The sequence below is a fragment of the Sturnira hondurensis genome, unplaced genomic scaffold (assembly GCF_014824575.4).
Source record: "Sturnira hondurensis isolate 20B ecotype Veracruz unplaced genomic scaffold, ASM1482457v3 Scaffold0022566, whole genome shotgun sequence".
Classification (NCBI taxonomy): domain Eukaryota; kingdom Metazoa; phylum Chordata; class Mammalia; order Chiroptera; family Phyllostomidae; genus Sturnira; species Sturnira hondurensis.
In genome coordinates, this window is record NW_028095197.1 from 3,296,246 (window position 1) to 3,500,665 (window position 204,420).

Genomic DNA, 204,420 nt, shown 5'->3' on the forward strand with positions numbered 1-204,420 from the left:
AACAATGGATATCCAACTGGAATAGCTTTAGCAGCAGGCAAACCTAGACCTGCAAACAGGCGTGAGGTCAGTGAGCTCTGGCTGCCAGCTCATGGCCTCCACATTCTACATCCTTTTTTCTTCCTCCTTTCCTTTCTTTCAGCAACCCATTGCCTTCATGTGGCCCAGTGTTCTTTGCTTCAGAATTCTCACTCAGGAAAGGCTCATTTAACAATCATTTACACCATAGTATGAATTAAGACACTAACCCATCTGAACAGTGAACTTCATCTTGACTGTGGAAGAAAAGGCACAGACTCCATGAAAGATGTCTGCAATGGGGGGCTCTGCCCTGGAATAACTGGCAGTGGCAGTCAACCAGGGTAGGCAGTAAAGCAGGCCAGTCTTCCTATGGTGTTTTTAGGGAGACTGTCATGTGTCCTTGTGTCCCTCATATAGCAGTCTTCATGACCACCTTGGTTACCACTCAGCTCTTCCTTGGTATCCCACCCACACATAAAACCAGCTCTGTCTCACCAGAAACCAGCTCTCTGTTTTATTACTCCACTACTGGGTGGGAACTCTCAAGCCCATGCTAAGCAGCAAGTCCTGCATTTACAAGACCATACAGCCAGGTTCCAAGAAACACCCCGCGTGTGCCTTCAGTTTTCTCGACTAGGGCTGGGAGCTGTGAGGGGTGAGGAAGAGCTCCTTCCTAACGCCCCCCGGCAGTGAGTGCCTCTTGCGTTGGCCTTTCCTCTGAGCTCCCACCACCCCAGCTCCCCAGAGATTGCAGCTCATCGAAAACAATCCCCAAACCCTCATCGAGCTTCTCCACCCACCTTGTAGCCAGCACCCATCACTCTGTCCTGAGTTTCACTGCAGATGTTTCTTCCGTAAGCATGGCATGAAAGTAAGCCATTCCCTCCAGTGGACCCTCCCGGGGGGTTCCCACTGCCCATACGTTCTGAGTGATTGAAACTCGCTTCAAAGTCATAGAAAAACAAGTGCCAGGCAGTTTTTCTATACTCTTCTCCCCCCCCAGTTTCCCAGAATCCAGGGAACAAACCACCCTAACCTCAGTGTATAAAACAGCAATCTAACCTGCTCATGGATTCTGTGGGTCAGGAACCAGAGGGCATGGAGGAACAGCTTACCTCCTCCATCGGATCTGGGGCATCACCTGGGACTTGGAGGCTGGGGTGACCTAGTGTCAGGAGGTGGGAGTCATCTGAACGGGCAGGGAGGAGGACAGGACCAGAGCATCTACACTGGGCGGCTCCCTGGCGCCATGGCAGACTCAGCGTGGCCGGGCTTCTCGTGTGGGGCTTGGGGCTCCATGCGCAAGTGCTCCCGCTCCCATATGGCAGAAACTGCAACTTTTCTTTTTATCATCTAGCCTCCCAGATCTGGCATTTTCTTTTGCACTGCACTGTAGTGGCTACATAGAGGGTACCATCCATAGCTTCAGAGGGGAGAAGAACATGGGCTATTGCAGATGTTAGTGCGATCACTTTTGGAAATACTATCTGCCCCAAAACCTCAAAGCCAAATGACACCACTAGCTGTTAGCCAAACACACTCACACTCTGCAACCCCTTATCTGTTATCTGTCCCTGTGTAAATCTGACCCACCCTTCATGGCCAAACACAAGTGCTGCCTCCTCCACGAAGCCAGTGCCCTAGCAAATAGGAAGTTCTCCTTCCTCAGCCGCTCCCCATACTGTAGCTATTTTTCTCAGATGCCTATACTCAGATGCCTATGCCTACGCTCCATTTCTCAGATGTATTGTGTCCTAGGTGTCTGGACTAGCCCTGCATCCTTCTGCTCATAAGGACATGCCTCATTTCTCCTGATGGCCCCTCTGTGTCTGGGAGCTGATCTCACACACAGTAGATGCAAACCTCATGATTTTTTCAAGAACACACCATGAGAGGCCAGTATAACCAGAACATCGTGTGCTGGGCATGTGTCTGTTGGCAAAATGTGTCTCTGGAAAGTTTATCAGCCTTTAAATGCAGCCCCAGCCCTGGCCCAGCTCCAGCTGGCAAGCTTTGGAGAACAAGCTGGACAAGCCAGACATTGTCACATATACTCTCTAGGCCCATATTTCTGCCCATGGCTCCTTAAATGCAATGCTCTGAAACAAGGTTCCCCAACCTTCTAGGCTAGACAGACATCCCCTCTGGGGTTGCACAGGGCAGGCTGGCATACAGAGCTCTTGGCTGTACAAATTCTGGGGTCCCAAGGCATTTTGGCTTATTAGTCTCAGTTGTCTTTCCACCTGGGCAATGGTCATGTGCAGACTGTAGCTACTCTACCTTTTATTCTCCCAAGCTTTACTGAGGTGTAATTGACAAATAAAATAAGATAGTGGAAGTGTAGATTGTGATGATTTGAAATACATATACATGGTGAAAGAAATCCTCACATCTATTAATTTGTTCTACCCTCTTAACCTAGGTTGACAAACTGCACCTGATGGGAGTGTGGGGGGCAAATCCTGCCCATCACCTGTTTTGGTAAGAGAAGTTTTATTGGAACATAAGCACACCTATTTATTTATTGTACTTTGTTATCTGTGGCTGTTTTCCTGCTATAATACAGAAGTGAGGAGCACGACGGAGATGATATGGCCCACAAAGCCCAAAGTATTTACTGTCAGTCCTTTACCTAAAAAGTTCGCTGACCGTCACTTGAGACAGTCACAGATGACCTCATGGCTCCACAGGCTAGACATGGGCAGCAAGGAGGAAAAGTCCCAGCCGGCATGTCTCCCCTCCTGCTCCATTCAACCTGAGACGCAGCCCAGGAGTTCAAACAAAGGAGGAAGAGTCCACGTGACTCCAGAAAGCCCACCGGAGAGAGTCCCACGTGCTGAATCAAAGGCATACCAAGGAGGAGGTGGAAGGCATACCTGCCTCAGCTGAGAGCTGGGACTGGACATGCCTTAAAGGAAAACTCAGAGAAACCAACAAAAAATGGTCATCCAATCAATTCAACAACAGCTGCCTTTGTACTCAGAACCCCCAGACCTCCTCAGCCAGGTCGAGTGCCCATGATAGGTGGGTCCCCAGCATAAGATTCAGGTCCACTACACTAGATCCTGTTTCCCTGAGGTCCTTTCTCACCTGAAATCACAGCTAGCACCACTGTCCCAGGGGATTTTTTTCTCACCCATCTGCAGGACAAAAGAAAATACTCCTTGAGCCCAGGAAACAGATGCTTTCCTTCTCAGATGACCAGTAGCCTTTTCCTTAAGGAAGGAAGCTTGCAGAATTCTAGCCCATAAGGCTTTCAAAATACGTAATGAGTTCCAAGGATGACTCTGTCACATGCCAGCTTTGTAACCTCAAGCAAATGACTCAAGTCTCCTGAGCATGATTTTTCTTTTCTGGAAGTGGGATAATAATACCAACTTCATACAGTAAAATGATATATATGAGGCCCTTACTTGAATAAGTGAAGACTTTGAACAAATGGGAACAGTGACACATATATGGCAAGGAATGGTTCGTTCGCTCATAGTGCCCCTGAGGAATATGACTATTATCTCCCTTTTATCCTGTTTCCCCCAGTTTACCCTTATTTATTCTCATAGAAACCTCTTGCCCTTTTTATTCCATTCTCAATGCAATAAAAAATGAAATACACTTGTAAATTAAATTTATATTTAATTATTATATTTATTGAAACATAAACTTTGTCAGGACCCACTTACATTTCTGCTTCCTTTCCTTCTTTCCTCACACCAAAATTAATGTCCATATATGGAGCCAAATTTATTTATGCTCAATAAACAAATATGAGGTCTTTTCAAGAAAAGTCCAGCCATTATTAATACTACAAAAATAGTCTGTGCCACATCAATGCAACCTGGCAGCCAAGGAGAGTGGACTGAAATGCAAATGCATGAACAGTGACAACTTCACTCTACTAGTCAGTGGGGGTGGTAGACACCATCGAGTGAGCGTGTGTACTGTGTGGTTGTCACATTCAAAATGACTGAGTGAGCAGAGCAATGAATCTGCCTCAGATTTTGTGGTAAGCATGAACATTCCCCTGTCCAGATGATTCAGAAGGCCATAGCTATGGGCAACTGATGATTGGCAGCTTCATCATTACTATACATCACGTCTCATATAGTTTTTTTGGCAAAATATCAACTCACCCTGCTGATTCAGCCCCCCTATAGCTCAGATTTGGCATCTTGCAACTTCTGGCTTTTTCCCAAATTAAAATCACTGAGAAAAGGAAGAGCTTTTAGACTCCTGATGACATTCAGGAAAATACGACGAGGCAGCTGATGGTGATTGGGAAAACTGTGTGAGGTCCCAAGGCACCTACTTTGAAGGGGACTGAGGTGTCATTGTCCTATGCACAATGTTTCTTGATCATGTATCTACTTCAATAAATGTATCTATTTTTCTTATTACATGGCTGGATGTGTTTTGGCCAGACCTCATATATGTACACCTGGTTTGCAAAGGAAACGACTAAATAAAATTTTAAAAATATTGGAACTTAGTGTACAAACACTAGGGTTCAAGTCTCTGCCACAAACACTTTCAATAACCTTTGTGGAGTCATGTGACCTCAAGGTAGGCCTCAGCTTCCCCACCTACAACAATAAGGGATTTGAATTAGATTCTATTATATCTGGATTCTATATTACAAGATACACAATTTGAGAAAAAGGTTGGGACCAAAGGTGCTTGAGAAGAACATGTATACTGCTATCGTTGAATGAAACAGCCTATGGAAACCAACCACATCCAATTGACTCGGGTATTGTTGAGGTCAGCTACGTGCTCCCTGATGGCCTGCCTGCTAGAGCGTCCACCTCTGAGAGAAGGGTGCTGAAGTCGCCAACTCCAACAGTAGGGTCATCTAGTTCTCCTTGCAGTTCTATCCGTATTTGGTTCACATACTTGAATGCACTGTTGTTAGGTGCATACACATTAAAGATCCTTATCTGTTCTTGGAGAATTGAGTCTTTTATAACTATGGAATAGCCTACTTTATCCTGATAGCTTTGCCTGCCCTGAAGTCTGCTCTGTTTGAAATTACTACAGCTGCCTCTGCTTTCCCTTGACTAGTGTTGGCCCGGCACACTTTTCTGCATCCCGGTGCTCCTAATCCACACGTGCGAGTTTCTCGTAAACAACAGAGCTGAGTCTTGTTTTTTGATCCACTAGGCTAATCTCTGTACATTTAGACCACAGACGTTCAAAGTGATTACTGATATAAGCTGATTGATACTGACCATATTGCTTACTGTTTTCTACTTGGTGACCTTGTTCTCTGTTCATATTGTCGTCTTCCACCATTTTTCTGCCTTTCATGGTTTTAATTGAGCATTTTTATATTGTTTTATTTTTTATCCTTTCTTAGTATATACATTATGCTGTTTTTTCATATTTTCAGTGATCAATTCAAATACCCAGAAATCAAGCACCTGAAATTCAGAAGTGTCTCTCAATTTACCTCATCTTAACAGCCATACTCAGCCTCCAGGACTCAGCTGGATTTCTCTACAAACTCGGGTTCACTCTTTTTTTTTTTGTACTCACCGGATGGAACAATAAAACCCTGGCCTGCCCATAAAACCTTTTTCTGGAGCTGATGTGGCATTCTGGATGCATTCTGATGTTGCATTCTGGATAACTGAGAATCAAAGCACACATTTTTGTTCCGAGTTTGATGTCTTTCTCCCCCACAAACACTTGCACAAGAGTAGTCAGAGCAACACTACTCATAGCAGATGAAAATTATATCCATTACAATTCAAAGTGCAATGGATAAAAAAAAGTGTTGGTCCATACAATGAAATATTAATCGGTAATGAAAGGAAAGAGTACCAAAACAGAATGAGACATGGATGGACTTCAAAACGCTTTTCTAAGTAACAGACACAAGAAACTGCTTATTGTATTGTTCCATTTACATAAAAGGTCCAGAAACAGCACATCTAGAGGCCAAGTACATTACTGGTTGCCTGCGGGATGAGAAGGGAGTAATGGGGATTAATAGTCCATGTGTGTTAGGAACATTATTAGGGTGATGGAACGTCCCACCAGTGATTTGCGGTGGTGGCTGTACCAAGTGAAATTTACCAAAGTCACTTGGTAAATTTACTTTAAAAAATTACTAAATGGTACACTTGAAATAAGTGAATTATATCACATGTAATATGTGCCTCCATAAAGTATATTTTTGACTTCTAAAATTCACAAGCCTTTACTTTAATATCCTTTTTGCATGACTGACTCCAGCCTCAATCAGTTGGGGGAACCACACTGCACATCCTTCTGGTTATTGCCGAAGGTTTTCCACGCACGGCGCAGAGGCTTCAAATCCAGAGCTGATGCTCTGAATCCTTTAAAACCTGCCCCCAAAGACTTTTTTATTAACACGTCTCCAGCTTTGACCCACCTGCAAAGTGTTCGTATGTTTGTAGGCTGGGTTCTAATTGATTAGGATTCTTATCGTATTTTCTTCCCTTTTCCTCCAGAATCTCCTCCTGATGAACCAGAGACAGACAGACAGAAGCATGTGAGGCAACCTCAGATGGGGATCCTATCCATTCCTGCACTCTTCATCACCTAGCACACAGTAGGAGCTCCACACGTGTGAAGAGAAAGGCAGGGCATTTGTATTCCATTTGGGAAACATTCGTGGCCCATCGCCCAAGCACCTCCAAGCAGAGCAGCTGGCTAACATGGCACCAGTGAGTGAAATTTGTGTTTGTAGAGGGAAACAAATAATTAAAACAGATCAAAGGCTCGACGTGATAATTAGAAACATGCTCATCGCTGTTCAGTCACTGCTGAGGATCTCCAGTCTCAAAGATGGAGAAAAGGCCCCAGGCACCCCACTCCCACCCCTTGGGTTTACTTTTATTTTCCTACTGAGAGGGTTTGATGTTTCTGCTTACCATATTTGCAACCACAGGATCAGCCCCTTTCTTTCTCAGTCTGTTGACTTCTTATATACATCCTTACATCAAGCTCAAACGCTACATCTTTTTTTTTTTTTTAGACAGAGGGGAAGGGAGGGAGAGAGAGAAGGAGAGAAACATCAATGTGCAGTTGCCTCTTGAACACCCCCTACTGGGGACCTAGCCTGAAACCCAGAGATGTGCTCTGACTAGGAATCAGATCAGTGACACTTTGGTTTGCAGGCCGGCACTCAATCCACTGAGCCATACCAGCCAGGGCTCCAATGCCACATCTTCTAGGAAGCTGGTCTTTATCCCTTGAGGCTCAGGCTCACAGCTGCTGAAGCACTTCCTCCATTCTGCTTTGTTCTGCAGCGAGGGCAAGGCTGCTGACTTCACCACCAGACCCTACACTCCATGAGGGCGAAGCCTGTGTCACTCACCTCCAGGGGTTTCTGCGTCACCCACCGCACCCCTGTACCCAGTGTGTGTGCAGTAAGGCTCACTCAGACACCACTGAGGCCACAGCCTCTCTTCCACTGTTTATAGCACAATGAACACATCCATCTTGCCTTAGATTTTCAGCCTCCACTCAGCTCTCAATTCAGAGACAAAGAGAAACATCCCCACCTACCATTCCTTCTACTGCCAGTAACCTCCTCCCTTCTTGCCTACAAGAGGCGATCCCTTCCCACCTGTTTTTAAGCCCTCGCTGGCTCCTCAGCACTCAGTTCCACGTCCACAATCCTCAGCATGACGTTGAAGACCTAAAGTCACCTCCCTGAGGCTTCCTGCCATCCCCCACCCTGCACTGCAGCCACACCAAACTATGTGCCCCTTCCCACCTCCGCCACGGCTCATCCAGCTCTGCACTCTACACGGGCTTTTTCCTCTTTCTCGTGTTTCCAGATCCAGCCCCAAACTCTTCTCTCCAGCAAACTCACCAGTCCAGGCTTCCCCACCCTGCCCGTGCTTGTCACTCTGTGGTTGCCCGCCCGTCTCTCCATCCAAACGCCAAGGATCTGAGGACCCCAAAGCAGGGACTCTGCTCTGCTCATCTTCACCCTGCAGTGCCTGGCGCAATGCCTGGCACAGGCTAGACGTTTCAGTATTATTCAGTTATGATGAAGCGAACAAATCCAGAGGGGACTGCCATGAAAAAGATGTATTTTATCATTTAGTTCCCAAGAGAAGAGGGCACAGCAGGCCCTGGGAGCATGGGGTCACTTAAAGACTCGGCAGAGCTGGTCAGGAGAGAAAGAATGAGCGAGGAGAAAACGTGAGCAAGGGACTTTATTGTGGTTTCCACAGGAAGTAACAGGCAAGGCAGGATAAACAGGCCTGGGATTAGCTTGCTGGAATAATTTTTAGAGGGCTCTGGGGTGTTGGGGCTCTTCCTAATTACCTGGCACCTGGCCGTGAAGTAATAGGGCATGTGGAGGCCTGGCCAGTATAGCTCAACTGGTTGGAGTATCATCCAGTCACGGAAAGTTTGTGGGTTTCATTCCCAGTCAGGGCACACACCTAGGTTGTGGGTTCAATTCCCTGGCGGGATGTGTATGGAAAGCAACTGATTGATGTTTCTCTCTCACATAGCTATTTCTCTAACTCCGTTCCTCTCTCTCTAAAAAGCAATGAAATACTGTCCTCGGGTGAGGATTAAAAATAAAAAGGGCAGGTGGATAGTGGCCTCAAGTGTGAGAGTGAGAATCCAATAGGGGAGGTGGTTGGGGATGTCGGCACTGGGTTAGTTGCTTAGTATTTGAAAAGTAAACCTCCGCAAGGAGGAACCCCCGAGGACGTGCAAGATAATAAGGAAGAGAGGACACCAAAGCAAGTTGAGCCAGGCATAGCATCAACTTGTCCAGAACAAGTGTGTTCAAAATATGCATGGGGAGCAAATGATAAAGCATCAGTCTACAGAAGCTAGGAACACGGTTAAATAGTAGATGCTTAAAAAAGGCAGAAACAATGACCAAATGAATAGATGGATGGGTGGGTAGACAGATAGGCAGATAAATAGATGGGGGGGGGATGGATGAGTAGATGGATAAAGGGGTGGCTGGGTGATGATGGGCAGGTGGGGGGCAGGTGGCTCACATGCTGACAGTTTCAGGTAGCCAAGAGAGACAACAGAAGCATCTCGATTTGGCATCCTTTAGATTTTTGCACATGTCAAATATGGGAGAATTAGCATTTGTCCATAAAACAATTCTCAGAAAATCTTGAGAAATAACAAGTTTTCTTTCATAGCCTGGCTATGACACTTATATTTTACAGGTACCATTTATTCATAGTATTTTTCCTTCTAATTATGATTAAAGATAAAACTCATAGTTATAAGTTCCAGGTAGGGGAAAAATCTATGTTCACCGACCTAGTAAATGCCACAAAAACTGCAACATCGCAGTTTTGAAGAGCTCATTGGCGCTGACAGAGTCTCAGAACTGGAGTGATATGTTCAAGGTTGCAGATAACGAGGATTCGGGGAAACTCAGCCACCGAGGGGGTGGTAGCTTCAGGTGGCTACGCTGAGACTGTCCCCTAAGCCCCGGTGCCTGATGCCCAAGCACCTCCTTCTCTCCTGCTCTGTCTGTCTCTCTCTCTCTCACTGTTTATCTCTTCAGTTAAAAATGCCAAATTTTTGCCACCAATGAACAAATTACTGATGATTTCAAACCTAATGCAAAGATGTTTCAAAAGGAGGCCGCGCTCTGGAAACAGAGTCGAAACACAGCTCTCGGACGCATCCCAGAAATATCCCTATGGTGTATTCTCCGCTTTAATCTGTTTTATGTGATTATAGGGGGATTTTAACTTTTTTAGGTTGGCATAATCAGTCTCATTAAAAAGCACCCTGCCAGCTTACACAAACCCAGTTAATATAAATCCGAACCAACACAGAAGGAAAAAAAGGCTGCATTTATAAGATGGAAGGTGTCGGACCCCTGCCACCACAGAAATCTCATCTGCAAGGGCTTGGGCCCATCATTGGAAAAGCCTTGGAGGACGTTTGCAAAGCTCAGAAAGCCAGCGTGAAGCTGAGCCTTCCACTGCTCCCCAAAACAAAGCCACAGGGGCTCACATAGCTTGGCCTTCAGCTGGGAGCTAATAAAAAGTGGGGAAATAGAACACATTATTGCAGTCAGCACAAGAGAAATGATTTTCAGTTAAGCAGGCCAGCAAGTTTATTGCCTGTTTCTCAGGCCCAGTTCATTAAGCGTCTCTGCTGAAAACCTCGATGGTTCCAAGTTCTAAATGAAGTGGACTCTCCCAGCAAAGTGAGACTCGGGTTAACTTCGGACTAAACCAGAAACACAGGAGACAACAAAGGGAGCTGTCCACTATCTACGGGGTGTCTACCGGTGTCTACCATTATCTACCAGGTGGTCCACACCCACACGCAGGCCCTCGCCATGGAGACCCACAACAGCCCTGCCCAGACGCAGAGGTGTTGTCGAGGGGCTGAGGGGCTGCCCCTACCCTCACTCTCTCCAGCCCACAGCACAAAAATCACCTCTTTCTTGGCTTCAGCAGCTCCCGGCTCCTTTACTTCATGCGGGACTGATTGCAGCCACAGCGCCCCGGGGGCAGCGATGCCTCCCCAGCTGTCTGTGGTCCTTCTTTTTGCCCTGACTCTGCCCCGTGCCAGGGACCCTCGGCATCTCCTCTCCAGAAAAATTTGCTAACTTGAAGGAAAATTTCCAGTTCAAAAGAAAATCTTACCCCCAGCCCCCACCCCTCAAAATTCCTTGAAGAATTTTTAGTTTAAACCCCAATGCTTCTTGAAAATATAGTCCCCAGTGATTGCAACATACAAGCCAGGACTGAGAGCCCTGATTATCTCCATATAGTATGCAACAGCCATTATACTGAAAGGATATTTTGTGTGTACTGGGTTACTTTGAATATGACCAGATATGAGATGATGTAAAATTGCTAATAACTTTCTTAGGTGCCCTACTACTACTGTGGTTGTTAGGAAATTTGAATTCACACTCACGGAGACAGAGAGAGAAATCATACATGGCTAAGTTGAAGCAGCTGAATCTAGACAGAAGGTATGTGGCTCAGCGTCCTGCTATTTCAACTTTTCTCACAGTGTGGACATTTTCATAACAAAAAGCCGAAATGAGGAAACAGCCAAATAATACTATTATTACCCTAATACTTCTTGTAACTACACTTCATACTAATAAGGAAAACTAAAAATATTTTACTTCATGAAGATTTCCCTTACCAAGGTATACTAATCATTCAGAAAACTAAGAGAAGATGACCCCAGAAAGTGACCAAGAATTAGGGTATGAAGGTCTGACCCTGTGGGGTTGGGTGTCATTTGTATAGACTTCAGGAAAGACAGTTTAGGAATGTTCATCGAAAACATTTCCCCAGCAATTCCACTGCTGGTAGTTTAGCCTAAACAAATCAGGAAACAAAGGGGCTAAGACGTATGTCGACGGGTGTTCAATTCAGCCCAGTTTATAAAAGAAGAAACACTGGCAAGCAACCCCTGGCCCTCACTCAGAGGCTGAGCCGGCCACACGGTGGGGTGATACTGAGCCATCACCGTGTGGGGCACAGATCCACAGGGTGAACCCTGGGGAGGCCCACAGCTGCCTGGCAGGTTAGCTGCAGACAGGCAGATGGACACAGAGAGGGAGAATGATGATGACAATGACAATGACCATGAGGATGATGATGTTGGCATTTAATCTTTGTGTCCAGGAAAAAAATAATAATTTACTACTTTCTTAATTAGGGAGAAAAGGGCCATTTCCACTTGGAAAGTAAAAGGACACATGCCGGTTACCCAGAGTAAATCAATGGGACACAGCAGGTGCCACAGGGCCCTGCCTGTCTCAGGAGGAAGAAGGAGCACTTCTGAGAGTTCCTGGTACCATCCCTGGTGGAGTATGTCCACCAGGGCCCCTTCTGGGGACTAAGGAGTTAACCGAGTGTGCACAGTTCTCAGGCTTCTCAGAAAGAAGAGCAGGCAGCATTATTATTTCCTCTCTCTCTCCAGGCATGCCGGGCTGTATTTCATAGTTTGATTGAAATTGTGCCATCCAGTCTGTCTTTCCACAAACAAATGGAATATTCTGAGCTTCCAGCATTTGGAGGCACACAGCTTGCATCTTTTTATGAAGAAAAATAAACACTGTGTATAGTAACAACTAAGCCATGATGGATAAAACATGCCTGTGGTCCAGAATCCCTTGCGCAGCCCAGGCGGCAGACTCGTGGCAGGTGGGACCGGCTGGGCGGTGACAAGGAACAGGCGCGGCGTGGGAGACGTGTGGGAGTGTGTGTGGACGTGCCTTTGGGGAGAACAGCCTTATCAGGTCATGTCCCCACCGTTCCCGAAGAACAAAAGGCACATGTTGTTTATTCCAATGGTGATAGTCAGTAGTGGCGTCCAATTCTCCCTAAGCTTCCAGTCACAACTCCAGTCATTCAGGTTCCTCCCTTCCCCCAAACAGCCTCAGCTGCTCGGGGGATGAGAAGGAATCAAAAACCCCTCGAATGTGATTTTGCAGTTCACTCCATGGGACATCTGAGCAGTGGCCTTCAAAGCACAGTCCCTCTACCAGCAGCCTCTGCACCAGTGAGGGCTCGAGAGAAGTCCACCCCAGCCTGCTTGGCCATCCTTCCTTCGTGCTCATCCCTGCGTCCCTTAAACCAGTGATCCAAGCCTAAAGCTGGACCAGCAGATGAAGCAAACAGGTCTAAATACAAATGCCAACAGTGGCAGAAGCATCGTCCTTATGAGAAAAGGCACCCTTGTCTTAAAGATCATGTGGTTGTAACTGTTTCTCAGCACCATGGCCACCAAACAGGCCATGTTTGAGGCTCTGGCTTTCACAAAAAGAAGCCACTGAGCCATCGTTACTGCATGAGCAGCAAGCAGAAGAGGGGAGGAAGCAGGGTCCGTTTCCAGATCTTGCATGGTAGTAGAGACACGGTCACCCAACCTCACTCAAAGCTGGCCCAATAAGCGCCCCTGAGAGGAAGGGGCAGGCATACTCCCTGTGCCAGGCTCTGAGAGAAGGGCCCTGTCTCTCCTGCTCCTCCTCCCTGGGAGTGCCCTAGCAAAACATCCCGTTTCCTCCAAAGAGATAATCAACCACCTCCAGTCCCTGTGATATGCAAAGAAGAAACCCAGGGGAGGGGGCAAAAGTGAAGTAAGATATTCAGGAATACGATTCTCACCAAGAAGCCTGCAAGTGCCAGAGACATAGCCCTGGGAGGGTCCTTGTTTTGCATCTGAACACCAAAGCAGGCCTGGGCTGCCCTGGGAGTCCTGGCCAACAGAGGCGGCCCTGCCTCTGTCTGACAATTCACAAGCCTTGATGAGACAGCCGAGAGTCCCGCCATTGCACGGACTGTGCCAGGACCTCACTTATCTGAGAATAAAACCTCCACTTCCTGAAGAGAGGTGGACCCCCATCCCCAAAAGGGGCAGAGCAAGCCACAGTTCTGTTCTTCCTCCCTTGTCACCACACCTTCCTGTGACTTTATTTCTTCTGCCTGCTCTCCCTCACTTAAAGGCTGTAGGACGGAGCCTTTATTCAGGGAGATCTTTGTAGCCTGTTCCCTAATAAACAGCATGGAGAGAAGCAAGGTCATATGAATAAGGTCAAAGGAGAGATGAGAACTAATACTTGCTTAACCTAGTATGCAACATGCCCTGTGAAAGTTGTTTTCATTTATTACCATAGCAATACCCACAAGAATCTTCTGAGAAAGGCACTACCCTATTCCACAAATGAGGTGACTGAAAATCAAACAGATTCAGTATCTTGTCCAGGACCGCAGAGCAGAGGCAGGGAAACCTAATATAATCAGTTTGGGGGGGATTTGGGGTTTTTTCTCATTTTAACGTAGCTGGCCTTCCACTCCTCTGGACTTTGAGGTCACCATCATCAGATGACCCCTCCTCGCTGCCACCCACTCGCCCTCTCCCAGGCCCCAGGCTTGCCGGAGTGCCCCTGTCTGTCTGACAAACCACAGGACAGAAAGCCAATCCAGGTGCAGTTCTAGTTGCAAAAGTTTTGGGGGATGAGGGGTTCAAAATGCACCTTTTTAGAGTGACCCCAACTCTGAGAAAAACAAAACCCAGAATTCTTCAGCTGTAATCTGTGGGAATATTTGGACACTTTCCCCAGCATGTGACATCATTTTCCTTCCAGACATTGATGTTAAAAATAGCCCGGAAAACCCTTTGAACTACTGTCTCCTTAAAACACAATATGGAGTGTGTGTGTGTGTGTGTGTGTGTGTGTGTGTTTACCACTCTGAAGAAACCCTTTGTGACACAAGACATGAAGTCAGGCTGCCCCTGGCCTCACAGATGCTCAGGGCCAGCCACAGACTAGTTGAACTTTAACCAGACACACTCGCACACACATGCACACATGTGTACACGCACACAGTCTTCTCTTACGTGGTACAACCATTCCCAACTGGCAGCTAACGTTCTTTTAAACAGCCCTGTGAGGTGATCAAATTGACTGAGACTCAACATGAAGTCTCTCTCCCATTCAGGGATGTAATCAGACAGAATTTTAAGAAGCTGCCGTCTTAAAATTTCTGACTGCTTCTCTGTCAAGATGGGCCCAGCACTGTTTGTTCAAGGAACAGTTGCTTAGGTGACCCTTCCAGCTCAGTGGAGGAGAGGCAGTTGGCCTCCCCTGCCCAGGGCCTTAGCAAGGGCCTCCCTGTCTGGGACCACATCTACCCAAGGAAGATGTGAGGACACCTGGGAGCACCAGCACGGGGACCTGACTGGAGTCTTTGTGGTTCATGCTGCTAGAGCCTCTTGGTGGGACTGGAACATTCTAGCTACAGTCATGGGGGCAGAACAGAAATGAGCATCCCAGGGGGAAATGGGCATCTGACTGGCAAGCCCAGCTCCACCTGTATCAGTGCTGTGGCCCTTCCCAGATAGGTGCTCGGACACAAAACCAGCAGACCTTGGCCAAGTGTGGCGGTGGCTTTCCTCAGAGACCCACAGAGGCTGGCCAGAGCTTTTGAGCGAAGCGCTCGGCACAGCACCCAGCACATCAAACCCTGGAGGAGGGTTTTAACAGTAACACAATGTAGTACAGCAACAGGCAAAAAAAAAAAAAACCCACAAGATTGCCCAGTTTGGGGAGGGTTTAGGGGTGGGCTGGGAAAGAAGGCCTGATGTTTAGAAACACGACTGATCTCCTTAGGCTGAACAAATGCCAGGTGGCCGGGAAGCTCTGAGAAAGGTTGTGGACATTCTGTAAGGCGGCAGGTGTGGTCCATAGCCCACTGTGAATATAAAGGGAAGACCTCGCTGTGTCTGCACCTGTGCTGGTGCAGCAGGCCATTCGGTTACACCCAGTGCCACGCACTCACCCCGCAGGAGAGGAAGATGGAGTGTCCCTGTGCCCAGGCTCATCCCCACTCCAAAGGTAGAATGCCCTGACTGCTTCTGGGAAAGGGGTTTAAACCGCAGAAATGAACCCCATGGAGGGTTGCCAGATAAAATACAAGACGTCTGGTTAAATTTGAGTTTAAGATAAATAATAAATAAGTTCTTAGTGTAAGCATGTCCCAACTATCACACTGTTGTTTATCTGAAATTCAAGGTTAACTGGCGACCACAGCCCTTTGTGCAAATCTGCTGTGGGCCTCTTTTGGCTGCATTCTTCTCGTAGAAGTGCCAGATCCTGCACCTTCTTCCTGGGCATCGAGGACATGGTGGAGCCAGGCAAGGGTAGGGGTGGGAGTGGGAGTGGGTGTTTTCATTTAGTCAAGAGAGGAGGAGAATATAAAAGAACTGACACCTCAGGGAAATAAGTTTAGAGACCAAGGTGGCGCACGGAAGCTGTGGATTTGAACTGCTACCGTTCTTGGCGCCTTGCTAGCCCTGGGGGATAATTAATGATCTCATCTGTTATGTTTTTTTAATTATACTTTATTAATTATGCTTTTACAGTTGTCCCAACTTTCCCCCTTGCTCCCCTCCACCCAGCACCCCCCACTCCCTCAGGCAATCCCCACACCATTGTTCATGCCCATGGGTCATGTGTATAAGTTCTTTGGCTACTCCATTTCCTACACTGCTCTTTACATCCCCATGGCTATTCTGTAACTGCCTGTTTGTACTTCTTAATCCCCTCACTTCTTCCCCCATTCCCCCACACCCTCTGCCCATCTGGCAACTACCAAAATGCTCTCTGTATCTATGCATCTGTTCTGTTTATCTCTTTTCTCCCCAAGTGTAAATCAACAGTATCCAGGGCCTGAAGTCCCATGACTAAGCTCTGCAGCCACATGGTGGCCACCCTTGGCAAGGGCTCCACACCCAGGCCCTTCCCACTGGGAGACACCCCCGTGCACCCCACATGCATGGCAGAGATGAACGAATGGGAGGAGCAGCTAGCCCTCCCACCAGAGTGGAAGCAGAGTGAATGACCTGAAGGTCTCCGAGCACCAAGGCATGCACCCTGTGGGTGGCTGTCACTGCTTCCCTAACCTTGGAATTCTTGGGTTGGACGGGATCAGACCCATTGCACTGGCTAGTTTAACATTTTTTTTAGTGTCATCATGCCCATGACCAGCAGGACATAGGGACCAGCAGAAGAGCCTACCCAAGTCCATGCAAAAGCAACTAGAGATGCCAACCTGGTGAGACCAGCCCCACCTGACATCCACCTCCAGGCCCAGGTCAGCCCCAGGGCCATTCACAGCTGCAGACCACAATCAGCCTGCTCCCTCCTCCCAACCACCCCCACCCACCCAGCTGTCCCAGAGTCCCAGGAGAGGAAGAGAAGCCCTTGGTCTGAAGGGACTTTGAAGAGCATCTATCTGCTCCCACTTCCAATCTCTGCCTGTATCCCTGCAAAGATGGGGAACTCACTCCTTCTTGGACAGTATATTCTACCTCCAGTCATTTCCCTACATTGAGTCAAAATCCATCAACCCTCACACCTTTCACCCAGAGCCCATGGGGTCCACCTGGAACCCATGTAATCTTTCTACCATATAACAATGTACCAATGTATTGGTTCTCACTCTAGAGAGTTACAAGCATTAAACAGTTTTATTTTTCCCCAATGATTATTTTTAATTGCATTGTGCCAAATCTCTAAATTTCTTCCCTGGATGTTTTTTTGAGGTTAGACCATAGATTTAACCTCAAGTTCAATTAAGCCTCATCTTCTCCCTTCCTCAAGTCCTAGCTTGAGAAAGACCCTGAATGTGTGCAGGGAAGGCCTTGAGCTCACGGTCAAGCTCTGAGTCACCTCCTGGTCTTTGGGGCAGCACTCCTCTGGGGTGCTGGGGTGCTGGGTTGCTGGGGTGCTGTGGTGAGGAGCCAGGAGAGGGAAATGAGCAAGTGTTTCTTTAGCGCACTGAGACCCAACGTAGTTCTTTTCCTATTGGTTGCCTGTGCTCTTCAGGCTGAGTTAGGACTAGATGGGGCCCAGCTGCAGACCTCCCTGTTTGTTGCCACAGCTTTTCCAGACCTAAAGGTAGGTGTTTTGGGAGGTGTGTGTCTGCGCCCCCCCGAGGGGCCTGTGGAGAACTCCTCATGGCAGAGTTCCTCGTGGTCTCACTAGTGCCCTCTGCTTATGCCACCACCACATATGCCAAGGCCCCAAGGTAGGACAGGACTACACGCTGAGCAGTGCTCCCAAACGAGACAACAGATGGCCACCTCCAGCCCAGCTGATCCCACAGCCCCCCTCCCTGAACCCCACCTCTCCTCTCCAGTCCATTGGCCCAGGGAATTTTGTTCATTGCTAGTCCCATATGCGTTGACGGCATGGGTGTGCTCATACTTGGTAAAGACAGCCAGGAAAGTCCACCCTACTGACATTAACGTGTTAACACGGCTAAGATCACTCCAACAAAATGCAATGTTGCAGGAGATTCAAAAATCAAGGAAAATAATATGTGGGTGAGAGTGCTATAGGTTGTGGAATTCCCTCCTGAGAATGTCTACATGTTGCAAGCAGCTCTGTGCAAATACGCACCCCAAACTGCCTGAGCGATTTGGGCCCAAGTGGGTCAGGCAACTGCCCAGGCAACTGGCAGTCACACAGGACAGCACCAGCTGCCCCACAACCTCATCTAGTGTGTGTCTCTTTCTTCCCCCCAACACATAAACCAAACTCTTATTCCACACTGAGTAGCGATCTCACAGAAAGCCTGAAAATTCAACCTGTTCTGCACTGAGGAAAGTATATTTTCCCCATTCTCATGTTCTCTTAATTCCAAAGGAGATTAAAATAAACTTCCCATACACTTGCAAACAAATAAAAAGCATCACCTTGAAGCTGAAGCCAAACATGAAGACATCACGCTCAAGCAAGAGGGAAGGCGGGTAGAGTTGTTTATTAAAGCAGTCGTGTTTCAGCTTCGTGAGATGGAAAGAACTCATCCCAGGGCAGCAAGGTGGCTGGCTTCCAGCTCTTTGATTTCCTCCTCCTTCTACAGTTCCCTCCTCTGGATTCGTTTCCTATTGCTACAAACTTAGCAGGTTAAAATAGTTCCAAATGCCCAAGTTAAACCAGCCCAAGTGTATTACATCAGAGCACCTTGCAGTCAGAAGTCTGGCCACGGCAGGGTATAACTGCTTCTCTGTGCGGGTTGGAACCACACAAGGCTGACACCAAGGTGTCAGCAGGGCTACAAGGCTCTGGGAATGAACCCGCATTTCAGTTCATTCAGGCAGTTCACAGATTTCCCTTCCTTGTAGGACTGAACTCCCCAATTCCTTGCTTTGGGTCATGCCGCTCCCTGCTCCTTGAACTCCCCGCATTGTCTCATGGCCTCCATCCTCCATCTCCAAGGCCAGCAACAGCGCTTCAGAGCGCTCTTTCTGCCTCATTTCCCTGACTGATACCTCATCCTTCTTTTCTGCTTTTGGGGGTTCGTGTTATTACACTGGGCCTACAGGGGTAATCCAGGATAATGTGCCTATTTTAAGGTCAGCTGCTTGAGAACCCTATTACTCTGCTAAGTTCCTTCAGCATTACCTAGATTAGTGTTAGGGGATGGGACTAACTAGGGGCCAGGAATCTTGAAGGAACATCTCTTGAATTCTACCTACCATGCTCTCCTTCCCCTCCCATTTATTCTTATTTTTTTTTGAAATCCTCACCCAAGGATATGTTTATTGATTTTAGAGAGAGAAGAATGGGGGGTCAGAAAAGAAACAGGGAGAGAGAGAGATTGAGAAACATCAATGTGAAAGGTAAACATCAGTTGGTTGCTTCCCACACGTGCCCTGACTGAGGATTGAATCTCCCACCTTTTGGTGCACGGAACAACAATGTTCCAGCTAACTGATCCACCCAGCCAGGTCGACTCTTGTTTTTTAATTTAATTTTCTTTGCATAGACAGAGATCCAAGCAATTTTAATACAAATTCCATTTTCCCTCTACTCTTCTGATTTGAGAGGAATTTGAGTAACAGCATCTCGGCCATGGCAAGGAAAGTGCTGGGGCTGCCACCTAGATGGGGGCTTGGACCTCTGCCCGCGTATACAAGTGGGTGACCCGCACAGACCACACTCACCTGCCTGTGGCTCGGTTTCCTGCCTGGTGCAATGGAGATGATTACGCACTTACTGAGTTATTGTGACAGTTTAATGAGGTAAGGAGATATTTGTCAATGCTTTGTGAGTCTAAACTGCTTTGCACACCTGTGCTGCACAGAGACACAAAAACTTGACTCAGTTCAAACATCACCCGTTGTGAACTCAATAGCCAAGTTAATGTGATGGCCCAAAACACCTTGCATTTATAACAAAAACCACAGTAACCCATGTTAATACATGTTTTAACAGATAAAGTTGGGCCAAATCACTGAATCACAGAGGGACCTCACGATCCTTTATTTTATAGATCAATAAGATGAATTCCAAGGAAATGCACTGTTTGCCTCAGGTTTGATCAAGGTGCTTTAGTAGACAAACTGGCTTGCAATTCAGTTCTTTCCACTTCCCGAGGCAGGTTCTCCACAGGGAGTCACTCAGCAAACTCATCCATCAGGAATTTGTTTTCAGGTCTGGCGAGAAGGAAAATTATCTATCAGTTTCTCTAAGACCTGCTCGGAGAACTTCATTCTGCGACAGTATTAATGCAACCTAGAATCCTTAGTTGAAATGTCAAGATCCACAATTCGAATGTACTTGGTTAAACTCCAGCACTGAAGTCAGAAGGTGCGGCAACCCTGGTGTGATTACCCTTGTTCATTTCATCAGAGCCTCAGGCTCTGGCATAGAGGGAGGGTGGGTCCCATCTCCAAGGGGCCCTACAGGCTTGTTCCCAGGGGTGGCCAGGGAGCAGAGGGAACTGGGAGTCAGGTACAGACTCCTCCAAGAAGGGGGTTGAGAGTTAAGTCTAAGAAGTCCAGCAGGTTTCTGGATCCAAAAGAGAAATCGGGGATTTATACCCTTCTAATAGTTCTTTAGCTTTCTAACATATAAAGCTAACCCTGTCACTTACTTGCTTAAGAGCCTTCTGTGGCTCCCCACTGACCTATGGACACAAAGTCCATAGCATAGCTTCCAAATTCAGAGCACCACTTCCCTCTCCCTCACCTACCCACCGCCAGCCTCTGCCCATCCTGTTCCCTCTCCCTGCGACACCCAAGCTAGTCCTCTCCCTGCCTGCACTGCCCGACTGCCGTCTCCCCAGTTTCATAATCCCAGCATTCTTCAGGATCCAGCCAGTCTCACATCATCCCACACTTCCAGAGGCCCTCTTCCAGGCTTAGCCCTTCATTCCCTCGTGCCCCTTTGGCATTTTGCTCCTTCCCCGGGCATCATGTTCTTTCTGTCTCCCATCACTGTTTCCTGACACCAGGCCTATCTCCTCCATGGGACGGACTCCTAGTTCCTTGTGAGGAGGACCACGTCTTACTCACTTTGCATCCTTTCACCTACTCTGGTGCTGTGCATATCAGTAATTAATAAAAGTCTGACAAGTGAATGAGTGAATGAATGCTCTCAATTAAAAGCCGCCAAGCTCATCAGAAGTTCTTCTAGGTGCCTCAAATCCAACAGTACCTAGAATTTCTACTCCAAGAATAGAACAATAAATCACTGAGGCAACAGGAAAAACTCTTTTCTTTTTTTGCTAGATCTACAAACAATAGAAAGCGCAACTTCTAAACAAAGACAAAAAACAAAACAGGAACATCAAACATACAGCTTTGGAAAAGAAAAAAAAAGTCTTGAGATACTTGGCTATTTCTATTAAAAATACAAAATGTACCAACATAACCACAGGGCAGACAACCAGTGTCACTGAAGAATCCATTATCGAGTCCCATTTGCCCAGATTTCTCATTTCACATGAGCTATCATCTTGCTGCTCTCCTAAGCCTCCACTTAAAAGCCTCATTATTAGGCTGGGGAGTGCCCATTTGGAGGGGTAGAGTGTTTGCAATTATATTTTAAGGTGCTTCCCCAAAGCTCTAAAGTCAAATGACAAGATGGGCAATGTAATTGTCAACAGAATATGAGACATGCCTGAAATCAGTCAGCTCTGCTCATCCTGGATAGACGTGCAGGCAGAGCTTGCACATCGGGAAGCATCTGTGACGTGCTTCACGAGCAGAGTCAGAAAGCTGGGTGGCCTCAGGCAAGCCACTTAACCTCTCTCGGACTCAGTTTGTTCATCTAAAAAAGAATGGGGCTCGATAACCTCTGAGAGCCTTTTCAGCACTACAGATTCCACGGAAGGGCAGAAAAACTCTGAAATACTACGTAGAATGAATGGGGAGTCCCATGGGCCACCACCCACGGAGTCACTGCGCTGTTCTCCCGTGCTGGGCGGTGTGCCTGACACTCTACCAGTTTGGGTCTCTGGAACCTCACAAGCTATGACAGTAATATTTGGTGAATGTATTAAATGGATATTAATCCTCCACCCACTGCAAACTAATTTTGAACTAGAAAAGCAGACCCATGAAAGGGCATCCTCAGCCCCACGGGTTATCTAAGTTGAGTTCCACTACCCAGTGTGAGGGGCCCCCAAGCCCACAGCAAACCCTGTCCTACTCTGGTGAGAAACCTGATGAAGGGAAATATTACTTTTCCCAGGAATTTTATGGCCCAGTTTCATCAATAAAGACAAGATAGGGGCATGAGTCCGACAAAGAGGCAAGAGCTGAATTACTCTCAAGTTTGTGCTTCTCAGTAGTTCATTAACTGAAGTGTCCCCCATTTCCAAGAGTCTAGGGATGTTACTGACCCAAAATGAAGAGAAAATTTCTAGACAGTTTTAAGCTAGATACAAAGACTTAAAGAACATCTCTTGCTTTCCTTCCCTGTTATAAATGTGATTATTTTTTCATGGAAACAGAGCAGACCAAACTCCTGAGTTGCACCACTGCCCTTCAGTCGATAGGCTGCTGCTACTGCTTTGGGTCTTTAGAACCTCGCGAGCTGTGATAGTAATACTCAGTGAATCAAACCCTCCACCCAGTGCAGACTAACTGCAACTTAGAAAAGCAACCTGTTGAAGGGCATCCTCTGTCCCTTTGAAAAAAAATCACATAATCTGAAAGAATCTTCACTTAATAGGATGCAGGGCTCTCAAGCTGGGACAACAAAACAAGCCTGTGGAGCTGAAAAACACATGGGTGGCGCTGATAACGGGAAAGGTTAAAAATTAAAACCATCACGCGAAAGACCTATGGTGAACTTACACTTTGAGTGTTACATCTGTCCCTTTGTAACTTCCTAGGCAAGCAGCTTTAACTTAGAATGGGGGTTATTTACATATTAACATACCTGTTCTGCATTTATTGACGTGATCATGTGATTTTTATTTTTTTAAAAATACACCCATATATGATAAAGATTCTCAGCAAAGTGGGAATAGAGAGAGCATACTTAAACACAATAAAGGCCATATATGACAAAACCACAGCCAACATCATACTCAATGGGCAAAAATTAAAAGCATTTCCCTTAAAATCAGGAACAAGACAGGAATGTCCACTTTCATCATTCTTATTCAACACAGTACTAAAGTCTTAGCCACAGTGATCAGACAAGAAGAGGAAATAAAAGCCATCCAAACTGGAAAGGAAGAAGTAAACTGTCTTTATTCACAGATGACATGATATTGTACATAGAAAACCCTAAAGACTCCACAAAAAAAAACAACTACTGCATTTAGTAAATGAATTTGGCAAGGAGCAGGATACAAAATTAATACCCAGAAATCAAAGGCACTTTTATATAGCATAATGAACTCTTAAAAAGAGAAACGTAAAAAAACAATCCTGTTTACCAATACAACAACAAAAATCAGGTACCTAGGAATAAACTTAACCAAGGAGGTAAAGCCCTGTACTCAGAAAACTGAAGGACACTGAAGAAAGAAATCAAGGAAGACACAAACAAGTGGAAACATATACTGTGTTCATAGACTGGAAGAATCAAAATCATTAAATTGTCCATACTACCCAAAGCAATCTGTAGATTCAATGCAACTCCTATTAAAATACCAGTGGCATATTTCACAGATCTAGAACAAATATTCCAAAAATTTATATGGAACCAGAAAAGACCCCAAAGAGCCTCAGCAATCTTGAGACAGAAGAACAAAGTTGGAGGGATCACAATACTGAATATCAAACTACCAAGCCACTGTAATAAATATTAACATACCCAAATAACTAAAGGTGAAGTCTGGCTATGCTATGTTTAGCTTTTATCCATTTGTCTTCCCACCTGCACCTGTAATACGACACAATTTTTAGAACTTTAAGTATGTAACAGTAAGTTTCATCATTCCTGTACAAGTTGACATTTAAATACTACGCAGAACACCAGTTCTCCGGGCAGGGGGCTGTTATCACCTGCTGATTCGGCATTTGTCCCTGCCCGTTCTCTCCCGGGCCCTCTGATCCCTCCCAAATGTGGGACACTCCTGTTAAAAAATTATTAAATTTCAGTATTACAAACAATTTTTTAATCCTCACCAGAGGACATCTTTTCATTGCTTTTAGAGAGAGAGGAAGTGGGAGAGAGAGCGAAAGAAACATTGATGGGTTGCCTTTTCATATGCACCCTGATTGGGGATCAAACCTGCAACCTTTTGGTCTACGGGATGACTGCAACTGAACTACACCAGTTAGGGTTCGGTGACACAAACTTTAACACTTCATGAAGCGGACGGTCTCCATTTAGAAAACTGAAAGTGGGGCAGAAAGCAGTAAGTTTTTCCAGCAAAAGGGCAAGGAAGAGAAAAATTAAAAATACCTGACTAACTGGGGCCACAGAGTCAAGCTTGTATGGGATGAGAAGAAACGAAAATATAGAGCCCGGAGCCGACTTGGTGTTTGCAGACTGACTGGCTGGATAGGCTGCGTTTCCCGTGAAGCAGAGCATTTACGGGGACATGAGGCTTTGGTTTGCTGACGTGGCACCTCAGGCAGCAGCAGCACCATCCTGGGCCTCGAAATTTATGTCAACACTCCCTACACCCAGGTCCCGCCTGCAGACGGCACCTGTGGGGTGATCAGGTATTACCCGTCCCTAGAGTCCATGGCTGGTCTCCATGACAGCCCCCCTACCTACCTGTTCAGTGCACCCCAGGAATACACCTAAGTGGTCACAAGACATGCTGCAAAGTGTGGAACTTCCCCCATGAGGGAATACCCACAATCTGCCTTTACTGATAGTGATTTCTTACCACGTCCATTCTCGAGATTGCAAATAGTAGCACAGAAGACACTTACTTTGGAAACATGTATTTGTTACTTTTTCTCAGTCCCTGAACCTTTTCCCAATTAACCATGTTCTCTTTATTCCAATCAAGAAACAGGACAGTTGTACACGTGATTTCTCTCCTTGTTTCAACATCAACAACAAAAGGTTTATGATGGGCAGGACTGGGGACCTGGCCCGTGTAGTGGCTGAATTGCTACCTGAATTCCGCCATGCTCGCTCACAGTGCCAGGGGACTTGTGCCAGGGGACAGACCACAGACAGAACTGCTGCTGAGAAGTTAACTGTGACGGGCCAGAAGGCCGCCCTGCGGCAGAGTGCAGGTTAGTGAGGTCCTGAGCTAGACTGAAGCGTCCCCCTGTGCCTGTCCCTTGGGGGTGACAGCAATGTGGCAGACCCACGTGTACAAGCCCACCCTTAAACCATGTTGGCCATGAAATGTGCTCCCCAGTGAGATCCCGTGGAATCCGAGATGACAATTTGTGAAACCCTTCATGGTAGTCTTCAGTACCCCTGGTCCTGCTTGGCTTAAATAAGAATCAACTGACCTTCCAACATTTATTAGCTGGGTAACCTTTAGCAAGGTAAGTCTCCACATCTGTGAAATGGGGCTGATACTACCTACCCCGGGGCTGGTGTGAGGATTCAAAGAGACATGTGTAAAAAGCACATGGATCAATGCCTGCAGCATAGCAGGCAGGCACTCTGTAAATGCCAGCCTTTCGTATCATCAAAGCCAAAAGTCATGATTTTATTCATTCTAAGTAGTGAACAGACGGGCCTGCTGAGGAGTGGTCTGACTACAGAGTTTTGTAGCCCTGGTCCAATGGCTCAGTTTCTCAGTTGGAGCATCATCCTATACACCAGAAGGGTTGTGGGTCCAATCCCCAGTCAGGGCATGCATGGGAGGCAACTGATCAATGTTTCTTTCTCACACTGATGTTTCTCTCTCTCTGTCTCTCTTCCCAGTCCCTCTCTTTCTTTCCCTCTCTTTTTCCCTTCCTCTCTCTCTAAAATCAATTAACATGCCCTTGGGTGAGGATTAAAAAAAAGTTTTGTAAATTTGATGGACTTCTCTGTAAGGATACAGTGAAACCTCCCACATCCCATTAACTAGAAGTAAACCCATCAGGATCCCAGAGCTCCCCTCCTCGTTCAGCCAGGCAACCAGCCCTAAGAATCTCCGCAACAGACATCGTATACAAGGCAGGCAAGGGGGCACTTGTCAAAACGGTCACACAGGCAGTGGCCCGGCTCTCCAGTCTGTAACTACGGCGCTCACACCCTCAGAATTACAGTGCTCAGAGGACCATACAGGCTAATAAGCACAATCAACCAATAAATACAAAGTCTATAAAAATTTTACTAACAGTTTGATCACAAGCTGAAGTTGGAGTGTCTCAGTCATCCTTATTTTGCATCATAAAAAATTACATTCCTCTAAAATGTAAGTCTAGAAAAGCAGGTAATTTACGGGCTTATTTCTAAGACTTACTTCTCAGTCCTGCCAGTTAAAGTGATAACGAAGCTAAAGAATAAACTGTCTCTTCAATGGAAAGATAAATTCCTTAAAGAAAATGAAGTGAAAAGTTACTTTAGGTTAAGTCCGTGAGACAAATGTAGATGAGACATACCCCCACCCCCCGCATCTCAGATACAAATGCAGCCTTTCCAAGCCTTAATTGAAACCAGAAAAGACAGAGAAAACATTTGCACTAAACAATTACCTATTTTGTTAAAACATCAAATAAAAAGACCCAAGGGTCTCTTTCCTTTTAAAAAAAAATAACTGGTTAGAAATAAACACTGGATGTACTGCCTTCCTCCTAACCACCCATAAAAATACTTATTTAGAAAATATGAGAATCATCCGATAGGCCAAAGAGAAAATGTTTCCATCGAGATCATTCTCCTAAAACACTCAGGAGAGTGCTTAACACGCTAGATACGGTCGGGTTGAGCTCTCCCCACCTTCCTTAGGGACTCTATTTATGGTACGTGGTGATGAAACAGGTGCACGCTTGTCCAATCACCAACCCATTTCTACAAGGCTGGCTGAGCTGACTCACTGCAGAGGTGGCCCCGGCCAGCACTCAGCTGCCCTGAGGAAGCACACAGCCATCAAGGGGCTGCAAGCTGGGGTCTGAGCCCCACCTCTGTGGCCCACTAGCAAGTCCAGGTAAATGAGGTGGCCAGTCCAAGCCTCACATTTCTCACAAATTAAATGGAAATGCTAATGATATGTTTATTAATAGTGTTTCCGAGATGCTCGAGCAACTTTCAGGAAAGCACTTCTTGAATCGTAAAGAGCTATTTAAATGCTCTCTGTCTATGAATCTTGTGTGAATGAAAGGCAGGAATTTGTAGCTCTAACCAGTGGGTGGATGGAAATAGCTTTGAAACTGGTAACTGAAAAATACCTAAACATCATCCCATTGTTTTTGCTCACTGGTCTACAAGTAGACCAATTGCAACTCAACAAAGGGGTCTCTGGTCACACTCCGCTTGCTCTCTGGGCCCACCTGTTGCTATGATGCAACAGTAAAGAGGTCCTCATTTTCGGTGCACACCACTTGTGTCCCCCATTACCACCAGAGAGAACAAACTTTCCAGATGCTGAGAAGTCCACTCTGGGGACAATATTATCTCTGAAACCACTGACAACTGCATGACTGGAGACCCTGGGTTTTGAGCAGACAACGGCAAGAATATGGTTCACTCCTAGCCCAGTCAACTGTTCCAGTACAAAACAAAAATTAGTTTGTTCGACATGTCTGAGTGGAGACTTGATGTTTTTTGCCTTCTCAGAGTGTCCCTTTGGGTAAAAGAACTTCTCTTAGGATATGTGCTATGGGTGGCGCCACCCCTCAGGGACGGACACAGAAGGTCACTGGCTTTTCAGACAGGTTTCAGACATACAAACCTGTGTAACAGACCTGCCTTTTCCAATAACAGAAATCCAGTTGAATGGTTTAATGGGAGTGACCTGCAGTCCATATAACCAATGTAGTCCAAGGTTCCACTTATTGTGTGTCATGGGGACCTGGTGTTTCTCGATGTCCTGACTCTGCTCCTTCAGTGTTGGCTCTTCTCAGAAGTGCTCTCCACTCAAGGATGCCTGGTGGCCGCCAGCAGCTCTACCCTGCCTCTCCCAGGAGGGGCCTCTGTTCTAGCATCACCTTTAAAAGTCCTGACATACATTCGTTCTTGGATGGGCTTGATCATGGGCCAGCTCCAGACCAGCAGATGGAACAAGCTGACTGGCCAGCCCAGGCCACATGCTCCGCACCCGCCCTGCACCCCCCCGCCCTGCAGCTGGTGGCCTCAGACACACAGATCTTCAACAGTGGGAGAATGAATATTTGGGAAACAAACACACTACGTCCACTCCGTGCTATCAGTGATCTGGATTTTAGCATAAGTGATAGGGGTTTTTTGTTCTCATCTTGTGTAGCTCTTCAGGGTGGGGAAATAAAGGTTAGCAAAGGTGGTTATGCTCTGGACATCCCTCTCTCTACATCAAATACAAATTATCATCCTTTGGATTTTAAAATTTATCTTTTTACATGAAATCCAATTCATTCACTCTGTTCAAGTGCCCACATTCTGAAAGAAAAAGGAAACATGAAATGTTAAGCATTTCTAACAATTACTGAGGAAAACAGAAGAAACAATCATGTAGGTGGTATGAAGAATGAGAAAGTTTAAAAAATAAAGTTATGACACTGTAAAGAGTAGATAACATGACTTTAGTAAATATTTAGCACTAGACATGAAAATAAATTTTCAGTCTTAAAATTTCCTACTTAATTACACCATCAGCTAGGAAAAGCTTAGAGAAGCCAACCTATTTTGCCAGGTGTGGACTTTACTTTTACTTATTAAACTCTAGTTTTTTCTATATTAATTTTCAATTATGAGCATCTTTGCCTTTATCATTTCTACACATTTGCCATTTGTGACAGATCTTTGTGACTTAAAAGTACATTAAAAACACCTGTTCCCAGATTTTTGCTATCTGCTATTGCTACCAATTTGCTATTGCTAACCTCATTTGTACGTGGCACTCTATCAATGACGTCTTTGAGAGGGGGGGTCCTGCCTTTGGTATTATGAACGGAAACCTTTCTAAATATTTGGAGTGAAACCTCTTCAGCTGTTTAAAGGCTGAATAGAGGAGTCCCATTTCCACTTCACAGGGGTGTGTGGGTATGAATGCGCATGCACAGAATTGCTTCAGGCCTCAACAGTGTCAACCATGTCCCAGGCTCCAAAATATCTGTCCTGCACGATGCCACAAATGCCACCACAAAAGGGCCATTCACTTGGATTGAGGCACTGCATATTCAGCAAACTCAAACTGAACAAGAAGAGTTTCATAACTCAATGTCACAGCAACCGGCCAAGCTCTGAATAAGGTAATAAGACAGAAGGGACCAGGAGGTCAAATGAGCCTGTAGGGGAGGCTCATGAGGCAGAAGGGAAGTCACGGGCCTAAGTTACCCTTCAGGGTCTAGAAAGAGGAGGGAGGGCACCAAAGGAAGACTTGCCTTTCCCCAGTGTCAACCCAGGAGAGGGAAGCACTTTGTAAATATCACTAAAGTGAAAAACAACTGAAATGTGACATTTCAAGAACTAAACCTCCCCAAAATTAATTCTCAAAAAGAGAATGAGACTTTCTTCTGCGTTTCCTTTTTTCTGCGCAGGAATTTAAATGCCCTTCAACTAGAGAAATGTCTATTTAAACATTAGTAATTACACAATGCAGAAGAGCCTTTCAATGGAAGTACCTATTGCTTCAACAGGTTTTCCCAAGTGGAGACAACTAAGATTTACATATGGCTCCTGAAGCCTCACCAAACTAAGAGAACAATTCCCCGATTCTTCTATTAATGTTTTATGATTGAAGTGCATCAAAAACAAAAGGATTTCTAAAGATACATTTACAGTTTCGTGGCTGTCATTTATTTCTAGATCATGCACATAGACAAATCCATTAGTACATTTATTATATCACCCATCTCAGTGCTCATAATAATATGGTCATCTTTATTTGGACATTTGAAATTTAAAAGTACTGTATTCTTTGTTGCTACTGTGCTCTCTGAAGTGCAACTCCAGGTTACTTATTCTAATTAGGATTCAGGCAAATAACACACAGAGACTGGAAAACGCGGCAGATGATTAGTGTCGGACAAAAATCTTGTGTTCAAACAACACTATGACTGCAATGAAGGAAAAGCCCACGTGAATCACAGGTTTTTGCATCCTGCCTTGCCCACATGCATTCCGCAAACTCAGGAGAGACCCAGAGCTCTTAACGTTTCTCTGTGGGGAAAGGCAGAGGGTAGCATCTCCTTTTGTGTTAAGAACATGAGGCTAGTGGTCAGGAGACCTGGGCCGAAACCCTGGCGCTGCCCAAGTAACCCTATGGCTGGGGATCTATTTCCTTGATTCTACAAGTTGGTTATCATCTCTGGTGCTAATTCCCAATTCACAGGTCCTCTAATTCTTAGGAAACCGTGATCGTGAAAGAGATCCGACCCATGGCTCTCACAGAGTGGGTCCTACAGCGTTACCACTGGAGAATTTGTAAGAAATGCAAGTGGAGAGGGCCCACCCCAGGTCTACGTAATCAGTAAGCCCTAGTTTGAGCAGCGATTCTCAAACCGCACAGCGTACATCCTGATGCTATGCAGTTTGAGAGCCACTGGATTAGACCAAAGCTACATTTAAGAAATTCACTGTGGTTCCAAACACAGGGTAAATAAAGCTAAACTCTATCATTACACTCAGTTTATCAGCTACATGTTAATTTTCAGGCTTATGGCAAACATTCTTTGAAAACTCTGAAAGGACATAACCACAGAGGTAAGATTTAGGGCAATTTTAACTAATAATGGCCAATGAAACTTAGTTTTACCCCTAATTAGGAAAGTTAGGATTTTTAGATTATTTCTCATGTTCCCAACGCTATATATTATTTAAGAAAAAAGTAATTTTCTAACCATATAGACTTTATCTTTAATCCTGTGAATAATTATTTAATAAAAGGCATATTCAGATCTATAACATGCTAAACAATGAGCTTCATCACTACAAAATATTGCAACAGTACATGACAACAAGTTTTTATTAGTGCTTAACATAATAATTGAAGTTTTGAGTTATTCTGCACATTATTATACTAATGTAGTTGCTTTTCATAATGACTACTGTGGTTTTTAATTTCTAATGTTATAAGAACCAGGAAAAATTCACAATACGGACATAGTGGCTTCATAATCTACTCTGAAAAAAGTATAATTAGATGTGCAGTTATTTCACACACAAAATATATAAATAACTTTCTAAGTATAAATTATTAGACAAATTACTAAATAAATAATACTTTACACCTTGCTAGAGTGTCCTGAGCTCTCCTAAATTAGGTCACCACACACTAAGGTTTTCTTCAACTTCACCATCTATTTAGTCTTTATTTTCTGAGATTAATAAGAATTAGGCTATTTAGAGAAAAATACCTCTGTATCCACTGCTCCATGCTGTTTTTAAGCATGGTTCCTGTAACACTAAAAAAAAAGCTATGCTGTGGGCTATAATGCCTCAAATAATACAATGAAAATCAATGATTTGGAAAATGCAAAAATTTGAAATATACTTTTTGTAATTTCTTTCCAATTATTGCAGATTAAAAAGAATTTAAAAAACTGAAAAACTGAATCAGCAATAACCAAAGATAATGTGCCTAAACTTAAGCACCCACAAGAAGCTGTTAATGAGGTATCTTTCTGGATTTACTTTGCTACAACAGAAACTTAGTTCTTAAAGCGCTTAAACAAAATCACTGGACTTGTTTTATTTGAAACCGGAGTCATTCCTGCAGCAGGACAGCTTCAACCTGGGAAGACGTCACTACAAAAAACTGCTTACATTCACTGCGGTAGTTTAGGGCTCAGAGAGTGGTTAGCACACCCTAAATGAATTTACTTCGGTAAGTCTAGTAACAGCACAGCTCAGGAAATGCTACATAAGCTTATATACAACTGTACCTTTAACACTGGGTTGTATGCTCACTGCCATTTTAAAGCTTATTAACTAACTGATCGCAGTGATAAACTTTAGGCGCACTCGGGAGAGTCAATTTTAGACGAAAGAGCTGCTCACACACATATTTTATGATAGGTAGAGGCACACCCATACCATGAAACACTACACTGGTAAACTAGGCATTTTTAAAACAAAATTTTATCAATGTGTTCAGATGTTGGATTTTTATAATGTTTCCACTAAGATTCTATAAACCAATAATCTGAACTGGTTAAAAACAATGACGAAATGAAGGCAACATTTAATATACTTTTTATTTGTTTAATTTGGTAAACGTAGAATGTAATGGTTTCAAGGCAAATTCTGGATTATTTCAGTCACAACTCAACAGTTAACATGATTCAGAAGAACAGTCTTATCTTCAGTATCCACCCATCCCTACACAGACATATCTACAGAAGTCCAGGTACATATATATTAGTTTTCAAAAGCTCAGGATTTTCAACAACTCTAGAATTTATATTTTATACTCACACACACTTCAAAATTATCCATTTGATGCAGGATATAATCATGAGGAGTTAAAAATTCATGCAATGATACTCAGGTTTTTCTTTAAAAAAGTAAATCCAATATTTGATAATTCAATGCTATATAAAGTGCATTGAATAGCTTAAATAAAACAAATGCCAATTTTATCATGAATTAATAACATATTTATTGTCTTGAAACCAAACAGGCCCAAGTTTCTTTCTGTGTTTATGAGTCAGCTCTCCATAAACTCATTTCTTTCAAGCTTCCTGTGTAATAAAAATCAAGATATTTCATTTCTTCTTTGCATTTACAAGAGATGGCAGGGGACTCAAGGTAAGTATGTTCTTGATGATTCAGAGTCAGAAAGAACTTCTTCTTGAGTAGAAGGTTCGTAATCTGCATTTTCAGCTAATTCGATATCTAACTCATCATTACTTTCTGCACTGTAATCAACTTCTTCAAGGAATCGAGGTTCATCTTCATCCAAAACGTAAGTGGTAGGGCTGTACACACAGAACACACAAGGCCACATTAGATTTCCAGGTTCTAGTATAAGGTTATTTGAACATGCTGGATTAACTCTGATTTCAATATAATAAAACTGGCTGGGTTGACTTTAAGAACATTACCCAAATGAACAAGTTCAGAGACTTCTGAATACAATAACTGAAACCTCCTGGCATTGACAACAGAGGGTGAGATGTTAATTTTTAATTATATTACAAGACTGTCATATACATTCTATAATTTACATACCAACAAAAACAGCCTAATTGTTTTGGGTTTCTTCTTTAATTAGGTTACTTCTTTGAAGGGTTTCATCAATTTGGAGGCTTAAAAATTCTATTTTAATCACTGTAAAGAAGCAGCAGATAATTTCAATAGGCTTTGTAAGAAACTGCGGGCATCTCATTGGTTCCTGCAGCACTGACACCACTCATTCTAAGCATGCACAGTGATTATTTGCCATTAAAAATATATAGCAATCCTCACAGTTTCTACTGGTCAAGAATAAAAATGAAAAACAAGTGAACACTCCATACCCAGATTAATTACTTTCCCTAGGGACACAGAGTAAGATATCTACTTAAAAACACTAAGTGCTTCTAAATATTTCATTAGGTACATTGGGATTAAGACAACCTTTCCACTCAAGCAATATATTTTTTCCTCTTCAAAAACGTAACAGTATTCTGAGTTTTCCTCACTTGGGAGATTTTTGCACACACAGAGAGAGGCACACACCTACACGCCCCACATCAAAGAAACACTACAGCAGCATTTCAATGTCCCCATTTTGTGACCCAAACTACCTTGATTTCATATAGAGGTATGTTTGTTTATATCCCACCTGTTTCCAAGGGATTTCCCATTGCTGATGCAATTAAAAGCTATAAAATCAAACAATAAAAAGGAATAATAATCTGTTAAAATGAGCAGAGAAGCAGATGTTATTAAACATCTAAAATGAAAGAATTCCTGCAACTGAACATTAAATTCGGTTCAGATATCTGGAAGTTCGGGCAAGAAAGACACGTGAATGGATTACATGGTTCTAATTTTCTGGGAAGAGAACGCAAAACTCATCTGGTGAAAGTATTTTTTTCTAGAACTGTTTTAATTTTGTTCATCACAGAAAAGAGGAAAATATATTGCAAAACCATCCTGATCTTATACACAGCAAAGCTGCTCCTACAAGTGCTGTGACAGAGAGGTCCCAACGAGCCAGGCCAAGTGCCATGGAGGATCATGTGAGACTCCACAGCCACCGCACACGCACAAGGACAAGTGCACAGCTTTTGATTATGCAACTAAAATGTTCATCATCACTCTGTATATCTTTAGGGGGAAAAGGTAAATTACCAAAAAAAAGTATTTGCCTTTTAACATGACAATTACTCTATTTTGAAACAATGTAATTCATTCCTTCTGCTTGACCTTGGTATTTCAAATTCACAGGGTGTCCTAGGTTCATTCAAACAATAGACAGAAGACTAGTTGGAGCAAAGGAGGAGGGAAGAGGGAAGGAGAGAAAGTAAGAAAAGACTAATATCTTGCCACATACTTGCTTGTTTTCTTCCTAGAAACGATTATGGAAAGAGCCAGAAGGAAACAGATTTGTTCACAGCCATGGAGAACACTGGCACAGGGGCGGGGCAAACCAACCCCGAGTGCAGAGGCTAACCCCACAGTGATGCGGCACAGCGGCCAGGATGGCGCAGATGCACAGCAGCATCACAGGCTCTCCCCACAGGAAGGAAGAATACCAAGTCCATGCAGTGGGTGGGTGTGCAGGCAAGCATCGTTCAGACCTACAGAGTGCAGAATTCCATGGACCCCACTCCACTGGTTGAAGGTAGTCCAGCCACTACATGGGGGTCAGAGCAAGGACCTGGTCCTATATGAGGAGCTGGATACTAGAAAATTAATCAATCTGAGCTAAGGAAAAGGGATTAAAGAAAAAGCCTGGTAGTATAATCTGTAAGTCAATGAGGGAACAGGAGAGAAGTATGATTAAGGAGCAACAAAGATGCCCAGGATCAAGCCCAAAAAGCTCTTTGACAGAAAGGATACTTGGATGAATGCTGGTATCAGATGCTGAAAAGCACTTTTAAAACAAGAGAAGCACACTGGGAAGACAGGCTCCTGGAAATTTTAAAGAAATTCCATAATAAGGAACGCGGAGGCTGGATCCAGATAACAGCTGATCCTGTCCGTTCTGGATCCTGGCTCATGCATATGCTGACTGTGACCTGAACTCCGTTCATGTTCTGGCATCACCCATCCTTTTACCCAGGAGTGGACCAGTGTCTTACTCTTCTTCCTCTGTAACCCTAACCCATACTGGCTCTGATCATTGACTCTTGCTTCTGCAGATCCTAATAAAATCACATTCCTATCCTGCAGCTGAAGTATACAGACTGCATCCAGCAATGGTGCTGAGGCCATCAGCGCTACCTTACATTCGTGTTTGTTTAGGGGGTGGAGGGTGACAGGGGAGGAGTGATCAGCTCTAGGTCTAAGGAGCTGGGGGAAGGCTGAGATGGAAAAAGGGAGGGAAGATGAGCCCCTGATCACTCTGCTGAAAGCAGCCTTCTTACTGCTATTCCAGTTGCCACTTTCCAGTCCATTTTTTCTAGATCTCTCTGCTGTACTTAACTGTGGTGGGAATTCTGACACTCCCCTCTCTCTTTCTAATGTTGATCGAGTGCTCTTCATCCCTGGGGTATGCCTTGAAAACAGGCGCTTGTACAAATGCTCTGCTCTTTCTCACACGCATGCCCTCTCTGAGTGAGCTCATACACTTCAATTTGCATTCTGATCATTTCCAAATCCCGATGTCTATCCCCAACTTCTCCCTTGAACTTTCTGTGTGTACACATGGACTTGCTAGTATACTCACATGGCTGTCTCATGTGTACCTGTGAATGTCATGTGCTCACAACTGAACTCATTGTTCTCCCCATTAAGCCTGCTCCTCTTGTGGTTTCTCAGTATCATTCACTCAGTGAGTCAAAAAAAAAAAAAAAACCAACATTCTCAGCAAGCTAGTCATGCCCATCAATGTCCAGACCACTTCTTGCCTCACAAGTCTTCACTGACGTTGTTTCCTCTGCTTAGGACATACTTCCCACCTTTCTTCCCCTCACCACTCACATCTCTTTCAAATCACCGCTTGTGCTTAGCTTTAGGTGTTCTTCCTTTCTTAAAGCCCATCTTGGGATAAGAACCCTTTCTCTATATTCCCTTTGTAACCTGCACAAACATTGCGTCTCATTCCTTGTCAGATGCAGTTGAAACCATCTACTGGTCCCACAGTGGCTGCACCTGTGTTCTCAGTACTAAATCATAAGCATTTTAAGGTCGGGAGCTGTGACCTAGCCATCCTACACCACCTGTTAACTCCCAGAGGTGCCTGACACACTGTAGGCCCTGAACAAATGTTTGCTGCACTCCCTACAAGAAGCCACAAGGCCCACAAGGTCACTGACTTTCATATTACTCCATCCCACTGGTTTTACTTTAGTTAAAAGAAAAACACCTCATGACACAAGCCCAATCATAGCAATTCAGTTTTACTCTTATTAAGAATTCTAACATATGTTTTAAGTACTTTACAATTTAGGAAGTATCTTCAGACACATGATCTCACAATAGTCTTAAGAGTAAGACTTTAAGGTATTTGCCCCAGGCTTATAAAATAATCCCTTTCCATTAGCAGATAGAAATTCAAAGGTTATTTCAATCATAAAAAATATCTAATCAGCATTTGTTCTTTCTCACTGCTATTAGTTTTTGCACCACGATTTCCTCATTTACCTCATTTTCTTCATGTAAGTTTACTCCATTTGCCCTGTTTTTGCTTCCTTCTCTGACAGCTGTACTATATACATCTGCCTTAACAGCCTTCTATCCTAGATTTTTGTTCTTAATGTAAAGGTGTCTATGCCAAAAACAATTCAATAAGAAACATTTCGTTCTAAAAGAGAATAGCATTTTAGTCCAAAAACGAATCCTCCTCATGCTACTTTCAGAAAAATGTGAAAACCCTCACCTAAAGGGCCTTCTCACAACATGAAGACACTGAAATTCTCCACTGCAGAATTATTATGCAGAAGAGTTTGATTACAAGTATTTTCTTTTTTAAAATCTGTATTGTATTTTTTTCCATTCCTCTTTAGTCTCCTTATACTCCCCTACCCCCAACAATCACCACACTGTTGTCCATGCCCATGAGTCTTTTTCCTTTTTGCTCAACCCCTCCACCCCCTAACTTCACCCTCCCCCACTAGCTGTCGCCCTGCTATCTGTGAGTCTGTTTCTGTTTTGCTTCTTAGTTCAGTTTGTTCACTAGATTCCACATATGAGTGAACCATATGGTATTTGTCTTTCTCTGACTGGCTTATTTCGCTTAGCATAATGTTCTCCAAGTCCATCCATACTGTTGCAAAGGGTAAAATTTTCTTCCTTTTTATGGCCAAGTAGTATTCCATTGTTCAAATGTCCCATAGTTGTTTTATCCACTCATCCACTGATGGACACTTGGGCTGCTTCCATATCTTGGCGATTGTAAGTAACGCTGCAATGAACACAGGTATGCTTATGTTCTTTCGCATTAGTGTTTTGGGTTGCCTCCAGATATACTCCCAGAAGTGGGAGAGTTGGGTCAAAAGGAAGATCCATTTTGAGTTTTTTGAGGTATCTCCATACTGCTTTCCACATTGGTTGCATTCCCACCAACAGTGCAAAAGGGTTCTCTTTCTCCACATGCTTGCCAACACTTGTTTGTGGATTTATTGATGATAGTCATTCTGACAGGTGTGAGATGGTATCTCATCGTGGTTTTAATTTGCATTTCTCTGATGATTAGTGATGTTGAGCATCTTTTCATATGTGTATTGGCCATCTGTATGTCCTCTGTGGTGAAGTGTCTATTCAGGTTCTTTGCCCATTTTTTAATTGTGTTGTTTTTTTGGTATTGAGTTTTGTAAGTACTTTATAAATTTTGGATATTAACCCATTATCAGATGTATCAGCGATTATGATGTTCTCCCATTCTCTGTGACTGCACTATTTCCTAATGACAGGAAAAATTGTGCTTCGTTCAAATTCAAAGTTTTCAGGCTATCTTTATATTAAACTATTAATCACTGTGCAAAATTAAAGCTACAGAATTCACCACCCTCCTCTCACGTACACCAGTGTACGTCCATTAGAGCTGACTAGACATCTGAGACAACAGAATGCAGATCTCCAGCTGCTACCTACACAAACAAAAGAAACAGACACTCCACACGGAGTCAGAAGTCCCCTTGTGCTCCGCGCTTCAACTAACCGACTGTGTGACCCTGAGCACGCCACTCTCTCCAAACACCGGTTTTCCTCAAGTGTGAAAACAAGATAAACAAGTAGGACTACATCAAACTAAAAAGTGTTTGCACAGCAAAGGAATCTATCAAGAAAATGAAAAGAAAGGCAAAACCTACGAAATGGGAGAAAATACTTGCAAACCACATTATCTTATTAAGGATATTATATCCAAAGTATACAAGGAACTCACATAATTCAAGCAAAAATAAATAAATAAATAAATAAATACCCAATTTAAAAATGGGAAAAAGACCTAAGTAGACATTTTCCAAAGAAGACATACAAACGGCCAACAAGTACATGAAAAGGCATTCAACATCACTAACCATCAAATAAATGCAAATCAAAAGGACAATGAGATATTATTTCACATTTTTTAGGATGGCTATTATCCCAAAGATAAGAGATAACAAATGACAGTGAGGATGCAGAACAAAGGGAACCCTGTGCACTGTTGGTGGAAATGAAAACTGGCACAGCCGCTATGAAAAAGTGTGGAGGTTCTTCAAGAAATTAGAAAGGGAACTACCGCATGACACAGCAATCGCACTTCTGAGTATGTATCCAAAGGGAGCAGTACCATTATCTCAAAGAGAGATCTGCACGCCAATGCTCACAGCAATATTATTCCCAACAGCCAAACATGGAAACAAACTAAGTGTCCATTGATGGATAGACAGATAAAGAAAATGTGGTAAACAGATACACAATGGGGTATTATTCAGCCTTAAAAAAAGAAGAAAAAAATTTTTTAATTTGCTACAACATGGATGAACCTAGAGGCTATGATGCTAAGTGAAATAAGCCAGACAAAGAAAAACACTTCATGCTGTCATTTAAATGTGAAATCTGGAAGAAAAAAAAATGGAACTCAGGGAAACAGAGTCAAGGGCTTGTCAGGGGCTGAGGGCAGGGAAACAGGGAGAGGTCGGTGAAAGGGGGCACTGATTCCAGCTGTAAGATGAATAAGGCCTGAGGAAGTGATGGTGACTGCAGTTACACACTGGACTGTAGAACCGAAATCTGCTAACAGAGTAGAACTTAAATATTCTCACACACACACACACACACACACACACACACACAAATATCAACATGTGAGGTAATGGATAGATATGTTAATAACTCAACAGAGGAAATCACTTCACAATGTATACATCTATCAAATCACACTGTATACTTTAAATATCTAACAATTTTATTTGGGAATTATATCTCAACAAAGCTGGGGAAGAAAAAGAATATATGAAATAACTTAAAAGGAGGCTTCTAAGCACCCATGGGAACAATAACCAATCTTTGTATTAGTCTCCATTAGTGTTTAGCAGGCACTTTCCAGGGGGAACAATTCAGGCGACCACTCTGTCAACTACCACGCTATAAAGGACAGAGTTCTACTTAATGTTTTACTATACCTGAAATGGCCAAATTGGTATACATAACAGAGCATGGCAATAATTAAATCTGATGACAAGTCAATATCTAAAGACTAAAATGAAGGTTCTGCATAAAGGGAGTGATCTTACCTATATACATCAAACTATAAGATGCTAAGTTCTGATATTAAGAACTATGATACTGAATTATCTCCGATTCTATAGCTGATCAAATTTTATATATACTGAATTTTAGAGATAAAAATTTACCTATTCGGAAGAATATTTGGCAGGTGTAGTTAAGTTTTTAAAGGGATACTAAATTCACTGTTTCTGGTATCTATAACCAGAAGTTTGTCAGAAAGTTATCTGATGTGTGCAGACAGCAACGAAATTAAATTTCTTTCAAAATATGAATCCTAACTCCAAATCCTCTTAATTTAGATATTAGCTGATATGTTTTCCACTAAAAACAACACTCAAAATATAAGACTACTTCATCAAAATTTCATCCAAATAGGAATGTTAAAAGAATCAAGAATATTACCACAATTTGGAATAAATAGTAATGTGTCAATTTAATTACAGTAACCTTAAAAATGTTCTTGGCTATCCAAATCTCTGTGCCTTTCCTACGCTTAACTAACTTAATGAAGTCTAACAGTATACTGCATGGTAACAACAGAATAAATAAGTGTGCCTTACCTGGTGACTTTGCAGCTTGAGTCAATCAAGTCATTTTCAAAGTCAAGCAGGCTGGAAGGCATATTATATTCCAATGGGGATGTCAGCCTTTTCAAACGCAATAGACCAACACAGAATTTTGCTCCCATCTCTTCCAGTTCTCGAGTACCAATCTGTAAGCCCTGGAAATAAAGCAATATTATATATGTAATAGGATGTTTGCTATCATCCTGCCATTTCTCATTAAAATCACATAAAAGTAATTTATAACTATATTAATAAAAATTAAAACTATATTAATAAAAATTAAAAGATTATTATTTGGTATGGATCTAGGGCTCAAAAACACAATGTCTTAACAATGTCAGATATTCTAAGTCACAAAGGAAACTGTCCTAAAAAACATTTCCAAACTGTCTACTCTTAAATCACCAAATGCAACTATTTTCACCAATACACTGGGGAGAAAAAAACACATAAACATTGTGTGTTTATGTTAGTCTTGGAGTTCATGTGTGAAAAAATATTTTATAAGATCTTCCTAATAATTCTTATTATCTACTACTTTGGATGCCAATGTTGAACTATTATAGTGTTAAAATCAAGGCTCCAATTTGTATACTTGAACATTACCTTATAGGTACCTTTTCTGTATGATAAACAAACAAAAGATAACTATGTCAAAAATATCAAACAAGTCTAAGCCAGTGGGATAGCAGTAAACTAAGTTCCTATTGTTCCTTGTCAATTAAGGATGCCCATTTCAAATTTTGTCTACTAAAGCAAAGAGGAAATTGTAACCGCGACCCCCACACCCTTTTCTACACAAGTTTTCCAATGAACAATACAAGGTTTACCAGAAGTTAAATGTAACCATATAAAAGGATAAAATTTGAGTGTAAATCAAGATTTTGCTTATCATTTAATTTTCAGATAAAAATGAATGTCTAAAATAAGTGAAATTCTTACATCAATAAAAGCTGCAGGTGTGCATGAGCGCTGATGTCATTTAGAGAGAAGGCACTGTAAAACAACTTTTCAGTGACGGGACCCAAAGCACAAGGTCACTGAAGAGAATAAACTGTAAAAAACTATTACTTAATCTACATGCCTTTATAATAATGACTGGTTGGTAGATTGATTATGTAAAGAGTTTAGCATCTCCAAATACTCTAGAAAATGTAACCTGTGTAAAATTGAATTAGGACATTTAATTGCCTTCTTAATTTAAAATCTTTAGAAAAATTATGCCTATTTCTAAATTAATTCATAGAAAACTATAAGAACATTTACAATCTAAAATACAGTAACACAAGATATTCTTCAGGGAGAAAAAAATCTTTTTTAAATACAGTCACACCATTTATTAGCTTGTATATTAGTTTTGAAAAGTATATATTATATGCACATGTGGGGATGGAGGTAGATGGGGATTTTGTACTTTCCGCTCAATTTTTCCGTGAATCTAAAAGTACTCTAAAAAACAAACATTTATTAATCAAGGTAAAAAAACAAAAAAAAATGTTTGTTATGATCAAAGCATTACAATTTAGACATTAAAAAAACAACTTGGCTTAGTAAGACACACTTCTCCACAGGAGTTTCAATGAGCCGCGGCAAAGCAGTCCACTACAGCAAAGACGAGGGGATGGGGGCAGCTGGAACAGGGCTCTGCCACATTCCATCTCTCACCGCCATCATGCCCTCGGTAAACTAGAAGTCACCAGTCCACAGTATTTGAAGAGAATTCAAAAGATATTACTACCCTTTGGAAGAGAATACCGTGTCCAACTTCCCACAGAAGGCACTGAAATGTCATTAAGTTCTACTCTACCAGGCCCCAAAAGTGTGAACGTCAGCTACAAAAGCTACACAACTTCCTTCCAGCTTGTTACAGACTGCTTAAACATTCTAACAGCGAGTGTAATATGGTTACAGTTTTAACACTAACCAACCGGAAGATTTTTAGCTCCTTTCAAACATAAAGTTATAACCATCTTTATAGGCGGTATATGAAAATTACCATCAGATTCAGTTTCCTGTTGCCCTATGCCAAAAAACCCAAAACAAAACAGAACAGAAGGAGAGGCATAATTCGCAGACCACCTGAAAATCTATCTGTGCCAAGGCGAGAAAGATACTCAGGTTTGCTGTTGCTTATCTGAAGTCTAATTCACTGCCGTTAACTCTCAGTATTTAAAATTAAAAAGTTCAAAATCACCTAACATTTTATTAGTCTTTAATTTCAAAAGTAAAATTTAAAACACAGCTTGTTTCCAATAAAAGCCTTAGACTGCACTACAGAAGAGCAGTCTTAGTAAAAAAAACATATGTAGTGAACAGATATGCATTTCAAAGTCACACACAAAAAGCTAAATATAACCTTTATAAATGAGTGTATTCATTTCTCTGCATAAAATATATTTACATCCAACAAATTAAAATAGAAAAATTTTACTGATAACTTACTATGTGCACAACTAATTATAAATCACTAATCACTATTTACTTTTTAAAACTATATTTTATTGAATATGCTATTACAGTTGTCCCGTTTTTTTGCCTCCTTAATCCCCCTCCACCCAGTACCCCCCTTCCCTCCAGTATTCCCTCCACCCTTGGTTCATGTCCATGGGTCGTACATGTAAGTTCTTTGACTTCTCCATTTCCTGTACCATTCTTAACCTCCCCCCGTCTATTTTGTACCTACCATTTAGGTTTCTTATTCCCTGTACCTTTTCCCCCACCCTACTTCCACCCCCTCCCCACTGATAACCCTCCATATGATCTTCATTTCTATGATGCTGTTCCTGTTCTAGTTGTTTGCTTAGTTTGTTTTTGCTTTTTTTAGGTTCAGTTGTTGACAGTTGTGAGTTTGTTGTCATCTTACTGTTCATATCTTTGACCATCTTCCATTTCTTAGATAAGGTCCTTTAACATTTCATATAATAAGGGCTTGGTGGTGATGAACTCCTTTAACTTTATCTGGGAAACACTCTATCTGCCCTTCCACTGTAAATGAAAGCTTTGCTGGATAGAGTAATCCTGAACGTAGGTCCTTGCCTTTCATCACTTTGAATAGTTCTTTCCAGCCCCTTCTTGCCTGTAAGGTTTCTTTTGAGAAACAGATAGTTTTACAGCTGATAGTCTTATGGGAAGTCCTTTGTTGGTGACTGTCTCCTTTTCTCTTGAAGCTTCTAAGATTCTCTCCTTATCTTCAATCTTGGGTAATGTGATTATCATGTACCTTGGGTGTGCTTCCTTGGCTCCAACTTCTTTGGGACCCTCTGGGTTTGCTGGACTTCCTGGAAGTCTATTTCCTTCACAAGACTGGGAAAGTTCTCCTTCATTATTTGTCCAAATAAGTTTTCAATCTCCTGCTCTTCCTCTTCTCCTTCTATGATTTGGATGCTGGAACATTTAAAGTTGTCCCAGAGGTTCCTAAGCCTCTCCTCATTTTTCTGAATTCTTGTTTCTTCATTCTGTTATGGCAGAATGTTTATTTCTTCCTTTTGCTTCAAGTTGTTGATTGCAATCCCAGTTTCCTTACTTTCACTGTTAGTTCCCTGTGCAAAGTTTCACTTTGCATGGTCTTCAATTTTCCCTCTATTTTGCAACCACACTCAACCATATCTGTGAGCATCCTGATCACCAGTGTTTTGAACTCTGCATCTGATAGGTTGGCTATCTCCTTGTTGCTTAGTTCTCTTTCTGGAGTTTTAACCTGTTCTTTCATTTGGGCCACACTTCTTTGTCTGGACACACCTGTTATGTGGTAAGGGGTGGAACCTAAGGTATTCACCAGGGCAGGGCAACCCACTTCACTGCATTGTGGCTCTATATGTGAGGGGGGAGTCCAAGAGGGAACAATGCTGCTTGCCTGGCCCCCCTCAGGCTTTCAGTCACTTGCTCCGATACCACAAGCAATTTGGGCCCTTCTGGTGCTGATTCCCAGGTGGGTGGGTTTGTGTACATTCCAGGACACTGTGGGTCTCTTCAACGAACTCTCCTGTGAGGCTGAAGTTTCTCCTGCTGCCTGAACCCTCACAGGTTTTTACAGTCAGATTTTGAGGCTTTATTTCCCTGTAGTGCAACCCTGGGCTGTGCGGTCTGTCTCGCTTACCAGTTGTTCCTCCCTGTATATCCACATGCAAACATGCAACAGCCAGCCACCGCCTTGCCAAGTGTCCTCTCCACCTGGCTGCCCATCTCCGCCCCTCCTACTGGTCTGGATGAATATTTCTTCTTTAACTCCTGGGTTGTTGGACTTCCATTCAGTTCGATTTTCTGTCAGTTCGAGTTGTTTTTGGTTTTTAAATTTGTTGTTGTTCTTCATTTGTTTACATCAGGAGGCACAATGTGTCTACCTATGCCTCCATCTTGGTAAGAAGTAAATTACTGTGCAGTATTTAAATGTGTATCACAGTATGCTTTCTTAAAAATTTTGAATATAAGTAGACTCAAGACTTTGTGAGAATCCACCCTGGCTGGTGTGGCTCAATGGATTGAGCATCGGCTTGCAAACAGAAAGGTCATCTGGTCAATCCCAGTCAGAGCACATGCCTCAGTTGCAGGATAGGTCCCCAGTTGGGGACATGTGAGAGACAACTCACACTGATGTTTCTCTCCCTCTCTTTCTCCCTACCTCCCCTTCTCTCTAACAATAAAATAAATTGATGTTTTTTTTAAAAAGACTGTAAGAATCCAAAGCAAGCTATTTAGTTCAGAGAAATTTTTTTAATGCTTTTAAGACTATATATGATTCAATTTCATTATTACGAATTACATATAACTCAATATAACAAACATATTATTAAATATATACTTGAAAAGCATTGGATTCTAAACATAAAGAAAAGTCTTCAAATAGTTTTTATGGCTAGAAATCCTGAAATGTTTTACCTTATATTTTCCCTGATCACAACCACACAAAGTGCTCTCCATGGTGTAGCTCCTTTGTACTCCTATCTCCCTCCAAACCACCACACGTGCTGTCGATTCTTTAGATTTTTCCACTACGAAGCTACAGCTGCTCATGCAAAATGCTGGCGCAATATGGCTCAGTATCTTAGGCAAAGTCTGCAAAGATGATGATAAAAGAGTATTTCAAGACATTTTTTAATTGTTAAATGTTTTAATCTTTAAAAATTTTCATGAAAACACAGTGATTACAGCAGGGAAACATCAAAATAATTCTCTTCCTAATTTAGAATTTTCTGCTTTCCTAGACAAATAATCAGAAAATAGAATGGAAGAAACTATCACATTTATAGTAGCAACAAATAGAATAAAACCATGTAAGAAAAACCATGTTTAAAAATATGAAAAAAACATGTTTAAAAAATGAAGAAATTTAGATTTGTATGTGTCAATCATCCCGAATTAATCACTAAAGCTAAGACAATCACAATCAAAGTGCCCACAACATTTTTTACAACTTAAAATTATTCTTAAATTCACCTGAAAGTGTAACTATGGGAACACACCCTGGGAAACTCTGAGAGAAAAGGCTATGACTGGAGAACTAATCCAACAGACACTAACCTAAATTACAGATCTAAGGTCAAGGAGAACTGTGATACGGGAGTAGGAACAGATACACCTTTAGAAAGAAATGTATTTGGTTCAAAATTAGAACCCAAAGTTTCTGTTAAATTTAGTATTATTATTATTACCTGAGAAAACACTGATAATTCACTAACGTTGACAAAACTGGATAGTCATTGAGAAACAAGCTACAGTTACCCTTCATTAAGTTAAATTCTAATTAGATTGATAATTTAAGTGTAAAACTTTAAAATGAAACTAAAAACAGTAAACAGAAAACCATATTTTTAAATCTTAGAATGAGAAAATTCTTTCTAAGCCTCCAAAACCAGATGCCACTTTTTAAAATATTCAACAAATAAAATACAATTTTAAATCACTACACATCATACACAAATAAAATTCTTAAAATACTTGTAAAACACATAAAGTTTCAAAAACAATAATAACTAGATGACCACCAGCACAAAAGCAAGCAGAGAATATGAGAAAAGGCTATTTTACAAAAGAAAAAATTCATAATTGGACAAATATATTCAAAAATATTTGACCACAAAACTACAGAGACACAAACTAAACCATCAGATTTTTTTTTACCTGGCAAGGACAACAGTATTATGTGATTAGGGTGTGGAGAAATAGCACTCTCATTCATTAAATTGGGGAACATCAATTTGTATAAACTTTATAAAGGACAACTACACAATACTAATCAAATGGCCACCAAAGGGGAATGACTGAATAAACAAACTTCGGTACATCTGTACAATAAGAACAAAAATGTACAATGAAATCTTGTGTAACTGTCAAAAAGACTGAAACAGGTCTCCATCCGAGTACCGGGAAAGATGGCCAACACACACTGTGTGGAAAAACAAGCTGCTGCCCTGGCTGGGTGGCTCAGTTGGTTGCAGCATCATCCCACACACCAAAAGGTTGCAGGTTCGATCTCAGGTCAGGGCACATACGGGAGGTAACCTCTCAATTTCTCTTTCCCACATCGATGTTTCTCTCTCTCTCAAATCGATACACATATTCTTGGGTGAGGATTTTTAAAAAAACAAGTTGCTGTGGAACACTGCAAAAAAACGCACATATTCTTTGCTCATAGACTTACGAATGAATATGTTCAGAATGGTAAAATTGATTACTTAGTAATTAATTAAGAGATGACTTTCAATGACTACTTTGTATTCCTGGAGCGTTTCCATTTTTTATATAACTAATCATTTTATTTATGTGGAAAAGGGGATGAGAGAGAACCAAAAAGAAAATGTACTTCGAAGTTCTGCTGACAGTAGTAGTATGTTACTGACACATTTTCTGAAAAATAACCTGTGGTCCTGTTTAGGCACAAATACAGCAGGAGAGGCTCTGGGACGAAATAGAAAGCAGTAAGATTGCATTTCAGTCCTCAGCACACCGTACACGCAGAAACACTGGTACCCGACAGATGGCTTTATAAAATCGGGAGAGAAAGGATATACTGTTTAATAAATGGTTATAGATGGAGAAACTAAAATTAGACTTCCACATCTCATATAAAACATATTCCGAATACATTAAAATTCTGCATGTGAAAAGCAAAAAAAGTTAGAAGAAACATCTGAAACAATAATAGCAAAATGGCAACATGAACTGAATCTGAGTCATTCACGTGTGAAATTACTTCTGCACTCATATGCGTGTGTGAAACCCACAACGCCTGGCTCATTGGTGGTAATTACCCTGTGTCCTGCATCTTCCACGATATCACAGGAGGCTGCGTTCGCACTGGTGTGCCACACTGTCTCTTTGATGCTGCAGCCGTACATAAACACATTCTTCTTCCGGGAGTGGCCGTGATAGTCACAATACACCTTAAAAAGAGAATACAGTTTAAGAATCAAAAACCTTCAAATGCACAGAATGTCACATAAATCTAGTTACTATTAGCAATAAACAGGTCTGTGTTCCTTGGTCCTTTTATTGAAACTGAGCCACCATTTACACAAGCAGGATCAATAAAAATAGTAATATCAAATTTTGGAAAGAAATCTATGATTACTAGAAGGGCTAGAAAGTCTTCTGCATGTACTGCATCAAGGCATGAATTCTGCTCTTTCTTTCATATGTAGTATTCACAGTTTATTTTTAAAAAATATTTTATTTACATATTTATCCTACAGAGAGGGGGAGAGAGGGGAAAAAGAGGAGAGAAACACTGATGTGTGTGAGAAACATCAACTGGCTGCCTCTCACACGCACCCCAACCAGGACAAGGCCCCCAACCCAGTCGCATGCCCTGACCCGGAATCGAACTGGCGACCTTTCAGTTTGCAGAATGATGCTCAAGCAACTGAGCCATGCCAGTCAGGGCTATTCTCCGTTTTAAAAAATAATAAAATCAATTATAGGTCAAATCTACAACTGTAGTCATCACTGCCCCAAGGGCTGTTAAAATATTTATCTTATTTTTAAAAACATGAAAATGCTTTTCAATTTAATTTTAAGAGCATTATTTAATTTTCAAAAAAACATCAACATATTCCAATTTAATTTTTAAAAGTATTATTTTACAAATGAAAGATGAAGTACTGACTCACATGCCAGTTTTGCCGCTCTTCAAAGTGATTCTATATTTCCAAAAGGAAAATTAACTCATTGAAACACTAACAGAATGAAACACACTAAACAAAAGCTGCTGAAAACAGACGCAGCTACGCCCACAGTTCTGAGGAGTCTGGCCCTCTGCCTGCGCCACCTTGCCCTCATGTGTATACTCAAAACTTACCAGTTTCAGAGTTGACTAAAGAGCTCAGACATGAACGTCTACTAGTTTGAGAATCTGGAAAATACTGGTATTTTACTGTTGTTCAAACAGTGACGTTAAATACCGAAAACTTACAACCAGGAGTTACCAATATTCATAAACAAAAAAAAAGTAAAGAGCTCATGAGAATTATAAAAATTAAATCTGATAAAATAAGAATATGAATAAATTATACTAATCTGATACCATAATTAATACATAAATGACTGATAAGGAGAAAGAAAGGTATTTTAAGGAAGTTGTTTCTGAAATTAACACTTAGCTTTTATCACCGGAAAATAATGTACAAAATACTAAGTCATTAATTAATAAAATGGTGTCTTTGACTACACAAAGTACAAAGATTCCACTGACCAGCGGTATACGCTTCACTGCAGCCAGGTACTGCAGCAGCCCCTTGGTGTGGTAAATTGTAGGATGGAGATCTGGATTCGGACTCTGCCACTGCCTGTTCAAATCCTCTCCACTCAGAGAACAGCGGTGGCTGAACACAGGTGAGCACAGTGACAGACAAACACAGGTCTCAATAAATCCTTATACAGACTTGGTTTAACTTTATGATTCGATTCCACTAAATATGTCAAATAGGTATAAATGGTAGGTTCAACTGAATCCATTTTTTACTCATTAAATAATCATTTATTAAGCATCTGTTACATCCAAGATCCTGTGTTACATGCATTTATAAGTGGTAAGCTTTCAGATTCAGAAATCAAAACTTTCAAGCTACAGAAAAAATTAATTCTCAATTCTGGGACTTTATTTCCTACTCTATAAAAATTAATGTTCATATATTCTATTCTGACTACATAATAATAATTTGTTTTACTAATATTTTATATTTTGATTGTATTAGTCACTATTAGAAGTGCTATCTGGGATCTCCTAAGATAACTATATGAAAAGTATACATTCTTGTGAAAATTCAAATACATTTGCATTTAATCATAGGTATTAAGTATTAAAGCCATCGAACAAAAATTTAAGCAATCAGAAGGTAATAACAGAAATACAAACAATTCTAACTGGCCAATATATTCCTGAATTAAAACAAGACATAAAATTTTATTGTAGTTTCATTACCATAACCTATCTAAAAATAAATTATCCCTTTTTTATTGAACAATTTCTTAAAATATGGGAAAGGTTCATGTTACATCTATTGAATAAAATATGGTACCCTCACAGTTTTGGAGATTCTTATGTCAAATTCCATCTTTCAGAAGCACTAAAAAGACCTTGCCTAATTGCCACAATAAATGAACTATACAAACAATAAGCTACCTTCTCTTAAAAAGTGGTATCTTCTAGTACCTCCAGGTTAAAGAATTCCTCGTCAAAAACTACACTTCCTCACATCAGGAAGAGGTTTCCAGACAGAGCCAACACTCTGTATCGGTGAAAGAGATCCCAGAAGATTCTAAATTTTACCACAAACTAAGATCACACCACTGACAAAATTAAAAAAGAAAGGAATATAAAAGGATATGTTAAAAAAAATCTCGTATCCTGACACTGTGACTTTTCTAAAATAACTCAAGGAAGATATACATTTTATAAAATCATATTCTCATGAATACAGAATTTTCAATGCCATACTACTGATATACAAAATATATTTTCATTAAAAAACACCTTAAATGAATTCCACACCAAAAATTTCTTTGCTCTAGAAAAACCCCTAGATTTGCTTTCCAAATTTACCCTGAATGATATTATTTCAACAATTTTATACAGGACCACCACAATAAGCTATAGTATTTCTATAACTATTGCTTAACTTACTTTCCATTGATGACACCATCTGGATTTAGCATTGGGACAATTTTAAAAATATAGCATTCTCGTAAGCTCTGAGCAGTAGGGTTATTACTCATGAGATACTCCAGTGTTCCTTTCATCACCCAACTTGCATTCGTTTCTCCAGGATGCACCCGAGCAGATAAGAAAACGTAAGGGCGATTTCCTAAAGTACACATAAAATCTCAAATTAAAACGAACAACTATTAAAAGTTTGTATGATGTTTGACTCTGGGGCTTCAGAAACATTTCTACTCAAATGTGAATTCTGATACAAATTCATAGCAGAGCTCACCATGCACCCACTATAAACAAGCACTGTACCAGGCCCTAGAAAGGAAACAGAAATGACACCCCCATACGCCATGTTCTAAAGGAGTTCATAATATAATCACTAATCAATAAACACCATTCAGTCACTTATTTCTCCATGACTAATCTAGCATAGTAACTTAGTTCTTTAATACAATTTTGGCTTTATAAAGAATAAGCAATGGAGGAAGTTTTAAATATAAATATACTTTCATAAAGTCACTGGGAAAAGAATGAAAATATAATCTTATCCCTGTTTTGTTTTTTGCCACAAGGTGTGTTTTATTTTCATTAATCATACAAATAATTCTCTCATCCCTGTTTTATAGTCACTATCATAAGGACAGAAAAACGGTATATGAGCTCAGAGATGTACAAAGAACAGTATTTTTCACTATGCACGCAGACAAACCCATCTGTAAAATAACACCCGGCTCACCTGCTCCTATTTTTATTCACAGCAAGCTCTTTCTCTTTCCTGAAAATACTCAACCTTTTCATTAAAATTAGAATGGTTTTCTTATTTTTTTCCTATCACAGCTGTACATTTGAGGCAACTTTAAAAAAAAATAAATGGCAGGGAAAATCAAGTAACTATTCAGTGCTAGCATCAAATTTCTGGTGATTTTATTTACAAATAAAACTAGCTATAAATTTTAAATTGATGGTATTATCACATTAAACTCTCAAAATAATTTGTGATATTACACCTTGGATATATGACTTGCAAGGATAAGAAGTACAGAGAATCGGTACCAACAGAGACCGTGGAGGTCACCTCACGCAGCTCGCCAGGTTCTCAGGTGAGGAGACGGAGGCCCAGCAGCAGGCCCAGGTTAGGCAGTGACGGGACCAAGACTTTGGATGCCTACGCCTAGTGCCAGCCCTTACAAATATATATATAAAGCAAAGAAAAATAAGTAAGAATGACTGGGATTTTGAGTGAAAAAGACAGACTTACTGAATTGACAGATGTGTTCATAATAATTAGATTCTGGCATGGCTGTTATAGTCACCAAAGGACAGCTGTTTCCAGACAGGGTTTCACATAGCACGTCTTTTCTAAAATAGATTTGCTGAGGGTTGTGTGCCGATTCCAATTTTTGAAGATGCATCTGGATAAAACATAAAATTATACAATTATTTAAAAACTCGCTGTGATAAACAGAAATAAATGCATCTAGATATACACACCACTAAAAGTCAATCTAATGAACAAAATAAACCAGCAAACAAAATAGAAACAGGCTCACAGGTACGGAGAACAGACTGCCAGCTGCGAGGGCTGGGGGCTGGGTGGAAAAGGTGACGGGATTAAAGGGAAGGGAAGTATCTCATACACACAGACAACAGTGTGGTGACTACCGGAGGGAGAAGGGGGCGGGGGGAGGTAGAAGAGGATAAAGTGGAGATAAATGGTGATGGAAGAAGAACTGACTTGGGGTGGCGAACACGAAACAATATATAGATGATGTATTAGAAGTTTACATGAAACCTATATAATTTTACTAGCCAATGTCACTTCAATAAATTCAATTAAAAACATTTTTTTAAGTCAACCAGATTCCTAATCCCTTCTCTGGGACCCTCAGGAGCCAGATGTAGTTCAAACATTAGTATTTGAGGAATTCAAGAACGAGAACAGATACAGTGCATACACCACTGAATATGCAATACCACCAACAGGGTCAGAGACGGCAGCCTGTATGAGCACATTGTTATTTCTACATAATATAATAACAAAACACATAAAGCATCACTCTAAGTGGAATCGATACCCTAAATAAGCTCACGTCAAATTAGGCCAGGCTTTGCTGGCAAAGGGATTATAAAAAAGCTTTCGGTTCTCAAAGCCTTCTGAACATTGAAATCATGACTGTAGGCCTACAATATGCAGACTAAAAATGATGTTGCACAAATTTTTTAACAAATTTTCCTGACTTCAAGATTAATATAGGTTCATTGTGAAATGTCTGGAAGATGCAGAAAGTACAAAGAAAAAATTTTAAGCACAAGTGCCAATGTATATTAACAAAACTGTAATTACACATGCCTTTTTATAACCGTCTTTTATCACTTACTAATTTATACATACATGTATATATTCATAATTATGAATCTCATACTAATGATATGGCATAGTGTCATACCAAATATAAATCATTCAATCCCTCATTTTAAGACACTTAGTTGGTTTCCAAACTTCTGCCTATGCCCATTCACAGAATCACTATTTACTGTGTGGTCACAATTTCTGCGCCAGAAACTGTGCCAGGCACCGAGGCTGTATCAATGAATAAATGGGCCCTCCCCGAGGGACAATGCAGAGTACTGTGATAGCTTGTAGCAAGGAGAGGGGAGACCAGCTGAGGCTGGGCAGTGAGGGAAGTTCTCCTGAAAAAAAATTACATTTAAACTTCGATTCAAAGGATGAATGAAAAGGACAAAGAAGCGTGCTATAAACAAAGGAAAGTGCAGGAAGAACACAAACTAAAAAAGAAGAGGGCATTTCAAAGAACTGAAATAGATCCATCACAGCTACACCAAAAAGAAACAGTGAGAAACAGAGAATTCAACACAGAAAGAAGGGCTTAGTAGACCAGTTTTTCCTAAAGGGTATCCATCCATGTATCTAAGTAATTCATGGATAACCTTCAAAGAATGTAACAGGTACATTATTTAATTGTGAGTTAGAAAAATGTCTACCCATTAAACTGACAATTTCCTGGATGTTAAGTTAGGATAAGGATAAACTTTAAAGAGTAAATTGTTTTAGCCTATTAAATAATAAATATTAAGTAAATAATGACTCACACAGTATGTGGAAATGGCAAAAATTGTGTCAGACAGTAAAGGAATGACAATGAACCACAGTATAAATTTTAGACTTTGTACAAATGGCTACAGAAATCACAAAGGCATTGTAAGCACAGGAGTCGTATGATCAGATTTGCCTTCCAAGAGCCTCCTTCCAAGGCTTCTTCCATAGCTCCCAAGAGCTACAGTGTGGAAAACATACAGATAAAGAGGAAAGGGGATAAAAGTCAACTTTAGGACACCAGTTAGAAAAAGGCTGGCAAAAGTCCAAGTGAGAAACAATGCAAATGCCTGGAAAAGGTTATGGAGTTAAAAGAAAGTAAGGGAATCAGAATATGCCAAAAAGCTACACATCAGTCAAGAAGAGTAACACATAGCCCTACACATGACAACACTGTATTCTGATGCCCTGTTATCCAGCACAGAGAGATGCCTGATTTTACATTTGTAGGTTGTAATCTTTTCTTTTAATTTTCATTTAAATACATTTTCATGATTATGCTATTACAGTTGCCCCAGTTATTCCCATGTGCCCCCCTCCACCTGGTACCCCCCTTCCCTTCAAGGCAACTATCAACAACTGAATGTGGGTTGTAACCTTTATTAAACACAGTGAGTCTCACACCGTGTTCTCAGGCTTGGTATCTTTTCCGCTTTGTGGAATGTGTTTTTCTCCCGTTTCCCCTCTCTAGTAATGCTGACGCGTGTTCCTAATCATGGTGCTCCAGTTTCTCTCTGGGTAAATTGATCATATCTTCATGATCTTTGATTATGAGAGATATTCTCTTCTAAGAATAAACCTACCACAGTAATTATTTGAATTTACTTGTTTTATTTTGTTTTAATAATCAGAAATCTCAAGTACCCCACAAAACAACTCTTGTACCCCAAATTCTAAGCATCTGGATCTAGGACTCCATATGCAACCATTAGAAAAAATAAATTCCCTGCAGAAAACTTAAACCACACCCACATTTTGCTATTGTTAGATTTTCTGTCAGATTCGATGCTTCTCATTAAACACTTGGAAATCTCATCCAGTTAAAATCTGGAAATCATGGAATCTTAAGAAAACGTGCAGATTTCTAACCAAAGATAGAAAGCAAAGATTATATCAAATTTCCTTAGTATTTCTTTCTATTAAATAAAAAGAGACTACATTGCCATTTACGCTCTTCAATGTTTTCAACAAATGTATTATTATATAAAATTTTCAACACCAGATCTTTTTCCTATTAAAGCAATTTTATCTTGTTATCTGACACATACACATATAACACAGTAATAGTCATAATACAACTTGGTGAGTTCTCACCTGTAAAGTTGAATACGTATATGGATAGTGATAAGCAAAGTAGCAAACATCATCTTTATGTGGAAAATTGACAGTGAATGTAATTGTATAGTAGGATTTTCCCTTTTGCCCACCTGCAGCAACTGAACTTCTTGAGAAGTGATTTCTGCAATAGAAAAGCACACACTATTTCATACGTACAAAAACTTTGATTTTCCTTGTTATTTTGTTAAACAGAACTTCGGGGGGGTGGTTTGTAAAAAGTGTAACTTAAGTACTCTATAAACAGAGACTTGAGCTCCAGGCAGCATGGTTCAGTTGGCTGGCCATCCTCCTGCAAACCAAAAGGTTGCCGGTTCAATTCCTAGTCACGGCACATGCCTGGGGTTACTTTCCAGACTTTCAATATCACCGACATATGTTGAGCTAAAAATGCTTTGTACATCAACTGAAGTTCTAAAATTCCAAATCACCTTGCATGGCCTGCAGATTCTTTATACACACTCAAGGAATTTTGAAATTTGTATATAGTCCATTAGCTGAGCCATCATTACATCTTGAATCGAGACTCAGTGACAAGGTGCTATGGGTTGAAGAAAATACGAAATGAGTTCCACAACATACCCTGCCTACTCCTTTCCTCCAAAAGCTTAACGTCTAAGTGGAAAGTATTTAATTACACCACATTACACCTGTGTGGAAGTTTTTAGGTTTTATTCTCACATGTTGGAGGAAGGCAGTTTTATTCAATTTCACAGACGACACAAACAAGCATCAAAGGACCTGACTGGGGTAAAAAGCTAAGACACAAGGCAAAAATAAATTTTAATACCTCACTACCGAAATTTCAGGCCTTGAGAAAGCAACTAGAAAGGTGCTTATTACATGGAAAGTGATTAGTAAACGTCTGTTGAATTGAGACTAAATTCCAATTCCAGAGCTGGCAATAGCTGAAAGAAAAAAAAAACAAACAGCCCTGGCTGGTGTAACTCAGTGGATTGAGCGCGGGCCTGCAAACCACCCAATTGCGGTTCGATTCCCAGTCAGGGCACATGCCTGGGTTGCAGGCCAGTTCCCAGCAGGGGACTCACGAGAGGCAACCATACATTAATATTTCTCTCCTTCTCTCCTTCCCTTCCTCTCTAAAGATAAAAAAATAAATTTTTTTAAAAAGTTGCCCCTTACACAGAACAACTACCAGCATGCTTTACAATGTAAAAAAGGTAAGTGTTCATCGCTGATTTCCATAATGCACAAGGGCAGAAGCGTGAAAGAGACACTACTTTCTGAAGGATACCGTTTCACCCACTCGCAGTCCAAATTATTCTGCAGAAAGCTAACCGAGCACTGCCCAGATCACCACTTCACTCCAACTTCGAGAAAGGGATAGGTAATGAGAGTACTTTTATATCAGCCTGCCATTAAAATAAATATGAGATTTATTCAGGTACAGATGAGTTACATATAACCTTGTATTTCTGTTCCTCATTTATTTACTATTTATGTAGCAAATAAAAGTTGGGAATATTTCTGTTCCCCATTTATTTACTGTTTATGTAGCAAAACCCTACTAATGTGAATTCCAAGGAACCCTTTCTTTCCCATGAAGTAGCAGCAATTAAGACCTAGGTTTGTCCAAAGCCATGTCATAAACTATTACAGCTTCATTTTAGAAGTCTTCTTCTAACTGATACAACTGTATTAGTGCTAATTAAGCACAATATGAAAACGTCAATACCCCCTAAACAAAAATGTCAGGATTAAGATTAATACCAGCTAAGAAAGAGATGTCAACTGCCTTCAACAGTGGAAGTTGTTTAGAAAATAACACATGCAGCAACAGAGTAAAATGGGACGCAAGCTACATAATCCTAGATCATTTAGAATGAATCTGAAGAATAATCCAATTACTCTACTGCAGCAATAAATAACCTACAGCATTGATGTCTAACACTTTAAGTAGTTCACCTATTTGAAGTCAAAGTTGAGCTATACAAGCTGACATAACCATGGAATTCATCTCCAGGTAATATAGTTTGGAAATTAAAATGAGGTAAATATTTGTGCACAAAAGAGAAAAGAATTGTACTTACTGTCATGAGAATAACAAATAAATACAAGTTATTTCCTACACTTTCTTTAAGTATATCTTATTGATTATGCTACTACAATTGTCCAATTTTCCCCCCCTTCGCTCCCCTCCACTCGGTACCTCCCTTCACTCTAGCGGTCCATCCTCCACTTAGTTCACATCCATGGGCCGTACATATACGTTCTTTGGCTTCTCCATTTCCCATACTATCTCCCCTTAAGTATTTCTCCCCAACTGTATTTCCACTAACTATGCCCCCTAAATCAATCTCAAACTTCAAAGGACTCTATTAGAAGCAATACTAAAGCACAGCACCACAATTCAAAGAACGCAATAACAACTCTACTTTTTAACCTTTAAGCTGAAATACAATGAAGTTAATAATCCCTTCTGTAAACCGATGTCCTGTTACCCGTAGAATACTTACTTATAGTAACAAATGTCCGTCCCCACACGAGTCCACCACGGTCTGGCATTTAGTGCTTCCTGAACCGAATACATGAGTGGCTGCATACCTTGACAAATAGAAGCAAAAAGAGAGAATAACTCTTTCAACATTTTTGAGGCAAAATTAATCTATGCACTGTAGAAAGCACCAAACATTCAGAACGCTGAAGGCAAAGACGTTTCTGTTTTTTTATATGGATTGTTTTTAATCTGAGAAATTTAAAATCTCATAAGTCAATCAATGATGTGGTTTAATTTCCAGTTGAACTAAAATAGATTACAACTTTAATAAGTGAAAAGTCATTACATATTTTTCTATTTCCTTTTCTATAGATCAAAATAACAAGGAATATATAGACACACACACACACACACACACCCTATAGTAACTGAAAGAGTTAAAAGCACCTATGGAAGGAAAGAGCTCTATAGTTCTCCATGATTACCGACATTGAGGGGAGGGGGAAATGCCCCAAACACATGACTGTTTTCTTCCCCAACCGTCTCTAACACGGGTTAATAGCAGGGAAGAGGAGGGGGTACCGCTAACAAAAACAGGATTAAATATATAGTATATTTTCATCGGTAGTTTTAGAAATATACTTTCCACATGAACTTTAAAATCACTTATCTCATTTGAAAAAAGAATGTACTAGGTTTCTAACTGGAATTAATGAAATTCATGTTAATTTTGGAAAGGATGACCATTTTTATGATGTGATTTTGACTTTCCTTGAATCCTAAATTAAAGATACAGTCATTTTCTTAATTTGTGTGCTACAGAGCCATTTTGTGAAATTTACTGTGATATCTTTTTAGTCTTTAGTCATCTCTTGGGTTTTCTAGGTATAAATCATATCATTGGCAATTTAAACGATTTTTATCTCCCCTTCTAATATTTATATCAGTCACTTCATTTTCCACTTTTATTATATTTAGAGAAATGAAACCTCAAAACCAATTCTGAATGAAGTGGTAACAACAAACAACTCTGTCTTATTCATGATTTTTAATCAAGCTGTTTTGCCTTTCAATCGAATATTTGTTAACTCTTTTACAAATTAACTACACATTTAAAGTATAAGAAGAGCTAACCCTGAATAATTTTTGATATATCAGACACTGTTCTAAGTATTTCTACATCTTCTCCTAAATCTTCACAGCCTTCTGTTCTAGGTGCTATGATTATTCCCATAACTGAAGAACTTTCTTCCATAATTCTTACCATACTTAAGTGTTTTAATTATTTTATCAATGCCTTTTCAACATCCACCAATAGAATTACATGGATTTTCTCCTTTAGTCTGTTAATGCAGTAAGTTATGTTGATAGGTTTCCTACTACGAACTATCTTTGTATTCCAAGGAGATGCTATTCTTTTACTAGCATATAATGAGATTAGCTAAAAGCTCATTTAGAATTTCTGCATCTAAGAATTGGCTTTTTTGTTTTAATTACCTTTACCAAATATTAATATAAGATTATACTAGCATCTGAAAAACATATTAACAACTTGTTCATAATTTACTAGAACAAACAAAAGCAAAATCTATTTTTTAATAGGTAAATATAATTCATCTGGAATACCATCTCAATATAGCACCTAGTACATTTTTCATTTCCTTCAGAACAGTTATAGTTTGTTCAGAATCACTACAGAATCAATTAATTTGTATTAATCAATTTCAGTATTTCTATGTTTTGTCAGCAATAGCGTAGATCTTAAAAGTTCTCATCACAAGAAAAAAATTGATCATTTCACGAGCATAGAAATAACAAATCATTATGTTGTACATCGAACACCAATGTTATAGGTCAATTATATCTGCATTTAAAAAAAGATTTGTGATTATTATAGGATCTTCAAGGACTATACATTGAAATTGCACATCTATTCAGTGCTTTTCACCCTGAGTTTTTCTTGGTCTGACGTTAATATTTTACCACTTTTGCTTAGTTTTACCTGCATTTTCCCCCTCTCCCTCTGCCCAGTCATTCTCAGCTTTCCTGTCACTTAATTCGCACACACAGACTCTCCTCTCTCTACAGCCGCCCCCTTGACTGTGCAATTTTCAACACACAATTTTTGAGGACATTTTAGCTCATTCATAGTTAGCAATGATATACACTTCATTTCATCACTTCCATCTTACTTTCCTTCTACTATATATTAACTATATCTTATCCTTCTTTACCCTTTTATTCTACTGGCCTGGCTGCATTTCCCCACATTTCCTTTTCTTCTTGCATCATGTAGAAAGCCTTCTACTGTGCCTCCCATCTTAATTTTATGATTAACTATTATTTCTCTGATAGCGTATCAAATTAAACAACTGAGCAAGACGAGTTAACTTTCACTTCTCCCACATCACTCCCTTAGAACGTTTTTACTTAACACATTTTACAAATTCCAAGTCTTCTATCTTGAGACCATTTTCCTCATTTACTCTTTTCAGAGAGGGTGCAGGAGTGGCAAGTTGTCTGGTCTCTACACACACAAAGATGTAGTTTGCTGGCACTGACAAACAAATGACAGATGTTGCAAAAGACATATTTATTTGGCTATCTTCTCACTTCCAGTGCCACAGATGAGAAGTTCAACACTAATCAAATTTCACATGCAGAACAACAGTCATTCAGGGCACGCAATCTGCACCCAGATTACCTGGGTTTGAATTCCAACTTCAGCATGTCAGATGCAAGGTCCTGGGGAGATTACTAAACCATTTACACCCCCTTTCCTCCTCTGTGAAATGAGCGCAACAACCTCACTGACCTACTTCTTGTATGGATTAAGGGCATCATATGTGCTAGCACTAATGGAAGACCTGACACTTGGTAAATATTCAGTAAATATTAGTTGTTATTATTACCATTTTTTATTAACCAATTCTTTTAAGGTTGAATGTGTGCTAAAATTTTATCTTTATATTACTTGAAGCTCATGTATTTCACTAGTACATAAAAGATTCCTGGCTTTCTCTGCCCTGGCTGGTGTGGTTCAGTGGACTGAGTGCCAGCCTGCAGATGGATTCGATTCCCTAGCCGCCAGTTCAATTCCCAGTCAGGGTACATGCCAGGGTTACAGGCCAGATCCCCAGTAGGGGGCACACAAGAGGCAACCACCATTGATGTTTCTCTCCCTTTCTTTCTCCCTCCTTACCCCTGTCTCTAAAAATAAAAAAATACTCTTTTTTAAAAAAAGATTCCTGTGTTTCATATTTCTTGCTAGGATTCAGTGAGCCATTTCAAACAGAAACTTTAACCTCCCCCGAACACACAAAACTCACTATAATGGTTAATAATAGTAAGGTAGAACAAGGTTCAGGCTGAGGTCAAGGGCACAGTACATTTATCTAAAGTGTTCCACTTTTATAAAATACAATGTATTTTTACATTATTTTTAATATAAAAGACAATGTATTTTTACATTCATTTTTAAATGATAGTTAATTTTAGGCAGTGAAGAGTATAGTTACAAATTCTGACTATAATAAAAACCATATGAACAAAACAGGTCGCCCCAATAAGAATCAATCAATTGAAGTAACTGAAACTGAATAAACCACAGTCTATTCAAAGGGATATAGAAAGACTATGCTTGAGTAATTGACTTAGTAGTCATTAGCCAAAAGATAAACCCTTTATGTACACAAAACAAACATACTAAGAACTGTCCCTCTTGTCCTGGGAATATAGACAGTGAAATTATTAAATTGCCACAGTGACGCCAACATCCAATGACAATGGCCTCTGATAGTACCCAAGTAAAACCCAATGTTGTATTGAGTACAGGTTCAATAACAGATGCAACTAAAAAGACAGACAATGTATTCTGGGCCCTAATCAACAAATGCAGTTTGTATGAATCACTGATTCATACAATTTTCAAGTTGAAGCCAATACCCTCATTTAACTGATAAAAGGGACAAGAAAAATGTTAATTGAGCCTGAATAACCTGCAGGCGCCTATCACAGGCTGCATACATTTTCTGGGCTCAGTGACCCTACGGAGGAAAAACACATGTCATTAATATAGCCAGTATGACAGCAAAGAGGTATATTAAAAATAGGAAGATCAGATTCTCAGGGGACAATGGCAGTCGCTTGAAACCCACTGGCTAAATCTTGGGCAATCGGAGTGTCAAATAAATAATGACAGCAACAAATTATAATCCACTGAGTAAAATAGGAAAATAGTCCTACACTGACATTATTATCCTGAAAGCTCGATGAGAGACAAGGTATGTACCTAGTTTCAAAGTACCCCTACACAAAGTACTAACCACAAAGAGAAAACAAACAACTGCACAATGGAAAAGACTAGCAAACACCAACGTAAGTAACAAAAATCACTATAGTAGGAGGACAGACAAAAAGTCGTCGCCAGAACACCTCACTTCTGTCATCTCTCTGCCCGAGACACCTCACAAACCAAACCATAAGGGGCGTGAGACTACTCCAAACTGAGACCCACTCTAGAGAATAACAGGCCAATAATCTGCAGGTGTCAAGGTCACGAACATTAACGACTGCAAAACTGTACCTGACTAAATCAGTCTAAAGAGACTTATATACAATATGTTTTGAGCCGAATCCTCTTGTAGTAACAATCCTCTGTAGTAACAGACATTACTAAAAAACCAGGTGAAACTTAAGTGGGGGTGGGAGCAGGTATCCAAGGGCTAGATGTAATTCATGTATCAATGATAATTTCCTGATGTTAACAGTTGTGCTGCATTTGTACAGAAAAATGCCATTATCTGTGGAAAATATACTGGAAGAATTCTAGGGCAATGGGGCATCATTTCAGATGCCAACATATGGATAAAGGATATAACTTTTCTGTTAAGTTTTAAATTATTTCAAAATAAAATACTTAGAGAAGTTGATCATAAAACGAACTAGAGTGTTCTTGAGATATGCTTTATGCATGCTCATCTTATGTTCCTAATGGGATCCTCTTCATAGTTCATCCAGCCATTGCCTCATTCATTTCATATTTACTGAACATGTATTAAAATGCTGTGCTGTAAATACAGTGGTCAGCAATAGACACACTTCCCTGATCGCAGGAAATGTACAGAAAGTGGTGAGGGTAGGCAGGGAAGGTATTAATCAACTATACACATAAACGACATAAAGCTTTAAAGAGTACCTAAAAGGGAAAATTACAAGGAACATTTATCAAGGGGACTAATCCAGCCTGGAGAGTCATGGGAGGTTTCCTTAGTCAAGAGACAGCTCAGCTCAACTTCAAAGTATGGAATTAACAAACGTGGAATGCAACATCCTAGATTCCAAAATTCTACTTTGTTGCCTGGTTCCACACATGCTCAATTTTATCTGTGAAGGTGGTTAAAAATCTTCATATACATGGACGACAGTGGATGGGGTAAAGGGAATGGGAGGGAAAGCCGGCCCAAGTGCCAGAGAGTAAACCTGCAATAAAAGCTCTTAGTTTTACCACAATGCAAGACTGCCACCTGGTGGTAGTTTGAGCAAACCCCTTTCAAGTAATGAGGGGTGGTAGTTACACAGATACAGCACTATTACACAGTGACATAAATTCTCAAACATAAATTCACAAATATGATCATTCACTTGTTTAAAAAACCCTGCTAAGTATTTAGGAGAACATCCTAAACTATCCCCAGAAAAGGACAACTTAGGAAACAAAAGCAACAGTAATGCATCCTCTTTCGAGGGGCATTGCCAAAGAAGAAGACCTCTCTAGGGCACCTTTGCTAAAACCCAACACTAAATATTATTAAACATTGCCCAACCAGTATGTCCCAATCAAAAAAAGAGAAAAATACAGACAATAAGCTACTTTCCTTATTAATATTAGTTATTTCCTAACTTCAATCACGCATGGCAATTTAAAGATCCTTCCAGCTGAAGTTGTTTTACTGCAAACATGTTTAGTCATCCATACCTTCCCCAAAGTGAATTCAAAAATTAATCTGATGACAATAACATTAACTATGTAGCTGTTATAATTTCTTAAAATCTTTAATTCTCATTTGCTAAAATATTGGTCCCTTCCTTCTTCCCACACTCTATTCATGTTAAGACAACCCAAAATCTGTTTTATGTTGTATGAACTTAATAGTTTCATTTAAAAAAATACATCTGCCTAACAGCTCCTTCCACAACTTTTACCACTTTCTTAGTTAAATATTTATAAGTATGTGAAAATAAAAATGAAATTCAACACACAACTTCTTGTCAGAATCTGGGAGGAATCTATACTAAATTTAAGGCAGACAAAACAAGACAGAAAAATCCAATGTAGAATATGCCTCGTGATCTATTTTTTATATACATATTTAGATCCCCACAACTAAAAGAAGTGTTGCCCCACATCTCTGGGGGGTCAATACATGGCCCTTTCTCCTTCCATGACTGAGGGCTAATCAGATGGTCTCTGGCCAGAAAAAAATGTGTATTGTTTTGGGGATAGATTGCAACTCCCTCCTTATCTCCTTTTAGGAGCAGCTTCCTCCCTGTAACTGCTTCTTGACCTTCTCCATCCGCAGGGACACATTGAGGAAATGGAGCTTCAGGCCACACACAGGTTTGTGCAACCTGGACGGGTGCTGGCCCTGTCTGGGACCCCTTACAGTGAGCCTCACACTGGAGGAGACGCGGTCTCTCTCACATCGCTCGCCGCCATCCGTGCGCTCCCTGTAATGTGAGTAACAAGCGGCACACCGGCTAGTCCGCAGGGTGGTTTTTTCCGGAACGTCAAAACACTTAAGCAGCTCCCCGTTTGGGGGCTCCTGTGCTACGACCCTGAAGTCCCTTCAAGAATAACAGGTAAAGAAAACAATACAATGAATAAACAGAAAACAAAAAACCAAACATCTCATTATTTTTAAAAATTAATAGGTTAAAAACTACATATTAAAAGATAAGGGTCAAACAACAAAATGAAACCTCTATTTTTAAGAAACAAGATACAAATATATTAAATTCAAAACAAAGGAATATAAAAAAAGAATTTAGGGCAAAGATATTCCATGGGATAAATATGACTATTTTATACTGTTAGAGGGTTTACACAAAAAAAATATGGAAAAGTGAAAAACTATGTATCAAATAATTCTGCATTAAAGTGGGAAAAAATTTTTTAAATGAGGACTTGGCAGAAACACATCAGAACTGAAAAACTAAATTCCTTTTAAGTCTTAGGCAGACAGAGAAGGTAAAAAATAAATGAGAATACAGAAAACTGAATAAACAGGTCTAGAACAATAAATTTACAATACATATTAAATTATACTGCCAACAAAGAATACATATTATTTCCCAAGTGCTCATGAAAACAAAAACTGATCAGATTTTAATCCATAAAAAAATCCCAAATCATTAATTTTATATGTCTGTGAACAAAAGTGATGAAATCTGAAAGAAATGAGAAAAATTTTAACCAAAATAATTTAACCAACTGAAAAAAAAAACAACCCTTTCCTAAATAACTGAGTAAAAAAGGATACCAAAACTACACACAATTAGAGGTAACCTAGAAAATAACAAGGAGTTCTTCAGATCTGGAGAAAGGGGGGGGTGGAGGCGAGGCGGGGAGGGGTGGGTAGAGAATTAAGTTGCTGTCAACAGCAAAATCAAAATCTAAATGCTTAACCACCGACCAGAAATAAATTTAAGTGAATAAACTAGAAGTTGGAAAGAGAAAAAAAACTAAAGAGGGAAATTAATAAAATAAAAAATACTTTTAATGGAAATTATGAGTAAAACCAAGAGCCAGGGTTTTTAAATAAAAAGTAAAACAAATTCTTTTTAAGCACAGACTGAAAAAAAAAAGGAAAAGAAAAAAGCAAGGGAACACGGAAGTACACATAGCGTAGCTTTCGTATAGAAATCTGTGCTAGTGAATTTTGAAAATCTAAATGTCACATAAGAAAATAGAAATTTTCAAAACTGCCTCAGTTTGAAATAGAAACTAGACTACTGAGTCACAGAAAACTGGAAAAGTGATCCAGACACGTCCTCTCCCACCCAGGAAAGGGCATTAACCAGACGGATTTAGAGCTGAGCTCTTCCCGAATTTCATGGAAACACACCAACACCACTCAAACTACTCCAGAACACAGGTGAGGAAACACAAGCCTTTTTAGCTTTGTTAGTGGACAAGGACAGCTCTCCAGAAAGGAAGTGACTTGCCTCACTTATGGCCAATGATGTAAAACCTTTAAACAAAACACTAACAAATCAAAAATAGTTCTATATTAAAAGATTCATTTACATGACACAGTGGACTTATTTCTGAAACCTGAACATAGCTTACTATTAGGAACATTATTAATATACCACAGCACAGTAACAGGTCAAAGCATTATATTTATTAAATATAAAAATAAAATAATTCTGATTTTTAAAAATAAATAGAAACTCTTTACTACAAGAATATGTATCTCAAAACAGGGGCTAACATACTTAATGTAAATACTAGTGCATTCACACTAAGGTCAAAATAAAACAAGGAGAACTAATGTCCCTTTTTTATTTTAAACATTCTCAAAGTTTTACCCAAACGCAATGACAAATGAGAGATGCACACTGAACAGGGAGAAATTACAGGAACCTACCAACAAAACCCAAAGTATCAACTGCAAAAATATGAGAGAATGTTCAGTAAAGAGATTGATTTTCAAGTAAACATACAAATATCAACACTTTCATAATTATAATAATTTTGAGAACAAAGCACTCTTTCACAACAGAAATAAAAATACATAAGATATTTATGAATTAAGGTAATACAAATACAATATTTTGCCACATATAATCCACGCTTCTCTGTCCAAATTCTTGAAGGAAAAATAAGAATGTGCATTATACATGGGTAGCACTAATTCTGTAGCTACATAAATGTTTTTCATTCTTTTATTTATGCTTAGGAGTTAAAAGTATAACTTCTTTAAAATTCCTTCATAATATAAAAAATCTAAATATAAATAAATAATTGAATTAAAAAATTAAAATGAAAGATTTTTTTCCTGAAAGTTTGGGCCCAAAACACAGGTGTGTATTAGACACAGGAGCCCATTATACATGACAAAACATGGTATATAGAACTTGCAAACATGTACAAAACTAAAAATTTAGGTGATAGAACAAAAAACTTGAATAAACAAAATTATTCACTATGTTTCAACTTAATACAATAAAATTTCAATTCCTCCCAAATTATCCTACAAGTTTAATGCAAGAGAATTGGGGGGGGCACTTGAAACAGTTATTATGAATTATTCAGAATAAGCTATTTAGAAAAAATAAGCCAGTAGAAAAAAATTTTAAATTGTTTTTGAAAAGGATTACAGGATGTTAACCTATATTACAAAGTCAAAATAATTTAAAAACCGAAGTTTTTTAATACTTTGCAAGAAGGATGTTAGACTAGCCTAAAAGGTCAGAATAATTATAACCAAGTGGTAGTAAAGCAACAAAGAGCCACCAAACAAACGCTAGTGTATAGCTAAGGCCATAGTTTCTGAGAACAGTGTTTCAATACAAAGGGGACATATAGGTGAATAAGAGGTCTGAATAATTTAACCCAAATTCAAAAAGTCAGGGACTCTAAGTAATGGTGATACCTTCCCAATCAGGTTCTAATCTAATCTAATGTCTTTACTAACCTGACCGTTCTCTGTGAACTACCGCTACAACTGAGAGCAACAACGTACCGTATCTTCCAGGTTTCCCTCCTTTCATGAGTGAGTCAGACACAGAGTTGCAAATGAGATATAAATGTGAATGTCTGACAAATTACTCAACAAATTCATCAAAAAACATTTCAAAACTCTTTGGAGAAAGAACCAGTTCACTTTAACTACTAATAGTATGATTAAGTTAGATCCCAATTCACTAAATACACCAAAATAAATCCACGATGGATACTAAGTATAAACACTGACGGCATACTACCAAACGCTCTTCAAAAAGACGGAACTAATTTGCCAGTCCCACCAGCACTGTAAGTGCCCATCTTCCCTCGTCTTCAGCAACGTATGTTCATTTTCTTTGAGAAACTCTACTAATAGGAATTTATGACAAAAAAATAATCAGAAGCATATGCAAAAGCAAAAATTACAAATATCGAATGCAGAACAGCTTGTAATTTTGAAAAAGTGAAAAAGAAATTCCCATCAGATTATTTAAATAATTATTGTATATTAATATAATACTGTGCAGATATTAACAATGTTGCTAAAAATATTTAATAGCATGGGAAATATTTTTAAATATTATGTGGCAAAAATATAGTTTACAAAGAGGCTTTAATACTGTAATCCCAAATTTATAAAAAGGGAAAAATTAAATTTAAAATTAGGTGAATATGAATACATTTAAGGATAGAAAACAAAATACTAAACAGTAGATTTTCTCTTATCTTTCCTTCCTTAGAGAATCTTTTAAACTGTTTTTAATTTACGAAGTTTCCTATGTTAAAGATCCACTGTTTCATAGTCAGAAAGAGAAAACACATTTACAGTTAGCAGATTAAAAAATTCCACTTCTGCAAATTTGTAACTAAATAGTTATCTACACAAATATTTAGTTAAATGTTTATCTCAGCATTATTTAAAATAGAAGATAGTGTAATTAAAAACAACTCAAATTTCCAACAAAGAAAGGTTTGGATAAATAAGTTACAGTACCTCCATAGAATGTCCATTAAACTATTTCAGACATATACTCAAAGCCCAGAAAAATGTCGAAAATATGTTTGGTTAAAATACAAATTATGGAACTTTATGGGTTAAGAGCCTCATTTTTGTAATAAATATATACAATGTATATGCAGAAATGACATACTGCATTATAAAAAAGGCTGGAAGAAAACTAATGTTAAAGTGATTATCTCTAAATTGATGCATTGTTGATAGTTTTAATTTTCTTCTTAACACCAATCTGTTTTCCAGATTCTCCACAAAGTGATTCTGGAAAGTGTGATACATATATAAGAACAAAGAACACCCAGAGTACAAGGGGTAGGAAGGAGGAGAAATTTTTTGAATAAATAGTCATCTGTCTCACTGCTTTGAGTTTTAGTTGTAGAATTATATTCATTTTAAGTTTGCAATAGCACTAAGTGAAGAGACATTTTATTTATAATATGGAGGTACAAGTTTTTTCAAAATAGAAAGCATTCTGAAATGTATGCTTTTAATTTAAAAACCTGATGTATTTAATGAAGTTTAAAGTACTAAGAGTATTATTTTATGTGTGTAAATATAATTAGTAAAAACACCATTTACATTAGCACTACAATTTGAAAATTTTACTGATTATCATTTCAGCAATAAATATACCTTTATATTTTATGCTTAAGAAGCACTCAAAATGCAAATACTTTACTTAATTGTCTTTTTCTCCTCTAAAATATTAAGTTAACAGCATTATACTTACAAGTTAAACAGGGAAAACACCAGAATCTTTACTTGTTTCGGTATTGAGTGAGTCAATTAAGGTAATGTTTAAAGTTATATGAACATTTAAGGTCTACAAACAAATGTTTCCAAGAAATATGATATTCAATGATTGGCAGTTATACTTAAAAATGAAAAATAAAGAATGCAAAATAGATCATCAAAAATATTCATATCACTATTTGTGCAAATCAATAAAACCACTGAATCCTTAAAATTAGATTACTTACAACATTTTTCAAACTTTAAAAAAGGTTAAACAGAGACAGACTCCTCAATTGAGAGCAGGCTGACAGCTGAGGGAAGGGTAGAAGGGCCAAGCAAAAAAGAAAAGGGACTCATGGGCACGGACAACAGTGTGGTGAGTGTGGGGTGGGAGTGGTTGGAGGTGGAAGGGAGTATAAGGGGAATAAATGGTACAGAAAAAAGTACAATAAAAAATAAGCTGTTAAAAAAACTTTTGAAAATGTTTATAACTAAACTAGATATTGTGCTACCTAATCTTTCTATAATTACATTGAATTAGTGAATCTGACTAAAGTTTTCATGCCATACATATAATTATCTAAAGGATACAATTTTCTATTTTCCACATAAATAATGGCAAATTGGGAACAACCTCTTCAACTCCTGCAAGTTTCAATTCTCAGAAATGCCCCCCTAAAGAGCATCCTCGTATGCATGCTTTTAAGAGCTGAGAACATTTATTTGAAACAGAGAACACGGTATCTCACGCCTTAGCATTTCAGAAAAGCTTCCCTTCCTGCCCTGGTGACGTGGGTCAGTTGGTAGGAGTGTCCTGTAACCCAAAGGCTGCAGATTCGATCCCAGGTCCAGGTGCATATGGGAGACAGGCAGTCAGTCCATGTTGCTCTCTCCCTCTTCCTCTCTCCCTTTCTCTCTCTCCAAAAGCAATGAAAATAACAATGTCCTCACAGGTGAGGACTAAAAAAGAAAAAAACCTTTTCATCCTCACAACAAATAACCTGAGGCTGCTGGGACTTTGAAACTTACCACACATAATATATCTGTTTCCCCCTGACCCCCAATGTAAGTGGGTTTGTGATATTAGAAAAAGAATTCTCTTTTACCCCAAAATTATGAGATCAAATAGTTGAAAATTGATGTTCCAATTTTAAATTACTGATTTTAAGTTTATATAATTATATTATTTTCCACTGACTTAATATTTGACTATAAAGACTGGTGTCTGACAAATAACTCTTAGTTTTATATTTATGTAAGTACTAAATACATAGACTTAAATGAGACTAGAAATTTAATAACTTTGCTAACTTTAATAACTTTGCTAATTTCTAACTTTGGTAGAACAGCAGAGTTTTACAAAATTGTCTCATGAGAAAAACAATAGAGAAAGATGATGAAAAAAAAAAAAGCTATTTCTTTATAAACGTCAATAAAGTTGATGAGCTGGTAGCAGGGCTGGCAAAGAAAAACAAAGACACAATCACCATCATCAGGAATGAAACATGGGGTGTCATTAGAGACCCTGAAGATGTCAAAAGGACCGTAAGGAAGAACTCTGAACAACTCTCCACATATTTGACGCTTTAGAAGAAATGGATCAATTCCTAAAAAGCACAAACTACCACAACTCACTCAGGATAAAACAGATCATGTGAATAGCCCTAAAATTATTAAAGAGATTAAATTTTTAATTTAAAAGACTACCAAAATCAAAAATCTTCAGGTCCAAATAATTTCACTGGAGAACTCCACCAAATGTTTAAGAAACAACACTAAATTTCTACACGTTCTTCTAGAAACTAAGAGGAGGGAACAGTTCCCAATCACTATTATAAACTCGGTACACCATGCCATGGCAAAACCAGACACAGTTAAAAAAAAAGAAAACGTACTGCTCAATATCCCTTTTTTAAAAATATTCTAATTATTTATCCACAGAGGGAGGGGAAGGGAAGGAGAAAGTGTGGGAGAGAAACATCACTGTGTGGTTGCCTCTCATTTGTCCCCCACTGGGGACCCGGCCTGCAACCCAGACATGTGCCCTGACTGGGAATCGAACCAGCGACCCCTTGCTTCACAGGCCCATGCTCAATCCACTGAGCTACACCAGCCAGGGCTCAATATCCCTCTTGAAAATAAATACAAAAATTCTTAACAAAATATTAGCAATTATACACAGTGACCAAGTGTGGTTTATTACACAGATAAAAAAGGATGGTTCAATATTCAAAAATCGATGTGATATTTTAACAAGCTAAAGAAGGAAAATCACATGATCAAATTAAACTGATGCAGATAAGTATATGACAAAATTCAATACTCATTCACAATAAAGTCTCAGAATACTAGCATTGTAAAGAAACTTCCTCAACTAGATTTAAAAATTTACAGAAAACTGCAGCTAACATCATCCTTAATGGCGAACTTTAAATGAGTAGCACGAGGCTTTGTGGTGATGGACGTGTTCTGCGTGTTGATTGTGGTGACAGTTACAAGAATCTATAAATGTGACACAGTGGCACAGAATCTTGCACCCACATGGCACCAACGTCAAATGCTGGCGGTGGAATCGGAATGCAGTCACATATGACGTTATCATTGGAGAACTCTCAGTGAAGAAGCCTTGGAACATTTCTACAACTTCTACAATATTTTAACTTTCTATGAATCTATTCAAAACCAAAAGTTTAAAAAGACTGCTTCATGCAATTTTCTTCTACGTGAACTGACATGAATAACTTGATTTTAAGCAGCATACGTAACAAATTTTTTGTGGTATTCAATTTGGATGAAATCAACCATATCCATTACATTTCAAAGGGCTTGCCTACAAGGGTTACTCTCTTTACCAACAAAACAAAGCTTAGTTTATTTCAAATTCTGCATAATAAATATTTGAATTTTGAGAACCAGAGAAAACAAAAGAACACAAACTTTTTTTAAAAGTTGGTAATTCTTTTTCAAAAAAATTTCTGTCCTACAGATGTAATACCTCTATGTCCTCCAAATCCGGAGAGAAAATCGCCTTACCGTAATTAAACTGGCTGTTGGTCTTTTCACAGTTAATGATGTTAAACCTGTAAGCAACACCCGGTCGCATCCCACTGACTTCAAAGTAAAACCACTGGTGATAGTGGTTACTGTTTATATCTGAGTTCAGGATAAGATCATACTCGTTTCTGAAGATAGGAAATAAAGAAATCTGATGAAAATGAGAAAAGTATCAGTGCATATACAAAATGAGAAAATTTTAAATGACTTACTTTCTAATTTGAATTACTTTGCGCAGATTTCCAGATTCAAATTTGGAGTTAAACTTCAAAATATCTCCATCTTCTGGAATGGTGTAACTAAATAAAAATTTTGAAGTATAATAAAATACATGGCAGTTAAGGAAGTGAGCAATAATAAACATAAAAACACACTACAGATTAAAAATATAACACTATTACCACCTCACCCTCCTCATTATTCTTAAACCAAAAAAGTATAACAAACACAAGTAAATACAAACTTTGGCTAATATTTATAGACAAAAAAATTATAATTACAAGTAGAGATTTGTTCCTACACTGGTAGTAAATCTTCATAAGAATTTTTACCTCAGTGAATAAATGTCATTTCTAAATATGTGCTAATAATTATACTAAAAAGGCCAGACTTAGTTTTTAAAATGCTATGACCTGTACTGAGTACTAATATTCTAAGAAACTAAGCATTTCTCAAGTTAAAATATTATTATAAATTTCAGTAACTACATTATCTATTCTTTTTAATCCTAGGTTTACATATTCATTACTTAAGCATATACTTACTGAGCACATACTACATGACATACTGCTTTTGCTATTTGTCTGTTTCCCTAATTGAATACAAACTCTTGCTCTTCTGGAACTTACATCTAATAGGGGAAAACTAAGACTCCAAAAAGCTCAAAGATTTTGTCCAAAACATTTCAGTTAGAAATAGCACAATATACCACACTCAGGATTTTTTGGTTTGTTTCAGGATTTACCAGGTCTGCCTGGTCTACCTGACACAGACTTATACAAATGTTGAAATAACTAAAAGATATGGATAAAGAGATTTATTACTCATTTTTAAAAGTATTATTTCAAATTCAGTCTTTATCTTTGATATAGCATTGCCCTTATCTCTCTAACAAAAATCTTTGCAGAGTGCTTTATTTCCTCCAAATAAGATCAGTAAAATGTGCCCTGGCTGGTGTGGCTCAGTGGACTGAGTGCTGGCCTGCAAACCAAAGGGTCACTAGTTCAACTCCCAGTCAGGCACATGCCTGGATTGAAAGTCAGGTCCCCAGTAGGGGGTATGCAAGCTGCAACCACACATTGATGTGTCTCTCCCTTGCTTGCTCCTCCCTTCCCCTCTGTCTAAAAACAAATAAATAAAATCTTTTTTTTAAAAAGAAAAGATCAGTACAATGTAAAATTTTCCAAAAAGATTAGAATGTTAAAGGGGAAGAAAAATTCAGTCAGGCCTAATTAAATTTCTCATGTGAGAAGACAAATGACTAAATAATAGTCACATTCATCATTTGTAATTTTCAGTTATTACTTTTATTTAAACCCTAAAATGTGATATTAGTGATAATCCTAAACTGTAAATGATACTAACAAGTCAAGGATCATAAACAAATGGTTTCAAAGGTCAGGCTAGCAATTTCAAGGACGGAAGCAGTTTACAAACAGTAAGAGATAAAAAAGCATAGTGGAGACTAGAGCAATCAGTGAGCTTATAGTCCTCCTGAAGGGGATGGCAATTTATTGTTCTAAGGAAATGAAGGCTCAATATTACAGGACAAATTTACAGCATTCCATAGGAAATCCCCCCTCTCTTAAGTGGAAGTAATTTCAGTTTTTTAAAAACAGTGCATCAATTTGTGACCTTTACCTTACTATACCCATTACAAGTCCACCTGAGAACAAATAAAAGCTTGTGATATAGTCAATTTAAGTAAAAAACATGAGTAATATTACATTATCATTCTATCTCAGTAAAAGCCGAAAACATCGCAACAGTGAACTAGGTGGAAGTTAAAAGATAACACTGACATCTTACAGTAAAAATAAAACTAATGAAAGTAAAACAACAAAAACAAAAAGTCAGACTTACTTTGGGTTATCTAAGTCATATACCACTCGATCTATGATATCACTCTGATGTATTAGCCTCTCAATATCTTGGGCAATTTTTGTCCTAAAATCATAAAAGAGTAGTTTGACCAAAATTCACTCATATACACCAAGGCACAACTTTCTCCAGAATAAGTATTAGATCATTAAAAAGTGTAAAATGATAAAAATTTCTTAAAATAAAAATGATCATTCCTCTACTCATTTTTGAACAAAAAATTATCACTACATAACAAGAAAAAATCAGTATTTTTAATGTTTGAGGTCTAGGAAATTCATCTTGAATGTCTATTATGCTTTGCTACACAGAAATGGTATGGATCCACTCTCCCGCCCGTAGGGAAATAATTTTGCACACATAATAGTAGCATTATTAGAATCAGTAAAGATCCGAAAAGCCAGAGATTACAACAGAAGGAAATTTTCAAAACCCACTCTCACTGGCACTGAGCTAAAATGCAACTGGCAACCCACCTGCACCCTGTGCAGAGTTGTCTTCCGCAGCTAGAGAGAGAATGGGCAGCGAGGGCAACACCTGTACAGGGAGCAGAGGGTGGCCCCTGCACCTCCAGGATTCTCAAGGCCTGATCTCCCCCTGAAGCAGTCCAACAAAGTGGACACCAACCACCTGGAATATTCCTAAAATCCCTGCCACTGCCCTAAATACTAAGCCACACACAGACCCCACAATCTTCCCGTCAATATTCAAGAGAAGGAAGACAATGATCATGAAAAATGGCACCAAACTGGGGCTTGAAGAGCACAGATCTGGATCACAGAGCCAGGTGCCTGAAACCCCAGGGAGAGTGGCATAGAGGCCATGGTGGGGAGGCGCCTGCCGGGTTGTAGAGCCGTGAAGAGGGATATGGTTCAAGACCCCCAGTGGACGCCTGAAACCGCACACGGCACCGAACCGTGTGTGGGGGTGGGGGTGCAGTTTTTCATACGTTCACACCTAAGATGAGGTTTAGTTTATAAATCAGGCACAGAAAGAGACTGACAATTACTCATAATGACACAGAACAATTTTAACACACTGTAATAAGCATTATATGAATATGCTCTCTTTCTCAATCTATTGCATTGTACTGTTAATTTGCCTTTTCACGTAAAGGAAGCACTTCCCAGCTTCTCTCTGGCATATTCAAATTGCCAGCATAGCTACTCTTGCGTTTTGGGGCCGTTGCTAAGGAAAACGAGGGCACCTTGTACACAAGCACTGTGATGCTGCAACAGTCCACCTGATCACTGAGAAGGCCACTACGTGACAAGTGGGCAGGGAGCATACACAGTATGGGAGTGAATTCAGTGTGTGTGATGCATGGGACAAAGGGATGTCACATCCCGAGCAGGAGAGAGCAGGACGGCACAAGAGTTCATCACCCTACTCAGAACAGCGTGCAATTTAAAACTTAATGAATTGTTTATTCCCAATATTTTCCCATTTAATATTTGCAGACCAAGGCTGACTACAGGTAACTGAAATCAAGGAAATTGAAACTAGGAGTCAGGAGGGACCACTGTATCACCTATTCTTAATGAGGAAGCTAATTAAGTAACTAATTTAAATTTCACTTTTGTTTCAGCTAAAAATTAGTAATAAAGACCAGAACTGTGGTTTATTGATTTATTGAGAAAGCAGAGTAAAGGTTTGCTAAAACGATTATAATAATGAAATTTCAAGAATACCCTCAACACTGGAAGTCTCCTTAACTTCAGGCAGATGTGAGGCTAGTGTGCTGCACAGAGACCCTTCCCTGTGATTAAAGAGTATTCACTCTCATATAATTTAGAAATCTAACACCATTAGCCATGCACTTATTCTAATAAAGAATTAAAAATTTTCAGGAAAATATTAAAAAGTATAATAGTTAGCCCTGGCTGGTGTAGCTCAATAGACTGAGCACGGGCCTGTGAACCAAAGGATCGAGATCCAATTCCCAGTCAGGGCACATGCCTGGGTTGCGGGCCAGTTCCCAGCAGGGGATGCACGAGAGGCAACTGTACATTGATCTCTCTCTCTCCTTCCCTTCCCCTCTAAAGATAAATAAATAAAATCTTAAAAAAGGAAAATATAGTAGTTAAACACATGAAAAAAGCATACTAAAATTTTCTAAAGTATAACTAAAATTCTTAACCTAGTAGTTATACAATTAAATATAATTTATTTTTAAATTGCATTCTACCAAAAAATTCATCATTGACAAAGTACATTGAAAAAAAACCTATTATCAAAATATTATTATATAAATCCTTGATTTGGGTTCAATGTCATTACTTTCCAATGCCCAATTCTTTCTAAAGAAACAACCTTTTAAGAAGTCATTAATTATAATAATGAACAAATCCAAAATTTATGTCACCCAGACCTTTAACAATGAAACAGGTGGGATTTACACAAGACTCTGATACATCACGCAAAAGTAACTAACGAGTATGGGTAAATGATTAAATACTTCCACTTGTCAGAGTAATTTATTAAATGAGATTGATATATACCACCAAAGTGCAAACATCAACACTTACAAAGATATGAATGTTTTAGAGGAAATCAGCACTGGAAAGCTGATACAACAGCTCAGGGCTGCAGCCATGTTCTCACATGTAAAACAGGGTGAAAGAGCACAAGCCGCAGGCCGGCATGTGATGTAACGAGAGGGGCCGATGGGGCGGCAGCCTGGAAAACTGGGGAACACAGGTTCTGCCTAGAAACAAACTCGTTATTGCCCAGCAGAAAAGAGGTTAAGGTTGTCATACTACACTTTTTTAAGAAACACCAGAAACTTGGATTTCTACGTGGAATCTCCCAAATTTTAAATGTTGGCAATCAGCTTTAAAAAATGCTCTGCAAGTGAAGCCAAAATCATGTAGGAGTTGAACATGGCCTAGAGACCCCTGGTTTTCAACCTCTGACACAGTATTTTAGGGGGCACAATTGCCCATTTATATTAAACTAAACCTAAAATTAATACTTGAGGAAAATATTTGCCCTGCCCTCAGCCCTCACTAATAAAGAAAATAGACAGGTATCTGTGTTAAGGAGCATGAGTTTCATAAAAAGATATCAGCCCTGGCCAATGTGGCTCAGTGGATTGAGCGCCGGCCTGTTGAACCAAAAGGTCACCACTTAGATTCCTGGTCAGGGCACATGCCTGGGCTGTGGGCCTCTTATATGTATGCAAGAGGCAACTGACTGATGTTTCTCTCCCTTTCTTTCTCCCTCTCTTCTCCTCTCTCTAAAATTAAATAAGAAACCTTTTTAGAAGGTATCAATCCTTCTTTCCTTTACTTCAGCTACCTATTAAAAATAAATAACTCTCCAGCCTAAACACAATAAATATTTTCCAGGTACCCTCAGGGGACTATAACCTCAAACTTACTGACATTCAATATTTATCAAAGGTGTGACTCAAAAGAAAAAAATTGTGCAGTACAGTCTGAAAAAGGTCCAGACCATTTAGTCCAGAAGAGACTCAAAAGTTCACATGATATGTGACCACCAGCAAAATTGTACTTCATTAGGTTTCAACAAATACAGAGCAATGTCACAGAGACAGCTCAGCAGACCTCACTGTTATGTTTACCGTGAAGATATTATGAAAAATGGTGTTCATTATATATGTGTTCTCTGAGGATCCACAGAAGACCATCTTTATAGACAGTATGGTACAGCCACTTATACACGAGCACCACATTCACATGTTTCTTTTTTTTTAATATTTTATTTATTTTTTTGAGAGAGAGGGGAAGGGAAGAAGAAAGAGTGGGAGAGAAACACCAAAGTGAGGTTGCCTCTCATGTGTCCCCTGGCTGGGAACTGGCCTGCAACCCAGGCATGTGCCCTGACTGGGAATCGAACCTCAACCCTTTGCTTCACAGGCTCGCGCTCAATCCACTGAGCTACACCAGCTAGGGCCATATGTTTCTTAACAACAGATGCATCATCGGGCGATTTCATCACAGTGCCAACAGCAGGTGCATGCACACAAACCGAGATGGTGCGGCCTACTACTGTGATGGTACGTGCAGCGCAGCAATGACGATGTTTACACCAGCATCACAACAAACCCATGAGTAATGCATGGAGCTACAACAGTATTACTGCTATGACATCACCAGGCAATAGGACTACTTCAGCTCCATTAAAATCTTACAGAACCACCATGATTATGGGATGTCAGTGTGTTTATTTCCTTGAGCTCCATCCCCTTTGCACTTACCTTGCACACCAACACACCTACCTACAAAACATACATCCCAACTCCCACTGACTTTTTGATCTTTCATTATGCTGTTTATATTGAAAAAACCGTAAAGTTTTGGTTTAAATAATCAACAAACTCTGGAGTATGTTACACTTTGTACAGAGGCAGTAAAAAAATCGACTACTTCAGGAAACTGTCCTACAGGTGGCCCAATATATTGAAGAGGTAGAACTATGATCTGCAGATTAGACCTGTAGAGTGAGCACGAGGTCCATGTTTTAGGGACGAGTGAAAGAATTCATCACACATCACAAATACTGTAAGAGAGGAGAGGGTTGCGGAAGAGCCACAGTATTTCCCAGACTGAACATTCCTCCACTGTCAGGACGGGCCCAGTCCTGGGGAAAGAGCAAGTACAGCTTGAGACCATGGTGGAATACTGTTCTCTAAAAGGCCCAGCCAGGCAGGGACCAAGTCCAACATCAGAAACAGCTGAGGGGAGGAGGAAGAGGAAGGCAGAAGGGGAGAAAGAAAGAAGGGAAAAGGAGGAGGGAGGAGGGAAAGGAAGAAACACTCGACTGAGAAAAGCTTTCAGTGGAGAAACAGGAAGGATCACTGTTGGCTAAACTCAAGGTTGAGAACCAGAGACTTAAACTTACACAGTAACAACAGTCTATTTCACAGTTCTCCTCCCTTCTAATCTGGCCTCAGTTATCATAGGCTAGTAAGAAGAAACCAAACTTTCAGACTAACGCAACGTAATAAGGAAACTTTTTCCGACACTTTAAAGAACACCTAATGTCTTGGCCAAGTGGCTCAGTTGGTTAGAGCATTGTTCCGGTCCCTCAGGGTTTTGGGTTGATTCCTGGTCAGGGCACACAAAGGAATCAGTCGATGTTTCTCTCTCCTCTCTCTCCCCAGCCTTCCTTTCTCTCCTTCTAAAAATCAATTTTTTTAAGTCTATCTTTAATTAAAAAATAATAATAAGTAAATAAAATTAAGAAGTGCCTTCTGTGGTCAAGATGACACCTTTGACTCCAAGGAGGTGGAGAGCCTTAGAGGTGACACTAAAAAGAAGAAAACTCAAGTCACTGACTGATCCTGGCTCACTCTAGAAGCATCACTTAAGGTCCTTCAAAACGCAAATGCCAAGACACAATCAGATGTGCAAGAGACCTATTGGGGAAAACGTGTACAACATAGAGGAAAAAGACATTAGCAGTAGGTGAGGAGGGCCTTCAAGACTGTCCATAAAGCAGGGGTGACACCTGGGAAAGGGGAGCGCACTGAGCAGGAAGAGCCACAGACTGCAGAGTGGCTCTGCAAAAGCCCCAACCTCAGGGCAAAGACTGCCTACTAGCAGACCCCTGCACGGGTCAAGAATGGTTCCACTCTTGTGACCCCACCATGGTCAGCCAATGGCCTCAGCATGAATGCTACTATAGGTCCCAAAGATATGGTGGCTGAAGGCTACAAGCAACTATTCCTGCCCGCCAAATACAAGAGTTTAAAGTAACCCACTGACAAGCACAGCTTGTAGTTAAATTGTACCCTTGCTGTGTACCCCTTGGCAAGATTGTACTCACTCTGAGGACCAGGACTTCTAATCCTACAGATCCCAGAGGCACAGGACCAGAAAGCACAAAGTCCCCCACTGGGACATGGCACGCTATATTAAGTAGGACTATTTCTGTTACCACCTCCTGGTTCCCAGCCTCATTCTATTGGGGATAAATAACCATGTGGAAGTTTCCCATGTAGTGCATGTAACACATCCTTGCAGACAATTTCCTCTGAGATGGGGCTTCACCTATGCCTTCTGAAGGCCATTCCAGCACTCCAAGAGGCCAGCTGCCTCTGGACAGTGCAGTCTGTGATACAACCAGCAGATGCCAAGGAGCGAGCCCCCTCCCACACACCTTTCCCATCCTGACACTACGTTGTATGTGCTTCCACACCTGTGAGTCAAGGAGCCAACTGGTAGCATTAAACATATACTAAGGTGCCAAGTAAAACTGACTAATTATACAACATGCTAAAGATAAAAAGGAAGATAAAGTTGCCTTAAAAGTGCTTATAGTCTGCAGAGAACCAAATACCCAAAATAATGTCTTCTTTTATCATTACTTATCATGCTTATGACAAGAGCACACAAATGTCTTTAGGTGTTGGTAAGCCACCATCACAAAATCTTAACCATAATCACCGAAAATAGTCAAGTCACACCAAAAATGGATTTATATGCCAAATATTCACTAGTTGGCAATAGTTAATACTATCATTTCCAAAATTCACTAGCAAGATTCAGTACCTAGTTACCTGTTTTGTGAATTTCAAATTTTTATATTTTATATTTCCAATTTCAAATTTCACAGCAAAATGACACTGTCCATAGTGAGATTTTTTTAATCATATATGTAAATCGAGTTAAAAAGATAATCAAATTATTAAATTAATATATTACTAATATAATATTTATTCAAAGGTTACTAATTAATTTGTTTTTACATTTTCAGATTCACTCTAAAGTTTCTAAAATTTTTATTTAAAAAGTTTCACTCTGACCCATGTGGCTCAGTTGGCTGGACACTGTCCCACAAAGCAAAAGGGGTGCTGGCTTGATTCCCAGTCAGGGTACATGCCTGGATACAGGTTTGGTCTCCGGTTAGGGCGTGTACAAGAGGCAACCGATGGATGTTTCTCACACTGATATTTCTCACCCTCTCTGTCCCCCTCCCTTCCCTTCTCTCTAAAAATAAATAAATAAAATGTTTTTAAAAATAAAAAAATTTCTAGAGGGTGGGGATGGGTGGGGCAGGGGGGAGTAGTGGGGGAAAATGGAGACAACTATACTTGAACAATAAAAAAAGATTTTTTTAAATTTCTAAATTGTCCCAGCAAACTCAGTCCCCTGTCCTGACGCTGTGCTATATGCAACTCCACGACATGGCCAGGTTTATTATGCTGGCTTCATCTGAATTAGTAATGAACTTAGAAAATAAACAAAGTAAACCTATAAGGACAACTTCAAACACTGTAAAACTCCCAGCTGGATAAAAATTACAATAACTTTATCAGAGTAATTTTCTCCCTAAATACCCAGTTTTTTTAAGCACAGCTCATATTTTAACAATGGTCTTATTTAGGAGGAAGAAGGAATCTGCAACTCACCTTTGTACACCATAAGGCCTTTCTAAAATAGGCTCTTTGAATGGAGGTGGAATGTGACCAAAATAATCCGGATAAGCCACCTCTGCATATTCTGGGACAGACTTTGTATTCTTCACAATCTCAATATAGAGATCTGAGTCGTGGAGGGTTGGTCCATCGGAGACTTCAACTGATGCCTGTTCCACTGAGGAAGTAGACTCAGCATCTTCATCATCCTCAGTTTCGACTCCAGTACAGCAAAGTTTCCCTAGCTGAACTGTTCTTCCCTCAAACAGAACATTTCCACAAGCAGCCATGTGCGGACATGCTTTGGGGCACGTAACGACAGTGAGAGGAAGGCTGTAGTCCTTCTTCACCCCTGCAGTACAACCCGGAGCTGTTTGAGAAGGAATATTCTGTAATGTAATTCGGTCCAAGGCCCTCACAATATCACTGTTGAAGCCATGGACAGATGAAATAGTTCTATTTTGATCACCTAGCTGCTGTTGTAATGTTCTGTCATTATCGTGCGCATCTGCTTTTGCCAGATCCACAAAGGCAGGTTTCTTATCACCTTCAGCCCCTTTGGGAGACACTTTTGCCTTCGCTGCGACTCCTTTCCGTAAACTGCCCGAGTTCCCGGTTGCTTCCTCTCCTGCTGTAGGGACAACAATAGGACCACGCACCTTCCCCTCAAATACTAAAGGCTTTGGTTCTTTGGAGATTAAGTCACAGTCCTTTGAAAATAAAAAATACATTTAAACTTCTACCTGTAAATATTAAAATGCATTAACAAAACTAAGACCATATTCATTTCATATGCTGCTTTAGAAACTTAATATTTAAAAATTTTAAAGATGGATAAAACAGTATATCTTAACCTCGCTAACAAAAGACACAGTACAGGGTGGGGCAAAATTAGTTTTACAGTTGTTTATATGAAAAATAATACAGTCAATAAATAATAAGAATAAAGTTTGTGTTACACATTCTCATAACTATGAGCCTCCTTCTGCTCCACCCTGTATTTAACCACAACAAAATTCACTGCACTTATTTTTTTCTTATAAAAATAATGCCTACATATAACAAAATATGGAAAATTTTAGAAAAGTGAAAAGAGACACTAAAATTATCCAAAATCCTCTTAAAGAAATCACAACCAAATTGTTATTCACTGATTCAACAAGGATCTACGAGGGCCAGTTTTGTGCCTGGCACTGTTTCAGGAACTTAAAAACTCATCACTTAAAAAACACAAAACAACTCTTCCCTTGTGCAGCTTCTATTCTTCTAAGGAAGGAGGGGAGAAAACTGTCAATACAACAAGTAATAACATGATATAAATATATTTTATGGAATATCGAAAGGGTAAGTGTTTTAGCAAAAGGGGGGAAGGAGCAACACTAACAGTTGGGAGTGCGGGGCGGGGGGGGGGGCAGGAGGTGCTGGGTCACAGTTTTAAATGCCACAATGAGGAAAACCTGACCAAAACGAAATACAAGCAAAGACAGTGCACAGGACCCAGAGTGGTGGGCAAATGCTTGGTGTGTTCAAAATCAAGGAGGTGAGCATAACTGAACACAGTGATTTCAAAAAGTAAAAAAGAGCCAGATATTGAAGGGCTTTGCAGGCTATTGTAAGAATTTTGGTTTTTATTTTGAGGGTTTTGAGAAGAGTTTTTTCAGATTCTATGGGGAAACAACTCACAAATTCCAAAAGACAATGAATCCCAAATAAGAGTTAAAAACAGAATACCTACACTTAACCAACACTACTGGGGAAAATGCATCATTGAAGCTAAAAAAAAATATCTTAAAAGTCACCAGAAAAAAATTTCTTATAAAGTTAAAACATACTCTTATCATATCTTCTGCCCAGCATTTTCATTTGTAGGTATTTGTTTACCCAGTAGAAATTCAGGAATATTTCCACAAAATATTTGTATTTTAACTCAGTACTGGAAGCTCAGTACACAAAAAGCTTTGTATACTGAGAGTAGTATAAATTTTACTCACAATAGCCCCAAACGGCTGACATTCCAATACTCATCAATAAGAGAATGGAGACAGAATGANCAGAGGGGAGAGGGGAGAGAATCATAGGGGAAAAGGGAATGGACTCACATGAACAAGTATAAAAGACACATGGACAATAACTAAGGGTGGGGGGTGGAAAGGGGAGGGAGGCGGGGAGCATGGGGTGGGGGGCGGGCAGGGTTGGGATTATAAGACAGAAACCTGTACTTGAACAAGAATTAAATAAAAATTATATTAAAATAAAAAAGAAAAAAAGAAAAAAAAATAAGAGAATGGATATAGAAATCGTGGTGTATTCATACAATGAAATACTATTCAGCAATAAAGTAAAAGAATCGCTTGTGTAATAATGTGGGTGAAACTCGAAAACACACGCTGAACACAAAAAGCCTTACACAAAACAGCACACACTATGTGATTCTAGTGGTGAGAAGTTCTGGAACAGGCAAAGTTAACCGGGAGTGACAGACAGCAGGTCAGTATGGACCTGGGCAGGAGATGAGACGGTTGAGTAAAAGGGAACTGGGGAGACTTTCTGGGGTGATGGAAATAATTCTGTATCCTAACTAGGTTGATAGTTACACAGTTGTATAAATTTGTCAAAACTTGTTGAACTTAAATGTATATAACTTACTGCATATAAATTATACTTCAATAAAATTGATTTTAATAAGATAGAAAAAATTAGACTGTTTCAAAAATTAGTACAAAATAAAGACACTTTCAGACTAAAGCACAAAAAGACAAACAATAGAAGACACATTTCAGACACAAGAAAAGTAATTCACACAGAAAGGTCTGAGAAACATGAATAAATGAAAAATAGATAGTAAAAATGTAGGAAAATCTTAAAAAGTGAATGTAAAACATAAAGCACCATCATGTTTTTTTTAAAAGCTAGAGTTTTAAGTTGTTTGGGGAGGTGATTATAGTTCAAGAACTCCAAGTTTCCTTTTTTAAGTAAGAGAAAGAGGAAAAGAAGATCATGATTAACTTCAGAATTTAGCAAATGTTTCATAAACAGTAACTAAAATTTTTGCAGTATGCAAATACTCAAACTTACACTTTAAGTGGTTTATTTTATGTAAATTATTCCTCAATTTGTTTGAAATAAAAGTTTTCAAGACTGCATAGCTTTCAAACTTATGGTGAAACAAGAAAAAAAATAACCCAGATGAAGGCAAGGAAAAGGGACAAAAACACAGAGAAAAACAAGTGAAAATACAAAATACAATAATAAAAATAAATCCAAATATAAGAATAATGTTATATACACAATATGCACCAGTTAATAGCAAGACTCAACTTGATGTTTTAATCCAATTATATGCTGTTTAAAAGATACACACCTAAGGATATCAAAAAGTTGAAAGTAAAAAGATTTTAAAAGATACCAGGGATATAGCCAAATTAATGTAACTACTTAATATATTTTTAAAAACTTTTTGCCTTAAACTCTTAGAGATAAAGAGTTACAATAAAAATAAAAACTTCAAAAGGAAATTAATTTACATTTATACACAATAAGTAATAAGCCTCAAAAAATATATAACAGAAATTGAAAGATCTGCACAGTAACTGATATCGCAGGAAACAAATCCATAAAAAAAAGAAGTTATTGACACAATTAACAATCTTTTTCTAAAGGCGAATATATAGCCATGCCCAACAAGCACAGAACTCTTTCAAGAACAAAAGAAGTAATAACAGAATTTGACCATATTTAAAACCACAAAATAAGCCTCAAAAATGTCAAAGGATTATAAGAATAAAGAACTATTGTCCTCTTATCCTGTAACAATGTGCTAGAAATAAATTAAAAATTAGAAGCCAGCTTTGACACTACCAGTGAATCAAAGGAAAAAAATCATAGTGTAAATAAAGTTTCAAAACAAAATATAATAAAAATACTAAATATCAAAACTCATATGATAAAGCTAAAACAGTAATTAGAACAAAATATATCACCTAAAAATGCAAATATTGGGGGGGGCTGAAAAGTACCATATGCCTATCTTAAAATGATAACATTACAAAATAAAATAATAAATTTTTAAAAAAGAACAAAAGCTGAAAAAATCAAGACATGGCATGGAGAATATCATTTAGAAATATGGAGATTAACTTCTAAAATGAGCTAAAAGTTATTTAGAAAATAGCATGTGGGAGGGGATAATAGTTTTTCTGATTAAACTATGAAAACTATTTGACTCTTAAAACTCTGACCACGTATATATATCTTTAATAAAAATGTAAAACCAGATTAAAAAGAAGGAAAAAAGAGAAAAATAAAAATAATAAAAGTCTATATGGTAAATTTCAGTCAGTATGCTATGACAGATTTAAAAAAAAAAGAAAGAGCTGTGAAAATGCAAAATTTTGACACTTTCCATATTGTGCCATCAAGAAACAAAAGTAGCCCTGGCTGCTGTGGCTCAGTGGATTGAGTGCTGGCCTGTGAAGCAAAGGGTCGCAGGTTCAATTCCCAGTCAGGGCACATGTCTGGGTTGCGGGCAAGGTCCCCGGCAGGGGTTGCTCAAGAGGCAACCACACATTGATGTTTCTCTCTCTTTCTCCCTCCCTTCCCCTCTCTCTAAAAATAAATAAATAAAATGTTTTTTAAAACAAGCAAATGAAACTGTAATTGTCATTATGAATAAATAATCATAGTTTTCAAACCATGCAAGTTTCCCTTAAAAAGTATGTTGATAATTACTTTAATAATTCCATATGCTGTCTTGAGGTGCATTCTTTTTGCCTCCATTTGGCCATTGAATAACAGATTTAACACATCTAGAAACAAAGTGTGTGGTGCTCAGGATTCAAACATACCTATGTATCAAGTAATTTTAAGTTTCATTGGTTGATGTGGAAAATGGCATGCAAATCAAAATGCAAAATGTCGTAATATCAACTGCATTTATGTTTACCATCTCATGACCTGCAAATATCTGATACAATGATGGCTGAAAAAAATTCTTTCAAACACTTCCTATTTGGTACCAACCAGTATTTGTAATTCTCCAAAGTACACTACTTAAGTATTGCTTATATGTAATTCTAACACAGACTTCAAAAAAATTCAAGCTAGAGGCCCTGGCCATGTAGCTCAGTGGGGCAGCATGTTGACCTGACACACCAAGGTCGTGGGTCTGATCCCTGATCAGGGCACACAGAAAAACCAACCAATGAATGCATAAGCAAGTGGAACAAATCAATGTTTCTCTCCCCCGCCTTCCTCTTTCTCTCTCTAAAATCAATACATAAAAATGTTTAAAAACTAGATACTAAAGTATTTGAACAGTGCATTCCCCTAACACCTAAAAATCAGATAGTCAAGTGACAACCCAGCTACTTTAGAAATGATTTTCCAGTTATGTACATTAAAGATAATGTGCTATTTCCTCTAACCATGCTATAGAAATAGAGCTAACTATTCTACATAAAACTTCATGGCAAACTAGAGAATGCATTAGTAACGATGTACTACCTGAAATACTGAAATAGTTTCTTTTGCTTAAACACAATAAAAAGGAGGACACTTGGGAATAAGGGTTTCCAGAGCTCTCTCACTGAGACAGACCCGTCTTTACCATCTAACCCTGAACACACCACGTCAGGCCAAAGTAAGAACCTGCCCCAGGTGCAGCCCAAACAAAGGGCAAGTTGGCCAGCTATTGATAGGTACCAAGCAAGAAACTATCAAGGGTAACCTACTCTAGCTGATGACTAACAGGCAGACATACAAAAAGACCTCATCATTGTAGCCTACAAGCTAAGAAGAACTGTCTTGTGAAAGGGTAAGAATCAAATTCCTGGATTTCACACCCACTAAAAAATCACTCCTCTCTAAACCTACCATTTTTAATCACATTATATAGTTCTCATATGCACACAGAGAAAAAAGTAGGTGATTTCTTCACATAATAATCAATTTCTCCCCAATTTCTTCCATAATGTTTTTCTGCTTTGAGTTAGCAGTATTTGCCATCGCTGTGGTTTTACTTTTAAGTGGCTCTCACCTGATCAGAAAAGTGTTAAAACAGCAGGCAGATACTTCCTGTAAGTTGACTGTAAGAAAATCATTCTATGTCCTTTTCCAAATGCCTCTTCCTACCTTCTTTTTTCTCTCTTTTTTTGACAAATACACTCTCTTTCATCCCTGTGTTTTCTCCAATACCCATGATTTCATAATACCTTTCTATACACCAAATCTAGGGGTTCAGGGGGAACAAAGACGCCAGGGAAGGGGGAATGAGGGCAACTTGCTGATCCTTGAAGTGCAGCCAAAACTCATGAATTCCGAGGAGAAATCTGAATAATTATAACTGAAATGTAAACATTAGCTAGCAAGTATTTCTCTTTTTTTTATTTCTCCCATATGACCTCACATTAAAGTCTTTTTATTTCAACTGGGAACTAAGTATCACTACATGGAATTTAAGGGCATGGGGTTTGCCTCAAACCCTTTATTTTACACGTTAAGATCCCAGGCAGTGTCTGAGTTTTTCAAGGACCCACACGGCAAGTGAGCACAGTGAGAACAGGACACTAGGTCTACTCACTGCCATCAACCAATCCATCAGCTTTACTTGCTGTTTAACTCAGGCTGAATACTTGTTTCCAGTAAATAAATGAGGGTAAGAAATGTTAACAAGAAGTCGCTCTGCCTATGAACCAACTTAGAGTTAAAGACTTCAAGTTGCCTTTCTCTCTCCCAGATATTCCACAATTCTACAATCACTTTCAGGAAAAAAAAATTCAACATACATAGACTATACATATTTTAAACTTATCATTTCCTTGCTCTCTCATCTCCCCTTAGTTGAATGCAACTGATACAAAGAAGACTTCAAAATTAGATTCTGAAATGCCATTTTTAAAGAATTGTTATTTAATTTTTTATTATATATATTTTTATCCTCACCCAAGGACATTATTTTCAAAGCTTTTAGAGAAAGAGGACAGGAGAGAGAGACATATCGGTGCACAAGAGTAGTGTCGACCAGCTGCCTCCCACCACACGGAAACCAGGGATCGAACCCACAACTTAGGTATGCGCCCTGAACGGGAACCAAACCCACACCAATGCGCCCTGAACGGGAACCAAACCCACACCCTTTTGGTTATGGGACAACGCTCCAACCAACTAAGCCACAATAGCCAGGGCAAGATTAATTTTTAAGGAGTAAAACCCTATGTCCATTAAATGAGCTAGTTCCCTCATTTTACACATAAGCAATTTATACTCCAAACGTTGACATAATTGTCCGATGTCACTCAGAAAAGCACCACTATTTTCATTTTGGACAAATGAAAACACTGATTATGCACCTAAGGGAGGAAAAAAATGTTTTCTTAAAATCAGTTAAGATGCTGAATTTTCTATATTTATACCTGAAAATCATCAACAAGCTCAGGGAAAAGGTGTTCATACATTTTAAGTTCTTCTATCTTTCGTCCTGGTTCTTGCTGAGGTTTTAGTTTGTTAATATCTGTTTCAATATCATCATTCTGAAATGACAAAAAAGGCATGTCACCAGTTAAAAAAATATAAAAAATTACAGGCTACATTTCAGGTTTAAAGATTTCCAAATTATTAATTACATGTAATTACAGAATAATCACTGAATAAAGGGTCTATTACTTTTAGCGTACATTAAAATTTGCTTGTATTTTTGGGTTGTTGTGTTGTTATTGTTTTGATTGTTTTACTTTTGTCAAAGGTTATTCTAATAGTAACAGGTATTTGAATTCCTCAAGATAGAAAAACTAGTGTGAAGATCAAGACTAAAGTATGTTCCCCCCATCTCCCCAATTGTCATCATTTTGCTCATATTAAAGGAAAACTAAGAAAACTAAATTGAAAACCTAAGTATATGATGTTGGTGATGATCAAAATAACATTTACTGAGCACTGAAAATACATGAAGCACTATGCTAAGGATTTTAAATATATCATCTAATCTGATGTGCACAAGAACACTATGAAGTAACAGCATCATCACCTCCATTTAACTGAGGAGGCACCAGGTACAGAGAGGTTAGGTGGCTTGTTCAAAATCACACAACTTGCAGACAGAGGAGCCAGGACCTCAGAGTAGGGACAGACACCAGGGCATCCACCTTTAGTCAACACAAAGCACTGCCCTGAGAGAGACTAGTGATTACCGTGCACTCGCACATTTCACGGGCAGTGAAGTGCCCTTAGAAAAGCTCAGTGGCATCACTCACTTGGCTTTCAGGGAAAAGAAAAGGGACGGAACCACAGCGGGAAATGATCTCCATGACCCTCCGGGGAAGAAGAAGGTGAGTCTAAAGGAGAAGTATGACCTCAGAGAAACAGAGTATGCGTCCAGAAGCAACTTGGCCTCTATCTGTTCAAGGAGCTAATTAATGTAAGATAAGCATCGGTTTACCTGCTACCCAAGCTGCTCTCTAGGGCCCTCAACAACTCTGGCCTCACACAAATGCCAACTCATTATCTCCTTACTGGTGGCTAGAGAGAGATAATTATACCACTTAATAATTATCAGTTGGTATTGGTTTTTAATTTTGCATTTATCTTACTACCACAGTTACTTATTTCTCTACCTTGTTCTACCATGCTTCAATCTTTAAAATTCTTTTATATACATGTACCTAACTATATTTACACACTTACCATTAACAAGTAATTTAAGAGAAAAAACATACTATGTATTTCTCTTATTTCATATTTCAGGAACTTAGCTATTCTTTGTATAACCAATAAAATTATTTTCCCCTTGCCATAAATAATAAACTGTCTTTACTTAAAGAGTATCACCTTAATTATTGTATAACTATTGTGTAATTATTATTACATGAATATGTAATTTCATATACCTTAAATTATGCATTGATGAATCAAAAATATATAATTTTCTTGATTAACATCTAATAAAGTGGACAATACTTTCAAAGTAATAAAAATTTACAGAGGCATTATTTCCTCCAGCCATACGAGACTAATATTCAATATTATTTTTTGAAAATACAGCCTTATAAAGGTGACTCTGTACTTTAGGGGAAAAAAAAGAATGTACTGGTAAGTAGTATTAAATCTCCCAATCCATAAACAGGTTATATCTATCCATTTCTTCAGATCAGCTATGATTTCTTTAATCAGTGTTTTGTGACAGTCAAGATATACATTTTTACATATACTGTATAAGATGTATACTTAAGTAATTAACGGTTTTGTGCTATTGTAATTGGTTTTTAAAGTGCTTTTTCACTTTCTACATCTTCATTGATAATTCATATAAGTAAAATTTTTATTATTTTACACTGGCTGGTATAGCTCAGTGGATTGAGCACAGGCCTGCAAACCAAAGCGTTGCTGGTTTGATTCCCAGTCAGGGGACATACCTGGGTTGCAGGCCAGGTCCCCAGTATGGGGTGTGCTAGAGGCAACCACACACTGAGTTTCACGCCCTCTCTCCCTTCCTTCCCCATCTCTCTAAAATAAATAAACAAAATATTTTTTAATTTTTATTATTTTATATTAACATACAGATAAAAGCTCTTTTAATATTAGAAAGATATTAAAACAGGCACAGTGAGGAAAGAATGCATTGGCCCTTTTCAAAGACCAATGCATTCAAAGCAACATTATTTTCTCTTTCAATAGTTTACTGTCCATAGTCAGCCATGATAAAAAGATGTGGACAGAACAAATTAATCTATCATTCACTAGATCTATGTAGCTAATCTTTGTTTTACAACTGTGTATACAATTTACTAAGCTGACTGAAGACAGAAAATGATACTAACCTTAAAATTGTGATCTAGGTCATCCTCATTTTCGATTTCATTTTCAGCTTCTAAATCAGTATCATCGTTGTCATCACTTTCATCTACTACGTCATCCACTGTGATACAAAATGTGCTATAAGTAAGTAGGTCAGAGGTAAGCATTCTACAACACACACAGCCAAAGGGAGAATGTTTCTATTTACATGCAAACATGTGTATTGCAATCACCAAAGGGTAATTAAATGACATTTCTTATTAAAAGTATCTGTAAGGCTGTCTCAGTTGTTGAAAAACCTGAGATACAGTGAAAGTGCTTTAACATTTGAAAAAGCACTATAAAAATGAATGAGGTCTTTTACTGTTTTCTTTTTAAAATTTAATAATGTCTTATGTTGCAACAGCCTGAATGAAGCATCTATTTCCCATTTATGCTAAATCTGAACAACTCATTTCACCCCTTTTACAATCCACTTCCCATTTATTGTGTCAGCGACTACCAGGTGCCATGTACTGTGCTGTCTGCTGGGGACTTTTGAAAAGGTCTGTAAATACAGTCCCTACTCTCAGGGAGCTCATGAGGTTAAAAAGCAGAAGAGAGTAAATAAATAGTTATATTTAAAAAGATACACACTAATGAAAGCATATACTTAAAAATGCTATGGGAAAGCAAGGGATGAAATAAACTAACTGCAAACAGCTTGGGGCCAAGGGGTCACCAGTGATCATTTCACAAAACCAGTCACCAGTGATCATTTCACAAAACAGGTAATACTGAAGAAAACACAACAGCTTTCTAGGTGAACATAAGGGCGGATAGTGTGAATTTAAAAAAAGAAATAATGATAAAATAATTTAGATGAGGTCTTTGGGAAATAATAAGCCAAACACGACTTAACTTGTATGCTTGGGAAAGGACTACGAGAGGCAAACAGGAATGAGAAAATAAATATAGTAAGCCAAATAGTTTAGACTTTTAACTCACAGAAGACAAAAACTGAGGATTTTGAAGAGGAGAATGAATTAATTCAACTCATGTTTTTCAAAAGATCACTTTGGCAGGTGTGAGAGAGGGAGCACATATGTGGAGGGAGATGCCGAGTGAATATGCATTAGAGAAAAACTCAGGGAAGAGAATGAAAAAGGACATGAGGACCATGGATGTGGGGGAGACGAGGAAGAAGAGTAGAGGAGTCATTTTGAGAGTACCGGAGTAAATAACTGTGTGCTTAAAAAAAAAAAGTAGACACTAGCCCTGGCTGGTGTGGCTCAGTGGACTGAGTGCTGGCCTGTGAACCCAAGGGTCACCGGTTCCATTCCCAGTCAGGGCACATGCCTGGGTTGTGGGTCAGGTCCTCAGTAGGGGGCATGCAAGAGGCAACCACACACTGATGTTTCTTTCCATCTCTTTCTCCTTCCCTTTAATAATGGGAGAAATTATTATTTCTCCCTCCCTCCCCTCTCTAAAACTAAATTTAAAATCTTTTTTTAAAAAAGGTAGAGAATATTTTAAAAGGGCACTTTTCAAAACTTTTTTTACTCTATTGAGAGATAACTGATAAATATAATAATTGTATACATTTAAAATGTGCAATGATGATTTGACACACATATGCATTGTAAAATGATTACCAAGAAAAAGATAATTAACACAAGCATCAACTCACCTAGTTAATATTGTTAACATTTTATGTGTCTACATGTGTGTGTGTGTGTGTGTGTGAACACTTAAGATTTACTCTCAGGAAGCAATCTAAGTGCCCATCAATAGATGAGTGGATATATAAAGTTGTGGTATGTATATACAATAGAATATTACTCAATCATACAAAAGAAAGAAATCTTACTATTTGCAACATCATGGACACACCTAGAAGGTATTACACCAAGTGAATGAAGTCTGACAGAGGAAGACAAATGCCACATGATCTCACTTACATGTACAAAATAAACAAAAAATAAACAAATAAAATACAAACAGACTCACAGATGTACAGAACATATTGATGGCCACCAGAGCAGAGGGGGACAGGGGACTGAGCGAAAATAAAGGGATTAAGAAGTACAAATTGGTAATCACATAATAGTTGCAGGCATGTAAAGTAAACCACAGTGAATACAGTCAATAATACTATAATAACTACATTTGGTGGCAGGTGGGTATTTGAAATATCAGGGGACCACGTCCTAAAGTATATGATTTTCTAGTCACTATGCTGTATACCAGAAACTAATACAAAATGATATTGAATATAAACTGTAATTGAAATCTTTTAATTAAAAAAATTGCTCTCAGAAACTTCCAGGTATAAAATACCAGGTTATTAACTATAGTCACCATGCTGTACTTTAGAACCTCAGAATTTAATCTCAAAACTGAAAATTTTGTACCTTTTGGCCTCACTGCCCCTTTTACTGCTCCCCCAGCTCCCAGCACCCAACATTCTAATCTGCTTCTTTGAATCAGTTCTTGTTTCTTTTTAAGGTTCCACATGTAAGTTAACTACTAATATACAGTATTTGTCTTTCTCTGTGTGGCATATTTCACCTCAGCACAATGCCCTCCAGATTCACCCACGTTGTCACAAATGGCAGAAGTTGTTTAGTTTTTATTGCTGAATAATGTTCACATACATATCTACCATATATACATACTTAGACAGAGATAGAGCTATAGACACAGAGATAGATACAGATACAATCTCTTTCTCTACATTCATCCATTGAAGGACACAGATTGTTTACAGATCTCCGCTATTTGATGCAATGGGCATGAGTGTGCAGATATTTCTTCAAGATGAGTTTGATTTCTTTTGAATATATACCCAGGAATGTGACTGCTGGGCCGTATAAGTAGGTCTATTTTTAATTTTTTAAGGAATTACATACTGTTTTCCATATTTGCACTACCAATTTACATTCCCACCAGTAACTTTTAAGAGCTCCATTCCCTCCACACTGTTGCCAGTATTTGCTCTCCTGTTTCATAGCAGCCATTCTAACAGGTGTGAGATGGTATCTCACTACTGTTTTGATTTGTATTTCCCTGACTGGTGATGATAAGCACCTTTTCATATATCTATCAGATGTTTTTGCACCTTGGGAAAATGTCTACTCAGATCATTAGCCCATTTTTCAATTGGATTATTTGCTTTTTTACTAGTCAGCTGTATCAGTTATTTACATATTTTGGACATCAGCCCCTTATCAGATATATGGTTTACAAACATTGTATCATTTCCCATGCTGTACTGAATCTCTTTAGTTTGACTGGTCCCATTTGTTTACTTTAGTCTACTGCCAGTGCTTTTGTGTCTTACCCAAGAAATCATTGCCAAGACCAATGTCAAGAATCTTTTTCCTAGGTTTTCTTCTACAAGTTTTCGTTTTAGATCTTTTAAAATGTTTGATCCATTTCCAGTTAAATTTCGTGAGTGGTATAAAACAGTGATACAGTTTTACTCTTTTTCATGTGGCTATCTAGTTTTCCCAAAACCATTTATTACGAAGACTGCTTTTTCCCTATTGCGTCTGTGATGCCCATCTTAAAAATTAGTTGACTATATGAGTGGGCTTGTACCTGGGTTCTCTGCTCGGTTCCATGGTCTATGTGGCTGCTGTATTTGAATACCATGCTGCTTTGATTACTAAAGCTTTATAATAGTTTGTAATGAAAAACTGTGATGCCTCCGGCTTTGTTCTTCTTTCTTAGGATTGCTTAGGCTATTTGGAGCCTTTTGTGGTTTCATACAAATTATAATTTCTTTAACATTTTTCTCTCTTTTTCTTTATTGTTGTTCTATTACAGTTGTCCCAGTTTCCCCCCGTTGCTCTCCTCTGCCCTGGCCAACTTCCCTCTCTACCATCAATCTCCACCCTGTTGTCCATGTACAGGTATCATTCATACCTGTTTGTTAATCAGACCTCATTTTTGTGGGGGGAAAAAACAATTGGATTTTTACAGAAATTGCACTGAATCTGCAGATCACCTTGGGCAGTAGGAACATTTTCACACTAATTCGCCTATCCAAGAATGTGGGCTCTTTTTCCACTTATTTGTGTGCTTTCTGATCTCTTCCATCACAGTCTTACCATTTTCCGTGTACTGGTTTTTCAACCCCATGGTAAAACTTACTGTTAAATATTTTATTGTTTTTGATGCTATTGTAAATGTGATTACACTCTTAATTTCTTTCAGATAGTTCGTTATTAGTGTATAAAAATGCAACTGACTTTTGTGTAATGATTTTGTATGCTGATTTTACTGAATTCATTAGTTTTAACTAATTTTGGTGGGTATTTTAGGGTTTTCTAAAAGATCACATCATCTACAAAGGTCATTTACTTCTTCCTTTCTGATGTGGATGCCTTTTATTTCCTTTTCTATTGTAATTGTTATAACTAGGATATTCAGAATGATATTAAATAGAAATAGCAAAAGTGGACATTCTGGTCATGTTCCTGATCTTGGAGGAAAGGCTTTTATGGTGCTATAGGACTGTCATATACGCTCTTGTTATACTGAGGACCATTCCTTCTATGCCTAATTTGTCGAGTTTTATCATGAAAGGATTTTGAATTTTGTCATATATTCAGATGATCATAGAATTTTTATCCTCCTGTTAATGCAGTTTCACATTTTTACTTATAAACATTGAAACATCCTTGCATCCCAGGGATGAAAACCACTGGATCACACTGCGTGATTCTTTTTCTTTTTGAATTCAGTATGCTAGCTTGTGTTGAGAATTTTGTACCTATGTTCATCACAAATATTGGCCTATAACTTTCTTTTCTTGTAGTGTCATCTGGCTTTGGTATCAGGGTAAGCGGGCTCCATAACATGCGTTTGGAAGTGTTCCCTCTTCAACTTTTTGGAAGAGTCTGAGAATTCTCTTTAAGTGTCTGGTGGATTTCCTTGTGGAGCGATCTGGTCCTGGGCTTTCTGGTTGAGATACTGTAAACTACCAATGGGATCTCCTTACTAGCAGTGGGTCTGTCCTGATTTTCTGTTTCTGATTCAGTCTTGGTAGGTATTGTGTTTCTAGGAATTCATCCATTCCGCCTAGGATGACCAATCTGTTGGAGTGTAATTGTTCCCGGTAGCCTCTTATAATCCTTTACATTCCTGTTATCAGTTGTAATGTCTCTGCTTTCATTTACATTTTATTAATTAATCTATTTTTCCTCTGACTACCTAAAGGTTTGGTAGTTTGTCAATTTTGCTTATCTTTTCAAAAAACCAACTATTAGTTTCATTCATCTTTTCTCTTTTATTTTATTCTTGCTTATTCTTTTACAATTATCCCAAGTTTTCCTCGTTAATCTCTTCTACTGGTCTTTCTAGTCTTTCATTTATTTCTGCTCTAATCTTCATTATTCCCTTCCTTCTGCCAACTGTTCCTTACATCTATTAAGACTTGTTCTGTGACCCAACACACGATCTAGCCTGGAGAATGCTGTGTGTGCCTAAGAATGTGTATTCTGCTGCTACTGCGTGGAATTTTCTGTGTATCTCTGTTCAGTCCATTTGATCGGAAGTGTCATTAAATGAGTCTCTTATTTCCTTATGTTATGTCGGGATTACCTACCCATTGTTGAAAGTGGGGTACTGAAGTCCTCTACTGTAACCGCATTGCTGTCTACTTCTCCCTTCAGCTCTATCAATTGCTTGATATATTTAGGTGCTCCAATGTTGGGTGCATATGTTAAGAATTATATCCTCTCAATGAACTGACTCCTTTATCATTACATAATAAACTTCTTTTTCTTTGTCTCTTGTTAGTTTTGTTTTTACTTAACGTGTGTTTTGTATCAAGTAAATATAGCTGCCCCTCCTCTCTCTTTGCTTCCATTTACATGGAGTGTCTTTTCCCATTCCTTCATTTTCAGTTTATGAGCATCCTAAAAGCTTAAATGAGTCTAAAGTAGGCAGAGTACATTTGGACGGTTTCATTAAGCCATTGGGGCATTCTGTATCTTTCAATTAAAATTTTTAAACTTTAAATTTAGAATACTTATTTATAAGTCAGGACTTACTGCCATTTTGTTCGTTGCTTTGTGATTGTTTTATACTTCCTTTGTTCCTTCTTCCTCACCTGCTATCTTTTGAGCTGATATTTTGCAGTGGTATGCTTGGATTCTTTTGTTTCTCATTTGTCTGTTACAGGTTTTGCTTTGTCATTAGCATTAGACTTTCATAATACATTTTATAGCTATATATAATTGTCTATTTCAGTTGATAACAGCTAAACTTCAATTGCATAACATCATTCTACCATTTACTTGCCCTACCACAATTTATGTTGTTGATATCCCAACTTACATCTTTTATATGGTATATCCATTAATAAAATATCACAGCTATATTTATTGTTAACACTCTGTCTCTTAACCTCTATGCTAGAATTCAAAGTGACTATATACCATCATCTCAATATCAGTGTATTTTGAATTTGACTATATATATATTTACCTTTATTGGTAAGTTTTATACTTTCACATGTTTTCATGTTACGAATTAGTATCCATTTGTTTCAGGTTGAAGAACTCCCTTTAGCATTTCTTGAAAGGCAGGCCCAGTAGTGATAAACTCCCTCAGCTTCCATTTTTCTGGAAACTATCTTCATCTCTCTTTCATTTCTGAAGGACAGCTGTTGGGTAAAGTACTCCAGTTTGACAGCTTTTTTCTTTGAGCACTCTGAATATAGGGTGGGGCAAAAATAGGGTTAGCTTTGGTCAGATGGCTCAGTCGATTGGAGAGTCATCTTGTATACCAAAAGGTTGCAGGTTTGATCCCTGGTCAGGGAACACAGATAAGTTGTGGGATCGATCCCCAGTCAAGGTGTGTACAAGATGCACCCAATCAATGTTTTTCTCTCACATCGATGCTTCGCTCTTTGTCCTCCCTTCCTCTTGCTCTAAAATCATTTTAGAAAATTAAACATATCCTCTGGTGAAGATTTTTTAAAAAGTAGGTTTACAGTTGTTTGCATAGAAAAATATACAATGATAAATAACACAAGAATAATTAACCTCTGTGTTACACATACTCACAACTGTAAACGTACTTTTGCCCCACCAATATATATCATCCCTCCCTCTCCCTCTCTCTCTCTCTATCTCTATCTCTCTCTCCCCACCCCTCCCCTGGCCTGCAAAGTTTCTGCTGAGAAATATGCTAATTAGCTTGTCAGGATTACCTTGTATGTGATAAGTCTTTTTTCTCACAGCTTTCAAAATTCTGTCTTTGATTTTTGAGAGTTTGATTATAATGCTTCAGTGAAGATCTCTTTGAAGTGGATCTGTTTGGAAATCTTTGAGCTTCGTGCACCTAAATGGCCAAAATCTCTCCAGATTTGGTAAGTTTTCTGCCATTATATCTTTAAGAAAGTTTCCTTTTCCTCTTCTCCTTCAGGAATTCCCATCACAGACACTGTTTTACTCAATGGTGTCCCATTATTCACACAGGCTCTCTTCACTCTTTTTCATTCTAATTCCTTTTTTCTCTTCTGATTAGATAGCAAGAGACCTATCTTCAAGTTCACAGATTCTTTCTTCTGTTTACACCGATATTAAAGTTCACTACCACAGTTTTTATTTATTTTCTTCGGGTCCACGATTTCCATTTGGTTCTTTTATGATTCATTTCTCATTGCTGAATTTCTTATTTTGTTCATGTATTGTTTTACTAAATTCATTGAGTTGTCTATTTTCCCTTGAATTATCTGAGCTTCCTTAAAATTAGTATTATGAATTCTTTTTCATATAACTCAGATTTCCATGTCTTTGGGATCAATTACTGGAAAATCACTGCATTCCTTTAATAGTATCATGCCATGTTTCCTTTCTTTTTCAGGCTTCTGATAGTTTTGTGTCGATGTCTGCACATATGAGGGGACAGTCACTTCTAGCCTTTTCGGAATGCCTTGGGTTGTGAAAGACTTTTACCTGCAGGTGGCTGTGAGAGCACCAGCTGGGCAGGATGCAGCATATCTTAGGGAGGCACAGCAGCATGGTCTCCACACAGCTCCCTAAACTGCAATTGGTGCCAGCACAGACAATAAGGGTCTTCTGTAGCCAATACTGCAGAGGTCCTGCAGGTGACAGAGGTCCTGCAGGTGGTTAGGAATACTGGAGTTGTCATAAGCAACGTCTTCTGGGAAAGTCCTTTTTCTCCTTTTTTTGCCCACAGGAGCAAGTTCTACCCAGGATTCCCCTTGGTGCCCCACCTGCTGTGCTGTCACTCAGAACAGCAGCACATCTGGGGCCCGGGACACAGGTGCACTTGCTGCAGCAGTGGCATTGGTGTCTGAGGTGCAGGAGTGTGCAGATATCTCGGGGAAAAGGGTCTGGGTATCTGGAACTCACTGCAGTGACGCCAGTCGGGAGGAGATGAGATAGCAGCACAGGCCCACAGCGAGAGTTCCTCTTCTAGTGAGTAGAGACGGCAGATGGGACAGCTCCGTCAGCCTGGACCAGCTTTAGTGAAGACTTAACTTGGTAGCAAAGGCTACAAATGTCCACCGCAGTGAGCCTTGCTGGGGTTCTCCTGTGCCCCTTCTCCTTGAGAGACACAAATCCTCTGAGGAGACTGGCACCCCACCGCCATCCCAGTGCTGAGCTGCTCTGGGCTCAGGCACAGGGTGATACAGATAAAATACTCCCCATATTTCTCCACATGGTGGTCCTCAGTTTCTGAGCTCGGCAGGGTTTTTAATGTTTGTTTCTTCACTGTAGTCCAGAGCTACCCCTAAGGTATTTTCATCAATTTATAGCTGGTCGGAGGCTTTTTGTTGTGGCATTGGTAAGGGAGGCAAGTGTAGGGAGTACCCCTCTGTCCTGTTGACAACCCTTTCTTTAAACTCTTTTTGACTTCCCCTTCCAGTATGACTTATTTGGCAAAGAATACGAACTCCTCCCCACTCCTCACCTAGCTGCCCCCGTTCTTTCCTTTCAGTAACAGACCCTCTGAGTTTTAACTACATGTTATAGATTCCAGCCTCCCTTCTGGTAGATGCAGTCCTATGACCAACTTCTGGCTAATGGTATGTGAAGCACAATAGTAAATACCACTTCCAGGTCATATGCTTCAGAAATAAAATTTCTCTTCCACTTTGACTTTCATCACCATTTTCCACATGCATATGCACCCCAGGAGATGATAAAAACAAAAAGAACCCACTTCCTTTGATGACCTAGTGGAGACAAGGCCTACTGCCTCTTCTACCTTGTTGCAGTGTAGTAAAGAGGCTCCGGAGACAAAATACCTCATTCAAATACTGGACTCCTGCACTTACCAGCTATTCGACCTTGAGCAAGTTACCTCAGTTAACCGTGTCTCATTTTCCTCATCTATAAAATGGACATAGACACCAGTGTTCTTGTGAGCATTAAAGGAATTATACATGTATTCTCCCAGGCAAAGGGTATGTGCTATAAATATGTATGTTAGTACTTTTGTTGTGTGAATGACTACTGTACTATTTTGAGTCATTTTGCAACAACAACTCAGTCTATCCTAACTAATATAGTTACTAGGTTTACTGAAATTCTTTTCAAAGTAGAGAGAAAAAAATAAGTATTCATATTGTATATAGTAGCCTGGGTCTATTTATGCCAATGTAGTTGCAGTAGTTAGTCACAGACAAACAAGGGAAGAACTGACACTTGGAGAAAGAACTGTTAGGAAAAAAAGAAAGGAATTGACTACGAAAAGCCTACTGCAAACAAGAAAGATGAGTGCCCAGACGGGGAGAAGGGGAAATGCAATTCAGCATCAGAGGCGAAACACATTTTAATTTTTAATAAAACCTTTAAATATTTTCCTTTCTATTGTATTTTCCTCTGGTAGTTATACCCCAGATGTAAAATGCCATATGGTTTCAGGCATCTGAGACCCTCCCCTCTGTTCTAATGATCTATGATCTATTCATGTTCCCCTTCCAATGAATAATTATTATAGCCCAATTATAGAATTAAAATCAAGGAATATAAATCATTCCTTGTTGTTAGTTTTCAAAATATTCTTGGCTCCTTTATACTAAAAACAAAAAATATAGGGGAAAACTCAAATGCCTACCAGTAAGAAACTAGTCAGATAAATTTCACTCTCTCTGCATAATACAACCAAAGAGTGAGTCCGCACTTTCTGTAAGGTTTTAGAAAGCACGTTCCAAAGGGTTAATTTTGTTGTTGCTTTGCTTCTGTAAATGTGATTTACTTTCCCTTTTCTGTTTTATAACTGGGTTTTGCTGCTATATATAAGAAAACACACAAAACAGAAAAGCTACTGAATTTTATTTATTTACCCTGTAAATAGTATTCTATTGAACTTTTGTCTAACATACATTTTACAGTTGATTTGCTTGTATTGTCTACACAGACACTAACATCCTTCACAGACATGAATTAGTTTTACTTCAGTCTTTTAACAACTACCGTCTCTCCTCTCCACGTCCCACTCATTCAACTAGAGCTTCCAAAACAATGTTCACTAATGACGGTTGAGAGAAGCATCCTTTAACATTCACTACTGCGTGTGATGTTGGCTACTGATCTGAGTTAGACAGTAGCTTGTTTGGGAAATATTTCTGGATTCCTAAAGAAATTTTATTTGTAATAATAATTTTTATTAAATTTCTTCATGGCATTTACTAAGATAGCATTGGTTTTCTTCCTTTGATGTAATGATAACTCTTATTAAAATCTCAATATTACAACAAGCTTACTTCCTTAAAAATAATCCTTATATTGTCAAGATGCCCTACACATGTAAAAAGTGTTCAATTTGCTATTATTTTAGGATTTTTATATTTATCTTCATGGGTGACAATTATCTATCGGTTGTTTCAGGTTATTCTACCAGGTTTTTATTTCAGTATCATGCTAGTTTCTTTTTTCTTTTTTTCCTTTTGCTTTGGAAAATAAAGCATAGAAAATTTTCTTGGAAATTAAGAGAGCTCATCTATAAAGTCATCATCATTTGGTGTCTTCACTGAAGGTAACTTGACTGCATGTTCAACTATATGTTTTTTACTATTTTAGTACATTTTAACTATGTATATTTTCCTAAAAATTAATATTTACTCATTTCAATCATATTTTTCAAATGTAATGACAGGAGTTATCTTTAGCATCCACTTCAATTGGCTGAACCTCCTCTATTTAATATGCCAAGAAGTTATAGGTGAATTAAAAATCGCCCACTAAATTGTTTCTACCTATTTCTGATTATTAAAATCATACTAACTTCCTAACTTTCCTTTAGCATTGGGCACATCTGTTATTATCTAGCTTATTTAAAATAATCTTTGCTGTCTTGTTTTAAACATATTCTGTATTTACATTTTGTATGGTAGTAATACTGCCTTCCTCAACTCTTTTGAACTGGGAATAACAGACACACATTTGCCAATCTGTTTACTTTCATGCTTACCATTTAGATATTTTAAGAACCTCCAGTACGAATCAGCTACTTAGATTTAGTTTTTTAACCCAATCTGAAAGTTTCTTTTTTTTAATAGGAATATTTTATCCATTTAGGTATCTTATTACTAAAACTGATTTGCTTGTTCTTGCTTCGTATTTAGCACCCTAGGACTTTGTGCATCTTTGAAATGTCCTTGCTTTTCTTTAGCAGTGATAGACCCTTTCAAGAATTCCTTCCAAGAAAAAAAAACATAAATATATTCAAATAAAATCTCAAAGTAGCATTCACAGTCTCTGAAATCCATCTATGGATTCCTATGATTTAACAGATCCTAGTCTAAGGATCTATTTAGTATTACATAATTCACAATTTGTAATGCAAACTAGTTACTCTGCTACCATGTCTTTCTGTGTTCTTGACATCTTAGTTCATCACTGGCCTGGCTGGAGTGATGGAATGACTTCAGGAAGGGTACTTAGATAATATACTTCCGTACCATTACGTATCTAAGAATATGTCACCTTTACACGTGGAGAACAAGTAATAAGGGTTCAGAAATCTTGAGTTGGAACTCTTCTTCCAAATTTCGGCAGATGCTGCCTATTTTTGGCATTTGATATTCAAGGAAATAAGTATTGAAGCCAATTCAATTCATTCATCAACCAATGTTAAATGCACACTTACTATGTCTCATGCAATCTAATGGATGTTGAGGATAAAATGAAGAAAGAAAAAACAGTCCTGAGGAAGGTAAAAAAATGAAAATTTTGATAAATGTTATGAAGCCTCATATGTGAGAAAATTACAGAAAACAGAAAGATGGCATTTTCCTTGTATCTATGCAGTTGCTATCAGAACCTTCCCCTTACACCTTAAATCACTAAAGCTTATCGGTCAATGTACATTCCCTTTTGTAATTCAGTGATGCTTTACATCAGTCTGGGATGAGTCAGAAAAAAGGCCCTCAAAAACATCACCTCTCTGTCATTTTTTGCACTAGAAGTCAGCTTTCTCTATACATGTGATTATTCTGGACACTGTATGAAGAACACAAGGAGGTACATCCCACCTCCCTGCCAGTGTTAACTACCAAGGCTCACGAGCTTTCTGCCAGCTAGAATCACCTCTTAAACCTCATAACCCCACACTGAGATACAGGCAGGAGGGGATTCCCAGTGCTTTTCTATTTCCCTCCACATTAGGCGTTAACTGAACCTCAACCTGAGTCAGAGATACCGCGCTTCATGTTAAAGTGCGTAAGAGCTGACACTTTTCTTAATCTCATCACATCTCTACAATGTTTCTTGCATGTTCTATGTTTGTTCCATGAGAATGCTAGTTTTTAGATCCAATAGTTTTTAGATTTTCCCATATTTTTAATTTTAAATAGAATGAGAAGAAGGAATAAAATCATTGTTTTTACTTAGCTATCTTACTCAAGTCCCAGACTTAGTCTTAGACTTTTAAATCTTTTAAAGGAAGTTTCTCAATAATCCATCCCGATATTTTGTGCAAACTAAACTTGGACTTTGCGTGGACTAAACTTGTAATTCGATAATTAAATATTTTAAAATAAAATCATAAATGTGTATCCTGTGATAAGTACCATCAATAAATCTGTATCAAGAATAATAAAACCAACTATAATTACTTAATTCTCCTCAATCACTTATTCCAAATAATTGCTTTTAAATATAAAGCACCTTCAATTTCTTTTTCAAAAAAGTTATCAAGTGACAAGAAAGTGCTTTAGAAATTCTATTCATAGGCTAGACGACTTCCTCTTTTCCATTTTCCTTGATATTATCCAAAAAACTCTACTTTTTCCCCAGATTAAAAAGTTTAAACTTTTACTTTCTTTACTACATACCTACAGTATTTACGGAAAGTGGCAAACAGCCAACCTCTGATAATTTCTTACATTAAGCACAACGTACTTGGTGCTTAGGTTGGGTTTTTTTTCGCTGATTAGGGGTATTTTCAACCTTAAAAAACCAAGGCTCACGAAAAAGCTAAAAATATCAGCCCGAATATAATTACCCAAACATCTAATGTTTACACTCCTCTACTCTGAAATTTCACATAAACTAACAAGTAATGTTCCTATATGATGCTTACATTTTTTCGCAGTTCACGCTTACATTTCTGTAACAAATCCCACACTACTTCCCTTAACTACTAGCCCTCAATTTCTTATATTTAAAGAAATATTTATTAACTAAAATATAATGTGAAAGTTTATTGTGTTCGTTAAGGACTTCTTCTGCTGGGGATTTGGACACACACACAAAGAAAACAGTCAACAACGCCAGACTATCCCAAGAACCAGCAGGAGCCAGCAGTACGTCCGTGGTCCTACCTTCGGGGGGTAAGCTGTAGAGCTGAGCCACAGGTCCAGCCACGGGAATAATGGGCAACTGGAAATGGAAACAACTTTTAATCGTTGGCAGTGGAAGGCGATTTTTAGGGAAACACTTCCTCATTATCAGACTGGAGGTGTTGACAAGAGGATCGAGCGTCCTGACTGCCAAACATTCCTGTTTTATAGGAAAAGACAATAAATAAATAATTTGCCTTTAGTAAATAACTGAACCAAATTTACATTACTTCAGAAAGTAATACATTAATAATTTCAAGAGACAAATGTCACAAAAATGGTATTTTAACATAATATGATTATAAAGCAGCTTTAACTACTCAGAAGTTTCTCTGTAAGTAAGAACCTCAGGTGGCAAATTTAGTAGAACTTTTCCTTGAATATTTTAACTAAGCAGAAATCAATATCATCCTTGGTACCAAAAGTCACCAAAGTATTAAGTAATATCTGTGAAGGACCTAGGTGTATTTAGCAAGTGTAGCAAACAAAGTTTTTTAAAAGTAAGGGAGAAAGATAGTAAGGTAATAAAAAAAGAAGCAAAAAGAAACATGCATTTGGCTGAACTTTCCTCAGAATTTTATCAGTTATCATCAATAGTGCCTCTAATAAGTTGGCTGTTCAATTATAAAAAATAGTCTTAAATATCACAGTTTTAAGTTTTAAGAGTTTAATTTGCTGTCCTGCTATCTAATTAATCTTGCAAAGGGCTAATACATAGGGGATTTCAAACTATATCATAACACTATTATCATTACTGACAAGGGACACTTAGATGGCACTCTGACATCCTGTAAAATTTCCAGTACAAATCTTCACATCTAGTCTGTCAAAAGAGATGTGAAATTAAAGCCCAGAAATGTTAAGTGGCATAACCAAAGTCACCCAACTCTTCCTCACATATCAAATATTCATCGCTGCCTATATTAGAAATAATAAAAACAAGTGTGTATGATTGATAAGAAAAACGAAGCTAAAGGTAAACATAAAATGGGTTCTTATGTCTATACTCTCATGCAGAAAGAGATTATTAGTCATGCACAAACCAGGAGGGCATCACCAGGATAACTGGCTGGAATTTTCAAGGGCAGTTTTCTTTCCAGTAACGACAGCCTACTGAAAACACAGGACCGCACGGCACACCCCGTTCCCCACAGCCGGCACTCTTCTACGGAGGCTGAACAAAGCTCACTACACACACCATCGGGAAGGCCGCTGCTGACAGTAGCAGACAGAACTAGGAACCCTAACTCCAGGTTTCACTTTTGTCCCTTCTCCATTTTAAAATGCTCTATAAATAGTAATAAAGAAAACAGGAAAAAATGCTCTATCCAGAAGGAAGAACACTCAATCAACAGAATTGCATTACCAATTGTAAAACATCCAAATACACTTTATGAGGAAAACACGCAAATAGCCAACTGCGCATCTTAGAAAACACGACTACATGGAATCCCTTCCTGCCCAGTGGACAGATTTATGTAACTTCCTCTTACCTGTGGGGAAAAATCTCACACTGCACACATGCACTAAGCACTTGCTCCAACTCAGTCTGTGGTCACATATGAGAAATGATTATGCCTTTTGGTTTTCAAATTTTTTAAGTGTATTTATCATACCTTTGGGGTATTATTAGAAATACTAAGTTTTCTTAAGAACTGAATCATATTATCAATACATGATCACAGTAACAGAAAAAAAACTCACTTGCGAAGTGTTATAGAGAATTTTCATCCCGTTGGCATCAATAAAGGCCTTTCTTCCCAGCTTGATGTTTGTCACGCTTTTCAAACTCTGTAAAATGCCTTTCCGAATGAGCATGTTTCGGTGCCGATTATCATGTCGGTGCCAATCTACATAAATTGTTAAAAGGACTTGGACATATCCTCTGTCTACAGCTCTCCTGGCATTTGTTTCTTGAACAAAAAAAATTGAGAAAGAATATTTTTTAAGTGACAGGAGAAAGTGGTAGAATAAACAAATTGATAATATAACCACAATATTGTAATGAACTCTTAAAAGAACTTTATCAAAAAATGGCAACCATATATTAAATATTCAATATTCAGTATTTAATATTAAATATTTTTATCTAACAAACTAAATTCCAGATGATAAACTATAGTATTTTACAGAAACCTGCCCATATATTGTTTTGAGGTTAATAAAAACAATATATTTAATGCAATTAGGACTACATCTTTTCAATGTTAATACGAATAAAACTTTTCATGTATTTTAAAACTTATGAACATACTGACTTTGATAACAATAAATGGAATGTATAAGCCTTTAACTTACTATCTGTGAACAGAATTTTGTTAAAAGCCATTACCATTATTGTAACTTCTATTACAAACTTTGTGTTTCCACTGAGATGAACTAGATTGGATTGCAGGTCCTATTATAAACTTAGTATTTCCATTAAAATTAATTCTTTAATTACCTCCATAATTACATAAATATCCATGCCATAATAATTCTTAGTTAAAAATACTTATAGAACTTTTTTAGTAAATAAATGTAAGAAGCATTATGTCATTAGAAGATGGTACTTTCCAATCATTTTTTTAATGTAGTGAAATTATATTAAAGACATTTTTGAAAATGGTCAATTTGGGAGAGATGGAATTAACAGAAATCCACTAATTTGACCTATTTTACTACTTTTTAATTGCTAATATTTAAGATTATTAACCAAATAGGTGCATTTACTTAAGCTGTCAGCAAGGGAATCCTAACACAACATCTGAAGCCACCAAGCATCACTGGGTCGACCTGTTATAAGAGTACAAAATAAAGTGGAACACCAACCCATCTGAGGTGGTTCAGTTACAAAGAAACACCAGTCCCTTCCTAATCTAAGTTTACCTATGAAATGGCCCCCCGCCTCATGACATGGACATTAAGACAATGCAACAGTCAAGTCCTGCTGCTTTTAATTGTCCCCCCAAAATACTAGCTTCCAACTGTGCTAATACATATCTAAAACATAAAATTTAGGACAGTGAAATCAATGTTATTAATGCCCTCTCGGAAAGTGTGCTTGTACATTAGCGAGCTGGAAGAAACTCCCAGGGTGGGGAAGGGGTGGGGTCCTATGTAAATGTTTTGAAACCTCTATTAATAGTGTCAAGCGGAGCGAGTTTTGCTGAGGCTGTGGCTATTTACAATATCAGTTCCATAGTTTTGGCTGGCAATAGTTTCATTTATTTTAAATAAATATACATACTTTGTTTATACCAGTTAGAACATGCAAGCCTTTAGCTTATTAGCTACAAATATCTTTCTAAAAAACAGGCTCAGTGTAACTCCTGTTACAGACTCTGTCTCTGCCATAATTCTCAATAGCCTAAGTTATATTTATAAGGTATACTGAAACTTTTTACTAAAGTTCAAATTTAAAAAACTCTCCCATAACGCAAACACAGGTGCTAAGTGACCCTAAAGAGAAGTGAACAGAGCCATCTGCCACTGGGCACAATCAGAACAGTTTACTGAAGGGCACTGTACTCAAGTGTTCGGGACACCCAACTTCCACTCAGCCTCTGTCTCTTCTTCCCTTTCCAGTTACAACCTGAAATCCACCTCGGGTTTGCCTTTACACTGCACCATCCAACCGATGCCCCAGCAACGGTCACTAAGCTGCACTGTGTATCCACACTCTGCACTTTCTGCACTGTGTATACATACTTTACACTCTCTCGGGATTATTCCAGTAGTTTAATTCTCATTTTAAAGTAAATTTCTATCCCTCTCCCTCCAAAAAAATGCTCCAAAATACCCTGGTGCATTTAAAAAGAGGCCTCTAGTACAGAATACTAATACCTAAAGTGATTTTTTAAATTTAATAAATCATTACCAAATATCAGATTTACCAACCCATCATTTGTTACTATTCAAATAAACAGTTCTGGTCACTCAACTTAAGGAAATATTGTTCTATCCTAGTAAGACAATTTGGGGGAAAAATAAAACTGAAAGCCAACAATACAGATCTTTAAGACTAAAATGTTATTGTGGTTAAATAAATGTTAATCAACCAATGAAAATAGGGGTGCTAATGAAACTTATTTAAAGCAGAGTTACTGAGTATCTTGGTGGGAAAAAAGACATGAAATGTAGATGATTTTGATTACTCTTCAAAGGTATCATATCATAATACAATCCATTTATTTCAAAGCTTCAATTTTGAAGATAGTGCTTTAGTCTGTCAATTAACTTAGTAAACTGTAAATTTACATTAGTAGCCATTTTAATGTTATAAATTTGAATTTATGGTAGAAATAAAATTTCTAATAAGAGGGTTCTAAATTAAAATCATGCGTGTTCTACATAGAGTAATTATTCAAGACAGTCTTCACAGTAAACATTTTCAATGCTACGTTAACTTCAGTTTTTAAGAAAAATACATAATATTTACATATTACTTTCCTCTACTAACAGGGCTTTATATGTGTACAGTCATAACACAGACAAAGAAACTCATATTTTTAATAAGTTGTAGATCAATAAACATAAATGACATTAGTTATTACTCAATTTTGACATTAAATTATTATAAACCAGGCTTATAACTATAGACTGCATCTATATTTCCAGTTTAACACTGTAGATAAAATAGTTGAAAATACAGTATCTAGTATTTCTAGTATTTAAGAACTTACTTGATTTTAGCAATGCAGCAAGAGTGTCTAAAGCAACCCTGTCAACACGAGAAAACACAAACAACAACAAAACTAGTAAAATTAATCTACAATAGTAAATTCATACAATCTTTTCAGGTTAGTCATTATTATCTATTCCAAAAGTCATTCCTGTTACAGTCCATTACATGTGGTGCTTCTCCATATGCATCTCTCCCTTCAGGTTAGACCTGAATGTATAGGAAAACTGAAATAGCAACAGAAGAGCACCCAAAATTTTTTAAAGAAAAAAATAACAACATCTACATCTTTATGTCAGAGGTCAGATGATTAAAACCAGTAACTGTACCTGTGTCTGACCCTGAAAGAGTCCACACAGGAATGTTATTAAAACTCACAAAGAAATTAAAAACAAGTTCCTCACAAATGAAGTTCATAACTAGAAAATTCTATAGACCCTTGTAGCTATCTGGGTGTAAAGTATTTTACCTCTATCAAGCAATAATCCTAATATTTAAGGTGATAATAAATGCAAAATGTTGAAACTAGGAGGTTTAGGGAAAGGTAGTTGGAGCCCTTAATATTTTCCAGTTATAAGGCACCAATGAGAATAACGAGCCTAATAAATATCTCAAAAAATTATGTGCCCATTAGAGAATCAAGAAATAGCCCCCCAAAATTGAAGGCACTCACATTTTCTTTGAACATAAACACTCAGTTACATATAGTGAAATCAACTGCCATTAATCTGCTTTAAAAGTGCATATAAATATCACTATGGAGAACCTATAATTCAACGTTTTTTTTTAAAGTTACTGAAAAATGGCACTTAATTTCAGTAACTAAGAATATAAGGCTACACATACTACAGTACCTCTTAGTAAGATTTCAACAATTAATTTGCATAAAAACATGTACATTGTCAAACTTAAGCGTTTCACTCATCATTAACCATTTGTTGAATGCCTACTAGATACCCACAAAAAAGTAGGTTCCTCATGGCTATAAAACTAGAAAACAAATTTCTCTCTTTCACAGATAATTTCACAATTTAGATAATGTAATAAAATGTGTGAAAAAGCTACCCAAGAAATTAGGACCCCAAACAAAGCTGCATATTTCGGTGGAACAGGAGACACAGCCTGGCCAGACATGAGTACAGGTAAGGAACACAGTCAATCGGAGGACTGAAGATGGACACCGTTCGCAGTCCCACCTGACACCGTAACCACAAGCGCACAGACGCACAGAGAGAACCCTGCGGTGGCGGAGGCAGAGACGGAAACGCTGCAGGAGCAGGCACTGAGGAAGCGATCACTGACGATAAACGCTCATCGCCGCCCTCCTCCAGGGCAGCGATTTCCAACCTCGTTCATCCCATGGCACCCGTAAACTAATACTGTGGCACACTGTACTTTTTGCCCATCTGACAAAAAAAACAGGTATAATTTTGACTCATCTACACTGGACAGCTACTGTTGTGTTAGCTGTTGTTGGGGCCTTTTTATTTGACAACCGAAGGGGAAAGAGGGCAGTGCCCCCACTAAACAGCCAGGCAGTGAGCGTTTTAAACATTCTTGCGGCGCACCAGCGTGCCCACCACTGTGCATCAGCCGAGAACCGCTCCTCCCGAGCAAGTGAGCAGCAGCACCTCAGGTTACTGACATAAACAGGGCAAGCAAGCCTATCAATCTCTACTTATAGCACTTGCAAAATAAAAACAAAAGTATATGCTTTAAAAAATATGATAAACTCGTGCCTGTAACTTCTTTAAAAACAATGTGAAGTTTTAGGAATAATGAGTTAAAAGTAAATGAAAATTATATATTGTTTTTATAGCACTAAATCATCAAGAAGCATCCCATAATCGTACAATTATGCAATAAAATGTACATAGGATTGTATGTATCATTTTTAATTGATCAACATTAAAGATAGAACTAAACGGATCTTCCCAGAGAAACAGCAATTTATAAAAAATTAAACGAAAAAGACTTGTTCAGCAAGCACTGATAAATGCCAGAAACTATTATAGGTGTCTCATAAATAGTTCAGTTCTTAAAACAGCTCAGGTCCATAGAACTAGCACATTTTATAAATAAAGAAACTAAACACTTCAGAGTATAATTTGCCTAGAATCACACAGAAACTAAGTGACATGAAAAGTAAATTTCTCTGGTTGAATTTCTCTGTTGAGAAAGAAAATGCTGAAACCAGAAACGTCAGTCTCCTCCAAAGCGACCTGTTGACATCCTATCCCCCAGTCCCACAGATGGACCTTTACTTGAAACAGGGTTGCTACAGATGTCATTAATTAGGATGAGATCATAACGGAGTAAGCGGCTCTTAATCGGTAATGACTGGTACTCTTATAAGAAGAGGGAAGACTATTTAAAGACAAACACACCAGGAGAGAACCCCTGTAATGACAGAGGCAGGGACTGAAGTGCTACAGCTACCAGCTAAGGAACCGCAAAGATCGCCAGCAACCCACCAAACATTAGGAAGAAACAAGGAAGGGTTATCCCATTCGGGTCTTAGAAGGACCGCTGGCAGTGCTGACTAGTTGATGTTGGACTTCCAGCCTCCAGAACTGTAAGAAAATACATTTCTGTTATCTTCAGCCACCTAATTTGTACTAGGTTCTTTACTACAACAGCCCTATGAAACTGATGCAATCGTTTGCAACATACTCATAGGATTTTCCCATGTACAGCTAAGTCTTTATTCAAAATTATAAAAATCATAGAGTACTTTCAGAAACAGTCTTTCTCGCTGCTAGCAGTTGTTTGTAAAACATCTGAAACAAATCAAAGTGCTTCTGAGTTTCTAATCCTTGATGTTTATTCTTCAAGACTGACAACTAGAACACAAACTCAGTTCTTTTTGACACCATGCTTGTTCCATAGCTCCACTAGATTAAAAAAATATGAAGTTTGGTGCAAAGTTCTCATGATACTTTCACCAATATGTTACTTAAATGGTAATTTTAAAAACTTCTCGTGATACTTTCACCAATATGTTACTTAAATGGTAATTTTAAAAACTTCAGTACAAAGAATTTCTGAAATTCTACAACACGTGTAAGCCAGGAGGAATTTATAATATAAAAATTACAAATATTTGAAATGTATAGTTTGTATTATGTTGATTAGAACTTCTCAGTACCAATATTATATACTTCCTCATGTATTTGGCCACCATTCATGTGTCACACACAATCATACAACCAACAGTGGCTTAGAAAGCAGCCTGTGGCTTATCCATGTAGGCGCAGTTAAGGAAGAAAAGCTTAAGCCCCAGATACTCAGAAGCTCCATAAAGTAGGGGTCTGTGCTTGCAATAATTTCTAAACCTGTTGTAACTCAAAAAGACAGAGTTACAATAACTTCCAGAGTTGCTTCCTTCTAGATTAATAGTGTTTAAATCCAACACATAAAATTGGGAAGGAACGGAAATCCTAAAGGGAAGCATGACCCTTCAAACATAAATAATATCCCTCAATCTTCTCCCATAAAATTTAGAGCATTGCTTAAGGAGAAGAAGAACTCTTGATACAAATGCCAGATATCAAAACTTTTTAAATTAAGGAGGGAGGCCCTAAGTTGATAAAGAAATCAAGATATAAACATTTGGTCAATGAATGTTTCTTTTTAAAGATTTTATTTATTTATTTTTAGTGAGAGGGGGAGGGAGGGAGAAAGAAAGGAAGAGAAACATCAATGTATGATTGTTTCTCACATGCCCCCTACTGGGGACTGGGTCTGCAACCCAGGCATGTGCTCTGACTGGGAATCAAACCAGCGACCTTTTGGTCTGCAGGCTGGCACTCAAACCACTGAACCACATCAGCCAGGGCCAATTTTTTTTAAGTAAAAATAAATTTTAAATTTTGTTTTCCTTTTTAAAATATAAATAAAAAAAGAATTAAGGAATAATTTATGTAACAATATTCCTTTTTCAGAAGTTTAGATCCACAGGTTTGTACATGGTTTTGGACATATTCCATGTTTTATATTATAAAAATTATTTATGAAATGTTTCTTCTAGGGACATTTTATATTAGATTCGGTAATTTGGTTAAAATAGAATAATGCAGATCTTAAGTGGAAGATCAGAACCATTATATAAAAGATAAACTATAAAGTACTTTAAAGATCAAGGGAGAAAAATGGTATACAAATTAAAAATAAGGAATATATTTTAGTATTCATTAGGATTTATTTGCATGCACATTACTACATAACTTAATTAATTATACTGCATTAATGTTAGTGCTAATTACATTAGCACTGTGCTAATTACAGGAATCATCTCATTAAATACTGACAACAGCCTTACAATGTAGGTGCTACTACTACCATTTTACAGCCAGGAACCTGGGCCGTAATAAGTTACATAACTTACTTCGTATCATGGAGCCAATAAAGAACAGAGTAACATGCAAACCCACGCTGCCTGTCTCTGGAGCCCACTACACTAACCAATTCTGTAAGTATGTTTCACTAACTGTGATACAATGACTTTATCTTGTTACATTTCATCAGATGCTCTAGGATTGTGTGTGATTTTTGCATAAATATGTTGTCATCCCACCAAGTAATATTTAATAAATAATTATATGTGCAAGTTAGCTCCCATTTTCAAAAGGATACAAACTAAAATACTTAACCTTTATTCAGAAAGGGTAAAAAGACTGAAAACGTTTTGAACCTTGTTTATAGAATTTAACCAAATAAGGTGGACAAGTTCTTCCTTATAAAAGAATCATAGCTGGTAAAAGTGGAAAAATGAGAAAATTGTAAAAGCCACTGTTTTCCAACCCTAAAGAAAAAAACGATCTAGGCAATGCCATGAAATATTCCTGAATTATTAGGTTAAAAGGGGAGGGATCCCATCAACTCAATGATCTTAAGTGATGCAAAACAGAGTCTCTACCACCACTTCTGCAACAATTCTGACCAGAATGAAAAGAACTCAAACCTAATCAAGCCTCTTGGCTCTATCACTGGTCTACAGAAATTCTGAGGGATATACCTCCATGTTTAAATGACCCCAGGATACAGTCACCTTAATCCACAATGTTAGGACATTCTACAAAATGGCAGTCAGGTCCTTCAACAAATAACTAAACAGAACCAAAAAAATGGGGGACTATTACTGATTTTAACAGATTGTAAGACACAGTACTCGTACTCAAATGGAATTTATAGACCTTATTTGAATCCTGAACAAGCCACTGCAAAAATACATATAAGCTTCTTAGATAATCCAAAAATATTACATGATATTAAGGAATTATTATTTTGTTGGGCAAAGAAATTACATTGTGGTAACACTAAAAGTAAAAAGCTCTGTGTCTGATAGTAATCACACAAAAGAATTAACAGAACAAATGTAATGGGCACTTGTTTTAAAATACCCCAGAAAAAAAAAGTGTGCAGGAAAGGGAAAGATGAAATAAAAATGACAGAATGTAGATCATTGTTGAAACTGAATGACAGGTGTACCAGGTTTCTTATTCTGTTCTTTCCATGTTTGTGTAGGTTTGGAATAATGCGTGAACCTCGTCTGGGTCCCCATTTAAACAAATGGTGTGCATGGCCATTCTGTGATACCTGGAGAAAACTGGACACAGACTGGATTTTAGATTATATTAAGGAATTAATAAATTTTTTAGTATGGTTATAGTATAGTGGTCATTTTTCTAAGTACCTATTTAACTGAGATATACTAAAGTACTTAGGGGGAAAATTAGAAAATATCTGAGATTTGCTTACAGAAATTCATTTATACATATGAATTTCTGTACATATACACACACACATATATATGAATTTATATACACACACACACACACACACACACACACATATACAGATACATGACATCTAGGATTTGCTTAAAAATACCCCAACAAAAATTTAAAACAGCATGGAAGGAAAGAAATGAAAGAAAAATGACAGAATGTTGTTAAGTACATATAATAAGCAATTAATATAACTACTCAAGATAATTACTTGATTCACTATAATGTAAACTCTATGTATATTTGAAAAATTCCATATAAAATATTTTATTTTTTTTATTTTTTTATTTTTAAATATTTTGTTTATTTATTTTTAGAGAGGAAAGGAAGGAGAGAGAGAGAAATATCAATGTATGGTTGCCTCTGGTGTGTCCCCTGCCGGGAACTGGCTACAACCCAGGCATGTGCCCTGACTGGGAATCGAACCGCAATTGTATGGTTCACAGGCCCGCGCTCAATTAAAATTTTTTAAAAGAATGACCTCTAATATAGCTTAAGAAAAAAATTAAGATAACCAAGAAACTGGACACTGCTTTTATTTTCTGAGGTTGAAGACCTACAAATGTTCTCAAAATAAAAAAGAATGACATTATTTTGGCAAAAAAATGTATAAATTAAAAATATGTTCAGATAATTGTGAGAATGAAGGAAGTAGTCATTAAAGATTGCAAAATTGGTAGGAAATATAGTAGGCACTCAATAAATGTTTCTGAATGAGTGACACTCTATAAATGATCTTTTTTCCTCTTATAATATCCAGGTTTGTTCAAAGTCTAAATTTCTGTAACATTATATTCAATGATTTAAAGTTTTCTAATTTTGATATACTTTCAAAGGTTAAACTTCATACTGAAGAAAATCTTTATCATAAAATCACTATTTAAGAACTAAGAAAGAACCCACCGTACAATTTACTGTTCCTTGCACAGGTCAGGATGAGGAGACCCAGAAAAACCAAAGAAAACTCTGTTTATATTCGAAACATTTACTCACTTCATAAGACCCGAATTCTTCTTACTAAATGGCCCAATGATTTTAAACATCAGTTCCACAACTCCATTTTTCCCTAAGAATACTGAATTCACAGCTGGAAGGGAGAGAAAAAATATTTAATGATTTAAAAATCTGGGGAAGTAGCAATGTGTATACATGGTGCAAGATAATCAAAAACATATACTAACTGTTTAATAAATGCAACTCATGTCCCTCATAAAGTCTACTTTAACCGATCACTTGAAAATATTTTTTTGCTTTTATTTTTAGGGGAAGTTGTAAGAAATTCTCAAAGAAGTTATATAAAACAATAAAATGTTACTACTAAAAATAAGTACTTTTAAGTTACTTCATTTGTTTCTTCAATAAATGGAATGAACTTGACTAAATACCAGGCCATGGGGATTGGGAGACCAAAATCAACAGTGCCTACTCTCGGAGAACAGTGCAGAGGACAATGACAGAAACAGCGAACCAATAAACACTGAATTACTGTTTTAATAGATTAAGAGTTGTCAGGCATTTAGATGAAAACAGTGAGGAGGCCCCAGTCCACAGTGAAACAGAAGGCACTCCTGGAGACACTGATGGCTGGGCTCTGTCTCTACTGAGGAGGAGGGCTTGGCCAGGACCAGGGCTGCAGGGGGGCGGGGGGCGGGGGGGATGCGGCGCAGACGTGGCTCTGGGGAATCTCGCAGGATGTGAGCGTGGATGATGGAACGGTAGTGAACCAACACCTTGGGTAGGACCAGTTAAACGGAGAGTATCGAACAAAGACATGCCAGTGGGAAGAGGAGCTGGAAAAGAAGTTAAGCCAATTATAAAGGACCCTAAAAGCTGTTCATTCTTTCAACTATAGGGAATTGCCCCAAAGAAACAAATATTTACTGGAAAATGACAGATCAAAGGTACTGTTTGTGAAATAACACCAACAATGATAATAAATGGATAAAACATACACTTTGAATCATGCGTGGAATTGTGTTTTAAAACAAGATCTGCATTTTAATTACAGGTTAGATCTCACAGCACTCTGGGGACGAGAGATTTGAGAGACCATAAGTAGGCAGGGTGCTAGCTGACAGGTAAAAAAAGACCTTAATTAAACAGCTGCACTGTAGTAGAAAAACAGAGTTTCACAGAAGATGCAATTACCTAACCAGAAAATTGTGCACAATATTTTTAGCTCTAAACAAATATTATAAAAGTTATAAACCACTTATTAGCCTTCTAGTGGATAATTTAATAAAATGCCACCCAAAATGCTGATCTGAAAGTTTTGTACAGTGATTGCACTTTCCTCTGTATGTGTTTAGTGCCCGTTACCCCTTCTAATTTTGTCGGTGCTGTGTCTTTCTTCTCCCTTACCTGGGGTGTGCAGTGGCTAATCTGTTTTATTTTTAATCCAGTTGCTTTATTTTTTTAGATCAGCCATTTTTTTATTTTCTAAGGCTTTTTTCTTTACTATTTCATTTCCCTTCTTTCCATTTATCACTCTGTTCCTAATTTCATTGGTTAAATATCCCATTCACTCATTTCTTTATATGCTTTTTAATTACAGAAGTGTTCATTATTTACATATTCAAAGCTACTTTCCTCTGAGCACACCTGTAGCCATACTATCAAGGTACAGACATAGACAATAAATAGACACATGTACATGTGTACAGGCATATCTACCTCTTTGATTATTTTGCAGTGATATTCTATAATAACATGTACTCTACAGTTTCAATCTCAGGTGTTTTGTTAACCATCCCAAGTCCACAGTCAGGGAACAGAAAGAAAATCAACACCTTATGGGTTTGGGAACTAATATGAATGAGAGACAGAGTGTGTGTGGGGGGGGGGGGGGACGGGGCGGGGCACTTCATCTGAACCTGTCTCTCCTAATTCCTCTTCTTTCCAGCTTCCTTGGGGACTCCTGTATATTTATTTGCTGTTCTGCTACTCCCCTATTGATTGCTGGAGATAATTAGCTCCAGGTGACCATTCGGCCACATGCCTTCCTTCTCAGCTTTCCTCTCATTGATGAAAATCCAAACAGAAACAGCCGTTTTTCCAGCTGCCAACACCCTCACAGTCTTCCACAGAGTTCCCATGAGCTGCCTGCTCTCCCCCTCACTACAGGCTTAATGACAATTCTCAAGACTATCAATTCACCTTCTTTTTTTGTTGTTGTTGCTGTTGTTCAAGTATAGTTGTCTCCATTTTCACCTCACCACGCGCCCCCGCCCCACCCAACCCACCCATTCCCGCCTCCCACCCTAGAACCTACCGTCTTTGGCTTTGTCCATGGGTCCTTTATACATGTTCCTTGATAACCCTTCCCCTTTTTTCCCTCATTCTCCCCCTCCCCACTTCCCTCTGGTTAATATTAGTTTGTTCTTTATTTCAATGTCTCTGGTTCTATTTTGTGTGTTTGTTTTGTTGATCAGGTTCCAATTACAGGTGAGATCATAGGGTATCTGCCTTTCACCACCTGGCTTATTTCACTCGGCATAATGCTCTCCAGTTCCCTCTAAGCTGCCAATTGACCTTCTTACCTGACATCAGTTTTGGGGTAGTGAGGTTAGGCATTACAAAAAATCCATACTAAATATTCTCTTACCTTGTCCAAAATTTTAGATTTACGGTTAAATTTCCCTTTTCTGTAACTTCAAAAGACCGAGTTACCTAAAAACTGCTCTGAAATACTCACAGTTTGCAGAATATACTCGTAAAAGCTGAAGACAAGGCAAAACCAAGCGATGATTCTGCAAATTCTGTTTGACCAAATTCAGGGTTATATTCAGAACTCCGTTAATTCTAGCTTTCACTCCAAATTTTTTGTCTGTTTAAAAAAAAACATAATTTATTCATATGTAACTTTGGATGAAATGAAGAAGTCATAAAGCAATGAGATTTTGAAAACTTATATTATGAATACCTATTACCAAATATAAAACTGACCTGAAATACTTAAGATTATAATCATTTTCTTGTATGATTTTAAAAATACGGCTTATACTTTTGAAATGCAGCTTCAAAAAAAGTGCTGAGGAGCAGGTAAGGGAACAGAGGCAGGGGATACAGGTCAGAGCCGCAGGACAGACTCGCAGGAGAGGACCATGTCTGGTCTGTCGCTTCGGCACGCTCGAAGAACCCTGCCACATGGCTGAGAGTCTCCCAGCCCAGTGCCAATGGCACTTACTTAATGTTACCGGAATTCTTTTAAGACTTAAATCAATCAAAAATCAACAGCTTGTGTAGAAAATAACCTAACAAATGTTACCAAATACATTTCTAATGGGATCTGATTTTTAATACAGGAAAGGAAGAGAAGAAGGTCTTGTTTTTTATTCTCACAAAGTGATTAAAACATAAAAACAATCTGGATCACAGGAACTTAAGAATGTTAAGGTTATAAACCAAACAAGAAAGCAGGACTAGCAAGCAGAGTTATTTTATCAACAACAGGAATTTTAAGTCAAAATGTACTAAATATTCCTGCAGGAAAATTACTCTCATCTCACAAGGAAAAAAAAAAAAAAGAACACAGCATCACTGAAGAAATCACTGCACGGTGTCCTAAGATGACAAAAATGCAAAACCAGGACAAATAACAACAGAAATAGCACAAACTGAAAAGTGTAAAGGAGAATAAAATAAATGGGCTATAACTTAAAGGGGATATTTAAAAAATGCAAATATAATACATCCATGTCTTAATTTAATTGCATGGAAAGAAAAAGAAAGATAACCTAGTTCTAAACAGAGAAGAAAGTGTGCTATGATAATATTCACCAATAAATGAGGTTTTCTCTTGCTTTTCATTTTCAGCGAAAATCTCAGAAGCCCTTAAAACTCAAATATGAGTTAAACAGCTAACAACATATCTCTTGAATAAACTGGATATATGTTTAATAAGTCTTAAAGCCTCCTAAGATACCCTGAAAATTAACGTTATCTTCAAGGATGTTTTATTTAAGACAACAACTGTTAAAAGTAATAAACATTTATACAACACATATGACATCCATGCTATACACACATACATACATACATACATACATACATACAACTTTTTGGAATAAGCATTTGACCAAATACCCCAAAGTCTAAAACCCATATGTGCGCCACAAGGCAATAGCAGAACTCTTAAAAGTTACTATTGTGAGTTCAGGGAATCATAGATAATTACACTCTATTCATAGGATTCCTTTTTCTGTCAACCTAACCTAAATCAGCTTCTTCCTTTGCGTTATACTATTTTCTCCTTTTTTATTTTTTAATATTTTGCATGCCTTACTACTGTAATAAACCATCTTAAAATTTTTTATGTCTCTTTTGGTCTTAACTAGATTGTAAGTCTTCTGGGCATTAAAACCACGCAGTACAAAAGTGGCTGTTAGTGAAAAGCAAGCAGGTTTACCCCCACTTTCATCGAAGCATTCCCATTGACTCATCCTTCTAGCCTCCACAACATCCCCGCCGTGTGCATCCCTTACACACAGATGCACGCAGGCGCACACAAACACCAAGACACACTGGTGTGATTCGAACCTAAATTTCTTCTTCTTTCCACCACATGCAATGGAATTCCCCACGAATTTAGGACCCTCAGTTCTTGCGGGTCACTAACTGACTTCAGAAAGCACTCCATGACTAAAGTTAAGAAGAAGCCTAGCATTTTAGATTTAAAAACTGACCAGTTTCAAGGCACAGAGAATCCATGTCACAAAGATGCTTCTAGATCTGATAATCATGCAAGTGAAGCCCTTACCTTTTGGTCCAATCTTTGCAAGAATAGAATGAATCTGCACCATTAACTCCTCATGCAGGGGACAGTCTTTGCTGGCATTCAGAAGTAACTGTAACAAGATTTGTGAACCACCTCTGGCAACTAAGAAACTAGCTCTTCGACCTCCACCTAAAAAAAAATTTTGTTTAATTTGCTTAAACAGCAAATTTTCCCAAAGAATATCAAATACAACTTATTAGCATTCAAGAAATATTTAAAGACTTCCAAAATCAAACACCATAAAATCACATTTTTTTCCATTTATTTTAGTTAGAAAATAGTACAGAGAGTAAATACAAGCGATGCCCAAACTCCATGTCCAAGGCTTCAGGAGTGGTTTGAGGAGCACTGGAAGACAACAAAGACAAAGCAACAAGTGCGTGACACACCGGCTTCCAAATTTCAATACTCAGAATAGCCTCTATAAGAGCACCAGGGAGTCCTCAAAAAGTGCACATGACGCAGTGTTGATCACCATTTACAAATAGAAATTGAGGGGGACAAAAAAAACTTACCGGCTGACATCAGCTCAACAAGAATGCTTAAGATATTAAGTGTGGTTTGAAGATCTTTCGTGTTCTGAAATAAAGAGTTTATTTGCTTTATTAAACCACTGCGAATTTGTAATTCCCAAACTTTTTTCTTCCTATTGGGAACTATCTGCATTTTTACAGGAGACCTTTCCAATTTCTCTAAGAACAAATGTTTCGAGCTCTGCTATTCTCACGTATCACTTCAGTCTCTTCTTCTCGCCTTAAGAACTTTTGCAAATAATCTCAGCTATTACTTTCAGAGTACCAACAGTATTACAAGAGGAATTTGTCGTGTGAGTTCATCGTTTTCTCCCAAATGACAATACAAATAAATGAATCAAAATATAAAAAGCACGACAATGTAAGTATGTGCCTACCCAGTCACCTAGCTCCCTTCTCAGAAGGCAACTGCATTATCGATCGACATATCTGCCTAAGCATGACATGCACACATAAAAGAAATCCATGTATTGTAAACAGATGTGCATATACAGATTTATTCCTCCAAACACTGCCCTATACAGATACTGTTTCGCACAGTGACATTTTTACATACTGGTAGACAGTTTTTTCATTTTTTTAAAGGACTACAGGAAACATTCCATTACATGGCTAAGCCAATGTTTAGGTAACCACTGTTTATGTAACAAATGATAGTTTGGAAAACCTTTTCTATTAAAAAAAATTGCAAGAAAAACTACATATATTTACATAGGATTAATTACAACTTTCTGTGGGATAAATTACTGAAATTTCTGGGTCAAAGAATATCAGTATTTTGACAGATATTACCAAATTCCTCTTCATAAAGCAATTTACACTCTACCAACAATGTAGAGGAGCAACCATTTCCCAAAGTCTGAACAACCAATCTGATAAAAATGTACTTCATCATATTTCTCTTATAAGCAATGTCTGAATTTTAAAAACCACACAGAGAACAGAAGCACAGGCTATTCGAGGAACCGCCTCACCTCCAGAGCAGAGAGTTTTAAAATGTCACACAGCAGAAACTGGGAATCGCTGTGCCTCAGTAACTGGTGTGCCGCTCTCACTGTTCCCCTTTCCAAAGGGAAGGAGTGCTGCCTGTTTCAGCATTTTAGTTCACAGACTGATGGAACCAAGGGGCTCCATCCGCACAAGAGGGAGGACTGTGCATAACCAGACACCCTTGTTCTTAGCATTGGAGGTATTAACTGGACCACTGATTCACTGAGGAGTAATTTGGAATGAGAGGGATAAAGATTTGTTAAAGAGACAATAATGAAAAAAAATACAAAAAAATTTTTTTTAAAGAGTGGATTGTGGCAGCAATACTGCTCTGTGTTCAGCAAACTGATTTCATCTTCTTCCTAGATACAGAGCCAAACCACGTTTTCCAGCCCTTCTGTATTGGGTTGGCCAAAAAGTTTGTTTGGGTTTGTCTGTGAGATGGTTCTAGTAATGCTCGGTTGTCTTTAACTTCATTAGAAACAATTTTGTTAGACTGTCTTGTGACAGCTGTCATAACAGCATTCATTTAAAATAAAACTTACTAGAATTGGGGAATTTTGTGTAGCCACGTTAATATTATAGATAGAAGAAAATAAAACATTTTCAGTAATTATGCTTCTGGTTCGCAGGCCTGCACTCAATCCACTGAGCTACACCAGCCAGGGCTCAGTATATTATGCTTTATTATTTCAAGAAAGGTAAAAACACAAATGAAACACACACAAAAAAGATTTGTGCAATGTATGGAGAAGGTGCTGTGCTGACTGAACGTGTCAAAAGTGGTTTGCAAAGTTTTATGCTGTAGATCTCTCACCGGACAATGCTCCATGGTCAGATAGACCAGTTGAAGTTGATGGTGATCAAATCAAGACATTAACTGAGAACAATCAACATTACATCATATGGGAGACAGCTGACATACTCAAAATATCCAAATCAATAAAGTTATTAATAAGAATGAAAAAGGTGTGTTTTATTTTAAGGAAAAAACTAAATGGACTTTTTTGCCAAACCAATCACTAAGTTTGAGCTGTGCGACTGAGCTCAGGCTCCTATAACCTGAATGTAGGTTGCATCATTATGTCTAGGCCTTATCCAGACAAATTTCCCAAATGTAACTTGGGACCTCGCACCTCTGCTAACTTCAGTAATATTAACATGAGCAAACGGGCTAGGGTGGAAAATGGCAGGGAAGGAACCACAATGATACTCAATCTTAAGTGAAATTTGTGTTTCTTTTTCTGGGAACTGTCTGTTCATAACTGTCTGTTAATATTTTTATATCGGGATGAGTTTCACTTTACTAATTTGTGGAGGTTCTTCATATGTTAAAGAAATTATACAATTTGGACCTGGCTGGTGAGGCTCAGTTGGTTAGAGCATCATCCTGTAAACAGAATGGTCACGGATTCGATTCCTGTTCAGGGCACGTGCCTGGGTTATGGGTTTGGTCCCTGGTTGGGGACATGTACGAGAGGCAACTGACCAATGACTCTCTCTCACATCCATGTTCCTCTCCCTCTCTCTGTCCCTTCCTTCCTCTCTCTCTAGAATCAATGGGCATGTCCTCAGGTCAGGATTAAAAAACTATACAAGTTGACTACTTTTCCTCAGTTTGCCAACGGTCTGTGGTGTTTTTTCCCCATGTGCTTTTGTTAATGTAGTTAAATTACCAATCTTTTCTATTGCAGATCCTGTGTTTTACTTAGAAAAGCCTTCCCTGTTGTAAAATTATTTATAAATTCCCCTCGTTACTTCCTCTAGCATTGATTCTACTTTCCATGCTTCAATTATTTGCTTGATACGGAATTTATTTTGGTGTAGGAAGTAAGAATCCAACATTATGCTTTTCTGCATGGCTACCAATTTGTCCCAGTTCCACTAACTAAGTAATCATTCTGTCTGTCCTTCCTTGATCTGAAAGGCTACCTTCCATTAAGTAGCACTAAATTCCCACAAGCATTTTCATTTCATTTTGGATTTTTTTTATCCTATTACACTGATGTCTACTAACCACTCACACATAATTTCTAAATTATCTGAATTACTGAAGTTTTATAATGTTCTCTGATATTTGGTGGAGTTGGTACTTTCTCATTTCTCTTCTTTTTCAGAAATATCTTTCCTGTTCTTGCTTATTATTTTCCCATTGAATTACAGAAACAAAACTGTTGGTATTTCTACTGAAATTTGCTTTAAACTGACAGATCAAGTCAGAACAATGGCTTTATTTCATTTTTGATAGGAAGTAATTCCCGTCAACAAACACGAACTTACTCCCTGTTCTTTGTTTCTAGTTTTATTGAGATACATTTTGAAACATAATATTGTGTAAATGTGAGGTACACAACGGTGCTAACTCACCCCCGTTCTTAACACTGCACTGAATAACATGATTCTGAATGTATCCTGGTCATCCACCCAGAACTTTTACACGGACACAGAAATTTAATTTCTACAAATACAATATACTTATTCAACCAGTATATATATATATATATACAGTAAATTAAATCACAAATATACACCAGCTGACATAATAAAATAAGAATTTCTCCTGGCTGGTGTAGCTCAGTGGATTGAGCTCGGACCTGCGAACCAGACGATCGCGGTTCGATTCCCAGTCAGGGCACATGCCTGGGTTGCAGGCTGGTTCCCTGCAGGCCAACTCCCAGCAGGGGACGCACGAAGGGCAACCATACATTGATGTTTCTCTCTCTCTCTCCTTCCCTTCCCCTCGAAAGATAAATAAATAAAATATTTTTAAAAATAAATAAATAAAGTCTGTTTAAAAAAAAAAGAATTTCTAATACCAATCATTTATTGTAAGCTAAAAGCTTATTTATAGCTAATGCTTTATTTCCTATTACTAATTAGAATAGCATGTAAAGATTTTAAAAAGTATATGAATTAAAAGAATTTTAAAAATTCTTTTAATACAGGATGACAATCATGATAATCATAGGGTAATATACTTAAAGGTTTGCCTAATACATATTAGAAAGTTTATGTCACCATTCTAAATATTAAATTGAAACATAAAATAAACTTCCATTTGTTGGCTTTACCTCCAGGATAAAAATTTTATACTTCATTTACATTTTTTCCTTCAGTACTAGTTGATATTAATAGTTACATAATTAAAGTTGATAAGTGATTTACCTCTAATGTTGACAATAGAATTTCCACTCCTGTAGAACCTTTGGCTGTCATTTCTCTCCTTGTTTTTTCTGAAAAGTGGAAAAAAGAATTTCTTCTAAAACATAAAATAAAATCACATACACTTTTATTATACAGCTAACATAGAATAAACAAGTCTGCATGGGCCTAGTAAACATTGTAAATTGGTTCTCACTCGTTCCTCACTCTCGTGTGGCTAATTCTACCCTCTGGAGATTTCCAGTTCACGAGATCTTCCCCATACTTCGTCACGGCTCCTGTTCGGTACTACGTGACTCCTGTCTGCCCACCTGAAACCTTAAACTCACTCACACAGTGCAGATACCGGCATTGGAGGTGGGAAAGGAGTGTAATGGCAGGCCTCTTTATCATCTGGATGACTAGAACTGGAAAACATTCCACCAAACTGGTAAAAACAGAAACCTGGTACCATTTTAAATATTTTGATTGAATTAATACTATTATAAAATTCTGGATCTCCAATAATAACACTAGAGCTTTCCACAATTCTTGTCCTGTGATTAACAAAAGAGAGGTAGATCATAAGCCACCATTTAGGACAGAAACTAGTATTTACTATTGCTTTTATTTTACCACACTATGCCTCATTTATGACTCACTGTTACCCTCTGGGAGAAAAACTACTCTTTTCATACATCAAAGATAAGTTCAGAAAGAAAAAGCCTGCACAAAGTCATCAAGCAAGTAAGAGACTAGGTGACCCAAAGGTGTTTCTGAACCCAAAGCTTACAGTCTCTCCTGATTTAATGCACTTCTAAAAGGGTCACAGTAATCATTCTTTCAGCAACACTGTTGCACAAGACATTTGATGCCCTTCTCCAACTTTTCCACACCTAGATTACTAGTGTCAGAAATCTTTTAATACAGGATGACAATGCCATTTGTTTCTCATTTTGAGATTTTTAAAAAGGGAGCACAACCTATTCTCAATACGGCACACACACAATAAAGTTCAAGAGCCTGGTAGTACCAAATTTGTTCCATATGGGGATAGTCAAGGGAGTTTAAGAGCAGATTGGTGAGCACTGAGGCCCTGATAAGAGTGGGGGAGGGGTGATACTTGGCCTTCAGAACATTACACTTCTGCCCAAAGCAAATTCTGTTCGACTTCCCTTGTGAATGAGCAAAGAGTTATATACGGTATAGTTGTGATACATAAAAATTATACATCTTCAACTTCACAAGAACATGAAACATGGGATGTTCAATACAAGTCACAAAATCTCAGACTTGGTTGAAGCTTTAGAAACCATTAGATATCCATCTGAAAACTAAATTACTCTAAATTAGATGTTATTAAAGACAGGAACTAATGCACTACAGAGAGGTCAGAGTATAGTGTTGTTATGACAACTATCAACATCCCCTACAATACAAATATGCTGGATGTTAGATTCATATTTATTTTTAAACTAACAATCTCCTGCTGTCGTGCATCATCACAGGTCCAGGTAACGGGACTTTGTAAAACTTACAGAAGCCTTTTAATCTTTCAAAACAGGAACTCCCATAAGTGACACAAAGATCTAAAACATTGTTCTTCTCTGCCCCCTGCTGTCTCATTACTAACGCTTAGAAAGAATGACAACTGTCTGTAGCATTTTAAAAAAAGGAAAAACATTAATGTTTCTAAAACCAAATTTCTCCTTTTTAAAAAGTATGATTTCTCTGGCAACCCAACCTGTCCTTCACCATTTTCCCCAGCCCAGCAGCCACCACCAAAGTATTAAGTTACAAAACACAAAAGTACTATTTAAGTATCTACCACAATGCATCCTATTTAAAATAAGACCACTGATTTAATATTAAATTCAAATCATTTTTCAATATTAACATCACATAAAATAGTCCAAAGATTGAGATCCCGCTACCAACAAACTATCATGTTTTCACCTTCATGGAAACAAACAAGGAAAAAAAAAACCTCTTCTCCTTTGAGGACAGTGCAGGGCAGCCTCCAACTCCCGTTACCACAACACCCGCCATCATCTAGTTTACGCCCCACACTACGTCAACACCAGAGGCAACACAGCGTCCTGTTCCCCTCCAAATTCTCTTGGTAGACTTCCACTTCGACGGGGACGATTCTATCAAACACCTAGTTCCATAGTTTCTTGACCTTTTAACAACAAAATCCTTCTCCTGTGCTCCAATTTATCAACTCTCTTAATTCTCAGACCTCAAACTGCTCCACCTCTGTGTCTTAACTTCCATCTCTCACTTTCAGACCAGAGCCTAACATTCCCATTCCTTCTATCTTTCTACAGTTTGTGTAAACCTCACTGTCACCCTCACCGAAACTTCTCATTCATCAAAAGGAGCGCTGCTTTCCTAACCTGGATTCCAAGTTCCACTCCTTAACTGCCCCAATACAAACCCTCATACAAAAGTAAAAGCTAAAATGTGCGGTCTCTACTCCTGTATCACAGTAACACCAATGCCACAGGAATGTCTTCTCCTCGTTCAAGACTGTTAGTACCAAAACTTCGCCATTCCAACCTCATTTAGGAACACAAAACTGCTCCTTTCACTTAATTCACAGCCACCACCACACTCGTACATCCCACAATAACCCATAACTATCCCAAATCTGACCCAGTCTTCAACCTCTAGACCTCTGTCCCAACTCTCAGTACCTACATCTTCCTCAATGAGCTGAGGCAAAAGGATCAATTGTCCATATATTCTGTATCAAACCTTCGATAATCTCATATTCCTTTCCCCAGTCTGGGCAAGAAGGAGGAAGTGTCCCTTCCGCTGTGTTCTGGATCTCATCCTTTCTACCTACTCACGAGTCTGTGTGTGCATCCTCTACTGACACACTGTTTTTTATTTTTCCACACATTCAACAAGCCTCCCTCTCTACCTCCTTCTCCCCTTTCATTCTCCGTGAGGTTCCCCAAACAAGGTGTCTATACTCCCCATCAATACCTCATTTGCCACTCACATTACAGTATACTACAATCCTCCTTCCAACCCCACCACCTGGAAGTACTCTCATTATGATCAGTAAGTTACTAATTATCAAATCAAAAAGGTCTTTATTTTCACTACCCTCAGAGTTACTTAACATTGCTGACTACTGCTTCCTCTCCTGGCATTTTTTAGTAGAGTCCTTCTGAGTTCTTAAACCACGGCATGCTTTCTTCAACACCTTCAATAATCAAAATGTTGTATTTAACAGACAAGAACTGTAAAGCACCTGTTGTAACTATGATCAATGACAATAAGAAAAATAACCTCACAATCAGTGAAAGACAGAAAACCATAGCAGGATATAGAAACCATCTATCAAAAAATGCACATTTTAGAAGAGAAAAATATAATTATGGAAATAATCAGAGAGACATAATGGCAGAATGCAGAGGAAAGAGGCAGTGAACTTGAAGATAAAAAAACAGAAATTACCAGTCTGAATAAGAGCATTAAGCATGAGGCTCTTATGCTTAAATATGAGCCTCAAAACACCACTGAAACAATCTCCAAAAGTCTAACACATGTATAATTACAGTCCCCCCCAAAAAAGAGAATGAGTAAAAAAATATTAAACCAAAATTTTCCCAAATTTGGTGAAAACACAAGTGCACAGATTCAAGAAGTTCACAAATTCCAAGCAGGATAAGTATTAAGAAAACTATGCCCAAACTTTTCAAAACCAAAACTAAAGAAAGATCCTGAAATCAGCCAGAGAGAAAAAAAGATATATTACTTTAAGAAAAATACAGATTCAAAAATTGTAGATGTCTCATTTGAAATTATAGAGACCATACACAGTGGAAGCACTATTTTAAGTACACTTTATAGTAATGAAAGACAAAAACTGTCAACCCAAAATTCTGATTAAATAAAACTAGCCTTCAAGAAACAGGTAAAATAAACCCATTGTCAGAAAAAGAAAAACAACCTCTCGCAGCAGACCCGCACTACTAGCAATGCCACACTGCCAAAGGGGATTCTACAGGCAAAAGGGAAATGACGTCAGATCAAACTCACGTCTTCAGAAAAGAATAAAGAGCTTCAGAAACAGTAAACAGTTGATAAATACAAAAACTAGTTCTTTCTTAATGTCTTTAAAATGCACATGACTGTCTAAAGCAAAAATTGTCTTGTAGTGCTTATAATGTATATAGATGTGATACATATAAAAACCATAGTCAAGAAAGGAATATATAAATGGATCTATAAGATCCCAAGGCAGAAACAAAGAATAAAAACAAAAAATGTACAAACCTAAGTCAATCAACATCACACTAAACGTTAACAAAATAAGTGCTAAAATGAAGAGGCAGAGAATGTCAGACTTCTGTCTATAGAAGACACACTTTAGGTTCAAAGATACAAACAAGGTCAAAGAAAAAGAGTGGGAAAAGTTAAAGCATGCAAACAACAAGCGTAAGAAAGCAGGAGGGGATATACTATTATCAAAAATAATAAACATCAAGACAAAGAAAATTACCTCAGATAAAGAATGACATTCCATAATGACAAGAGGGCAAATTCATCAGGAGGACATAAAAATTATAATTGCGGATGCACTTAGTCATTTTTACAGGACCCTCTCAGAGCCACGTGCAAAATGCAGACAGTTCCCAGGACATAAATCTCAGCTTTCTCCCTCTCTGCATTCAAAATCTACTGAATTTTTTACTTTTTTCTCCTAACTTTCTTACAAGGCATAAAATTGGGTAAATAATAATTGTAACTTTATATTATTGCATTTCTAACATGTCTAAATATAACACATATGACAATAACAGGGGGAAAAAGAAATGGTGCTATATTAGAAGAAAGTTCCAATGTTTTGCCAGAATTAAGTTAGTATTAATCTAAAGTTCACTGTAGTACAATGCATACTGTAATCCCTTCAGGAACCACTAAGAAAATACTTAAATCTTTTTTAAGTTAAGAAAAAAATCAGTGCCCTGGTGGAGTCATCGAGTTGGTTGGAGTGTCACCCTGACACAACAAGGTTGTGGGTCTGATCCCCAGTCAGGGCACATACAAGAAACAACCAATGGATACATAAATAAGTGGAACAATAAATGGATGTTTCTCTGTCTGTCTCTCTCTGTCTCTCTCCAAAATCAATAAATAAATTTAAAAACCAACACAATGCACAAAAGAAGACAGTAGAGGATAAGAGAGGAATGTAAAATGGGAACATCTTTCACTACTAACCCGTATTGTGTTAGCCGGTTAATCACAGGTACTGTGAACAGCCACTGTACACACAACCCCAGGAAGCAGCACTCAGGGGCCAGACACCCCCACGGAGCTGGCAGGGTGGAGGGAGGGCGGTCTCTGGTAAGGGCCTGGTTGGGGGCGCTTTCAGCAGTTAGGTTTGAGCAGGAGCCTCCAGGCTGTGATGGGAAAAGTCCGCACTAGTGGAAACGGGGTACCCAGTGTTATCTATAGATGGGGGGGATGTTTCGTTTGTGTTGGTTGTTTCGTTTTGAGGGTAATACAGTGAATACAGCTGGCACATCTCTCTTTGCACTAATACGATGAACATCCTGTGCATCTGCCTTAGTTGATAAGCATCAACGAGAAATATTTCCTGCCATTAAACCATTTTACATCCCATATCTCCAAAGGCTGCAATCTGGTACAGAGACTTTCTGAATTAAAAGGTGCAGGTATTTTAGATTTTGCTGGAAACAAATACAATCTTTTAGAGACCTCGCCTGGGTTTGGGAGTTCCGTCAACCACTCTCTAAACAGATGGGTTGCATAGGAGGAAATTATCAAAAAAATTAGAGGTCTGTGGCTACAATAAAGGATTAATAGATACTAAGCTCCTGAATACAGCAAATACCTACAAAACATCTTATCCCAATGATCTGAACTTCGGGGATAATAAAAAATAAAAAATGAAATATACTAAAATATCAACTGTGAATTATCTGGATCTTAATTTTAACAGAATGCCTTCAGTGTCACTGTTAAATATTAAGGTAGCTGCTGTGTTACACTTATTTAAAAAAAGAAAACTCAGGTTTGTTGCTTTTTTTAATCAAGTACATGTTTTAGAATCTTAAATTCCCTTTTTTTTAGCACCAATTGAGAAATATTTCCTGGTATTAAACCATTTTACATTCCTGAAATAAGTGCTCTTTAGCAATGACATTTATCTCTTAATGTATAATTAGACTTAATTCACTAATATTTTATTTGGAATTTTTCGTATTTATGTTCACAAGGGTAAAGTCAGTATTTTTTTTCTTGTACTCTATCAAGACTTTGATACCAACACAGTAAGTTATACTAGCTTCATGTAATAGAAATATCATTTTTTGAACATTTTAAACATTCTTTTTACATGCTTCTCATATAAAACTAATAATAACAACATAATATCTTTTATCTCTATTTCAGAGATGGTACCACTAAGTCCAGAGATTCAAAATTTTCCTGAGGTCACCCAGCCACCGAATGACAGAGCCTGCATATCCTAAAACAAGTAGCACTGGAATTGGTAGCACTGAATATTGATGGGGGGAAAGGAATTCATACATAAGTAACATCACCCTTTTTTAGAAGCAATGCTTTGAAGATTAATTTCTTTCAGTTATTCCATGTTATACTTCTTGAGTCTATTTGAGAAAGTTCAATTTTTATAGAAAATCATCTATCAAAAGTTTAAACATTCTTAGCATCCACTTTTAAAGAATTAAAAAAAAAAACATTCCAAGAGATTAAAGCTTACCTTGACTTTGAGCCAGATGAAGAATTTTTGATGTGACATATCTGGCAGTATCTGATTCCGCAGAATCAGCATTGATCTTCTCCAGCTGAGCCAGGAGTCCGACAATCCGAGAGTTATTGTTAAGGCTAAAAAGAACACCGCTTTAAATTAGGGCACATAAAGACCATTGTTTTTGCACTAAGTGAAATGGGAAGTTTACAAGCCAAAGAGTGATACGCTCTGGCTTGCCTTTCAAGGACCCCCTTCGGCTGGTATACTGAGACTCAAAGAACAACTCCTCTGGCCCCCAGCCCTTCCAGCATGTTTAGGTATTTGCTCCACCAATTAATATTTCTCTGAAAGTAGTATCTCACCACCTTCTCTCCCTTTCAACCGGATCTTACCCATCGGCACACAGATATGATCTAGGAGTTCCCACTAGCTACCCCATTCTCTGCTATGCCCTGAAAGTCTGGATTTGCTCTCTCCATTTCCCCACATAACATTCACTTTCTCAAGCTACTAGCTTGCCTTCTGCACCCTGAGGTCTTCCCGAAACCTCCTGGTTGCTTCTTTCCTCATCCTACTCCGTGTCTCAGCAGCATCCCAGGCGCATGGTGCCCTCTTTCTAAAGACACTTTCTTCTTTGGGCTTCAGTGGCTCCATACTCTCCTGATGTTCTTCCTATCACCACACTCCTTCTAGATGTCCTTCCTCTGACAAACCTCCACCAGGGGTGTCCAACCTTTTGGCCTCTCTGGGCCACACTGGAAGAAGAGTTGTGTTGGGTCACACATGTAAATACATTGTGACACATAATCACAAAAAAATCCATAATGTTTTAAGTAAATCTACTATTTTGCGTTGGGTCACATTCACGGCCATCCTGAGCCCCACGTGCCCCACGGGCTGCAGGTTGGACACCCGTGTCTAGACCCTGGCATCACCCCTGCGGCTCTATCCCCAGCTCTCATCTCTCCACTCTCTCCCCTCTTCTGACCTGAGTGATCTCATCTACTCCCACAGCTGTAATTATCATTTACTTGCTGCTTGGCTCCCACATTCAACTCCAGCCTCAGTTTCTGATAGTTTACCCAACCTAACAAACCCAACACACACACAAAAAATTGTTTCCTTCTCTCAGCCTATTCCTCTCCCAATCTTAACTTTCCCAAAATCACATGAAACCATCAGTTGTTCAAGACAAAAATACAGGCCTCCCTTCCCACACACGAACCCAAAACCTGCTCCATCTCTTTATCTCAAATCCATCTGCTTCTCCACCCATGTCTGCTACTGACTAAATCCAAGCAATCAGCATTTCTCGCTAGGAGATTACAGTCTCCTAACCAGTCTGCTTTCATTCCTGCTGCCCAATAATTCATTTCACAGTGTGGGGGTTTTTTTTTTCACTTTCTATTTTGCAGTAATTATAAAGATTTACAGGAAACTGCAAACTAGTACAATGGTCCCTGACCTTTCACCTAGTGTCCTCAATGGTTAAATTTTACCTAACTGTAGGGTAGCAGCCAAACCAAGAAACTGACACTGGAAAGTACAGTTCTCTGCCATTTTATCACCACACAGATTTGTATAACCACAAATCGAATGAAGTTGCTATCCAGCTGAAAACCCTTCAATGACTTCCCATCAGACTTTAAGTAAAATCTTATTATTTTATCACAGCTTAACAATCCCTAGACCCCCTGGACTCCATCTACCTCTAACACTTTATTTTTAGTGTTGTGCACTGGGGTCCAGCCACAGTGGCCATCTACCAGTTCCCAGAATACAGTAAGTTTGCCCCAACCTCTAAGTCTTGCTGTCCTCTCAACATGTGGCTGACTCCTCCTTTCAGGTCACTTACCTGAAGACATCCCCACTTCTCCATCAGCCCCTCAGCTTCGAATATTAAAATGTACCCATAGATTTCATCACTATTTGAAATGATGTAAATAAGTTCCATGAAGGTAGAGACCTTACATGTCTTATTCTATACACCCAGTATCTTAAATACTGGTGTGCACAGAATAGGGAATACACAGCTATATTCTGGAATGAACAAAAATATCTGGAAACATATGAAAAAGTGTATTTATTACATATTTTTCTGATTAACAACTATGCCCTATGCTTCAAATTTGGAGGTACTTTACCTGAAAAGATATCTGGAGGTTGAAATACATATATATATATTGAGCAGATGTACATAATAAACCACTTAGAGTAAAATAACGTACCTAATATACCATTTCACATAAAACAATGCAGTATTTCTTAATTTTTCATATAGCACAGTATAGAAATGAAAATGTGTATCAGTATATATAAATCTCCAAATGAAAACATAGCCCAAAAAACTTTAAGGATATGTATAGTATATCATTAACAGTTTTAAAACATACACACTGGCCCTGGCTGGTGTAGTTCAGTGAATTGAGTGTGGGCCTGAGAACCAAAGGATCATAGTTCGATTCCCAGTCAGGGCACATGCCTGGGTTGCAGGCCAGTTCCTGGCAGGGGACACACGAGAGGCAACCATACATTGATACTGCTCTCCCCTTCTCCTTCCCTTCCCTTCCAAAGACAAATAAATAAAATCTTTAAAAAATAAAATAAATAATATACACACTGAATACAACATATTCTTTAGTGTATTCTACAGTACATACACGTAAGAAAATATGTTTCTAGAGAGACACACACATGGAAATGAACATCAAAGTCAGGTAAGGGAGTTTAATGTTACTAGACAATTGTACACATCACATTTTTATGTTTTATTTCTTGAGTGATTGGTACACAGGTATTCATAATATTATGTTCTATCCTTTAGGTTTTCAGAAATAATTCATATTTTTAAATAAAAAATTCTGTAGTGAGGAAAATAAGTAACATTTTCATATATTTTCTTTTTCTTCCAGTGTTTCAGAAGAGAGAAATGATTCCTTAAAACTGTTGCTGTAAATCTGACTGAGTGGAAACAGCAGTGTTACAGGAAATACCAAACATGAGCAAAAGGAGACAACAGGACAATGAACCACCTCATACCCATCACCCGGTTCCAACAGTCACCAACTCAGGGACGGTCTCATTTCACACGCGCCTACCTGCAGGCACACATAGCCCAGTGGCTAATTTCCAAGCAAATCTCAAAGGGACCATTTCCTATGTAAGTCATTGGCATTATCTATTTTCTAAAATAAGAACTCTTTACGATACGTATAATAAAATATATATAACTACAACAGTACTACTGTACCCAAAACAGTACAGTACAGTACAATCCTTTCATCTAAAAATCTAGTCATAGTTCAAACTTTCCAAATTCATATCCTCTCATTTTAACAGTTAATTTGTACAAATCAGAAACCAAATGAGGTCTCCACATTGTATTTTCCTTTTTTAAATTTGTTGTTGTTCAGTTACAGTTGTCCCCACTTTCCCCCCATTACTCTCCCTTGCCCTGTCCACCCCACCTCCCACATTTACTCCTCCCCTCCGTTGTCTTTGCCCACAGGTCCTTTATACCTGTTGCTTGACTTGACCCTTCTTCTTCTCCCCTTTGGCTTCTAAACTAGACATTTCTTGTCACTCTTTTTTTTCCCCCTCACAATTTATTTGTTAACAAATCTTGGTCATTTGTCCTATAGTTTCCAGCATTCTGAATTTTGCCAATTACACATCCATGGTAACATTAATATATTTGTCTATCCTCTGTATTTTCTGTAAACTAGTAGTTAAATTTAAAGCCTAATCTGATTAAGGTCTGATTTGGTGGCATGAATTCTTTATGTGTGGTACTATAATCTTCCACAGGAAGCAAATACGATTGTAGTATAATCAGTCACTGGGCACCACGGCCTAGATCCATTATTACGTTAAGGGTTGAAAACAGTGTCCTCTACCATTCCACTCCTTCTTCATTTGCTAACTAGGATTACTCCATAGAGAGAAAAATCTCTTATTTGACTATGCAGAGGTACAGTTCACCAAACAAAAGGAAAATAAATGCTAGATTTTTTATTTATCTATATTTATCAATTTTCAGAAGAATGACTTCATTTCCTAAATCTTCTCCAGATAACCAATGACGTATTTTAGTTTCATGTACAAGTAGGAACTTACACATTTAAACACATTTGATACATTTTGTTTTGGTTTTTTTTTTTTTAGATTCTATTTATTTATTTATCTTTAGAGGGGAAGGAGAGAAGGAGAGAAACATCAGTGTATGGTTGCCTTTTGTGTGTCCCCTGTAGGGAATAGGTCTGCAACCCAGGCATGTGCCCGGACTGGGAATCAAACCGCGATCCTCTGGTTCGCAGGCTTGTGCTCAATCCACTGAACTACACCAGCCAGGGCCACATTTGATACGTTTTATCCAGGGTAGTTATCAATGCTCAAATTGTCCCATCTTTAATCAATGAAAGCCTTTTCAAGTTGGCTCCTCAGTCCTTTGGATATGATCCTAGTCTTTGACAGTTTCCTCTCTTTCTGGTATGATAAGACTGTTACTGGCCAGCAGCACTCTGTGTACTCTACAGAACTCAGAGAGTAACTGAGACCCTTTCAGAAAATCTGCATGGTCAAAAAACTTTTCATAAAAATACTAACACATTATTTGACATTGTGTTGATATTTGCACAGATGGTGTGAAGGTAATGGGCTGGCATCATGACACAAATCAAGTCAGTGACAGCAAACTGTACTAGTAGTCACTGTGTTCTTCACCACCATGCACTCAGGTAAAAACAAAAATGCCTTTATTTTACCCATGAGTATACATCTCTTGAATATTCTGTGTGTGCATAAACATTTCAAGTGTACACTGACATATGATGGTTACCTTGGGGAAAACACTGTGTGATTGTTTCAAATGCAGGCTCAACTAGCCACTTTCTTCACAGAACATCATTTTTACTAAAAAAGCAACTAACAATTACTATTCAGACTTGGTTACTTTGCATAATCTTATGGAAATAAATCTTTTCAAAGTGAATCAATCATTTCTAGGAAACATGTGTCTGATTTGTTCCCAATGATAAAACTGGAGCTTTTGAGATAAAATGAGAATTTTGAACAACATCGATCTATCAAACATGACCTTGACAGCTCCCTGCTAACCTGAAAATTTTCTGATAAAAACCAATGGTGATATTAATAAATGTAATATTTTTTGAACATTTTAGAGACAGCCCACATGATAAGACACAAAACAAGCCTCAGCAAATTCAAGATAATTGAAATTGTATCAAGCATTTTCTCTGACCACAAGGGCCTGAAACTAGAAACCAACCTCAAGGAAAAAACTCAAAAACATTCAAATTCAGAGAGACTGAATAGCATGCTATTAATCAGTGAACAGGTTAATAATGAGATCAAGGAAGGAATCAAAAAGTTTCTGGAAACAAATGAAAATGAACTCACAACAATTCAAAACCTATGGGACACAGCAAAGTCAGTCCTGAAAGGAAAGTTCATAGCAAAACAAGCCTACCTAAAAAAAACAAAAACATTTCAAATAATCAACCTACACCTATATCTACAAGAACTGGAATTTACTTGCTCTGGAACAACAAAACCCAGACCAAGTAGAAGAAAGGAAATAACCAGGATCAAAACAGAATTAAATGACATAGAGACTAAAGTACAATTCAAAGGATCAATAATTCCAGGAGCTCGTTCTTTGAAAAGATAAATAAAATCGACCAGCCTTTAACCAATCTCATTCAGAAAAAAAGAGAAAGGACCCAAGTAAATAAAATCAGAAATGAAAGAGGAGAGATTACAACTGATATCACAGAAATACATATGATTGTGAGAAATTATTACAAACAACTATATGCCAAGAAGTTTCAAAACCTGGGTAAAACAGACAAATTTCTAGAAAAATATAATCTTCCAAAACTGAATCAAGAAGAAGTAGAAAGCCTAAACACACTGATAACAAGTAGTGATATTGAAGCAGTAATAAAGACTCCCAGCACACAAAAGCCCTGGACTGGACAGTTACACAGGAAAATTTTACATCATTTAAGGAAGAGCTAACCCCTATCCTTCTCAAACTATTCCAAAAAATCGAAGAAGAGGGAAGACTCCCAAACTCTTTCTATGAGGCCAATATCATCCTAATCCCAAACCAGATAAAGACACAACAAAGAAGAAAACTATAGGCCAGTATCTCTGATGAACATAGATGTTAAATCCTCAACAAATACTGGCAAACCATATCCAGCAATACATGAAAGAGATCAGACACCATGATCAAGTGGTATTCATCCAAGGGATGCAAGAATGGTACAATATTCACAAAACAATAAATGTAATACATCACATAAACAAAAGGAAAGACAAAAATCACATGATCATATCAATGGATGCATAAAAAACGTTTGATAAGGTAGAACACCCATTTATGATTAAAAACACTCAGCCAAGTGGGAGTAGACAGAGCATACTTCAACATAATAAAGGTCATATATAAAAAACCTACTTCCAACATCAAACTCAACAGGCAAAAACTAAAAGTCTTCCCACTAAGCTCAGGAACAAGATAAGGGTATCCTCTTTCACCACTTCTATTCAACATAGTATTGGAAATACTAGCCACAGTGATGAGACAAGAAAAAGAAATACAAAGCATCCAAATTGGAAAGGAGGAAGTAAAACTGTCATTGTTTGCAGATAACATGATAGTGTACATAGAAAACCCTATAGACTCCAACAAAAAACTACTTGACCTAATAAGTGAATTTGGCAAAACAGCAGGATACAAAGTCAACATTCAAAAATTGAAGGTATTTTTGTATACCAACAATGAAACATCCAAAACAAAAATCAGGAAAAAAATCCCATTTGCTATAGCAACAAGAAAAATAAAATACCTAGGATAATATCTAACCAAGAAGGTAAAAGATCTGTACTCAGAAAACTACACAATGCTGAAGAAAGAAATTAAGAAAGACACAAATAAATGGAAGCATATACCATGTTCATGGATTAGAAGAATTAATCATCAAAATGTCCTTATTACTCAAAGCAATTTACAGTTCCAAAGCAACTCCTATAAAAATGCCAATGATATATTTCACAGATAAGAACATTTCAAAAATGTATATGGAACCATAAACAACTCCAAACAGCCTCAGCAATTTTGAGAAAGAGCAAGCAGGAGGGATCACAATACCTGATAGTAAATTACATTACAAGGCCACTGTAATCAAAACAATCTGGTACTGGCATAAGAACAGACACACCGATCAAAGGAACAGAATAGAGAGCCCAGAAATAAACCCAAGTCTCCACGGTCAATTAATATTGGACAAAGGGAGTAGAAGCATGAAATGGAGTAAAAATAGCCTCTTTAACACATGGTATTGGGCAATCTGGACAGCTACATGTAAAAAAAGAAACTGAACCACCAACTTACACCATACACAAAAATAAATTCAAGATAGATAAAAGACTTAAATATAAGTCATGACACTATAAAAGTCCTACAGGAGAACATAGGAAAATCTCAAATATTCTGGACAGCAATATTTTCACTGATATGTCCCCTAGAGCAAGAAATATAAAGAAAAGAATAAACAAATGGGGCTTTATCAAATTAAAAAGCTTCTGCATGGCTAAAGGAAATATGAGCAAAATGAAAAGGGAATTAACCATATAGAAAAATATATTTGCAAATGATACCTCGGACAAGGGTTTGATCTTGAAAATACGTAAAGAACTCATACAACTTCACTCCAGGAAGACAAACAGTCCAATTAAAAACTGGGCAAAGGACCTGAACAGGCAGCTCTCCAAGGAGGACATACAGAGGGCCCAGAGACATATGAAAGGATGTTCAGCATCACTAGCCATCAGGGAGATGCAAATGAAAACCACAATGAGATACCATTTCACACTTGTCAGAATGACCATCATAAACAAATCAACAAACAAGTGCTGGCAAGGTGGTGGAGAAAAAGGAACCCTAGTCCACTGTTGATAAGAATGCAGACTGGTGCAGCCATTGTGGAAAACAGTATGGAATTTCCTCAGAAAACGAAAAATGGAACTGCCTTTTGACCCAGCAATTCCACTGCTGGGATTATACCCTAAGAATCCTGAAATACCAACTGAAAAGAACCTATGCACCCCAATGTTCATAGCAGCACAATTTACAATAGCCAAGTGCTGGAAACAGCTTAAGTGCCCATCAGTAAATGAATGGATCAAAAAGCTGTGTTACATTTACACAATTGAATATTACACAGCAGAAAGAAAGAAGGAGCTCCTACTCTTTGTGTCAACATGGATAGAACTGGAGAACATTATGCTAAGTGAAATAAGCCAGGTGTTGAAAGACAAATGCCATATGATCTCACCTATAAGTGGAACCTAATCAACAAAATGATCAAGTGAGCAAAATACAACCACAAACACGAAAATAAAGAACAAACTGTCAGTAACCAAAGGGGAGGAGAGAGAGGGATAACAGGGGAAAGAAGAGGAAGGGCCATCAAGGAACATGCATAAAGAACCCACAGACAGCCTGGCTGGTGTAGCTTGTAGCCAAGCCACTTCTTTCTGAAAGACCTAGTTCTTTTTGGTGAGAAATGGTATTACCACAGTTTACATATTAGGGAAAATACATCTAAAAACAGTTCCATAATCCATGTTTAAAAGAAATATGCATTATGGAAACCAAAATTGAAAAGTGTAATAATTGTGTTTTTCTAATTTTATTCAATTACTTTTCTCTTACTTTCAGTAGCTAATAAAACATTGATTTTAAAAATTCAAACACACACAAAGCATAACACATATCCATACCAAACTAAGAGTGTTTGGTCTACAACTCTTACAAATTTTAACTAAATTATACCACTATTAAAAAATAAAGCTTTCCTCTAAGTTTCATCTAAGCGATTCTTATTTCAAATGATAGGAGGCATATGAATATGTTTTTTGAAAAAACGCAAGCAAGTGGGAATTCAGAACATAGGCAAGTCAATTTCCCTCTCTAGTCTACTTTTTTCACCTACAGAATAATAACAACTGAACAAAATTCTAGCCACCACCGACTCCACTCTAAAACCTTAAAAGGCTATTGACACTAATGTTGAAGGAACACAGGATGAACACCAGAGGGCAGCTCTACCATCTGTATAATTTTTAGACATTTGTGGGGGAAAAAAACCTACAGAGCTTTTCAATGAACAATTTGAGCTATACTGCAAAGCAGAAAATTTTTTTAATTTTTAAATATATGTTATTGATTATGCTATTACAGTTGTCCCATTTCTCCTGCTCCATTCCCCTGCACTCGGAACACCCTCTCCCACCCACATTCCCCTCCTTTAGTTCAGGTCCATGTGTCAAGTTCTTTAGCCTCTACATTTCCCATACTATTCTTGCCCTCTGCCTGTCAATTCTCTACCTACCATCTATGTTATTTATTCTCTGTACCTTTTCCCCTTCTTTCCTCCTCCCACACCTCTGGTGCTATCCCTCCATGTGATCTCCATTTCTGTGGTTCTGTTCCTGTTCTACTTGTTGGCTTAGTTTATTTTTGTTTTAGGTGTGGTTGTTAATAATTGTGAGCTTGCTGTCATTTTACTATACATGTTTTTTATCTTCTTTTTCTTAGATAAGTCCCTTCTAAATGTCCCAACATTTGGATTATAGGGGTACCAGAAGGAGAAGAGGAAGAGCAACAAGTGAAAAGGTTATTTGAACAAATAATAAAGGAGAACTTCCCCAGTCTGGCAAAGGAAATAGACTTCCAGGAAATCCAGGAAGCTCAGAGGGTCCCACAGGAGTTGGACCTAAGGAGGAGCACACCAAGGCACATCATAATTACATTAGCCAAGATTAAAATGAAGGAGAGAATCCTAGAAGCAGCAAGAGATAAGGAGACAGTTATCTACAAAGGACTTCCCATCAGACTGTCAGCTGATTTCTCAAAAGAGACTTTACAGGCAAGAAGGGGCTGGAAAGAAGTATTCAAAGTCATGAAAGGCAAGGACCTGCATCCAAGATTACTCTATCCAGCAAAGCTTTCATTTAGAACAGAAGGGCAGATAAAGTGCTTCTCAGATAAGGTCAAGTTCAAGAAGTTCGTCATCACCAAGCCCTTATCATATGAAATGTTAAAGAAATGTTTTAAATAAAGAGATGTAGCTTCCCTGTCTTACTTTATTTTTAGATGAATCACAATGAGGCTAAGACAAACCTCCAGAGGTTCCATTTATAATCTTAAGTACTTTATAGTGAGAAAATAATGAAATTAAAAATATGATCAATGTGAAACATTGTACCAAGTTATATTTTAAAGATATGATCACTCACATATCTGTCTCACTATAGTGGTCTCCTACTGCTTTTGATTTCTTGGATATTACCAAAGTTCCAGTGCTGTACAGATACTTTCTTTGCAACAAATACTTTCCCAAGCAAATGCAAGGGCTACTGAACCTATTTTCAAATTATATATAAAATTTATTATGTTTTTTTACTTTAAAATATAAATTAGCTGTAGAAAATGAAGATGTTCTCATAAATAAGATAAAAACATCTGACAGAAAAATTTACATAAAATATACTAAAGTTTAAGAGTTAAATCAGATGTATAAAAATTAAGTTTTAATTTCAAGTATGATTTTAATTCCAAAACACACATTATCATCTTTCAGAAATGTTTCTCATTTATCTCTTTTTTAACTTTTTTCTTTAATTATTTTTGCTTTAATCACATTTCTACTAGCTCTCTGAAAATCCTGAACACACAACTTAATTCTTCCCCATCATAAATCAATAGACATGAAAAATAGAAATATCATTATCATTCTCTTGTAGAAATAGTCAAATATTTAAATACATAAGGAAAACAATATTCTAACTGGACAATACTTCTCTGAGTATCTCTTATGCAATAATTAAATACAATAAATTCTAGTTCAATGGAGAATGGCAAGATAGCTGTGGAGAATTTTATCTTGCGCTGCCTCCCAGAACCAAACTGAAAGTAAAAATAAAGAGGGGACTATCCACCCAAAATAAACTGAAGACTACCTGAAGAGGAGCTACTTAACCAAGGACAGGCAGAAATCACCTGGAGACAGGATGAAAGGGTAGGACCACAAAAGGGGCCAACGCCACCATCACTGGTGTTGGGCCAAGGTTGCCTCTGGGCCGTGGGAGCTTCACCTGGCCAGCAGTGAACCTTGGACCTCACACCAGGCTCCCAAGCACAGAGTGCCAGTGCTGGGATCACCTGCCCACGCAGCATCCAACAGTGAAAGGCCATACGGATTTTGCCTACTGAAGAGGCCGCTGGAGACAAAGGCACCTTTTTCTTTCTTTTTTCCTTTCTTTGATTCTAAGGGGCCAGCACACAGACTTCAGGTTCCCAGTCACTCACCCTGGGCTCATGCAAAGGGAGGGCAGCGGCGTCTGAAGTCACACGAGGACAGTCTCAAGTGGAAGGCTTGGGGGAGGGGAACAGGGGAACCGAGGTTGGGCTCCTGGTGCTGGGATGCCGCACCATACCACAACAGACATTTTCTCGAGAAGAGCAGGCCCCTCCCAGAGGAAAAAGACCCCAGCCTATGGGAAACCAATCACCCCACCCTCTGGAAACTTGCTCCCAACACCCTGCATCACTTTTAATTTTTTTCTTTCTCACTTCCTCCCTACCTCCAGCTTATCCCCTGCTGTGGAGACAGCAACATAGTTGGACTCAGGGGTGTTAAAGAATGACCTTTGGACGTGGCCACTCCATATACTTTCCCAGGAATCAGACCGGCACTTCCCCATCCTGGAAGAGCCTAGAAATGCCCTCCCGGTTTCTAGAACAACCAAACTCTGGACCCTGGAGGCCCCACCCACTATCCTACTAAGGGCTCTGACCTGCCAAGTTCAGGAAAAAAATCTGGGACAGACTCAGACGTGTGGGGACGGGGTAACACACCCCATCACCTTACCTAAAGTCTGAATGGAACCTCCCACAGGAGACCCTGGGGTCCCATCCTTCTGATTCCACCAGAAGCCCCCTCAGAAACAGACAGGTCAGTGGCTAGACTAAGACCAAGGGCAGGACCACAAGCAGAGGCAGGTGGAGGCAGTTCCAGCAGTGCCTTTGCTCGTTAGTAGACCCACCCTGGGTCCTGTGCTGAGAAAACCCAGACTTACACAGCAGCAAAGCCCATCCCAGGTGCAGCCAAATCCAGACGAATCAGTCCCAAACTGCGCATTGCTCATATCTTTGAACAGCTGCCTAGAGCTGGATGTGGACAGCATCTGACATTGGATTTCACCAGGTCCAACAACGTCAGAGTTGTATCCAGAGGGGAACCCAGCAGGCAAGCACTAAACTCTGTTAAGGTGAATCCTACTTTTAGCTTTTGCATTATTTTGCTATTCATTCCTCAGCATAGTTTTTTTATCATTTTTTCTTCAAATTTTTTATTTTTTATCATTTTTTCTTCAAATTTTTTACTTTTATTTCTTTCCTTTCAAATCTCGTATTTTACTCTTCCTGTTCTACTCCATTTTGCCTTCTTCCTTCCTTTCCTTATTTTTTTAACTTTATATTTTCCCTTTCTTTGTTCTTTTGTGGTGAGTCTCCGTTTCTATTCCTAACTCTTAAGGTTTCTCTTCCCTCTATCCTCTTATACTCATTTTTCTTTCCTTTGGTCTTATTGTATTCTTGTTTTTCCTATAATATTCTATTTCTCTTTCCACTTTTATTATTCTCTGGTCTTTTATCACTGATTTTGCTGTTGCTGTTAGGGATGTTGTTGCTTTTGCTTTGCTTTGTTTTGTTTTGTGCTGTGTGGGTTTTGTTTTCTGTGTTGTTTGGCTTTGTTCTGTCAGCACCGGTATACCAGCATAAAAGGCACGGCTGGGGTTGTGCCTCTCGATGAGCCAGCCACAGGGGAGAGCCACCAACAAGCAGACCAACAACAATCAAGACCAAAAAGAACAGGAGAGCACACATAAGCCACACAAGGACCATTCGTAGAACATCCAGCTCAGGAGATGAAGGAGCCTGCACTACAGAGTCCCACAGGACTCCTGCCACATAAGGTCACCACGCAAAGACAGAGAGTGAAATCAGATCTATCTAATATGTAGAAACAGACAAAAGAACAACTAAAATGGGAAGACAAACAACCCCCAAATGAAAGAAAAGGAGGAACCCCAAGAAAAAGAGCTCACTGAAATGGAGGCAAGCAATTTATCAGACACAGAGTTCAAAGTCACGGTTATAAGGATGCTCAAGGAACTTCGTGAGAATTACAAGGAACTTGGGAGGAAATACGTCAGCCCATAAAAAGACACAGAGACGATAAATAAGAACCACTGTCAAAGCTATGGGTCTTTCTCAAAAATAGACCACATGGTAGGATGCAGAATAAGTCTTAACAGATTCAAGAAAATTAACATATGAAACATTTTCTTGGATCACAGTATCATGAAACTCAAAATCAACCTCAGTAAAACCAAGTGGAAATGAAAATGCACTATCTGAAAGGAAGAATACACTAGAAGAAATTAAAAGCAGGCCAGAGAAGGCAAAGGATCAAATCAGCAAGTTAGAAGACAAGGTGGAAAAAATACCCAATAAGAGCAACAAAAAGAAAAAAAGACTTAAAATGAAAAAAGATGATTTAAGGTAACTCTCAGCTTCATTTTTAGCTTAATACAGAAGTTAATATAGGCCAAGACAGAAGTTCTCAATTTCAGAAGAAAACTCATACTACCTTTGTACTCTTAAAAATTATTGGAGACACCCAAAGAGCTATTATTTTTGTGGGACATGATAGAACAAATCTGACAAACAACGTAAAAGACCAGTACACTAAAAACTACAAAATACTGCTGGAAGAAATGAAAGATCATAAATAAAAGAGGTACATCATGTTCAAGGACAAGCAGACTCAATATTAAAATGCCAATTCTTGCCAAACTTATCTACAGAATCAAGGCAATCCCAATCAAAATCCCAGTAGGCTACTGTGCAGAAATTGTCAAACTGATGCAAAAATCCTATGGAAATGCAAACGAACCTATAACAGGGCCAACTTCGAAGATAAAGAACAAAGTTGGTAGACCCACACAAGTTCAAGATCCATTACAAAGCTACAGTTATCCAGGCAGTGAGGTACCGTCAGTAAAACAGACATCTAGATCAATGGAACAAAACAGGGTCCAAATAGAGACCCACATGCACATGGACAAGAGTTTTGACAAAGGTTCCAGGGCAAGTCAATGGAGAACGGATGGTCACTCCAAAAATGGTATTGGAACAACTAGATATGCCTACGCCAAAAAGAACTTCTATCCATACCTCACACCATGTACAAAGCTTAACTCAGAATGGAGCACCGACCTAAATGTCAAAACCATAAATCTTCTAGAAGAAAACACTGGTAAACATGGGTTATGTATATACTAATTACAGACAACTTTAAAAGCATTATTTATAAAAGGACAAATAAACAAAATGGACATCACCTAATTTAAAAACTCCTGAACTTTAAAAGACATTGTTTAAAATATGGAAAGTCAAGACTGGGAGAAAATGTCTGCGAATCTATTAAAGGATGTACAATATGTGAAAACTAAAGCTCAATAATAAAAACAACAAATCCTTCAAGCAAAATGGGAGATTCAGAAAGACACTTCACCAAATAAGATATGCTAAAAGCAAGTGAGTGCATGAAAAGATACTCAACCTCATTAGTAATTATGAAAATTCAAGTTAAAAGCATAATGAGATACCAAAACACCCATACTAGAATGGCTACAGATTTAAAAGAGTGACCATAAGAATTTAAAAACTTAAAAAGAATGACCATATCAACTGTTGCTGAGAATGCAAAAAACTAGAATTTTCATACACTGCTGAAAGGAGTATAAGATGTAATGTCTTCGGCAGTTTATTAGGTTGTTGGCAGTTTCCTAAAAAAGAAACACAGACCGGCTATATTATTCATTCCAATCCTAGGTATCTGACCAAGAGAAAAGAAAGCATAAGGCCATATAAATACTAGTACATAAATGCTCCTAACAGTGTTATTTGTAATAGCTAAAAACTGGAAACAACCCAAATGTCCACAATATAAATACTGACTTCCGTATATCTATCCAAGGAAATACTGCTTAGTAATTTTAAAAAGTATGATTATGAATGATACACACTACAAGAGATGAATCTCAAAATAACTACGCTGGGTAAAAGAAGACAGTCCCACACTCCCAGCTCCCACCTCCAAACCTCCCAAAGACATACTGTATAATCCCATTTATACAAAGTTCTAGAACACAACAAATCTATGGTGACAGGAAGTAGATCAGTGTCTGCCTGGAGTGTGGGATGGGGCAGGAAGCAGGGAATACAAAGGGGACCAGGAAACCAACGATGAATCCTTCAGTGTTCTGACTGAGGGGATGGTTTCACAGGTACACGTGGGCCAAACTTACCAAACTGTACTCTCTCTGCATTGTTTGTTGTATGATAATTATACCTCAATAAAGTTGTTCAGGAACATTAAAGGTGGCTTTCAAAAGAACTTTTGGTATAGTGGATAAGACAGAAACCAAACGAGAGTGGTTAAGGAGTGTGAAATGAGATGTAGATTGTATTGATAGACTATTTCAAATTTTTTGGCTTTTAAGGGAATCACATAAATTGGGGAGTAACCGAAGAGCAGAGTTTATAAACACTGGAATTTTTAAATGGTAAGAAATAAAGGAGTTAAAAATTCAATACAAAGAATAAATAATAATTAAAAGACCCTAAGAAGAAAGGAAGAAAGTGAAATCTAGAACACAGGTAACAGCATTAGTCTTTGAGAAGAAAAGGAATTTAGTACCAGGAGGGTAAGCAGAGGACGGAATCAAATAAAAGCAGCATGTAAATTTGATTTAACAAATGTAAGGATATGGTGAACACACAATACAATACACAGAAGATGTACTATAGAACTGTACCCTTGAAGGCTATAAAATTTTATTAACCAATGTTACCTCAATAAATTCAGTAAAAGTGTTTTTAAAGTATTTTTTTTAAAGATTTTTATTTATTTATTTATTTATCTTTAGAGGGGAAGGAGAGGGAGAGAAACATCAATGTATGGTTGCCTTTCGTGCGTCCCCTGCTGGGAGTTGGCCTGCAGGGAACTGGTCTGCAACCCAGGCATGTGCCCTGACTGGGAATTGAACTGCAATTCTCTGGTTCGCAGGCCCGCGCTCGTGTTTTTAAAGTATTAAGAGGACAATAAATGTATTATCTCTAAATACGGTGAGAGATGGTCATTTGCTGAGGGTGTCTATCTGAAGGTCTCAAAGGTCTGAGGCGTAAAGGAAGTACAGTCCTCACGGGTGTGGCTCAGCAGACTGAGCACCAGCCTGCAAACCAAAGAGCTGCCAGTTCAGTCCCAGGGCATACCCCTGGGTTGCAGGCCAGGTCTCCCGCCCTTCCCATCTCTCTAAAAATAATTATTTTTTTAAAAAGAAAGTATAAAACAGTCATTACAAAATTTGGGAAAAATGAACTTTCCAGAGGACCACAGTAATAAATAAGATTGTTGGGCTAAGTTCAGGTTGTTAATCAATAATTTTTACTGATAAAGGACACATGGACAATAACTAAGGTGGGGGGCAGAGATGGGAGGGAGGTGGGGAGCACTGGGGGTAGAGGCAGGGCTGGGAATACAAGACAGAAAACTGTACTTGAACAAGAGTTAAATAAAAATTAAAAAAATAATAATAATAATAATTTTTACTGATATCTGCCAAGTTAGTTCAACATCATTCAGCTGTTCAACAAAGACTTATCCAAGGAAAGAACTTTGCCCAGTGGTTTTGATAAAACACACACACCCACACAGAAAGTGAGATAAACACATTTCAGGTATTTGCAAGAGGGTAATAACAGACAATCGATTCTACACTGGGTAAAAAGGAGATAAATGAGAAAAAAATAAAAGCCAATAGATTAGAGCTCTGGATAAAGCAGAACCCTTGCAATGCAGACCATCGTGCAAGTGAACTAGACAGATAAGACCATCGTTGGAGAATAAAATGTCTAAATCAGTACTTAGAAATGAGAATTTTGCTGGTGACAACATTTAGGGCATGACCATGATGATGGTGAATGGGGTGCAGAGAAAAATTCTGCTTGTTGTTTCCTAAAAGACATGCCTATTGGAGTTAAATCACTACCCATTCACATGGTCTTTAAATCTGCCAATCTAATCCTTCCAATTACAATCTTGTCCAAACTCAACAAGTCTCAATATTTCTTCCACCCCTCCAGATTTCCTGAGAAATAAGAAATTCCACAGTAAAGATGGTGCTTTAAGTCATAGTTCAGTTAAACTTGTTCTGTAAAGGGCCAGATAACACATATTTCAGGTGTTTTGGGCCACACAGTCGTACCTGTTCTGTCACAACTACTCAGTGCTACCACTGTAGTGCAAAGTGACCAGACGACACGAGTGAATCAGCATGCTCACTAAAACTTTACTGATGTACACTGAGATTTGCACTTCATATAATATTCATATGTCACGATATATTATTCTTTTTATTTTCCCAACCATTTAGAAATGTATAAATCATTCTTAGCTCACAGGCCATATAAAAACAAGAGCCAGGCCATATTGGATCCACGGGTCATAGCTTGCTAACTCAAGCTTTACCTGAAAAGTTAAATATTAATATAACAGTATAAATACAGTTGACTCCTGAACAATGTAGGGGATACAGGTACCAGCCACCCCGGCAAATGCGCTGTTGAAAATTCATGTGTAACTTCTGAATCCCCAAAACCATCCTTTACTATCCATGGAAGATTGGTTCCAGGCCACCCCCTCCCCAGCAGATACCCAAATCTGCAGATCCTCAAGTCCCCTACATAAAACAGCCTAGATCAGTGCACACAGGCAGCCCTCTGCACCCACGGAAACCCAAGTGTGGAATGAAAACAGTACAGGCATTTGCTGAGAAAAATCCTTATATAAGTGGATCCACCCAGTTGAAACCCATGTTGTTCAAAGGTCAACTGTATAACATATTATTTAAACATAAATAATATTTCTAAAGCAATGAGTTTCAAATAACTGCTTCATGTATTATTTCTGAAATGTATACATGCTGGTATTTAAAGTTACAGTACCTTTTCTCTGATACCCCTTTTAACTTGCTCATCTTGAGTTACTTTATTTCACCATTGCAGATAATCTAAAAAAAAAAAAAGTTAATTAAATATAATTCTGTTCTCTATACCTTAGATGTCACAAAAGCCATACAACTGAAAGTTTGTATTATGAGAAACACAAGGTAACACTGGAAACCACAGAAGAATGTTTGCGTTCTATGTGCTTCTGGCAAGTCACTTCAATGCACAATGTGTGCCTACTACCTAAAATCCACTAGTAAAATGTTACCAAAATCCTGGAGCTAAAAAAAAATGTCTGAACCGAGCATCATACAATTTACGATCTAGTGTTAAGATTTCTTTGGAGACCAAATTATCCTTCCTAATCTAATACTCTTTCTTTAAAATACTCAAACCAACCACAGCATTCTGGAATTAGTGTACTTACTGTCCACTATTCACATAGTGGCAAATACTGGTAACTATGTATAATTATTTCTATATAAGAACACTTTTTTTTAAAGATTTTATTTATTTGTCTTTAGAAAGGAAGGGAAGGAGAGAAGGAGAGAAATATCAATGGATGGTTGCTTCTTGTGAGTCCCCTGCTGGGAACTGGCCTGCAACCCAGGCATGTGCCCTGACTGGGAATCGAACTACAATTGTGTGGTTCACAGGCCCATTCTCAATCCACTGAGCTACACCAGCCAGGCCTATATAAGAACACTTTTAAATTAATAACAAACTGTTCCAACAGAGTAAAGACCTATAACATCATCTCATTTAATGTCCATAATGCATATTCAATCAATACAGGGTTCATCTTTACAAAGCACATACTTTTAAAAAGATTTTATTTATTCACTTTTAGAAAGAGGGGAAGAGAAGGAGAAAGAGAGGCAGAGAAATATCAACACGTGGTTTCTTCTCGTGCTCCCCATTCTGGGGACCTGGCCTACAACCCAGGCTTGTGCCCCGACTGGGAATCGAACTGGTGACCCTTTGGTTCACAGATGGCACTCAATCCACTGAGCCATAAGCCATCAGCCAGGGCCATACTACACATTTAAAACCCTTAAATCTTGATTCACAAAATTTTGATAATTTTTCAGATTTTGTAACTTTTCACCCAAAATAAACGCTATCTTCAACAAGTGAATCACACACTCATCAATGTTAGTAACGCCGTGTACTTCAGAGAAAACAAGCACGCTGAGGAGCAGACATAGATATGAGAAGATACAGGTATTCTGAATGTTTCTCTTCAGTAACAAAAAACTTTTACTTCAACAAAACATGCTTTTTTATTGTTCTTATTAACTCAATTATTAAAGAGGAAACTTTATTTTGGATTATGTATAAAAATTATATGCTCTGTTTTTAAAGTTGTAAGAATTTTAAATTTTTCTATTCTTTTATTCAACAGACTTTTAAAAAAATGACTAGAAAATCAAAATAACTTTCCCAATATCCAAATTAATTAAGACTTACTATATATTCGGGGCAGAGGGGGTAGTGGGGAAGGATCCCACATGTTTTCAAAAGTGCTGCTGTTGCCAGGCATAAACAGAAGTGAACTCACTTCTTGTTGAGTGGTATGACTTTCTCTAAAACTACACTGGCCACACATCTCGTGAAAAGTTCACTGTAAATTTTGAGTTGTGAAGATGAATGCCGGGCACTTACATCATTCCTATTTCAACAGTTAAGAAATGATTCAAACTCCAACTCACAATAAAATAGTAGTTTAACCACAGGCATTTCTCTCCACTCCCTCCTGGGACTGGATTAAAATAGACAGTAAAGAAATAAAGTTATGTTGGACCCTGGCTGGGTAGTCAGTTGGTTGGAGCATTGTCCCAATACACCAAGGTTGTCAGTTCAATCCCCAGTCAGGGCACATACAAGAATCAAGCAATGAATGCATAAATAAGTGGAACAATAAATCAAAGACTCTCTCACTCTCTCTTCCCCTTTCTAAAATAAATTTTTTTAAGTTTTTTCCAAATTCTCATATAAATTATGTCTCATATTTATATGTCTCATATAAATTATATTAATTAAACAATAGTCTTACTAACATTATTTTGGCTTATAATTTTTAACAGCTTTGTTATTTAACATTCTCAATAATTTTCATGTTGCAAATAATGTTAATAAAAACTAACTTACATGTGGTACTGACAAACAGATGAATGCAATAGGACTGAAGTCTAGAAATAAACACATATGTCTATGGCCAATTGATTCTGACACGGGAATGTCAAAAGAATTACAAAAGAACAGAATTACAAAAGAACAGATTGTCCTTTGCTGAGACAACTGGATTTCCATATGTAAAGGAATGAAGTTGGACCCCTAATCACACGTTATATAAAAATTAAATCAAAATGAGTCAACAACCTAAAAATCAGCACCTGAACTCCTAGAAGAAAACATGAGGCTAAATCTACATGACATTGGGTTTAGCAGTAGGCCATCGATTCTTAGTTATTACAACAGAAGTACACAATAAAAGAAAAAAGATGAATTGGACTTCAAAATTTAAAACTTTTGTTCATCAAAGGACATCATCAAGAAAGTGGAGACAACCTACAGAACGAGAGAAAATACTTTCATATCAAATATGTGGTAAGGGTTTATTCAGAATATATGCAGAACTCCTACAACTCAACAACCAACAGACAATCCAATTTAAAAATACATAAAAGATTTGAATAAACATTTCTCCAAAGCAGATATACAAATAGTCAATGAGCACACGAAAAGATGTTCAACATCACCATTCCTAGGGAAGTGCAAATCAGAATCACAGCATTATTCACACCTACTACAATGTCTACAATCAAAAAAGCGGAAAACCACCAATGTTGTCAAGAATGGAGATAAACGAGAGCCCTCACGTGCTGCTGGTGGGAATGTAAAATGGTACGACCACAGTGGAAAACAGCTTGGCAGTTCTCCAGAAAGCTAAGTGCAGAATTTCTACATGGCCAAGCAATTCTACTCCTATGTACCCCAAATAATGAAAAACAGGGACTCAAACATGTAATTGTATGTCAATGTTCATAGCAGCATTATTCACAATAGCTAAAAAGTAGCAACCACCCAGGGCCCACTAACAGATGAATGGGCCAAAAATGTGGTATATAGGTAAAATGGAATATCATTCTGCCATAAAAAGTGACTTCCCTGCCCTGACCAGTGTGACTCAGTTGGTTGGGCATTATCCCACAAAGCAAAAGGTCACCAGTTCAATTCTGGGTCAGGACACTTGCCTAGGTTTCAGGTTCAGGTCCCCAGTGGGGCGCAGAGAGGCAACCAATCAATGTTTCTCCCTCACATCGATGTTCCTCTCCCTCTCTCCCTCCCTTCCCCTCTCTCAAAAAATAAATAAATAAAATCTTTTAAAAAAAAGAAAAAAGGAATGTTCAGGTACATGCTACATGAATTAACCTTGAAAACACTGTGCCAAGTGAAATAAGCCAGAACTAAAACAACAAATATTATACTCTTTGCTTCCACTTATATATAAAAAAATCTAGAATAGGCGAATTCATAGAAATACAAAGTAGATGAAAAGTTATCAGAGGCTGGAGGTAAGGGGGAAGGGGTAGTCCTTGCTTAATGGTAAGTATAAAGTATCTATTTGAGGTAATGAAAATTTTTGGAAATAAACAGTGGTGATGGTTACACAACATTGTGAATAAAATTAATGTCACTGAATTATAAGTTTAAAATGGTTTACTTATTTTTTTATTTTATTTATTTAGAGAGAAAAGGAGGGAAAAAGAGAGGGAGAAAGACATCGATGTATGGAAGAAATACCAATGTGTGAGAGACACACGGACCCGCTGCCTCCCACACGCCCCCAACTGGGGACCCGACCCACAAGCCAGGCATGTGCCCTGACTGGGAGTCCAACTGAAAGGCAGAGAGTTGAACCACGGGATCAGTTCGTAGGCTGGCACTCAATCCACTGAGCCACACCAGCCAAGATGAGCTTAAAATGGTTTAAATGGCAAATTTTATGATAAGTATATTTTACCACAAGAAAAATTACCAAAAAAATTAGCCTAAATTATTTATTTAAACTAAGCCTAGCAACCTATCTTTAAAAAAATTGAAAACAGTTATTTAACAGAAATTTATCAACTTTACCATATGAGTCTTTATGGTAAAAATCATGAAAAGAAGCTTAGTTACCCGAATGGCAAACTAAGTTAATTACCTTTTTTCCCCTCCAAATAAGGTTGGTTAAAGTTTTTTTTACTTTCTTTAAATAAATAAAAATAAAAATACTCTTGCACATACCATATACACAGGGCATACTTTATTAATATCTTGTATAATAAAAATCTGTGGTATGACTCCTAGGCCTACTTGAATAAAGTAAAAATAAAGTAAGAAATTTAAGAAAAGGAAAATCTATTTTTTCTATCTGCACAACTACCTTACATCAGACTCTACATACTTTGCTGAGATGGAGATCCACACAAAAGAGTAGATTAATTAGATGGCTGAAGTAATTAGATGCACAGAAAAATTATCATTATCAGAAGAGCAATAGCAGTCATTACAGAAGTACTCTGTCGTAAGACCTAATACTTCCAAACTCGGCCCTGACAGCTGTGAGCTCCACAGGCCCCGAGGCTAACAAGGGTCCTCCCACTCTTGCTGTCTGTGCCCCGTCCAGTGGGAAGGCTCCTCACCCAGCTGGTTCCACTGTCAGCCAAACCAGCTGCACTGCATTCAGTCCAAAGCTGAACTGGTTTTAGTTCCCTGCCAACTCTCAGAATTACTCAAACAAACTACTCCCAAACTCCCGTAGTAAAGGGGTGGGAGGGTTACTTCATCCTTTTGTTACTATGAAGCCTGTCTCCCACAGGCCCTCTCGCTGGTTTGCTGTTGTCAAGTGTCACCCCCATGTGGCACCCAGGATCTTCCTCTCCTAGGCTGTGAGCAGACCTGACTGATGAACAGCTGTCCTCGCCTCTGACCAGTGTCAGGTAGCACCCATTTCATACTGTTCAGGACAGAAGATCCCTACTTCACCAATGGACTGAATTGGAGGTGATAAGAACAATTATTATACCTAAACTTTTCTGTTCAAACCAATATCATAGCTATGGATGTTATCGTTTTCAGGGAGGAGTACCCCAAGACCTAAAAATTATTTCATGAGTCCTCCTGTGTATAAAGATCAAGAAAGGGTGGTCTAGTCGCTTGCGGACAGGGCAGGTGCAAACAAGACCAGGTCCAGTCCCGTCTAGTTCTACAGCTGGTATGTGTAGCGAAAGATTTCTGATCACCACAGCCTCCTGACCACAACAGTTTCCTGATTTTAAAACATGAGCATGATTCTAGCAATGAAGATCTGGGGAAAATTTCACAATTACACAGGAGGCCTCTTAACCTAAAGAAACAATACCACTCTTGGTTTCTCAGTTCCGTGCAGAGATTTGGGGAGCTGTTCCTGAAAGCTCAACCTAGAGTCTCTTTATACCTCTCAACAGTTCTGTAAACCACTTAATACCTGCGCCATACATTAACTTACTGTCCCCATCTCCAAATTAATCTTTTGCCTATCTGTGAAAGTGGCTGTACAAGATCTGTCCAGAAAAAGTCCAGCCATTGTTAATATAACGAGAACACTTTGCACATCGATGCCATCTTGGAGGCAAGGGGAGTGAACTGGCATGCACATGCATGAATAATGATGACTTGGCTGTACTAGTAGATGCCATTGAGTGAGCATGTGTACTGTGTGACTGCCACATTCAAAATGACTGAGTGAGTAGGGTAGCGAATCTGCAACAAATTTTATGTTACAATTTGTTTTAACACAACACAGAAAGCCACAGCTATGGGCAACTGGTGACTGGCAGCTTTATCACAACAACACGCCTGCTCGTGCATCACTTCTCATGCAGGGTTTTTTGGTGAAACATCAAACCACCTAGGTGACTCAGCCCCCCTACAGCCCAGATCTGGTGCCCTGCAACTTCTGGCTTGTCCCAAAACTAAAATCACCTTTGAAAGGGAAGAGATTTCAGACCATTGATGAGATTCAGGAAAAAATGACAGGGCAGTTAATGGCAATTGGGAGAACTGGGTGAGGTCCTAAGGTGCCTACCTCAAAGGGAACTGAAATGTCATTGTCCTATGTATAGTGTTTCTTGTAGCTTGTATCTTCTTCAGTAAATGTCTCTATTTTTCCCATAGGATCTGGCTGGGTACTTTCTGGATAGATCTCATACGCTCTTAAAAATATTCGTTTCTTTAACATCATATTAAGCTTTATCAAGAGGGCACAGGAAAGACACTGCAGGTAAAAGAATTTTGCTTTTGGTTCCCGTGTGCTCACCAGGCTGTAGCAGACAAGGCTTCTCCAGGACCCACTCCTGAAACAAGGGCGGCTTCTCCAGCAACAGGCTCCTGCAGCACATGCAGCTTCTCCAACAGAAGGCCAGGCAGTTTTGTAGTACAGTGACTCTGGTGAGACGCCTCTCCATGCACAGTTTTTCCTGGCACCCCAGAAGGTACATATCTAACAAATTCGCCACCCACAGCTACTTGCCTTGACCTTGCCTTTTCCCAACAAGGTCTAGACCTCAGTGGGGGAGGGAGATCCACTCTATCTTAGCCTTGGGAGTAGTAATTATATCAGCTATTCCTACATTCCTTAGAGTTACCTTTCCTTCTTACTGGTAAGTCCCTCATTGCTCCAATCCCCTGTTACAGTCAACAATTCTTTATATGAATCTTTCCCTGTTAAGTTACTGTGTGGTTTCTATCTCCTGAATGGACGAGTTTGATACTATACATCCAACAATTCTCTAAGCCATTTAGTATCCTATGGTAAATAAACCCTCTATGCTTAAGGTATCTAAAGTAGATTCTGTTCCCCACAACTGTATCTTCACTGGTCTCTTTTCCAATAAAAAATTTTGTGAGGGGAAAAATATCATACAGTATCCTCCGAGATTGGATAAATCTCTGACACCGTCTTTTAAGTTAGAAGTGATACTAACCACGCACAGCCAGAGTTAAGAATGGCTACTGAAGATTACAGCCCCAGGTCAGTCCAGTAAGTACTTTGATTGCAATATTAATTCCATCTTAGACTAACTAGTATCATTCCTGTTTTGTCTAACCACTATTTAAAAACTTAGTCTATAATGAGATAACACTTCAGACACAGCAACATGGCTACAGTAAGTTGTAAGCGACTAAGACAATAATAAGTGTTAGCAAGAACGTGAAGAAACTAAGATCCTCACTCACTGTGGATGGGAACATAAAATGGCACAGTCTGGCGGTGCCTGGGAAGGCTGAACACAACGTGTCCACATGCCTCAGATAGTCCACTTCTAGGTGGAGACCCCCAAATGAAACCCTGTACCCACACAAAAACCTGTACACAAATATTCATAGCACTCTTCATAATGACAAAAAGTGGAAACCCAAATTTCTAACAATGGATAAGTGGATAAATAAAATGTGATATATCTATATAATGGACTATTATTCAACTATTACACATATGTGCTACCTAAATGAAACTTGAAAATATTATGCTAACAATTTTAAAAATCACACACAAAAAGGAAAATACTGACATGAAAAAGCCAGTCATCAAACCATATCATTGTATGATTCCATTTACATGAAATATCCAGAATAAGTAATCTCCAGAGACATCACTGGTTGCCTAGGACTAGGGGAGGTGGGTGTAGGAGGAGCAACTAAAAGAGTGTGGGGTTTATTTTTGAGGTAATAAAAATGTTCTAAAATCAATTGCTGCATAACTCTGTAAATCCACTAAAAGCCAATGAACTGCATACTTTAAATGGGAAAACTGTATGGTAAGTTATATCCCAACAAAGCTGCTTCCAAAAAAATACAAGCTTAGTCTCTGCAGGGGCATCTGCAATTCAACCACTTCCAAATGAGGTTTGGGACTGCCGTCCTCTGCACCTCGGGGCCGCTGTCCCACGATGCAACACTGTGTGCTTTTACACAAAGGCAAAACCACTGACCCACCTGGATCTTTGGAAGATGTATTCTAAGTTATTTATGCCACAGAGGTTTAAAACAGAAAAAGCTGCATTAACGATCTAAACTCACAGTATTCGCTACCTTAAATTGGAAAAGGGGTCTGTATGAGTTGACTTTCATATATTTAAAGATGGCATATACCAAAATTATATGTGGGAATTTGACTTTAACAGAAAATCACACAGCAAAATCAGCTTCCTCAAGTTAGCCCATACATAAGGAAAAGCAAGCAATTTTGTAGAAAAGAAAGAAAAGTACTGGTCACACACGGGGTTGGGCCTGCCGCATACCTGGGCAGGCAGGGGCTGCTCTGTGCTGGTTCCTGGAGGGAGCCCACTGGGGAAGTACCCAGTTTGTCCAGGAAGAGGGCTGGAGTACAAACAGCTCGTATGCCACGGCCCAATATCGATTTGTTATCATAATACTGTGTGGCCTACGCACGTTTTGGAGCGTGGGAAAAGGTGGCCCGCGGATGGTTCCCCAGATTACTGTGCCATTACGCAACCGGAACAGTACTGTCAAGTTACACAAACAGGGTGAAATCCGTATGACAAGGCGTTTATGCTGTTGCATAACAGGGTTTCACCAGAGACAGAGGTTCGTTTGATGGTGCAGAGAAGGGAGAGGGCCTTGAAACCCCTCCCTGATAGTAAGACACAGGAAGAAAAGGACAGTGAGGAAATAGGTTTCATGAATGCCCTGAACCCAGGGAACACAGGGTTAGTAGCAGGAGGGCCCGTCTCACCACCAATACCCCTAAAATAGGGCCCAGAGAGCCTACGGCCCCATCCCTGTATGACAAAGGATGGATCTCCCCCTCGAACACCCACCTGGGCACCCAATCTGTCCAGGAAGCCTCCCTATCCGGAGCAAGGATAAAGCACCAAAACAAGCAGCCAGAGGGCCACCACACCGACGGACTTTGATCCCCTGCTTAGACTCATCAAAATTTAAACCCCAGTATACAGAGCAAGATGAGGAATAGGCCCATGAATGAGGATTCACTAACACCGATCCCAATTCCATGTGGAAGATCAACGCCCATGGTATGATCTTACTCCCCGGGGGCTCTAGTGTATCCCGTCCTCAAACACCTACAGGGAGGGACCCACTACGGAACGGATGCTGGGATGGACCTCATTAGGCCACATCTGAAGAGCCCCCATTTGCAAAGAACCATTCAGAGGATTATCCAAGCCTGTCAGATGTGTGCCAGAAACAAATCCTAAGACAGAACGCACACAGTGAAAAAGGGAGTACAATATACAAGGTTATGCCCATTTGAGGACTGGCGAGAAGACTTTGTACAGATGCCTAAAGCCAAAGGGAATTTCAAATTTTTGTTAGTTTTTGTGGACACTTTTTCTGGGTGGGTAGAGGCATACCCCACTAAAACTAAGAAGGTGACTGAAGAACTGAAACTTCTACTTGAAGAAGTAACTCCTAGATTTGGACTCCTAGATTCAGAGCAACAATGCACCATCGTTCACTTCGGGGATCTCCCAGAAGGTCATGCAGGCACTACAAACACAATGGAAATTACACGCCTGTTAGAGACCTTAATCTATGGGAAAGACTGAGAAAACAAACCACACAATGAAGACGACCCTGGCAAAACATGCCAGGAAAGGCATTTGCAATGGGACTAGGCACTCCCCATTGCCTTGGTCCGAATTAGGGTGGCACCTAGAGGTGGGTTTAAGTTTAAGCCCTTTTGAAATAGTTTCCAAATCTCAGTTTCGAGAATGCTTCTCCCTCCCTAGATTTGGAGCACAAGACAAAAACTGAGCAACACGTGTAACATTCAGGGCAAACACTAAGCACCCTATACAAGTTTGCTCATTGCAGGTTCACCCACCCACCTGATGAGCCCTTGCACCCGTTCCACCCAGCGGGCCTCGTCCTTCTAAAGACCTGGAAAGCTCAAGGTCCTGAACAGCAGCTCTCCAAGCAATGGACTGGTCCCTATGACGTCCTACTAACAGCACCCTCTTCTCTAAAGCTCACAGGAATTAAGCCCTCAGACCCACCACACATGGACAAAATGGGTACCACCTAAGGGAGATTGAACCCTGCTGCTGTGGTTGACGCTGAAAAGGACAGCTGGACCAGCACTCTGGAAGGAGATTTGAAATCTCCCTTTTGGAAGAAAACAGTAGGCCCCAGTGCAAAGTGACAATGTTCCTTTACTTTATTTATGTGTTTGCAAATCTAGGGACTTTTAGCTGCTTGATACTGAGTTAGGGTACGGTTCTTCCCATTGTTAAAAAGAACAAAGATTGAAAAGAAGTTACAGTTATTTCCGGATGAGTATAAATAGTTGTGAGAGTTTTAACTTGAAATGAGGGAGACCTCAGTTCTTGGTTAAAGTTATTCTTTGCTTGCCTTCTGATCTTACGGGGACTACAGGGAACTCAGCTCTTCTGTTTACATCAGGAATCCTCTGTCTCTGCCATTTGGGCTTCAGGCCATCTGGACCCCATCAGGGCCATCCACAGTACTGCCTGGTGTGAGAGAAGGTCTCTGCCATTGGGATGTGTGCCATTTGGCTTTGCCAGGGTCGTCTGCAGCACTGGTTGGTGTGAGAGAAGGTCTCTGCCATTAGAGGCTTTGGGCCCTTTGGACCTAGAAGAGGCTGTGCTTGGGACCAGCTGCTGTGAGACAAGATTCTAAGGCTAGTTCCATTCCCTCCACCCCTTTTTCTGGAACTGTCTTTGCTTCGGATTTCTGTTTTGTTTCTGTTTTGAAAAGATCGTTTTTTTTAAAAGAAACTGAGGTTTCCAAGGGTTAAAACTTCACATGAAGCTGTAAAGTAACAAAAGATATAAGGCATTAAAATAAAATTTCGGTCAATATTGGAAGGACGATTTCCTTTTTTGCTCTGTATTTTCTCCCTAATTGATGGCTCTAGAATTTGGATGATAATGTGGGTAATCTTAGGAAGGGGAATCGGTTTTAAGGAAAATCACAATGCTCAGTTTTGAAACTGGACTTTAGTGCAGATAACTGTTCTCAAGAAGGCGCAGCTTACACAGAATCCAAGGGGCGCCTGGAGCAGACCATGACCAAAGCAGGCTTCAGCCACCTGCATTTTCCTAATGACTGTAATTTTAAAGAGAACGGGAATTCCAGGTGCAGTCTAAGACCAGTCTGGCCTGGCAATTGGTGGTGGGGTTATTTTCTTGGGTTTACAAGAGAACAGGTTTGGGGACAGAAACTTGCCTTTATTTCAAATTGTACATTCCTCAAAGAAAAGATTCCTTTTTCTTTCCACTGAATTCTGTCTCCAGAGTTTTGCCTGTTGGCAGCAAGCTGTCAGGAACCCACTAGCTGGTTCTGTAACCAGAGTGTTGTCCCAACACTCTTATGCCAAGGTTGTGGGTTCGATCCCCAGTCAGAGCACATACAAGAATCAACCAATGAATGCATAAATAAGTGAAACAACAAATAAATGTTTCTTTCTCTTTCTCTCTCCCCCTCTCTCTTCTCTCTCCCTTCTCTCTCTCTAAAAATCAATAAATAAAACAACATTGTTCTAGCCCTGGCTGATGTAGCTCAGTGGATTGAGTACGGGCCTGCGAACCAGGCAATCACGGTTTAATTCCCAGTCAGGGCACATGCCTGGGTTGCAGGCCAGTTTCCAGGAGGGGACTCATGAGAAGCAACCATACATTGATATTTCTCTCCTTCTCTCCTTCCTTTCCCCTCTAAAGATGAATAAATAAAATCTTTAAAAAAATTGTTCTAATCAACAAAGATAACTTTTGCTATTAAATACTAGATATTGTTCCTGCTAGAGTGGGTCCAGGCAAACAGAAAAAGTCCATTGTTAAAGAATATCTGGCCCTGGCCAGTGTGGTGTCATTCTCTAAACAGAAAGGTCGTGGGTTCAATGCCTGGCCAGGGCACAAGCCTCGGTTGCAGTTCAGTCCCTGGTCATGGCCAGGCAACCAGTCGATGTTTTCTCCCTCACATCGATGTTTCTTTCCCTCTCACTCACCCTCCTTCCTCTCTAAGCACATCCTTGGATGGAGATTGAAAAAAAAAAAAGAGTACCCGTGGTTCAGCCACAGGAGATGGGGGAACAGCTACACTGAATACACACCATCTTTTGTTGGCTTTCTCTAATTGTTTCACCATCTGAAAGGAATAAATCACTTTTCAAGAACATAAGGGAGCTACTACTATTCCCCCACAGCCGCGATGTCGATGTGATGGAAAATGCAATCCTCAGTTCTCAGTAAGAAACAACACAGAGAACAAAGTGTGGATGGTTTGCACATCACTCCACAAAAGACCTTCCAGCACTTACAAAAGGTCTAATTTGTTCTGCTCTGTCATGCTTTAATTACACTAAAACTTATAAGGTCTCATTGTTGGGGAGCAGAATCCTACTACACTTGAAACTAACTAGTTTATTTAACAATAACTCTTCCCCCAACTCAGACTCCAAATGACTATTTTTAGACTTAACTGCCCAAATTCCTAAATCTATGTAGGTGATAGATGACATTAGCATTCTTACCTTGAAACATTTCCTTTGCTTCTAATCTAACTCTGACCAATTAAAATGATTAAAGTTTTTGTTTTAAGGAAAGCATTGCAGCCAAAGTCAGCTTCCACTAATATTCCCGAGAAGAAACAAAATATACAAACTAGGAGGAACTCAGAAAGCAGGAAGGCATATAAAAAACAAAGAGCAAAATGACATTAGTGCCTCTTTATCAGTAATTACTTTAAATGTAAATAAATGCTCTAATCTAAAAGCAGAGATTAGCAGAATGTATGGATTTTTAAAAAAGTATGTTCCAACTACAGGCTCTCAAGACTCCCTTTAGAAACAAATAGCTTGAAAGTGAAAGGATGGAAAACGATATTCCATGCAGCCCTGGCTGGGTGACTCAGCCAGCTGGAGTGTCGTCCCATACACCAAAAGGTTGCAGGTTTGGTTCCTAGTCAGGGCACATACCTAAAGTGCAGGTTCAAACCCCAGTTGGGCACATACAGGAGGCAACTGATTGATGTTTCTGTCACATTATAGTCTGTCTCTCTGTCTGTCTGTCTCTCTCTCTCTCTCCTGCACCCCCTCCACCTTCTGAAATCAATAAAAAACATATCCTCTGGTGAAGATTAAAGAAAAAAAGCTATTCCATGCAAATAGTAATCAAAAGACAACAGGAGTATCTACACTAATATCAGACAAAACAGATTTTAATTTTTTTTAAAAATGGTGTAAGAGACAAAGGACACTACATGTTAATGAAAAGTTCAAGAGACGAAGAAGATGGAACAAGTATCAACATCTCATACCTAATAACAGACAATCAAAATACATGAAGCAAAAACTGACAATAAAAAGGAGAAATAGCCAACTCTACAATAACAGTTGAAGGCTTCAATACCCCATTCTTCATAATGAATGGAAAAAACAGAAAGATGAAAGAGGCTTTCTGTTTTGGTTTATTGGTTTAACGCAAAAAAACAAATAGACATACACACACTCTACCCAACAGTAGAGTGCACATAGGACATTCTCTAGTATACACTGTATGTCAAGCCACAGATTAAGTCTCAATAGATTTTTTTAATAGATATACAATGTACCTTCTCCAACTACGACAGGATAAAGTTAGAAATCAGTAAGAGAAGGAAAACTGGAAAATTCACAAATTTATGGAAATTAAATGGCACACTCTTCACCAATGGGAAAAAATAGAAATCACAAGGAAAATTAGAAATACTTAACAGACAAATGAAAATAAAAACACAACATACCAAAATGTGTAGGACACAGAGAAAGTAGAGCCCATCAGGACATTTATAGCTATCAACACACTGAAAAAGAAGAAAGTTCTCAAATAAGCAATCTAACTTTACAACTTAAAGAACTAGAAAAAGGAGAACTAAGCCCAAAGCTAGTAGAGGGAGAAAATAATTTTTAAAAGTATGGCAGAGGTAAATGAAATAGATATTAGAAAAGAAAGAGAAAAAAACAATGAAGCCAAAAGCTGGTTTTCTGAAAACATTAACAAAATTGACAAATCTTTAGCACAGCAAGAAAATAGGGAAGATTCAAAAACTCTTTTTAAGGTGTTCAATAATTTTTTAAGAGTGTAAACAGTCCTAAGACTAAAAGTTTTAAAACATCTAATTTAGAGAACATAATATTACTATAAGATCCCTACAAACCAAAAAGTACATAAAATCATTAATTTCAAAAAAACTTTCCTAAGAAAATTACATGAAAGCTGAAAAGGAACACGATATCAAATCAAAACTAACCTCACTCTGTGTAATATTAATAACAAAGAAAATAAAACAAAAACAATGCTTAGAGGAAAGTGGTTTATATACGCTGGAAATATGTAATATATATATTGGTCAGATAAAAACATACATACCCATCAATAGTTTGATAATTTTTCATAGCAGCACATGACAGTCAAAGAAATGCAATCACATACTCAAAAACAGGTGATTAAAATAGCAGCCGCTGCCGCCACAGGGAGACAATCCAAGGTTCTGTCAGAATGGACAAACAGGGAGACTTCAGCAGCTCTCAGGCAGCATCTCAGGACACCCCACTCATGGTCCAGCTGTTCTATTTAAAACTAAATTGCACGCTTCCGAGGCAGGACTGTGAGATTCAGCCTGTATTTAGCACCTCCCCCCCAAAAAATGAATGGGTCATAGTGGAATTAATCTGCACTAATAATGCTCCATCAGTTCAAATCCTTCTTCAGCTTCCTAGATCCCTTCAAAGCCTGGAGACAAGCAGTAATAGTAATAATATTTACTGAGCACTTACTATGTGCTAGGCTAAGCACTTTCTGTGTATTAGCTCATATGATGTTCAATATCATCTTAAGGGTGTAACTGCTATTATCCCACCTTTGCAGCTGAGGAAACTGAAACAAAAAGAGAATAAATAACTTGCATCTAAAGCAAGCCCATGATTCAAACCCAGCCAGTTTGGTTATGAGGCCCAACCCCCCTTAGTCACTGCACTACAGGATGGAGGTACTGTAACCAACAATAATAAGTAAAGTTTAAAAGTCATGCCCACTCCACCCATTGTCTCCCAGAAGCCCCCACTTTGCAGACAATCCTCTGACAAGTTCATTTATCACAACTGATGTTCAACTTCCAAGTACTGCGGGTCTTCAACCAAGAAGAGCAAATTTTGGATGGCGAATACTCTGGAGATTTTTTAAAACACCAAAATGTAAAATATAACACAAATTAGATAATTTCACAAGTCCTGAACCTCTTTTCCCTCTGCTATTGTAATAGATGAAACCATTATACAGGATTCTAGCTAGAGTGCCCTAAAGAGAATAATGCTTCAATTCAATAAAAATTTCTTCCTCAAAATATTTTGCAGTGTTGGCTAATTACAAGTGTAACTCTCATTCTACCCCCTTCATTTCAGAGTTCAGAATGAGACTGCAGTTCTAAATATGTGCCCAAGCAATTCAAGGCAGAGTTCTAAGGTCATTAAAAATGAACTTACAACTTCATTGTAGCACTTAAGACAAGTAGAATGGAAAACTGAACAGGTCATATTATAACACTGCTTAAGGATGACAAAGAGTGGATAAGACTCACAGTAATTACACAAGACATCCTCATAGAGATGCCAGAGTTTAGTTTGGTTTTAACTTTTGGCTCATGTTTTATTTAAAGTGCTTTAAATAAACCATTACTTTTTTTGGTCTACTGAACTGAAAACATTCCACAATACATTACAAAAATAACTTTCTAGTTTTCTCAGGGGAAAAAAAAGATAATTCAGAAGAGGAATGCAGAGATTAAAGAAAGAGATGACTCGATTTACACAAAGATTACAACGTGCACAGGAAAGATACGTGAAAAGGAGTAATCAAGAAGTGCTGAAAGGTATGAGGTCATCAGCAGTCCTAGACCTCCAGGCACATAAGCCAGCTATCTGAAAACAAGAAATGGGCTCGCAGTTACCAACATTCATATCGCATATACTAGATGTATTAAAACTCCATTCTACAATGGGTACTGCCCAGGAAAGTAAGCCAACGGATTCCAAAGTACGCTGGCACTTACAGGCTTAAACGACACCTGGGAGGGGGGACATGCAAGCCTTTGCGAAGAGGCTGCAGGAGTCCTTGAACTGAACTCTCGCAAATAAGAACCTGCTTTTGAGAAACTCTGCAGAGTCATCAAGGACTATCTGATTCAGATTCAAATCAAACCCACAAGGCGACAAGTTGTAAACAGAGAACACGCTTTGGGCCAAATACCCATTGAGAGGAAACAAAACTAGTTATCGCCGGGGTCACACCACACCCACCCCACCCTGACGCTTGGCTCTCCCAGGGGGTGGGTGCTGGGCCGTGTACTGGAGTGGGTAGAGAAGCAGGGCGAGCACCAGCCCAAGACCCACCGACCCTCCCAGCTCTGCTCTGTGCTGCACAGCGGCGACTGGCACTTGGGGCCCTAGAGAAGGGGCAGGGCACGAGGGCCGAGGGCCGCATTTGCTTAGAGACCTCGATGAGAACTCTCCTTGGGAGTGGGGGTAGGAGGGTGGCCGGGTGTTGGTGGGTGGAAGCGGGATGGAGCGTTTTCCAGGAACAGCCAAAATCCTAGCCCATCAGGGATTTCCCCGCAATATCTGGTCCATGTCCCCAAAGACACGCGTTACACAACCTGTCAGGTGAGGGTCGAAGGGGTTCCAGGGCACAGACCAGGGCACAGACCGCGGCAGGCCCGGATCGCTTTCCCCTAGCTTCTACCGCCCCCAAGACACCTCGGCCGGGGAGAGCAGAAGGACGGCTGCGGCGGGAAAGCCGCGACAGAGGGTTGGCCGGCCAGACGCGGACGGTGGCGGGGCACTCACCAGCTTTGGAGGGGGAGCTAGCAGGGAGTGGGCCGAACCACACCACCTGGCTCGGTGGTGCAGGCGGCAGCTCTGTGGACGCGCGGCGGACTCCTCGCCGCCAGCCACCGGGTGTTTTCATACAAACCCGGGTGGCAGGCGAGGTAGAGGCGGCGGCAGCGGAGGAACCTTCCCGCATCCCGGGCAACGTCAGCGCGGCGCCCCGCCCACCGCACGCTTTGGCCAGCTAGCTCACGCGCGGGGAAGCGGGGGGAGGGAGGAGGACAGAGCGCGCGTGTGCTCAGGGCGTGGCAAACTCGCAGGGAGGAGAGGGCGGGTCACGCGCGTGGGTGGGGGTGGGGAGCGCGCATGGCCAGGAAGGGAGAGTACGTGCCTGCGTTGAAAGGGTAAGGCTGGGGTGGTTCCGCCAGAGTGGTGGAAGGGGCTTTGCGCGCGCCCTGGGCCCTCGTCCTCTACAGCTGCCGCCCAACCGAACAAAACGGGTTGCCAGGTGGATACCACCTTCCTGAACCATCTTTCCCCTTCCTGTATGCTCCCAGTTAAGAGATCCCGTCTTTTCCTGGGACTAAGCCAGCCCCCACCCCTACTATCATTTAGCCACCGCAGAAGAGCGGTTCTTACCTCTCCCCACGTGGTAACAGGTCACATCAGTCCCAGGGGGCCGCGGTACTGTTTAGCTATTTCCTGAACCTCAAGGAAAATCCATAATACGTTAGCAGACTAGCAGTTTCCTAGCTGGGTTTACAGGGCAGAACGAAATTGCACCTTGACGCCAAACCTACATGCCTAGTGCAGCAGGGAACGAAATAGCATGCTGACTTATTTTTTGCTATTTTGTATTGTGCCTGCATACAGTCACGAAAATGACAGTGCTAAATTGGACGGAATGTTTTATTAAAGAGTTATGTCTCAGACAAGTTAAATACTGATACACCCCCTTCTGTGTGGGCTGTAATATATTTTTAATAAATACTTTTTTTCAAGAGCATAGGTCATGTTTGCTGTTGTTTATAGTAGCTGGCAAAAAATGTAACTGCTTGTCTGTGGTGGCTAAATGTAAATGCCCCCCCCCCCCGTAGGAGGCACACTGTTGTGTGCAAGAATTTTTTAAAACATGCAAAACCTGACTATCTAGTCAGGCCCTTAGGTTTTCAAATAAAATGTCAACAGCCAACACAAGAATGGCCGTCTGGTGTGATTGAATCAAAATTATATCTTTTTTTGTTGTCAGATCAGCAAAAAATATAACACTTTTTGGTGTGCTGCAGAATTTTAGTAATTAGTTGATGTGTGCCATGAGCCGAAAAAGGTTGAAAATCGCTGAGATAGGGGAATATATTGAGAGCTGTGAAGTTCTTACTTTGCTTTCTTATCATCATGTTTAAACGAGATTGAGCAGGTGTGAAGGAAGTTCCCAAAGTAAACCAAGTTTCTTGCAGTTCACCCTTACCAGACAGATGTCTTTCTTTACTAGGATAAACAAGAGACTATCACCTTTTCAATACCATAGTTTCTCCTACTATAAGCACCCAAAAAGTAGGTTATGGTATTTTAAATAATTTTAAAACATACCACCCCAGACAACCCAGTCTGAAAAGCATTATCTGAGAACACGAAATTATAGAAGAATATTTAACATTTTACAAAAATGAAGTATATGTAATACATATGAAACTTGATTCAAACAACATCTTCCTAAACATGTCAACCAGCAATATAGAAAGATATAAATGTGAATGCCTGTATTTGTAGATTTTGAATTCCATTTTAGCAAAGCATACTTAGTGTGGTTTGATAGCCAGAACACAGACCCAGTAAATTAACACACTCAACTAGGTAAAAGCAGAGCCAATCCTGTTTGTCACTCTTTCCTGCTACTTTAAACAGCCTCCTCAAAACACTTTACTATGATATATAGAACTAAAGATAAATAAGTGATGTAGATAAGAGTCTAACCTTACAATGATATTCATTTAACTAGGATTCCTCATTATATTCTAGCCAGTGCCTTGTAGATAACCAGTGAACACTTAATTATTTTAATTTTGGACTAGTCAGGGAAAAGAAAGGTTACCATTGGAACCCAGCCAGCTATCTTTTTCTTTTTTGCTGATTTTCTTACTTGCATACCTTTAATCAAGTAACATACTGTTGCACCAGTATGTTTAGTGATACAGTCTTTCCGATCAGTCAGCCAGGCAACTGCTTGGCTAGCTGCCTACTGAGCAACCCAGCACAAAGGAATACATAAGAGTCATACAAGGTAACTATGCTATTCACTCAGCTTTTATTGTATGTGGGTTCACTCAAAGCAGAACATCAACATACATTAATATCCTACTCACACTGTAACAATCTAAAAGAAACACACACACATAGAAATCAATGGGGGAAACCAAACCTGAGTCCCAGAGTCTCAGCCAACAGGTCCAGAAGACAGCACGGTGGGCGAGGGAGCCATAAGCCTTTTGCAAGGAAGCGCTGGTTTCACAGGTTGAAGAGGGTACAGCCTGGATCCAGCGGAGCAGAGCCTCCAGTGGCAGATGCCAAGGGAAGTCAGTGTGAGGTGGAGCAGCACTCTGGTGTGCGGAATTCAGCTGTCTCAGGAGTGGTCTGAAGCCTGCGTCAGTTATGCACTTGAGACTGGTGCACTCCACCCCTCTGGGTCTCTTGATAAGTGTCTTGGCACCCCTGATGACAACTGGGCACTTTCTCAAAAAGCCTATCTATGGGTGGTCCTGTTCTGCAGATATGGCTGTTCTTGTCACATGTGCAGAAAACTCAAGCATGCATTTTTGCCAGATGCATCTGGTGTGACTTAGGTAGTTTCCTTCTGGAACCAAAGTGTCATGACTGACTGGAAGCCCACTTGCTTGACATGAGTGATGTCATTTTGTCTTATATACTTTATCCTGTCTTATCAATACTGTTTCCATGCTGTTTTACTGGTCCTGTTCTCCACACATACAAAATCCAACAAACTTTAGAAGACAGCTCTATAGCCATCAGATTTAGAATAGTCATAGACTTCTCAAAAGTCTAGAGTCATTTCCATCTGGAGCCATAAATGTTAGGAGCCTGGCCATGAACTTTCTGAAACATAGGTAGTCCGCTGGAGTTGTAGGATTGTTGTAACTATTCAATGTCATTCAACAATCACCAATTTATTGAGCACCTCCTGCTACACATAATACTCATGATTGCGCCCAACAAAATACCTAACAGCTGTCCTGGGTCAAACTGAAATGTTATGACAAATAGACCATGGAGCAGCAATGCTGTAAGAACAACATGAGCTGAACCTATATGAATGTGGTGTGGCTGGGAAACGGAGGGAAGCAACCCTAGCATTTCACGCACTGGAGAAGTTCTGGAGACAAAAGATTTTTCACTGACCAATGGTTTCCTGTAGTCATGTGGTAAACTGTGAATGATACACGATTCAGGGACTAAAAAGTTGAGTTTAAAGACCCATATCTGTAAGCCACTACACCCTCACTTTCTTTATTTGTGAAATGGAACTTAAATAACCCTGCCAAATCTAAACATTCAAATGTAGATACCCTTTGATCCACTTACAGAAATTTATTCTAAAGAAATAACCAAGGAAGATGCAGAGATTTAGCTGTAAAGATGATTATTCCGAGTGGTATTATAAACTATCTTTAATGTTCAACAGAAGGCCCCTGGTTAAACACATTATTGCACATCCATAATACAGATCACTAGGAAGCCATTACAAATGATGCGGTAAATCAGGAGTTCTTAACCAGGGGTCTGGTGGGTTTAATTTATGAACAGATGTGAATTTACCTTGAAGCTAATGAAGTGAGGAGCTAAGAGGGTTTTCTTAGCCTTTTATTTATGCAGGTCCCTGTGAGTACTAAATTGCTGAGACTTAAAGAATTTTCCAGATGATAAGGAGAAGCCAGGTTGCAATCAGGATGGGTTTCTATGCGATTATTTCTGGTAAATTTCCTGACTAGATCTCATTTGAAAGGGACCTAGCTCTCCAAATACCCAGGAAGATATTGTGCTTTTGCATTCTAAATAAATATCCATATAAATAATTTTATATATTCACACATGATATTTTTTTCTTTTAGAACACCTACCCACTATGTGAAAAAGACAATTTCCCATTATTTTCAAGTCAGTTTCTCAATCCTGCAGTCTGAATAAGTGTTTTGTTTTACTTCTTAATAATCTATTTAAAACAAAGTAACAAACATTTCAACAAAAATCACAAACACTAGAAGTATTTTTCTTCTTATTTAATAAAACTGTTCAGCATTTCAAAAAGACCACCCAATTAACAATTAACTGATTTGAAAACATAAAGAAGTAATTTTTTCATACAAGCTAACCATTAAATTAGATTGAAAATAGAAATGGAGAGTCAAAACTGAATTCACTTTCTCACATTTAAGAAATACTATTCAGCCCTGGCTGGTGTAGCTCAGTGGATTGAGCACGGGCCTGCAAACCACACAATTGCAGTTCGATTCCCAGTCAGGGTACATGCCTGGGTTGCAGGCCAGTTCCCAGCAGGGGACTCACGAGAGGCAACCATACATTGATATTTCTCTCCTTCTCTCCTTCCCTTCCTCTCTAAAGATAAATAAATAAAATATTTAAAAAAAAGAAATACTATTCAATGTTTAATATAGTATCATTAAATTAGAAAAACTAGTTTGTATGGATTGTATGATACCATTTGAATTTTTTAATCAGTATTACAGGACCTATTACGCATGTACAGTTTCATGAGCAGAGTTCTAGGAAGGAAAATACCATTCTGTTGACTAGAATTACTTGGTGGCAGGTTGGGGTAGGTGTTGCCACTTTCTATATTTTGCATTGTTTAAATGTTTTAAAAGAAAACATGCAACCTAACCAAACACAAAATAAAGTTGAACATAAAACAAATGGAAGAGAGTTTCTAAACTTGCACACACAGGCTTCAGATCGCACAAATCCTAGATCCTCCTCTTCATTCAGTAACGAATTTCAGTTGCCTAATTGCAGGGCCTTCTTCTGGGGCTTAGGAAATGCAGCTTTCATTAAACTAAAGGAAGTCCTAGTCCAAAAGTATTAAAATCATGACATAAAAACATAGTCATGACACAGTGTCAGGTAAAATAGCAGGTTATATGCGATATGATTCCATTTTTACAAAAAAAATGTCTTTATATGTTTAAAAACTATACTGGAAGAATATACATTAAGTTTGAATAACGATTATCACTTGATAGTCATTAAAAATTTATCATTTTTATTCCTCGATGTCTGTTAAGTTTTCTACAACAAAAACATAACATTTTAACAGGAAAAACTTATAGTATTTAAATTATCATAACCAACCTTGAAGGTTTTGTAGAGTAGATTATTAAAAGCTATAGTATGTGTAGAAGCAGGTTGTGAATCACAACACCTACAGAGGCTGATTATTCTATTTCAGGCTTTAGAGCAGCCTCAGAACGTGCGCACCAATAGAATGCATTATCCAGGAACTAAAGGGGAGCTTGGAAAGCCTCATTCACACAGTAAGCTCTCTGTCACAGTCAACCTTGTACACCAAACCTTATAAAAACAAGTTTATGCAAGTGTGAAGAATTTATAGATTTTAGTTACAAAGAAAAGTCATGCCGAATTATCTCAGTGCATTCAGCTTCAGGTTTAAACAGAGCAGATAAATTCTCATGAATTGTTGAAGAAACATTACGTCCCTGTTAGGAGACATGAAATTTAGGAATACCTTCCTCCTCTGAGGACTAGACCAGACTTTGATTCTTCCCATCACGATGAGACGGAAATTTCAAGACAATAATCAGTCAAATTAGTGAAAGGGTGTGTTTATTTTTTATCTGTTATTAGTCCCCAGGTTCAAGATGCAGATTTTGGAGAAAGCACAGCAGTGACTCACTGGATGACAGAGAAGTCTCTTGGGTGCTGTGCTGGCAGAACTTGCTAGAAATCTGCCCTCTGGAACTTACTGGAAACCCATCATCTAGGGTGCTGGGGAAAACTATTCATGGGGAGGTATCTCATCAGAGACACTCCACTATGAAACTGCCTTAAGGTTGCCAGCTACCCGTCGCTGGGCACCAGTGGACACTGTGCACTACAGAAGCTACGGGTTGGAGAAACTGCCCAAGGGGATTTAATCTTGGCCTTTGCTGTTGGCAGATTAAGCACTCCGCAATAGCGTTAGCCAAGTCAGCCTTAGTACAAGTAAATCCACATGACTGAGCCCATGCACGGTGTGGTGCCTCATGTGGTAAATCCACATGAGCCCAGTTCATGCCTTCCGATGGGCTTTCATGTAAAGCACAAATACCCGCACAGTTCGTGTCCATCCAGAGAGGTGCATCCATATACCTCTTCCCCAAACTTCTCTGTCACCAACCTTGTAGTCCTGTTTCTTTCAAGTTCCTAACCCACCAGCCCAGTAATCAGTAACTGCCCATGAAGCAGTGTAGATCCACACTTCTGGCCATCCCTCATCCTAGACATGGACAGCCAAAAACCTATTGTTCAAAGTTCTGCCCTATGGAAGGGTTTTTCTTCACTGTTGTCCTTCAGCCTCCCCCCTGACTGGGGCTGTAATCCTGCAAGTGCCCACTTTAGAAAGATTGCTTCATTCCTTTGGGAATTCATTTTTCTTGACCCCTGTGATAGGCAGAGAGGTGCCGCCCCAAAGATGTCCACATTGCAATCCCCAGAACCTGTAAATATACTACCACACACTTGGCCGAGAGACTTTGAAGACTTGGTTAAATGAAGCATCTAGAAATAGGAAGACTACTCTGGGTCATTCTGAAGTGTCTGGGACCAATCTAGTCACATGCAACCTTAAAAACAGAGAGCCTTTCCTGGCTGTGGTCAGAGGAAGACCTAACTCCAGAAGAATGATCCATGAGATGCAACATTGCTGCCTTTGAAGGAGGCAGGAGGCAGGAGGTCATGAGCCAGGAAATGCGGGCAGGCTCTAGGCACTGAAATAGGGAAGGAAAGGGATTCTCCTCTACAACCTTCAGAAAGGGAGGCAGCCCTATCACACTCGTAATTTTAGCCCAATAAGACCTATCATCAGACTTCTATTTTATTTTTTTGTTTTTGTTTTTTTCGAACTTCTTGTCTACAGAACTATACTATAATAAGTATGTGTTGCTTTAAGCCACTAAGGCGGTGGTAATATCACTACTCTTAGTGATGGAAAACTAATCCCACCATCATGGTGGCTAAACATGAGTAATGAGAACTACTGTATCTACTCTGATTTCCTAAACACATGTGACCTGCTCACCTCCAGATGTGATTGTGCTGAGATTTTTTTCTTTCTAACTTTCTAAACTGAAAATATCAATGGATTTTTTACTTCTGAAATGGAGAAGGTATCACTGTTATGCATTTACCACCTTGCCAACTGTGACCCCCCAAATCAGGAGAATTCATTCTCTTAACTGAAAGTACTCTCACAGAAACCTGCATACCATAGGGGCTTAATTCATGCTTGCTGATGATTATAGTAACAGTAATGACCGTACACGAGATGCTTTCTCTGGCCATAAAGGAAAATGAAGCATAAAAACAAAACAACAACAAAACACATTTTAAAAGATTCTTGTGGATTGAAAATGTTTCAGCTGTACTTCCATATATAAACCAGAAACCTTCCTTTAAATTACCTGTTACACTTTACAAATATGCTCCTACAGGCTCAGAATCTCTCTGACAAATAAACAAGGCACCAGCAACAATGGTTGCCTCTGGGAAGAACTGGATAGCTGTGGGAGAGAGACTTGTATTTACTGAATATCATATTATGCTTTTAGATTGTGTTTTATTAGTATCTACTGAAATAACTATTTGGTTTTTTAAATATGACACTTTTCCATTAGCTTTCATTTAGAATTTTATATAAAGAAAAGGCTTTTTAAAAAAAATCTTTCAATGAACTTTTTTATCAGCCTCCTGCCCTGCCAAGGGATGCCCCACTTCTGCTGCCTTTAATGCCTCAGAATTTGGTGTCCTTGACCTCAGACATCACTCTGCTGCCATCCACAATCCCGCGAGTTGTCATCTTTTAGACGGTTTATAAGAACTGGCTCTTGTCCAAGGCATCAACAAGACTCAAGTCCAGTAGACTGCGGTAGGTGGCAATGTCAGCCTCCAGCTTGACCTTGATGTTCAGCACCGCCTCATAGATGTTCAGCACCGCCTCCTAGGCCTGGTACTGCCCCCTGCCCGGGTCTGGGCCAGCTCTGACTCCAGGTGCAGCAGGATCCCATTGAGTTGTTCCATCTGTGTGGCATAGTGCATCTCCACCTCCCTCAGGCTGTTCTCCAAACTGACCTTCATATTCCTCACTGAGTCCAGGTTGATCTTCCATGACTGGACCATATGTCTCAGCACCATGAGTGTCGTCTCAGCAGCACCTATCTCAGTGGTCTACGAGGTGACCACTGTGGTGCTCTCTTCAATCTGATGGGACCAGTACTTTTCCAGCTCCTCTTGGTTCTTCCGAGCCAACTTGTCATACTGGGCCCAGAGGTCTGCCATGATTTTGCCAAGGTCCTGAGATTTGGAGGCACCCAACTCCACAGTCAGCCCAGAATTGGCAATCTGGTTTTGTAGACCATTTACTTCCTCCTCGTGGTTCTTCTTCGTGAAGAGCACCTCCTCCCTGAGAGCCTTGATCTCTGTCTCCAGCTGCAGCCGAGTGATATTGGTGTCATCACTGACCTTTCAGAGCCCACATTGATGTCATTCTCCACTGACTGGCATGTGGCCAGCTCCATCTCAAACTTGACTCTGAAGTCATCAGCAGCAAGACAGGCATTGTCAAGGTACAGAATGATGCAGGCATTGTCCACAGAATTTGCAAAGATCTGAGCCCTCAGGTCCTCCATGGTCTTGAAATAATGTCCCCTGTCTCTGACCTGGGGTCCCTTCTTCTCTAACAGTTCCCAGATTTTGATCTCCAGTCTCCAATCATCAGCCTCCAAACTTCTCACTCTCTCCAGGTAGGAGGCCAGGTGGTCATTCAGGCATTGCATAGTCTCTTTCTCACTCTAAATGCCCCCTTTGCCCACCAGATCCCTCAGGCATCCCTGCAGCCAGGCTCCCAGATCCCCAGCTGCCCCACACACTGGTGGAGTAGAACACCGAGATCCAAGAGCCTGAGGCCCCAGGACCTGCATAGATGCTGGCCACACTGCTGGCCAGCCAGACCTGGTAGTTGGGTGACTGCAGGGGACCCCAAGATCCAGTAGCTTGTAGAGAAGCAGGAGCGTGTGCTGAAGCTCATGTTGTTCAGGGAGGTAGGTGAGAAGCTGGGACTCAGGTTGAGGCTGCAAGAATAGGCCTTTCTTATACAGATCAACTTGCACCCATGTGTAACATATGAGGAAATCATGGTGAGAACCAGTCAAGTGCCATTACTTTGTGAACTCAAGTTTTAATACTCCTCTTTTTAAAAAAAAGGTACATGTATGTGGGTGAATATATGTGTATGTATAAAGAGCTAGACTACACACCATAAGTAAGAGTGACTGTCTTTAGATTGTAAGTTGATTTTCATTTTCTTCTCTTTGCTTGTGTCATTTTCTAAATTTTAATTAGGGACATCAGAGTCACTATCATAATCAGAAGAGGAGCCATTTTAAAAGACAAAAACTTCGCATGACTCGAGCCCAGCTCACCTGGTTGACTCATTTTCCAGTTTTCAGTAGCAAAGAGAAAGTTACCCACCTGCTTCCTGTAAGGGAGAGCTATCAGAAAGGAGGCCCTGCTGACAACCCTGATCGAAATCTCAGAAGGGCAGTTCCTCACCAGTGGGTCGGGTCTCCAACCTAATTAGTCCAGAGATTTAAACTTTCAGTCAGTACATCCCAACTTTATCAGTTGATGGGAAACTAATCGAAGTTAACTAAACTCACAGGTAGCTGAATTACATCCAGAAAAATAACTTGTTGACAGTAATGGATGTGCTTTTCTGGTGAACAAAGAGCTCTGGTCTATTATTTTCAAGGGTTTTTGTTTGTTTGTTCATTTGTTTTAGCAGCAGTATGCCTTCTCCAAGCAACTGTTGTGTTTGGTATTTTTGTGGACAACCAATATGTAAAACAAAGAAAACGGAGCAGGCCTGGTTGCAGACAGATGAAGGACCTGCTCAGCGTCGTGTGATGCTTCTCCTCTCTCCCCAGATGTCCCTTAAGAAGGCTCCTTAGAATCACCAGGACTTCAAGGAATTTAACACCAAATCATCTACTGGTACCAAACAAATAAGCAACAGGTTGTTTATTGAGCATTAATCTGAAACAAGGGCCATTGAAGGAATACTAACTAAATCCACATTCTGGGATATGTCTGATGAAATTCACTGGTTCCACAACACATCCCTCTCTAAGAAATGGGCATATACATTTTCCTGATAGAATCTCTGCCTTCAATAGCACTAGACACAGGTGGGTTGGTAAACCTGCTATCTGAAGATAAGACAAAACAAGAAGCTCCAGTCTATAGCAATTGCCAATTTCAATGGTGTAAAGACCGCCCCCCTTCTCCTCCTCCCACCCCCCTGTTTCTAACCNCACCCCCCCCCCCCCCCCCCCCCCCGCCGACTGGTTTCAGGCTATCAACAGAACTTAACAATGGCTTGCAAAATTGCTGATTATTTAACAATCACTTCTAAGTCTGCACTGCGGACTCCAGCAGACCATTGCTGTGTATACATGTATGTGCTGTGTGCAGAACACGGGCTGCTGCTTCTTTATTCGCTCCCATATTTGGGTTATAATATAATTGATTAGGCCGTAGCTTTCTCTGCTGATGCCCCTATCTTGATGACATATCTAGATCACCTTTATAAAATTTAGGGGTTTCCTGAATCTCTCACAATTCCGTTCTGGATGATTTCTAAAAAAGGCAAAACTACCTGTCACGTGTCAGTCCTTCCCGGTTTTGTTCAGAGGACAAGCAAATCCCCACTCTTTATTCACAGCAGTGATTCTGACAAATCATAGTCATTTCTTTGGCTTAGTGATGATTTCACACCTGACAGGTCCTTTCCGCTGGTATGAATCATGCTACTGTTTCTTCCTGGAAATGAGATGAACAATTTTTAATAAATGCAGTGTTTGGATGGCCTGGAAGAATTAGATCTGAACAAATCATTGGTGTGGTGCTTTTTTTACTATTTATTATCAAGATGTTCTAGTTTGATACTGAGGAGCTGGACGACCTGTTCCACTTTCGATGATAAAGTAGCTCCTTGGTTCAGTTTTTCACACAATCATGTAAGATTACCACCTTGTGCAGAACCCCAAACATTGTAAAGTATTTCTATTCATTTCCTCAGCAATGTTAGCTAGCATTCGTGACTGATGTGAAGCAAAGAAAACTTAAAATAACTGTGTGCCAAAACAGCTATCAAAATACCTGTCTATTAAAATATCCAACATTAGGTTCAATCCATCAAGTTACCTGAAGCTCTCAGAGTAGGCATCACTCATTTGAGGTAAATTATAATTCCTCAGAGGAACCGAGAGCTATGAAATATTTAACCTGTGTGGGAGATACCTTAGCAGTGAGAAACACAATTTTTAGACATGTATAAGTTCAATGAGAAGGAAATGTGCCTCAAAGGAGAAATTATCACAAAAGGGCAGGAGGAAGGTTCGGAGCTCGGAAGAATGCGGGGACGGGGCGGGGGGGGGGGGGGGTGGCTCTGGGCAGAGCGAGGCACGGTGAGCTTCGAAAGTAACTAGAGACCCACCATAATAGCAGGTGAAGGAGAGGAAAACAGACTTTAATTCTATGATTTTTCTTCTTTCCTGTTGCTGGTCTTGGTTCTAGCACATGCACGGTTCCAGACAACGAACCACAGCCTTTCCTTTTCTCACCAAAGAGCTTTAAATTCCCTTGGCACCGCAGCTGCAGCTGAAAAGTGTAGCACACTGTGAAGCCAGCAGCCCAGTACCTAGCCCCTTCCTCTATGAATTAGCAGCAATCCTGGGTATTAGCCAACAGTTTATGCCTGGAAAGGCGCAGCCCGTAATGAGATCAGGTGTCACTAACCATTACAGGAAGATGAAAGGAGACAGTAGCTAAAAGGATTGTGAGCTGGGCTTGCAGCCCGGAGCAGCTGGAAAGCCAAATCATAATATGCGCACAATCGATCCTTCCAGTCACTCTTTGGGAGACTCCTTATTGCCAAGAAGGGTTTAATTCAATTAGCAAAGACCTGGGGGTGGAGGGGAGGGAGGAGAAGTCTTGTGTAACCTTGAGGCTGGGTGGATATTCTTGGTTCTAAAGCAAAGTTATTTTAAGAGGATCATCATAATTCACTTGCTTTCAGCACCTATGCCCATCTTGGATATGCTCCCTAAAACTAAAAAAACAAACACACACAAACAAAAAACAAACCTCTGTCCGCATCTTATATCTGTGCATGTAACGTTCCATAAATGTTACTGCTGCTCCCTATATGGACCCCTCCCTGGCTTCCCCTGCCTCTCTACAGGATATCCTTATTTCATAGGCACAGTCCAGTGTGTCTTCTGTATTCTTCCATAAGCACACCTACCCCAAGAAGTCTTAAGTTATACCCTCCATTATTTAACCAGCCACTGGGAGAGCAACCCCCTCCAATACGCTGCCTGATTGCTTGATACCCCCACAGTGTGTCATCAGCATCATGGGCAAAATCCTGGACATTTTTTATTTTACATGTGAATAAACTGAAACTCAGGGTAAGTAACTCACTCATGACCACATAGCAAAATAGAAGAGCCACCACAAAAGCTATTATTTATTAAGTACTTATCATGTGCTGAAACTGTACTGAGCAATTTATATGCTGTATTTTTCAGACCATAATATGCACTCCCTCCCCACCCCCAAAATTGGAAGGAATAACAGTGGTTAATGCTGCTGTCGAGTTCTTTTACATTTACATTGGTGAAATATTATGTTATTTATGTTACTAAATATTTTCCTTTTTTTGCTTCAAATTTTCTTTTTTTATTTTCCTCCTCTAAAACTTAGGTGTGTCTTATGGTCCAAAAAAACACATACATTCTCTTAGACTCATAGTGCTCACCTCTGGCTTAAGTGCTCTCTGCACTATACATAAACTATATTTGTAATTAACATGAAAAGTTCTACAGTACAAGTCAATGTAAAACACTGTGGAGGTGCACAGTAGCTTTATTCAGAGTAGCCAGAAAACTGGAAACACCAAAATGCCCATCAACAGGTGAATGGTTAAATTTTGGTTTATCCACACATTGGAATATTACACAGCCACAAAAGGAGCAAACTACGGATACAGATGACAACATAGACAAATCTCAAAAATATTATCCTGAGCAAAATAAGCCGGAGACAAGAGAGTACAAATTGTTCGATTCCACTAATATGAAATTCTGGAAAACAAAAATCTAACCTAGTGACAGAAAGCAGATCAGTGATTGCTTAGGGCTAGGTCGGGGGGGGGGGCAGTTTTGGGGGGGACAACTAACTGAAAGGAGTGTGAGGGAACTTCGGGGTGGACAGGGGAGGGCAAAGGGGGGAAATTGGGACAACTGTAATAGAATAACAAGTATAAAAAGTATAAAAAAAATATTCTACATCTTAATTGTGGCAATGGATACACAGGTATATACATTTGTAAGAATAAAACATTGAGCTGCACACTAAAAATGAGTGCATTTCATTGTATGTAAATCATCTCTAAATAAAGCAACAGTCAGAGAAGAGGGGGTGAATAAAAGGAGAGGAAGTGACTAGTTAGTTGCCTGGGGTGTCTCAGGAAGGTTAGACAAAGGAGGCAAAGGATGAAGAGGAATCACGTAAAGGGCTTTAAAGGATAAACAGAAATCACCAAGAATGTGGGAAGATATAGAAGGAAAAAATAGAATAATGGGCTTTCCAGAAGTAAACAAAGGATGAGGAAGTTGGGGACCCTGGACTGACAGCACTGTGAAAGAAGCTTATCGTAGACAGGAAGAGGGGCCATCTCTCCCCGGAGTCTGTGGGAGAAACTGCGATTCAGTAAGTGCCCTTGGGTAAGTCGCGGTACCTCTCTGTACCTTGGTTCTCTCTTCCCTGAGTGAAGGACTAGAAAACACGCAAACTGAAGAGCTGGGCTAAACAATCCCTAAGGTGATAAATGCCTGAACAAGTGTGTTAAGTGACATTAATTTGACAGGAATGGCCTGTGGGCAAGTTGACGGTCATCTGGTTGAACCCCTGGGCCCTTAGGGCAGCTGGAGTCCCAGAGTCTGCCATTTCCACTCACAAAATTCCCTATCCATTTTTGTTGGTATACAGTACATACTCTCACATAAATATATATATATATATATTATATATATAAATATATATGTATATATTTTAAATAATGAGTTAATTCCCTAAAAATCCTCCAAAAATGACCAACAGTATTTTTTCTTTAGTGTCATTATAAATATATGGATTTTAAACATTTGAAATATTTAATACCTTGCAATTATTATCTATACAAAAGGTCAAATGTCTCCATAGGCCAGTGGAAGTCTATTCAAGTCTGTACCGAGTCCATCTGATACAACCCTAGCCATCTCTGACAGCTTTCTTGTTGTCTGGTATTATAAGATATTTCAACCTCATCTTTTACTTCTCCTGTCCCAAACCTGGAATCAGCTATTTTTCCAAGGAGTCCTAGCACTCTTTTCTGTATGCAATATTGTTTTTGCAATGTGACTTTGACACTATTCCCATCAAAAGATGAAATCTATTTCTCTAACCATAGAATCTGGGCTTGATCAGGCAACTTGCCTTGGCTAATGGACAACAGCAAAAATGGCAAAAGCAGAGACTTAAAAAGCACATGTGCCTTAAGGGCTTGCTCGCTGTACTGCTGGGAAGAAGTGCAGGTTAGCTTCCTTGAGGACAAAAAGCCACGTTGAGACAGGTTCCCATCATCCTGGCTGTCCCAGCTGAAACTCCAAAAATGTGAGTTATGTTCTTCTGCAAAATCCATTCCTGAACTAACCGGCCCAAACCTGAAGAACTACCCAGCTAAACCACAGAATCTTGAGAAATACAAATGGTTGTCATTTAAACCATCAACTTTAGGGTGGTTTGCTAAAGCAGCAAAATCTGACATACAAATATATGGGTTTTTTAAAAGATTTTATGTACTTATCTTTTCAGAGGGGAAAGGAAGAAGAGAGGGAGAGAAACATCGATGTATGGTTGCCTTTTGTGCATCCCCTGCTGGGAGTTGGCCTGCAGGGAACTGGCCTGCAACCCAGGCATGTGCCCTGACTGGGAATCGAACCTCAATCCTCTGGTTTGCAGGCCCGTGCTCAATCCACTGAGCTACACCAGCCAAATATATGTATTTTAAAGATAAAATATATCACATGTTGATATTAACACTTTAACTGAAATCCTAACTTACAGGGTTTTTACTTAAGCCTTGATCTTCCACTGAAACTTCTTCCCCACCCTCCAAAAATTCTGATTTTAAACATACATGTGATTACACCCTTGTTCTATCTCAAAGTATATATATTAAGGTCTCAGGCACAGGTTCTCTGTCACAGGCTGGGTTCTCTGGAAGTACACAATGAGACGGAGTTTAGGATACATGAGAAAGGAAAGAGGAGGAAGCTGAACTTGGCAGAAGCCAGATAAATGTAATGCAATGTGCTCAGGTCCTTCAAAACTTTGGCCAACCCAGCAGGGAATACCAGAAGGAATTTTTCCCATCACTGATGCTGCATGTTGTGCAGAACTGGCCAAACCCTTCCATTCCTTTCCCACTTGGTCACCAGATGTGGGCTGCACCAGGAGAGGCATGCCTCAGGCAAGGTGGCTCTGAAATTGAGGTCAGGCCTGAAGGAGCTGATAGCCTGAGGCTCTTCACTAAGCTGTCCCTTCCCTCAGCGGGGATCTGAGTGGCCTACTCCTTGTCTACCATAGCCTTCGACAGTCTGATTGCTGAGAACAGTTTAGGATTATTTTTATAGTTCTTTTTGTCTTGAGGGTATATATATCTCTATATATAAGCAGTCAAATTACTGTATTTTAAAGACATAACTGTGAAGTTATGCCATCAATTGGAACCGTTTTTAAGTCCATTTGTTTACATTTTGATTTTATATTCAATTTTATATTCCAATTATGCTAAAAATGTACATGGTTCCAAAATTAAATACATTAACAAAAGATATTTGAAGAACTCTAACTTCTAACTCTATTCTATAGGTAACACACTATTTTTTAATTTAATGCTTTGTCTTTCCATTCTATTGTTCATTTTAAATCAGTTAAGTAATTTAAAATCGAATAAATCATCCTGTTGCTAATCAGATAAATTTTGGTAAGTCTTACGTTTGTTTAGAGCTTCATAGTTTAGAGAAGTCTGCATTGGCTCACGAATGCTTTGTGTCAGGGCCTTGCAGAGGGAAATGTAGGGACCTGTTCTCAAGTGGGATGTGGTGGTTCTCCTCCCCTGACAATTAATTACAAAGACTTAGGCAGTTTTTACTTTTGGCATCCACATCATCACACAGTGGTATGCATGCCGGGATATCAGAGTGAACCTTCTGAAAAATGCAGGAAGTGCCATAGGTTAGCTAAGCTTTCTTTCCAACTGTTATTTGGCTCAGGCCCCTCTATTCATACTTGGTTCTACTCCAATAGCGAAATTAAATGAATATGAATTTGTTATTCACTTCCACAATGCAGTACGTATGTTTTGGAGCGTGGTTACTGGCTGCTGGGCGGGTGGGGATACGACAAAAGACAAGACCCAGTGCCTGCCTCTAGAAGCTAAAAATCAAATGGACCTTTAAAAAGCTATTTCAACAACCCCCCCGGCATTTTTGTTCATTGAAAACAGCCATATTTTGCATAGAATTTATATTTTCCAGGAAGCTTCATCAAATGTAAGGCTTTGAACCAGAGTTTGCAAACACATTAAAATGCTTCTGTGTCTTTGTCTGCAGATTGACTGCTGAAAAACAGCCTTCTGACTTTAGGATGATACCGAAGGCCCTCTGAAACCATACCCGTCATTCTGCAACAGGTCCCTGCAGGGCAATAGCAATGAGGTCATGCACAACGGCTCCCTCCAACAGGGAATGTTTCCACATGAACAGAGCCTAGGGGACAACAAGGCCAACATGCCCTCAGAGAGGCTGAGGCCATTTCTCCACACAGCAGCGGCTGTTTCCTCTCCGAGGCTTGGGACCAGGGTCTCGGGAGAGCCTTCTCTGCAACAAAGCTGCTTGAAACCATTTCACAAAGGGTCTATAAATAAGTAAACCTCACAGAACAATTCTTCACTCACATCTTATTTCTAAAACCTCATAATTAGGAAAGAAAGTAAAGAAAAAGCAAAATGATTTTCTTTCATTGTCACCCTTTGAAAGTTAAGGATGCAAAGGTCTGTCATCGTGAAATTTGGGGTCTGCAGATAGGAAGGTATGATTTTGGTGCTTTTAAAGGAGGTCATAGCAAATATACAATTGAAATTATAACTCCAAGTTGCATATCTTATAAACATTCACTTTCTGGCTGCTACAAACATAAAAGAAATAGATGATAATACTAATGCTACTAGATAATACTGATGCTATTACTAATTAATATAGTAATATTAATTAGTTACTAATTAATATTAGTAGCAATATTAATGCTACTAATAGTATTAGTACTCTAATACTATTACAGTACTAGGAAACAACTTTCGAATAGAGTAAATACCCTGCACTACCTCAGGGGACAGCAAACTATACCCTGTAGGTTAAATCCAGGCACTGTCTGGATGTAGGACTTTAAAAAAACTAAAAATCACCCCCCTCCAAATCCCATCTACCTCAAATCCCTGGAACCTGTGAATGTAGATTATTTGGGGAAATGATTACTTGTAATGAGGAGGTAATGAGTTTAGGTGGACCCTAAACTCATTAACATGTATCCTTATAAAAGAGACACAATGTATTCTTATAAAAGAGACACAAAGAGGAAAGACATACAAAGAAAAGGACGTGATGTGACGGTGAGGGCAGAGATTGGAGTGACGCAATGTGTTGTGAGCGTTCAAGACCTGACAGGTCCGTGGTATTCGGGCAGAAGGAAGAATACTCACAGAGCCACGGGGATGCTTGACATGCCTCTATCCACAGGTGCGTCAGCTGCAAGCTGTGTTCCCCCTGCATGTCTCTGCATGTCACCTGCCCCCCAGTGTAGCACAGTGCATGTCTCTCGTCCCCCAGCGTGGCACCTGTTGTGGCACTCAGCGGGGAGTCTCCAACCCCATAAATACTAGAACACGGACAAAGCCAGCAGGGTGCCCACAGATCTTATGCAACAGGGCTTCATACTATGCATGTGGGCCCACTTAAGGCCATGGGAACAAGGCTAAGTTTATCAGACCCGGTCTCAGGGCTGTGAGAACACTACTTACTTATCAGGCCCATTCTCAAGGGCATGGGAAACTGCTTCCCTTAGTTACCCAGACACCTGCGTGAGGAAGCCAGCCTGCCTCCGTTTATCCTACATGCAACCACTAGCCAAGGAACGCCTGAAGCCACCAGAGCTAGAAGAAGCAAAGAAGGAACTCTCTCGTGGAGCCCCAGACGGAGTGCCACCCAACTGACATATTGATTTTAGACTTCTGGCCTCCAGGATTTCACTGGTGTTAAGCAACCCAGTTTGTGGTAATTTGTTATGAAGCCACAGCAAACTAAAACACCTGAGTATATACATACACATGTGAATATTTCTATATGTAATCATCTGTATTCACATTAAGCTAAGTTTTTTTATGTGAGTTCTGACTGAGGTCTCCAACTTTAATTTATTACCATGTGAATCTAGCCTCCTACACTTACTAACCTCTAAAATTCTCACTTTAATAGTAAAAAAGTCTGGCTCTCACATCTGTCATCAGTTTAGTTTACTTTTCAAGTCTAGTATTCATGTATGGCAGTATCAGAATTCCCAATTCCCCAAAGGAAACAATTTTATCATCTAGAGTACAGTATTATATGCACTTTCTTTTCTTTCTTTTTTTAAAATATTTTTATTTTTCATTTATTTTTATATTTTTATAATACTAATAAGTGTCTTATTTTTTTAAGATTTTATTTCTTTTTAGAGAGAGGGGAAGGGAGGGAGAAGGAGAGAGAGAAACATCAATGTGTGGTTGCCTCTCACATGGCCCCCACTGGGGACCTGGCCCACAACCCAGGCATGTGCCCTGACTGGGAATCGAACTGGTGACCCTTTGGTTCACAGCCTGTGCTCAATCCACTGACCTACACCAGCCAGAGCTCTTTCTTTCTTCTTTTTTTTAACCTTTTGTTTTACAATTGCCATTCATTTCCAAAGTTATTTAGGTCAACAACTGCCCTCACACCCCAACTCCCTTCAGTAAGGTTGTTCCACACATTCGTAACATAGTTAGAGTCTCCTGTCAGGGTCTGCATTTTCCCCTGGTATCCCCGGACTTCCATTTTTTTAATCCTTGCCCAAGGACATGTTTATTGATTCCAGAGAGAGGGAAAAGGAGGTAGAGAAGGAGAGAAACATAGATACGAGAGAGAAATATCCATCACTTGCCTCCTATATGCACCCCAACCTGGGATAGAACCTGAAACCTAGGCAGGTGCCCTGACCAGGAATTGAACCTACAAACTTTTGGCCCACTGGATGACGCCCAACCAACTGAGCCACACAGGCCAAGGCCCAAATTGGCCTTTAAATTTGCATACGTTACAATTCATCCTTCATGTGGTAGGTTCTGGAGGCTTTGACAAATGCATAGTGTTTTGTATTTACCACCACAGTATCATAAGAGTAGTTTCTCTTTCTAAAAACCCCCTGTGCTCCACCTCCTCTTACCCTCTCCCCAAACACCTGGAAACAACCGACCTCTTTACTACTATATCTACAGTTTTTCCTTTTCCAGAATGTCATACAGTTGGAATCATACAATAGGTAGCCTTTTCAGACTGGCTTCTTTCACTTACTACTGTGCACACCTTGTTGTGCCTCAGTAGTAGCTTATTTCTTATTGTTGCTGAGTAATATTCCATTGTATGGACACAACATAGCTGTTTTTGTGTGACTTAAATGGGTAAATACCTAGTAGTGTGATTGTTGGATCATATGGTAAAACTTTGCTTAGTTTAAGGATATCATTTTTTATGCATACTCTTATTCTAGAAAACAAAAGTATGTCACTGATAGCTTTACTCTTTTAGGTAAGAGAGTCTAGTCACTATGTCTTAGCATCTGATTGTCTTCTCTGTGTTTTTTTAATTCTCTGTGTCATTTTATTGCATTAGCAATAAAATCTTACCCATCAGGAAGACCAGTTTGAAATAAGAAAAACTCTGAATTAGATCATTTTAAAAATAGTTCTATATCTTTCACATATGTAGAGTTAGGAAATTAATGCTCAAGTTTGCAGTGACTTGTGAACTTACACAAGAATTACTTTTATCTAACCATAACGATATGACAATAATGAAATGTACGACAATGTATGTAACTAGATTTGAACATTGTAGGAAAGCAATTTGTTTATTAACATATGCCTAACATTCTTTGCAGTTTTATCAGAATTATAAGCTTGCCTATTCTCTTCCCCACCTCCGATAGGGTAACCTATGCTCCTATAGTCTGCTCCCATCATTTCCCTTATACATAACTAATGTTATATTTCTCTTCCTAATCTTCTTAAAGGCAGGGACTATCATCTTTTCTATCCTAATTCTTAGCTCAATGTCTGATATGTACTGGCCACTCGGTAACTATAAATTCATTAGGAGGATGGACGGATAATCTTGAAGCTAGAAAGAACACTGTGTAGGAGGGGTAAGGACACCTTGCATATAAATAACCATCATCCCAGGCCTTGTATGGACTCTCACATATTCTAGGTCAGTAGAGCCTGAATTGACAAGGAAACTGTTGAAGAATTTGTGACTCCACACTCAGTTCTTTTAGATTTGCCTTTCGCCCAGTATTTACTGTCTCTTATGAAGTCAACAATGTACGGTCAAACACAACCTACCCGGTTTGTCCCCCAACTACAAGAAGGCCAGCTCTACGCCTCTGATAATCAACTAACTGAATGTCAGGTGCCTGGGCTGAGAGGTTTCCACAAAGATCAAACAAGTCAGAAAATTTCTGGGGAAATGGACCGATTTTCAAAAAGCCAGAGAAATATGAGATCAGCGAAGAGAGAGACACAGGAGATCCTTAAACTCCTTGCAGCCAGGACAAGGAAAAACCACAGTAAAGAAGAGAAGGTGACGCTGAAGATCAGATGGAAATGAGCTTTCATCTCAGCTGAGGTGAACCACAGTGGAGGGCTCAGCGATCTGAGAGGTGCATTGGTTGGCAACCTGAGGAGATTCAGGAGCTGACCTTGACAATGCACATGAAAGGCAGGGAGAGACAGAGGTTGTGTATCCAGATCTCTCAAATTTCAATGTGTGTACAGGTCACCCGGGAATCTTGTCAAATTGCTGATTCTCATCCAAGGAATATGAATAGGACCTTCATTGTGAATCAGGAGATCTGGGGTTGGGGCAAAGAGTCCGCTTTCGAAGAAGCAATCAGAGGATCTGCACTGCCGGTCTGCTGACCACACCTTGACCAGCAAGGCTTGTTTGAACTGCAACTGAAATTCTTAAGAGATTTCTACATTCAGTTGCGTTTGTCTGGAAAGTGTCTAGATTTAATTTTCTAGTATCAGGCAGAAACAGGGACTTGGAGACAAAAATGAAGTTCAGTTTGGGGAAAGTAAAATAGTTACATTTTATATACCTGATTTTACTGCTTGAGCATCCAGACTTATCACCACTGTTATTCTTCAGTGTCCAGGGCAAGTTCGCCCTCCTCCCTGAAGCCTTTCCAGATCGTTCCCTGATAGGAACGAACTATTCTTAAGAATCCAACTCTCACATGCTATGGACTGAATGACTGTATCCTGCACAACATCAATATATTAAAATCTAATTCCAAAATGTAATGGTATTTGGAAGTGGGGAACCTATGGGAGATAATTAGGTTATGAGGGTGGAGGCCTCGTGAATGGAATTAGTGCCCTTATGGAAGAGGCCAGAGACCTGGCTTGCCTCTTTGTCAGCCATGTGAGGATGCAATAAGAAGTCAGCCACCTGCCACCCAGAAGGCAGCCCTCACTAGCATCTGTCCATGCCTTCACCCTGACCTGGGACCAACCTTCAGAACTATGAGAAGTGCATTTCTGTGGTTGATAAGCTGCACAGTAGACGATGTTTTGTTACAGCAGCATTAGATGACCGAGGCATCATGCTAGCATTTTAGTGTATATTGCGTGTATTTCATGCACTCCAGTTATTTACTACAAAGGCAGAGACATGGGGTTTTCACTTTTTTCCCCTAAGCTCAGCAACTCATAGAAAAATACTTGGTGATTGCTCCTTGAATTGAAAATGTTGGTTTCAAATAGATTAGTCATAGAATGGGAATAGTATCTCAAAAGTTGGGTACTTCACAAAACTCAGTAATTAATCCAAAAGCATTTGAAAAACCAGAAATGAAAGCAGTGGCCTTTGGTTGAAAACCTCTTTTAACAGCAGAAGAAAATGTTCTTAGCCTTTGAGGAATAAAGATGATTCAGCTGCAACAAGTCCAGAGTTCTTTGGATGAAGCATTTAACCTTTAAGATAGCTAAAAGACTTCATTTTCAGTACATCTAAAATTATGTCATAAACCTTATAAAGCTATATAACATGCACGTTTTAAAAAATGTTTCAAAGTTAGTTTTTACCTCACAGAAAGGGGCTGCACTTCAGTCCTCTTTTGGTAATGACACCTTTTAAAAAATAGGTGCCGTAGGATTTTTTTCATATTTGGAAGTAGGTTCTAATACAAAAGAACAAGACTGGGTCTAGTTAAAAGCCCTCTTTAAAATTCTTCAAGTTGCTAATTAAATATTTCCCATGTACAGTACCTTCCTTATCGGTGGGGGACATGTTTCAAGATCGCCAGTGGATGCCTGAAATCGCAGATGGTATAGAACCCTACATATACCATGTTCTTTCCTACACATAAGTACCTTTGATAAAGTTGAACAAATTAGACACAGTAAGAGATTAACAACAGCAACTAACAGTAAAATAGAAAACTATAGCAATAAGTATAATAATAAAAGTTAGGTGAATGTGGTATCGGTAAATAAAATCAGGGTTACTTGAACACAAACACTGGGATAGCCTGACAGCCACTCTGATAGCCAGGACTACTAAACCAAAAGGTTCTCACTAACAGAGAGGAACGTTCATTGTGCATTATCTGCTTACAAGCAAATATATGATGAAAAAAGGAAAGAAACAAAGAAAGCAAACCACCGTGGACATATTTCTGAAAAAAGTGATGCAAATTAAAACCACAAAGTGATATCATCTCACACCTGTCAGAATGGCCATCATCAATAAATCAACAAGCAAGTGCTGGCGAGGATGTGGAGAAAGGGGAACCCTTTTGCACCGTTGGTGGGAATGCAGACCAGTGCAGCCACTGTAGAAAGCAATATGAAGATACCTCAAAAAATTAAAAATGGATCTGCCTTTCGACCCAGCAATCCCACTTCTAACAATATACTTAAAGGAACCCAAAACATTAAGTCAAAAGAATATAAGCACCACTGTTTTCACTGCAGCATTATTTACAATGGGTAAGATTTGGAAGCAGCGCAAGTGTCCATCAGCAGATGAGTGAATGAAACAACTGTGGGGCATTTACACAATGGAATGCTACTTGATGGTAAAAAAAAAAGAAGAAAATTTTACCTTTTGCGACAGCATGGATGGACCTGGAGAACATCATGCTAAGTGAAATAAGACATTCAGAGAAAGCAAATCTTTATGATTTCACTCATATATAGACTCTAACGAACAAATTGAACTAAAAAGGAAAATGGGGACAGACTTATAGATGGACAGCAGGTTGACAGCTCTGGCAGGACACGGCAAGGTGCAGTGGGGTGGAGGCATCAAGCTAAACAGAAAAAGGATTCATGGACCTGGACATAAGTGTGGTGATGGGGGGGAGTGGGGTAGGTAGAGGTAGAAAAGAATAAATAGTCATGGGAAAAAATACAATAAAAAACACAAAATAGAAAATAAAAAGAAAAAGAAGAGCCTCAGCCAGGTCCTTCAGGAGCTGTTCCAGAAGTCGGCATTGTTACCATTGGAGATGACAGCTCCATGGGTGTCACTGCCCCTGAGGACCTCCCAGTGGGACAAGACGTAGAGGTGGAAGACAGTGACATTGATGATTCCTGACCCTGTGTAGGCCTCGGCTATTGTGTGTTTGTGTCTTAGTTTTTAACCAAAAAAAGTTTCAAAAGTAAAAATAAAATAGAAAAAAGCTTTTAGAATAAAAATATTTAAAAAAGAAAATATGTTTGTAAAGCTGTACAATGTGTTTGTGTTTTAAGCTATTGTGACAGAAGTCAAATTTTTTTTAAATTTAAAAATGTGCACAGTAAAAACTTACAGTAAACTAAGGTTAATTTATCATTGAAGACCAAAAAATATTTTTATAAATTTAGTGTTGCTTAAGGATTCAGTGTTTATAAAGTCTACAGCAGGGTACAGTAATGTCCTAGGCCTTCACAGTCACTCGCCGTTCGCTCACTGACTCCCCCAGAGCAACTTTCAGTCCTGCAAGTGCCCTGCATGGTAAGTGCCCCATACAGGTGAGGCATTTTTTATCTTTTATGCTATATTTTTATTGTATCTTTTCTATGTTTAGATATGTTTAGATACACAAATACTTACCATGTGTAACAGTTGCCCATGTTATTCAGTACAGTAACATGCTGCACGGGTTTGTAACTCAGGAGCATTAGGCTATACAATGTGGCCTGGGTGTGCAGTGGGCTGCACCACCTAGGTTTTTGTAAGTGCACTCTGTGATGTTTGCACAACAATGAAATTTCTCAGAACAGATCTCCATCTGTCTTCTAAGGATACAGGGCAGTATCTGTGAATAGCCAGCAGTTCCTGCCATATCACCTCAGAAAACCATGCATAATTACAGTTATTTGGGAGGCTATTGTCTAGATATGAGAATCATTCAGATTAGAAGTTAGGCGAGCATTTTTCTTCCTAACAGTTGGTTCTGGAAGGGTGAGTTTGCTTCCACTACTGGTGAACTGAGAACATGGAGAGACACCCAGACACACAACCGGAGCAAAGGAGATAGCTCCTTCAGCAACAGGGACTGCTGCCCCCTGGAGGACAAATGCCCAAGTGAAAACCCAATTCACTGGACTCTGAGAACATCTGTGGGAACACATCCTCTCTTGCCCAATTTCAACTGCTGGTGAAACAGCACACAGGCACAGATCTTTTTCTTTTCTAAATCCTATCCAAGCAACCCAAAGCTGATTCAAAACTAATCTCTGCTTCTTTACCTCAAAAGAAATAAATACAACTCATAAAAATACATAAATGAACCAAGTCAGACTGTGGGAAAAAGCTTTGAATGCTCATTACAATGTTTTGCTGAGGGACTTTGAAATCTTTGCACTAAGCCCTTGAAGAATTGGCACATGTATTATGTTGACTCTTCCAACCCATGAACATACTATGCCTCTCAATTTGTATAGATCTTCCTTGATTTCTTTCACTGGCATTGTACAGTTTTCAGTATACAAGTCCTGTACATTTTTATTACATCCACAGCTATGCATTTCTCTCTCTTTTTGGAGCAATTTTAAAAGATACTATGTTTTAAATTTGAGGGCCTATGTTTACTGCTAGTATACAGAAATGCAGTTGATTTTTGTATATTTATTTTGCATTTTATACCTTCCTGAATGTATTTGTTAGTTCTGGGAGTGTTTTTGTATAGCCTTTGGAACTTTCTACATAGACAATCATCTCACCCGCAAAGAAGGACAGTTTTATTTTTTTCCATTCCAAACTGTATGCCTTTTATTTCCTTATTACACTGGCTAAAAATTCCAGCACTATGTTGATTAATGTTGAGTGATGAGAGCAGACATTCTTGCCTGTTCCCAGCCTTAGGGGTGTAGTATTCTTTCTGCTGTCTGCAGGGTCTGTAGCGGTGTCCTCTGCTTCATTTCTAATATGGGTAATTCATCAATGTTACTGATCTTTTCAAAGAACTGGCTCTTTATTTCCTTTATTTTCATGATTTTTTTCAATTTTATTGATTTCTGATTATCTTTATAACTCTTTCCTTATGCTTTCTTTGATTTATTTTGCCCTACTTCTATATTCCTGGGAGCCTGGATTGTTGATTTGAGACTTCTATTCTAATGTATATATTTAGTGCTGTGTATCTGCTGTTAGCACTGCTTTTGCTATGTCCACAAACTTGGGTGTTGCCCTGTTCATTCAGTTCACTTCATTTTAAAATTTCTTCTGAAGGTGGCAGAAGCATAAAATGGAGTAAAAAATAGTCTCTTCCTCAAGTGGTGTTAGGAAACATGGGCAGCTACACACACACAAAAATGAAACTTGACCACCAATTTACACCATCCACAAAAATAAACTCAAGATGGCTAAAAGACTTAAATATAAGTCACGGCATCATGAAAGTCCTAGAGAAGAACAAAGGCAGGAAAACCTCAGATATTTCACAATATTTTCACTGGTATGTGCCCTACAGCACGAGATATAAAGAAAAGATATAAATAAACAAATGGGACTTCATCAAAATAAAAAGCTTCGCACAGCTAAAGGAAATGAGCAAAATGAAAAGGGAATCAACCACATGGCAAAATATATTTGCAAAGGATACCTTGGACAATGGTTTGATCTCAAAAATATATAAAGATCTCACATGATTCCACTCCAGGAAGACAAACGACCCAGTTAAAAAATGGGCAAAGGACTTGAACAGACACTTCTCCAAGGACATACGGAGGACCCGGAGACATATGAAAGGATGCTCAGCATCACTAGCCATCAGGGAGATGCAAATGAAAACCACAATGAGATACCACTTCACAGCTGTCAGAATGGCCATCATAAACAAATCAACAAACAATAAGTGCTGCTGAGGTGGTGGAGAAAAGGGAACCCTAGTATAGTGTTGGTGGGAATGCAGACTGGTACAGTCATTGTGGAAAACAGTATGGAATTTCCTCAGAAAACTAAAAATGGAACTGCCTTTTGATCTGCCAATTCTACTTCTGTTATTACATCCTAAGAATCCTGAAACACCAATTCAAAAGAACCTATGCACCCCAATCAATGTCCATAGCAGCACAGTTTACAATAGCCAAGTGCTGGAAACAGCTTAAGTGCCCATCAGTAAATGAGTGGATCAAAAAACTGTGGTACATTTACACAATGGAATGCTACCGTAGCAGAAAGAAAGAAGGAACTCCTACCCTTTGCAACAGTGTGGAGGGATCTGGAGAGCATTATGCTGAGTGAAATAAGCCAAATGGTGAAAGACAAATGCCATATGATCTCACCTATAAGTGGAACCTAATCAACAAAACAATCAAGTGAGCAAAATATAACCACAGACATGGAAATAAAGAACAAACTGACAGTAAGCAGAGGGGAGGTGGGAGCAAATAACAGAGGAAAAGGGGGAAGGGTTGTCAAGGACCATGTATAAAGGACACATGGACAAAGCCAAAGAGGGGTAAGATTAAGAGTGGGAAGTGGGGATGGGTGGGGCTGGGGGCCGTGTCGTGGAGGGAAAATGAAGACAACTGTACTTGAACAATAATAAAAATAAGGGGAAAGAAGAATCAAGAAAATGTGAAAAAAATTGCTTTTGAAATTTGGCCCATGGATTATTTATAAATGTGTTATTTAATTTCCAGGCATTTGGAAACTTTTCTGTTACTCATTTATAGTTTGATTTCATTCTGGTCAAGAAAAACACTGTATGATTCCAATTCTCTTAAAATTGTTTGTTAGTAGTTGTTAGTTCAGGATATAGTCTATCTTGATATATTTTCCATGGACACCTGAAAATAATATGCATTCTGTTTGGTGGAGTATTCTATAAATGTTATTTAGATCCTGATGTGTTGGCATGGATTTCTTTAGGTTTATCCTGTTTGAGGTTCACTCAGATTCTTGAATCTATAGGTTTACATGCCTTGTCAAATTTGGGAAATTTCCAAATTTGCTTTGGAAATAATTCCAATAATTTCCATTATTGCTTTGAATACTTTTTCAGGCCCACCCTTCCAAGACTTCAATGACACAAAAGTTAGATCTCTAGTTATAATCTCACAAGTCCCTGACCAAAAGACTGGTAATATAGTTCTTCAATTCTAAGTAGAGACCTGAGATGAGTATAATAGAATATCACTAGTTCCACAGATATGATGCTTGAGAAAAAGATGGTCTTTTCTTTTGGAAGCCTGTGATGGAAAGTCTACCAGAAGGGAAGGACACCCACGTATCTTTCTAAGTGGGAATCAACCTAACCTAATTTAAACAAATGGTAAAACATAAGCCAATGACTGTATTTTGTTGGCCATCAAGTAATGGATTTAGTGAAAAGAGGCTGAAACTACTGAGCAAACTAAGAAAAGGTACATTGTGTTGATGAGCATTATCCTTTTTATCTTTGATAATGATTATATAAGAACTAGCTATATAATATGGACAACAATATTTTTTTATTTTTTCTTAGTTATTTAGGTGTCGTGAAAACAGGGAAATATTTTTGACAACCCAATTTATCACATATATTAACATCTACAATGCATGCAAAAAAGAGAAACTTTTAAATGAATTACTGAAAATAAAACATTGACTTTTACCAGGGAATGGTTTCAATGTTCTAAGGCATGTACATTTGTGTCAGTCATTTGGATTGCTCTTCCAAAGATAGGAGGCTTGAAGAGATGAGAATTTCATTTAGAGAGTAAGATGAGTATATAACTTCTATCAAATAAGGATAAAAATTGCCTCGAACTGAAGCAACTCTCATTCAAGTCACATATTTTCTGTCTGGTCTCCCTATCCTTGGATAGCACATAAATTTCTAAGAAATAGACAGGGAGGATGCTGGATTTGCATACAAATATTGGCATTTTTTCCAAATTTATCTATCCAATGCAATAAAGCTATCTGAGGAGCTGAGAAAATATCTTGAATAATGAATCTGAGGTTATAAAAGACCGTATATCTGATGCTTATATTGCAGTCTATAAATAATCACGAATTAATTATTTGTGTGTGTTGGTATACTAGTACAAATACCTCAATAAAACATTGAGACTCCCTTAGCTTCTTACGTATTAATTTTGCCGACTATCCCTTCGACACTTGTCAATTAATTAATTTGTTTAACAGACTTGATATGTGCCCAGCAGGCAGTGCTCTAGGCACTGGGGGGTATAGTAGTGAACAACGTGGGTACAGCCCTTGTCCTTGGGCTGATTCCATTCTTGGGAGGAGGCAAAAATAACTAAGCAAATGAATGAACAAGATCATTTCAAATAGTGATAAGCAATGAAATGGGATGACATAATAAAGAGCAGTATAGGGGGTACACTATTAGCTGGTCAGAGAAGGCCTTGAGGAGGTGGTTTTTGATTTGAGACGGAAGTGATGCAAGAGAGGCAGACACGTGCCTAAGGATCTTCATTCACTCCAATGTGGGTAATGTCTTCGTGTACGAAGGAATACTGCAGCACTAGCATAATGCCTGACACCTTACAGCTGGCTGGTGTTCAAAAACATGGCTTCCTGAAATATTATCACATGCACAATAAAATATTCATCATTGTAGGTGCTATTTTGCCATGCAAACTACAGACAAATTTAGCTTCTGTGTCAAGATGTTATAGTCTGATGTCTGGATCAGGGTTCCTGAGGACTAAAGGAAGATGTGGGAATGACCAACTTCTATTGCCAATTTTACCAGTCAGTTTCCATTACTAGAGCCTTATCAAATGCTGTTTGGGCAGATGTAATGTACCTCTGCATTCTTGTTGTTTGACTTTAAGTTGGGATACGAGTCACTCAACAATACAAAAAAAGTAGATACCTGAGGATTTTCCACAGGCCTCAGACACACCTCTCTTAAATACTTCCATTTGTTCTCTCTGTAACTATGAAACTACAGGTACAATAAATAAAAAAAAACAAACAGAAGTACAATGTGCTCTTGTCCAAAATATTCCAGTTGGTAAAATTTCACAAAAACATGTGTGCCAGGACACACTCCTATCCCTAAATCTTTCTCTAATATTATTTTAAAACAACACTTTAAAGCAATTTCAAGTAATAGTATGATTTGGTAAATGCTTTAAATGACTCAAAAAGTATGAAATGGCTCATATTGAACATAACATATGTACATGTTCTCAAAAGATAAGACCAAAAACTATTCTAAGGGGATTTTGCTTTTGGAAAAGTCATTATTCAACTGTTGCAGAAACAAGGTTGTAAAGGGAAGCAAATTAATATAAAAGGAGATGCCATGTGATCTGGTATCTCTCAGGCAGTTAATGGATGAGGGAAAAAAATAGTGAGGATGATTAAGACAAGAGAGGAGCTTCAAAAGAGAATAAATTAACCATCAAAGGATTAAGAAAGCCTCTTGAGAAATCTAATGACGTTTGTATTTTTGCAAAAATACTTGTGCTGTGAGAGTCAATTATGAAGGATGGTGGTATCTCCTACTATCTTGTAAAAATCAATACTTCAATTATTCTTTATTTGTTCTGTTATTTGATGCTTAGTTGAAATTATAATCTAAATTTTCTTCAACATAAGTTTTTACATTTTTTAGTTTTAGGTTTCAGTATAAATTTCCAGTGTAACCTCCTCCCCCCTATTTTTATTATTTCTTTTTCCATTCAAACCTATCTCACTTTAGAAACCTCTTTCCAGTGCTACTTATCCCTGACACTGAAGATCTACTTTACTCATGAAGGATTCTGTTCCATAACCAGGTTCTCACTTGAACCTGCAGCCTTGGTTCTGTCTTAACAAACAAATATTTGTCATAGAATAACCAAAGGTGAATGGAGGCACGTTATGTGCCTGCTAATGATTCATAATAATTCTCCCACTATCACCTCTTTCTCATCCCCAGAAGGAATGAGCAGAGCTAACATGCTAATGCTGATGATGTTCACTATGCTGTACTGTGTCCTAATAAATTTCAACGCAGCTACTGATTTCTGTCTCCCAGTGTTTTCCCAATGGTACCAGGGGCTGGACCCCACAACAGAACCAGGAGAGGAAGTTGTGCATCAATTTAAAGAAATTGCCATGCAGATGACTCATATTGCATGGTTTTTACATTCAGGATGAAAATACAACTCCTTCACTACTTCAATTGGTTAGAGTGTAGTCCCAATACGCCAAGGTTGTGGATTTGATCTCCCGTCAGGGCACATACAAGAATCAACCAATGAATGCATAAATAAGTGGTACAACACACTGATGGTCTTTCTCTTTCTATTGCTGCCTCTCTCTCTCCTTAAAATCAATTTAAAAAGTGAAGAAAAAATACAACTCCTTCAGGTACTGCTTATTTCCTTGTTATCTTTGTTTTTCATCTGGTTTAACAGACACATATGACACTAACTATGTGCTTACATTAATCCTCAAAACTGCTCTACAAGGTAGGTACTGTTGTTAATACCCACCCTTTTATTTTTTTTTAATACCCACTCTTTTTAGATGTAGATGCATCTATGAGACCAAGTTAATAGCAGAAACAGGATTTGAACACAGGGAGTTTCAGACTTCAGAGCCTGTGCTCTTAAACCCTAAGCTTACTCCTTTCTTTTCTACTACTTTGCCTCTAGTTTAAGATATTTTTCTAGAAATAAATGGTGTGTTTGTATACCTGCAGAACCATAGGCCTGAACCAATCCTGATTTGGGCCTACTGCTCTGTATAACATGCTGGCATCCATCAATCAAGCCAGAAAGAAATTTCAGCTATCCCTTAATGCTTCAAGATGAAGATTGTGGTTAAATTGTAGCTTTTCTAAGACTTGAAGGAAATGTCTGGCTGAATAGATGCTTTTCTATACCCTGAAGCTCTAAATCCTAGGCTTACCCTTCCATTACCCTTTGTTCCAAAAGAAGGTGGAATGGAAGGACAGTTGAACAGCTGGTTGCCCCAAAGAAACACACCCCTGTTGACTCCTGGCCCCATCACTGTCTTTCAGCACCGTCCAGGGCTCCGCTTCTTTCTTTTTCCTACTCACTCTCTGCTGGACCTGTGTGGTTTCATTATTCTGCGTTCATCTAGTTTATAGACTCTCAATGTTGCTGCTTTTCACATTATCCTTTTTTTTTACTGCTTGGCATTATTGTTATTAAATTATCAGTTTATTTTATTCTCCCATTTCTTTTATTTTAAAATTAAAGTTACCCTTGTATTTTATCATCTTATTTTTTTACATCTCTTATGCCATTCTCTTTTGTTATGTATCTCTTTTTCTTGCCATTTTAGTTCCACAGTATGCTGTTTACATAGTTTTATAGAACTTTTTTGTATCTTGTTTTTCACTCCCACAAATGATAGGCAGGCAGCCCAGACAAAAGGGGCACGGTGTGAGATCTCTCTTTGTATGAAAGGAAGGGCGGGTTTCTCTCGAGTTAGGGCTTTAGTGACCAGTCCAATCTCTACAACACACTCTAAAGCACTGACTTCTGGTGTAGTTTCAAAGGTTCTAATTCATCTGTACCTTCAATGAAATCTTTCCTGTTTTTTTACTGTAAAATAGCCAAGGTTTTTTTCCTCTTGAAATCTTCAAACTTAAATTCAGTTTGTGACTTCATTCTGAATTTATTTGTTGGAGAATGGGGGGAAGTAGTATATTCACCTTCCTAGTGATTTTTTTAAAATTTTATTTATTTATCTTTAGAGGGGAAGGAGAGAGGGAGAGAAACATCAATGTATGGTTGCCTTTTTGCGCATCTCCTGCTGGGAGTTGGCCTGCAGGGAACTGGTCTGCAACCCAGGAATGTGCCCTGACTGGGAATCGAACCGCGATCCTCTGGTTCGTAGGCCTGTGCTCAATCCACTAAGCTACACCAGCCAGGGCCTTCCTAGTAATTTTTCATGTTGATATAATTTTTAAATTGCAGGAATATTCTAATAATATTACAAAATACACCTGTAATCCTTCAACAGATAAATCAATTGCTTACATTTTGACCCATTTGCTTTACATTTTCTCTCTGTATGTCACACACACCCATATTCAGTGTTTATTTCTTATGAACAAGCATACTCTGTTAAATAACTGTAACAAAATAATCTAAATCAGCAAAGTTATAATTGATGCAATAATATTGCTTCATCCAGGTCCATATTCAACTTTTGACAATTGTCCTAATTATGTCCTCCACAGCAATCAAACCCCGACCCCCGACTCCAGATTCAGTCTAAGATGACACTTCGCCGCTGTGTCTTCTTTAATCGGGAATGATTCCTCAGTCTTACTTTGCTTTTCATGATCTTCATACTTCTGAGAACAGTCCAGTTATTCTTGGTAGAATGTGCCTCACTTTAAGCATGTCTGTTTTCTTGTCATTAAACTCAAGTTACGCATTTCTTGCAAGAATACCAGAGCAATGATGTTATAGTCTTCTTGGGGCATATCAGGAAGCTCACAATGTTGGTCTGTTCTATATTAGTGAGATTAATTTTGATACATTGGTTAAAGGCATCCTGTATTTTGAATACAGAGGGCAAAGACCTTCGGCTATGAGGGGAAAGTTTCAAAAATTCCACTGTTTATTGTACATTATTTTAAACTTGCTTTAACTAACATACATTACACCCTGATCTTTGAAAAAATGTGAACTAAAATGGTTGGCATAATTACCATAATGAATTTCTTTCTCAATATTCCAAACAAGCCTTTTAATTATGTTCAACATATCAGATAAAAATTTAAATTCTAAGTCATTAAACAGAGAAATCCTCTATTTCTAGATGCCAAAATTCTATTCTCCACCATCTTCCAACCTGCAGGAGAATTCTCTGCATTGGCCATTTTCCATGTTTCAGATATGCCCACATAGTAACTTTTTATGCAGCTATTGCAGGTGGACTTCAGAATTACGATAAATGTTATTGAACAAAGTGGGATTCGCCACCTACCTTCAAACACAGGCGAACTTCAGGTTTGGTGAAAAAGAAAAGGAGTTTCTTATTCAAAAGCTACATAATTTTGGACGAGTGGCAGGCGTCTGCCCAAGGGCCCATTCCCTTTAGAACCTCAAATAATAATAATAATAATAATAATAATAACAACAACAACAACAACAACAACCCTGCCACCCTTTGTCAGTCCTCATCTGGGTCCAGAGTTCTTTCTCCCATTTAAAAAGACTGACCTCTGGGAAATGCCATCGAGTTAGCTGGTTCCTGGTCACAGTCCTGCTTCAGGCGTCCTTTGGAGTCTGTGCGCACTGGCTTCCAATCCCTGAGCGCTGCCCTTTTCTCTGCTACTGGCTGCGGGTGCAGTGCCCGCACCGTGTCCCTCCAGCCCTCCGCTTGCCAGTAGGTCCTCGCGCTTAACCAAGCAGGACCACGCAGCGCAGCATCAGTTGCCTGCACTGCCGCTGCTTCTCGGGTGGGGAAGGGCCCGGGAATGCTGCCAGACCACGTAGTCTCCAGGTCGAACCAGCCCAGGAACACTTAGGGGCCCAGGGAGAAGCCCAGGGACAGCGAGGGACAAAAAGGAGCTAGTCTCTGCACATCCTCCGTTTAAAAGTCCAGGCCCCAAATCCTGTGCCCTCTGGAAGAGTCCTGCTTTTCTAGCCAATCCCAGCTAGATTGGCAGGTCTGCTCCTTCCCTGACCTCTGAGGAGGCCTTGTCCCTTCTCCATGGCTGGTCAGCCTGCACAGTCTCTGCCCAGGCCATCACGTGGCCTGGCGCTGGTTTGTTTACCTTTACCCAGGGGGCATGGCAATCCCTCAAGAGCTGGCTCTGGCTTCCTTGCTGCCTCCGCTGGCGCTGGCGCTGGCGCTTCCTGACCACTCCTTTATCAGAAGAAGGCGGGTTCTCCCGCGCTGCTTCGAGGTTCCCTCCCCTCTGCCCAGCAATCTGGCCAGATACCCCCATAATGTAAATTCTTGTCCATCTGTCTCTCCACTTCGTATCTCCTCATTCACTCACAACCCACTGATTCCATCTCACACAGCATGTTTCTAGGTTCCATCTTTTGTGTCATGCAGTCTGTACTGCCAGAATCCAAACCGAATGCCTCTTCATGGCAAGCTTGCGTGTCAAGGGGAGGAAGGCGGCGGGGCTAGAGGATGAAACAACCACCATGTCTTCATTCAACAATAACTTGCCCAAGGATACTCAGCTAATTAAGCATCAGATTCAAAACTGGTGCTCTCAACAGTACCCACCTTGAGGTTTAGCCTTGAGACACAGGCAAGAACAGATGCTTCATGGTTACTTCCCTACGCCCACCAGCTGCATGAGAACCCAAGCTGGGTGGGGCATCACTACATTTTTAGCTAGGAATGGAGTTAATTCTCTCCCGCTTCAAAATATGCCCTTTCTGAACATCTGCTCCCTCCCCTTGGTCCCCAAAGTTTGTTCCCGCCAGCCACACCCACCCATGCACCCTTTCAAGGGTAGTGGTAGGATAAGGCTGGGGACAGAGGGAGGAGGATGGTCTGTCGGTTTGTTTTTCTCTCCTTTCCCAGTGTCTTGCAGCTAAGATGTATTTTCGGAAGCTAGAGGAAGTAATTGAGGAGGAAATGGACTTTTGGCCTATTCAAGCAAAAAAAAAAAGTAGTATTAAATCTCTGAATAACATTCTTCACCAAGGCATATTCCACAATGGAGCACTGGGATCCTATGCTAGCCTCACTCTGACATAATTTTCACTAAACCGGTTCACCTCCCATCAAGTTAGTTTTTTAGAGGTTTCTCTCCATGTGCTTTTCTCCTGGGCTTTTCCCCTGGAGGAGCAGAGGTAAGAACAACCAGGCTCCAGGAGACTCATCAAACAAGAGGGTTGTTTAAAAAAAAACAAAAATACCTGGCTGGTGTAGCTCAGTGGATTGAGTGCAGGCCTATGAACCAGACAATCATGGTTCGATTCCCAGTCAGGGTACATACCTGGGTTGCAGGCCAGCTCCCAGCAGGGGATGTATGAGAAGCAACCATGTATTGATATTTCTCTTCCTCTCTTCTTCTCTTCCCCTCTAAAGATAAATAAATAAATATTTTTTAAAAAGAATCACACAAAATTAAAAAATGAAACAAAAACAAAAACATGGAGGTAGCTGCTTTAGTAGATTTCTTGTACAAGTAATGTACGGGTCACTCATTAACCAAACTGGGTCTGTCTGGGACCCCAAAATCCATTAGGGATCCTCCTCTTCATGGATTTGAAAAAATATCCACTATCCAATCCTATAAATTCTTTGATTCCTTCTGTACTTACTGAAGGAAAAGAGTGGCAGAGATAAGTCTTAGCCAGTCATGCTAACATCACTTAACATGACATTTGATATCTGAGCTTGTGTGATTATATAATCAAAACATGTGTCTTCTGACCTTCATTCATCTTCCCAGTGAATTGAAATGGTATGTCCCAGTATTTACATTCCTTCTGCCGAAGTGCATACAGATGCTTTAGACATCGGATCTTGATTTAAGTCTTCTAACCTCAGTGTATTTTATTGGAGAAAGCCTGGTGTGTGTAAAAATAACTGCATGAGAAGTCAGAATGCCTGGTTTAAAATCCCTACTCTCACGTTGAGGCCTGTTACTTAATCTCTATAAAATGAAGATAATAACACCTA

General features: G+C 39.0%; 1 protein-coding gene and 1 pseudogene across 8 annotated transcripts; both read right to left on the reverse strand.

Annotated features, from left to right (window-relative positions):
• Positions 1-27,982: 27,982 nt before the first annotated feature.
• Positions 27,983-170,444, reverse strand: AGTPBP1 (ATP/GTP binding carboxypeptidase 1). Of its 8 annotated transcripts, XM_037035825.1 has the most exons (28): positions 167,597-167,796; positions 150,682-150,746; positions 132,525-132,649; positions 125,780-125,847; positions 121,607-121,670; positions 121,074-121,220; positions 119,010-119,141; positions 116,309-116,402; positions 109,528-109,565; positions 106,568-106,776; positions 104,846-105,023; positions 103,171-103,227; positions 91,077-91,174; positions 88,677-88,793; positions 81,737-81,977; positions 81,262-81,637; positions 73,866-73,949; positions 71,996-72,082; positions 71,763-71,911; positions 57,269-57,356; positions 54,771-54,915; positions 51,600-51,753; positions 50,312-50,492; positions 48,881-49,010; positions 47,442-47,573; positions 45,070-45,246; positions 40,189-40,349; positions 31,997-32,739 (listed from the first exon to the last, which is right to left on the reverse strand). In XM_037035825.1, the coding sequence occupies exons 2-28, from the start codon at positions 150,711-150,713 to the stop codon at positions 32,565-32,567; spliced, it is 3,639 nt and encodes a 1,212-aa protein (XP_036891720.1). In that variant the 5' UTR covers positions 150,714-150,746; positions 167,597-167,796; the 3' UTR covers positions 31,997-32,564. The 8 variants fall into 8 exon arrangements, with proteins under 8 accessions (XP_036891721.1, XP_036891720.1, XP_036891717.1 ...); XM_037035826.1 differs by lacking the exon at positions 31,997-32,739 and adding an exon at positions 27,983-28,258 and having other exon boundaries at positions 81,262-81,977; XM_037035822.1 differs by lacking the exon at positions 167,597-167,796 and adding an exon at positions 169,998-170,444 and having other exon boundaries at positions 81,262-81,977.
• A 5,103-nt stretch (positions 170,445-175,547) lies between these two features.
• Positions 175,548-177,726, reverse strand: LOC118979628 (keratin, type I cytoskeletal 18-like; annotated as a pseudogene).
• Positions 177,727-204,420: the final 26,694 nt, after the last annotated feature.

Coding starts and splice junctions, on each gene's coding strand:
- AGTPBP1 (XM_037035822.1), bottom strand. CDS start 150,713: ATGAGCAAGTTAAAAGGGGTATCAGAGAAAAG. Junction 106,777..109,527: donor TGCTGCATTGCTAAAATCAA/GTAAGTTCTTAA, acceptor TTTTTGTTCAAG/AAACAAATGCCAGGAGAGCT. Junction 73,950..81,261: donor AGGCCTTATGGTGTACAAAG/GTGAGTTGCAGA, acceptor TTATGATTTTAG/GACAAAAATTGCCCAAGATA.